This window comes from Chamaea fasciata, unplaced genomic scaffold (genome assembly GCF_029207755.1).
Source record: "Chamaea fasciata isolate MVZ Bird 193981 ecotype frontalis unplaced genomic scaffold, bChaFas1.0.hap1 SCAF_8, whole genome shotgun sequence".
In the NCBI taxonomy this organism is placed as follows: domain Eukaryota; kingdom Metazoa; phylum Chordata; class Aves; order Passeriformes; family Sylviidae; genus Chamaea; species Chamaea fasciata.
The window spans coordinates 6,092,744-6,377,124 of NW_027094093.1; the positions used below are offsets into that span (position 1 = coordinate 6,092,744).

The window sequence follows — 284,381 nt, forward strand, 5'->3', positions numbered from 1 at the left end:
ATGAATGCCAATATATAATTCTCAATACCCAGCAGAGAAAAATCTTTTAATAGGCTGCAGCAGAACAATTTGCCTCCAGAAGAGATTTTTCTCATGCTCCAAAGTTAAACACCACATCTGCTTCAAAGGTAGAAATTTCACATTTCCAGAGGTTTAAAAAATTCTGGTATCATAATTCTTCCTATGCCTTTCCTAAAGAAATATAGAAATATCACAGGAAAGTCTTATTCAGCATGATACTTGGATCTCTCTCACTTTTGCACTGAGACATTTTGACTGGAAATGGGTGTACCAACAGAGCACCTCCTTCTTCAACCAGCAACTTTACAGACATTTGGAACTGCCCCTCTGAAGGTAACTACAGCACAAGATACCAGACAGAGGCAGGATCACTTACATTAGATGTAGATAGAGTTCACAGGTTTCATCTGGTATATTTTGCCAAAAATTCATAGAGTTAAATTTATGGGCCTTTTGAACTAGAAGAATGAAGCTAAAAGTGTCCAGAACAAATAGGACAGACTGAGGGAGGACTTACATACTGAAAAACCAGAGGAGCAAACTGTAAATTCATAGAAGGCTACAGGTATCTTTGATATTTTTGAGAGTATTTGAGCTATTCCTTTAATTGGAATGATCCTACAGAAATATTAAAACCCAAACAATTTTAGGAGCAGCAAAAGAAATAAATAGGTATGATAGAAATAAACAACCACATAATGTAAGAATTCACTATTAAAATGCCATTTTAATAACTTTTTTTTACAAGGAATCCACCTATACACTATAGAAAAATAAACACCACGGAGACTTTTTGCAGCTTACAATACAGCAATGCAGGCACACTTCAGCTGTTGACTTAATTTCACATGAGAATGTAAAACATTGTCCTTAGTGAAAAGTAAGTCCCTCTTAAAGTACTAAAATATAATAAAAGGAGTCATATAAAAACCTGCTGTAAAAGCACTACCCTTTATTCAGTTGCATGGGAGATTGCAAGTGCCTCTGTTGAGTGAAGACCAACTCAGAGGAAGCAGGAACTTGCTGGACAGATTTCATAGTGTTTCCATCACTTTTTTAGGTTTCTCTGATGAGGTGAACCTAGCACTTGCCCTAAATTAAAAAACAAAAAAACAACAGATCCATATTAGAAAATAGCTTGTGTTATGAAGCAAGAGTGTGCAATTAGCAGCATGGTATTTCCTCAAAGCACTTCATATGAGCTACACTGAAAGCAATTCCAACTTTCATGAGCCACCTAGGAGCAATCTCAAACAGGATTTGAAAGCCTAAAAATCTGCCAAAGCAAACCTTCATACCCTGGGACCAGTGCTCCACCACATTCCTTTGGTGATTCTTTAGGACATCTGCTCAGCAAGGTCTTGCCACTGAGTAGATGTCCTAAAGTTCATTAGGAACTGGGAAACCACTTGGCTGACAGCAGCGTTCTAAAGATTGCAGCATCATTCTGTAATGCCTGGACATTATTATCCTGGTGACATGGAAATGACAGGAATTATATGTACTTCTCACAGAAGTGCTGCTCATGGTGTCCCAGCTGTCCAGTACTTATTTCACACTTGGAGTGAAGCAAAATGTGTTATTTCCATAAAGGCTGAAATGTTTCAAGTCTAAAATCTGTTTATCTATCTGTATCAGCCATGCAGCTGCAGTATTTGGAAAAAAAAAAACACCCAAACAAACCAACCAACCCATCTGCCCAAAAAGTCATGGTAATAAAGTTTCTAGGTAAAGGCCTGCTGAGAACAATGTCAAAGTTCCCAAACTCTTCAGGATTTCAGGATGATGTGATGACAGTTTGTGAGCTCCTCCTTAGGACAAGGTTTTTCCTCTGCTACAACCAACATGTAACAAGAAGAGGTAATTAGACTAATTAAGCTAAGTAAATTTGGTCTAGAGATTTGGTGGAACTGTTTTAAATAGCAAAGCTAAGTGCCACTTCAATCCTTTGTGTGCTCTTTGATAAATCTTAGAGCAAGCTAGATGGCTGTATTTACCAGGCTCCAAATCTTTTTTAAAAATCTGTTATGAACATAAGGGAGTGATAAATAAGGGAAGCATTACAGCTTGTGCTGCAGAGAGAGCCCCGCTCAGCTATTACAACAGCTATGTTTGACTTTAAAGCAAATTAACTCGGTACACAGCTTCAGTTAAATTGCAACACTTGCTTGTTTAGACTTGGGAACAGGAGGGGGGCAGAAATCACAAATTCAGTCTCATCTCTTTCACTACAAACTTAGAGAAATGCCACACTTGGTGTAGTTTTAGATACGATTCAGAAAGGTTTCCTTTCAGAGACTGACTTAGTTGTAACCCCCCAATGATGATAATTATTCCTTAAAATGATGCTCTTTATTGGCAATGTGTACAAAGAAAAGCAGATTTGCAGGAGCTGTGAGGGGTAGGAAGGTGGTTCTTACCCAGCTGCCCCCCTCGCAGCCTTTGCTGAATCATTTCCAAACGATGGATGTACTCTGTGAGTGACTGTTCAGGGTCCTGAGGTGGCACAAGGGACTTGTCTGGAGCTGCACTCGGGGACGGATGCAATCTTAAAAAGAAAACAAAGCATTTTCTCCTTCTCATGCTATGCTTTCAAATGTATCCAGAAATTACATTCGTATAGTCAGAAATTCTGGGCAAAGAAAACTGGAACCACCACCACCCCTTCCATCTGTACAGCCGTTCCTGGAGACAAGAGCAGCAAGAGCATCCTTTAGCCTGCTTTGGTTCTACATCAGACCTGAGCCACCGCTAATCCAGTCACACTGAGCACCAGCCAGGGCTGCTGTTATTAATATCCTGTCCCATATAATACAGGTAATTTTTCTTAGCAGGGCTCTCAGAAACAGACACATGCCATGACAGAAGAATAGGGTGGGGTAGATTTAACTCTTTTGGAAGTGCTTGCAGGTCTCAAACTCTCCAAAACGTTTTGCTGAATTCCATGCAAACCAGAAGACAAGCACGGCCCTCCAAACCACTCAGCAAAGTTAACCCCTGCCCCCCATAATAACTGGGAGCATCTCCCATCTTTGCAGACTGACCTGCTGTGTGAGCGGGAGGAGGAGCGTGGGGAGAGGCTCGCGAACCTTGCAGCACAGCTGGATCTGTGGCACTGCCCTGAGTCCTTGTCCCGGGTAGGGGGAGAGCTGACAGCAACAGCTGGGGGCTGTTGCTCTTTCAGGACTTCTGTTCTAGCACCAGAGGCTGTGGCAAATATGAAGGGTTAAAAAATACGCACTAGGAACCACTGAGAACACTATAAACACATCCAATAAACCCATAAAAATGACAGCAGAGTATGCTTCACTTTGGTTTTAAATACAGGTAAATACACTTTCTACAGCTAACTGCCTTTTTTTGTTTGTGTGGGTTTTTTTTTTTTTTGTTTTAACCATATTTAACAGAATTGTTATTTCTACCTCAATTTGAATTGAGGCAGAAAGTTCAGTATTTGAGGATTCAAGCTTTTTTTAGGACTCATACCACAGTGGGTTTATGTACAAAGGTGGTGCTTTCTTATAAAACAAGTATTTCCAACAACTTAGAAACAGTGAAAATTACATAGTACCAGGCTATGAAAAATGCACTATTTAATCTGAATTTTGTTTAGCATTGAAAAGGCACAAGTAATGGAATTTTACATGAAGGGCAACAGCTCCCCAATAGTGGGTGCTGCATTAAGATGTTTGTTGGAATTCTTACGAAGGCATTCATCAGTAACTCAAAGGAACACTCAAGTGTTCCTCAAGTAACTCAAGTCCTTACTGACCTGCATCAGAACATCTATCCATCTGCTCTACAGATTTTCCCACTTTGGTTTTGTTTTTAGATTAAACACATCACTGAAGAGAAATTACACAGAAAACAATGTACTTGTCCAAACACATACCTGCGTTACCTCCCGTACTGTGAGAAATGCTTTCACCCTGTGTGCTCTTCCTACCAACTTTGTTCCACTTCTTCACCAAAAACTTTAACCTTGGTAAGAAAACAAATTTGTACAAGCATTAAAAATAAGCAGAAATACATTAAATTTTAATATTATTTGTTGGTATGGAACCGATTAAGCAACATAAGCAGTAATTGTGGGAATGACAGGAGAATTCTTCAAATTCAGTCTTTGGAATGCTGGTTAGTCCATTTTACCCTGCAACGATCTTTGAACTGCTGAAAAGATTTGCTTGTTTTGGCTCAGCTCCTGATCTCCAGAGAGCTCTTCCTACCTGAGAGGAGGAGTTTGGAGATGCTGCAGCCTTTGCTGTTTATTATGGTATTCATGTCAAAGACTCTGTGTCATCTCCTGATAGAACCTTGCTAGTAATCATTTTAACTAGACAACGAAATTGCTCAGAAATAACCACCTATTACATTTAAAACTGCTTTTTTTTCATTAAATGGGCTCAAAGCCCATTTGGACTTCAGTTTGTAACGCTGTGCACTGGTTCCCAAATATATTGCAGGTGGGTATCACTCAAGTAGCTTTTTCACAGAATTATGGAATGGTTAAGGCTGGAAGGGATCCTAAAGAAGCCCACCTTGTTCCATCCTCCTGCCATGGGCAGGGACACCTTCCACTATCCCAGGCTGCTCCAAGCCCTGTCTAACCTGGCCTTGAACACCCCCAGGGATGGGACAGCCACAGCTTCTCTGGGTAACCTGTGCCAGGGCCTCACCACCCTCACAGGGAAAAAAATTCTTCCCAATATCCCATCTAAATCTACCCTCTTTCATCCTAAAGATGTTTTTTACAAATCTTTAATACAGATCAAACTCAGCTAACAAGTCATGCTTGAACCACTTCTGGAGATTGCTTCTGCTTACTATTAATGGAGGATAAGCCACAGGAACTACCAAATTTTTAAGTTTCCAAGGAAATATCCCATTTAAGAGACAGGGAGTGTTCTGGCTTTACCTTGAGATGGCAATGATGGCTCTGGCTGCACACCTGAACTTGGTGAAAGGCCGGGAGTGTGATGCAGAGAGCTGCAGGTCTGCAGGGGAGGGATAGATTCCCATGCGGGCAATGAGAGAGAGAGTTGCTTGCTCACAGTCCTGAAACCCACCAAGCAGCAGCAGGAGGTATTTCTTCTGATAAACCAGAGCTTTTCTAAAGCTCTCTGCTCGAATGTACTTTCGATATAATCTCTGCAACTGCATAAAGAAAAAAAATTAAATTATTTAAATTTTCTTTTTTTTTTTTCTTCATAGTTTTCTTTTATTTCATAGTTGTTGTTGCAAAAACCCAGCCACAAACAAGGTGCCTTGAGGTCAAATGTCCAGACTGAGGACACAAGGGCAGCCAAAACAATTCTGTACACTGCTAAAACCCACCCAGATTTAAAATGTCAGACCTCTTTAAATCTCCTGAATGTTTTCAAGCAAAACTGTCATACTCAAAACTCTGAAGCAGTTTGACTCTTTATTAAAGAAAATACATCTGCTTAAAAAAAATATTAGCCAGAAAGCATGGTGGGAGAGATGCCTATCAGATTTGATTACAATCAAAGTGTCAGAAAAATAAAAAGTATTTAAGATTAGTCAGCAGGGATTAAAACTAATGAGTGTTTTCTATTTTCATGCTTAGACAAGAAATTCAAGTCTCCCTCTCATTTAAGAGTAGACAGAAATTCCAAAGATCCAGATAATTTCTGATGCAAGTTCCTGTCTAACACTGAGAAAGTTCTAAAGAAACTTCTCTGATGAGGTACATACGGGGAAAGTTTCTAATTTAAAATAATATATCAAACTGTTCATCTAGAAAATCAACCTTTTAAAATAGCAACTGAAGATTATGGCATTTATCTTTCACTTGCTGCTGTAATCTGACAGATCCCTTTTTTCCTCAGCAGATCAGGCTGAAATGATACCTCCTGGCTCTCCAAGCTCCAGAGACCCCCTTTGCTGGCTATCCTCATGATTGTACCTTAGGATGGGAAGTTTCTGCCACTGGCTTGTTTTCAATTTCAGCATTGGCTTTAGCCAGCTGGGCTTCTGCCTGTTTCAACATGTTCTGCAGCGTGTTCCTCTCTCGTTGCCAAGCCTCTCTTTCCAGCTCTTGAACAGGGTCAGCATCACCTGTAGATCTCATCTAAAACAGAAACCTAAAGGAAGTGAGTCACAATGGGTTTTGCACATTACTTCCACAATCAAACATGTCAAACCGAGTAATAGCCCAACTTGATGACAAATTAAAACGTAGTAACAATGAGCCTGAAAACCAGCAATGGTATTCAGGTGTTAAACAGCACAACGGGAAACTGAAATGCATGAAAAGCCCTTCTGACTTTCACCTGACTTTTTTCTACATCCAGAGGCAGCACAGACAGTGAAGATGTATGTTCACATGCAAATACAAGTTGCACATAAAACAAAAACAAGCTGTGAAAAATTCTGAAAAATCACACATTCAATTCTAAGAGTCCGTTGTCCAGAAAAGCTGTAGCTGGCCTGTCCCTGGAAGTGTCCATGGTCAGCCTGGACAGGAGTTGGAGCAATCTGATCTAGAGGAAGGTGTCCCTGCCTGTGGCAGGGGGTGGAACAAGATGGGCTTTAATGTCCCTTCCAGCCCAAATCACACTGTGATTCTGTGAAATTCAGTTTTGTGACAAGTCATCTCTTGTAGGAATGAGATGCAGGACTTCAGCTCCAATTCTTCATGAAGTTCTGCCTCCATAACCCTCCTTGTATCCACTACAAATTTACTGGTCATCAGTTACATCAGTGCATGATGCAGTACATAGCAAAAGAAATAGAAGGGTTTTTAAGGTGGTTGATGTTTTATCCCTTGAAATAAAATCTATACGTTAGAGAAGCCAGTACAAACAACTGACCCCAGTTTCTCCTAGCAACTTATTTCAGCATAATCTGTAGTATATGACTCATCTATGTCCTTGACTTCTACTGCACCATTTGGCAGCTGATTGACCAGACAGCTCCATTTGGCCCAGATTTTCCAAGCTGACATTTTGCCACGTTCCCTGCCTGATACTCCCCAATTTATTGCAGCTCGAGGCGGGGAACAGCAGAAAATTCCTTTGGTCTTCTGAGCATGTGGTTCAGTTCCTTAAAAGAAGAAGAAATTCAGGGAGAAGACTGAAGGAAATAGTGATTCTGGGAAAATAAGAATAAATCAAAGCCTGAAAAGAGGGCAGAGAGGAGAGATGGTTTGTGCCCACAGAAGAAAAGCTATCGAGGTGGAGTTTTTGCTCCCAAGCTCTAGAAAGGCATGTGTCTTTAAAGTGCTCTACTGAACATGTTTTTGTTAAGCAAAACTTAAGTCAGGAAATTTGAGTTCTTTTATTTTTGAGTGGTCAGTCCCCAAAGGTGGCAACTCTGCTCCAACAAGAGTTTTGTCTACAGCTGACAGCTCTAAAGGTTTGTGAGAGGAAAGCTTAACCAAAATAACCCCATGAACTTGGAGAAGAGGCTGCATCCCTCTTCTCAGGGCTGGAGATGATCCATTTGGCTACCACCTGTGTGGCTGCACAGGTGACAGAAGGAAAATATTAACTGTATTTTGTGAGCAGGTAGACACAGAGAGAGCTGCAACATGCCAAGGCAGCTTGTCACACATCAGACTCGTGAACAGAAGGTACAAAAACCTTTTCATGTATCAGTCACAGATCTCCGTCTCTTGCAAGAGAAAGACATAAAACTGCAGTTATCTGGGAAATCAGATGGAATCTAAAAGTTATGCTTTTATGTATTTTGTATCAATAGACCTGGGCTTGGTCTTTGGTAATCCCTGGGCTTGTGTAAAATATTTGCAATACTGCAAACTTGGGTCCTGAGATTACAAACCACTACAGTGCTTTTTGAAAAGTACTTGGTATTTTGGTGGAAAACAACTGTCTCTGGATGCATAAAGAAGCTACAGCAACATATCCCAAAGCTTGTGATCCTTGGATCCATTACATATCTAAGAAAAAAAAAAAGGCTCTCAGAAGCAAACTCTGCAATACAACAAAACAGAGCTGGACATTAAAATATGCTAATATTTTCCTTACCTGAGATGTAGGAGGAGACAATAAATCTGATTTTAGTTCCCTTAACGTCTGCAGTAAAGAGGCTACAGCTTCATCATTTGATGCAGACCAATCGTTAACCGTTCTGTTAGACAGAAATACCTTTTCAGTACCAGGTTGATTTGTTAGAATGTTTACACACATTTAATTGCTTCTTCCCACTACATGACCTTTAAAGTGCTGAGGCTTTACATATGCAATATTTACCACACAAATTACTACAAATACACAGAGAAATGAGCAAGTTCTGTTAATTTTTAAGAATTAAAAGAGCTAAGGGCTCTCAGCCACGACCCACACAAGTTAAGAAGCAGGATGGAAAGCAAAGTGCTCTTTTATGAACTCACTTATCTAGAGTTTTATATATGAACTCGTTCAGGTGTGCAGCCACAAAGAGCAACTGCTGCCTTATCTTCTCCAGCTGTTGTTGCTGCTGTTGCAAGTGGGGTTTTTCAGTTTCTTTTGTCACAGGCTGCGTGGCACTTCCATCTTTGCCTGAGGTACACAAGAGTTCCTCCTGACAGTTTGGAGTTGAAAGATTTCTTTCTTTTTCTCTTTCTTTTAATACTGCCAGTATTTCCTGCAGTTCTTTAATTCTTTGTTCATCCCTTTGGTGTTGCCGTTCCAAGTTTTGCTGTTTGAACAGAGTAAGAAGTAGTTAATTGAATCTTATATAAGTGTCACCACACCTAATTAGCATATCCATCTGGGTGTTCCTTAACTGTCAGACCACTTTTGGGGGAAGGCTTAGAGCAGTGCTTTCCAGGGCCACCAGGAAGCCATTTAATGACACTGGAGTGGGCATTGTCTCCATCCAAGGAGACAATGAAATACTGAAATACCAATACTGTCTCAAGCCATGATTGGGATCCTAGCTCAAAATAAGGGCAATGACATGAAACCTAGTTAGGTTCCATCCTGCATTTAACCCATATTCATCCCCACCTGTGAACAACCAGTAATTCCCAGCACAGGCAGAAATTTAAGGATCAACTTCCCTCAACAATAAACCCCGACACAATCCCTTGAAAACATCTACATTTCAGAAAAGCAGGACAAGAGCTCATTTAATGCATTTTTCAGAAGGCCTTAACAGAAGGAAACATCCCAATCCAAGAACACCATGCAGAGGGTTAAATCCCAGTGTGTGGCTATTTCAGTACAAGGCAGGGCATTCTCACCAGTCTCTCCTGATCTCTCTGCCAGTCCTTCTGTTTCTGTAGCTCTGTCTGTTGCTGCTGTTTCCGCTCTCTCTCCCTCTCCTCTCTCCTGTTCTTATCTTGCTCTTTAAGCAGCTTGAAGAGTGACTGCAGTTGTTCCCAGTCAACTTTCAGCTTGACCTCCCTCTCCCTCTGGGCCTCCAAGGAACGGATCACCTCTTGCTTTTGTGCCTGCAGAGACTCCAGGGTGGCTCGCAGTTGGTCACTGACCTCCCTCTCCTTCTGGGTTTCCTCACAGCACATCTGGACCTCAGCCTCCAGCTGCCTTTTGGACAGGATGGCCTTCTGGTGCATTTTCTCAATGACAGCAGCAAGCTCCATAGTTCGGGCCCTCTCCTCTTCCAGCTGGGCTTGGAGCTCTCGGACAAAGGCTTGCTCCAGCAGTGACTCCCTGTGCTGGCAGGAGGAGCCTTCCTTCACTCTCACGCTCAACTGCTCCGTCAAAACACGCTCGTGATTCAAGGAATCCAGGAGCTCCAAGGAACGATTCTTCTCAGCATCCAGGTTTTTCTGGAGCTCCCTCAGTTTGGTGTGCTCCTGGGACAGCAAGGCCTCGCAGCGGGAGTGCTCGATCTGCAGCTCCTTGCGGAGGTTGTCTGCCACCGTTCTCTCGTGCTCCAAGGACACGAGCAGCTGGCAGTTCTGCACCGACTGCACATCCAGGGCAGCCTGCAGCTCCTGGGCACAAGGAGGGAGAACACATTAATATCCCAGCACAAACACTCCTTTGTGGGACTGGCTGGTATTTAGCAATTTTCAACCTCCTGTTTTATCCAAAAAGGTATTCAAGACTTAACCAGAGTAGTTCAGATATTAAAAACTTAAATTTAAAATTACAAGTGTCGGAGAAATGCTCCTTAGCAATCTGGCACCAAGCAACAAACCCAAAAATTACCATGTTAATGTATCTGCCGGTACATTATTTCTTGGAGATCACTACTTTTTACATCATTCAGTCCCCATTACTAAGTAACATCTGAAACAGCAATAACCCCGTTGTTTCAAAAAGAAAAATCTAAGCAGCAAGAGTGGATGTAAAGCTTCAGGACTTGGCAGCCCATCTCTTCCAAGCACAGAGTAGAGACTGATAAAAATAATCATGGAATGGTCTGGGTTGGAAAGGACATTAAAGCTCACCTCATTCCCGCTTTCTTCCATGGGCAGGGACACCTTCCACTATCCCAGGTTGCTCCAAGCCCTGTCCAGCCTGGCCTTGGATACTTCCAGGGATGGGGCAAGCAGCAGCTGCTGCGGGTAGTCTGGGTGCCAGGGCCTCACCACTCTCACAGGAAAGAATTTCTTCCTTATATCTAATCTAAATCTACCCTCTTTCCCTTTAAAGTCCATCCCTAGGTCCATTCTGGGAGCTAGCCTTTCTTTAGAAGGAAAGGCAGGGACTGCAGGGGCAGTTGTAGGGCACTGCAGACAGTCAGAGCTGGCACTGCTGTCCTGGTAGGGAGGTCTACCCTGGCCCCCACCCAGCCAGCCCCATTTCTTATCTCCTAGAAAGGCAGGGCAGATGTTAAATGGCAGAAGCTTTCCATAATGGGGCTTCAATAAAGATTTGTGAATGCCAGACTGATCTTTGGAACAGCTAACCTCAGGACAAAGCACTTTTCTCCTGGCCTTGGAGTACTCTGTCCTCCTTGCATGAGCAGGTTTCTAGAAAAGGAGGAGGATGGTAGCAGCATTTCCTAACCATGCAGCAGTAACAAATATCCCAACAAAAAGCACTCATAGGCCTAAACACCTACCAGGAAGATAACAGGAGAAGCCAGACTACAAGGAAATAGTCAGAAACGTGTTTCCTCACTTCGGGAACTCAAGTAAAATTGTTTGGAGTTCTTTGAGAGAGTTTAGTTTTGGGGTTTAAGAAATGGTTTATGGTAAATCTTCCTCCTTTTCCATTTATTGTCGGCCTTTTACAAGCACTGAGTCATTGTTATTACAATTTTGGACAGAAAGTTGTTCATTTGTTTTCTGTTCTGTTTAGAAGGGAACAGGACGATTTTGGTTAACCTCCAAAAATACATATTATATTGAAAAGGCTCCACTTACTCTCTGCCAAACCTATTTATCATTGGGTGGTTTTCTTTATAATCTCAGAAATCATACACTTCACACCCTCATGGTAAGTTTGCTCTGGAATTAAGGGTGCAGTTACACAGCTGTAGAATCTGGCTGTCTCTACTCAGCAAGGGAAAATGAGAAAGGAAAAAACGCTAAGATGTGGAAAAAAACCCCCAACATGGCATTCAACCTTGGTTTGTTTCTGCACGTGCAATTAATGAAAGCAACTGAAAGCTTTGATTCTGCGACAATTCAGAAAAGTGCTGTGCACATTCAGAAAAGGGATGGGGGTTTTAAGAGTTACTAAACAAAGAACAGTGGAGGTTGAAGAAGACTGCACAAATAACCTGCTAGTTAACGTCATGCCCCAGGGGAGCTGGGCGTTACCTCCATGGCCTTTGTCTTTTCATCCTCTGCTTTCCTCTGCTGACGCTGCTGTTCCTCAAACCAACCTCGCAGCTCAGATCCCTTCAGCTGCTCAGCCTGCAAGTCTTCAAGTGCAGCTGCCAAATCCTTTTCCTTTTTTTCCAATTCGACACTGCAAAGTTCAAAACAACATTTCTATGAGCAGAACAGAACATCCCTCACCAGCATCACAAGCAAGACGTTTCGGGTTGGTTTCCCTGAGTTCTTTCTATTGATTTGTTTCTTTAAGGTGGCCTCTAGTCTTTCTAAAGAGGGTCAGTTTTCAAGTCACAGCTAGCTAGCATCTGAAAACATTTACCACCCTGCAAGCCAAGCTAGAATTGCTCAATTTACTAACAGTTAGGAGATAGATTATTTATCCTGGCAGAGTAAAGCAGTTTGTCCTGTGAGATGAGAGCAAAATATTGGCATACACTAAGAAGGGAGTGGGAAAGGAACATACCCAAGATGACAGAATTCAGTAAAGAAAACATAACCCTTGAAAGTGAGAAATCCTAGTTTTCCTCCCTGTGTTTCCAAGTGCTAAGCCCTTTATGGATCCAATTAGTATAAAGCTCTTTCAGACCTGCTGATAAATCAAATAAATGAATAAATCTGCTTCTCACCGTAAATGATTTATTTCCCTCTGAAGCTCTTCCAGGGATTTATGCAACCTTTCATTCTCTTGCTTACTTTCAGAAAGCTCTGATTTCAGGGATGCTTTTTCTTGATTCAGGAGATCACATGTTTCAGAGGATCTTTTCTGCTCCTCAGAGAGGGTGCTGTGCAAGTCACTTACAATAGACTTTTCCTGCTGAAGCTTATACTCCAATAGTTCAACTGGGATAAGAAAACACTGTAACAGTTATGTGTATTACAGAGACCTTGACAATATGGTATCACTTACACTAATTCAAATTAGGAAAAAAATCAGCTGTATTGAAGTGTTCTTGTCTGAAGAATTAATCTCTTTTCAAACATGAGAGTAAGCAGCAGAAAGATGCACAAACAATATGATTCTATCATTTGGATATTCTGTAATATCGCTAATGGATTTTAAACCTCATTAAACAAACTTATCCACTTACATAAACATTTTATGACAGGAATCACTATATAAGAACCTGTTTTGCCAGCTCTGTTCAGGCTAGTGAGTTAAGGGAAACAACTCTCCCTAAATTTGGAGGCTCCTGTTTGATAAGTATTTAAAAATAATTAATATACCTATGTCTACAGTATTATGTAAATGAAATTAGCAATAAATTTCTGGATTTCCAGAAAACTTGCCTCTATTGGACTAGTGCATGTGCTATTAAATGGCTGAATCCTGAATATGATGGAAAAACAAAATGAAGGAAGAGGCAATGTTTTGCTTTGAAGAGAGCTGTTTATTTTTGACCAAGGTCACTTGCACTTGTTTCTTTCTTACACAAAGGGAACCTGCTGTGAAAACCAAGCCTTGCTTATTTAGTCAGGAAGGTGGTTTAGCAGTGGGCTTGGCACTGTTTATGGTGGGACTCCAGTGTTAAAGGTCTTCCCCAACCTTAATGATTCTGTGATTCTCTAGCAGCAAGCATATAGATAAACCATTCTCTGCAAACAAACAGGGGTTTTACTGTCCTTGCTGAGTTTTCTCCATGTATACACTATTTCAGCTCTAATGCTTTGGGTTATTTTACAGTTTTCCTTTGCTTTTCATAGATTTGTCTTAACTACTGATACGAGAAAGAGCTGCTAATATCATGGGCTCCCTGAGTGCATTCAGTAAAACTGAGGAATTGTACAGCATCCACTTCTTTGCAAGACACCTTTTACCTTTGAGGCAAAAAGGAACTGATGTAGAAGACGGAAACACCTGACAAAGACAGTAAGAATTACCTTTCCTCCTGAGCTGGTGCTCCTGTTTGTTCCCATGATCTTCAGCCTTGGTAAGGGTTTCCTGAAGCTGCTGGAGCTTCTCCTGGTTCTGAAGATGTGTCATACGGAGCTGAGCTCGGAGGTCCTGGATTTCTGAGAGCAGGCTGTTCCGGTCCGAGGAGAAGAGGTGCTCCACAACCATCTGCTTCTGCTCCTCCTGAAACAAACCAAGGCCTATTCAAACTGCAAGGCTATTTCCATATCTTCTCCAAGGATAAATACTAAAGGAACTCTTGCAGTACAAGTTTTGTACTCAAATTACTAAGTTCATGCTTCACATTAATGCAAAATGTTAACATTATGTCAAAAAGAAAAGCCGCGCTTCACTTGCCTTGTTGGGTTTATACATAACAATTACTACAACCTAGAAACTAAATATTATTGGCAAAAAGCCCCCAGATTCAGAGTTAGTTCAATATATATCCTTTGCAAGAGAGCTCTGTGAAGTTCTAGACAAATGGGAAGGAGGGAAAGAATTCAACCAAGTATTTCCTGTACACTGTCACAGTCTTTCTTGATGGCAGCTAAAATACTCAATAGGCTTTGTAACCTATTTATTTATTTACCTGTTTATTTAAGCTATGAAGCCTAACCATGTACAAAGTTTAAGAAAACTGCTACCACAACAGAAACTCTAAAAGCTACTGATCCCACGCCATCTTCATTAACACACAAGATTTAACAACAGAAACAATAAAACTGAAAAAAAATTAAAAAATGAAAGAGAATAAAGAAGTGATTTATGAGCAGAACACTTTAAGAGCTTTCCATACTTGTTGTTTCATGATATATTCCAGCTTTTCCCCTAATGAACTTGCGTCACCAGATGCAGGATTAGAGAAGTGAGACTTCAAGTCAATTTGCAACACATTTCTCTCCTTCTCGAGCACACTCTGTACTGCTTGTAGAAGTTCTCCTCTCCAGTCAGCAGCAACACCTGAAGTTTCCTGTTAAAATATATGTTTTTAAAATCCCTCAACCTCTAGCCCAGGGTCCTTCATACCATAAGAGTATCTCTGTTCATTTAAGCACTTTTAAAAGTGTTTAAAGGGTATTGTCCCTTACTCCTCAAACATATATATACACACATATGCCTTTTAACATCTTATATATATAATATACATTTATATATATACACAACCTGGTTCCTTGGCTTTAAAGGGTGTTTTATCACCATACCTTGTCTCCTCTATCTGCCACCTTGCTGAGGTAATCCTTCAGTGACTGGATAGCATCCAGCAGGGATAATCCCTCCTTCTGCCAGCCCTCCACTGCCACTCGGGCCTGAGGGACGTTCTTCAGCTCCCTAAAACCAAAGGGATGCTCCGACAAAGCCAAGATTTTGCGGCTCTCCTCATACACCATCTTCAGCACAGTCTGAAAAGAAAAAAAAAAAGAAAAGATAAAGATAATATTAGGAAACAGGCATCAGCATCCTGGCAGTGTAAGAGTAGGATGGGATGGTACTAGACAACAAAAATAAGGACTCTGTATCAACACACTGAGATACAATTAAGCATAAGTTATTATTTGTTCCAAAGGGCTGTACTTTACCTTTTTTTCTGAACCATTTTGCTAACTTTTCTGGGAGTAAATTAAATTCTGAAGCTATGTTACTAAACGCCAGTGATGCCAGAAAAATGAATTATGTATTTAGACAACCTTGGCTTAATTTAGCAAATTATGTACAAATATCAACTCCCAAAATAACCAGTTTCAATAATTTACACAGTGGAAATTGTTTCCTCTGACATTGTCAGGCCAAATAATATATTTTAAGTAAATTCCCTGTTCACAAACTATTACATCATGCACAGATGTTTCCTGGCCTCTTTTCAAGGAAGGTCACTGGAGATTTAAATCCTTTTCTTACACACATCTCATCAGAAATATCCCAGCTTCCATGTGGAGCTGTTCCTCATTGCTACACACTTCAACAACAACATAGAACACTTGTATTTAACTCTTGATGTTCTTTCCTTGCACTTTTTATTTGAATTACTTTTGAATTGCTTTTCTGTCACTGGAATCAAAAGAGCGATTACTTCAGTGATCAATGAAAACCTTTAGTAAACATTAACATCAAAAGCACAGTAAAGTGTTCAAACTAAACACTCAGTACTGGAATATGCACCCAGATCATACGGCCAGTAAAGTCTACATTGATGCTCCAAAAAGAAACTAAAAAAAAAAAAGATCTGTTTCTTAAGGTAAAATAAAATTCACCTCTTCCACAACGTCTCTGACACAGACTTTTTTTAGACACAGAATCATAGAATGGTTTTCAGTTGGAAGGGACCTTTCAAGACCATATCTAGTCCAACTCTGCTGTGACAGGCATGGGGAACATCTTCTATTATTTCAGGTTGTGCAAAGCCCCATCCAATCTCATTTTGAACGGATTCTGGGATGGACTTCTAGAGATCCACCACCTCTCTGTGCCAGTGTTTCATCACAATAAATTTTGTACTTATGTCCAATCCATTTCATGGTCTTACAGGGCAGTGAGGTGAGGCTGAAAGGTCAGTAGTTTCCAGGGTGCTTGTTATTAAGCTGTTTAAAATGGGGGCTATGTTTCCCTTTTCTCCAGTCACTGGGGACTTTAATCTGACTGCCATGACTTTTCAAAAATGATGGAGAGTGGCTTGGAAACTGCAACTGGAAAATTTCCTCAGGATCCTGAGATTCATGTCTTTGGGTCCCATGGACTTACCTACGTCCAGGTTCCTCTGGTGGTCTTGAATCTGATCTCTTACAATAGGAAAGACTTCATTCCTCCAGTCCTTTCCTCATCTAATTTAAAGCTTTCCTTATAAGTTTGGCCAGCTTATTGGTGGAGACACTCTTGCCCCACTTGGTCAGGTGAATTCCACGACCACCCAACATTTCTGGCTTCTCAAAGGTAAATCCACGATAATAAAAATGAAAACTTTGAGTACTGCACAGCCAGGGATTCACCCCTACCCTGGTCCCCTTCCTCTGACTGGGAGGATAGAGAATATCACCCATGGACCTAAACCCTACACAGGTCTATAGTGTCTAATATATATATATAAAAAAAATCTATAATCTGAAGGCGTCACTCATCTTGGCAGCCTCAAGGATACCACAAATACAAGCTGCTGGTAAGCAACAGACTTCTCTAGAGACATTATCTAGATGACAAGAGGGTGCTTCAGTGCTCTCAGGAAGGAATCTCCAATTACTAACACCTGATGTACTTTTCTGGTAGCACTGGTTCTAATGCTGGCAGATGGCTCATCAGCTTTGCATGTTCGGCTTTTCCTGGATCACATCAGTTATTCCCTGTGTTCTTCCTTCTCCAACCCCAGAGCATCATGTCTCTTATTAAGGGCAGATGAGTGGATGGGGGAAGGATCTTCCTTCTGACTTGAGCAGCAATAAAGGCCCAGTCTCCATTGTGTGAGTTACGCGTGCCAGTTAGCTTGAGTTTGAATTCAGCCTTACCTTCCCCTTCCACAAGTCTTCTCCATTGTGCTGGGCAAGCTGATGGAACCTGCTAAGCATATCAGGAGGCAGGATTCACTTGCTAGGAAGGGTATTTCTTCTGTTTTCTTATTGCTTAAGAACCCACTGTAACCTACTTATTCACTGTAACCTACTGTATTCTCTCATAGATGAGAATTTCTCCCTTTCCACAGCTGGAATTTTTGAAATGGCTGAGAACTTGCTCAGCAAACCAAAGAGTTCTAGGCATATACTTTTTTCAACTTTCCTTAGTGACTAGAGTGACACTCACTGCTCAGCCTTCTATATATCCCTCATGTTGCTTGAACTGGCTCTGACCTATCCCTGCACACCTTGCAATGGTGTTTCCACAGCTCTCCATCACATCCGGATGACAAGAACAGGCAGAGGAGCATGATGTCAGCCAGCTACAGCTGCTTCTGAAACAACTTTCTGTGAAGCCTCCAAGGCAAACCCATAAAGCAGAATAAGCAGTCCCTGTACCCCCTCATTCTGAAAGAGCACCAGTGTTCTCCTAGCAAAACTAGTTCAATACTAGCGAGTACAAGCTACTGTCAGTAATGCTGCCATCACAAGAGGTGCAAGGACAAGAACCATAATCAACTTTAAATTTAAACCATCACAGAACAGGTTTTAGTGTAAATGTAGCAGCTATTTTATATTACCATTTCATTTTTGCTGTCCAGTTTTAATTTGCTGGTATGCTCATATTAATCATGCATTACCTTCATCTGTGGTGAAAGTATTTCCTTTTCTTTCATTGATTCCATAATATCTGGAATCATTCCCCGGTACCGCAGATAAGCCATGACATTGGCATCCAGGTGATCTGATGTTTGTAGCTCCTGTTTTAGATTAGCTGCCAAATTTGAGCTGGTATCTGAAGGAAGAGACAACCCCCATCCCCACAAAGTGTTATAAATATGGAAAGAACTTGAAACTAGAACAACCACTTGCAAAATAACCACGGTTTCTTCTGCTTGTATGAATGCGGGGTCAGAATGAGTTGGCTGGTTGAGATGTCAACTAACTTGAAGTTAAAAATCAGTAAGTTGTTGCCTTTAGAACCAGAGAAAGTGTTGTAGTTAAGTCAGGACTCACTTAAACCCCCTGCCTCTGTCCTGTATGTAAAGGTAAAAGCAGGCACAATATATATATATGTTTCTAAACAAAGAACCACCTTACTAAGGCATAGCTTTTCAACACAAGACCCACAGTAAAAAAAAGTGGGAGAAAGGAGAAACATGTTTTAATATTGAAGTTAACAAAAGCTAAAAGGAATCTACAAAGTTCAACTTACTGCTGCCACATCCATCGCTCATCGTGGATGCTCTTGATCTTCCATCATCTTGTAAATCAGAGGGGGTTAAAGTCAGATTACCAGCTTCTCTCATCTGCTGGAGAATAAATTTTTCACGTTACTTTGGTTTTCTGAATGTAGCTGTTGGTTTCTGCATTTATGACAATTTTGTTACTAGTGAGGATTTTAGCAAATGTCTACTTGATCCAAGTGTTAGAGATGGCAAATACCATGATTAATGCAACACTGGTGCTCTCTGGAAGCCATTCCATCTCATTTTTTCCTCTTTTAATAGTCTTAAGATACAATTATTTATATTTAATTACTCATCAAGCAAGGCACAAAAACATACAGCCAAAGATAAATTTTCTTAAGTACAGACTTCATCTTTCTGTGAAATCACAGAATACAGACAATATATGTAAATGTATAGAATATATAAAATACTGCCATTAAAAAGGAAAGCCTCTATTCTCCAGTTTTGAAAGAGTCTCTTCTAACACTCAGCAACAGATTGATGAAGAAGTGGGGAGTGGTTACAGTACACTGAGTACTGTGGTAGCAGAGGTTTTACAGGTTTAGCTCAATTACTGACACATTAGGTGCTATCACAAATTTATCGGTTATTATCACAGTAAGAGAGGAATTAATAATTGTATGTCCAGAACTCCATTGGACCTACTCCCAGCAGTGTCTACGTTTCTACTACTTGGAGACTGTGGCCCCTCAATGATCCCAGGGGGACAGGACTGAGCAGTCTTGTTTAATAAGAATTAAACCAGACATGAAATATCACTTACCAGAAACTTCTTCTCCATATCTTCATCATTATCAACAGAATAGGTACTTTCAGAGAAAGCTGGAGATTTTCTACCTACTCCCAAAGCTGCATCCCCACTGCCATCTTCATCCAGGTTAGGATATCCCAGTGATACAGAATTATCTCCTTGCAGAGATGACCTTGTGTGCACAATTTGAAAATCTGTGTTTTCAGCTTCTGAGAAAGGTGTCAGGTGAAGCACTGGTTGAAGTTCCATGCTTGTATCTTGCTTTCTCATGACCTCAGGCGAGCCCCATGAAGACATACTTGCAATTAAATTCTGGAAATCTTTTGGAGTCTCTTTGTCTATGGTCAAATTGTGTTTTGGTGAATCAGGAGTTTGATGAATTCCCAACTTTTGCTGGCAATGCTTTTTCAAATCTTGATCCCCTTCAGAGCTGCGGATCACGTCCAACTCCTGGCGCAAGATATTTTCTTGTGATTGCTCAATCTGTGTTTTTGGACTTCTGTTGTGAACTGCCAAGTCAAACAAAACTTCATCTTTTTCCTATAATGAAAATAACACATTAATTTTTTAATGGAATTTGAGTAGGATTATACAAACCGAGAAACATGCACTGAAAGACCTTTTAGAATTGATTGATTTTTCCTTCAATTGTTTATCTAATTTTAAGATAAAATTACTCTTTTAAATGCCTGATTCTGTGACTGAATCTAAATAATGAACTATTTGAGAAGATACTTCAGTTGATTTTAAACCTGTCAACATGGAAATTTCATTTCATCCTCCATACCTGTTAGTTTGTCCGATACAGCGAATAATTATCCCTATCATTTTAGACTATCACCTTGATCCTTTTGTGTTAATAATCCCTCTTAAGCATCTGTTTTAAGCCTAGTGCTAGCTGCCAGGACTTTACTCATTTTGTTGCTCCTCCAGCTTTCATTTTAATCCATTTCCTAATTTTCACATTGTTTCCACTTTGGAACCCAAACATAACTGTGGAAGGGTTCTTTACTCCCTCAAGAATGCTGTATTACACTTTTGCTAATACTAGGATGAACTAGATCCATAGAAAAAAGTCTATTGTAATGAATGCTTGAAGACATGGCAGTTTATTTACTTCGATTCATTCTCCAATTTTGATAATTATCCCTCCTCAGCCTACTTAAGAACTTCTAGCACTTCAACCTGGAAATACATATACTGACATAAACCCATCAATTTAAACCTTTCAGAGTCTGAGTTTCTGCTTGAAAAGTGATTTTTAAAAATCATTTAACTGCCCCCAGCATGCCAGCATTCTCTGATATCCTTCAAAATGTTACCAATTCTCTCTTTACTGGATCCTAAATTACTTCTGTTTTTTAAACAGGGACCTGACAATCCCTACCTGTGTAAACAACATGGGCCAGTAGTCACCGGACTGGAAGTCTACTGCCTTGTACAGACACATTCCATGGTCTGAAGTGCATCAATCTGCGTTTAACACTTTTCCCACCTATTCCCTTCTCCTGAGAGATTTCTGGGGCAGACCCTGAATTTACAGTGTCACCCAGGCACTGATGGCATTGCTCCAAACGTGAACTTCCAGGCAAATAAAAATGTAAACACCAGGAATGATCACATGTTTTGCATAGCTACACTCCTCGTTTCTGCTTTAAAAATTAACATGTCATTATACATAACGATTATCCTATCATTTCTTTAAATAAGTCATCTACCTTGGATGATTATTATAACATACTGCCAAGCAGGGCCCTGAAAATCCACATAAGCCTGACACTGAATGTTTTTTCCTTTCCTGTATAATCAAAGTCTTCATACAAGCCCTGTTAACTGGCATTTATCACCTCTGCAAGCCAGCCTTTAAAGACAGTAAGTTGGTGTACAACAGATTTCTACAGCTCTCTGAAAAAAGGAGTCACCTGGGTCCTGCTGTTTTCTAAAATTGAGTGATTTAATAAGAATTTAAGAAGATTAGGTTACTTGGAGCAAATGGTTCTAGAAAAGATTCAGGATAATTACAAGAAAGTGTCACAGTAAGAATTTCTGAAAAGGAAAGGAAACCTGATGAAGTCTTTTCAAGTAGTTCTCCAATACAGCCATGAAGAATGGCAAACAGTCTTTGGTAGCTCATGGTGGGCTCATTGCTTGGCTGGCAGATGCCCACCCTCTCACTCTCCATCCTCAATAGATCAGGAGGGAAAAAAAACACTGGGAAGAGCTCACAGGTAGAAAGAAAGAAGGGATATCACCCACTAACTACTCTCACAGGTAAAACGGAGTAAAATAGGGAAAATGTATTTAATCTATTAATCTAGAAATAGATTATTCTAAAAAAAAAATCTCCCCAACAAATACTATTATTAAAAAATCAAATCATGTACCAGTTTAGCCGTAGGGGAAGCCAATACTCCAAATGATTGATCAATATTTGCTTCTAATTCCTGCAACCCATTTTTAAGGGCTACATCTTTTCTTTCACTCTGGCAGAACGGCTTGAGAAATTTAGTCTCTTCGTGACCTACTTGCTCTGCCAGCTTGCAGGACTCCAACTGTGAAAGAATTTCAGCTCTTTCCAATCGTAAGGCTTTGAGCTCTTTCATATGGGCCTTGATTTCACCTTTCAGTTTTGCAGTGCTCCCTTGCAGTTCCTTGATTTCTCTCAGATAAGCTACTTCTTTCTGATTCAGGGCTTGCACCTGGAAATCAAGTCTAGAAACTTCCAATTGAAGACTGTGAACATCTTGTGCCTGACTTGCACCTCTCTTTTCCAGCTCTGTTTGGAGCTCTGCTACCTTTTCTGTTAAGTACTGCAGCTCAGTTGTGTCAGCTTCTCTTTGATCTGCCATTGTCTTAATTTGCATCTCTTTCTCTAGAATATTTGCTTCCCTTTCTCTCACCTTATCTTCAAGTTCTTGAACCCGAGATGAAATCATCTTTGTGTCAGCCTCTCTCTGAGACAAACGAGTTTGGGAAATGCTGTATTCTTCCTGAAGTGCCTGGTGCTGGATTCTCAGGGAGGCGAGCTCTGCAACAGACTGCTCTGATGACTCTCGCAACTGTTGGCATTTTTTCTCCAAAGTTTCCACTTCTGTTTTGAGCTGCAATTCCTTTTTTTCCAGTTGCTGCTGCAGAGCTTCTTTAGAAGCTGTGACAAGCTCCAATTCCTCCTGAAGCTCTTCCACTTTGGAGAGTACTGATGCAGTCCTTCTGTTTGGATCAGCATCACCTTGACAATCTACTAGTCCCTTCTTCAACTCATTCTGAAGGTTTTCCACTGACTTTTCCAATGAAACATCATAGAAATAAACTTGGTTGTCACTATCTTCATGACATACTGGTCCAAGTTGTGCCAGCTCTTTTTGAAGCTTCTCAATTACCCCGTGGAGTTGCTCCACCTCTTCATCCTTGTCCTTACGCAGCCTCTCCTGGTCAAGGCGAAGGTGCTCGACCAGTGATCTGAGTTCTTCAATTTCAGGGTTTTGGTCTTCTGCAATCTAAGCAAAAGGATAAGGACTGAATATTACTGTATGTAGGCAATTATTATTGCACACAAAGTTTATATTTCATTTCTGAGTCACACAGGCATTAAATCACACCTTTAACAGCAGGAAGAACCACACATTTCAGCTGGTAGCTTCTCAAAATAATCTCTACTTTCCTAAAAGAATTGCCAACCAGATTTTATTCACAATAAGAATATGCACACCTTGCTTCCCCCCAAAATCAAGCAATGAACAGATTGTAAGCACTCTTACTTTGTTCTCCAGAGCATTCTGCAGCTCATGCTGAAGTCTCTTCATCTGCTCATTCAAGTGATCAATTTCTTGATTCTTTTCTTCGAGCAGCGCTTGTGGGAATGACAAAGCTGAGGAATCGCTAATACCCGGGTCCTGGCTTTGCTTCACGTGAAGTTTTGTTAGATCCTCCTGACCAGAAAAAGCAAAAATCTCATTAGAAAGGACGTTCTCTCTCAACCTAATGGCAGAGCGGAACAAGGGACTTTATTTAAACATTCTCCTCTTTACTAAAATGGTGAAGAGCTTGGGAAAACAACTACAGCTTTTTCGGGTTTGCAGCACTGTATCAGACTGCCCCAGCCCAGAAAATAACCTCAGCTTTTGATTTAAATCAAATCACTGTAGAAGATAATACTACAAGCATGAATCTGGAATACTGGGAGGCTTTGGTTCTATGATACCCAGCATTAGTCTTGTAAAGCTAACGCAACATTCTGATGGCAAGAGAAACAACCCAAATATCTGTTTAAAACATCATGAGATGAAGATGTCAACACTCAAGAAAGCAGGTCTCCGACATTTTAGGCAGTGCACTAAACCTAGAGGAACCTACCTGCAAGTGTGCATTCTCTGTCTGAAGCTGGATGATGTTGGAAGTACTCAGGTTTTTTTGTACCTCTAACTGCAAGTTCAGCTGCAATATCTCCTCATCTTTCTTACTCAAGTTATCTTTATATTGTTCTACTTGGTCTAGCAAGCTTTCAATCTAAAAAAAAAAAGATGCATAATTGTTTCAATTAAGTCTTTTAAGATAAAACTTAATTCATTATATTATTTAATGACAAGAGGTAACTTCAGCAAATTCAATGATTTAAACTCTAATCAACCTGCATTAATAAAACACCTGAGACATGAAAAGAGAGTGAGAAGCTTGTGTTCCAGCTCCTCATCTGCAAAATCAAAGTACTGCAAAGGTGGGTTTCTGTTTTTGTTCTTAAAAAATCTACCTGCTCACAAAAGATCCATTAATCTGTACTGTAAGGGATCAAAAGGCTTGACTGAAGTCATTTGATGCAACAATATGAGACATATTAGCATTTGATGTGCAACAATGACAAGCAGTCAACATAAACACCATCCTTCTCCTCCCAGAAGCCAGCAATGAGCCTTGCAGTGCCAATCCCAATAACACAGAGATGATTCAATAACCACACTTTTCTCTGCAGTGTGATGTTGCCATCCACTGCTTTCATCATCTCCTGCCTTAATGGGTAGCAAAGTATAGTGGCACTGGGAACAATGATTTTTGAAATCAGACTTTGTAAGAGAAATGGAAATCCCATCTTTCAGAAATTATTGTTTATTCTCTCGTACTGCTCGTGAAAGAATGGTGTACAATTGACTGAAGGATCCCTCCTGTTTTTCTTCTTTACACATCCTTAACTGGACTATGCTTCTATATCACAGATGTTCTAATAATTATGTAATAATGATATAAACATACACTGGGGTTGTGTATGCATTTATACATGTAATATAACATTTATACACGTAAATCCAATAGGAGTCCCAGATATTGTGAGCAATTTCTCAGTGTTTCTTCTAAGCTTGACACAAAAACTCACGACAAACACTCCCTCAAAACATGTTAAATGACACCACGATGGATAATTGCCCTTTCTGGTCTGAAAGAATTCTCTCTCACTCTCAAACCAAAGCTTTTTTGGCTACTTCAACTTTGGAAAGAAAGGAAAATCAGTTTACCACTGACACTGATCAGTCTCAAAGTTACATGAATCATTACAAGATGGTTTTCAGCAGGAAGGAAGATGAACACCAAAAAGCAAGAAAAAGGAAGGTTAGTTGAGGCCAAAGCAACTCAGAGTCTGCAGAACTCTCCCAAAGCTCTCACCTCTCTCTCCTTGGCCTGAAGCGCTTCCTGCTCTGCCTGCAGCTGCTCCTTCAGCACCGGGGCAGAGCTGCCATCCACTGGCACTCGGTGCCTTGCTTCATCCAGTTTAGACTGCAGGGCAGAGATCTGGATCAGGTTATTGTACTGCTGCTGTTGCAATGCCTCTTTGTCCTAAAAAACGATTTTTTTTTAAAAAGTTAGAATTAATTGCTGTCAATATATAAACTTACTTAACCAGGAATTCAAAACTACTGAATGTTTTCAGCTCATTTTTTTCCCCTTTATTTTTTGCAATCCAAGTTTAACAACTCCTGAAAATTTAGCATTCAGTGATAAATTATACTCTCTCAGTTACACAGTATTTTATACATTAAAGAACATAACATCTTGTCCTTGTAGCCACTTCCAAATTTATTATGATGCTATATATATGTGCCAAACTAATTATGATAGATGGACACAATTTAAGAAATGCAGAGTTCTGGGTTGATCAAAACCTACTCACAGATATATCAAGTTCAGTCAGAATGTGATAAAGCAGCACTAAGTTTGCCCAACCTGTGATCGGCCAAGCTACCATAGCTTATTTTATTTAAAAAATACTGGGTTTTGGTCCTCCTTCTCTCAGAGCCCTTCTCAGGAGCTGGGTCAGTCCAAGGAGGAAAGGTTCACTTGGGAACTGTCCAAACAATAAGAACACATATCTGTACTTAACACAATAAAGGAAAGCTTGACAAGAAACCTAAGGCAACAATTGCCTCTGCTGTTCAACACTTACTCTGCCCATAGTTTAATGCACGTATCTTTAATAGGTTATTTTAGACTCATTGTATGATTTGTAAAAAAAACCCATAAATTTAACCATCTTTTCTCTAGTTCAAGAGATCCAAGACTCAGAGCACATAGCTAAAATCTTCTGATTGTAAACTGAAAATAGTAGCAATTAAAAAAATAAAAATAAATTGCAAAGTTAATGCTGTATCACAGTATCAAAAGGTAAGGGAAAACCAGAATTTTTTCTTGCCCTTATATGAAACGTGTGATATCAACCAGCCTCTCTGGCAGCCCCTCAGGAAAGAACACACATAAAAACAAACCCCAAGCAACAGCAGAGCCTTTTTTTTTTAATTATTAATCAACTAAAAACATTACCCAAACCACACTGATCACTGACCAAAACCCTCCACAGCTCCCGTGTCCCTGCCTTTCCTGGACAGCAAAGCTGTAAGTGTGCAGAGTCAGTACAGCTCTGCACACAAGAGCTCAGTTCCTCCTGGCATTCTCCAGCTGCCATCTCCTGAGGGTGCTACAGCGACCCAGCAAAATCAAGTGGCAAACCAGGCAAAAATCTGGGCTTTATATAATGCAGCTTCACTGTAAAACTTTCTGGGTGAACATTCACATGTGGCGTCTTCTTCCATGAATCCCAAAAACCACAGGAGAGCAGACTCCGTAAGTTAGCCCCACTTTTTAGATCTCCAGCAAAAGGATGAGTGATCCTCCCAACACAACCCTGTCCAGGAGCTTCAGTGTTACATATCAGCAACCTGAACCACTGAAAGGAATTGGAGCAGGATAGAACAAACAGCTGCTCCATGCACATCAGCAGGGCAAAGGAATCTGTTAGCTGTGACTTTGCTCAGTATTCCTCACTAACTGTTCTGTGTTCAAGACATTCTATTTCCAGACCTAGTTCTTATTTCTCCATCACCTGCAATACATGCTTTTTTCATATGATGGAATCTGGGGGGACAATAAAACTCTGCAACTACCATTCACATCAAGTGTACTTTTACAGAAAAACGCCATGGCACGTAATTGTTCCTAGAGCTCCACTGGAACTTATATACTGCACAAAATCCCTTCAAGACAAGCTATTACAATGCTTTCAGGTGGCAAATTGAATAGCACAACCTTGTTTAGATCGGATGAAATAGTTTCTGGGGAAAAACAAGAAAAAAAACCTCAAGAGTGTCTGAGTTTGGTTTAAGATATTTAGAAAACACCAGTTGATGGGGACATTTACACAACCAAAAGAATATTCGGAATGCACATGGATAAAGAAAGCCTGTTTAACAGCAAGCCAAGATTGCAGAGAAAAGAGCAGCTTGCCAACAGCAAACAGCACCACAGTCTCCATCCACTCCAAGGTAAACAAAGTAAATGGGCATGGCTTTTGTATGTTTGGATAAAACCACAGTAAAAATTAAGCTTGGAAAGGTCTTCAGAGTTTTCTGACTTGAAGCACAACCAAGTTGGCTCTGCTCAGGCAATTCTCTTGTACTGCTCTTGAAAGAATGGTGTACAATTGACTGAAGGATCCCTCCTGTTTTTCTTCTTTACGCATACTTACATGGACTATGTTTCTATATCACAGATATTCTAATAATTATGTAGTAACGATATAAATGTACAGTGGGGTTGTGTATGCATTTATACATGTAAATTCAATAAGAGTGGGATTACCCACAAAAACTCACCACAAGCATTCTCTCAAAACATGTTAAATTACACCATTATGGTAACTGCCCTTTCTGGTCCTAAAAGAATTAAGAATCTCTCCCTCTCAAAGAAAAACTTATCTACCTACTTCAACTTTGGAAGGAAAGGAAAATCAGTTTACAAGTGATATTGATCAGTCTCCAAGTTATGTGTATCTCCCATTCAGAGACACCACTGCCACTCTGAGGTTCCTTTGAGGAGCTGCCCCCAATGTGACCACTTCCCTCTTCCATTTAATTGGAATTTCCCTTGTTTATACTCACATCTCCTCATCCATTTGTTTGCACCTTCTAGTCTGATTCCACCTTCTTAAAACCTCTGCTTATGAGACTGCAGGCAACAAGATCTCCACAAAGCTTTCAACAATACCCAATCAAGGAAAATTCTTGGGAGGACACTGAACGTATAGTTTCAGATGGTAGAAAAAGTTCCTCAGATGTTTGGTAACTTTTGCTAAATGGATTGTAATTTTTAACTCTAGGCTGTGATTAACTCTGTAGTAGTAACAAAGTGCTAGAAGTTTTGGATTACGGCAAACAGATCTGGTTTCAAAGACACAGAGCAAGAAGGGCTACAGATGAAGATAATTTGATTTTAAACAGAGGTCCTTATTGAAGACCCTCAGTGTCTGATACTCAGTAACACCACCTTCTCAGAAACTTCCAGACAAGCACAAGAGCAGCTCTGAAGCAGCAAACATGGCAACTGTGAAAAGCAGCCTCCATAGTAGGACTGTGAGTAAGTCTTATTTAAGTCTTATAAGTAATATCTAAGTACATACTACTGAGAAGTAGTATATAAGTTTCTATAATGGACTTAGAGTTTGTAGAACCAGAGATTATTTAAACCTGTGGCTGTGATGTGTGCCATTAATATAGCAGTTTAACTCACCACTGGGTGCCAGTTGCAAACACTACTGGACAACCCCCATAAAGCCACTGTCTCGTAATGCCAACCCCCTTAAAGGGATTTAAGGGATTTAATCCAATTAAGGATTTAAAAATTACCTGTTTCAGTTCAGTTTCCACTTTCTTCATTTTCTGCAGCTGTTGTTCCAAGCTGTGTACAGTCTTTGAGACCTCAGCACCACTGAGCTTCAGCTCTTGTATCTGTGCCACCAGTTTTTCTATCTCTTCATCACGAGCTGCAATTTCTTGGTGTTTTCGCTCCTTTTCTAGTAACAGTTTATTGTAATCATCCATCTTCTCTTTTATTTCTGCTTGCAAAGATTCTACCTATACAGAAATCACAATATACAGATATTCAGGCAAAACGTACAAATTTCCTGCCAGTCAAAAGCAAGAGTAATTTCACATTAAAGCAGGTTTTACTATAGATTAAAGTGGTGCTAAAATCCCAGGTGAAAATAAAACTAAATATGCATAGAAAGTATGAAGAAGTTAGCTTTCTGAAATCTTGTTTTCCAAATGCAGCAGCTCTTAGATACACATTTGGTTACTCTCTCAACATCTGCAGTACTCTCGAAGTACTAGATGAAGGTATATTCTCAAAGGAGCCTTTTGGTGATGGGGTTAGGTGGTTAAAAACCCACCAAGATTACAGGAGTTGGATTTATTTCTGTAACCTCAGAAGCCTCTTCCAATATTCCAGTTTAAAGGAAGATGCCAAGAACTGAAGGATAAATATGCAATCAGAGAGATACCCAGGAGTCAACATAGGACAGGTACTTTGCTTTCCAAAAATCATTTAAATCTGGAGAGGATACCAATTTTGAATTTTAGCTGCAGGAAAACAGTCATTCATTCATCCCAGTAATCAAGGTGAAGGCAAGGCTAGGAGCTTTGGTGTGACAGACAGACTATCTCAGGGTGTGATAAAGTCATTTAGCATAGTGAAAGCAAGCTCAGGCAGGAAAGCAGTGGGAATGGAGAAGTAATTTGGTCAATACCCATGAGCAAGGAACATGGGATTTTACAAAATAAATGTTTTGTTTATCAAAAAGTGTCTGAATTGATGTAAATCCCACTCCAACATTATGAAATAAAACTTCTTTGCATTAATGTAGATCTTTACATCTCCAAAGTATTGTGCAGATATTACTAAAGCAGGAAAACACCCTTGAGCAAACAGAGGTGTCACATTATTTAACAATAAGAATGCAGGAGACTGGTTAAGAAACCCAAAAGTTATGAACATTATATTTTCAAATGCTTGCAAGCACAAACATTTCCTTGACTGTGTATGTATCTTACTCCCTTCTCATCTCATCAGCAACTAACCACTGCTAACCGTAACACAGGTCTTACAGTAAAGCTTTTGGGTATAGAAAAATCTTCTAAAAGTCACATCTTTCTAATGCTACAAAATTCTGGCATCAGAATCCCCAAACTATGACACTTCAGACATAAAAAGCGTGTTTTTAACACCATATTGCTAGAAAGCTGGTGCTGCAATCTTATAGCCAAGAAAACACTTTTTCCACATAACCTTCACTCTCACAGTGCACACTGCAGCTCCCAAGAGCCAGTCAGCACTCTTTCCACAAAATAATCCCATTTACACATACCTTGCGCCTAGTAAACACCAGAGGGGGAAACTTGTTATAACTGCTACATGCAGACACCAGGAGTACACTTGAGCTGATTTGGAGTGAGTTAAGCACTTACTGATGTTACAGCTGCATTAAACAACTGAACAAATACTGACATTTCCTACCACAGAATGCCTGCGTACCTCACCCTACCCACAAATGCCACTTGCTTAATTACCATCCTTGTGTGTTTTTCTCCAAGTTAGTTTTCATCCTTTCTGAGAGAGGCTGCAAAGCTACAGCCTTAGTTTTTTCAGTTATGCCCTCCAGCATGGAAAATTCATTCACTGGAAATTCACTCATATCAAAGATTCAGATGTGCACCTCTAACACTGAGGCATACAATTCCATAACTGCACATAAATAGATGGAAATGAAATTAACTATTTTACAAGTTTTGATAAGAGTCAGGCCACAAACAAAAGCTGACAGCTAAGGCCCATTTTTATCATCACCATTCCAGTATCTTTGTTTCAGTAAGCCAGGAGAGCTGAGCACTTATATACAGGAAATTAAATTGAAAGAAGTTCTTCATTCCCTGCAAGAATTCTTCCACCCTAAAACCTATATCTTTAGCTCCAAGTCTTGCTGAGTCATGCCTTGACATATCAAGAAGAGGAAAAAAGCTAAAGCATATCTAGAAGGGATTGAAAGGAAAAGGAAAGAAAAGTTAAGAGACATTCATGCTATTTTCCATACCTGTAGAATCAATTCATAGTTCTGTATAATGTTCATTTATGTGAAAAAAACCAACCAATCGAAAGAAAAAAAAAAGCAAAAGTTAATCTTTGAAGCCAAGCATCAAACAAACAAAAATGTGTAAATAAGGACTCATTCATAAACTTAAATGGGATGAGACATGCAGACAAAGGACATCTCTATTACAATTGTTTAGGTGGAAAAAATAAAAACATTTAGAACCTAGAAGTAATTTCTCAGATGTGCTTTTTAGAGCAGAGTGTCTGTAGTGTTGTCTTCCTTGGTTCATTTAAACCAGACCCAGAGGTTCCTTTCAACCAGACTCAAACTTTACTGTAAAGCACATGCAACAGTTCTTTCCATCTCAGTAACAAATAATCTAAGTGCATCCTCATCGCCTAAATGTAGTTCAATCAGCTGGGGAAGAAATCTGCTCTCTGGGTAGCAGAGGAAAAAAACGTCTCCCAAGAGCCAGACCCCCAAGGACACAAAGTTTTGGTATTTATTTGTAATAAACTCCATTGGCCACCAAGTCTGATTTTACTCACCCTCTGCTCTCTGGACTGTCCTGAAGTTTGTGATTTTGCTGACTGTTTTAACTGTTCTTCCAGTTTCTGAATTTCCTGCTGAAAATCATCACGTTCATGTTCCCTTTCTATGGCTTGTTCCTGTAAACACAGCCAGAGAGAATCAAACTGTTAATTTAAAAAATAACTAACTAATTATTAATCAGGACTACCTTCTAGTAGTCCTGAAGTCATATATACAGTTATGGGGAAATAAAAAAAAAAAGAAAAAGCACCTTTTTGACTGCAGCATACATATAAACTACAATTATCATTTAATAAAAAGGAAAAGGTACCCTACAATACTACAAAAGCTGAATTTAAAATTTAACTTCTCTTTTCTTTCATGAGATTAGAACACCAAGGTCTTAATATCAACCAGAACTGAAAATTGCCCATTTTGGGAACCACCTTCCATGTCTCAAACCAGGGCAAGAATTCATCACTTCCAAACCCTTGGAAAGGTGGTCTCTTACTCACATCCATGAACTGCCGCTGGTTTTTAAGCTGTTTTTCAAGAACTTCAATTTGCTGTTTTAATTCAGCAACCTCCAGTAACTTTGTAGCCAGATCTTGGTTACTGTGCAGCTGCTCTTCCAGCTCCACCTCCAAAACCTTCATCTGAGAGCGGAAGTTGGAATGGTCCTTTTCTGCCTGACACTGGAGCTCAAGTTTCTCCTTTGACAAAAATTCTACTTCCTTGAGTAGACCTGAGTAAGAACATAAAAATAATAAAAGCTGTCAGTGAAGGGTACAAAAGCCAAATGTTTCAGATGAGATTAAATGTGGGGATTTTGGACAGCATCAAAAGAAAGAAAAATATTTCTTCCTGAGGTGGGCTGTCTCACATCTTAAACTGTTCTACCCTTGAATCTTTGCCACCCTTCTGTCCCAAATCTCTCTGTAATCAAGCCATCCAACACAGAGTTCTCAGTTCCTCTAAACTCTTACGCCAAGATCCTCCTTAGCCCATCCAATATCCAGTCCTGGGCCAGTTTCTCCATTACTCCTGCCTTGTGCCATGCTGGATACTGCTGCTGCCATCTGTACTGGTCAGTCAGCACACAGTCCATCCTTCTACTGGCCACTGGGGCCCAGCCTGACCCTGAAGACAGCTGCTATGAAAAAACAATGTTACTGCATTGCTCAACCTGAGGGGGGATTAAAACCCTGAGAAAAATCACGCTTAGAGAAAATCAGTCCAGTTCTGAGGTTATAAAGGGAATAAAAATCACCTTGGAAAAAAGATAGCACGTGTTTTCCCTATGCAGACAAAAGAAATACCAAAAAGGGAAGTGTACATAGCATACAGCAATTTAAGTTATCAAGAGTTAATTTACAGCTACAAACCGCATTTTCAATCAGTTGGATGGACTGAATACACTGTTTAGGAGACTAAAACTGAAGACTACTGTGAACACTCTTGGAGAAAAGCTACTTAGTAACCTGAGCATGAAAAAAATCCTATTTTGTATCAAAGCAAGGTCCTTCAACAGCTCATGATTTTACCTTTCAAATGTCCCATTATTCACCTCAAATGTTTTTGGTCATAGGTCCAGGGTAAGTCTGTGATCCAACAAGGACCTTAAGAAATCATCCTGCCCAATTTCCAGAATGGATAATCTCCATAGCTGAAGTATGATCAATTCAATGCATGTGCTTTCTGACCTAATGTCATCACAAGCTGCTCTTACCAATCTTTGCTACCACAGCCTACCTACAACATTTTTTCTAGGGCTTCGTTATGCCCAGATATTTAATGACATTTCTAGACCCTTGATATTAATAAAAAAATCACGAACATTTCTACATTCATGTATAAAAAGCTAATTGTGAAAGGCTTGGAATAATGCAACATTTACACCACAGTGAGGGTAATGGAAAACAATGCGAAGAGTCTGAATTCTCTGGCTCTGGAAATCAAAAAAAGCCAGACAAAGAGAACCAAGGAAAGTTTGGGACAAAACCATGGACTGCACGAGCTCTTGTGCTCCACAGCAATCCTGTTGTGGATTACAGCTGCACACCAACAACATTTCACTCCAAGCACTAATTATAGCCTATGTAATAACCACAGTGCAATCACTGTGCAACACACTCTATTTTTTATTTTATTTTTAAATCATCACAAGTTCATTTAGCTGTGGATGTAACTCAGGCTCTGGCAGAATGCATGAAGTGAAAACTCTCCCCCTAATTTCTCTCCCAATCCCTTTGGAGCTGTATTGTACATATCATTTATTATATGTATCATGTGATGCAACAGAAAAAAAACACAAAACCCAACAATAGTCTGAATTCCATTGGAACACTCAGTCCTGGCCATAGCTGCAGGCCATAGAATATCTTTTGCCAAGAGCTGTGTTTTGTCAAGCAGAAGATAGGAATAATGTGAACAAAATAGCACTCTAGTGTATTTACTAATACATGGTGCAGAGAGGAGGGAAAGGTCAGGTGCTAGAGATATTTGGGCACCCAAAGGAAGGTGATGGATTTAGACTGACCCTGAGAGAAAAGAACAGGTATTTGGGAAAACAAGCACAAGAATTTTGTCTCCTATATCCTAAGGAACATGGTTGATGGCTTCTTTTTTAGCTTCCAGAGGAACACTAGTGCTTTATGAGGAACAAAATACTGATTAGGTAACACTGACCTACACAGTCAGTCACCTGCTCAGACAGGAATGCAAATTAATTGAAAAAAATAATTAGGCAAACAGATTTTACTGGGAATCAGCAGTACTTCATAGAAAGCAGATATCAAATTTTGGCAACCTCTCAGTGCAATCTGACAAATTTCTTAGTTTGCTGGGTTTTTTTTTTTAAGCACATGTTTCCCAAGTGTATAAATAGAATTTCAAGCAACACACCAATAGATCATCAGCTCACAGATTTGGTTCTTTGCAGAGACAAACCTATTTTCTTAATGCTACTTCACACCATGCAATTCCCCACCGGAAAGGCCCCAGCACACTCCTTCCCACTCCCACCATCATTAGCAAATGCCAAGCTCCATTCCAAAAGAGTTTTAATTAGCAAGGCCATTCTACTCACATTAGTGCTCCACATGAAAAACAGGAGATGTCAGCCTTTCAAGGAATAAGCCCATGTCAATCAACTCCAAACAATATGACTTATATTTATGTTTTCCACATACTACAAACAATTTCAAACCTGAGGAAGAGTACTACAGATAGCTGGGGTGAGGGAAAGGGGATGGGTTTCAGGACTTGGCCCTTGCAGCAAAAGTAACTCTTCAAGTTCTAAGGAGCTGCTGGCAAGAGCTGGGCTGCAGCTCCTGGGAGAATGTCAATCCCAAAATACACCATAAGCAACTCGGTTCTACATTCCCTCTCATTCAGAGGGCAGTAACAAATTTCAGGACAGTGAGGTGGCTACTAAAAATAGGTTAAAATAAAAATAGTGTTTGAGGGAGATCTGAATAGACAGAAGGAATAAAGATACAGTAATGGGTAAGAAAGCTCAGCGCAGCTTTTTGACTCTAACAGGAATTTACCTACATAACTTTTCATTCACCTGAGTGATTTGGTTTACTCAGCTCACACTCTCTGGGGAAAAGAAAAAGGCCAGAAACAAGAGACAGTGAATATGCAAGGATCTATGAATATATGTGTGTTTAAATAAAATTAATCTAAAAAACAATAGGAGAATTATATTTTGAGTAGACCACAAAACAATCGTGGCAACTACGAATTTATCAGAGCTAAATGTTAACCACTCAGGAGTTAAGTACGCAAACTTGAGTTCAGGAGGAAAAAAAAATCCTCTTTCAATTTGGCATCTACAAATTTGACTACAGCACTTGACTTCCAAAATTAGTGTATAACTCTATGGATCCTTCCTGTTTATTTCTGGTTCCCTCTTTCATTTCTTTACTAACCTTCCCTACCATTCTGCTTTCCTTTTTTCTGACCTACCAATCCACTCCGTTCTATTTCTCTCATCTCCCTTAGACGTCCTTCAGTTCTTGCTGTACTTTTTTTGGCTCACAGTTTTATGTTACCTCAAATATTTTTCATTTTCCTTCCCTTCTTTAACTTCATTTACTCATTTTGACAGCCCACTTTGTATCACTAGAAGCTCACAGCCAGCTTGCAACCCACTCCATCCCCTCAAAAAAAATGAAGCTGGCAAATACAAAGACAATGGCCCAAGGTACTTTAAGCCTGATGGCAGCAAAACATTTTTTTCACTTCAAATATTCATTATTGAATTGAATATTCCTAACTTTACATCACAGAAGTCATAGCTTTCTTTGGCCAAGATACTTATAAATCCAGTAATCTGTTGGGCCTAATTATTAAGTACTATTCCTCATTGTTAAACCAACATAAAAGTTATCAATTCATTCGCTCAGTGTTACAGCAACACGGCAAGAAAAAAATCCACACTTGTCATTACAAACCTGACCCTTCTTTTTGTGCTACATTAGCAACAGGTGTTCCTAGAAATGAAAACAGAGACACATGTACAAGACCAATAGGGCATTGTGATCCATTTCATCTTCTAAACCACCAAAGATGTGTATGGAATACAGATAGTGCTGACCTTTAGGCATTTCATCTTTACTGTGACACAAAGCACCTCGTGACCTTGATCCATGTCTGTGCTGCCTTTACAGGAAGACACTCACCTGCTGAGTTGCCCATTAGGTCATCAAGCCAAACTCTGATCCATGGAGGACAGTGCAATGTGCCCTGACTGGAGAGAACTTTGTTTTGTGCTAAGAATGCTCTGCCCTCTACTCACCAAGAATTGCTTGCTCCTGGGTTAGCTCCTGGAAGCGTTCCCTCATGTTCTCCAGCTCCACAATAAGACAACGCTCAGATTCCTCTTTCAGGTTTAAAGCCTCTTCTAATGCAGCTTTTTCTGCAACGTACCCTTCAATAATGCCTGGAAGCCAAGTCAGAATGCAAATAAAGCCATAGGCAAACTCATCTATTGGGAAAAAGCAGCTTGAAAACATGAGTAAACAATTTTTTGCCAAACAGTGGAAGGTGACATAAAAAGGAAGAAGTAAAAGATGATTTATGTTTATACTGTAGTTTGGCTTTTGAAGTATCTCAAGGAATAAATTCTACTAGTTAATGTATTCTAAGATTATCAAGATTTTATGAGGCTGACACATCACAAAGTGCCTCCAAATCTGTAGAATTCAAATGGGGATCATTAAGCTTTGATGGCCTGGGATGAGCTTACAACACATCATCTGCTGAGGGTTGATGTTTGAACAAACAATCTCCAGAAAGCGAGATCAAATGTTAGATTTAGAGCCCAAGAAATCCAGGAAACAGAAAGCCCATCACAGATATTAGGAGGAACACGCTCTGAGTAAATAACAGTGCAATCTCACACAGCTTCCTTTCCTTACCCTCTGCCTTGTGAAGCTCTAGTGCCAGCTGGTTCTTGGCCTCGCTCTCCTCACTGAGGCATTCCATCAGCTCCTGGTGCTGGCTCACCACCTGCGCGGTCTCCTGATTGCGACGGCTGAACTCCTCCTCAAACTGAGCATGGTTTTCTTGCATCTTCTCCAGCTGCAAGTGAACAAGTTCCCCAGCATCAGACCTCAGATGCAAAGTAATACCACCATGGAGATTTCAACAAAAATCTTCTCCATTTTTAGTAACATTTATGCATTAAGGTCCAAGTTTTGAAGGTTTATTATAATACTAAGCTGACTTTGCCCAAAACCTCTGGACACTTTGGTGAATCCCTGTACTTGCACACCAGCACTTTTGCCACAAGTCTTGCTTAAGAATATAAGTTTCTTCACTGTGCATAAAAAGAAATACCTCCCTATTGGCTAAACTGCTTAGCTTGACATTTCCTGAGCCACTTGAAATTCAATGCATCCTTACACTTGAATTCTTCAAGAAATTCAGTCACGTCTAATAGACAGTGAAGTCCATAAATCATCAGGTTTCCAAGGTACACCACCAGTAAGCAAAGTATGCTGGATCACAGCCGATGAGGGTCACCCAGAACCCAGATCTGCCTTGGCTTGGCCAAGTGCTTTAACCACTTCTTAGCTGTGTCTCAGTGGAACCATCATCAATACCTAAAAGTTAATGTATGCACCTCAGTCTAGGAGGGATTTTTGAAGGTGGTGAATATGCATTTCACACAGACACATATCTCTAGGTCTTAAAAAATACCTGATGAGTAGATTAGTATCAGACATGTTTTTCACCTTCACATCTTCTCTTCAATTAGGGACTCCCTTACCCAAAAAACTAATTATTATCACACTAAATTAAATCCTCAGATGTGTACAGTGCTTGTGCATCTACCCCAGATGTGCAGTCTAGACACTGCAAAACTCAGTAGGGAAATACTCAAGTTCTTACATGATAGTAAGTACATCCCCCTTTTGTCACAATTAAAGCAGCAGATAATCACAAGGACATTTGTTTGCTACTATCTACATATTCCCCAAGCCTTCTGACATTGGACTGAGTTTTCCCGAACCTGCTTATCAGTGTTGAAAGAGCATCAGTGTGAACTGTGATAAAACCCCCTCAAAAAAACTCCTGGTCTCCTGAAGTTACCACATGAATTTAAAATCCTAATTTAAATCTACTTAAGGTGACCAGTCTATTGCCTTCCCACAGGATCTGTTAAAAGGTTAAATACACAGACTTAAAACTGAGTTCAGAATTTCAGTGTTATACACAAAACCATGGAATGGTTTGGGTTGAAAGGGATCATTCAATACCAGCTAGTTTCAAACCCCTGCCATGAGTAGGGACATTCTCCACTATGCCAGGTAGACTTTGTACAAATTAAAAAGCTTTACTTCTTTAGTTGACTCTGTAACCAGCTCCAGAAGTCTCTCCACTGCAGTGCGCAAACGATGACAAATTTTCAGTATCGTTTCTTCACTTTCACAGGCCAGTTCTGGCTTTGCAAAAACACTTTCACATAAGTATTGGCTCAACTCAGACACTTCATCAGTCCCTGGAGAAAGCTGGTTGTGTTCTGTCAGAGTTTCATCAAGCAGCTCCTCTACTGAAAACAAGGAAGCTATTGACAAACACAGAAAAGTGACAGCCAGGCACAAAAGCGGTCACGCAGATAACTTAAATCAGGCAGTGACATGAAAACTTGGACACATCAACAACTCAATGTTGAAAAATCATGAGGGTTTTTTACAATGGTGTGCTATACATCAGGACCTAGAACTCTGTATTCACCAAGTCCATCTTTCCTGCCCTATAATCAACCCAAGCTTTTCTAACAACATTTTAGTAGTTGCACTATTAAGAGAATTCAACTGAGAGAACAGTGGTAGACACTGTCTTAAGAGTGGACCAACTTTGAAAGACACAAACATTGCAAAAAGAGATTTTCTCTTTCTGATCTTCACCCATACAAAAGGAAATGAAAAGGCAGCTCTTCAAGAACGTGAATTGACTACATCCAGGTTCGCTGATTTGTACTCACCTTTTTCTAGGTGATGGTTTTCTTTGGCTTTAAAATACTGCATGAATCCTATTTCTTCCATAATGCTCTGAGTTTCTTTAGAATCTCCAGAAGCCAGAGTGTCATCAAGGCAAAGACCAATCTTGCTACAGATAAGGTCCTGAATAGCTATTGTGGCCTTCACCACTTCCATAAGCAGTTTCAAAACGTGCTGATAAGATTCACGCAGCTTTTCTCTAAAAAAAAAAGCACATTGAACATTTGAAAAATTGCACACACTTGATTTGAGAGACACATGGAAGCTACTGTAAACCTGACAGTCTGAAATGGGTATCTGCCATGGTTGGGCAGTTAGCAGTGAAGATCTTTCAGATGACTCACAAAACCCAGGTCATTTTCAAAGAGCTGGTGCAGCAAAACACCTTTGTCATGTCCACAGGTAGATCACACTACAGTCACAAGCAGCTCAGCCTTCCAAACCTGTGGAAGCACCAACAAGGAAGATACATCTACTACTATAGTATCAGTGACATCAAAATAACTAGAGGGTGTTCTGGCAGACCTGACAACAAAAGCTCTATTTCTGTTTATGAAAATATTTTGGTTTTAAGGTTAACACTAAGCCAGTTTCTGAAAGATGAGAGAAGGAATTCTAGAAGCTTATTCAGTATGACAGCTTCTCTAATCCACACATTCCCATGGCACATCAAACCAATCCGTTCCATCTGAAAGCCTCTTGGTCATAGAACCACTCCCCATTTTTTTAGATTTTTCCAAGATTAGAGACAGCAGAAACCCCAAAACACCAGTTTTCATCACACTGAAAGAAAAAGAGCAAAAAAACCACCCCCAACCTGCTCTAAATGTGAGAACAGGTTGATAATTTAAAAAACCTCAAAATAATTTGCAAATAAAAGCAATACATCATCCTCCAACACTACTATTTTGAGCTGGCTTACTTTTGCCTAGTTATTGATTTCTTTACGAGAAGTGAGAAAACAAGCAAACAAAAAAATCCCAAGCACTAAGCATCATGTAACCAAAGATGAACAAACCTTTCCTCCTTGGACTCCTCAATATCAGACCTCAACAAGGCTATCAAATTTCCTCCTTCCTGGTTTTCCCTGTCCCGCCGCTGAAGGAGCGTCTCCAGTTCAGAGTTGGTCTCCTCTATTTCATGCTTTAGAGATGCCACCTTCTTTTCCAGCTGTGGAAATGAAGTGACAACACAACAAGGTCAACAGTTTTGTCTAAACTTTCCTTATAAACTCCAACTGAAAACAAGTTGTTAGAAAAATTACTTATTGCCCTACATTTACTAGTTCAGATGATACCTATGCCAGATTAAAACATATGATTACATGTAAATAAAAATACATATTTGTATGTATATACCCACCCTCACTTTCAGATTTTGCTGCCAAACAAATTACTGCCATTTTGTTAGAAACTCTGTCTCATAAATAAGCTAGCAAATAAGTCAGAATATCTATTTGGGAGAAAACTGCAAAGACAGAAAAGCATTCTGCTCCCATGCCAACATTCTCAACACTCACCAAGTACTACAAGAAGAGCTGGAAAGAGTAATACATTCCCAGTCAGGAAATTCTTAGTGTTGCTCTCTTTCCCCCTAGTCTAATATACCACAAGAATTATACCTGCAGTCCCTCTATATAGACACTGAAACAGAGAGCCCTGTGCTAAAATACAACCTCAAAAGCACATTTAAAATCTAGGTTTAAAGTATTTTCTCCACACCTGGATAATTATTGCTGCCCTTTCCTGCAGCAGGGCTGATAACGTTTCTTGTTCCTTTTGGTGAGCAGCTTGTGCCTTCTCCCTCTCCTCAATCAACATCTGCTCCTTGTCATGTAGTGATGCCTTTTTTTCAGCTTCAAATTCATCCTGCATAAATCACATATATTTGGATTCACTGAGAGATGAAAAAAATGCCAAAACACCACCACCCTCCCAAAAAACCTCAACAATCCCCTGTATTTTTTCTGCATTCTTCAGAAGTACACATTTTGCCTCTCAGAATAAGCAGTAACTTACACATCAACACAACAACAAACAACAAAATTATGCAGAAACTGTGATCAAAATCAAAAGCAGTGTGGCCAGCAGAACCAGGGCAGTGACTGTCCCTCTGTACTCAGCACCGATGAGGCACAGTTTTATCTGTGAACACCAATACACTCCAACAGGATGGCCATCTATTTTTTACATTGGCAAGTCAAGAAAACACTTTTTCTCCACGGCAAGAAATAAGACCTCAGAGCACAAGTCGTGCAGTCACCTGAGCTGGCATGGATCCTATGCAGAAGACTGAGCCAGTCTTTACCCCATGCTCTAGCAGTTGGGAAGGTAAAAATGAGCTGACGCCAAGGGGTAGGATGATTTTCCTTGACCTAGAACATGGTATTTGTGGACAAAATTTCTGAAGCAGCCTGCTTGTTCTTGTCAGAAGCACTTAGAGAGTATGTCAGAGCACAGACAGCAATTTTGAATACCTCATATCTGCTAGGGGAGGCAGAGGGAAGAAGCCAAGGGAGCAGCAGGCACGAAGACAAGTGCATAATCAGCACAGGGGAGTGGGAAGGGAAAGGCTTGTAAAAACCTGTATCAGCCCACAATACAGCTCAACCTGACACTGCAAAGAGATCCAGCCAGTCTCTTCTGGGACAAAACACCAGTCATCAAGTGCATGAGGCAAAAAAACCCCCAACTGAATCCACAGACAGCTGTAGTAGCAGGAGAATTAGCCCTGAAATAATTTCAACAAGAAGTGAAATGCAGGGGGAAAAAAGCTGGGATCATTTCTGGAGTTTCTGCATAACACTCAGTACAGTTCCAGCTCCTGTGAGCTGAAGGCTGGGGTTCAGCTGAGGACAGCAGTGCCAAATATACCTGCAGCAGCTTTTCAGGATACATTGGTGCCCTCTGCTTCAAAAGACAGCTGCACCAGCCAGAGAGAGAGGTCAAATAGTGATCAGGACTACACCAAGGGCCAGAGGCAGGAAACACCTTGAAAATGCTTATCAGGATGTTGATCATGGTGCATCAATGAAAGCAGAGATTAACAACAAGAGTAATAACGAGGAACCTCACAGACAAAGAGCTCACTGCCAGCACACACTTGGTAAAAGCTCAGATAATACTGAATATTTTGCCACATACACACGGCATGTGCAGTAGATGTGGGATGATAGGCCAAGGGCACAGTCTCTGCAGACACTAAGCAGAAAAGTGACAAACTGAATGTGTACACAGGGAATGCTGCTCAGAGCATGTTCCACTGATTTTTTTCCGGTTTTGGCTGAAGGACACCCTACATCCAGTTCAGGACTTTAAGACAACCCTGTGGTAAAGACAATTGCTCACAAAACACTGCTTTATTTCCAGGGCTGTTTTTCTAGTTCTAACATTGTGAAGCACTGGAGAGATCTCAGACTGCCATTTTAGAGACTGAAGAACAAAAATCTTACACCAATTGCCCTTTTCCAGTGAAACACACGTCCAGTGCATACTCAGAAGTGCATTTTCACCAGAGCCTACCTTCAGCTGCGCAATCTGCTGCTCCAGCAGCACCTCTGACTGACACTTCAACAGCTCAATCTCCTCCTGGAACTGAAGCTGCTGCTTCAATTTTACCTCCTCAAATTGAGCCAGAAGAGTTGTTCTCACAGATTCTACTTCAGTAGCTGATGCAGAAGCATACAGCTGCAGACAAGGAAGGAACATAAAATATTTGAGCCACAGTGTAACAATTAAGCAAAAAATGAAACCAAACCAAACCCAAGAAGCTAAAACAAATTCTGAAGAGTACATTCCCAACCCTCAAGGTCACACAGGGCTGCTGTCTATCATCATGCTGAGTATAGAAAAAAGCAGGTGGATAAAAATAGATAAGAAGCAACAGGCATTAGGTATCAAGTATCTCCTGTATTCATGAGACCATCAGGTCAGACTAACAAAGTATTCCTGACCTATGCTTTCCAACAGATACTTCCCTAAAAGAAAATGAAAAAAAATAAAGAGGAAGGAGGGGGAGAGAAACACAGGCAGAGGATATTTTGTTAAGATGTGATTTCCCTTGTTCAAATGGGAGCAAACATTACGCATCTCTATTTAATGCGACTATCCTGGGATACAATAGTGAAAGGTTTGAGAGATTTTTGTTCATTCAGTTTGTTTTTCTTTTTCCTACTATTCTCTCTAAGAAGAGGCACTGTAATCATAAGACTAAGACTGAATAACCATCAGAACCCTCCCAGGAAACTAATGAAACTTCTTCCCCAGGCAATCTGTTCCTCTGAAAGTGATTTAAGGGTTATTTGCAACATTATCAAATTTTCAATTTAGTGAGCAAAAAAGCAATAGTCAGTAATATTTTAACTTAACGTGTTTTGTGGTTATAGCTGCATAAAGCTCATTTTGTTTGTGACTTTTCCTACTATATGAGCGTAATATATAACACCAGAAGCTGCTTGCATCTGCAGAAGTCAGATTGTATCCTCTTATTATTGGCACTATTAAAAAAAAAATCCAAGAACCATCTAGACATGCAGCCTTATTTCTAGGCTTAATAAAACTGAATTTACGTTATGATAAAACATGGATTGTTTTGGGTTTAGGTATGAGCAGCATTCTGACCTCTTGCTCATGTTCATGCTGTGCTTTTAGTTTCCCCAGCTCTTTTTCCAACTCCCTGGAGTACTCTTCCTTATGTTTCCTAATATCTGCCTCATGAAGATCCTTAAGCTCTTGCAGTGCTTTCCTGTGGTTTTTCTCCATCTGCAACACTTCCTCACGTAACAGATCCAGAGCCAGACATTTCTCCTCTTCCAGCAACTGCCTTTGGTTTCGAAGAGCTGTGTTCAGATCATCCTGTGTAAGCATTAATTATAAAAAAAGGAGGGAAAAAAAAGTAAGTACAAATATCTTTGCTACCCATTTGTCAAGCACATGTCCTGCTGGATCAACTTTTAAAGCAAATAGGAACAACATCGTTTCATGAAGGATGAGCATACATACATATACATATTCTCTAAAGCATTTAAATGGGTCTATTTTTCTTATCTAGTGTAAGTTTTGTCAATCCTTACTTATTTGGAAGGATCTTTAGATTCCTAGAGATGTGGCTTAACCTCCAGAATTGCATTTCCTTTGGTTTAATCACTTTCTGAAGAACTACACAATAGCTCTACTGGGGAGAGAAGGCCTGAGCCACAAAATGGAGATGCCCCCAATCTTAAAAATTTTCAAAGATACATCTCATTTGTACCTTTTCCACAAATGACATAGAAAACTCCTTAGACTAAGCATTTGGGGCAGGAAGAAACAGATGGATTTAATTTTCAGCTGGAGTTTGCTGTTTCAGCTCATCATATGGCCACACACAATGTGTCAGTGCTGGCACAAAGAGGTTGTGAAAATATCCCCTGAGAACAAAGGAAAAGGTGATCCCACACAACGTGTCATGACATTTTACCTCCCATGCCAGGTTTTCCTTCTGACTCACCTTATGAGCTTCTTCTGCTTGAAGAGCCATGGCTCTAAGCTTTTCCATATTAACAGTAGCTAGCTCAATTTTCAAATTATTTTGGGAGTGCTGAAGTTCTTCAGCATGCTTTAATTTCAGCATCTCAATCTCCCGAAGCAGTTGTGCCTGATGCATTTTATCCTGCTCTTGCAGCTGCTCCCTGTGCTGCAGCTGTAGCTTCTCCAGAGCCTGAAGGTGTTCATCTCTTACAGTCTGAATTTCAGATAGGTAGGAAGACTCCAAGGAGTCCAGATTTGCTAAGTGCTTAACCTCCAGCTCATCGATTTGGGCCTGATGCTTTGCCTGTAGTTCAGCAGCACAACTTTCAAGCTGAATCTGATGTTTACTTTCCAGGGTAGATTTAAGTGTCTCAATTTCAGCTTGGTGTTTTGCCTGAAAATCAGCTGTCAGAGACAAAATCTGCTGCTTATGCTTCTCCTGTAACTGCTGACTTTGGAGTTCTAGCTCATCCACATGTTTCTTTTTCAGGTCTTGGAGAAGAACCTCTTGCTCAGTTGTGAATTTCTGAGTCATTGCTTTGTGTTCCTCCATAAACCTGTATTATTTCCAAGAAAATTAAGAGACTGTTGTAAAAAAAGTTACTGGATTTTTGTGGGTTTTTTTTTTTTTTAAATAATTGAGCTAATATATAATAATCCAAGGAAAATAAACAGACCTCACTTAGCCTCCACAAGTTTTACCTGATGCTTCAAATACAGAACTAAATTCAAAGCAAGCCACAACAGTGATTCATCGCCACGTAATTAAAGGTTTCTGCAATGTCACTTGGGAGTATCTGGTTATTACTAGAGAAACTGGCACCCCTATTAACTTACAAATACAGAGCAACGTGTCTGAGAAACACTGCCACAACAGAACCTCACGGTGTACGCATTGCTACATCTCAAATGTGCTGCCTGCAACTAAATGAACTGGCATAACAAACACCTCTAAAAACATCTGGTAAAGACAGACATAAAACCACTGTGGAGGTATATGTGAGAAACTTGGGGGCTCCTCCAAACCCAGCTGAGTTCTGCTTAAAACTTGAGGCAGAAGATTTAGTAATGAAGTGCTGCCATTTACTGCCATCAGTAACTACAGTATTTACGCACGCAGACACCAATAACTTAAAAAACCCCAGTCACCTAAAAGTTAAATTGCTGCTTTCAGTGTTTTCTTACAGTCATTTTTTCTCCAGTCTTGTTCTGTGAACATGTTTTTGGGGAGGGAAGAAGGGATAAATTTGAAGCAGTGCATGCAAATACCAACAGTGTGGTTGTTTACTTCCCTTCATTCACTTGAAACAACAGGTGTAGGAAGGGGAAGAAAAACAGTAGTTCCAGGCATCCAACCAGAACTAAAGAATACCAAAGGGGGCCCCATCAGCCTCTGCATTCAATGGTTAGCACAAGCTTCATTCACCAAGAAGACCTTGTTTACATTCATTTGAATTGTTGAAAAACATTTAGAGAATTTTTCCACTTATATATCCTGTCACACTTCATTTTGAAGGCTGATATATGATTTACTCTATGATTTACAGTTGTGTTGTACTCTTAGCAGGCAAAACCTGACTGGATTTTATCTGCTAGCCTAGATGAAATGCCTTTACATGAAGCAAAATCTACAGATCATAATAGCTCTGCTGTTCCCTGGGACAGCAAGCTTTACATGTGTAAGTCAGATAGTGCCATCAAGTGACTACCTTGCACTATCACTCATTAAGTTTAAAATAAGACAAAGCAACTAACAGTGAGTGAACTTCTAAGGGAAACCTACTTGTTTTGTGCTTCCAGGAGTTTCAGGGCACATTCTTCCTGCAGGCAGAGCGTGGCCTTTTCCATTTCTTTTGCCATGATGGCTTTGGCTGCCTCCAGGTCAGCTTCATATTGCTCCTGAGATTTCTGCACAGTCTGGGCACCTGCAAGGCTGTCCTCCAGCTGCTGCAAGTTGTTTTGCTGCTCCTTCACCAGCTTCTCCAGCTCTAGAATTTTGGCAGCTTGGTGATCTTGAAGTTGAATCATTTCAGCTTCACGCAGTTCAAACTGTTTTTGTAAGTTCTGCTTCTCAGATTCTGCTTTGGTTTGCAGTTCTATGTGCAATAGGGCTAACTTCTCCTCTGCTAGGATTCTCTGGGCTTCGCTTTCACATTGCCATTTCTTCTCTTTTTCTTCATACATATTCTCTATTTTCTGGACTTCTTTTCTTAATTCATTTTTGTGATCCTCAGCAATTTTATATTTTACCTGTGATGACAATTATTTAAAGGAAAAAGGAATAAACCACCAAAGCCAAACTGAAGTACATGAAGTGAACACTCTCAGGCATTTAAGGTCATGGAAAGATTAAATTCTTGCAGTGGAGGGAAAGGAGGACTTGATAAATAAGAGCTTCACCCATCTAATTCTCATAAGCATTCAAAAATGCAACAATTTAAGCAATGAATTAACATCCAATCTAAGTTTATCCTCAGATGGAACAGCTGATTTAACACGTAAGAGTTAAAGAGGTACGGTGTATGATTGTCTCAACTCTAACACTTTGAGGTACAAGAGCTACACCAAAACAGAAATGTATTCCAACATTTCATATCCAGGCAAGTCCATTTAAAGCTTTAGCTTCATTCCCCAAACCAGAGACTTTTAAATGCAAGTGCTGCCTCTCCCTCCCTCGGCCTTCCCACCAGGCTGGAGCTTGCCCAACTCTACACAAAACAATTCTGTAGTACAAATTACCTTTTCCATTTCTTCTTTCAGATGCTTTTCATTTTGCTCAGAAAACTCTTTTTGTTTTATAATCTCTTCCTTTAAATGCCTTATTTCCTCTGAGAGCTCTGCAATATGCTGTTTCTCAGAGCTGGAGAGAGCAAGCTTGGCTTTGTGCTCTTCCTCCAACACAGACACTCGCTCAGCCGCCTCCATCTCAACCTGACATGCTACATCTTGAGCACCCTGAAGACACAGTTTGGCCATTTCTGGAAAGAAAAAAAAAAAAATAAAAGGAAAATCCAAGCCAGACAATAAAATGGCATTCTGGAATTGATTTTAACAGCTCCTATTGATGCATAGAAATAAAGTTGAATGTTGTCAGCTGTGCAATTTATCAGTAGCCATGCTAACTACAGGACAAGGAGAATCCCTCAGCTGGATGATTTTATACTCTGTTCCATTTTATCACCACCTTGGGAATTTACCAGTATTAACATACACAGAATAATCATAAAACCTGTGGCAGGACCTCTCTCCTTATCTACAAGAAAAGCAGACTTTCTTTCTGGGCAATCTAATGGCAGATTTATGGAAGTTTTATCTCTAGTTCTGCACATCATATTTACACAAGGCATTTCCCCAAAGGTCAGATGGGACAAACCTCTAAACATTCTAATTTAAGCAGTTTTTATATTCTCTCTAGTATTAAAAATAAATAATTGAAGGTAAGAAATATAAGTGCAAATTTAAAAAGCTCTATTAATCCTTTTAAGCAACATCCAGTGGAATACAATTATAACCATGTGTGTTAAATTAGCTAACTAAGTTATGTATTGTTAGTCCAAATGTTTGTATGACATTGCCCTTCTAGGCATCAAAAATGGAAATCTGATGCTTTTAGCAACTGCTCCACAGTTCTAGTAGTTCTTCCTACAGAACAAACAACTTCAGGTCACTACATCTTTGGAAGCGCAACCCAACATGCCCATAAGTGCTTGATGAAAGGGATTAACATCTGTTAAATGTTCCCCATAGTTTAGGGTAAACCAATAAGTTGAAAACTACTTCAGATAAGCCTGTTTAAAGAGAAATGTAAGCCACACAAGCAGCTTACTGTTTCCCTTCCCAAGGTGTCAGACCATCCTACCTTTAGAATGTTCTTCTGAAAGTTGGGCACGGAGCTGCTCAAGTTCTGAACAATGCTTTCTTTTCACAGCCTCCATTTCTGTTACATATTTGTCTGACAGATCCATCTTCATTTTCATCAGGTCCTCTTTATACTGAAGTGCAAGGGAGGATCTTAAGGAATCCAATTCATGCCTGTGTTGTTCTGTGAGTTGTAGCTGCAAACAGGCAAGTTCTTCCTACATAAATAAAGGGTTAGGAAGAGATCCTTAGCTTCTGAGAAACTATGATGAGAATCTTTCAATGAGAGAAAGGAAAATTCCTTTTCCAAACTCTTAGTCAACTTGAAACAAGTTGAGCAAAAATGTTGAGATCTCCAGTTACAGCAAGGTACATGAAAATAGGGGCATAAACATAAGAGGGGCCAAATTGGCATCTTGGCTTGAAGAGAACAAGGACAGGTACAATTACTACCAGAACTACAGAAAAGAGAAACACTATGAATTCTGCACTTGTGTAGAACTGATAAGCTCCTTACTCAGCACAGGATAACCCAAACAGCACATAATATTACAAAGCACTGTTTCAGCTGTTCTACTCCACAGCCTCTCTGAGGCTGAGAGCTTTTGAAAGTTGGTAATTTACAATATTCTTGCCAAAAATAATTAAGCCCTACTAAACATCTGAAATTACTCTTTGTAAGAGCTATGAATCAGACATCAGTTTTCATACAGGTCATGTAAAGAACAGTAGAGCTTTTAATATATCAAGTATCCTACCTGCTGCTGTTCGAGCTGTTGGTTTAGCTGGCCCAGTGCAACACTTCTCTCTTTCTCAGCAGTCTCTTCAAAAAGTGTGACAGCAGAACTGAGAAAAGGGTTTTAAAGTTTAACACTGTGATAGGTCATGAATCAAGTTAAATTTACTTGATGACTTATGGTGTAGTACTGACAGTAGGCAGAGAGCAACTATAACAACTGTTCAGGATTGGGCCATCGCCTAATGCTCAGTCCCAACAGGGTTAGATGCTAACATCATCTTTTATGTTAAAGAAAAATAAAATGGAAACATGCTGTCATAAAATGAAAGGAAAAAGATCAGATCACCTGATGTCCCCTGCTTGATCTTGACTCATTTCCAACTCTGACAGTGAACAGTCTGTCAGTTCTTGATGTTTCTGATGCAACAAAATCAATTCTTCTCTGTAGTTTTCTTCAGCAACAATTAACTTGTTTTCAAAATAAAGTCTCAGTTGTTCCAATTCAGCTTCATGCTCCCTGTTCCTCTGCTGACACTGCTGTTCAAATTCCTGTTTTAAACACTCTATTTCTGTCACCTGTGATGCTCGAGCCAGGAGTTGCTCTTTTAGCTCTGGAAAGGAGGCAAAACCAGCACAAGCAGTAAGAACATGTATCTTTAGGCTAAGACATTCTGTGAAGACTTAGTTGCCTGTATCAGTGGTTTAGGAATGGCATTGCCCCTTTAATATTTCCACTAAAAACCCCACGAGCCACTCCCTTCTCAATGGGAGTCACAAAAGGCAGAGATCACAGGTTGAGGTAAGAACCATTTACTGGAAACAGCAGTGAGATAAAAATGAACTTCTGAAAGACAAAAATTCCTTCCTCTGAAGACTCAGTTACACTGCACTCAGAGAAACCATCCTCATGCTAAGAGCCAAAATCACCAGCACACTGTTAGCTCTCCTTGTTTTCTTGCAGTCCAGGACTAGGCTGGTAACAAGCAGAGTCCTGCACTATTGGTTAATCTTTACACCTGCTTGCTATTGTAGCACCCAGAAGGAATAAATTATTCAAGAACATTTAGTTTGCTTCAGGCAAAACCATCCAAACAAAACCAAATTGAACAAACTGTGCAGAAAACCAAAAATCACAGAAAGGACAATAAAATCAACTCTGGATTATTTTAATGATGGCTTGCTACTCATTGTGTGCTCAGAGGCTGAACTGAATGGATTAAAAGAATCAATCAATAAAACAGGAATGCAGTAAAAAGCAGCTACCAAGGCTGGTTCAGCAAGCTGCCCTCCTTCCAGAGAGTGAGAACAATGGCCAGCATTACAGCCTTTTCATTAGCCCTCTAATGAAAGCTTTCTTCCCCAACCTTCTGTATTAAAGCAGCAATAGCATTTTGGGAAGTCAAAAGGTGGGGGAAAAAAATCTCAAGAGAGATGAATTTTCCCAACAGCTCAACTTTCCAAATAGTTCAAGTTACTTAAATCTCCAAAGAATGAACTGAAGAGGGAAATACATTTCAAGAAGAAAGAACTTGGAGAAGTTCCTTGAAAAGAAACAGCTTGCCTGGAGAATAGCAGTTGCTTATGTTACACAAGAGAAACTTAAGAAACCTTGATGGAAAAAGAGGATGCCATCCAGGAGCAACACAACTGATTGTCACAATGTGGTTTTGTGTAGCAAACCAGAAAATGCACATGTGGCATGAAAAAATCCTCACAATGACCATGCAAACAGAAAGAGTAAGAGAAAAAATAAGTGTTTGAGGCCAGGTTGGATGGGGCTTGGATAGTGGAAGGTGTCCCTGCCCATGGCAGGGGTTGGAATGAGATGATCTTTAAGGTCCCTTCCAACCCAAACCACTCCGTGATTCCACGATTCTGTGAAGTAAGTCCATGGTTCAAGCCCACTTCCAAAGGGAGAAGCTGCCAGGCATGGGACCAGAGGAACCAAGTTACAAGAAGGGACAAGTAACAACATCAATGCCACAGCCAAGGGAAGTCCAATTGACATGGGTAGGTGTTGCCTAACCAGCAAAGTCTACTAGCACAAAATTAACCCAAAAAAAGCGTTTTGTTGTGTTGAACTGGCATGTCATTCTCACACCAGAGTAGCAATTCCATCATGCAGCTGCCATGATTTGAATCCTAGCATTAACCCAAATGCATGGTCAAATCATCACTCAAATGAGGAACAGCAGAGCAAAACAAAACACCTTTAATATCTCACACACCAAAAGAGATCCTCACCTGGACCATGGGCCTGTATTCTGGTCACACCACCTTCAAGAAAGATGAAGTAACAGAAAGGGTCCGAAGAATAGGATTGTGAGTGATTAGAAACATGGAAAGACATGTGAAATGTTAAAGATTAGGGCTACAGAGAACAGTTCCAGTAAATACTATAAAGTGCTATGTACTATAATTCCGTAATATCAAAACAAAAAGATGAAATAGTCAAGGTAAAGTCTGCCTAGATAGAAAAAAATACTTAGTAATAGAAGAATACACTATTAAAAATAAAGAATATACTAATAGAAAAAATACTTTAATATATGACCAAACAAAACTACAATACACTTCAAAAGCTACCTACAGTTATTTTATTCACAAAATCTGAAATAGTATTTGAAGTATGTTACATGTGCCTTCTGTTCTAACTACTCCAGCAGAACTCAAGAACCTTATGTTAGTTTCAACACAAGGAGAACACTGGCAGAATCATGGTCTCCAGGTTTTGTTTCTTCCCCCAGAAGTTCTTTAATGTGTTATACATGTCCGTGCACACCCATCTAAGACACATTATATTTTATTTCAAAAGTGTATATCATCCCCAACCACTACACTTGCAAAACTGGCTGTTTTATTTAATACACCTGGGTCATACAACAGAAATACAAATAGGAGCATGTTATTGCACTGACCAGCATTTTCTCCAGGTTTCGACTACATGATACTTAATTTGACATTTCAGTGAAAAACCTTTTGTTTTCACTAAAGATTTTTATAGTGTGCAGGAAGGGAGTGGGAAGGGAAAAGAAAAGCACAGCAGTAAGCTTCTCCCCACAGTCACACTGCGCTTTTTGACACTGCAGAACCTGTCATCTGACACTGACTAACCTCAGCTTAGAGGTAGATCATTGGGGCTACAACCCACTGACACTGTGGCCTTCCTGTGTGTTTCTGAGGCACGGTTAAAAGCATTTTGTGTCAATAATGGGTACTTCTGTATGAAGAAGAGGCAAAAAATAAAATGTGTCAGTTGTGAACACACCACTTAGCTCTTGTCGATTTGCTCGGGTACTGTCAAGCTGAGACCAAAGCTGCCTGATTTCTTCTTGTGACTGAGCCTTGAGCTGCTCATGCTTGACCTGAAGTTGGTCCAGCTACAAAAAAAACCCAAAACCAACATGTTAAAACCAAAAAAAAAAACCACCCCACCACAACTTGTTAAACAATTTTGTTCTCAGGGCTTATTTTACAGGCAAGAAACACTTCTGTCAGAAATAGGTGGCAACAGTGACAACACCACTCTCAGCTCCTGACAGTATCAGAGATGCTGAGTAGCAGCATCTCAAGTATTACACCCCCTCCTCTGAGAGGGAAGAATTTGTTCCTGATGCCATAATTATCTTCACTGGCAAAAAAATAAGACATCAGCCAGATAAAAACAAAATGTGAGAATCAGAAAATTAGGAATATAAATACGGAGGAAGAGATGGCACAATGGCAACTGCATTCCAAAGATTTTGAACTCCTGTGGAAACTCCCAGAGTATTTACCTGCTTCAAGATGCATTTTGCTTTTTCAGTAACATCCCTAAACACAAACAGGTCACCCAAATTATATGTTTGTGGTCTAGTTTTTGTTGCATAAAGAGTAATCAACTACTCTGAACAACTAAAGAAATGTAATTTACCTCCTTCTGAAGAGCCTGTTCTTTTTCTTGGCTTTTCATCTTTATGTCTTCTAAAAGTTGGTTATGTTCAGACTGCAGCTGTTCTTGTAATTCTGTGATGGCTAACTGGTGTTGCCTCTCCAATTCTATACATTTCACTAAAATTAAAAATTAGTTCTGTTAATGAATAACCTGTACAACAAAAATAGAAATGCACATTTCTAGCTTAAGCACTAGCTTTCAGGGAATCATAGAAGTGCTTGAACAGCAAAATATTTGAAAGTCAAATGTTTCCATGCACTGCTTCACAGTTCTCTGCATCCCACACTCTTAGTTAGCCAAGAGACAACCATTTGTTCCATTAAGCCTTAGCTATTCACAACCCAAATGCATTTTTTTGTTAGAAAAAGCCTCTATTAATATTAATCACAGTTTTGATTAACTCAGCAACCTGTCAAAAGAGGTTTTCAAACGGAAGCAAAACAGCATCTCCCTTTAAAATTCACATCTCATACTCTGTGCAAGTCAAGATGCAACAATGCTTTTAAACAGTTTTTCATTTACATTCATTACTCCAGGTTTTAAACAGTTTTTCATTTACAACCCGTTGCCTACACAGTCCCATGCCATTGTCCCAGTTTTTCAATAAGGCTACATAAATGCATTTTGTATTTGCTTTGAGACATGCTGTAAAATCACTTAGCTGTGTCACTGTTCAATGAAACAGCTGCCTCACAGACCATGATACTTACTTTTAGATTGCACATTCTCAACAGAAAGAAGCCCCAGCTCTGCTCTGACTTTTTCCAAGTCCATTTCCAGCGATTTCTGCAGTGCGATCATCTCACTCTGATGTTTTTCACACAGCTCCTCACACACGTTTTTTAAACGTCTATCAGACTCTAACTCCCAGTCTCTTTTGAGGGTCTAAGAGAGTAAGGCATGCATTAATTAAAGCAAACACGTTTAGTAAATTAATTTTTTTCTCCATTTATCTGTCCATTACAATAAATGTGTGGCAGTTCTGGGACTTGCACCAGCTCTTGTTTTCTGAAAGGAGCTTTATTTTTTTCCTTGTATAAAGAACAGAATTTGTACCTCTAATGCCTGGACATGTGTGTCTTCCATTTCCAATTCTATTTTCTTTCTCTGGTCAACTGTGAAATAAAATACTTATTAATAAATTTACATAAAATATTATTAAATGGTAAGTAGAAATATGGATGAAATCGCAATTTTCAACATCAAATTCAGGACTTAAATGGGCAGGCATAGAGGAGGATTAGATGCTGGGTTTAATCCATACCTGCTGTTATGTTAGATCCCACTAGTTCACTTTCATTTTAGAAAACAAGCACTCTAGAACTTAGAGCTGCAAAAACAACTCAGAAAGTAAAGTTCAACTTGGTTAGTAAAGCTTAAGTCTACAGAGAACATGATACTAAAAAGAAAAATAACCCTGAAGAGACAAATTCAAATGACTATTGATGCCATTTTAACACTTCACTGCACACCACTACGAGCACAGAATCATCTCCAGAAAGACAGGAGTAGCATGCAGCAGCAGGTAGCAAACTTCAAATTTCTGCTACAAATGTCTAGGAAAAAAAACTGCAAGACAGATGTCAGTATCTGCTCAGTTATCACTAACACCAATAGATTCTTCCTTTCCAGCTCCTCCCTCAATTCCAGCTTCTTGTTCAGCCCCTTTTTTGATTTGCAGGAACCCTGTAAAGGCCTATCAGCCATCCTCCTACAACATCAAAGCACCGTTGCCCAGACTTATTTATAATATTTAATAGTTTATAATATGCAACCATTATTTCAAGTCTTTCCATGGGAAATGAAAACTTAGAGATTAAACTGGTATTAAGTTACATTGGCAAAACACACCTTAACAGCATTGATACTAAGAACAGCATCTTGACCTCCTCCTGCTCCCAAATCCCACTGTGCTATCAGTTCACTGGAAACAAATGGTTTCCTGCTTTAGGTCAAAAAGAGACACTCTTATATGAATGTTCTCTTTCTCTTAGTGAAGGACAACTAAAGGAATGGTTTCTAAACCTTATTTCAGAGCTCAGAGGGGCGTGATGAGCAGTGCAGAGTCTAGCTGGAGCCCTGCAACTAGCAGTGCTTCCCATGGATCCATCTGAATACAAGGAAAAGCTTCTTCACTGTGAGGGTGACAGAGCCCTGCAACAGGCTGCCCAGAGAGGCTGTGGAGCCTTTTATCCCTGCAGGTATTCAGAACGTGCCTGGACACAACCCTTTGCAAATTGTTCTGGGTGAAGCTGCACTAGCAGGGGTTTGATGATCTCCAGAGAGCCCTTCCACCCCAACCAGCCTGTGATTCTGTAAACCTCTTCAGTGAAGTGCTGCAAGATTCACCTTTCCCCAGAAATCCCTCAAGCTCTGCCATACAGGTCAGAAATGGTCTGACCTGGAAAGAGAGAAAATTCCCAAACAATGCCAAGAGCATCATCAGCAGACCTCCAGTACAATGAGGTGCAACTACCTTCTGCCACAATACAGTCTTAAAAGGAAGTGCAGCTCAAAGGACACCCAGCTACAGGCTCTCATTGAGCCTTTCAGTTCCTTCCCCAACTCCTTCCTAACACTGAGAGGGTTAAGCCAGGAAGCATTCACATATCTTCTCAGAAAGACAACAGTAGTGCTGACTTAGGGCAAGAAAAGCCCTGACAAAACATAAGGGATAAGAGCTCTACTCTTTGCACTGACCAAGTTCTTTAGGAGAACTTGGTCTAAAGCCTCCTGAAAGAAAGTAGATCAGTTTAGCACTAATTTGCAGATGAAGAACAACTAAACCCAGGTCTGCACAAACTCATTTTCATATATAAAACATGTACTGCTGGTCATAGCAGTCCTGCCCATATTAGAGGCTGCCATTCACAGGCCAGCTCTACACCAAGGAACCCATGCAGGAAGAAAACACTTATTCCCCAGTTTTAATACCTAATTCTTGCTGATACTTGGACTTAAGGTCTTCTTTTTCCTTCAGACACTGCTCTTTGATCTTCTCCCACTCCAGCTGGTGGCGGCTTTGCAGAATCGCTACCTCCTGAGCACGTTTGTCATTGAGCATCTCCCGCAGCTCCATGAGGGCAGTCTCCTTCTCTTTCCTCAAGTTGGACTGTGTAAGCTCCAGCTGAGAGGTGTGCATATTGTTTAAGGTCAGGCGTAAAGCTTCCAGTTCAAGGCTGTGCAGTGTCTGCAGTGGAGTAAAAAAGGGTTTCTCCCTCCCCTCCAATGAAATGGGCTCGCTTTTTCATGACCAGTTTCAGTTTTGACTGTTAAACACTTTTAAGTTTTGCCTGTACTTGGAGAGTGCTTCTTTGTGGCAAGAACCATTAAAGGAAGCCTTAAAATAAGCTGCTATAATGAGACTTGAATGTTTTCAGTGCAACGTAAGAAGATTTCCTTACCTGCCTCTTCATTTCCTACAAAATATCCTCTATCTGTGCACTTCCTCACATCAAAGCAGAACACAAGTTCACCCCAGCCTTTCACTGTCTATTGAAACAATTCCTTACGTTTGCTGTTGGTTAGAATTGGTGAACAAAGTAAAGTTCTAAATGATAAGGGAGAAGTAGGAATAAAATTCGCCACTTCTCAATTCTTAAGTAAACTAATCAGTGTATCAACAGGTTGTAATTAGACCTAACACTAGACACATTCTTTCCATTTCCACTTCTCATTAAGTGGAAACATTTAAAAACCCAGGAAATATATAGAAGTATAAGTCAGGTTTTCACACTTTAGCTTAGCAAGAAGGCATTCCTAATTATTAACAGTGGGATAATTAAAAAGTGGGACAAGTTTATATCCTTTAAAAAATTTACCTGTTAAACCTGCCAAGACAAAAAATGACAAAGCTCTTTTTTCTCTCTTAAAGCCATCAATTTAAACACCCAGTTTTCTTCAGAATTAACATTAAAATGTAATTGCAGTGAAGATTCTGGAAAGCTCCACTAAAAAATATCTGCTACCACCCACCAAGAGATCACTCCTTTTCCTTTGGTTGCAGCACGGTGTGAAAGAGCACGCTACACAATATCCACAAAAATTAAGGAGAAGACACCTTGTTTTCTGCGTGTGCTGGAGATCACCAACAGTCAGCTATATTAATCACCGTGTTTCCTCTTTTTTACCTGGGATTGGAGCTGAGCTTGCTCATGCTCTGCTCTGTGTGTGGCTTCCATCTGCTGCTGGATCTCATCTAAAAGGTGCCTCTGTTCTTCTTTCAGCTCAGCACGGAGCTTCTCCATTTCCTCAGAGTGTTTAGCTGCCAGCTCAGAGATTTCTCGATCGTGCTCTCGCTCATGAACCTGCAAAGAACACTCAGGTGAAAAGCTTTCTTCAAAATATGCTTGTTTAGCCCTAATTATGGAACAAGAATTCTCCCTTCCTCCTGATCCCAAATTAAAACCACCACAGAAAAAACCCAATAAATAGAATTTTGCATCTCTGAAATGTTTACACTGCTTACACGACAACGCTTAATGACTTTTATTTTTCCAGAATAAACTCAATTACAGCAGGTACCTTTTTTATTATAGCAATCTCTTCCTTTCTTTTTTCTTCCAACTTCGCTTGTTCTTCCACTTTGTCTTTTATTTCAGCATTTAGGTCTTTTATCTGAAAACAGGCATACAAATATTTGCAATGGCTACCTGAAAGCATTCCAAAACCCCACGACTCCTGCAGTTATCAGGGTTTCCTACCTCTCTCTCGTGTGCCAAACTCACTTCAGTTAATTCAGCAAGGTGCTGAGTCTCCATCTTATCCATTTCCTCTTTGTAATGCTTCTCCATCTTGGACTGAGCCTCCTGGGCAGCCTGACAGGACTCCTGCAAGCGAGCCTCAAGCTCCAAATGAGCCTTTTTCAAGTGGGCAATTTCTTCGGTCAACTGGCTTTTTTCCTCGCTGTATTCAGCAGTCTTTTCCTTTATTTCAGCAGTAAGTTTATTAATTTCTTGGTTGCTGAGGTTTAACCTGTCCTCATAGCTCAGTCTTTCACACGCCTGTATTTCTTTGATGTTTTCCATTTCAGCATTAAGCTCATGGATGTTTTTCTCCAGGTCCTCAATGATGCTAGCATTCTCTGCTAGTGCTTTTTCTGCTTTCACTAGATCCTCCTCTACCTTGGACAATCTCTCTCTTAAGGCAGTATTTTCCTTCAATAAGAGTGCTAAATTTTTTTCTTTATTATTGATTTCAGCTTTGAGCAACTCCTGTTCTTTCAGCAAAGTCTCTTCAGATATGGTTTTCTGACTGAACAGCTCTGCTATTCTCTGGTTTTTAGCCTTCTGAGCGTTAAGCTGGCTTTGCATCTGATCCCTTTGACTTTGCAAAGCTGCCAACTGACGGCCAAAAAGAGCCTGCACTTTGCTTGTCGCGGAATCAGAACCTGTTTTCTGTTCCTGAACATCTCTCACTAACCGCTCCTGAATATCTCTCACTAACTGCTCCTGAGATCGCAGCTGCATCATCAACATGGCTCTTTCCTCCTGGAGGTCTTTCACCATTTCTGGCCAGGTAGAGAGGTTTGACACTTGTGTTAGAGAAGGCAGGCCTCCATCCTCACCCTGCTGCTTTACTAGAAGCATGAGTTTATTTTCAAGTTCTTTCTCCTTCTCCATTTTGTGAAGAAGTTCTTTTTCACAAAGCATCCCTGCTTCACGTTCCGCATGCATGTGAGAGGGCTCAGACATGGCTTTTTCCCAGTTTTGAACAGGGTCTTGGGTGTCCTGATAAGGCATTTCCATGGCTGACTCCTGATGGAGCTGTTCAGCTGGCTTCAGATGTCTCTCTGCTAAACACATCACCCCTTCACCCTCTATGTCACTGTGGTCTCCAATTCTGTTTTGCTGCAGGGAGCCATCTGACACGTCTGAAACAAAGGCCTCTGCTCTCACCTCTGCCTCTTCAAACATGTCTTGAGCCAAGCCACTAAGACACGTCCCCTCATCGAGGCTAGAGTTTAATGGAGGAGATATAAAATCCCTGCTGGGTTCTAGGAGCACACTGTTGTCTAACCCATACATACTGCATCTGCCCTCTTCAATGGCATGGCCCTCCGAAGAGCTGGACACACAGGAGTCTTCCGGAGATTCTGTGGAAATGAGGTATTTCGCCAATATACCTTCATCACCACTGAAAAGCCCTAGCTCTGACAAGGGTTCTTCAGACAGGTTCCCCCCTTCACTATTTCCATTATCGTTCATGATCTCTGAATTCTTTTTTTCTTCTAACTGATCCCTTGAGGAGTCATGCTGGAACTCCAGTTCTCCCTGCACTGGCTCATCTCTACCTTCTGACTGGTGTGCTCTGCCCCACATCTCAAGATCCACTGCCTGCAACAGAGACATCCCTGATGAAATCTGGTTTTCCCCCAATTCCCATAATTTTTTATTGGAAACAATCTCTCCATCACGCTTTTGCCTTACATCTACACTTTTTCCAGCCTCGTGAAGCTGCTTTTCATTTAATTTCTGGATGTAGGAATTCAGTTTCTGAATCTCTTCATTCAAGGACTGTTTTTCTTTTTTATATTGCTGGGCTTCCTTCACTTGCTCTTCTGCATAAGAAAGTTGATACTTAAGGCCATCAATTAAATCCTTGTATTTAGTTTCTATTTCAGATTTTTCCCTCTGAAAGTCTTCCCGTTGGTTTTCAAGTTTCTCCCTCAAATTTTCTTTACTAATTTCAGATTCTCGAAGCCTTACATTTAAGTCAATTATTATGCCATTCAAATTCTGAACGTGCTCTTCAGAATTCAAAGCACAGAGTTCTTTTTTTAACTGTTCAAGTTCATTTTTATATTTTAAAATAATTTCTTCTTCATAGACCTGCTTGGCTTCTGCAATCTCTCTTCTGTGACACTTCTCCAGCTCATTCCTCAAGTTATCCAACTGTCTGCAAATATCCTTCTCATGAGCCATTTTCAGTTCTTCAATTCGTTGCTCTTCTTTCCCTTTGGATAAAGCAATTTCTTTTTTTAATTCTGTTATTTCTGAGTCCCGGAGACAAAGTGTGTGCTGTAACACAGACAAGCCAGATCTTTCTGACGTCAGTAGATCTTGAAGACTTTTAATATATTGTTCTTTTTCATCTATGCTTTTCTGTAGCTCTTGCATCCTATCTTTCATATCCTCTTCCATTTGGGCAAGAAGATTTTCTTTATCTTTGGTATCCTTAAAAATAAAACGTTACATATAAAAAATGCCATGATTTCATTTCCTTAAGCTTCATGTTTTTAATTTGCATTCAAAAACAACGATGTTTAAGGTTTGTATTTATGGCACTACTAATTACATTCTTAAAGGAATGTAATCTATTTCATTCATATATATCAGTCATCACAATCCCTCTAAATTTATTTCTATATAAAAATATACCCATATTTCATGAATATGTCACTATAGCAAATTCAAGTTATCACCAAATCTGAAATAAATTTATTATTATTTTAAAGAAAAAAAAAATATTTTTACCTTTTGGGAAGACTCCAGCTGAACTTCCAGGTCACGTGCTTTCTCCCGCAGTATCTGCAAGTGTGCATTTTGCTCTCTGAGACAATGCTGAAACAAGGACATTTGCTGCTGGGCTTCCAATCCTTCGTTTTTCCTGAGATTTTTACTCCTCAGTATCTCAGTAACCTGGACACATAAAAGGCACTCACAGTCAGGAGAAAGTTTATACCCAAACAAGTCATACACAAGACTCACTGTAAGCAAGTGTATTTACAGATTTACCTTAAATCTTTCATTCTCAAGGAATAAAAATCATCCTAAAAAGGCAGACAACACTTGTCATGTTTTAGATACTATTACGTACTGAAAAAGATGCAAATCTTATGGTGAGCTCATCCCTATGGTGAATTTTCTAACATTATGAACCTAAAAATCGAGCATAATGAACCATACTGAATTCCTCCAACAGGAAGCAGAACTTCCAACGGACTGGACATGCCATTAAGAGAACAATGAACAAAACCTGTTCTCTCTACAAAGAATTTACAGCTTGTTACTACAGATTGTTTTTTTTTCCTCTCCACATTCCTTCAAATGAAAGGAAAACATTTCCGCCATCAGGGTAACAAAGTATGTTTTATTTAACGTATTTTTCTCAATATGTAGCTAAAACCAAGGAAAAATACGTAAGCTAGTGTTAGTGTTTTCATCTGTTATCAGAATTGACATCCTTCCACAATGTGCATGGTCTCACTGGACTTATTTAGAATATGCCTGAAATGCTGTTTAGAGGCTTGATCCTTTTCTTTTAATGGCTGATGGTGCAAATGTCAAACACCTGTTGAGCAGCCTCCACCACATTCTGCTGCTGCAACCAGAACTGTAGATAGAAAGCAGTATTTTTTGTTATTTTACAAAATTTCATTTAGCAGACAGTTTATTTTTTCAGGGCATAAGCAACTCATTTAAGATAATTCTTGGACTGAAAAGGCCTCAGTTTTTATTTTTAAGAATTTTAAATCCTTTTCCCGTCCTATCCAGACCTTTAAGATATGTAATCCCATGTAGGGCAACTCTTATCCTGCAAAACTGAGACAGTTACTAGACAGAAACATTTCTCTCTGGTGTATATTACAAGGCTCCAAGGACAACAACTACATAGGTTCAGAGAGAACAGCCACCAGAACACTGAGGATCACCAAAAAAGAATAAAGCACTTTTAAAAACACATTTTAAAGCAGAGGAAGGCTGCAGTTTCTCTCATTATCCAGGGATTAGATCCATGATCAACCTGTTGCACTGAAGCAGGTTCCTACGTGTCATAGAGGCTGCTTGAACCGTGTTATTTTGAATTTCTTTATTTGAGCCAAGTCACATTACCTCAGCACAGCAAGTTTCTGTCTAACAGCTGAGATGTTCCAGTTGCCCAAGCAGAAACTCACACATTTCTCTGGCAAAGGACAAATGATCACATGCAAACTCAAACTATATAGCAACAGTTGTGTAAAGGCTACAAACCACTTGTGGCAGGACATTCCCCTATCACAGAAGGGCTTATCTGTTCTGCCTATCAGCTGGTGCAATAGCTCAGGGCATCTTCCCCCTCACAAGAATTTGCTAATTGGTGAAATGTCTCAGGCTGGACATCTGTCTGGTAGTGAGATATTTCTGGCCCCATGGTGGTGGCATTCCCAGCTGACAATAAACATCTTGCCTTGGGAGAGAGACTGAAGGAAGATAAGCTTGAACTTCTGACTGTCAGATATTTAACTTTACAAACTATAAAAGCTGCGCAAAATCTTCCCAAGGCAAAAGTCTTCTGCATATTCCATGGAAGGGTGTGGGGCACTTCCCCAAAGTTGGGATGCCACTTTGTGGTTACTCTCTCAGGGGGCTGAGGGAAAGGAATCTGTGTACCTCATCATCAGTTCAGTGTAAGTTACATTGACTCCTAATCTACGCTATTTCTTTGCCAGCTATAAGATAGGTACCTTTATGTTGTGCACCGTAATCTACCAGTACTGCTTTGTTCTAAAGTGTACAGTAAAAAACTCTGTTTAAGGTCATTTGTCTGTTAATCTTCTGCCTATTCAGTAAATAACTCATTTTATGATAGACCCGATCTGCAACTCTTAAGAACTTGCAAGCCAGAGCAGTTTAGGTGTGCCTCACCTGAATTCAAGCTGCTGCCAAAAATCTGAACCTAAGCCAGGGCTTGTCTAATGCTTTCACCCGATCCATAACACCACTAACAACATTGTGTAAAATTCCCTAACAAGGGCTACAGTGATGAACAAAGAAGTGCAATGACCTTCAAAACATTATTATGCAAGCAAGTGGAAAATATGATGGTATTTCCAGCACTTCTCTGTTGCAAGCAGGAAAAAACCCTGCCTCACCCTGAAATCATTTTCACTGCTGTGCTACAAACTGAACTGTGAAGAGCTACATCATCTGCTCAGTGTTTTTACATTCATAGTCTAAAGTTGTTCTTACAGGCTGTGTAAGGACACCCAAGTTGGAGGAGAGGCACACCTGATGTAACTGGAGCTGTAAATCATGGATCTGACCAGCCACATGTGAAGCCTCTTCCTGTAGCTCATCCCGGTCCTTCTTGGCCTGCTGAAGGCAGGTTGTTAACTTCCTGATGATTTCATTCTGCTCTTGAACTGTCATTTCCTACAGGGGTCAGAAGAAGTGCATTTTTAACATTAAAATATTCTTAACATATCTGGAACTAAGTAAGTTTTCTTGAAGCAAAGCCATTACACAGTCTGTAGTAACATTTCAGTTTTAACCAAACTGCACCAAAGAAGTCTTTGTGTCCAAAGATGATGGCAGGCACGATGGAAAAGGAATCTTGAACTGATCTCAGAGATGACAAACCTAATAAAAAGTGATTTTAAAAACAAATTATGGGATACCAGCAATACAATTGGTATTTTTACTTCCAAATTTGTAGCTCTTTTGGATGTAAAAAGCAATCCAGTTTTCAAAAGGGATATAATTAATATTTAGTACCCCCTAAATTGTTTCCTATCTGCCAGCAATTCCCTTCAGTCATGTGAGAGGAAGCTAATGAGATGGGATACATTAACCCCATTTGATCTTAATCACATTTATCTTTTCAATTTCTTCCTCACCAACCAGAAATGTCTTTGTTTCCCCAATCTTAGAATGAGAAAAAGAACAGATAAAGGGGAAAGCAACTAGTCTTGGAAAGCACCTGGTAATAATTTGCCTTTACATAGTACTGCTAGAGAAAGGAAATTCAAAATAATAGTTTTCTAATACTTTGGAAGAGGATGCTGCTTTTTGCACCACATGTTAGCAAGGTGAAGTACTTCCCACTACAACACAAGAGGTTTTTGAGTCTTGAGGCCTAAATGTTTTCAGGATTAAAATCAGGTAGTATCATCCCACTACCCAATTCCATGAAACATACCTGAAGCTGCATAGAATCATTGTGCTGGGTGAGTTGGTCCTGCAGCTCATCCATCTGTTCAGTGAGTCTTTCCACTGCCTCTTGTTTCTCCAGCAGCCTGCTCTCCAGCTCAGCTATCCTCACCTGACACACCTGAGCATCAGCCTGGCTGTATTCTGCAGAAGGATTTATCCTGTCTTTCTTCATGAAAGAAACAGAAATGCATGTATTCACTAAAAACACCATTTCTGGTTTGTGGTTAGTCTAAGAAAAAATTCAGCTTCAAGGTTAAGTCCGGGGCAAATTCTACTTTAAAAGTAATTCAACACTGGAACTTTGTATCTAATAGGACCATCACATACATGAAGTCCTTACTGCTTAAAAATTTCAAATTAAAAATGATCCTAGATAATACATTTCCATGATAGCTTAAAGCACAAAAGCAAAGTAAGAGTGTTGTGATTTTATAGCACCAAATGGTGGCAACATGCCATTTTGGCATGTACTGGGATTTCAATAGCTCCAGTTGTGAGGAAGGAAGCAGAATACTACCAGTTTAAACAAAGCTTTTGCATTCTTCTGACTGGAGAACAGTCCACCCAAAGGAGAAACAACAACGTAAAGCTCTTCAAGTAAATGTCTGTGGTTTCCTAGGAGCAGCATTGTAACAATCATCATGGAGGATACAGTATCTTGTATTTGAAATACAAGATATCTTGTATTTATTTGGAGTACCCTTTGGTTGTATTGTATGAAACAATGAAAAATGAACCCAGGTATCAACTGGAAACATTAAAACATTCAAATTTCTCTGGGCAAAGTCTGTGATTTCACAAAACCCAATTTTCTTAGCAACCAATCTTCACAGCCAGTACATGTATATACAGAGAAATGCCTGTTTTATACCATAAAATAGTGAAACCATATCAGTTTTATCATATTCGATAACAATGTTCAATTAATCATTTTAGCAACTAACTATCAAAGTCTTCTTTCAGCATCTTTTACAAAAGATACATCCTTTCACACTTACTTCAGTTGCATGATCATCCAGTGGCTCCCAGCTAGACAAATCAGTGCTGCCCTGGTAAATAAAGAAATAAAACAAACACAAATCACAGCTATTTTAAATAAAAAGAAGGAAAATCAGAATTATTTTGGAAACACCTTAAGCATAAGCCAGAAAGGTCTGTGTTGTGAGAGACTGACTTGATGCTAAATCCAGCTGGTTTTTCATGGTGAAATGAACTAAACTGCAAACCAAACAAACAAAAGCATTATAATGTCTACTTAAATTTAGGGGTAAGCCTCAACACTGATTCAATGTTTGGTCCTCTGCTGTTGTAGCTGGCAAATATTTGAGCAATCTTTAATCTACTACTAAAAATTAGTAACTGACAGGAGATCATTTAACAAACATGCTAAAACTACTCAGGTAATCACAAAAGCAACACCTTTTTCTGACACACAGATTTAACATAGCTTGATACCTTACAAGAGGTTTTCCCCCCATTAAAATCACAATAAGACCAAGATGACTATTGCATTATTTGGAAAAGGCTTTTCCAAAGCCCTGCCTGCATTTTGAGTCTGCTTGAAGTATTTCCCAAGGATTACTGTCTCCCTGGAGGTAGCCTCTCCAGGTAACCTAGAATTCCAGTTGCTTTACAAACCAGCTACTTTGAAAAAAGCTCCTTAGCAGCAGTAAGAGATTTCTGGGGGTTTTTTTTGTTTGTTTGTTTTTTAATATAAGCTCACATAAATGTAGCAAGGACACTGCTATGGCTGAGTGACAAAACACGATGTTTTTCCTCAGTGCAAACACTGGTGTGTAGCTTCATAAAAGCCTTTGCAATGCTTACATGATGTTGAAGATATCCTGAAAGCATCAGGGATACCCTCACAACAGAAAGCAGGGTAACACCCAAATTTTATCCCCCATCACCGTAGGTTTGCAAACACATTAGTCTGATGCTATTGTGGTATGTTATGAAAACACACCAACATCTGGAGAGATCCTTTTGGCGCAGAAGGCACCAGCTCCCCAAAATTCTTTCCAGAGAGGACATTACTGCCTTTAGAGAGTCATCAGTACATACATACTGAAATACATCAGACACAAGCAGAGTCACACCTTAAACAAACTTGTGGAAATAACATCCATGTTGGCTTTACAATGGCTGCTAAGAGCTTGCTGGAATAAATTACAGTTTTTCAGAAAACATTAGGCATATTTGAGCCAGCCAAGTGATACAAAACCAAATTATTGCTGTACATTATAAGGTCCTGGCAGTTTTTAATCTGTTGATCTCCCTTTCCAGATTTGCCACATAACTCCAAGTTATGTGCAAAGATTCACAGTCACATAACCCTAAGTCTGCCCAAAGAGAAGTCCATGGCAGTGAAAGGTGAAAGACTTTAATTTGGGAGGCTAACAGCTCCCTGGCAATAACAGCTGCCTAGGCCATACCGTGGAGATGTCTTCCTCAGTAAATGAGATCACTTTGTCAGAGAGTGAACTATTACAAGTGAAAATAACACCAGTTCACTTACCTCCCAAGGGCAGCTAACGGCCAGTGCAGTGAGCTCACACTCTAACAAGTAAAACAACCACCCAGAACACTTGTTACCTGCAGACAGGGGTGCAGCCAAGGCAAGAAACACTCAGATTTACCTGTGCCTCTCTCGTTGCCTCTGGCAGGTTGGTGTCTTCAGCCTGAGGCTCTGTGTCCTCCCCAGCAGCCCTGGGTGCTACTGGGGGCTCTTCCTTCGGAAGGTCATGCGCGTGGACAGCCGAGCCCTTCCTCTTCGCCGCCTTTTTCTGCGGCTGCGCGACGTCGCCCTTTGCTTTTCGCTGTCTGAAGTAAGCAAACTGTTCAGGAAAGATTGCAAGAGGTACAGGGAGAGGTAAGCAAGGAAAAAGTAGCAGGACCACAAGATTAACACAGTCATGGGTGACAGAGCTCCTGCCTTGATAAAATATGTACATCTGCAGAAAAAACTGCTTTATCTGCCTACTTTGCACACATTCACAACGTACTGGGTAAACTGTGCCATTAAGCCACAAATCTCACACCAGCACTAAAGGCTCATTTCCACACAAGAATCAAAGTTGCACTCAGTGAAACTTTGTGTGTCAATGATAATCCGGAATTACAGCCAGACAAATCACTAAAGGAACGAGTTGTCAATACACTAGAAGCATCAGGCAAAAATAAGAATTGAGCAGTCTTTCTGCGAGACCAGCAAAACCAAGAACCCCCTTGTCATGGTGCCAGCACCAGCACACCCCTACAAATACATCTAAACAGGTCTTAGCCAGCGTAAGCTTTGAGATGAGGATTCACTTCCGTTGATTTTAAGGCTCCTTCCCCGTGCCACCCCCTTCAGAGAACACAGCAAAACTTCTTCGCCAGAAAGCAGCCTCCAGTACATAAATAGAAAATCAATTAAGCCAGGTCATTTTAATTTCTTCTGTTGAAGAATCAGATGCTCTACTTTATCAGGCTATCGCAGCTCCACGAAGCCCCAGGGATGTGTAAAGAATGTCACTGACAATTTATTACCCAACTCTCCCTTAACACCCTAAACAGCTTAAAAAGGATTATTGTTATTTTCAACTCCAGTATTGCGTTTAGGTAGCATTTCCAAGTAACATCTCTCCCACAGCAGAAATCCAGACATCCTTCTCATAAGGCAAAAGACTTCTTCCAAGTTAAAACCACAGGTTATCAAGTGCAGTGTTACATCCTTCTGATGAGACAAAACAGATAGTTAACTGATGACTGGATGTAAATACCACTGCCAAGTTCCACCTGCAATAAATATGAAAATCCACTGCTTGGCAGCTTGGTTTTCCTGTCAAACAGCCACCTTGCAGAAAAACCTTGTCCCATTCTTCTCACTCAGTTTGTGAAAAGGATCTAGTTCAGCCCCCTCTCCTTACAGGAACTTCTACCTGGCAGCTTAGCTACTCAACAGGTGCACAGTTACACATCTGCTACACCCAGCAGCCTGTTTCAAAGGTACATCTGCAGAAAGACATCAATTTCTTATCAGCTGATAAAATTCTCATGTGCAAAAAACTTCTTTTTAAGATTACCTTCTGTAATTTCTGCAGCAAGTAATACTGAAATGCAGATTAAATGAAGATTGCCAGACTTGTTCCTTTCATAATAAGCAGAAGGAGCAGACCATAAAGCTGCAGTGAGACACAAATACTATCCTCTGAAACCAGGTGTCAACTCCAGCACTTGCTGATGGCAATGTATGTCAAGAATAGCTACAGCACTAATTAACCTGATAACATGGGGAAACGGGGCAGGAGGAAACCTGCAGAAAAATGGAGAGCAGAGGAAACTGCTGAAGCAGGGAAAAAGGGAAAACAGGAGTAAAGCGAGCAGAAAAGATGACAGGCAGAGGGAGTGGGCATTACAGAGAGCAGACACTGATTCATGAAGGGAGACCAAGTATGTCACATGAAAACACCAAGACTTGGCATGACTGAACACCTAAAGAGTATAAATTTTTAAATGCAGAGGTCAAAGAAAACAAAACTTTTGTCCCATTCATATGCACTAAACATGTAAAATCACGATACATATCATGCAAAGTATCTAACTACACCAAAATTGTACAGAACTACTGGACTTGGTGGAGTGGTTGGATTCAAACATGCTCCAGATTTATGGGGAAAAAAAAGAGGTTCTATTTAGAGCAATATCAGGTTTCCAAAGCCTTTCATCAGCTACATAAAGTTAAGTGTCACTGTAAGAGAATCCCAAATTCACAGCCAGCCATCCAACACGAAGTAGTGAGTGTGAATGTGAAGAAAGCAGGACACAACTGCCTCTGCCTCCTCACAGTGAGATCCCATCCTGCCCACTTTGAATGATTTAACCCTCCTTTTGCTTTCTAGCAGCACATGCAAAGGCGAAAGCTTCACTTTTAGCCAAGGTGTAGCATTGCCACAGGAGCCCTGTCCTCCCCAGCATCCCAAGCAGCTGTTGTAGCAAAATAACTCCTTTCCACAGGTACCAACGCACTGCAACTTCATTTCAGCAGGAGCAGTCAGTTAAAAGTCGATGCGTTACTTTACGTGCTTCAGATATTAGTAACAAAACCAACACCCAGAGAAAACAGGACAGAGCAGAAAACCACAGCAGCACCAAACAGAAACAGGTCGTTCAAATAAACATTAGTCCGGCTCTTGGATACAGCAAACACAAACAAAAAAGTGCTCCTAGACAAAACCAAGAAATATTTTCTAGACCTTCCTCAAAACGATGAGGTGGGAAAACCCGAAGTAATTTTTTCAGGTCCTAACTGTAAACTGAAGGTGGAGGAAAACTTCCCACACCTGAGGAAGTTTTAGCACAGAGAGCTCTGTAACTAGAGGCACAGGTGGCCAACCTGCAGACTAATTAATGAGAGGTGGAAAACAAACAAGGAGGAGAAAAAGCAGCACCGAATAGTTAGGCTTGTTCTGTTTCTCAATTACTACGCTGGCTATCAGTATTGCATCTGTTAGAAACAGGAATCTGAGGTATCTGATACAGTCAGTACTTGGCTGCCAATTACAATCTCCAATAAATACAAACAGTCGGCATTATCATTATTAGGTGATAACTTAAATGCATCTCAATAATGGGATTTTTATTCCTATATTAAAAAAATAATGCAAGTAGTGGTTTGAAAGGGAAAACATTTAGACCATATTTCTTTGCTAACGCATTGCTTAGCAGACTAAAACCTAAGGATGCTAAAGATAAAATAATTCCTTTTCTGGAGGGTGGGGATGAGGCAAAAAGCCCTCAGGAGGTTCACACCTCCAAACTGAAGCAGATCAGACTGCAGAGGTTGCTACAACAGAGGCCTCCCACATACAAAGACCTCACTCCTGTGCCCTGCTGTCAGGAGTGCCCGTGCAGGGATGTGGAGATGGTGCAGAAAGCTGATCGGATGGACACTGAACACTCCTGTGTCAGACGGCATCACCGTAAGCTGCTCTAGGCTGCACCACAGGAAGGAGAACCTGTACTTGCTCATGGCTCTCCCTCCCTTCCAAAACTGTGCTGTATCCATGAGGAGGGGGAGCACCAAGAAAACCGGAAAAAAGAAAAGCAGAAGAATAAAAAAGGGGGAAATGTCACCTGGGTGCTTTTTGAAAGCTGTCTGGTGCCCACAATCTGCCAGCCATGAAACAGATGTCTGTGACATTTTAATCAGCAGAGGAAGCACTGCACCTACCTCTGCCTCTCTAAAACTCTTCCTCTCAGCCTAGGACACCATGCAGCAGGAACATTGATGGGGCCTCTAATGATGGGGCTTTTTTTTAAATGGGAAGAGAGAGATTTAGCACATGGCATAACAAATAGTAAACGTAACACTACCTGGCTCTGTAGGTATAACTTGAAACATAAAGCAAGTCCCTGCTTTTTTTTTTCAATGGCAAACAACAGTTTTCCAACAGGTGGGGACTAAAAACTTGTTCAAGCTAAATTTGTCACGCTTTTTCTAACCATAAACAGGTCCTGCACCTGGAATTAATTTCTGTTAACAGGAATGTTAACACAGGTCGTGCCACACTAAGGTAACCTTTCAACCTTAAGTACTCCTGCTCTCAGAGTTCTCTCTCTTCAGCTAATGGACCAGCTCAAAACCCAGCAGAAAGGCCGAATTATAAGGAAAGTAACCAGGCATTTCCTACCAGCTCCTCGAACATCATTACCAAAACAAAGGAGAAGTTTTTATCTAAAGGGGTTAGCACATGACCAGCGTTAAACACGTGGTTTCAGGTCACCATTACTTGGAGAATGTTATATTTATATCTCAGCCTCATCCTGTGAGCTCTACACAAGTCCCTAAACTACAGGCAAGTGAAGACACCTAAATGCTCAAAGCTGTGCTTGCTACCGGCGTGACTGGAAACCAACAAAGCGAGCGCCGCTAACCCACCTGCGGACACACGGGCAGGCGAATGAGCCAGAGAGTAATAAAACAACAATTCTCTGGGATCTTCAACTGGGAACAAAGTATTCCCATAAACACCGAACCCTAGGCAAAAACGGGAGAGCTGGGAAGGAAAAAACCAAACCAACGAAAGCAGGGCCTGAGGGACGGTGTATGCATTGCTGCCAGCCGCTCTGTGTTCACCCGAGGGAGTGTTTCTATATGTAGCGGGACGGGAGCCTCGCAGGCAGAATCACCGCTGGGCACGGCTTTTCCTGCGGAGCCACGGGGCCGGGGCAGCCCCACCGGGCCCCGCGGACAGGACCGCGGCTCCGCCGCCACCAGCACCCAACTCCGAGCGCGGCACGGAGCCCGCAGCAGAGGGGAGGGACCCGGGGCGGGCTGAGGCGAAGCCGCCCCCCGGCCCGCCAGCCGTCTCAGCGCACCGAGAGCGGGGCGGGCGCAGCCGCCGCCGAGCCGGGCCCGCTTCCCCTCACCTTAGCCCTGCCGGCCTCCAGCTTGCGGCTTCGCGCCTCCTCCTGCGCCTCCATGAGGCGGCCGGGGCGGTTGGTGCCCCCCGCGCCGTCAGGGCGGCGGTAGGCAAACCCCGCTTATGGCCGCCCCGGGCCTCTCCCCGCCCGCCGCCGCGCAAGCCACACCGCGCGGGGCGGAGCTCTGCGCCCATTGGCCACAGCTCCTGACGTACAGCGGCCGCCGGCCAATGGCGACAGCGTCCCTCAGCCGGGCTCCGCCCATCCCCGCTAAATGGCTGCTGGGATATCCCGGGCAAGCCGGCCCCAGCCCCCTGGCCCCGCCCCCTCCGCGGCAGCCACCAATGGGAGCGTCCCGCGCCATTTCGAAAGGGCCGCCGTCCCCGCCCACCGCGGGAGGCAGCCAATGGGAAGCGGGGGCTTGACGGCAGCCAATGGGGAGCGGGGGCTTGACGGCAGCCAATGGGGAGCGGGGGCTTGGCGGCAGCCAATGGGGAGCGGGGGCTTGCAAGCGGCCAACGGAGGCGGGGCTAGAGGTAGCCAATGGAGGCGGGGCTAGAGGCAGCCAATAGGGCGCCGGGGGGGGGTTAGTGGCTCCCTTCCCGCCTTTTCGCTGATTAGTAAATTTTTAGCGAAGGAATAAATTAATTGGTTGTAAGTTGCGTGATTCTGTTCAGTGATCAGTGTGCTGTCCTCTACTGCTTATTGATTTCTCGCTCGTCGTGTGAATTTGGTCGTCATTCTTTAATCGCTCTGTCATCGTTTTCTCAGACGTGGAGTCTCCAAATTTCCAGGCCTTAATGTCCTCTGGAGTCTTCTGGTTACTCCAACGTCCTTGAAGGGCCGTAAGTTTAAAATCCCAGATGTCCAATCTTCAACTCCCCTTTGCTCTGCTTATTGAAGCTACAAATGGCTTCTTTGTGTTTTGAAATCACTGAATTATAAAAATACAGGCTGTAGTCAAATCTGTTGCTCGGAGCAGTGTGCTGGATTGGCAAACATTAAAAAGCCCATCTGCATCGAGGGCTGACTTAAGGTTAAGCTTTAACCCATTGATTTCTGGGCCACAGTATTTTTTGGCTTTCTTCTTCATGAAGGATTTTACTTTATTTTACTTCTAAGGAAGACTGGAAGTTTCAGTGAGCAAACCATGCTCATGTTAGATCTGAGAGGGGAGATGTGGCTAATTCTGGTCATCTCCTGCTTTGCCAGCTCCTGAGGTGTTTATTTGTTTTTCCTGGTAGTACTGTCATGCTCTCTGATTTCATAGCCGGGATTCTGAGATTGTCCCCAGCCAATACCAAAAGACAAAGTCTGAATTAGGAAATGTCTTGGTGAACACCTCCAAGGATCAGCCAGCCACAACTCTTCTGGGCAACCTGTTCCAGGGCTTCACAGAGAAGAACTTTTCCCTAATATCCAATGTAAACCTGCTCTCTGTCAGTGGGACGCCCCTTGTCCTGCCACTCCAGCCCCCTGTAAATAGTCTCTCTCCATCTTTCTTGTAGGCTCACTTCAGACACTGGAAGGCCACAGTTAGGTCACCCCAAAGTCTCTCTTTTCCAGGCTGATCAATCCCAATTCTCTCAGCCTTTCCTCACAGCAGAGTTGCTCCACCCCTCTAATCATCTTGGTTATTATCATAATGTCATTTTAAATTGCCGTTTAGGACTAATAGAAATTAAAATTAAGGGTATAAAATACCAAAATCACTAAAAGGCATCAAAGAAATGCAATACTGGTATGAACCTCGTCAGGCTTTCTAATCCATTCTTGTACCTGAGGAGTCCTACAGTAGTCCTACAATGTTCAACACGATTGGTTTTTTTAATTGTTCATAAACAACTTCTGTGAAAGTTTTTTGTTTGACAGCTGCTCCATCATTTCCCTTAGTGGCTAATGAAGATTTCTTTTCCGGCTTTTATCAGGTTTTCTCTTCCTCATTAAGCCTAACGCCCGTGTTTTTCCAGACAGAACCCCCCATCCCACCCCTTTCTTTCATTGTATCCTCTCATTTATTTAAAAATTGCTGGCCTGTCCTCTTTTCACCATCTACTTGCTAATTAAACAAAGCCAGTTCTTTAAAGTCTTCCTTAGAACCTACCTTTTGTAAATTTACCCTTTTTCTTTTTTTTTTTTCCTGGACTTTCTTTCCCTCTTAAACCACCGTGTCTAAAAATAGGCACAGCGTCCAAACTCTGACTTCAGCGCTGCTAAATAGGGCAGAATAATTATGTCCTGTGAGGTTCATGGAACACACCTGTTATTGCTTTGTAGGATTCAATTTGTCTGGTTTTGCTCTTCTGAATCCTCATCCTCAAGTGTGATCCCTTGTTTGGGATTCCGTGTAGCTGCAGATCGCTTTGAGCAAGATCTTGTGTGTGGCTGGCGTGTTCCTGGCACCCCATTAATTAGCAGGTTGTAAGATGTCCCAAGAGTAGGGATCACACTGTGACCACGGCATCCATAAGTGTGGGAAAAGGGAGATCCTTTAGCAGGTTTGCTGGAAAGCTGGTGGGTTTTGGGTGGGGTTTTTTGTTTGTTTGTTTGTTTGTTTGTTTTCCTAATATTGGTTTTCCTCTGGGATACCTGTCAAGTCAAGCAAAAATTTCTCTTCATTTCCCCTTTAATAAATTCAGTTGCTGAACACTGGTGCTGTGCTTTTAATGGGAGACTTATACCTGGTTCTTTTTGTCAAACTTTCTTGTAACCCTCTATTCATACTGCAATGAACGCTCTAGAAATTTAACTCTTAGGGGCATTGTACTAAACCAGTTGGTGGTAAAATAATCAGCTCAAGATTCACCAGCAATCAAAAAGGGGTAGGTTTTGTTGGGTTTTTTTTTTTTCCCAGCACAGAAGAAAACTAAAGTTATGTAGTTTACAGGCATATTATGCTTTAGGTTAAGATAACTAGGAGGCTCCTTGTCCAAGGCTGTTGCAGCTGCTCAGATGAAGGGGTCAAAAACGCTAGAGAAAAATCTTGTTGAGGTTTTAAAGTGCAGAAATGGACTGAGAGTTGTTTCCCAGGAGAAGTGCTGGCAGGTGAGAGCATTTCCTGTACTGGTTTGTCACTTCTGCCATTCACCACAGAGCCCTGCCAGAGGAAGCTGTTTACTAATTCTGGAATCATCCCTGTGCTTGAGTTTGACTTTGTTAATATTACTCAGAGCCATGAGTTGAGCTGTTTTGCTTTCCCAATCTTCCCTTGAGTTTGTAGTTCCTTTTTCTTTAGTTTTAGTGATAAGAGTTTGCACAGCACAGCTGTTTTAGGGATCCCTGCACCTTAGTTTCCCCAACTTCTCCAGTGACTTCCAGCCTGTGCATTTTTAGGGATGGGCTGTGTGGGTCACAGCTGGGGGAGGTGATCTGTGCTGCTCTCACACAGCTCAGGAGCGTCTCTGAGCTGCTCCAGCTGCCTGCAGTGGCCTTTGAGTGAGGAAGGGCTTGTAACTTGTCTCTCCTGGGAGCAGAACTGGGCTTAAAATATGATACTGAGAAGGAGTGTCTGTCACTAGGCTTTTTTCTCTTGCCTTGGTGCTCATTTTATGGATGTCACTGATAAATGTTACCCTCTCTTTATGCTGGTAGGGCTTTGCTGGGAGACATTCTGCAGGGTTTTTGGGAGATGGTGACCGAAAGGATGTTACACCATAGCCTCTTTACTCTTGAACTTACCCAGGAGTGAGTTCCAGCTATGCTCCCTCATTTTTTTAGTTACTGTGTGGTAAGAACAACTCATGTAAAAGGGCTATGTCAAAAGTGTGCAGACCCCTTAGAGTGGGATAAACAGGTACCAATCAGCAGGATCATCATCTGACTGCTGGCACTGGGCTTGCTTTAAAGAACCATTGGCTTTCATTTCTCTTTTTCTTGTCCACTAATGTGCCAGGCATTTGTTTTACCAAAGGTACACAAGCTTCTGTGCCTGGAGATTAAATTGTTTATGTTACCTATTGACACTGTAAACTTAGCAACAAGGTTACAGACACAAACCTCCGAGCTAATTAAAACTCTCTAACAACACAGAGGCCTGGCTTAGTGATGCTGCCAGGGGAAGGATAGCAACCATCAGGAACAGAGAAATAAATATTCAGTGTCAGTTGCCTTCCTGTGGGCATCACAACCACCTGCAGCACAAAAGTATGTTGAGAGAAATGGCAGGAAGAGCTGTGTCTGTGGCGTTGTGAAGGCCTGTGCTCATTTTCACCTGGGAGTGAAACTGAAGCTTTTATCTGCCTCTCTCAATTTCTACTCATCTTGTATTACTGCTTTTAATAATGAAATTATTCTGTGAAGATTGTGGAGGGAAAAAATGAGCAATGAAAACCTCTCTGCCTCTGTTTAGCTTTTTAACCTGTTTTTGCCTGCCTTCCCTTCTAGGAGATAATGGCAGATCCTTCAGTGGTGGATCACCTGGCACGACTAAAACTTAAACTTCTAGAAAAGGTAAGGGAATGATTCTGCAGTGGTCATTTTTGTTCTGCTTTCTGCTCTTGCATGTTTAAGCATTAACACTGTATTTTAAAATAGTATTACTCTACTGAGATACCCTGAGGAGTGGTACTACTTGCTGTCACTTTCTTAAACAACACTGTACAAGTTTACATGGATCTACAGTAAATTTGATTTCGTGGGAGATGTCACCAGTTAGCTCAAAGCCAGTTTGAGCTGGGACAGGCAAAGTTTAGGAGTAAATCTTGGGTAAAGAGAATCTCAGGTTATTTTAAGGCACTTTCATGTCTGCTTTCACATAAGATGTGTTGCCTGGTCATACCTTTGCTGAATCAAGAGTCCAGATCCTGGATTATCAGGCAAGCCCAACCTGAACATTCTAAAGTTCTTCTTATCATGCAGCTCTCTGCCCTACAAAATAAATTATGCATCTCCTGATTCACCGTACTATCAATTTTAAGGTCTGAAATAGCCTGGGCAGCTGGAAGCATGACTATTCTTTACTGTAACTGAATTTGTAATGAGACATTTCATACTTCTTTAAGAACCACCATTTTTCTCCACTTCTGCTCTGTTTCCTCCATCCCAAACCTGTGCCATAGGCTTGGAAAACCTTGTGAGCTTTTCTGCCTGACTTATAACCGGTTTTGGTTATGGTTCTACCAACAGAGACTAGAAAACGAACAGGACAACCTAGAGAAGATGGAGCTGTCTCTCCCAGCTGCAAGTAAGAGAAGCATTTGTTCTTATTACGGGCATATTTTGGAAAGGGCTTGCTTATGTTCTCAGGCATGAGTTCCTCAGGAGATGATCCCCTCTCCTCCCTAACAGCTGTGAGCTTACTGCTTTTTACCTTTTGAATTTCTTCAGCTATTTCTTTTCCTGACCAAGGGAAGTGAATGACCAGCTGAGCACTAACATGAGATGACTTCCTGCCCAGGTATCCTCTGCAGCCTCTCAGCTGCAGCTGCTGGCTCACCTGGAGCAAACTGATGGTGATCCAGTTTGCCCTAGCTCTTACACCTAGGAGTGAGCCCCTGTTGTAGTCCTGCTGTTTGCTTGGCTTTGGTGATTCTGAAAAACCAGGAGGAACATTTCTTTGCATGGCACGTGCTCTGTTTATATCATCTATGGATTCAAGGCTGCCAGTAGAAGCTCAGTTAAATTTCTGGATTGTACTGTGGGCTCGTATTCATTGACCTGACGTACAAATATTTGGAATCTTCTAATGCTGTGGCCAAACATTTTGAAAAATCCCCACTAAAAACTTGGAGTTTCAAAACACAAAATGGTGCTTTCCAGAGTGGATGCCAAGCATGGCTCCAAAGTATCTGAAAACATTCTTGCTTCATTTCAAGTGAGTGCAAAATCAACCATTATGGGATGAACTGAAAAGGAAGTTGATTCAGAACCAAATAGAAACAGAAAAATTGACATTCAAACTGGAGTTTGTTTGAGCTGTTACAGCCGACAGTCATCCTCAGCTTGCACAGGGTTCATCTAGAAACTTTCAGGCTGAAACTGATTCCTAATCCAGGAGGTTGAAAGGGGGCTTTAGAGAGCAATCTAAAGAGTTTATTTTCAGAGGTGTTTTGCCTTTGTAGAGCTGCTGAACAGCTGTGACTGCGCATGGCATAAAGTCATTATCCATACATGTATTTGACAAGAAAAGTAGCCCAGGCCCTTTGTGGAAGAACTGTTAAAGCGCAGCAACACAGTCCCCAGGCAGGAGCAAAGAAGATCCCCTTTACTGCAAAAACCAGGCCTTTTAAAGCAGTTAGGCCTTTACCAGTTACATGATTTTAAATTGTAACAAACATAATTCAACCAGCCACCACACACCACGATGTGAACAAGCAATGGTTATATAACTTGGTTTTCTACCTCTAATTCACCTGAGTCACTTTCCCATAGCAGCAGTAGTAGCAGGGCTGAGCCATGATTTTACAAAGGTAACAAGGCCCTTATTTTGTAAGGTTTTACCTATATGCAGCATCCAGCTATCTAATAGCACCTCTTCCACGTTAATATCACAATCCAGGTGCTGTAATAGCTCTGGCTTTGTGATCCTTTGAGAAGATAATGGACTTTTTCCTCTTGCAGGGAACAGACCTCAGGACATGCTGCAAAGTGCCCTGAGGCAAAGGAAAGATCTGCTGCAGGAGCTGAGAGTAAGTAAGAACCCTCTCTGGACTGAAATAGACAGACAGAGCCCAGTTACCTGCACGTCCACTGCTGATGTGGATTCAGTGTTCTCCTGTCCTTTAGTTCTGGGCAGGATTTAGTGCTGTTCTGCTTTGGAATATAAAGGCTGGGCCAGCTAATCAGGGAGAGGGCCTGGGGAGCAGCTTGGCTTCCCTCCCTACTGCTGCAGAAGCTTGGACCTGCTTCAGGTACTGAAGTGGGATGATTCTGTTTGCCCTGAACTGCTGTGTCATAAACTTGCTGTGCCAAAATGCAAATAAGGGATTTTCAGTGATGCCGAAGTAGAGACGATAGTAATTGTTATTTATTCCTAGTTTGTGGAGGATACCAGCTATTAATGAAATGTTTTCCCAGACTTTTGCCAGCTTGTTCTGCACATTTTTTTTTTTTCCAATGCCTTTTGCCTATGCTTCAAGATCTGTGGGAAGGAAAACTTTCTTTATACTAATGCAGGCACTGGCAGTGTCCTTGCTGCAGGTTCCCAGGAGCTAATCCCATGTAGTCTGGAGAGCATAACCATACTGTCTGCCTTGCTGTGACCAGATTTTCTTTAAGAAAATACTTGACTTTGCAGGAGCAGCACCTTCTGGAAGAGCTTTCACAGCCACCTGCACCAGCTGGGGGACACTGCCATGACCACAGAGCTGCCCTCCCACAAGTCTACGAGATCCCTTTTCCAGCTTCCCAAGTGGAGCCACCAAGGATTATCCAGCAGACAGTAAGGATTGCCTCCTAGAAAACACCACTAGCACTGTGCCAGTCTGAGCTGACAATCATCTGGGAGCTGTGTGGAATTGCTCAACCCACAAAAAGGGAAGATATGCCTGTTGCTCTTTTATGGGACCCTTGCTGCCTGCAGCAAAACCTGAGGGGAAATCATCTTGCAAATTAGACCCAAAATTTACAGTGGGAATGGTTTACCCTTGGACAAAGCTGGCAAAAGGAATGGCAGGGCAGCCCACACTCCAGCCTGGCCATTTAGCCACTTCCTAATGCACATCACTGTCTGCTCCTGCAGCCCACAACCTCAACAGCTTCTCCATGAAGTTTTCCTGAGGCCTAGGCAGATGACAGCTGTTCCCAGAGATGGGGGAGCTGGCCAAAACCAAGCCTGACTTCTCCATTTTCCTTCCTGCTCCAGATGCCAACTCAGCCTGCCACCATCATCCAGCAGTTGCCTCAGCCACTCCCTCTGATCACACAGATCCCCCCAGCCCAGACCTTGGCAGCCCCCCGCTCTGGGAGCATTAAAGAAGGTAACAAACCCTCCACAGAGCAGCCAGCTCCTGTCACCAGGCCTGGAGAGGGCAGGGCAGGTACCACAGCAAGTGGAAGGGGGCATGGGATGGTTGTCCAAGTGATGTTAGTGATGTGCTGTGGGGGTTGTGTATGTGGGGTGGGTACCAGGTGTGAAAGGCATTCAGGCAAACTCTTAGCACTAAAACGAAAGAAAAAGGAACTACAAACTCAAGGGAAGATTGGGAAAGCAAAGCAGCTCAGCTCATGGCACTGAGTAATATTAACAAAGTCAAACTCATGCATGTGGATGGTTCCAGAATTAGCAAACAGGCTTCTAAAATCTGGTTTTATTCTTTTGTTCCTTCCTAACCTGCTGTTCAGTCTCCTCAGGCTTTTGTTTGTACCCTGTGTTTGGAAACAAGACACAACATCTGAAAGTGTTGTTCTAAATATAGTGCAATGCCAATAAAAGAGTTTGTTTCTAAACATAGGTGGGTGCTACTGTGAAATAACACATGAACTAAAACCTAGGACAATTTCCCTGGCTCAGCCTTCAGCCAAAGGTTCATCCCACACAGGCATCCTCAGTCATGAAACTGCAGTATTTCTCAGCTCATACTTCATCTAAGTGTCTGGATTTTTGAATCAGGGTTTATTTCCGTAACCAAAATAGTCCAAATCCACTTGTGACTTCTCCGAAGCTGCTACGTTTAAATAGTCCAAATCCACTTGTGACTTCTCCGAAGCTGCTACATTTAAACTACTTCTTGCATGAACAGTAAAAAGGAAAATGAGAGTTTCCTTCATTATTTTTTTCCCTTTTCTTTTTTTCACTTCTCCCCAAGCAAATGAGTTACACTGCACAAGTCCTTTGGATCCCAGAGATCACGTAAGGAGATTTGATGTGCATGAAATGGCAGGTTGAGGGCTGGACTTGATGATGTTAAAGGTCTTTTCCAACCTCTACAATTGTATGAGTCGGTGGACTCTGAAGGTGGCACTGCAATATCACATAAATTTGAGGAAACCTCTCACACAGAGAACAATGACCTGGGGCTGAAGCAATGGAGAGCACAGCCAGGGGCCTGTCCATGCTGGAGTGAGGGAGAGCTGCAGCTCAGCTCTTCTCCATCCTGCCATTGAGCGTAGCTAAGGCTGTGGGCTTGCAGGGCAAGCAACAGACAAGATACTCAGCAGCAGCTTTCTTGTGGAAGGGAGGAGAAACAGGAAAGCTGGTATGAACAATGCCATGCACAGACATTAACTTTGCACTGTCAGGGGAAATAATGCCAATGTTCTTCACGTGCCCCCTCTCAGCTGCTTTGCCTTTGTTGCAGCCACCAGTCTGTGTGCTGGAGGGCACTCCTTACCACGAGGCCTCTGCTGCTGGTCAGCTGTGGACAAAGCTCTCATTGTTTTCTTCTCTTCCCAGACATGGTGGAGATGATGCTGATGCAGAACGCTCAGATGCACCAGGTGATGATGCAGAACATGATGCTGAAGGCTCTGCCACCGATGACACTCTCACAGCTGGGGAGAGGCAGCTCTGCCCTGCTCCAGCACCCACAGCAGGTAAAAACACCCCAGCTTGAGGGGCTTCTCTCTCTGGGAAGGCACAAGGCCTGGACAAGACACACACAGAGCTGGGACAGCCAGAGGGCTGTGGAGGACACTTAGGAAAGGTGACAGAGGAGGAGCATGCCCTGATGCCCACCTTCCCCTCCAGGCCACCCTGTCATTCTGCATTTCCCTGACATTAACTGATGGAGTAAATTGGGAGGGAGTGGGGTCTGAGCATCAGGTGAAATCTGAAGTCACAAAGTATTCTTGGACCTTCTGTACTGGAACCTGCAGACTCTTCTCCAGACACATCCCAAAGGCCTTCCTTTCCCAAGGGGTGGCTGAGTGGAACCCCTGGCCCCTCAGCTAGGGACACCCCCTCCTGTGGGGACACAGGTTTCTGCAGCCACCCTTTGTCTGTCTCCACCAAGGACCTGCAGCTTGCTGCTCCCCTGGCCCTGAGAGCAGACAGGCACAAGCCAGCTGTGGTGCACCACCACCACCATTACCCTCCCACGGGGGTGTTCCCAGTGCCCCCCAGGAGCTTCCTGCCCACATCCACAGCACAGCACTGGACTGGCAGCTCTGCCCAGCAGGGGTAAGTAAGCAGGAAGCTATGACATGCTCTTGTAGCCCTTTCTCCCTGCCCAGGTGGGGAGACTGTGGAATAAACATGGGGATATGACAAAGATGAGGATCACGCAGATCCCCCACCCTGCCATGCTGCATTGCTCTGCTCTGCAGGGGCTCTCACCCCACCTTCTGGGTCCCCCTGTACACCCACCAGTCATCTGCTAAATAAGATGGGGGGGGTGGGGAAGGGTTTTACATTTACATCCCAGCAGGATTTATGTTCTTAAAGCACTGCTGGGACATTTGCTACTCAGAAATTCCTGGGGAAATAAAAACCCAAACCACCAGCTAAGAAAAACGGTACAGTGGGAGGGGAGTATCAGAAATAATGCTGAGCCTTTGCACTAAGCTTGTGCTTGCAGTTGAAGGGGGTGGGTTTCAAGTGCAGAAATGGATGAACTTTTCCCCAGGATGCTCCCAGATCCATAGAGCCCTTTGTGCCCTGTGCAGAGATCACAGCCAGCCCCTCCAGGGGCTCACTTGCTTTTTGCCTTCCTCTGAGCTTGTCCTGCTTGGTTTCCTAGGTGCTAGGAAGTTCTTACTAGCCAAGGCTGGTAAAGAAATTCACCTTGCTAGAGCATAGAAGGAGGGGTGACGTGGGGACGCACTGTGAGAACTCAGCTTTTATTTCTGTGCCATGGCTCTTTCAGAGCCTTAGTGAACAGGAGAACAGGATGGAGGCAGCTGCAGCCTTGGGCACGGGTGACCTGCTGGCAGGGGTATCTGTACAGCCCTCTTTAGCAGAGGATTTGAATTCCTGAACAGATTATTTACCTAATGGGATTGTAAGGGATGAACATTTCTACCTATTTCCCCTTGACACGGGTTTGTAATCTGAACCAGTAAAGAACTCCTGGCTCCTGTCAGGATCCGTGCAATTCGCTGTTTGCAGAAATCAGTAGGTCTTGCAATGGCCTTTAAACTGTGTTCTTCCTCTTCCTCAGCTGCCTTCCACCACAAGGTATGAGACCAAACACATCTTTTTGCAGCTGCAGCACTACTGGCTGTTTCTAAACCCAATAACCCCATTTTTCTTGTTGCAGGTGGCCCACATACTGACAGTACAGGGTCCTCTGCGAGTGGACCATAGCCTTTCTAAAAACAATAAAATCCTGATGTTCTTCCTCACCCATTGACATGTCTTCTTCTTCAGCAACATAAATCGAGCACTTTTCCCTCCTTTACTTTTCCCGCTAGTTTTCAGGGGGCAGGCTTTAATCCATGCCCATGTTATCCTGTTCTTTTCAGGTTTTTTTACGACTTCTTGAAAGGCTCACTCAGAGGTTTTTATCAGGCAACATTTTCATGCTCTCGGCAGCCTGGTTTTGCTTGATATAGAAAGGTGAACAATGATTTTGTAGCACTTTCTCAATATCTTCCCACCTTGTTTTTAAACTGGACAACATCTGTACACTGGGTTTCCCTGGTGCAGTTTGTGAGCGAGTTCGATTAAGAAAACCCAGGGACCTAAATTTTGTTTGGAATGGAGAAAAGATAGTAACTGTCACTGCTGGAAGCTAACTGTGTGCTGCCTGTGCTCCCAAAACAATTAATGAATAATTTATTTACTATGTAAAACCTACCTTGCTCTTTGCCCTCTCTGCTCTGTCGTCTTTCAGATTCTTATCGCTCTCAACAACTTCCCACTTTCTACAACTACCTGAAAGACCTGAAAGGGGAAATGGCCTCAAGTTGTGCCACAGGAGTTTAGATTGAGTGTTAGGAAGAAAGTCTTAACTGGAAACATTGTCAGGCATTGCAAGAGGCTGCCCAGGGAAGCATTTGAGTCCTGCCCCATCCCTGTAGGTCTTTGCTAGCCACGTAGATGTGGCATTTTGGGATCATAGCTTACTGGTAAGCTTGGCAGTGCTGGGTTCACAATTGGATTCGATGTTCTTAGAGGGCTTTTTTCTACCTTAAAGATTCTATGAGTCAAATCTGCTGGTGCCTGGCAGGTTTAGCAGTAAATTGTACTCGGTAATACGAATCTCTGCACTTTCACTGTCTGCTGTTTAATTTTTGTGTGTCGGCTCTAATTGGCTTCTCCCTTTCCAATGCTTACTGTGGGCAGCATTGGCTCAGCAGAGCATTTCCTCCCAGGGATGGGCATGTGAAATAATGCCTGCAGACGTGTCTCCTCACAGCCTCGTTTAAGTCTTGGAAACCTGGAAAGCCTCTGCAGAGCGGAGGCATGGACCCTCTCCTAAGCATCACACCCCAAAACACCTGAGCCACACACAGCTTCCTTGGATGAAATGTGTCCTCAAAGATGGGATGAGGCTCCTGGGCAAGTAGTGTGGCTCACATCCACCCTCAGGAGAGAGTCTGTGAGGCTCCAGAAGTCACTCCACATTGTCCCACCAATGCCTCTGCAGTTGCATCCCAGTGAAGGACCAGCAAAAGCCTGGCTGATGCAAGTTCTCCTCCTGCTCTGTGTATATTCCTTGGAGACCACAGGATTGCTCTACAATTTCCAGAAGAGGCCTTTGGATAGAGCCTGGCTGAATAACACCACGTTGCCATCTCTACACCTCAGGCTCAGCCAGGCTGACTCCCTGACAGCCCCTGGGCTGGGAGTTAAACTTTAATATGAATCGGGGGAGAAGAACCCAGGCATGACTCAGCCACCCACATTCCTTCCCTTCCCCTCCCCACTGGCAAGGGCAGTGGGACTGGGGAGAAGCAGAGGGATCACAGACACAGCGGGGATCTCACACCCAGGGGCTGGCCTAGCATGGAGCCCTGTGACCCACGAGGGAAAAGAGTTGCTGTCGTCGGTGGTGGCCTGGTAGGAAATGCCATTTAGCTGCTGCAGGATTGTGTTTGCCGGGGAGCTGGGGCTGGAAAAGCGCTGCTTGAATGTGGGGGTGAATGTTTTTCTTAAAATCATCCCTCTGTCAGATGATGGGGTGCTGCGAAGGGCTTGATGGAGTTCCTGCTGTGGGAGGCTCCTGCCCTTTTCTCGGGTGAAGGGGTTCGGGAGGTGGGTGGAGCAGTGGTGCCCGGGGACACTAAATAACAATCCTTGTTTGGGCTGCCAGGTGCCCCTGTCCCTCGGCTGGTTTTGGCTGAAACCAAACCTCTAATGTGAAATGCTTTGCAAGGATTGAGACCGGGAAATACCTTCCTCTGCCCGCTTATTTTTTAGGAATGATTTTCATCCACTGCTGCTTGCAGAGAGGTGTGACACTAAAGGCCAGGCTGGATGGGGCTCTGAGTAACCTGGGCTAGTGGAAGGTGTCCCTGCCCATGGCAGGGGGTTGTAACAAGATGGTCTTTAGCATCCATTCCAACCCAAGCCATTCTATGAGTCTGGGATTTTGTGACAGCTTGGGGCATTGCAGCACCTACATTTCTCTCTTGATTTTTTGGGCATTAGCTTCGTGGAAAAGAGTCATGGCAGAAGAGGCTGTAGTTCTGATAACAATTCATATTGGAAATTAAAATTTAAAAACTGTATGGTTCTCCCTCACTGTGTTCTCAAGGGAATGCTGCTACACCCTGAATTCTAGTGAGGAAGGTAAACACAATCCAGAGAGGAGCTGGGAGCTTGCCTACACCAGCTCCTGCTGTCTCTGACTGAAGAGGTGAGCCCTGCTGCACTCAACTGCTGTGTGCAAACAAGCCTGAGCTTGGTATGACTTCATAAAAAGAGTTTTGATGGGTGGCTTTTGTCTTGGAGACTCTGCAAACACACAGGGCTGCCAGAGGACTGCTCTTCAGTAAAAAAATCTTCTAAGGTTCTTGGTCATAAACAGTTTCTCCCTGTTTATGCTGAGCTGCATCCCCTGATCAGTAGTGACCTCCGAAATACTTCATCCCCCATTCCTGATCCTTGTCTTGTAGGTGGGTGCATTGAATGCCTGTTTCTTTGCAAGACGAGGTTTCCAGGTTGACGTTTATGAAGCCAGAGAAGGTAAGGTCAGCCTGATCATCACTGTGTGAGCTCACTGAAAATGTAAGAAAATGAACTCCGAGAGTGGCAGTATGAGGATGTTCTTTTCTCTCTCCCCTTTAGCTCCTGTGGTGAGGAGGAGCATTTATTTGAAGTTCATCTTCTGTGTAGGGAACCCACTCTTCAGCTAGTAAAATGATGCCCTTTTTCTATTCTTAGCTTAAACACTGATCCAGATCCTCACCTTTGAAGCCTGGTCTCTGCAGGAAGCATTATAGTACAGTGCTGGGTCAGAAGGAGAGATGGAGTCTCCAGGTCCACAAGGCACCACAAAAGAGAAATTAGGATTTAGAGCCAACCCGCTGGCTGAGAGGCAGAGAAATTGTTCATCTTCAGTATCAGTCAAAAAACCACCTGGGCAGAGGTGGCAAACCAAGTGGCAGGTGGGAATGACATGATGGAAAGTGAAATGACTCAAGTGTGCAGTGAAGGGAAGGAGGAGCCATGCCTGACACTCTGTGGTATCTCTTTCTGCCCCGACAGACATCAGAACAGGCAGTTCTGCCGCAGGGATTACAGTTGCCACAAGTTCCACAGCTTCAAAAAGCCTCTGATTGCTCTTACCTGCCTTCTGAGCTGGATGGAAAACTCCAGTTTTTGGCCCATTGCTTACACTGACATACATGTTGGGATGAGGAGGCTCTGGTCAGACACCCCAGGAAGTCTACATGAGGCAGCTCAGGGGAGGAACAGGCCAGTGCCCAGACATTTCCATCTGATCAGCCATCAAGAAGGTGACCTGCCAATGTCCCAAAAAGCATCAGTCAGCAGAACCTGGCAGGCGTTCATTGCTCAGCCTCCTCCATTTAGAGGGGAAATGGCTCCTAATGTTAATGGACCCTCTGGCACGTGGGGTGCTGTCAGAATCCAGCATTCCCTTGGCTGCAGCTGCTTCTTCCAGGCTAGAGGTGGCACAGAGGATCCAGGCTGGACTCCCCCCTGCTCCACCTGCTGCTGCTGCAGGGGGCCTGGGAGATGTTCCCTCACCAGGCTGGGCTGCCACTGCCTCCATAACCAGCTGCTCTTCCCCTGCAGATATCCGAGTGGCCAGCTTTGCCCGTGGCAGGAGCATTAACCTGGCCCTTTCTCACAGGGGACGCCAAGCCCTGCGAGCTGTGGGCATGGAGGAGCAGGTACTCTGGCACATTTTATCTCTGTGCCCTGGCCTTTCTTGCCCCATCCCAGCCAGACCTCTTCCACTGCATGCCTGCAGCCTGGCTCTGCCCTGCTTCATGTCACATCTGCCAGCAGGATCTTCCCCACCCCAGGCAGCTGGGCTCTGCTTGCCTGGGACACCAAGCACCTTCCAGTGTTTGTCCTCTCCCTGCTGTGCTCCCCTCCCTCCTGGAGAAGAGGGCAAACAGGGCAGGAGTAGATGGACTCCCAAAAGAACTGACGCAATAGAGCAGGATGCAATAAAGGCAGCTGTTTTCCCCACTGACGTGTCCAGATTTGTGCTTTCCCAGAAAACCTTGATCTTTGGGCTGACCCCTGAAATCCATCCACACTGCCTTCTGCCCAGCACGCTTGGCTGGGAGCCCAGCATTCTTCTGCAGGGTACTGGCTACCATTAAACATCCAGCTGCTGGCACTGCTGGGATCTCCCAGTCCCTGGATCCCTGCAGAGGAGCCCAGGCTTTGACACATCCCAGTCCCGGGATGTATTTTGGCTTTCATCCCCTGCCCTGTCCCTGTCTGCGATTTTTCATGTCCCTTCTATCCAAAAATATTTTCTGTCTGATTTCTATGAGAATGAGCTTGTAAGTAATCTCAGGAAACTGTAGTAAATTGACATGACAGCCCTGTTAAAGTTTTCCCTGGTGATTTGGAAATGTGTGAGGAAAGAGCCCCCCCCTCTTCTTCCTCAAGTGCAGTGCTTGGGTGAGGGGATGATGATTGGTAATTAGTGCTAAAACCCCACAGTTTTGGCCAGAAACCAGTGGTTTGTGTTCCCTTCTGTTTCAGATTGTGGCCAAGGGCATTCCCATGCGGGCAAGGAGGATACACACACCCTCAGGGAAAAAATACTCTATCCCTTATGGGAAGAAGAACCAGGTACTGGAGTTGCTTTGCAGGGTGCAAGAGGTCTTTGTCAGCATTTGTATCTCTGTGCCATGGACAGTGTGGGGCTCGTGGGTGTGGGAGAGGCTGGGGAGAATGGGAGAAGGGGATTACATGGAAGGGAGGGTTTCCTGTCTGGCCACGCAGAGTGTCCTTCAGCAAAGCTTTCTGAACCCCCTGTTTGCTTGCCTTGCAGTACATCCTCTCTGTGGACAGAGCAAACTTAAACAAAGAGCTGCTGACAGGTAGGTTGTCACTTCTGTTTGCAAATTCTTCTAACACGCATTTTGCTGGGGATTTAGGGTTTGCCCCATGACCAGAAGACTTTGGGCCCCAAGCTCCCTTACCTAGATCTCAGAAAGGGCAAACCTGAACTGGCAGAGGAAAACCTGTGCTGTTTGCCAGCTAAAGCAGGAGACACCTCCTCAGCTTTGTCACAGTTGGTGGCATTTTGCATAACCCCTGATTGTACAGAGACAAATGGAAATTGGAGCTCTGTGGCCAGGTATGTAATCAGACTAGACCAAATTTATGCAAATTCCCCACTGACTGCAGGCACCTCATCCCATCCTGTACTTCAGTGCAGTGGTGGTGGAAAGCAGTCAATGACTCATGTCATTGTGGGGAAGAAAAGGAGTCCTTGCAGGATTCCTTGCATTTTTCAACTGGTTTATACCACAGTTGACCAGTCCCAGTGTGCCCTGCCTGCTGACCCTGAAGCAACACAGCAAATTATTTGCTGTAATGGCAAAGAAACCCTATAATTTAGGGATCTCTTGGAAATATTTTTTGTGGTCACAGTGACCCCCTCTACATTTAGTTGTCGCTTCTTTTCACAGCTGCTGAGAAGTACTCCAACACTAAACTGTTCTTTGGACACAAGCTCCTCGGGTGCAATGCAGAGCTGGGGACATTATCCATAAAAAGGTAATCCCTGGACAAGCGTGAGATCAAGCACTGTGGTTAGTTTCTGCTTAATCATTCACAAAACTCAAACAATTGAGCAACCTCAGCTTTGAAACTACTGTGCAGGCAAAACCTTGTGCCAGCTTTGGAAAGGAGAGACATCAAGGCAGCATTCATGGTGAGACTGAGAAAGGTTTAAGCAACTCACTAAGCCCCCAGCCTTGCAGCAGGCACACACTTCCTGACCTGTGCAGGGGATAAACATACCAGTATCCATAGCACTGGCTTTAGGGACAGGTTGCTTCTCAGGGAGGGTGGATAACTAGTGATGTCCCATCCCTGGAAGTGTTCCAGGCCAGGCTGGATGAAGCTCTGAGCACCCTGGTGCTGTGTCTCTGCCCATGGCAGGGGTTGGAATGGGCTGAGCTTTAAGGTCCCTTCAAACCCAGACCATTCTGTGGTTCCATGACCTTGCTTCACAGTCTTTCACAGAAGTTCTGGTCCTACCTGGTCCCACCCTCCTAGCAAATGCTGCAGGCTCTGCAAACCAGCAGCGCTATCCCAAAGGTGCCTACTGCATTGCTGAGTAGACCTGGCAGAGTAATGCTTTTGAAAACCTACAGGATAATTATTTATCCAAATGCTGTTCTTCCCAGGCGGTGAGAGCCGATCTTCCCTCACCCTAGATTATGAGCACACGTTGCAAAAGGCAGGTGCTCTGGGCACAGTGGTGCTGAGCTGGCCTGGAGTTACAGGCAGATTTACCACAGAATCATGGAATGGTTAGGGTGGGGAGGGACCTCAAAGATCAGATTGATCCAAGGGACTGTCTTGCTTTCAGGTCTGACCAGCAGACCTTGGAAGTGAGCTACGATCTCATCGTGGGCTGTGACGGAGCCTTCTCGACAGTCAGGAAACAGTTCCTGAGGCAAACACGCTTCAACTACAGCCACGAGTACATTCCTCATGGCTACATGGAGCTGACCATCCCTCCCAAGGATGGAGATGTGAGTGTGCCTGTCCCAGGGGCTGCTACAACCTTCACAGGTCGGATATCCCACCCCCTCCTCACTGTGGCTCTGCTATAGCAGCTTTGGAGGAATTAATTTGTCACCTGGGGCTCAGGCAAGGGATCAATTAAACCTTTCCTAAGAAAAGGCATGGATCTCTTCCTCTTCCAAAAGTGGGGCCAATGTTGGTACCTGCGTGCAAAAATCCTAGAGAGCCTGTCCTGGAGTGGTGGGATTAACTCTGGCTCTGAGGGGTCCTGGAGGTATTGGAACATGTCTGTGAGGACATCAGCAACTGCAAATCATCAGATTTTTGCCCATATTTCTTACCCTTTCCTCTTCCCCTTGCTCTGTGTCTCCCTGAAGCATCAGAGACCAGAAAGGGGCCAGTAGTTGTGTCTTCTCTTGGGATCTGTTGTGCTGATGTGGAGGGGAGCCAGAGCCTGGGCTGGGGAAGCTGAGCAGGGCAGGGCAAGGATACGAGGCAATTTCCTTTCTCTTTCAGTTTGCCATGGAACCAAACTACCTCCACATCTGGCCGAGAAACACCTTCATGATGATTGCCCTGCCCAACATGGTGCTAACCCAGGGCCATGGTCTCCTGGGGCACAGGATGGGGCTGCTGGGGATGAACGGCTGGGGTGGCAGGGATTGGGAGGGTCAGGAGGCACAGGATAACCAAAACACGGAATCAGTTAGATTGGAAAAGACCTCTGAGATCACAGAGTCCAGCCTATGACCCAACACCACCTTGTCAACCAGACTGGGTGCCACATCCAGTCTTCCCTTAAAAATCTGCTGGGACAGTGACTCCACCATCTCCCTGGGCAGCCTGTTCCAATGTCTAAGCACCCTTTCTGGGAAGAAATTCTTCCCAATGTCCAGTCTAAACCTCCCCTCGTGCAGCTTAAGACTGTGTCCTCTGTCTTGTCCCTTGTTACCTGGGAGCAGAACCCAAACCTCACCTGGCTACATCCCCTGTCAGGGTGTTGTAGAGAGTGATAAGGTCTCCACTGAGCCTCCTTTTCTCCAAGCTAAATACCCCCAGCCCCCTCAGCTGCTCCTCACAGGACTTGTGCTCCTTCTCTGGACATGCTACAGCACCTCAATGTCCTTCCTAAATTGAGGGGCTCAGAACTGGACACAGCCCTCGACGTGTGGCCACACCAGTGCTGAATACAGGGGAAAGATCACCTCCCTGGTCCTGCTGGCCACGCTGTTTCTCAGACAAGCCAGGCGTCACTGGCCTTCTTGGCCACCAGGGCACATAGTGGCACACGTCCAGAGAAGGAGCCAGGAGGGACACCCAGCCTGTGCCAGGCTGACCACAGCCTAAGGGGGTGCAGGACAGGGTGCTCAGAGCCAGTCCTACCTCACAGCACTGAGCAGGTACCTGTGGCACTTCTCTCTGCCCACACTTCTGAGCCCAACCAGACCCCCACAAACCAGCACTCTGCAGCTGGATGTTATAAACTACATACCAGGAGCATCAGGACAGTGTGCCAGGCCAGTCACACACTGTTTCTGCCTCCCCTGTGCCTGCCCACCATGAGAAAAGGGGTGGCCAGTCACTTGTCCCTTGCTGTGCCAGTGGGTCACTGTGATTGCCAGGTGGCAGGCTGGGCACTGAGCTCCTGTTTCAGGTGCCACATGTTCTCTCTGCTCTCTGGGCTTCTTACTGACATTCTTTCCTGGCTGGCAGGACAAGTCCTTCACCTGCACACTCTTCATGCCCTTTGAGGAATTCGAGAAGATCACAACAGGCGAGCAAGTGCTGGGTTTTTTCCAGACCTACTTCCCAGATGCTATTCCCCTCATCGGAGAGTAAGTGTTCCCATCTCCCCTTTTCACTCATCAGCACAGCTACCTATTATGGGATGGGCTTTTTCCTGGATGATATCAACAGTCTCAGCTGCGTTGGGCAGTTTCCTTTCCTCTTAGATGAATTGTCCCAGGACTTCATATTAACTGAGAAACTCAGATATTCTCTGGTTTGTCCTTTCTACATCGACCAGCATCTACTGGTGGTCACAGTAAGAGGACCAAGATGTCAGTGATCAAGCTGTGTGCAGAACTTAAAACCTGAAAATAAAATTTCTGGTCCACAGCAGGGAAGTTGACTTCCACATTTTTCCCAGCACCAGTAGTGTGCAGGCTTGGGGTTTGCACACCAAAGCTGACAGCGCCTGTGGCCTGTCTTCCTGAGCTTGCATGTGGCACGGCTTGCTCTCCTCTCTTGTGGTCCCACACAACAAAATCTGTTGTTTTACCTGAAGGCAAGAGCTGAAGCACGATTACTTTTTGCTGCCAGCCCAGGCCATGATCTCTGTGAAGTGCTCTTCCTACCACCTCTCCTCCCGGTGCGTGCTGATGGGAGATGCTGCCCATGCTGTTGTGCCCTTCTATGGACAGGGAATGAATGCAGTAAGTTCATGGCTGGCCTGTCCCTCTTGGTGGGGATCCCACTCCTTTCACCCACAAATGCCTGCTTTTAGTGTTTAACTCCACAGGGTTCATGGGCTGGCCTGTCCCACAGCCTGATCTCCTCTGCACTGACAGAGGTTGAGCTCCCGTCAGGATGTCCTCCTGGGAAGGACAGGGGACAGGGTGATGATGCCACCTTCCCACGGAGCAGAGGATTATGTGGGAGGGGGGTCCAGGCAGCTGGGAAAGGCAATCCCCTCAATTTCTCTCAAGACCCCTGTCAGAGGGGCCTGGACTAAGACTCCTGCTCTGAAGCTGTGGTCAGTGGGTGGAGTGGTACAAACAGCTACACTAGCTAAGCATCCACGAGAGGACTTCTGAATGTGTGGGTCCTTTATGCCTGTTAACCCCCTAATATTCCTCTCAGGGCTTTGAAGACTGCCTGGTCTTTGATGAATTAATGGACCAGTTCCACAATGACTTTGGTAAGTGAGGTGGCTGGGGATGTGTGAGAGCAGAGGGACATCCATCCCTCCGCACCTAAGGGCAGCTGGACACCTTGCAGGGAGCTGCCTGTGAACTTCCTTCTCCCAGGTGCCTGCCTCCCTGAGTTCTCCCGACTGAGGGTGCCAGATGACCATGCAATTTCGGATTTAGCCATGTACAATTATGTGGAGGTAGGTGAGCCCCACGCAGACCTGTGGTTCCATGGGCCATGCACACTTGGGGATGTCAGTGGGGCTGAGGGAGCACTGATCCCTGCATCACCTCCAGCACAGGCAGTGGGAGAGGTGGCAAAGCACAGGGGAGCTCTGACAAAACTCATTGCAGAGGGGTGGCTGTTGCTCTGTTGCAGATGCGTGAGCACGTGAACTCAACGTGGTTCATCTTCCGGAAGCACGTAGACAACCTTCTCCACGCCCTCATGCCTTCCACCATTGTCCCACTGTACACCATGGTAAGCCAGTGTGTCCTTCCCTACCTCCGTGAGCTCCTCCTGCCTGACTTTGGGGTGGTGACACCCTCCTGCAATCCCTCCCAGGTGACTTTCACCAGGATTCGCTACCACGAGGCCCTTCAACGCTGGAGATGGCAGACAAAGGTTGGTCAGGGGTGGTGCCCATCCTCCCCATGCCATGAGCCTTGGGACCACCTTCCACACCAGCTCTGCTCAGCTCTGGGGGGCAGCTTTGGTGGCAGGATATTTGTGTGATGACTTTGCTTAGTGCTGCAGGGTAAAGGCCAGCCTCTGATGATGCTGGGGCTTGTTTTTGTATGTAATTAGATGATATTGGGGTTTCTCTTTGTGCTTGCAGGTGATTAATCGAGGGCTCTTTGTTGTGGGGGCAGCAGGGCTGGGTGGCACCTACCTGCTGATAAAGCGCCTGGCACGGAACCTGAACTTCTGCTTGGAGGACTTGTGGGGCTGGTCCCATCATCTGAAGAACATTGGAAATCTTCCCTTTGGCACACGAGTGGTTTGAATGCATGGGGAGCTCCTTGTTGTAATAAAAATGAAGATGAACTGCTGCCTCAGCTGGGTGGTTTTGTTTCTCTTGGGTTTGGCAGCTCCTGCAGCCCCCTGGAAGCAGTTTCATGCCCAGAAAGTCCAGGGGTTCAGGTGTGCAACCTTGGCAGCCTGGTCCCAAGAGATGTGGTGTGTAGATGTGACACTTAAAGATTATGGTATAGTGTTGGAACCTGGCAGTGCTGAGTCAATGGTTAGATGGTCAATCATCTTAGAGTTTTTTTTCCAGCCTTAATGATCCCGTGATTCTATGACCTGCCCAGTGTGTCCCAGCCTGCAGACTGCTGCTCTTAGCAAAAACAAGCCAACATTTTGAGGGTCCTGAAGCCAAAACCAGCTGCAGCCTGGGATAGCACTATGAGGATTACCAGACACACCTTTCTTCTTCTTACCTTGCCCTAGACCCTCACAGTCACTGCTTAAGAACAATAAAATGGCCCAAATTAACCCCTGATCTGATGTGGCACAGCCAATCTCATTTGAGATGGTCTAAACACAGCTGCCAGCACATGGGCAGGAACAAGAACTGCTCTGCACTATTCAGTGAGACAGTTTTGGCTTGCAAGGGAGCACCATTCAGGGCATAGATGGCAAATTGTGTAGAAAACAGCTTGCTTCTCTAGCTGGGATCTTTCCCAGGAGCTGTACCTATGGAAGACGGTGGCAGCAATGACAAGGTGTGACTCTAGTTTCTCCAATGAACACTTCAGCTGCTGCCCTTGCACCTAATTCCTAGCAGGACAGGGGTATTTACCTTATATATTAATCTTTATCCACATTTAACTTCTTCAGAGAGCAAATCAAGATGCAACACAATACAACTCTATGCAAATTAATCCCAAACTTGAAGCAAATAAGGAATTGTATCGCAGGAATGTCCCACAGTGCAAGAGCAACTGGCTGCTGTGTGTGGTTGGGATAATTGCTGAGCTGGAGATGCTCTGGGTTCTGCCAGGTGTTTTGCACAGCTGGCTCCTGGTATGTCTGACACACTTGCAGAGCAGGGAGATCATGCCCCAGGGGGTGAAAGAAGCTGTGACTTGTTGCTAGAGGATATGAAATGAAGGACACGCACGCAGTCAGTTGTCAGAGCAAAAAGAGGGGTATTTACTTCTTGGCAGTGATTGATATAGATCATGGAAAATGACCAGGGATTGGACGAATGAGGCTGACACCTCTCCAACCACAGTGGTCAAACTCGAAGTCCATCAATTGTCCCTCCTCCATAGAGGAATGTAAACAGGAAGAACAGTTTACAAAACATTACCTTTGTTTACATAAAAAAATCTCTGAGAAACTTCACTCTAAAAAAACTGCAACCGTCAAGACAAAAACATCAGGGCGACAGTGGCTGACGTCCAACCTCCATTTTCCAGGTGCTCATAGATCACAGATCAAATTTCACAGATCAAACAGTGGCTCCTTACTGTGCAGAGGACTTCAAGGCATGATGGAGGTAAGCCAAGCATGGAGGAGCCCAGGCAGAACCTTGCTTGAGGTAGGTCTGAGCAGGAAGTGATGTCAGGAAGCACTTGGTGATTTGGGAAAAAGATCCAGTGCATGCTCTCCAGCTGCTCTTCATCACAAGGTACAGGTGCTCATCAGCCCTCAGGGCCTATCATATCACTGCAGCCTCTGGAGCAGTTGCCTGGACCCTTCATGTCCAACTCAGCAGTGAGGAAAATATTGTATAGTGGAAACCAATGCAGCAGGGGAAGGAATGGAGTAACCTGGAAACAGATCCTGCTGGAGCAGAAGAGGGATGGCAGTTTTGAGATCCCAGCTCAAAACCAAAGCTGGAAAGCACTCAGTGCTCTCAGCTTGCTTTGGGGCTCAGCATCCAAGACTCCTGCCAGAAAGCAAACTTAGCACCAAGAGATGGGACGGGAGCCACTGCATTTTCCTGTGGTGTTCTCCTCTACCAGCTCCAATAACACAACTGTCAGGTAGTGGGCCAGGAGACTGCCATGGGTGCAGTCCTTCAGCCAGCACCTGACCTGACTGGGGCCTCTTAGAAGAAGGGATGAAACCATGAGGGTAAAGAAGAAGGGAAGAAATCCTTAGTTTAAGCTTTCCTTAGCTTGGTAGTTCCTTATTAAACAGTGCATCTTGGCGCTGCCAGGTATTGCCTCATTCAGTAAACTTGGGGTTGACGACAGTGGTGGTGGCACTCTTGAAGAGGGGATTATCAGCCTGGGGGGAGAGAAGGGAGAGGCTTGTGTTGGGCTGTGTTGGATTTCCGGCAGAGCATTACCCATCCCACCCATCCCAATGCCAACAGCCCAGACAGCACTGGAGGAAGAGTCCATAGGATATTTCGGCCCCTAAAAATCCAGCTGGGCTGGAAAATGAGCAGTGGGGAGGGCTCAGGTCTACATGGCTGCCTCAGGGGAGGGCGTCCCCTCCTGCTGTCCCCTCCCCAGTGGATCTGAGCACCCCAGGACACCCCACTGGCACGGATGGGCTCTCTTACATCATTCCACTTGGCTTTGCTCTTCTCCTTCTCAAACCGGCGGTATTCCCGACGGTCAAGCAGCTCCATCAGGACCCTCCAGGTGACCAGGATCAAAACACCAATGACGAACACGCCAGAGATGGTGCCGCCCACGATCAGTGGGACGTTGGGAGGCTCTGGGCATTCTGGGATAATGATAAAGATCTTTAGGATAAAAGATAAATTTTGGGACAGACAGATGGGCTGCAGCCCCTGGCGAAGCAGCGAGGCTGCCGTGGCAGAGTTGGCAGCCTGCCTGTGGCAGGGCAGGAGGAGCAGGGATGGGATACCTCTCTGAGGTTCAACGATGATGGTGTACATGTCCTTGCCATCCTCCTGGACCATAAGGAAGGACATCCAGCAGTTCTGGGAATCCTTTTCCCTGCATTTCCTATCATTTTTGCTTGTCTCTGTTGAGTTTGTCGGCAGGTGGATGTTGGGACAGGCCTGGGAACAGTTCTTCTCAAAGGGGCCACTCTTGAAGGACTTGCACTCCACACAGGAGCTGCAAAACAAGCGGCCACAGCTCACATCTGCAGGGGCAGGAACCCTCTCACCTGGCTTTGGCCACAGCTGGGCTCTGCCCAAGCACAGACAGGGGATATTGGGGACCCCGCTGCCCCCTCTGTGCCCGTCACTGACCTGTACTTGCCGCAGGGGGAGGTGCAGCCCGGGCACTCCTGGCAGAAGGGAGGCTGGTAGCCTCCCCAGCACTGGCAGCGGTTGCAGTGGCAGGTCCCGCGGAGGCTGCAGACGTTTCTGCGGGCGTTGAGGCAGCCCTCCGTGGACTGCTGGCACTGGCAGGCGCTGCCCTCGAATCCGGGCTGGCACTTGCACGCCCCACAGTCGCATTGCCCGCGTGCTGCAGAGGAAAACCTGTCAGATCCTGCAGGCAGCTGGGCCACCCTCCCTCTGCCCCTGCTTGGAGAGCATCACCCACCCTGCCTTCACCGCACCAACCCCCCCGAGATGCTCAAGGAGGTCCTACAGGCTGGTGTGGCGGGACCCAGCAGCCCCAAACCCTCCAGGCTGCATCTCCCTGGGCACTTTATCCTAATAAAAGCTGTCCCAGGCTCCTCACCTGGGCCGCCGCAGAGGGAGCCGTTGAAGAACTCGCAGTTCATGTTGTCGCACTGGCAGTGGGTGCCGTAGATGTACTTGCCGGGGACGTCGCTGGTGTGGCAGACGCACTGCCCACACACACAGTCCCCCTGCCCCGAGCACGTCACCGAGCTGTTGTCCCTGTGGCAGCTGCGCTCCAGCTCCTTGCTGCTCTTCCCTTTGGTGTCGCACTCGCAGTTCTTCCCCGTGTATCTCGAGTTGCAGCTGCCGCCAGAGGAGAGGAGAGGAGCAAGCTTGGGTCAGTGGCCACGCACAGGGCTTGGACCTCCACAAAAGTGGAGCAAATCTGGGACAGCCTCACCAAAACCCAGTGACAGCATGTTGGTGCTAACTCCATGCTGGAGTGGGGTGGTTGACTGGGAGCAAAACTCAGAAATGCTGCTTTTCCACCAGTCGTATACACAACACCCAGAAATTATTGTTATATTTGTAATTTCCAAGCCCTTGCCAAAGAGATGTGAGTATTTCCTGAGGAAACCCAATCTTTTCCTCCCCTTGTCACTGAGAGGCCATGAAGCAATAATTACATTTAAAGACCTGTGTGAGCTGCAGCCAAGAAATGGGATTTTGAGAGATCTCTACAGAAATCTGTGTCTGCTCAGTGGGTAGATTGGTGGATGATTTGATACTGGGATGGATAGGTGGATAGTTGGATGGATTGAGGCCCTTAGGAAAACACCATAACCTCCACCAACAGAAACCCAGTTCATTGTGTTCTCTGCCTCCGTGAGCACAGGGGACAGTTCCAAGGGGAATGCACAAATCCACCTCTCTGAACAAAAAAATTGTGCAAAGCTACAGAGCCCAGCCCTGGCTTGGCCCAACATCCCTCTCCCAGCCATTCCCCAGCTGTGGCAGCATTTGAAACGGTGTTTTGGGTGGACAGCACATACCTGCAGATCCCACATTCGACGGTGCCTTGCCCATTGCAAGCGTCTGGGTCAGGCCGGTCGTTGCAGTGGCAGTCGCAGTTGCTGGCCACGTGGACAGTGAGGGTGTCTGTGAAGCCTAGTGGCCGGATGGTGAAGGAATAGTTTGGAATGCACACCTTGGCTGTGACCTTCACTTTGAAAGTGACCTAGAAAGTGCAGAGTAGGACAGGGAAGGGCCAGATGTCCAGCTGTCAGAGTGTGGTATTGGCCCTAGCCTGAGGACATGCACGTCCAGAACAACGGAGGGTCTCCCACATCCCACAGCATTTTGGACCCTCTTGGCTTTAAATTAATATAAACAGAAAGCCTGGAAGAGCAATCAGGGTTCCTGTCATTAAACAGGATGGGCAACAGAAAGAGTGCAAGCTGTGGGGTGTTCCTGGAACAGGAGAGCATACCTCATCATTGATCTTGACATTGTCACACTGGCCCCTTGCTTCATCCGTGGAGTCCTTGTCATTTTTGCATTTGGAGTCGTATTTGACATCCAGAGTGTCCAGCAAGGCAGAATGGTCCAAGATGATCCGCGAGGAGAGGTTCTTTTGAGAAATGGTGGAGAAAGTGCCATCAGTCCAAGAGTAGACCGAAGCAAGAGGGTATGGGGTTGCAGGTGAGGAAAAAGAGCCAGAGAGCACCACAGGTCAGGATCTCAGCTGCCTGGGGTGGTTCTGGAAATGCAGGTGATGTCATTGGAGAGGTGGGAACTCCAGGACTTACATTGTAGGCCACTTGGATTAGCTCAATGATGTTGCTGGAGTCCTCGTTCAGCTCTCCCACCGCTGACTTTGGGATCATCTCACTGAGTTTCTGCCAGTGGAGAGCAAAGAGTTGAGCACTTCCTACCACATGACAGCAGAGCAGGAGACAGCAGCAGGGGACACAGCCAGCTGTGTCTGTCCTCCTGGGAAGGGGATGGAGGCACCTGGACCATCGGACATATTCTCACCTTGTAAACATCCACCACCTTGCTGGTGACAGCAAAAATGGGCTGAATGTTGTTTTCAGCAAGTGTCTGGACCAGCTGGCCAACAGATGGGTAGTCCTGGATGGGGAGAGGGATATCACACTCAGCACAACCTCCCCCACCAGCAGAAGAGAAGAGACTTTGGGTGTGGCAGCACAATTTAGGGTGATTAAGGTGATGTTTCAGTCTTAGCAACAGGCTGTTTTATATGACACTGTCTTTTCTGCCTGGGGGAGTGAGGTGGGGGCTGTTGGATTGGCTGAACAGCCCCCAGGTACTTACAAACTCATTGCTCTTTTTGTACATGTTGTCCTCCAAGTGGCACTTGCCATCGTTGGGGGTCAGGATGCCCCCGAGCTTGCCATCCCCGGCGAAGTGGAAGCCGTCATCAGTAGCAAACACCAGCAAGCGGGTCACGTTGCGCCAGCCGATCTTGTCCTGCAAGTGACACAGAGAGTGGCCCCTGTCCCTGAGCAAGGCTGGCAGGACAGTGGCAGTGGATGTGGCCCTTCCCAAAGTCTTGTGTCAGCCGCAGCATGGGGTGGGGGGCAGGAGGAAGGTGGGTTAAGGGAGATCAGGGTTAGGAGGCTCTGGGGTAAGATGCTCTCTTGTACTCTCCAGAGTGACCTGCCCTGCTGCCAAATCACAACTTTGGCAGGATGGGCTTCCAGAGCCCACCTGGAGAGGGGCAGAGCCCCTGGAGAGTGTGCATGGGCCTGAGCAAGTTCCTGGCAGCAGGGCAGGGGCAGCACTCACCCCACACACTGCTGCCTGCATCATGGCATCCAGCCCCCCCTCCGGGGCATCCAGGTTCCCTGAGATGAACTGCTTCCCCACTTCGTTCTCAAACTGCTTGGCGTTGTCAGTCAGTGACAGGATGTGCTTGAAGGCGAAGGGAGGCTGGCACTTGGTGTCCTTATTGGGGCAGGGGTTCTGCAGCTTCTCGGGGTGCGTGTTCACGAATGGCAGCACTGTCTTGTCCACAAAGGAGCCAAACCCTAGGGCAGCCAGACTACACTGTCAGGGCACAGGGCATGGACAATCTGCTGGCCCCAGTGTAAATGCCCATGTCCCTTGCCCTGCCACGCTCTTCAGCCTGGCAGAGGACACCTTCTGCATTCCCCTCCAGCCCTGCAGCTCTTCCCAGTGGTGCCAGGCCAAAGACAAGCTCACCAATGCGCCGAGAAGGGGTGGTGCTCTCCAGCGCCCTGAGCAGCTCCCCCCCCAGCTTCTTCACCTTCTCCAGGTCATCCAGCATGGAGTAGGAGAGGTCCATGAGGTAGTAGAGATCAATGGGATACCCCATGGCACGGCGAAACTTCACCTCAAACACAGCAGGCTGGCCTGAGGGATAGAGATGGCGGGATCAGCTGCCATGTTGTGCCAGCTTGTGCCATCACCCACCCCTCCTCTCCTTGGAAAAGGGGTGGGAATGCAGGCTGCAATGTGTTGCTGTGTCTCAGGTGAGTCTGGGGATGAGTGGAAGGGCACTGTTGGCAAGCCACAAGAAGGGTGTTGGGAATGCCAGGCAGAGCATACCTATCCTCAGCTTCAGGTGCACCTCCTGTGGAGTCAGCTGTACCTTGTTGCTTAAGGGCTGGTCCTGTGTTCTTTTGATCTCATTGCCTGGAAACTCAATCTCACTGGCTGGGCATCCCCTCTGCTTCAGCTGCTCAATGGTGTCGCAGCGGATGGTGTCTGGCTCGCCAGGTTTTGTGAAATTCTGTGTGTGACAACACCAGCAGGAAAAAAAATTAGAGGAGCAGGAAGTGAACAGGCACCTTACAAGATGACCTGGCCCCCAAACCCAGCCTCCAGGGCATTGATGGAGAAAAGAAAACCTTTGATGGGTATTGATGGAGAAAGGTCATGGCTGTTGGATCCCTCCTGGCCCCATCCTCCAGGCAGGACATGAAACACCCCCACAATGAAGGAACGCAGAGCTAGGCAGGCAGGGTGACTGTCTTGATGCCTGTTAGCTGACTGCTGGGGGGTGACAGCTAGACAGGCTACATGGACCTACCAGCTTCTTGCACCAGGCACAGCCAGGACCAGACTGAATGCAGTCCTTGCACGTCCCCACCTTGATCTTGGGGCACTCCATGGCAAAGACTGGAAAGGCAAGAAGACAGAGGTGGTGTGGGGGGCAGCTGGGGGTGTTCAGACACCCAATGCCAGGCACCATGCTGGCCTGAGCCTGCCCTGCCTCTCAAACCAATACTGGGGGCCCTGCACGGGCTTCAAATGCCTTGCTGTCCTTCAGCTGGAGTGGGTGAACTCCAGATCCCAGGAAGCATAAGGACATTTTGCAGCATTTCGGATCTCCCCACTCTTTCACTGCCTGTGAAAGGTGCTGGGAGGAAGGCAGGGAGGACAACAGAGCTCACCTGTTGTCACCAGCAGCAGCACCCAGGTCACTGCTGGCAGCTGGAGGCAGCAGTCACGAGGCATTTTCTGCAAGACAAAAAGACGTTCTTGTGACCGCCTGGGATGTACCCCAGGGATGGGGAGCTGCAGTTTCTCTGGGCAACCTGCGCTGAGATCGTGTGTCACACCTTTCCCCAGCAAAGTCCTGCAGCAAACCCTGACAGTGTAATGGCCTTGCAACATAGATGAACATGGGGAAGTCAGAAAAGAGGAATTTGTTAAAAGAAGAAAAAGGAATAAGAAAGTACAAAGGAACAACAGACATTGCCCTTTTTAGCAATTGTGACACAGTGTCACTTTTGCCCTTTTTAGCCAACATAGTGTCTGGAAGCCACATCATCAGTTTCAAAATAGCTCTGATAGCTGCCCTGAGTAAGAAAAGAACCACTCCTTGGCTCCTGTCACCACCCCTTCCTGTGAGTATCCCAAATAAACTGCTCAGACTTATGTGGAAATGAGAAAACAAGGGAAACAAAAGACACTGAGGCAGGCTAGTACATTAGGGCTGCTCAGATCCCCTTCTGAGGCATCAGGGTGTACTGTCTTAGCTCATCAGCCCCTGTAAGACACCACAGCAACTGAGGATGACTCTGGTCAACCTTAAAAGGATGTCTGATGTCCTCCCAAGGGCAGAGAGAAGGCCGAGGTAGGTCAGTGGGTAGTGTTTGCACAGTGAGGTTTGATATATAGATTTTGAGTATAGATTTTGCGATGTGGCAGGACTCTAAGGGTAGTGGCTACCACTGATTACGGCTGGGGCCATCTGGAAGCCCACCCTGCCCTGGATCCAGCCCCGCTGGCAGAGCTCCACAACCAACACCACGTTGCTGCACAGCCAACAGGAGGCACTGCTGCCGTCACCCAGCCAAACCCACAGGGTGATGTGGCCTGGGCGCTCATTCTGCCACGTCTGCACAAGACCATCTTGTGGTGGGTGGCCAGAGTCCTTCTGGTCAAAGAGTTCTGCAACTTCCTCTCCACCACCACAGTCCCCCATGGTGTAAGATTTTAAGGGCGTAATTTATTGTCACAGCTGCAATGTCCCTGGCTGTGTGTCATGCACGCCCTGTGCTTAGCTGGCCCACCACACTCCTGTCACCTCCAGATTCTGCCAGCAGAGTTTGAGCTTGCGGGAAAGAAAAGTGGGTCCTGCCTTTGTTTCCTGTAGAACTCAGTGACTGACACCCCAAAGGTGCCTAATTAGGCTCCGGTTCTGCTACAAACCAGGAGTTCCCACACACACTGTGAGGACCAAACCCACAGACTCAATGGGCTCCTGCTATTCCACCTGCCTGGTGTTTCCAAGTGTTTAATTCCTGCTGCCATGCCAAAGTGTGCGTTGATGATGGGATAGAGCTCTGTGAGCTCCTCGTTCATGCTGGAGGTTGAAGTTTCCTGCTTACAGGCTCGTCTCGTAAAATAGAGCAACCCTAAAACTGGATTAAAAAAAGCTCCCAAACTCCAGAAATACAGTGGGACTCTCAACACACCCCCAAGTGCTAGCTGCTATCAAGTATTGTAAAGTAGGGTTCATGTTGTGAGCTGAATTTGGACACCTTTTTCACTCCCACAATGGCTTCTTGCCCTTGTCAAAAGAGTGTGAAGCATATCTTGATACTGGGAGAGTATCAGCAGGAAGTTCAACATTTCTGCCAGGGAGAGAAACTACGCAGTGGTGTGTGGGAGGGTGACCACAGGGCTTTCAGAGTGAACTAATGGAGCCTTTTTCTGCCTCTTTACAGCCTTCAGAGCAGGGGCAAAGCAGGTTTTCAGCCTGACTCTGAGCCTCAGCAGCATTTCCTCCAACCCCCTTGATGATCTCTTCAGCTTACCCCAGACTTGCAGTCACCACCAACCCTGGGTCTCATCTCCTGCATGTGTTCTGCCTGTGAAGTTTGGTGGGTTGTTTTTTTTTTTTCCCTCCTTTCCTATAAATTCAGGCAAGCAGAGGGGTGCACTTAGTCCATCCTCCTGCCCTGGTGTGAAGGAGCAGAACTGCAGTTTTACAACCACCTTCATCCCGTGGTGGAGAGTGGGGTGCTAAGATGGAGCAACCCAGCTAAAGGCAGGACACATGGCCACCAGGCTCTGCTTCCTGGCCAGGGCTGCATGGTGGCATCAGGGGGAGAAAGCCGCACCTCAGGGCCAGGGTCCTTCTCAGCCCTGTGCCCTTCTGTGATCTTCTCACCACATGCCTTGCTTGGGTGGTTTGGGATCAAGCCTCTTCTTCAGCAAGAGCCTTTTGCAGAAGCCACCAGGACATTCCACGAGTGGAGCATCTGCCTCCAGGGCAAGGTGCCCCCCAAGGCTCTGTGAGCCAGAAGATGTGAAGGTGGCCTCAGGAAAGGTGCATAAGCTAAGTGCTGGGTGCTGTTCTGCCTGTGAGCAGGGTGCAGAGCTGGGGCACTGGCACTCAGGATGTGCTGGGGGCTGCCGTTGGGATGGAGCCGGCTGCTGTGCTGCATGGAGGAGCAAGCTGGAAGTTATAAATAAGGCTGAAGGGGAAGTGTTGATGCCAGCAGTGATCTTGTTGCTATAAATAAAAAAAAAGTGTTCAACAGCAGAGATGAGTCTTGAAGTCTGTTGGCCACAAGTTCCCATCAGGGCTTTGCTAAACATCATTTTTCTCACAAAAAAGGAGGATATGCACTCATGCCTGGTATCCTGGGGGGGACTCCTGCGGTGTTTGCACCATCCACCTGTAGCAGCAAGGTTCCACTAGTGCCAGTGCCCATGGGTGCTTCCTCCACACTGCCACGCATCCCTGGCGCCGGGTCGCCCTCATGCAGTGACAGAGGTGCCAGGTACTGCACCCAGCAGAGCTGCTCCTTCCCACCCCTGCAATCCGCACAGCTCCAGACCCCAAGTGCAGGAGGGAAATGAGCAGAGTGGGGTATGGTGAGCATGGGAGAGCGGATGTCACTTCACTCGGGGCTGATTCTTCCATCATTCCGTTGTGTGATGCAGATAGATCCCACCCAGGAGGCCATAGAGAGTCCATGCAGAATATCACACTCAGTGTGTGTGTATACGTCTTTTTATATATAAATCACGGGGAAAATATTTTAAAAAATAAATATATATAAACATATTTTAACGCATAAAGAATACATAAAATTAATTAAATAAAAGTATATCTATACATACACACACGCACACATATATATATATATATATATTCCCATGTCCTGTTATAGGAAATACAAATATATTTTATGTATATTTCCTTCCAGCAGCCTCCTGAGGGCTGCAGAGGACAGATCTGTGGGGTGAGCTCTCTCCCATGTGCACCAAGTCCCTTCCCAGTCTGTGGCATCCCTTGGCTCTGAGCACCAAGGCCCCTGGGTGCTCGTGGGACCCTTGCCCTGCCCTGGGAAAAAGGGAAGGAGGAGATTTGGGCTGCTGGGTCTGCCAGGGTCCGAGTCCTGCTCGGGTGGGAAGGGGCTGCTCGCTGGCTGTCCTGCCCTGGGGAGCCTGGCCGCAACACACCCCCCAGCCTGCTGAGACCACCCGGAGCAGCACCAAAGAGGTGTGAACCCTCTGTGAAGCAGGGTGTGACAGCTGTAACAACTAGGGCGGAAAAACGCATCTAGAGATTTCCCACCGCTGGCAGCCGCCCTATTTCCGGACGTCATTACATGTGGCCACGTCTTGGTTTCCCACCTGTCCGGAGGCTGGAGCTGCGGCGCTGACATTGGAAAAAGATCAAAAACAGGCATCCCAGGCTGCTTCCCCTGTCACCTGGGGTGTGCCGCACATTCCATCTGCATCCAAGAGCCGCCGAGAAGTTGGGAAGGACCTGCTCTCCCCGGGGTCACGTGCCCGCAGAGTATTTGAAGTGCGCAGCAGACAGAGAGTTGGAGGAGAAGAGCCAGGGTCTCACTCCCTCTCCCAGCTCTTATCCCAGGCTCACAGGGGTGCACGGACACCTGGGAAGGTCTGTGCACAGGCAACGTTCCAGGCAGTGACGCCGTGCTGAGCCCTCCAGGCAGCCATCCCTGCCATCCTCATGCCATGCTGCCGTGCCACTTCCCTCTTTGCCACTGCAGCCTGCGGCTGGCAGCGGTGGAGATCCCCTCAGGAAGAGAGAGGGCCATGGAATGTGGCAGCCCCCAGCCCCGGTGCTGCAGGTGAGCACACAGCCCATGCCACCCTGCCCAGTGCCGTGGGTGAGGGTGAGGGAAGAGCACTGCACCCTCTCTGCTCTGCTCTCCCAGCCCGGGGCACGGTGAGCAAAGGGAGTCCCGGAGTTTTGACATCCTCCCCACAATAACCACCTGCATTTCCAGGCTCAGTGCTACCTCCAAAGGCAAAACTGTTACAGACCAGGCAAGCTGTCTATGCAAAGGCTGCACAGACTGACTATCCGGTGGGAGGGATGCCATGCCCAGCTCCCTGAAACTCCCTGAACTCAAGTGGCCAGAGGCTAGATTAGGAATTACAAAAATATGCCATTAAAATACCAGAGCTACAAACCGCCTTTGTTGTCTGCCTGCCTCCCCCCAGGAAAGCAGGAACAGAAGCATAAAAATTGAGATGCTGTACTCACCTGGCCTCTAGCCTCGTCTCTGTCCCGTACTTGGGCTGGGATAAGGATGGTCTCAGCTTCTCACGTTTGGCTGGGAAAAGCAGGTGAGCATCAGAGGATCTGTGGCGCACCCCAGTCTTTCCTTCTTACTTCTGCCTTGCAGTTACAGCGAAAGAGGAAGTAAAAATGTCTGTGGGACGTATTAACCCCCTAGCCCCACTCACCCTGGCCAAACCCACAGCATCCTGCCTCGTGGGACTGGGACTGGTCTCCCTGGAATCTCCAGGGCCTTGCAGCCTTCCCACTGCACCCAGGAAAGGGCCCCACCCCAAACCCCACCCTTTATGTGAACTTTCTTACAACCCTGCTGACCTCGATGGGCAAACAAAGCTGGGACGGGCGGGGAACTGGTTCATTGGCAGCCCTTGGGTGTGGTGAAGTTGGGGAGCTGGCTCCTCTCAGAGTGTGCGTTGGGCTCTGAAATGTTTGTATCAGGGTAGCCAGGCCTCCTCACATGACAAAGGATGCAGGCACCATCCTCTGGCAAAGCTCAGGGCTGTGTGGAGTATTTTTTAAGCAGCCTTCTAATGTTTTTGTGCCGGCTTCAATAACTGCTCCCAGCAGCAGCATTTCCCTGAGCAGAGAAAAACCAGATCCTGGCAATTTTCTCTTAACCTCTTCGTGGCACTACAACAACAACAACAAAAAAAGAAATAAGTAATTTAGAAAACATACAGGACTGTAGGGTTTTTTTAAAGCTAATTATTGTGAGTCTTTATTAATTGCTTTGTAGGTTCTCCTTCCAAGCAAGCTGATGTTGAGTCACCGTTTTGCATTATCATTATCATGGAATCCCGGAAGAGCTCGTGTTGGAAAGGACATTACAGACCATTTTGTTCTAATTCTCTGCCACGGTCAGGGCAACCTGGGGCATTATAAGACCCTGATGCTGCTCACCTGCTGCTGTGTTACAGTTACGGGTTTATTTTTGCAGCAAGAAAAGAGATTGCAGTGCCAGCAGAAAACTTCTGGATGGGTGCTCTGTGGTTTTGTGCTTTTATTAAAGAAGGCATCATAGCCCTGGCTTGGTTTCATCACAGCCAGGTGCAGCAGGAAAGCATCACAGTAGTCCTGGCAGTGGGACAGAAGCATCGGAGCATGTGATGCAGGATATGGTGGGGATGCTCACCCAGCCTGGATGGCTGAAGCTGGATGCTGCTGAGCACTCCCCAGGCCTGGAGCGGGTGAGCTGCTGTAGATGGAGCTGGGAAGGTTGCTGGAGCTTCCTGCCAGCGGTGGGGGTTTGCAGATCTCGGGGAAGGAAGTGTGGTTGAATAAGATGAACTGCCTGTAATCTTCCTTTTTGTACTGCGTGAGGCCCTTAAATGTGCGAGGCTTTTCTCAGTTGTTTTACGGTTTGTCCAATCACTTTGCTTCAACTGACTCAAGGCTGCAGAAAGGGGGTGGGAGAGCTGTTTGACATTGCAATGACACAGACTCTGACCTTCAGAAGGCTGAAAATGACTTCTATATTTTTGGGATGTGTCTTCCTTATATACTATTTTACACAGACCAGTTTGATTGGTGACAAAAGGACAAATCTCTTCACTCACATTGGTCAGACCAGAGGGGCATCAAGAAGAAGTCCCTCCTAGGGAAAGGAATGAAAACAGTACAGTTTACAAAAACACTTCCCTTGTTTACAGAAAATTCCCTGGGAAAAGAATTCTAGAAAACCAAAACATCTCATGGATGAAACCAGGGCTACAGGGGCTGGAGAGCTGTGAGCCCCCAGAGTCAGAATAGTGGGAGCAGAGAGGGTGTACCTTGGGTGCCTGCAGCCAAAACTGAAACTTCCTTGCATTTCCCAGTCCCTTCCAGCTGTTCCTCAGGCTCTGCTGCAGCTTTGGCCTCCAGTGCTGCAGGTGAAGGGCGTGGACAACCTTTGGGGATACGCCTGGTCACAAAACATGCTCCTCAGCCTGTTTTGAAAGCATTCTAAGCTGCTAAACATTCCCTTTCCTATTTTAACTGCCTTTGTTTTTATTGGTTCATCTTTTTACTTTTTTACTAGCGTGGATTGTGTTTCCCCCCACCACTAACTGCAGGATTGCTGTGGTTTATGCAGGATGCATTTGAGCAGCTGAGGTGGGGAGCTGGGCATCCACCTGGGCACTGTCGGAGCATTTTTTTTCCCAAGTAATGGATTTTGATGATCAGAGTTGTCATTTTGGGCCTTTGCTCCTAAATGATGCTCACCTAGCCTACAGCAAAGTAAGGGAAATTTTCCTGTCGTTATTTTCTATTTCTGATGAACATTAAATCTTTCTAGCCCTGATGAACATTAAATCTTGTGGGTGCCCCATCTCTGGAAGTGTTCCATGTCAGGCTGGACTAGGCTTGGAGCAATCTGATCTGGAGGCAGGGGAGTGGGACGAGGAGATCTTTAAGGTTCCTTTCAACCCAAACCATTCTGTGATTCCATGTCTCCTACATCCTCTCAAAGGGAAGCAGAGGGCCAGACACTGATCTCTTCACTCTCATGACCAGTGACAGGACTTGAGGAAATGACAGGGACCTACATCAGGGGAGATTTAGGTTGGATCTTCCAAGGCTCTTCCCCCAGAGGGTGGTCAGGCACTGGTCAGGCTCCCCAGGGAATGGTCACAGTCCCAAGGCTGCCAGAGCTGCAGGAGTGTTTGGACACTGCTCTGAGTCACAGGGTGAGATTGTTGGGGTGTCCTGTGCAGGGCCAGGAGTTGAACTCAATGATCCTGATAGGCTCCTTCCAGCTCAGCATATTCCATGATTCTATGACCTTTCCAAGGACTTTCCCAGAGGCCTCTCCCTGCATTTCCTTGGTACCCACACGGAGTGCACTTAGAGCTGTGCACTTCTCTGGCCCAATATCAGGCCCTGGGAAACACAGCCTGGGGGGAAATGGGGAGGGCAGAGGATGTGGAAAACAAAGATGTATCAACCAGGGAGCACCTGTCAGGGCTTGTTAAGATCAAACATAATGTGGCTTCAGGCTTATAGCTTTTTACTCAGCTCAGAGCAAGGAGAAGCAGCTTTGCATTTCACCCCCTCCTGTGGGCGGAAATGTGCAGCTGAGGCTTGGGTTGCTTTGTTGTGGTGCCCACCTGAGCCCATGACTGCAGTCTGGCAGGTGTTGGCCCTCCCTAGGGGCTTGCTGGGTATTTTCTACTGGTTTAACTGTAGAAATAATTCCTGGCAGGAAGTTTTAGAGTTTTTTATGTCATGTGGTGGCAGCCTGGTCTGGCTGGTGCTAGTGTTACCTCCAAAATAGTTGGGATAAATAAGATAAATAAGACTCTCTCTAAAACTGTCTTTTTAGTGTTAGTGAGTAAGGCTTTATTCCTGGCCAGGAGGAGGTGTGTGTGTGTGTGGTTAAAAACGTTTCAGCCTCCACACTAACCCCAGTACAAAACGTTTTTCACATACTTATTCATTATTATATATATATAAAATACATTATAGAAATTGATGCAAATTACATAATTATTTTCATTAATTAGTATTCTATCTTGTATTGCTTATTGATTTCTTGCTCTTCATGCTTATTCAGTCCACATTCTTTAGTCTTATTACCTGTTTCTCAGAGAGGGAGTCTCCAACTATCCAGGCTTCTCTCTCTTCTGCTATCTTCTGGTTACTTCAATGTCCTCGGAGGGCCATAAATTTAAGATCTCAGATGTCCAATATTCAGTCACTATGGCTCTACTTATTGAAGCTTGTCAGGGTTAACCAACAAAAGGTTTCGGTGGCTTAGTGGTCAAAGTAACATTAAGAGTCTGTGAAGAAACTTTAAAAGTGGGCGCTGCTCGCAATTGACCAACTAATCAAAGTGAGTTTGGAAAGCTGTATCATTTCTAAAGTTACCAAGAGCTCTTACAGAGGTGTACGCTTGACTTAAAACTACGTTGCGGAGTAACTGGGTTTAACCCAAGCACGCTGAACGCCCTCAGGCTGTTCACAGGAACCTCTTTGGGCAGGCTGCAATTAACCAGGGAGCAATCAATCGTCCGCAGGCTGCAATTAACCGGGGGGCAATTTACAGCAGGCTGCAATTAACCGGAGGGCAGTTATTCTCTGCAGGCTGCCCAGCAGAGAGGCTGGCAGCCCAAGGCCGCCCTCAGCCCCGCCACCGGAGTGAAGGGCCGGCCAGGGCCGCCGCCGAGGCGCTTCCCGAGCTCCGCCCGTGGAAGGTTGGAAGGCAAATTTCCCGGGGCTCGCCGTGGGCGCAGCCGGAAGGTCCCGCCCGGCCCGGCCCGGCCCCTTCCCTTTCCGCCCCACAGCGCCATGGGCAAGGCCAAGCGCCCGCGGCTGCACCGCGCCGCCCCCCGGCCCGCCCGGGCCCCGCCGGCGCTGCCCGAGCCCGGGCCCGGCCCCGCGGCGGGCGGATGGAGCGCGGCGGCCGGGAAGGTACCGGGGGCGGGGGCAGGCGGCGCGGCGGCGGCGGGGGCCGGCAGCGGCCGCCTCCAGTGACTTCTCCGCCTTCCGCCTGCGGAAAGGGCCGGTCCCCGCGCCCCCCCGGCCGCGCTGAGCTCCTGTGGGGCCGTGCGGGCCGCGGGGGTCCGTCGGTAGCTGCGGGCGGCGGACGGGGTGGCGCGGGCCGGGCTCCCCGGCGCGTTACAAGCCCTGCTGAAGCCCCGGCGCTGCCGGGCGGCCGCTGCTCCGCTCGGCCGCGGGAGCCTGTGGCACGGGCACGGCGGGGAGGTGGCGCGGGGCGGCCTGGAGCTGCCCCAGCACGGTGCACCATTGGCAGCAGCGCTGAATTCGAGCCAGCAGCTGTGCCGCGGCAGCACCGTGGTGTCCCCAGCCCACGTGGGGTGGTGACAGTGCCGCAGTCAGGGTGCCTGGGCTGCGTTGCATTGGAGTATCTTGCTTGCAGCGATGGGGGTTGTTATCAACAAGTGTTGGGGGAGTCTTGCGGTGCCTCCCTTCAATTTTAGGTTAGGGCTGATGGGGAGGAGCGAAAAAGTAATTTATACAGAATTACCTAGGATATTCTGTTTTCCTCAGCTGTGTTTTGAATACATGGTTCAGGCGCCTCTCCCTAACCCCCTCACAGCCAGGACACAGCACCAGTAAATGTTTTTTATGTGCCTAAGCTTTCTTCGGGCACATAAAATATGTGAAATAGCCTGTGCCAAATACAGCTGGGTTTATACCACTGTGAAGTTATGTGTTGGTGATGGTAGGTGCTGTTGGCTAAAGTAATGAATTCTAATCCAACCAGAGTAGCTACTGCAGATCTCAGGGAGGCGTTGCGTGCTTAAAGCACGATGCTGAAGATTTGCTGAGTTGCTAGTAGTTACTGGATCTGCTTAATGTCCATTGATTTAGGCTTTAATCCCCTTATCTTCTCATTTGTTGCTTGTCTGTATTGTTCTGTACCTGTAATAAATTTATCTTTTCCTAAGGATGTTGTTAGCAGCTCTCCTGGGAGTGAATACACTTGAGTGAGGCAAGGCAGGAATCTTTTAGGAATAGAACAATCCAAAATGAGGCTTTGTGAAGCTCCCTTCTGTGTGGAAGAGCTGGGGGGGAACAGAACAGGAGGGTGCCTTATGCGCCTTTGCCTGCTCAAGAGAGACTCCTGCTCACTACCACTGTTCCTGGATGGTGCTGGGTTTGATTTTTAAAATTTTTTTTAATAAGTGTTGCCTGGTGGTGTATGTACTGATACCTGCTTTGTTTCTTTTGCGTAAGGACTGGGACATCTCATCTTCTGGTGTATTTTCTGGGCTGAAAATTGACCCTGATACCCTGGTAAAGAAGCTTGACTTGGACGCCAGAAGCATCATTTCCTCCAGAACAGGTTTGTTGTATTTTCAATGAGTGCTGCATTAGGTTGTGAGCAAAGACACTGGGGACTGTATTTACAGTGGCTTTTACTGGCTATCCTAGGAAGCTCAGGGAGCTACAATGCAAATGTTGCTTCCTGTGAGGGCTTCTAGAAGAGGTTTGTTTTTGTTTGGGCTTCTGCATGGATGTGCTTAGTAATCCCTAGGTGGGGGACTGGCTTCAGGCTATCTTTGGGATATCCTCATGCAGCCTAAGGCTGCCAGGGTAGGGAGCACAGCAGAGCCCAGGCTATGACCTGCTCTCTGGGCTTGCTCTGTGGCTGCTTTTGCCTCACCAGCAGCTGCCACTGGTAACCCAGCACTTGGCCAGCAGGTTCTCATTGTGTACAGCAGTGCTTCACTCACAGCAGCCTGGCTGCAGCAAGTCTTCTCCTGTCCTTTGCTCTTGTGGGGTCCCTGGCTCGAGGATTCCTGGGCAGGAGAGTCTTAACTCGTAGGGAGTATAGAAGGTAAGAGGGAGGACATGATAGAGCCCTTTGATTTCCACAGCAAGGAAATGCTCTCTTTGGCTGCTCACTGTGAGACAAAGCTTTGTATCTGAAAGCAGTTTTCACTTCTAAATATCTGCAATCAAAAAAATTTCTCTGAAACTTGAATCCCAAACCCCCACAAACTGTACGCAAATGTTCAAAAAAATCCCAGAAGGAACAAACTACCAGACAGAGCCTGGTAGCACAGTAAGCCACCCTGATGCAGAAGGTTCATGTGGCTCCCAAATACCTTCTTTGCAAAGTAAAATAATTTCTTTTCTTCATGTAGATGAATACTACAGTGACTTTGTTTTCCTGTCCAGGCCTATAAACAAATCAATCACACCAGGGCGAGTGGTTGCCTGAGCGGCGGTGAGCTGCCCATTTGGGCAAAGAGTGAGGAAGTGGAGAGGTTGTGTGAGGACACATTTGCCTGCTCTCTGCACAGAAACCTTGGCAAAGCATACTGTTTTTGAAACACTGGGCTCATTGTTGGTGACTCTCCTGGGAAGAGGACATGCATGCATCTCTGTGCGTGTGCACGCTGCCATCTCTTTAATTAAATCAGACAGCGTGTTGCTGGGGGCTGGCAGCCTGCAGTCCCAGCCTTTCATGGCAGGCTGCAGCTGTACATGTCTGGGCTATAAATAGAGCCGTGCTGCTGGTGCCCGTGCAGTGCTGATGATGCAGATGTGCAGTGCCTGGCTGCCTCTCTCCGCGGTGTGTGCTGGCCTCCTGCAGACAGCCCGTGCTGACCCCGCTGCTCTGCGCGCTTTCCAGATGATTGGCTAAAAATAACTGTTCGTTTAGGGGCTCAAAACTGCTACTCAACGAGGCAAAAAGCCTTCTGATTATTTTTTTTACATCTTCCCAAGCTGTTGAGCTGTTGTGCCCTTTCTTGTTGTCGTGCTCTGGAGCCGTGTAGAGGCTTTTTCATTATGGAAATCAGTTTGGGGGGGGTTTTTTTGTGTTAATTCAGTGAACTGTAACTAGGCTGTGCATACAATGGCAGACACTGCAGAGTTAGAAAAGAGATTCTGGGCAGACATGCTTTGTCTCCTGACATCTCTGGTCAGCTCAGAGCCTGTTCTGCAGGAAGTTCAACTTGACTCTAACCCTCCCTCCACCTCTTCCTCCCTTTCTCCCTCAGCTTAGTGCACAGGGCAGGAGGGTAGGATTCTCCTACACATTGCTATTTTAAGATTTAATAACAAGACAAAAGCATGCTTCCCTCCCACTTGCTTTTCAAGCTCTAAGAAGGTCAAGTTGGCAGACTGTAGGTGGGCTCACTATCTCCTGTGCTTTTCACAGCTAGTGAAGATTTTTTTTTTTTCTGCCAAGGCTGCTGTGTGGCAGTTGGGAAAACAAGTATTTGTCCTCTGTGTGTGTATATACCTCACATTATCCGAGATGTATTCCCATTGTCCAAGGTTGCTGCTATCTCTGTGTTTTGTGTTTAGATCTGGCCTTGTGCTGTGGCTCTTCCAAATAAAACCTAGTCTGAGGAAGGTCTTGGAATTGAGTTAGATTGTAGAAGATGTCAACTTGGAGCTCGAAATTAGTCAAAAAAAGCCAGTTGGATGTTGGGAAGTAGGAGGAAAAAAAACCCGCAGGGAGCATTGTTCTGCTCTGTAAATAAACCCATGGTGTAGGCAGCTCTCTGATGCTGTGTGTACCATCACAGGGGCTAACTAACCAACAGCAGAGCATGGTTACTTCCATGGGATAAGAGCCTTCACCTGGAGCAGCTGTTTTGATGTGTCAGAGCCAAAGGGCTGCAGTCCTGTAGGAAACCAATCCACTGCCCTGCTGGGGCTTGAGGGCTGTTGCCTGTGGTTGCCAACAAGAGAAGACACCTCTCTACAGTTTTTTTCCTCAATTTGTAAGTGAGTAGCTTTTGCTGCTCTTTTGGCTGTGGTGGTTTTGAGGGAACAGGGAGAAACATGATGTGTAAATTGGAAAGTCCAGGGTCTCTAGCAGGGTTGTCCCACTTAACACGAGTTCTTGTGTGTGCTGGGGCTGAAAGGAGTGAGGCCCCTGTTTGTGGGAGGATAAACTGGTGGTGTTGGTTCTTGTTAGCTCAAGGCCTTGTTTTTCTGGGGATTGCTGAGGATTGTTGGTGCATCTGGTTGAGGCAGGGTGCCCTGTGGAAGTATCTGCTACTCATGGTGGTGGTCTGTTGCCTCCTTTAGATACAAGGCTGATTCAGCGTGCTTGTGATTAGTGTGAGGTACCAGCACAGTCTGTTCTAGCATCAGTAATCCTTGTGGCATGAGAAGGAGAGGGTGGAACTGCAGTGAAAAATGTCACCAAAATGGAATTCATTGTAGGTGAGTCTTGCATTATGTGATATAAAAAGCCAGTGGTCTGAAAAGGAAAGTATTTTAATATGGTAGCTCTAAGCTGTGTCGTGCCGTGAAGCAGACCTGCTGCGACAGCTTTCCCCTGCTCTGCTTTTTGTCTTTAATCATTAGCTCAGCCTAACGCAGATTCCAGATGATTTCCACACGTTTGTAGGTGACAAAAGCCGGTGCCATCCCTGAGAATGCTGGAGTTCAGTCCATGAGTTACTCTGTGCTCAGTGATTGCTTCCTGTCAGTGTAGTTTACTGAGCCACTGACGTAATGTAAACCAAAGGCTTTGCCGTAATCTAATCCACGCAGGGACCTCTGTGACTCCAGTGAGTGGATAGATCTCGTTTGGGCGAGCCTCTGTAGCGTGGGAATTAAGTGTTTCCTACCAAATCAGAAGTAATGGCCTGTCATACTGGGGTTGCTGCTGTTCATTTTTTGTTGTTTTCTTTAGCTTTCCTTCCATCAGTGTTTGCTCCTTGAACCGAGGGCCTATTCAAGCTTGGCTCTGGCCAAGCGGTTGCCTATGAATGTCTCTTTTTTTGGAGTGGGTGGTGAACCAGTTGTGCAATGATAGGAACAACTGGGTTGGTAGCTTCCTGCTTGATTTTTCAGCTACTCCGGAAGGGAACGATGATGGGCTGTGTTGTTCAGGAAACAAAACTGCAAGAGCATCAAGTTCATGATTGTTTGTAAAACCTGACGCACAATCATCTTGATTTCTGAGGTTGGACTGGACATAAAGAAAGACTTCTCATTTTACAATGAGGGTGGTGAGGCCCTGGCACAGGTTGCCCAGAGAAGCTGTGGCTGCCCCATCCCTGGAAGTGTTCAAGGCCAGGTTGGATGGGGCTTGGACCAGCCTGGTGTAATGACAGATAAAAGGGGTTTAAGTGGATGCTCTCTGCAGGTTTCTTCCAACCCAGGCCACTCTGTGGGTCTTAGATTCTATACCAGGGTGTGAAGCATAGAAGAGGGAAATGGCTGAGCATTTGATAAAGAAGGAATTCCCTTCTCCTGATGAAATGTGGACATAAGAGATAATAAAATCAGACTAAGCAGGAATTCACTGACAGCAGTGAATTTCTGGCGTCTGCAGACTGTGTACAAGCTTGCTTTCCTCTTTTCTGAGGTTCTTTGTGAGTTCCTTTTGTTACCAAGCCTCTGTTTCCAAGTCACTGACAGATCCCTTCTGGTTTGCACCTCAGCTTCTGCTCTGGAGTTCCAGATCTGCTGGGTCTGTCACCTTATCTGCTTCTGCACCCATTTGTCCAATTCTGTTCTCCCTTTGTAGCCTCCAAGAGAAGCAGAAAAGCTGTGGTCGGTTGGCATTGTGGTCCTGCATTAGCTTCATGCAATATGATTTGCTGTCCAGTTTTGGTTTTTTTTTTTAATGGATGTTGTACCAGAACATTAGAGAGTGCCTCTAAGACCTCTCCTCTGACAGCACTGCTGTTCCTGTGGTGTCTAGACTCGTGGTTACCCCTGCAGTGAGCCCACACCAGTGTGGAAAAATTGCAGCCATGACCAGGCCCCCATTACTCTTCAGGAGCTCTTGACAGGATGCCAATCTTTGTGTGCTATAGTTTATTCCTGTCGGCTGGACTTCTGCATGTTTATTGGCTTTAAGTATTAAGGTTCCTCCTCTTTTGTCCTCATCACTCATCATCTTTCTTCTGTTTTGATTTTATGTTTGGGTTTTTTTCTACTCTTCTGGCGTACTGGGATGTTTAACAGTTGAAGGATTAAAAAATTAAAATTAACCCTGTTTGTTTTAAAGAATGCATCTGTTCTGAATATTGGTTCTAAACCCCTGCTGCTTTTTCTTAATGCATGCTCAGGGAATTTTGAAATCTGCTTGTGTTGGTCATCCACATCTCTGGTGTGGAAAGCTGCTGGATCCTCACAATTCTGCTGCTGTTGCTTTTCTTCAGCTTTTCATTCTGTGCTGGCAGTTGTCAGGCCTGTCTTGTGTTTGTTTTGTGCAGCACGCCTTCCTCAAGCTGTTCCCCAGGGTGGCACAGCTCAGATGGGAAGGGGTGTAAACGGGCTGAGGATGGCAGGGAGCGGCTGCAGCACCTCCAACATGTTGGTGAAATTTCCCCGGGAAGTGCCTGTGTGCTGTGCTAGACCCAAGTGATGAGGTGTTTCTCCTCCATCTGTCTTTGTTATTAGCTGCCCAAGCTGTGTGAGTTTGGGGAGTTGGTGGAATGCTCTCCCTGAGGGTGTCAGTGATGCCCTTGGTGGTGTAGCACTGAACCCGTTTTAATGCCTTTGAAAATGTCTGCTGGGTGTGTGGGCACTGCCCTGGAAGGAGCAGCTGTTTGAGTGGTGGTTGAGCTGGGAATTCTTGCTTTAGCTCCCCCCTCCCTCTGGTGCCTTGGGAAGGCTGACCTGAAACCGAGATTGGACAGAGCTAGAGAATAAAGTAGATATTTATTGAAAGGCCTTTAGGCTACACCTTGGGCGGGACAAGAGCCTGGACAAGGCTACTCCCAAGGTGGACCCAAAATGGTCGCAAAATGGACCACCCGTTACGAGGTCTCACACTTTTATAAGTTTTGGTCCATTTGCTTATTGGGGTTTAATTGTCCAATTACAGCTTTGGGTTATGAAGTCCCATCCTTACTTGCTCTCTTCAGTCTGCCGTTGTTTGTGCTTTTGGGCCTGAAAACTTGTACCTGTTGTCCTTGGTCCTCAGCAGGAAAAGGATTTGTTTTGTCTCCCTACTCTGTGAAGAGAGCTGAGTGACACTTAATATGAGGCGCAGAACTAGACCCCTAGTTAGCACAAAATCTGAAAAACATGAAATTTAAAACTTAAGGCATCACCTCCACCCCATACCTGCTGCAATGTGTCTGTGTTCTTTGTGTCACCTGTGCAGGTCCAGGATGTGTCCGAGGACTGAATGTGCAGATCTCAGCTGAAAGGGGAAACCTCCCTGCACAAGCTGATGTTGCTTCTCACGCTGTGTGTGAAAGTGTTTGAAACCTCCTGTAACAAACTTGGCAAGAAAGGAGAAGTTCCCAGGGAAGGGCAGATGCTGTGTAGGGATTAAACTCTTTACCTCTCCCCCAGGCCCAAGGTTGGCCACCCTGGTAAGCTTGATAAAGTGACAGATGGCAGTTTACCTTATCTGGGTAAATTGCTTTAGGTAGCAAATTGCTGTGCATTCCTTCTTCCTTGCTGTTCAGGTGAAATTTATTTGGTTTTTTCACTGAATCGTTAGCACCTGCTTTTATTTTAACAATGCCAGGTCACCTTTTAAGGGCAGATTTGGTGTCTGAGGGTTTTGTAACAGACTGTTAGAAAGCTGTACCTTGTTTGAGAGGAGCTGAGAGCGCGGTTTGTTGTCTGGGAAGCCTCTGCAGTGAGGTCTGACAACCTCAGTCTACAGGACACCCCAAACAGATTCTGTGGTTCCCAACAGGTGACCTCAAAGCTAGAGGGTTTTTCTGTTCCTTTCTTACTTCAGGAGTCAGATTCACCAAGTTCTGTAGTGGTGAACAGCTGTGGGGTTTGGTTGAAATGGAGAGCAGAGACCTGCTGTGGTCTCTGGGGGCTGTGGAGTGGGGATCCTACCGAAAGCTGAAGACGTTGGTGCCTTAAATAGTATATTTTAAAAAAAAGTTAAAAATCCATGCTGCTTAGTGTTGCTTTAACAATTTGTCTGTGCAGTGTGGTGCTGGCTGTGAGAATAGCTGTGGGAAGCTCCACTTTAATTAAAGTAAATGCAATTAATTGAGAAGCAGTAAATGAGCGTCTGAAGCTTGCACTGTTTTCAGTGCTTTTACTTCCCTTCTGCAAATAGAGCATTTCCATGTTGTGAGTGCCTTCTGCCAGATCACAGGAATCAGTTGTGTTAATATTTATGGAACTAATTAACTTTTTTGTTTTCTTTCCCTCCCTCTAGCTGTGGCTAAGTCTCTGTTCTTAAAATTAACATTAAAAAGCCAAAAGACTCCAATTAGCTCGTGGTCATGGATACTGAGCACTACACAAACACAAACATTTTCCAGGGAGCCCAAACCATCCAAAACGTTTTGCAGCCTGCTCCAGGGGAGGAGGCTGTCAGTGGGAAGAACTTGAAATGAGTCCTAGGAGTTTGAAGGATGTGTCAGATCGCTCTTGTTTCTTATTATGGTTGGTTCCTTGGCTGTGCCTGCTGTGTAATGCTCACCAGTAGCACTAGTGGAAGGTACATGCCTGCCCTGGAGCAGCCTTTCCATGCTGCTGGATGGATGGAGAGGAGGATATGGCTCAGTGAGGGATTAGAGACTTCTTTGGGGAAGCTCCTGTGGTGCTGCTCTGTGCTTTTGCAAAGCCTTCTTCCAGGCTTTGTAAAAACTGGGTGCTCAAACATGAGCTTTTTAGGTCAAACACGTCAGTGCCTTGTGCCACTGAGGGGCTTGCTGAATTTCAGGCCAGGGTGAGCCCTTGCCTTCCTGGCCAGGAGTGGTGGGGTGCATGTCATGGCAGGTCTTGCTCTGTGTGATCACGGTTCCTGGAGCTTTAAAAAGACACTGATCTAGCCTGGTATTCTCTGGTGAAATGGATTTAAAATGGTTGGACATCCTTACACAAAAATAGATCAGCGCTGCCTGGGAGAGTACTGAAGCTGCGGTGTTACAAAAGAGGGTTATGAACTGAAGTCCTTCTCTTTGCTGTACTAATGTTGAAGCTTTAACATGATTAAGTTATAAAATCATAAACTCTACAAGGAGGGAGGTGGAATGGCTCTGCACTGGTGCCAGAGGGGGCCTCCCAGCACAAATTCCAGTAATGCAAACCTCTTGTGGGGTGTGAGAGGGATGGCTCAACACTGCAGAGATTGAGAAACCAAATCTGAATAGGGATGAGGAAGCACTTGTGAAAAGGGCAGATTGATAGCTCTGGAAGTCAGAGCCGTTTCCTTGTCAGCGGCAGTGGTGTGGTGTTGTGTCAAGCTGTCAAATGTCTCTCTGAAATAGGTGTCCTGGGAGTATAATAGGCACTCTGTTTAGAAAATCAGTGGAGGCTGCTGACGGGTGGATGGCATGAGAGGCTTTCCTCTTCTGGGTTGCCCCTTCCGACTTGCTTGATACGTTTCTGGCGTGGAGGGATAAGTGAGCCCTCTCCTTCTGCTCACCCCTCTGGGAAATGCCTATGTGATGAAGATTATTTTGCTTGGGTGGTAGGTTTTTTTGGGTTGGTTTTTTTTCTTCCCCCCCCACAAACTTCTATGCTATATAAATCACATTTCTGATTTACTGAGAGATAAATCTGTGCCCTGTTAATGTGAGTCTTACTGAGTTACAGGCTGTGTTACAGGGAAATAGATCTCAAAAGTTCATGTCTGTCATTCAGACCTAGTGGGATCTATAGTGTTATTCTATTTTATTCAAGTTATCCTTTATTCTGGTCTTTGTGAGCGATTTATGGACCAAGGTTTTCTTTATGCTTGAGTGAAAATGTGTCAGCTGCAGATCTGTACATCCCCTTCAGCATTTCAGAGTGGCACTACTGATGCTTATATGTGGCATAACTGGTAATAACATCTAATTTGGGCTTAGCTTTTTAGTCAAGTCGCTTGTAGAAAGAGGTTTTTGTTGTTTTTTTTTTTTTTTTCTAAATGTAGTTTTAAACACAGTGAGTCTCAATGTGCATTGTCTGAGCTAAATGTGGAAAACACAGCTCTGCAAGGATTAAATGCAGCGGGTACTGGAATATTCTGGGTTGTTTGAAATGATAATTCAGACAGATTTAGATTGAGCTAGCAGTTTTGCAAATGTTCCATAAGGCAAACCACAGAAAATTCTGGAGAAAATCCTGCTGCAGTAGAATAGGCTGTCCAAGCAGTTCCTCAGATGAGAAGGGACTGTGAGCTGGAAGGTGCATAGTGATAGTGATAACAAACTCCAGTGAAATGTGGTGGTTTAGAGAGTCCCAGGCAGGAAATTTGAGGGGAAATGGGACATACAAACTTGTTTCCTGACCCACTTGTGCTGTGTTCTTGATTGCTTGGAGAACACAGAGCAAATCAATAGATCTAGTTAAAAGAATTTTGGCTTCTGTGAATGTTGTGGATGTTTGTGCCTGGTGTGGCTGTGCACGTACATGCTCTAGGCTGATTTCTGTTGTGTTTCCTAGCTCCATGGCTTTTTAACTTTGTTTTTCCTTATGTCTATTTTCCCCTCCAAGGTTATTTGTAAATTCAGGTCACTGAGTGTTCTTATGTAACGGGAATGGGCTTCTTTAGCATGGAGAGGACATTTCCAGCTGCCACGGGTACAGGCTGTGTCTCTACACGCGGCAGTTATTTCACAATGTGGTTTGAGTTGAAATAACCTGGTGTGCCTGTCAACAGGGAGACGTGGGAAGGCTTTTCCAGACTGCAGGAATTCTGTGGTCAGAAATCACAATTTTAAATTGCTTTGTTCAGTGACACTTCTGTGTTTTGCTCAGCAGAGCCTCTGGCTATTGCTTTTGATTCATGCCAGTAATTTGTGACTGCAGGGCTGGGCTTGGGTAGGGCTGGGCTTTGGAGTGCTCTTCTGCAGCTGCAGGTGTGCTTGTTGTTTTAGTCTCTCTACCTGAGTGGGTTTTTATTTATGGAAATAGCATACAGATGTCTAGATACTGCTGATGTGGGGTTATTAGAGCTTCTTCATGTATTTTCTTTCTCCAAAATAGAGGCCATTGGCCTGTTTACCTGTATTGGGTGTAAGTGGCGGGGTTTTGGTAGCAGGACAGAAGCCAGAGCTGTCACATTCTGGGCACAGCCAGGTCCAAAGAGCTGAAGTGCACCCAGTGCAGCCACAGCTGAGCCTGTCAGGCACAGTGGTGCCGTCTCTGGGAAAACACAGAATTAAGAAGAGAAGTGAGAGAGCCCTATGAAGAGCAGGGACAGAAAAGGAGGAAAGGAGATGCTCCAGTCACCAGGACCCCAGTGGGTAAGTGTGAGGAGGCAGGAGCAGCAGAGAGTGACTGTAAATGCCGTTCCCTAGCCCCGTGCTCGAGGGAGCCAGGAATGAAGAAGTCAGAATGAAGGAGTGGAGCTGAGAAGGGGGTGGATGGGGGGAAGGTGTTTCAGTGTTTGCTTTTCATCATCTGATTCTATTTTAATTGGCAGTACATTACATTAATTTTCCCTGAGTCAAGTCTGTTTTGCCTGTGATGGTAATTGCTGAGTGATCTCCCTGTTGTTTGCCTCAGCCCACAAACTTTTCATCTGATTTTTCTGCCCTGTTCTTTTGAGGAGGGAGGGAGCAGCTGGGTGGGCATCTGGCAGCTGGCCAAGGTTGGCCCACAGGATCACACAGCTCAGGAAAAACTGAGATGAAACTCAGCACCAGGTGGAACTTTCTCCGTGGTGGTTTCTCTGCCTTCCTTACTGCATTTTTCAGCTGAGTGTCCTCTGAGCGTTGTGCAGATGCAGAGACACCCTTGCATGAGAACTGAGTTCTGTGCTTTTAATTGAGGCTCACAGGTGTTGCAGCGAGTCATTCCTCCACGTGTCTGTGTTAGCTGTATACCTGGAACAACATTGTGGCCCTTGCGTCCTCAAGGTCAGAATTAGGCACCTCTCCCCTCTGTTCAGGCAAGGAAAGGGGACAGAACAGGACACAGCCATATGCTCCAATCTGAATTCAGGGAAGTACAGAACAGATCTTGGGCCCATCTAGGTGTTTCTTCTGCCTGCCTTTGCTGTGTGGGAGGTGCTGCTGCTCCAGCTGTGTCTGCATTGCTGACAGCTTTGTAGCACAAGAGGACGTACCTGTGGCAGAGCAGAACAGATCTCTTTTGAGAGTGTTCTTTTTCAGATGTTGGATGTGCTCATTAGAGGGCAGCAGAATAACTCTTCCTTTTTCTAGGTCAGGTCTATATTTTTGAATATTTTTTATCTCTGCAGGGCATAGAACAAAATTTTCCAGTTCCTCCTTCAGTTTTTCCTGGTGCATTAAGTGTACGAAACAACAATGCTCATAAGAAAACCTTAGCCCGTATAAAGAAATATGGAGTATTTATAGTAAAACTTGCCTCTTTGAAGCTTGGGGGGATTGCAGGCTCATATGAGAGAGAGCTTCTCTAAGATTAAACCATAAATGGTCAGCACAACATGTGGAAAAACAGCCAAAAGAATATTTCACAGCTAACTTGTTTTTTACTCAGCCTAATTCTTATTTGACCTATATGTCCATATGCATCTATGGATTTGTTTGCTGCACTCCAGCTGCTGCTGCCACCTTTTTCTGCTTGAAGAAAATGTTAAAGAACCAGTCTTGCTTCATTCAAAAGTAATCTTTAAATGAGATCTGATAGTACACCCCCCACCATCCTCTGGAATGTAAATGCTATAAATAATTATGGCACTGTCTTTCAAGGCTAAGTAAGGCTGGGATTTGGAGTCCAGCATCACAATACTTAAAATGCATTATTTATTTATTATATAACATTCAAAGAAAGCAGCTGTAGCACTGACTTTGTAGCCAGTGTGCTTCAGACTTCTGGAAGAGCTGGGTACACATCCTGGCTAGGAGTGAACATCTCCCATGAACATCTTACTGGTGATGTTTTGCATGTGGAGGAGGTAAGCTGGTTCAAGACAGCTGGAATAGCAGGAAATTTTTTGGTGTTTTTTTAGGTTTAGCGGCATCAGCCATTGAGTTTAGAAGGTCCTCAGCAGAAGCAAAGCTTCATGAACTAATCTTGGCTCCTTGGCCTGACATGGTGGAGCAGGTGGGAGGATTGGGAGAAGGAGGCATGACACCTTTCTCTCTTACCCACAATGTGTTGTGTGTTTTGACATCCTGCAGGCTTCTTTGTCTCCCTATCCTCTACCCGAAGGTGCATGTGTCCACCCGAAGGGACAGGTCCCTCAGGAGCTTGTGAGTGCCTTGTGTTCCTCACATGCATAGGGGGAACCATGCAGCATGTACTTGACTGCTGCTTTCTGCCCTGAATTATTTTTAGGGTGGCAATATCCAAACCCACAAACTGCCGAAATGGAAAAGCCTTCTTGAGACTGTCAAATGTTGTTCCTGGCACAGTGGCTTGGATCAGTCCTGCCTCCTGGAGGAGTCCAGATTGTGCTTTGCACTCCTGGTTTGGGATCCACCATGTAGCTGGCATTGCTTCACGTCATGCTGCGACACCTCAGCAAAGTCAGGGCTAATGGGGAGCTCCTCATTAGGGAAGGGAAGCTGAACAAAGCCATAAAAATGTGAACAATGGCTCATAGCTCTTGGCAGCTCTTGGGCCATTAGGTAAAATTAATATCCTGTCAGCGGGGTAAAAAGATTAAACTCAGTCTTACACCAAGTGAGAAACATGATGGGTCTGTAGGCGTGTGGATTTAAATCCATTGGACTGTGATCCATATTAGGAAATTAGCAGGCACAGTGCTCATGCCACAGCCTTCTTCATGCAGAGAAACACTCTTCCTGCCAGCATCTTCTGTGCAATGTGGGAAGATCTGCTGGCTTCCCTTATATAATGAAAGTCTCTCCTGGGAGCTATCATGGTATTTGGTTGGGGATGCAGGTGTTCTCAGTGGGTGTTTTTTTTGGGTGTGGTGAGCCTAAGTGTTGCAGATACTGCTCGGTAAGGAGTGTGTAGCTTTTTTGTTCACGGAGCACTTTGTTCATAGGAAGGATGCCAGTCCTTGCTGCCCTGTCAGCGTGGGGATACTGAATGGGAGGTGAGGGAATGGACGGGCAGTCTCAAGGTTTGCTGCTCCAGTCCCAGAACTGAGAAGATCAAGGCAATGCCAAATGTCTGGCAGCTCCAAAAGCTGACGAGGAGTGTCAGAGAAGCACCTACTCGTGGTAGTTTGTTCCTTTGCCATCCCCTGTTACTTCTTTTAACATCATTGGTGTTCTTGCCACAGCTCTGTGCTGGCAGCTGCTGATCTCATCTCTGCCTGGGGTGGATGGGGCTGGACCCGTTTATGCTGGTGCAGACAGTGTAAATGAGACTTTATTGTCTGCCTGTGCTGCTGGCAGGGGAGAGCATCCAGTACAAAGTGGCAGAGACCTGTCATTTTTTTCAAATTCGGCTTGCTTTGAAATAGATTCTACCAGGAAAATGTCGTTCCAGGATGGGTAACTGATGGTAACCTGCAAGGTTGAAATAAAGTTAAGGTGAAGAGGTGATGGGCTGTAGAAAAAAAAAAAACCCAACGAAACAACAAAACGGCTTCTACCTCTTAGAGAGGGGCCCAGATCTCAATTTTCCTTTTTTAAAAGATTTAAAAGTGAGCCAAATGAGTATATTGGAGCAGAGAGGCTTGCTCCAGGAACCTTTTTTGAAAAGCAAGTGTTATGTGAGAATCGTGGTGGGCCAGACAAAGAACTCCGTGACAGGGGGCAAGCCTGGCTTTGTCAGGAGATGGAGGTTGCTGAAGGAGGCCTGCAGTGAGGTGATGGTCACAGGGCTCTGTTGAGAGCCTTGGCACTGGGATGGCGCCCTGTGTCCAGAGGAGGAGTGGGGTGTGGGTGTAGGTCTGTCCAGGGGGGAAGAGGCTCTGTGAGTGTCTGTGTTGTGTAAGATGGCAGAGCTGGTGATCCTGTTGGTGCCTCAGGGCTTTTGGGAGCTCTGACTTGTCAGCTGAAGCGGAAGAGCAGTTGAGACAGCACAACGGCAGCAGCCACCAGAAGTGGCAGTGTCAGCTGGAAGAGATGGTAAAACAGGGTTTGGACCAGTTCCACTTTTACAGGGCAGTCTGTGCTCCCAGGAAGAGGGAAGGAGACTTGGCGTGCTTGGGCACCACCTGGAATGAGTGTTTTCATGGGCTGGGCTTGTTAAGCTGTTTAATCAACATCACCACCATGAAAAAAAAACCCCATCAAAACTGATAGTTCACTGTGTCATGTTTGAATGCTAGAACTAGTAAGACTCTTTCAAGGGTGAAAATTGAAAAGTGCCATTATGATGACACAGAGGCTTCATGCAGAAACAGAATCACCTTGATCTGTCCTTTAGGGGCTTCTGCTTGGCAGCTTCAGTCTTGTGGTGAAATAGTTACTTTTCTGTGGCACTCAGTTGTACAGTGCTGTGGTAAAAAAGTCATAAGCCCTTTGAGCAGGGAGGGCTGGAGGGGGTGCCTGGGTTCAGCAGATGCTGAGCTGCAGTAGATGCTGAGATGTGGGCTTGAGTTCTGCCTCCACCCCAATCACAGACCAGAGGAGCAAGGATTTTATGCTTTGTGCTTCTCCAGGCTGTTATTTTCTCGTCTCTATTCTTCAAATACTTCCCAATTTTGAAATCTGCTGTATGTGCCCCTAAAAAGGGGAAGAATGGGAAGTGTTCTGCATTGCTGATCCTGAGTGTCAGTTGTTGCCCAACTGAGCTGGGGGCTGGAGATCAAACATATGCCTGTCACAAGCTGTTTGGAAAGCTTTCCTGGGTATTCTCACCCTCCTTACTTTATGTTAGTGTTTTAGTCCTCTGCCTGTGCAGCAGTTTATAAAGCCACTTAGGATGCAAGTGGTGTTTGAACTGACTGATCAGAGTGTGACTGGATTGAGCTAATAATTCTTAAATCATGTAAATAACAAAAGTCTGCTGGTATTACACAGGCTGAGTTGTGGTGCTCTTTTCTATGTCTAAATCTAAAATTACTTTGTATATATTGCCTAAACAGACTGTGGGGTAGAAGAAATGAACATGATTACATTTATTATGTGACTTTTCAGTAGCAGAAGATGTGGCTGGACTCAGTGTTTCCTCAGAGCTCCCAAACTGCAGGTGTGTGGGTTTCCTGGAGTGTAGGAGCTCTGGCAGCTGCAGATGGTGGGATTAACTCCTTGACGTATGGTTGTGCAATAGATAGGGCAGCACAGGGAGGGGGACCACACGACGATAATCTGCCACACAGACTCCACAATCAAGGGCAAGCTCTGACATGTGATTACTTTTTTCATTTCACTGTCAATGCGTGGAGTGTTGTGAGTGGGGAAACTAACTCACGCCACAGGGAGCTTGAGACCAGACATGTTAAAAAATCCAAGGAGGAGTGCCAGGAGAGGAGAATTAATCAGCAGTTAAAATAACGCAGTGGAAATTTTGCCATGGTCCTAAAGCTCTGAGTAAGGTTCAGAGTAATTACTTCATAAGAAGAATTGATTGGAGCAGTCAGGAATTGTCTCTAGAAACTCTCCTTCTGCTTTTCTTTCTGCTGGTGTGTAGGCATTGCCCAGGTCCTTTTGACTGTGAATGTAATGCCAGGTTCACTGAGCTTCCTTAGCACAGGGGCAAGAAAAACATATGTGCCTCACCTCAAAGGAGATACAGGAGCTCAGAGCAGTCAGTGCTGTCCTTCCCGAGCTGCCACATTTACCTGCAGATCAGGTTTTTGGCATTGATGCCAAAAATGTGGAATATGAGCAATGACTCAATTGATCAGAGAGCTCTTTTGCTTGGAAAAGATGACTGTGAGAAAAGAGGAGCTGGTGAAGTTTAATCAAATTGCCTTGCCCTGGAGACTAAACTTGTTCCCAGTGTTTTCCAGTAAGATAAGCAGGGGAAAAACAAACCAGAAGATGCAGGGTTCATGGTGGGTGAAAATCCTTCAGTAAAATGGCAGTTAAGTTGCAGGACCCCTTGCTCACAGTTGTTCTGAATTTCTGGTACCCACATGAATTCAAAGCAGATCCTCCAAAATAAAAATCCATTGGAGGTACTACATGCAGACACCCTCTACTTGGGCATTACAGAAAGCTGTGGTCAGGCCCGGTATGTTCTTAGCTCAGTGGTGCTATTTGCTGGTGGTGAAGCTGGACACCAGGGCTCCAGTTCAGGTCCTCAAAGTGCCTTCTGTTAATGCTCTGTGAGATGCTGGTGTAGCCTCTGCCTGTGGCTGGCCGGGCAAGGTGAAAGGGTGCCCATGGATGTTCCAGTGGGTGTTCCCTCCAGCCCAATCTCAGCTTTTTTTGTCTCCTGAAGGTTCAACTAGAGATGGGGCAGAGGGGCTGCCAATGGTACAGCTAAGCGATGCCATAGTGGAATTTTTTGTTCCTGCCCTGTCCCGGTCCCAGGTACATTCCTGCAGTCACTCTGCCCCTTGGCTATTTTAGCATAAAGTTGTCACTGCAGTATTTCTGTTGCAATTCAAAAACTGGAGTGAAAGTGTTAATCTGACCTTGTACATGCTTTTAATACAATTCTGTGGCAGATCTGCTGGAACTGAGAACAGCTGATTAAAATACTTTTGGGGTACAAGTTAAGCTTTGGGCTTTTTTGTCTATTTCTGCCTGTAGCGTTTTTGTAACTGCCAGAAAATTGGTATATCTTCCCATACTGTTTTGCAGTCATTAGTCTGTACTTACTTTCTTCTTTCCTGTGCTTCCTGCTGTCCTTCAGATCCATCGTGGAATTAATTGGTGGGGAAAAAGGAGCAGGGAGAGAAACTTGTGCACTGCGCATGGCAGGAATTTGCTGTCACAGGTTAAGTACAGAATTGTAACATGCCTTTCTGTAAGATACCGGGCATCTGCTCCGTGTTTCTTGCTTCAAAATAGGATATGCAGGGTTTGTGTGGAGAATAAGGTCTATGGCCAAGACTGGAAATGTTGGCTGCTTACCACTAGGGAGGAGGGATTACAGTTCAACAAGCAAACAGGGCAAGAATACGGTAAGCAGTAGAAATGCTGACTCTGCTGCCCTCAGGAAAGGGTAACTTGAGCCCAAGTGGTTGGGAAGCCACTGCTTGGAGGCCAGGAAAGAGCTACTGTTTGGAAGACAGGGGCAGGGATCTGTTAGAAAGGTCAGGGACTGATTGGATTAACTAGGGCAGCACTGAAAGCTCCTCAAAAAGAAAATAAGGTGGGGCAAGGCTTTTTTAAACTTCTCATTGTTCTTGCCCAGGATCAGACACTGGGAATTCCATAGAACCGGAGCTTTCTCTCTGCCCCTTTGTCCCAGCAAAGGATGTGTGTGTGCCCCTAGCCTGGGCCTTCCTGGAGCCTGGTCTCTGCACTCTGCAGAGTCTTGGATTGTGTGGCCTTCTCCCAAGCCTTCCTTCCCACCTCATGCCCATTCATAAAGCAAACCAGAGCACTGAGTCCTCTCCTGTATTCTCTTCTAATTCTGTTTCCTTCTTTTTGTGTAGCACTGTGTATGTGTAATGGTTTTATGTGTATCCTAGGCTCTGCCATGTGCCTGGGGCCAGTTAGGAAGCTGCTGTTTGCAAACACAGAACATGGAACTTGCAGGACCGTGGCAGTCAGGACACAGAGATGTGTGTCTCCAAATGTTATGCTTATCTGCTGTATTTTTTTAATCTTTCCTGAGGTCCCTGTGGGGGAATATCTAGTGTCCAGACATCTCTACCTGATTTTTTTCATGTCAGCAGCTCTCCAGGAGCCAGTTCAGCCACTTTCTTACTTGTTACGTGTGTCTGAAAGCTGCTGCATCCTTGGTGGGCTTGCACAGCCTCTTACCATCAGCTTCCTGATGGTCTTGAGCTGATAGATTTTTGTTGTGTAGTCTTGGTGGGCTAATCTTTTACCAAGATTTCCCTTCTGGGTTTTGAGGCAGAGGTACTGAGATCCCAGGACCCCTAAAGAGTGAGTAGGAAAGTAAGAGAGGGCTGTAGGCATGGTGGAAAGCTCATTCCTGCGACAGTTGTGGGACTGTAGGAGGAGAGGGGAGACACTTGTGTCACGACAGGCTAAACTATACAGCTGTAACTCAATCTGTGGGAAAGAGGAGAAGGAAAATATGCTGTAGCACTGTTCATTGTAACTCTTTAACAGACAGAATTCACTCCAAAAGCTTTTTATTCATAATGTGCATCTGGGTTTCTCTGTAGGAGACCTCTGCCAGCTGCTCCCCTCCTTTACCTTCTGTCTAACAACAGGGGCTCTTCTGGAGTCCTGTGGCTGGGAAATCAAAAAAATCAAAGTAGTGGTGTCATGCCAAGTCCTGCCTCTGGTCATCTCCCTTCTCCCGTGCCACATGCTGTCTTTGATCCCAGTGGAGCTGTGGCCTCTGCATTTTGACTGGCTGTTCTTCTAATTAGGTCCTTGGGAAGAGGCAGAACCCACTAAGAAATCTGTAGCTAGAAGTACTAAAGGAGAAGGTGAAATAGGGGAGGAAGGAAGATTTTTCAGGCTCTTGATGGGCTGGTGTTAAAAGCAGGTCAAAACCTGCTGCTTGATGTTGACACCTGAATTGTTTCTGAAGCTGCTTCTGTTTTTTTGCTTCCAGACTGCAATCAGAGTGAGAATTGGTGCTGGGATGTTTGACCAGGGAATTTGTTTCTTCCTTCTGATGGTCAGACATGTATTTCTCTATGGTTCCTGTGTGTGGGAGAACTGTGTTTGCAGGGTGAGGCTTGGGGTGTGTCAACCAATGATTTTCATGTTTCTCTTGTTTCTTGTGGCTTGGTTGGTGCTGTCACTGCTGAATCTCTTACTGTGACAAGATCATCCCCACCAGCCCACGAGCCTTGGCACAGGAGCTGGTGTGCTGTGTCAGAACAAAAGAAGTATCCAAACTGGATGCTCCCATCTTTTGGCAGCAGCCAGCAGGGAAAACCTTGGCAGTATAGCAGCACTTTCCTCAAAATGCTTAGCTGGATACTTAAAGCATCCAGCACTTAATAAGTGTTGCAAAAAAACAAACTAGTGAACTGCACAAGTGGAAAGCTGTAGGTACCACCACTGCTAAATCCACTGAGTGCCCCTGTTCCTCCAGCTGTGAGAGCTTCTGCAGGCATTCCCTCTGTCCTTGCTTGTGAACCTGTCCTGGGGGCTTGGGAGTGCTTGTGTGCTCATTCATGTCGGGCTGGAATAGGGGCAACAGTTGGCCTAGAGATATGTTGCTACTGATGAATTTAAACTTCTGTCTGAAATAGATTATGGGTACTTTAGACCTCGGGGCTGAAGTCTGAAAGATGAGTCCAGCTGTCTCACAGAGCTCCCTGTGCTCCTGACCACACATCTCCCTTGGTTTGGCTCAGCTCCTTAAAGAAGCAGGAAGCTGAGCTGGATACAGGGGAGTTAGTTGGGTTTGTGTGCAGGACCTGGGGGAGGCAGGGTGCAAGAACCAACAACAAATGCTTGGATAAGTTAAGCCAAGGCTAAGCTCTCATTCAGCAGCACCCTGAGCTGCTGTGGAATCTGCTCGCCGTTGTCTCTGTGCCAAGTTTCCAAATGTCAGGTATTGATCCTGCCCCTGGTATTGATACTGCTTCACATTCCGTGTCGATCTTTCCAGGGGAAACAGCCCTGGCTCTGTGTCATTAACACAGAAGTCGATCACAGTACTTTTTTTTTTTTTTTTTTTTTTTGTTTCTTTAGTTCCATTAAAACCAAGCAATCCAATATTCCGTTCAGTATTCCCTGGAGCAAGTCAGCACTTTGCAGGCCTCTTGCCTGCTCCCCAAAGCACCCCCAAGCATCCTGCCAGCATCACTGCAGAATTTAGGAGTGTGTCTGCAATCCCTTTAGCAGTAGGTGGGGTGTTGGCATACAGAGACCTTGGAGTAGTGTAGATGTTGCCTGTACGGGCATGTGGTGGAAGAGGCTGCCAGTTGGCCAGGAAAGCAGATTTACTGAACAGAGAATTCATTAAATGAACTCAGGGCTCCTTCCCTGATGTGTGGCCCAGCCAAGGGTGAGGGCTGCCTACCTTAGGTGTGGCTGAACACACACTCGGGTTTTTTGACTGTTGCCTGACATGTTTTTTTTTTTCGGAATATGTGTTTGGTGAAATCCCAGCTTGATTGTAGATGCTAAAGCACTATTTCTGATTAATGGAACTTTTTCTGAGGAGGTGGAGGGGAAGCAGAGGTGTGACGTTCCAGCTCCCTTGTCCTTGAGCTAGGCAGCTCTCTGAACAGTGGTGGCAGGGTGGTCCTTCCTGTTGCTGGAGTATCCTCTCTGCTGGAAAGGCAGCCTGAGATAGCTGCTTGCCAGTGTTAGAAGGGTGCATTCAGACCCATCCAGCAAATCCCTTTCCTCAGGTCTGGATTGCAGTAAACCCTTTAGATACTAATTTAGCAAATCTCCCAAGAAGAAACAGGGAAGCTGTTAGCTGGGAAGAATACTTTTGTGGATCTTCAAAGGTTTTTCTAGGATTTCTCGTGGTTTTGCACATGTGCTTTCATTGTGTCCTTGTATTTCTGGACACTTGTGGAGAAGGGAGGGCTTCAGGAATAAATTTTAGACAGTCTTTTCCTATTTTGGGCAAGTCCTGCTCCATGTTGCTATTGGAATAGTTGTTGCCATGGGAGATGGAAGGGTGCAGAGATCAGGCTTGGATGTTACTTTTGGGTCAGCTGTCATGTTTGACAAGTCACAGGTTCAGATTTTTCTGGAAAGCACTGATTGGCATAAGCACAATTGCTTCTCAAATGGAAGTTGCTGGATTGAAGTACTTGATGGCCTTTTAGCAAACTAGACACTGAGGAAGTAATGGTAGGGGGGAATTATCTCCTTCTGCTGTGCCCCGGAATGCTTATTCCTTCTCAGCTGATGGAAGGAGAGGATCTGTCCAATCTGTGCCTTACGTGCCCTGTGAAGAAGAGAGGGCTTAGTGAGTAGGTGCTTCAGGTCACCAGGCTAGGAACAGAAATGATCCTCCTGCCAGCTCTTCTCCCTGTCTGCCCAGATGGGCTTTCTGTGGGATTTGGTTTTGCTGTGGCAGCCTCACACCTTTCTATTGGAAGACAAACCTCACTGAATGTTTAATGGTGTCCTGTGGGTGTCCAGCTTCCTTTAATATCCTTGTTTCTGCCCCTTCTCACTTCTCCCCTTTTTCACTTTGCAAGAGCTTCATCCTTATGCTCCTGTCATTTAAAACTGTGATTTCAGCCAGTTTTGACAGTCTCCTCTTGACCTTCATGGCTCAATTCTTCCTCCTTCACTGTGGAGACATTTGTGGTGTGATCTTTTCTCTCCTCTCTGTGCTGCTGAAGCTCCTGTATGTAACTCCCACTTATTGCTGATCTTGTGATGGTTTTGGTTTTACCCTCAAGTTACATATCTGCAGAGTCTACTCAATGCAGTTTCTGGCTGGCGTTGTTGCCTGGAAATGTAATTAAGTATTGATCACTGGGCATTCAGCAGTCAAATGAGTTAATATATTAATTATGTGTAAGAGTATGTCTTTCCAGTGGTGTTTGTGACCTACTGGCTGACACAGCGTGTGCATGTGTTGCGGGGAAGGTTGTAGGTGGATCTTGGAGTGGCGTTTGCTTTCTCTTTTGCCTTCTTTAATGGTCATGAGTCCCTTGACCAGTGGTGGTCTGGGCAGTGCTGTTTTGCTGTTGCTGTTGTTTCTTGCCTGTTCCTGCTCCTTGTTCTCTGCTGATCATAAGTTTTTAGAAGCCTTACCCCACCTCAGTATTTGCTTCTTTGGAAGCCAGGCTGGAGTAATCCCAGTTAACATCTTGCTTCTGGGGCTTCCTGGGAAATGGCAGTACCTCCCTTACTCAGACTATCTGAGAGTGCAAAACAATCCACCTTGTCCTCCTTGTTCCCTGGTGATCTTCACTGCTCTGACTCCCACCCCTTCCTTAGACCTACAGAGAGGATCCGTTGTGGATACGTGGCTTAATGTGGAAAAAAAAATGTTTCTCTGCTGCAAAGTCTTGCTACCAGTTCACATTGGATTCTGTCCATTAAAATTCTTTGAGAACTTCTGGCCAAAGGCAGCTTTTGATAGGAGCTGTGTGATTAACCTGAAACAGTCCCTGCCAGCTTCCCCTGTGCCAGAGCTGGTGCAAAACATCACACAGCCTGACCTCAGTGCATGTGGTGGGAGATTCTTCGCGTGTGCAGAGAAGGGTGGTGGAGCTGGGGAAGGGTCTGGAGCAAAAGCCTGCTGAGGAGCAGCTGAGGGAGCTGGCAGGGGCTCAGCCTGGAGAAAAGGAGGCTCAGGGGGGAATTTCTCAGTCTCTCCAACTCCCTGACATGAGGGTGCAGCCAGGTGGGGCTTGGGTTCTGCTCCCAGGGAACAAGGGACCAGAGGAAATGGCCTCATGTTGTACTAGGGGAGGTTTAGATTGGATTCTGGGGAAAAGATCTTCACTGGAAGGATAGTCAGGCTTTGGGAGGTGCTGCCCAGGGCAGTGGTAGAGTCACATCCCTGGAAGTGTTCAGGAGGTGTCTGTAGTGCTTAGGGACATGGCCTAATGGTGGAACCTGCACTGGTAGGTTAGTGGTGGGATTTGATGATCTTAGAGGTCTTTTCCTGGTATCCAACCTAAACTTCCCAGCTCAGCTCCCTGCCCTTTCCTCAAACCCTGTCATTGCTCGTGAGAGTGGAGAGAGCAGTGGCTGCCCCTCTCCTTGCCTTTGGGAGCATGTTGAAGACCACAGTGAAGTCTCCTCCCAGTCTTGCCAGGCTGAACAAAGTGACCTGAGCCACTCCTCAGAAGGCTTCCCCTCCAGACCCTTTCCCATGCTTGTGGTCCTTCTTTGGAAGCTCTCTATCAGCTTGCCGTCTTTTTTTGTATTGTGATGCCCAAAACTGCACACAGGACTCGAGATGAGGCCACAACAGTGCAAAGCAGAGTGGGACAATCCCTTCCTTTGATGAGCTGGCAATGCTGTTTTATTTTGTTTTATTAGTTTCTCTTCTTTCCCCAACACTTGCCATCAGGTAAAGCATGCACTGTCTTTGCTTAGCAGGATGGAAGGGCTGAGCCCTGGGATTCCTCCTGCCTCTCTTTTTCCATCTCCATCTGAGGAAAGGTCCAACTGTAGCTCTTGCTACTGGCTGCATCCCTGCCTTGTCAGATGATGGAGGGAGTGGTTCCTGCGGGCACTTGTTTCACCAAGTTGCACTGTGAACACGGTCTGGTTGCTTGTCCTTCCTCATTTCAGTTCAAGAACTTATTCCAGATGATACAATCTGTCTGAATCCCTCCACGTCCTGTTTTTCCCAGGAAGATGGCTTTGAATGCTCAACCTGGCTCAAAAGAAATGAGGAAAACTCGGTACTTCTACAAACAAACAAATGAATCCATGAAATGTTTTGTGTAGGCTTGGGGGGGGGGGGGACAGGGGGATGTGGGGCTCTGCAGGTAACAGATTCTGGTGTTTGCTGCAATCCCTGAGAAGCAGCAAACAACTCCACAACTCGTTCTAGGTGCTGTCTCATACCTCCTCCTGTGTGCAGCTGGTCTGCTGCCAGTGCTGCAGTGGCACCTGACAGTGTCATATTTGTCCGCCTGCCTTGGAAGTCTGTCCCTCTGTGCTTTTGTCTCTCTGTCCTGTGAGTGTCTTTAAATCTGTATTTTGTTTCCCTCTCTTCCCTGTTTTTGTCTGCTCTCTCACCTTTCCCCAGCACCCCATCAGGCCACTGCTTTGGCTTTGAGGGGAAATGCAGCATAAAACGCTGCCTGAGGCAGGCATGGTTGGAACGAGATGATCTTTAAGTGCCCTTCCAGCGCAAACCATTCTGTGACTCTGTGATAAAATGCAGTGTCTCCACTGAATCCATCCATTGGGAATGCAATAACAAGTACAGCTGAGCAGAGCTGCTTCCCCTAAGGTGCTGGAAGAGCATGTATGAAGGCATGGGGTAAAAGAAACATCGGGTGCCAAAAACAGGATGAGAGGGGTTATAGGAATCAGTGGCTGGAGATGGAAAACTTCCCTAGGGAATGCCAATTTAATTGTCTACTAGCTAATATGCAGTTAAAAGACAAGGAGATTAAGGCAGACTAATGTGTTCTTGCTTTTTGCATAAATTAGAAGCACCAGATAAAATCCAGTAGTGTAACTATTTCAGATCTTGATCTTTCACTGTGTAATACTGCAGAGACACTGAACTACTAATTTTTAAAGCTTCTCAAAGGACAGGGTAGCCAAAGGTAATCTTATTAGCAGGAAAGGAAAGGATATTTTTGGGAAAATCTCTTTCAAATGCAGGCCTGCAAGGCACTGTCAAAAAGCATAGCAATGTTTCAGTATTCTGCCTCCCTTAGTAAGCCCTAAGGAGAGAATTTGCCCATTGGTAAACATTAATTACTCCTGGTCTCAGAATAAATCTCATTCCAGAGATTCGTTGCTGTTGAAGCTTTTATAGAAATGGTGTTCTGTTCTTCTCACTGCCCTTTATTGAAACTGCAACACCCACACAAATAACCAAGATACATGGTGCATGGATCTCTGTTGCTAAAATATAAATCTTTATCCTGTGTGAAAGGACTCTTGCCAACTGTCCAAATTGTGCTGACGACTCACCGGAGTGTACTTTGGTGGTCCACTTTGGTCAGACAAAGCAGGTTGTTTAGGACTGTGTCTAGTCAGGTTTTGAGTATTTCCGTGGATGGAGACCTGGGGGCTCTATAACCTCCTGACAGTTTAAAAAAAATCATAAAAAGTTATCGCAAAAACAAGTGGCTCAGTGTGTGCTCCTTGTCTCTTGTCACTGGGCTCCATTGGGAATAGTCTGTCTCCCTCCTCTTCTTCCTTTTCATCACGTGTTAAGCACATCGATAGGATTTCCTTTGAGGCCTCTTTTCCAGCTATTTCAGCCTCTCCTCAAGTAATAGATAGTTCCAGTTCCTTAATCATCTTAATGGCCCTTACCTGGATTAACTCCCCCAACTTTCCCCTGAGAGTCTGATCTTGAGGAATATCTATCCTTCTATATAAAATATACGTATTCCTGTATCTTCCCCCATGTCTGAATTGCAGCAGAGGAAGCTGCTTTAACTGGATGGCAATGCTTAATCCCACTGTACAAGCTCACCAATTTGTTCTTCAGGAGAATCTTGAGCCATTCAGTGTTGTTTCCTCTGGGTGAGGGAGGGTCCAGGTTTCTCTGGTGCTGCCTGAAGCAGCATTTGGCCTCAGCTCCACTGTCTGCTCTTCTTGGAGATGTGACTCTTGGGCTTCTGTATGGGGTGGTGGAAGTGAAGAAAGCGTGGTTGATTCTCCTCTGAGGGAGCTGGGGCTGTGAGGTTGCCCTCAGAAGCCTCTGGTGGGGTTTGTCTTCTCACAGTGTTAAGGCAGGATGCTCAGGAATGTTAGGGTTGGAATGCTCGGGTTTCTTGGCTGAGTGTGGAAAACCTGAGGCTGCTGCAGACCTGCAGCTCCTTGGAGCAGCTTGGTTGCAAGAAGGCTTCACCATTCATCCAATCATAGAATCATGAAGGTTAGAAAAGCTCTCTGAGTCCCACCATTCCCCCTGCACTGCCAGGTGAACCCCTAAGCCATGTCCCCAAGTGCCACATCCACACACCTCTTGAATGCTTCCAGGGATGGTGCACTAATGCTGTAGCCTCTGCTGCTCTTGTGGTTGAGTGACCTTTTGTAAGGCTGGAAGCTGCAGCAGAACTTGGTGAGAGCTGCTGGGCCTTAAATTCACTGTGATCACAGATATTTAAATTGTTTATGGGGCTGCACAGAGAGCAATTACATGCCAGAGAGAGGAAGGAAAAAGTCAACTTTTTTGCCATGCTGTTCCTTGACAAATAAGAATGTTTGCTCCGTGTAATTTATGATTCTTTTGCAGAACTCTTTCATTGGAGGAAACGTACACACACTTGTTGCATGTACATGGAAAGGGGTATCAGGAGGGGTTTAAAATGTCTTTTCTTGTAAGCAGACTCATTCTCCCAAAGCTGGAAAGCCCTGTTTCCTGAAGGAGATCACACTGGTCTTGGAAAGTCCCTGTCATGGCATGTGTTTCCCAGGGCACCTGCCTGTGGGTGAGCCTTTCTGCATTTATTTGGTGGGCTTTGAAGTCTTCCACGTCAGGGAATGCTGACCTGTCCTTCTTCTTTTACCCTTTCTTCTTTTTACCTCACAGTAGGGGTTTGTATTGAGTTAGTCTTTAAGGTCCCTTTTAGCCCAAACCATTCTATGATTTCTTTGATTCTCTGAACCTGAAATAGCAATACCAGTCTCCTGCCTTGGTCAAGGCATTCTGCAGTCCTTGTGGCACGCTTGGCTCAGAAATCCACGTTCCCTGTGGCATTTTAGCCTTGGTTGTAAAAATAACCCTGAGCTGCACAAGTGTCTTTGGGAGCAGTGACACACCGGGCCACCTTGAGCATCCTCTGTGTGCCTGTCTGTGAAGGGCAGCCTCTGTTCTGGGCAGGGCTGCTGAGAACATGCAGGTGGGAAGGATGAGGACCTAAAATGGAAAAGGCCTTGGGCAGAGGAGGAGGAGGTGCTTTCACCTTGTGGCAGGGGCCGAGTGTGTCAGCAGGGCTTAAGACACACTATGGAAGGACAGACTGTCTCTGAAGTCACCTCTCACAGCCTGCTGTGCAAAAGAACATCCCTTGTGTGCTTCTGTGAGCTGAGTGGGAGCTCTGCTGCACTGGGAGCTCTCGTGCCCTTGCTGGCCCTGCTTTTGGAGCCTGGGGATGTTTACCAGGCCTGACAGAGCCGTGACCTTGGTGTGAGGACACGAGCTGCTCTGCTGCTCTGGGTTTCCAGTGAGAAGCCAGGCTTGGCAGTAGGCTTTGCTTCAAATAACCAGGGGATCTGAAGGGGCAGAGAATGCAGATCGCACTTTTTGTAGGATGCCTTTCACATTGGGGCAGGAGCAGCGCTTGTGTGCTGGTGTCCTTATTAAGTGTGAACAAAAACAATGTAGCTTGTTTTAGATCATGAAAAGCAAATGCTGTATCCATGGAGAAACGTGCCCTGGCCCAGCAGGAGCTGGCACCTTTTCCTCCAACACTGGTTCCCATGCGTGCTCAGGGTGTGGCAGGGCTTGGACTGGGCACAACCCCAACGTGTGTTTTCTGTGCCCACATACAGGTCCCAAGCTGTCCCTGGGGGCTCCCCCAGCACAAGAAGACGAAGAGCTTGGATACAGCCCCCTGCCTCTGTCCTTGCCACCTCCAAGCCTTGGTCACACTAGTGACCCTTCTGCATCAATGCTTTTGGGAGCAGTGGAGCTGGAGGTCACTGATGGGGAGCTGTGGGTTGGGTGGGATGAGGGCAGGGAGCTGTGGAGCATCCTCTCTGCCAGAGGATATCTTGGCTGGCGTTCTGCCTGGCCTGTGTTGTCCCTCAACTCTGCTCCTAGAGGAATAAGAACACCTTCAGGGGTTGTGCACTGACAGCTGCCAGGTCACAGCACTGCTGCCTGTGCCCCAGGAGACTGTCCTTACCATTTCCCAGGCTCTTCCATTGGACAGGAGTAGTGCACAATTTACAAGTGACACTATGTAATTTAAAAAAACAGCCCCAAACCACACCCAATATTCTGCTTTTGGATGTAGTCTGACTTCTCCTTCATGAACTCATCCCACAGCTGTAGGCATATGCTCATTCTTGCTGTTACACAACTGAGGCTAAAATTAAAACATCTGTTGTTATTTAACTTCAGTTTGCCAAAATACTATGTTTTGAGCAGCAACAGCTTTACTGTTATGTATCATCAGGGTTTTGGAGGAATAATTAATGTTACATGTTGTTCCTTAATGACTCATATCCCAGGTGGAACTTTGCAGGAGGGGGCAAATGCCTGGTGCTGAAGGACTCTCCTCTGTCCATGTGGCATTGCACAGGTTTATTGAATATTTCTGCTCGTGGCCAAATGCTCCAAGTAATGCAGTTTCCTGGAACTGTCAAACCCCCTTGGTTGCAGAGCCAAAATTAAATAGTGGGATCTTGGGGCAGGGAAACCTGTTAGTGTTACAGCTTTAACTCAGTCCAGCTTCTCTCTCAATGCCTAGAAAGGATAAAATGGGGATTTCTGAGGTAGGGTTTATAGATATATTTAGTCTAAGGAGTTCTTTATGAAAAGTAGTCTCATATATATATATATATGTGGGAATATATATATATATATATATATATATATATATATTCAATTTTTAGTCTTAGTCTTTTCCCAAAAAACCCTCAAGATTTCTGAAATTAAGGAAGCCATCCTCAAAAATCTGCTTCTCTGTCATGAAAGCAGGATCCTGAGGGTTGCCAGGAGTAGTACCAAATGCTTGATGTAGGTGGCAAAAAGCTATTGTGTGTTTTTTTTAATCTATTTGTATCTGGCATGTCTTGTGCTGCACAGATCAGAGGGAAGAAAGGAAAAAAGTGTTCTTGCTAAAACAAATAATTGTCAAGTTTACAGGATGGAAATTACCCTTAGCTAATGTAATGGGGTTTGCTCACCTTTCCTTCGTGCACAGGGTTCCAAAGGCAAGCGTTGTTAAATTACCTGTGGAATGGGCTGGAGAGGGGGACTAAACCCTTCTCATTTCACAGGAAAATAATGAAAATGGAGCTGCAGTTTGGCTTGATCTGAGAGGTGCTTGCAAGCTAAATAAAAATAAAAGACTACCTTGGGGACAGTCTGTGCTGTTAATTAACCAGCTAAATTCTGCCTTCACTGTTCTCCAGTGGGTTTCCAGCCGTTTTGGCACTCGGCATTGCAACTGGAAGCTGCCAAACACAACTTTGCACCTTCAAGCAGCTGAACAGCCTTCTGAGGGCAGGCTGGGGTATGGAAATTGGAGTGTCTAGGGAGCCTAGTGATGGAAAAGGGCAGGAACTGGCTGCTGGCTGGCAGGGGAGGGATACAGCTCCTTTCCCTCAGGCACCCTCTGGTTATCTGTGGCCACCTTCCCCTGGCCAGCAGCGAGCCTGGGTTCCTGCCAGGAAAACAGCTTTTGTGTTGCCTTAAATATTCCACTACCGTTTTGGGGGAAAGAAACACCAACCCAAACCTGAATTGCTGTTATTACTAGATTTGGCCAGCTGGCTGAATTGGACCTTTTTCTTTTCATTAACAAGGGCTGCCAGGCGATGTTTTTCCAGTGAAGTCATGAGTGTGTTTCCAGATGAGGGGCAGATCTTCCCAGCACTGCCATGGCTGAAATCTGGGCAGGCTGGAGCAGCTGTGGTGTCCTGTGCAGGCAGCCTTCTGGAGATCATTGGGGTGGGATAATAATTCCATAATAATAATACTTACGTGATAACGGACTATAATTCATCCTTTTTTTTCCCCTTGAAACCACAGAAATGTGGGGTGATCAGGGATAGGCGTAACTCAGAGTTGGTTATTGGACCATGCAATTCGTTGTTTCGGCATCTGCTTCGGTACCACAACAAACACGGGTTTAGTAAGTGCTTTTTGGGAATGTATTTTTCTGGGAAAACAGGCTGTGGAAGCTCCAGCTTCATTCTCCCTGTCTTTGAAACTCAAAACACGATGGTGATTGTTGGTTTTATGGAAAAATCCCCTTGGCCCCAGCAGATTTGTTCTGTTCTTAAGAAATTACTACAGGATGCTTTTGTTTAAATCATCCTTTAAAGGATCTGTAGCTTCAGATAAATTATCTTTGATGAGTTGTTTTCATAATTGTATTGAAATCCTTTCTCCTCTTTCTTTTGGGGGTGGAAAAAAAGGGGATACCTTTTCTTCCCCAGACTTAAGAATAATCTAAAGTGCGTGGTGTGATCTTTGGGGAGCTTGTTACTGAATCAGAATTCTGGTATTTCCAGCACATTTCAGGAGAAAAGTTGGCTAAAGTCAATTTTAAACACATGAGATGAGATATAATTTTATAGCACTTGCAACAGATCTCCAGTAAAAATATTTGTGATGGTGTTTTACTTTATATTGGATATCAGTGCTCGACAGCTGCTTTCCAAATACTGAATTTGGTAAATAGTGGGTACTAGTGTTTTTTACAAGCTGCTCCTTAGGGCTGCCCTGGATATATTTCAGAAATTTCTCCTTGTGAGGTTGGGGAGGCCCTGGCATAGGCTGCCCAGAGAAGCTGTGGCTGCCCCATCCCTGGAAGTGTTCAAGGCCAGGTTGGACAGGGCTTGGAACAGGCTGGTCTGGGGGAAGGTGTCCCTGCCCACAGCAGGGGGGTTTGAAATGGGATGAGCTTTGAGGTCCTTTCCAATCCATACCATTCTGTGATCCTGTGCTGATGATCTGATCTGCTTAATTGTTTCCTTTTTTTAACTCACAGCGAGGCAGACTTGATTTGTTTGGCTAAAAGCTGGGGTGCAGTGTAGCCCCTGGATCTGCCTGCAGCCTGCCTGCTGTGCCAGCAAGTTCAAAAGCATCAAGGCTTGAGCAGAATCTGTTATGCAGGAGCCAGGCTCCATCTCATCTCTCTTCTCTTCTAGGTGTGGAAGAAAAAAATGTTCTTTCCAAAAAAGAGAAGATGAAGCTGAGGAAGGAAAGATGGCTGCAGAGTGAGTATTCCTGTGAAATGGCATCAGAGAGCATAGTTCTGATGGATCTCTGTACTCTGGGTTTGGGTGACAGTGCTGGAAGAAGCTGAACGCTTCTCAGAAATCTTCACCCCTCCCCAACACTGGGATAAAAGTTCCAGGTATTGTTTCTCAGTGTTCAGCACCAAGAGTTAGTCATTGCCCCAGTCCCACTGTGGATTTTTTATCATGTGTAATGTGTGACTACATAAACCCTTTGTTTTTCCAGAAGAGCGCTGTGCCCATGTAAGTTTAGCACATTTTTCTGCCTTTTAAAACTCTGGCACGGATGTGAGTAGCTGTCTTGTGGAGCTTCTCCTCACCCAGGAGCCGTGGGGATGGCAGCACAGGCTGGAGCTGAGCTCCATGCTGCCAGCAGCTAATCCCAAACCTCTGTGGTGAGACCCTACAGTGGGCTCTCCTGCCCCCTCAGTAAGGGAGAGCTGTGGACACTGCTGGTTGTGCTCTTTCCCACATGCTGCAGGTCAGTGAACCCACTTACCAGACAGTCTGGCCTTTCTGGAGGCAGTGAAATATGAGCTAAACAAACCCAGCCCATGGCAGAAATGCTTCTCTTTCCTATATTTGCTTTGAGTGTCTTAGTACAGTAGGGGACTGTGCTGTCCTACCCAGTGTAGTTGCGTAGGGATTCCTTGTGTCACCTGAAGCTGTTCTTGGGACAGGCTTTTCTCCTAACACCTTCTTGCCCCACAGAGGTGGACGCAGACTGTGTTTGGGGCAGAGGGCTGTGGCTTTCTGCTACACCAAATGCTCTCTGTGCCTGAGCTCTGAGCCCAAGTTCATTAACCTTTGATTTCACCAGTTGCACTGCAGGTGTGTCTGGCTCTTCTTAGATAAAAAAGTATGAATTTAACATGCATGTCTGAAGGAAACATCCTCCCAAACAACCAGCCAGCAGCTGCTGAGCGCCTTGACATCTTGCTTGGACACAAAAATACAGATGGCTGTGCTAGTCAAGGTCAGCTGCTTTGGAAAAGCCCAGGAGCAGGATCCCTACACGGTCTTATTCCGGCCCTCCTGATGCCTTTGTAGCATCAGTCTTTCCCAGGATCATGTGTGCTGTTTTGGCCCTGCTGTGGCCTCTTTCTCTTGGCTCTGAAATTACTAAGATGGGGGAGTAGGAGTGAAATGCAGAGGCTTTTCTTTGAAGAGAGCACAGACAGTAAACTCCAGGCCAAATTATCTGTCTTAAGAGATACTAGATGTTAGAAATGCTTCGCAGGAACGGAAGTACCTAAAAGCTCTGCCAGCTCTTTGTGGAGAAAGAGCTTTTTGTCCCCCAAAAGAGAACCCAGCTTGGACTGCTGAAGTTATCCCTACATCTCTGTTTTCCTAAATCTGAGTTTGTTGTTTCTTCTTGTCCCAGGGCTGCTTTGGAGACACTGGCTGCCAAGACCCTGGGAACCAAAGATCAGCCCAGTAGTGCAAATGCAAAACTTTCTTCCATTCCAATAAGTAATCTTAGGAGAGACTAGAGAGAGGGAAAAAACTTATGTAATGGTTCAGACATTAGAAGTATGCACATTTAAAAATACATATATCGCATGGCTCCTCAGATGAACAAGACTTCATAGGAAAAGAATTTGGGATGTTTGCGCAGAATCAGGTGTCTGAAAATTTTCAGCACGTACTGTTTATGAAAGCACTGAAGTAGTCAGCTTCATAAAGCCAGACCAAAAAAAGAAGTAATGCAGAACAGAAAGCTGTGTTCTTGGCAGGGAGTGCTGTGAGGAGAAGTGTTTCCAATCCTGATTTGTCACAAACATCCATGTGCAGCAGAACTGTAGTTCATGGAAAACCGTTGCTCTTCGACTCGGCTGAGTTGGAGAACGAGCAAGGGGAAGGTATTAAAGGAGCCAGCCACTGAATTTGAGTTCTGCTTCCTTGACTGTGGCAGCAGGATTAGACCCAGGATTGTGGTCTGTAAGTGGGACTGGCTGCTTTTGTGCTCCCACCAAAAATACTTCTGGCTGCTGTGGCCGTGCTGCCTTGGGAGCTGTTGGCCTCCCTGTGTCACCAACAGCCCCATGGCTTCTGGCACACTGTCACATCCTCACAAGGAGTTTGTAGCTCAGCACTGAGGCGGATCCTTGCAGCTGTCCAAGGGACTTGTGGGTCAGGTGGGGCATCTTGGAGTTCAGCTGGAGGCCTGTAGCAGTGCTGGGCTTTTGTGGGCTGTCCTAAAGGACATATTCTGCGGCTGCTCACCCTGGAAGCTGCTGGCTTTGAAAAGTGTGGGCAGCTGTGAGACTTACTGCTACATCAGGGAACCTCAATGACTGAGACAGGAGCCTGTGGCTTTTAATGCCCGCCTCCTAAGGCAAAGGAGACAGAGGTAACATTTGTGGTGCTTTCTGTGCCCACACCCTTGTCAGAGCTGCTGCTGGGAGAGGGGGAAACGTGGTCCTGAGAAAAGCCATCAGCATCTGCCACTTGGTGCAGTGCTTTTCCCTGGGTCCAGTTCATCCAGCATCTGACTGCTTGCACTCCACAATGAGTCATGAAGGTGGAACCTCGGCTCGCTTCAAACTAAGTAAACCACTGACATTAAGTCCCATCTTTTCTGCTTGTGCTAGGAGACTGTTGTTTGGTCCCAAGAGCAATGCAGAGAGGGGGCTGTGCCTGTTTAAGGCCAGATGTGGAACTGGCTGTATTTGGGCTGTCCCTTCCTCTCTTGTTTCCCAATTCTGTGCGAGGTCAGTGTGGTTTTTGCCACACCAGGACTCCTGTGCCATTTTGCTGTGAGCAATGAACACTTTGGATGGGATGGAACAGAGCAAATCTGTCTGGGAATTTCACTTCCCATTCCAATGTCAGAAAGGATGTATCTAATTACAAGCAAGTACATCAATGGAGGGAACGACCCAACTGCATTTTGTTAATTTCTTCCCTGGTTTAAATCACTTCTGGCCTATTGTAAATGGTAAAACAACTTACGAATTTCTTAGCTTGAGGGTTATCTCCTGCAGGTGTTTCCCCTTCTTCCATTAATGCCTTGTTTCTGATGCAGAAATAGAAAGTGTAAAGTTGGCCAAGCAAAAGCAAAAAGCTGAAGCGAAGCGGAAAGCAACTCCTGTGGTGGGAGACATGCAGCCCTTGATGGAAGCCCTGCCTGAGCTCTCCTTCCTGACCACAAGTGGCAGGGAAAGGAAGCCTCTCAAAAGGTATGTGCCATTTAGAGCTGGGCTATGTATTTCCCCTCTTCCTGCGGGGTCAAGTGTCCTTCAGGTCAGCTTGGAGCTACAGGCAGCGGTCAGGAGAACAGGGTCTCGTTCAAAACTCGATTTTAGCCTTTTCGTGTTTCACTTGACACAAGAAAAAAAGATGAAATGTGTCTTCTGAACCCACAGCTGAGAGGGGAACCACATTGCTTGGAAGAGGTTTGGCATGAGACAGGCTGGGAGCGTCCAGATGTCCTGGGAGTTGCAGGAGTGGCACGTAGGTGTCTGCATTGCAATGCTGCTGAGCTCACCTGATAACCTCGTCTTGTGGTGTTGCAGCCTGACATTCCATCCTTCCAGACCTTCAATGCAGGCTTGACCCTGAAGCAGTTCAAGCCCTTTGAGCAGTGTCCTTTGTGCCCTGGCCAGAATCTTTGTTGTCTTGTAGTGTGCCTTTGGCCAAGAGCATGGCTGAGTTGACTGCTCCCTGTGCACTGTCTGCTCCCTCTCTCCCTATCCCAGACCTTTGCCAAAAGCTTCTCCTTTTAGAAACCCCAGTTGGCACAGTGGAGATGGGAGTTTGACATGTCACCTACATTGCCTGTGACCTGCTAACCCCAAACCAGCCTCCGCCCTTGGTATTGGCATGGAGGAGCTACAGGCTCTTCTTCCCCTTGCTGGCTTCTGGCTTCCTGAATGTCTGTATAGAAGTGTTTGAAATAATCAGAGGAGGCTTTTATAGGATTTGAATCATTACAGAAAGGAAGGGTAATACTCTGGTGATTTGTCAGCAGTATTAATAAAAGATTAGATTCTCCAGGAATTTGATCTCCTGCAGGGTAAAAGCGCATTACAGGGAGGTTTTTATTCTGTTTTATAATGAATGAAGGCAATGAAGTGTAATGAAGCTGAGCTGCTAACAGGGTCCAAGTGAACAGGCAGCGTGCTGGTGGTTTTGAGGGGAAATCCAGCAGGGAATGGACCCTAGAATAACTTTCCTTTAGGCTTTGTCACCCTCTGCAGAGCTGCTCACCTCTGAAGGGACTGCCTTGGTGACTTGGTGGTACACACAGATTTGGCAAGCCCTGCTCTGGTGACCAAGGGCTGCCATCCAGCTTGGATGAAGAAAGGATTTTCATGAGCTTCTGTGAGCATTCCAGGCAAACTAGGACCAGAAGTTGTTCCTGTGCTGAGCTGTTCAACATGAGGAGAGGAAAATGAGCAGGAGCTGATTGAACAGAGATGGGTGATGGAGATGAGCGACGTGAGGGAATTTGAGGCAAGGAAAGTAAGAAGAAAGGAAGAACGGGGGGGAAAAAAAGGCAAAATAAGAGGATGGAGGGTAGCATGCCAGAGAGGGAAATAGGAAGAGGAGGTTACTGTAACAAGAGACAGATCCTGCTCTCTTGAAGAGGAGGTGGGAAATTGTTGTGTTTCCTGACCTTACGGCAGATCACCCTTTGGGGGTGGCCGTAGCACCCACCAGTGTGGGAATATTCCTCCTTGATCCCTGCTGCAGCAGAGAGGTGGAATGCAGGCCCTCTTTCTCCCCCTTGGCCTGTGTGCTGGGACTCTGCTTCAGGGCAAATTGGGGAGGAGCTACCCACGGAGGCAGAGCCTTTTCCAGACCTCTTTCTCCTGTTAACTTTCACATCTGTGTAATCCTGGCAAATGGAAATTTCTTCTCCTTTCCCTAATGTGCAGTTCTACCAGCAGCTCCCCTTGTGCACCACAAGTCCCAAAAGCAGTCTCTGTGCTTCCCCTGTGTCCCTTGCTGGGGCTTAATGCTGGCTTTGTGGTAAATCTCTGCTGCTGCTTGGCACCGGGCATCACGAGGGATGGTATTACACCTCTGGTCTCCTTGGACTCTGCCCAGGAATAAGGAATGCACAAAGAGATGGCAGATCTATATCTCCTGCTGTACTGTCTTGCATTACAGCATGTTACATCCCAGTGATCCCACTGCAGGAACTAAAGCAGGGCTGGCAGCTCCCTCCTCTTGCTGAGTATCCCTGGCACTGCCTGTAGCGGATGGCTGTGGAGGCTGGAGCTCTGTGGTGTCAGCAGGGAACATGAGCTCTGCAGAGGTGACATGTGTGCTGGGGAGGGGAGGTTCCATGGGATCTTTTCTCTAAGCAAGGGGTTCAGTTTGACCTGGAGGTCAGTGATAAGCAGAAAGTGATCTGGGCATGGACAGCTAATGACCAGTCCTGGCACTGAGCGATCTGGTTTTCCTGTAATGCCCCTGCTCTGTCAGCCTCGGGTGGAAGGAGTTGGCATTTTCCTGCAATGCCTATGGAAATAATTGCCTTTCAGGACAATTTCCATGCAGGACAATTAATTACCTGTACTTTCTGGAAAGGCAGATGCAGAATCCCTGGATTCTTTCCATCTACACAGCCATTGCTAAATGAATGCTCTAACACTCCCTTGTTTTGTTTCTTCTCTTCGCAGCCGCATAAAAGCAAAGGCAGAACCAGCAGACTTCTCTCTGATGAAACAAGCTCAGAAATATCAGCTCCTGTAAGTACCCGGTTGTCAGTGTCCAGTTCCTGCTCAGCCTCCTGGGATGGCTGAGACTGGAAGGGACCTGTGGGGGTCACCTGGTCCAACCCTTGTACTCAAGCAGGGTCACCTAGAACTGGTTGCTCAAGACCCAAGTCCACGTGGCTTTTGAATGTCAACAAAGATGGAGAACTTAAATGTGTCCAAGTAACTCCTGGAGTTAGTCTGTTGGGTAGTTTATACTGGCCATCAAGAGCTTCATTTTCCCTCAGCACAGCTCTCCTGGGGCTCCTGGGATCTCTGTGATCTGGCATTGTTTGCTTTCTTGTTTCCTGGCTTTCTGTCAGTTTTGAGTCATTCAGCTTCAAACTGAGGCTGAACAGTCAGGCTACAGATCCAGCACTGCTCTCCATGAATACCTTCTCTGTCAGAAACAGGCCAGTGTTGGTGCTGGGATGCCTTTCTTGCTTAGTTCTGTCTTGCTTTACTTTTTTGTGGTCTGGCAAGTCTGTGGGAGGGAAAAAGTAGAAGGAAGGTCTTGAGGTTTTCTTTCCCAAGGTATTAGTTCAGATGAGAGGTTCCCTAAGCCTCACCTTATTACCCCGACCCAAGCTTCAGGAGCATTGGCTCCTCTCTCTGTTCCTCTGGCAAGAGCATGGATGGGGAGGGTGGTAGCTGAGCACTACCAAGTGTTTGTCTGGCAAGGCTGTGCAGAGCCTGGCAGTCTGAGGGAGATTCAGATGCTGTAGTAGATGTGGCTGTGTGAAAACTCAGGGTTTTTTTAATACTCCTGCTCTGTTCTTGTCCTTCCCTGCTTGCTTTTAAAGACAGGGCTATTTCCCCAGGAAGTAGCTGTGACCAGGCATGCAGAGGTAATTGTGTCATGCTCTTCCTATGGTGTCCAGCTAGCGTAGCATGTAGGATTACCAAGGCTCAGTGTTCAGCAGTAAAGAGAGTCAGTAGATGAGCTCTCTAAAGAGAATTTGATTTTTTGCTGGTGCAATCTGAAGTCATTTTCATTCTTGGTGATTCACCAGATCCACAGTCTCTTGTTTCTGGTTTACTCGGGAAGAGCTCTAAAAAAAAACATTCCCAAGTGATGCTGGACACTATAGTGATTGTTTGTGTCTCTGTGGCATGAGATCAAAGTCTCTGGCTCCCATGAAGCTGGCAGCAATTTGAGCTCTGCCCTTGGCTGAATTGGTTTATTCTTGCACTGTCTCTCCCTGAGATTTACACCCAGGATCACTCTTGTCTCAACAGAAATCTGCTGCATTATGTCTTGGTCCTTATCTGCTCAGTTCCTTTCACATGAGGCACTTAGAGAACTGGTGTGTTATTTTTCTTTCCTCAGAGGGGAGGAAGTGGCTCGGTTTCACGAGGTTATCACCGATCCGGAGTACAGAGCCAACCCCCTCCTGGCCATCAGCAAGCACCTCTCCAAGAGGCTGGGGCAGGGGGAAGAAGGGGAACCCTTTTAGAGCTTCAGCTGTGAAAGGAGCACATCCCCTGGCACGACATCCCAGCCACTTTGGTCCTTGGAAGCAGTTCAGCGGATGATGAAAACCAACAGCCCTGCTTTCTGTCTGCAGGAATAACACAACTCTCCTGACAGGGGAGTTGCTGCTCCTTTGCAGACAGTCTGCATGGAGCAGAGTGTTCTGTGAGATTCTTGTGCAGGCATTAATCTCCCTGCAAAGTGTCTTGATACATTTGCTCTTCTTGTGAGCAGGCATGATTTCTGAAATTGTGCCAACAACATAATTGTGTCTGTTTTCTGTCATTCCCCCACCTCTTCCTGACAACTCTGAGAAGATGTTCTTGCTTCCTCTGTTGGGATGGTTCAGGACCCCAAGCCCTGGAGCCCAGGAGGCTTTTAGAGTTTGTCATAACCAATGCTGCTGCTGCTCATAGACGTTGTTTTCTGTGAGAAATTCAGCTTTGGAATAAACACACTTTCATACAGCACTGAGTTTGTCTGGCTCTTGTTTTGGTAAATAGGAATTGAAATATGAATTTATTTCCTTCTCTGGAAAAATGACTTAAAATAATTGTGCTTTCCAGGTGTACAGTGAATCAGGCAATGAGAAATTACTGCAGATCATGTCTAACTGATGGACTTGCCTTCCCCCTGCCCTGGAAGCACGTGCTTCCTGTTGAGTGATGCTCACCTCTTTTGCCATTTGTGGCATTTTTGGCCTGCCCTGTAGAAGACATCCCAAAACGTCCAGCCTGCAGGTTGTGAACTTCAGCCAGTTGTTTTTGGGATTGGGAACTTCTAGAGCAGGCTTTTCCTTTACCAAACACCAATGCTCACAAAATCCCAGTGAATGTTCATGGGGGACAACTGAAGGCAGGGCCATTCTCTATTAGACGTGATCCTGATTTGACACCCAAAAATACCAGTGCTGTCTTTTGAACCTTAAAAATAGTTTACTGATGCTTCTTAACTTTGGTAAAGCAGCCTGCTGCAGCTGACTCTGACCCAAGTTAGTGCCTGAAAGCAGCTTCAGTGGAGGTGGCTGGCACCTTGGTCATACTTGTCTTGCCTCAGTAGTAGTGCTGCTGCGGTTGTCTCTCTGGGCTGGCACTGTTGAACAAAGGCTTTGTCTGGTGCCTCTTGGCTCTGGCAGTGCAGACACTGTCGCTGACTCTGCCTGTTAGGGAAATGCCACTCCTCTTCCCACAGGGCCTGCCAGGAGCTTCCTGCTGGCAGAGGCCACGGAGAGATGCCGACTGTGACCCATCCTCCATTCTGTTGCTCTCAGGCTGGCCAGCCCCAGGTGCAGCCCCATTCTTGTGCTGAAAGGGAGAGAAGGGGGGAGATGAAGAAGGCAAAGACGTCCAAGAATTTGGGTTGTTCAGCCTGGGCAAGAGAAAGCTCTGGGGAGACTGAGCCCCCCCAGCCCCAGTGTCTATAGGGGCTTCAAAGAGGGGCTGTGGACAAGGGCCTGGAGAGCCAGGACAAGGGGGAGTCTTCACGCTGCCAGAGGGCTGGGTTAGATGGGATAGTGGGAAGAAATTGTTCCCTGTGAGGGTGCTGAGGCCCTGGCACCGGTTGCCTGGAGAAGCTGTGGCTGCCCCATCCCTGGAAGTGTTCAAGGTCAGTTTGGAGGGGGCTTGGAGCAGCCTGGTCTAGTGGAAAGTGTCCCTGCCCACAGCAGGGTGGTGGAACTGGATGAGCTTTAAGGTGCTTTCCAACCCAAACCATTGTATAATTCTCTCAGTTTGTGATTCTAAGTACAAAGGAGGATGGAAAACTGCAAACAGCAATGAGATAAGAAAAGGAACAGTAACAGCAACAATATTAATAAGAGTGCAAAAGAGGGGATGATTCATGTGCAGGAATGCTCACCCAGACCCTGAGACAATGAACGATGGCAGACGATGCTGCTATGTTTTTCTTTGACTGCAAGCCAGAGTGTCCTTACCCCCCACCCTGGTGAGGGGAATAATCCCTGGGTCCTAGTCAAAACCTGGATATACCTCTGCAAAACCAGCTCCAAGCACTTTGGAGCCCCCAAAGGCATCACTGTCACAAAAGGCTCTGTGTGTGTAGGTCTCTCCAGGGTGGCACCAAGGTAGGATTCTTACCCCTCAGGCACCTTTAGGTGGCTACAGTCAGAGCTGGTCACTGGAAATTTGGACACCAACAGTGGAGTTGTCCAGCACTTTTTCCTTGCTCAGGCTGCTTGCTAGCTCCCATTCTTTTCCTTCAAACCTCTGGGAGCCAACAGAGCTGAAGCCTCATTATCTGGAAAACAAAGGGATGAGTGGTCTGGTAGAGGCAGGTTGAGCAGAGTGGTAGCCCTTGATCTTCGTGCACGGCACCGTTGTGCAACACACTCACACCTTCCCTTCACCTTGGATGGGCCGTTGCCCATCCTGTGGGCTGTGTGTGTAGCTCTGAGCCCGCTGTTTGGAGTTGTTGGTCCCCCAGGAACTTAGCAGCAGTTAAACATGTGAGTGTTTAGAGCTCCAGTTCACAGCCTGCTGCTGCAGGCATCTCCTGCCCCCGCCATCCGAGCAGTTGAGCAAAAGGACTTAAAATCTGCCAGGAAACAGGCGTCTGAGACACAAAGTCGCCTTCGCAGTTGGCATGTTTTCAGGATGATAAAAGCTTTCACGCCTTTTTTTTTTTTTTTCTTTTTCTTTTTTAGATAGCAGGGTGGGAAAAAAATAGCTTCCAAGCTGTAAGGAGTAGTTGTGCCAGAGGGGTGGGTGGGGGCCCAACCCGGCAGCTCCAGACTTGGCAAGAAGTGAGTAAGCAGCGAATGCACCTCAACTCGGCGCTGGAGAAATTTGGGGCTACTTTTTTGAGCTGTTCTCTTTCTTGGTGGGAATTTCGCCTTTGAAGGCTGTTCAAAGAGCTGTGTCTTAAAGTGGGAGCCAGGGTATCCTGTCCATCTGGTGGTACCAGTGGATATTTTCAGCTACACGCAAAGCAGTGGGTGGAAGGGGATTCTCCCTTCCCATCAGCTCATGGGTGGTGTTGTCGGTGTGCAGGGATATTTTTTAATATCCCGGCTCTTACTACTCCCACATTTCTCCGTGGATGGCCCAGTGGTTAGTTCCTGCTGCAGCAGGGCAGCAGCACAGCTCAGAAGGGTGCAGTGAGTCACACAGACACAGTCCCAGCCTCAGCCTAGGAAATCCCTTGGGTTGTGAGCACGTAGCCGACCTCCTTCTTCCTTCCGCTTGCTGGCTTGTCTGCCCTGGAAAGTTTTCCTTACAGACCTCATACAAGTCCTCTTTGCCTGTGGAAAATGTGACTTCTGGGCAGAGAGCACTTCTGCTTACGCTCTGTTTGAAGCCATGAGCTGCCTTATGTGCCCATGGCTGTCTTTCGTCCCCTGGAGCTAAGCATGTGAGACGGCTTTTGGCAGCCCTGTCAGCCCCCAGCACTGAGGCACAGGCTGGTGCTGTGGGAATTGGGCTGGAGCTGGCCACCTCCCAGGCTGCTACGGAAACCTTGTGGCTGCTGGGGTCCAGACGGCTTGTCCCAAGTGCTGGCTGGGAGGCTGCCATGGGCTCCTTGAGGTGACTCCCAGGTTCTCCCCTTCTCCCGCTGAGAGCAGGCCCTGGGTCATGCCATGGTCTGATGCAGCTCCAGCCCTCCGCTACACTCCTTACACTGTACTTAGGGTGCCAGTGGCAGCTGGTGGGGAGCAGTGGGAATGTTGGGAGCATGGGGTCTCTCCTGCAGTATAGTTGCTCTCCTCTGCTCCCTGGCTAGGGCACAGTGCGACTGACTGCCTTCCCATGCATTTCTTCAGCTACTGGTCAGTCTTAGTTTTGAGCCTCTGTGGGTAATTTGGGGGTGTATCTATAGGTTTGCTGTCTGGGGGTGAGCAGTTGTCTCCCAACTCACAAAAAAGACCTGCAACTCCTTACCCTTCCATAAGCTTGCATGTCCCTGTTGGAGATCAGGTAGCTGCAGAAGCTGGGCTGGGTAGTGCTGCTGACCTCTTGGCCCTGGTGCAGTGAAAGCTGAGGGGGAGATAACTCAAGGCAAGAAGAGAAGTGAAGACATCATGTCTGGTCACTCTGACCCTCTGATGCTGACCATTCTGATGCGGGAAGATGTAACCAGGACTTTGCTGGCAAAAGAGGTAACAAGGACATGGCTAGTGTAAGGAGGATAATTGGGAAGATTGTGTTTATAAAGGGGAGCGGGACAAAGGAGTCTGACTGGCAAATTTTGTATGAACATAGTGACCTCTAAATACTGGTAAATTGGTGTAATAAATGGGCTTGGCTTTGCTGGCACAGCGGAGTCCGTGTTCTCAATCCCCGCAGTCACCAGTCATCCCAGCCCACAGGAGAGTCTGCTTGGGGCACTTTGCCAGGGGCATGGCTGCAGGTGCCCACAGACCCCTCCAGCCATGGTATGGTCCTCAACAGTCCCACGGTGGGCAGTGTGGCTGACCCAGCACTCAGGGAGCTCCAGGCAGTTGAAACTCCAGTGTCTCCTGCTCCTTCTGGCCCAGAAAGTGCCTGGCCGAGCAGAGACTTGGCACTTCCGACCTTCTGCCACGCCTGCATGCTCCAGCATGTGCAGTGAGCGCTTTCCCTGTGTGGGGTTATTTCCTTCCTTGTTCCCTGGCTGATCCTTGTATTTCCCACACTTGTATCTGTTACTTTTGCCCTTTATTTACCTCTGAAACCAACCCGGGTGGGTTCTTGCAGGAACAACCTCAGGGAACCCAAGGAAATCCAACCGAATGCAAATTCGAGCTGGTGATGGTTTTGGAATCAGATGAGATTGGCACCAGCAACTCCTTTCATTGAGGTGTTGCACAAGAGAGGGGCAGAGATGAATCACCTGATCCAGCCTCTGCCCCAGGGCACGGCCCCACTTGTCCCTGGCCAGAAGCACAGGTTTCACCGTGGCCTTTTTGCCTTCGTCTGTTGGCATCGCTGCCCTTGGTGGCCATCCTGCGTGGATGTGCTGTCACAGTGCTGCCTCCTGGCCTTTTCAGAGCACTCAGGTAGGATGCATCGGACCTTCCCTTGAGAGGTGCAGTCCTGTTCCTGCTCTTTGCTTCCTGACCTTTCTCCAGTTACTAATCCCAGGAGGGCTCTACCTCTTATCCCATGGCAGCTCAGTTTCTTTAAGAGCTTTTGGGTATTCTTTAAGTGCTTAAGAGCATTGCCATAGTACCATTTTGAAATCCCCATAAAGTCCAGTTAATTGGATCACCCTTATCTTCATACTCACCATTTCCTTGCAAGGGAAAGCCATGCCCTGCATGCTGACTCTTCCCAGTGAGATAATTATCTGGGATCTGCTGATTGTGCTCTGAGCCATGGCTGCTTCGGTGAGGTGTTAAACCTGGCTTTGTGTTTTTAGTTTGATGAGTAATTTAATGCTGTTAAGACGTTTTTTTCCTGGTGTGTGGCTCTGTGTTTTCCCTCTGTCTGGTCCTGATGCCTCATTGGGTGCTCTGGCAACCCAAACTGGGATCGGCATCAGAAGTGGCGTTGCTGACAGGGGACAAGGATTTTTGTGGTGGCTTTTTTTTCCTTAACCAATTCAGTTTTCCTTACGAAATAAGTTAAATATGTGCAAACGTATTTAAATAGTGCAAACAAAACACAGTGCCTTGCTAGGAGCGCTTTTAAGATTTAGACTTTTGCATCTGGATTCTCTGAGATTCTCCAGACTGCTTGATTACAAGTAGGATGCATAAAATATTATCTAGGGGTTTCTCTCTGCTTTAATGATCGGTGTTTTGTGCCAGATGGGGTGTGTTGGTGACCTTGCTTGAACTCAGTGTGATTTCTGCCTGAACCAAACAGGTCTGCCTGTATCTGCTCCTTGTGGCTCGTTGTCCCTAAACATCTGGGGAGCTGCAGTTGTCCCTGATGGTGCTACCCCTGGGGCAATGAGGAGCGGGGTCTGGATGCATGCTCGGTGTTCCTAAACTGAGAATTTCTGTGGTTTAATGCAGTGCAGGTTCTCTTTGAGACTGAGTAAGCCACGACCAGGGGCTTTGCTGCTGGTCTGTCTGCTCAAGGAGTGTGTAGGATGCAGTTTGCTGTGGAGGATGTTGACAGTGGTGTGTGACACGTTGTTTGCCTGATGCTCCCTGGACTTGGTTTCAGCAACACAAGTAGGAGAGGAAGCTTAGACAAAGAAATGTCCCAAACAGGAAGGTCCTAGAAAGGGGACAAATGTCAGGCCCCGAGCAGGTAAAAGCAGATGATGCCAGGATATCCTCCCAAGTGAAGGAGATGAAGGAAGAGATAATCACCCCGGAGCAGACACCCCTTTGTTCCAGCTCAGCCAGCTCGGGGCTGGGGGGATGGACAGACCGTTCTCAGCTGAACACTTGATCTGTGTTTAAAGTGTGGTCTGTCCTGCTTTCACAGGCATTGTTTGAGGGACTGATGGACAGAAGCCAACCCACGAAAGGGGAGAGGCAACAAGAGTTGCTTCCCTGGGGGATGTTGCTGCTCATGGTCCCCTGCTTTCTGCGGGCTCAGCAGGGAGGAAGGGGGCTGCTCAGAGCCAGGGCAGTGGGGCATCAGTACCTCCTGCAGCTGCGAGGGCTGCAAGCCCAGACAGCCTGATGGGTTTATGAGCACATCCACATCCCTGGTGCCACGGCCCAGAGCTGTGCTTCCAGGCTGGAAACAGTGTTGGTGCTCTGAGCAGGGGGAACGTGGATGTGTTTACAGCTGTTTTGGATACGCTTAATCTGAAGGCGTTTACAGCTGTCCTGGGTACATGTAATCACTGCTCACCAATGTGATGGTTCATCTAAACACCTTTCACTTCACTGGCAAAATTCCCCTGCCTGCCTCATGAACCCCTTTGCTTTGGGAGCAGGTGGTGTTACTACGGGAAGACACTTAACTCTTAAAACTCTGTTGATGTTCCTCCACCCACCTTTTGGCCCTCCCTGCAAAGGTGGAGCTTGTGCTGCTTTCAGGGGTGCTGGGGTGCTGTGCCCACAATGCCTGATGTTGCTGGTGGGCTCCAGGGGAACACTGAGATGCTCATCATTGTTCAGTGTGCAATGCAGGTGCGTCAGACAAGCAGTGGATGCTACAGGCACCTGGGGTGAGCTCTGGATGCTGCTGCTGATGGTGACCAGTGTAAACAGAAGTGGTGAACCAATTCTGAACCAATTCAAGCAATCCTTTTCCATGCATTTTTCCAGCTTCTCACATGTCCTGGGATTTTTGAGCCAGAGATGTTCTTGTACTTGAATAGCACTTACTGGATCTTGCTTCCAAATTTTCCTCCTCCTAATTCCCAATATTTACTTTATTTTATTTTTTTTTTTGACCACTCCTTGTCACAATTCTGTAAAAAGTCAGCTCGGTCTGTCTTGGTGCCAGGGCCTGGCAGCTGAGCAGTAACAGCCAGCCTACACTGCACCTGATCTGCCATGGCCAGAACCTCCCTAGATGCTTATGGTTAAAAATTGGCCTTGTATTGGTCACTGAGCAGGTTGGTTCGTGACCTGTTGCTGGGCAGTGCTCAGACTGCCCCAAGGCAGTTTGGCATTTTGGTCTGGTCCTACCTGCCCACTGTGACCCCAAGGGCACATTTTACCACGGGTGGCACCACACAGCCCCATGCCTGTGGCTGCTCAGCCTGGGGGTGTGAGAGGATGAGGGGCAGCCAGAGTCCTTCCTCTGCTCTGTACTGCAGTGGGGTCCCTGCAGGTGGGGTGAAAAGACCAGGACCGTTGGTGCATGTGTGAAATTGCATTGGATGTCACTCTTCCTCCAACCCCAGGGATGGAGTTCCCTGTCTTTAGGACATGTTCCCAGCTTAGTGCGGGGACCACTCTGTCTTGGGGCTGATCCAGCTCTTCCCTTGGATGGCATCAGGCAGGGCACTCTGCTTGGCTGTCACCCCATCTGTGTGCTCACAGACAGTCTGGCATCACCATCCTGCCTGTAGACCTACTGTGTAGGCATGAGGACACACCTGGGCATTGTTCAGGGGTCTACACAAGTTGCTGCAAGAAGAGCTGCCAGACTGCCTTGTAGCATGTGCTGGCCTTAGAAATTCATGTTACAGACCATCTATGAAGCAGCTGAATCTTTGATTAGGCAGCTACGCTCCCCAGTTGTCCTACAACAGCAGCCACCTCCCCGGTGAGGATGCCATTGTCCTTCCACAGGACTGCCAGCTTGCCACTCTGCAAGGAATGGGTTAAACATCCTCCCTCCTTCTTTTTGCAACATGGATTTGGAAACGGGTTCCCCAGGCTTGGCAGCTGCCCCGCTGAGGATCATATGGCGACAGCAGGGAGAAACTACTAAGCTTGGATCTGCTGCCAGGGCTTTTCAGGGATGCAGCTTCTGTTAGGTTGGTGGCACAGAATGGTGGAGGAGGTGCTGGGTCTGGCAGTACATCCACCACATCCTCAGGTGAGGTTAAGGACTCTTAAAGTAGGTCTGTATGGACTGGCATGCTGGACGCAAGGTGTGTCTCCAGTGTGGTGGATATGGGATGGAGAATCCATATTGCGGAACCGTGCACCGGGATCAGCACACAGGGATATGTTCAGCACGTGTGGGGACCCCAAGGAGCAAGACCAGTTTGCAGATCATGTCTCCCCGAGGTGGAAAATCACTGTCAGAGTGTGGAAATCGTGAAGCTGCTTTTGACTTGTGGTGTTTTAAATGTGTCATGCTCACTTCTATGAGTGACTGCCTAATATTTCCAATTTCCCAGGGCTTTGATGCAAAAAACATCATTAAAGAGCCATTCATTTATTAAAGTGGGTTTACAGAAAACAAACCAAGCCAAAAAAGCCCCAACCTATCAAAAAAACCCCCAAAACCCATACACCAAAGTTTGAATTATTTGGAAAACTGTGATGTTTCGTAAGCACCGGCAACTGAGTCATAGTGGCTCAGCATAGCAAGGCCAGTGCTGTTTGGGGAGGGAGCCCCTTTCATTCCACAGTGGCAGGGAGTCAGCTAATCCATGGTGGAGTTGGGTCTGCCACTGAGCGGGATGAGGAGCCTGGGGACACGCTGTGCCTCTCACCCCACCCTTGTCCCTGCCACATTTCAGGGTCAGGTTGGAAGGGACCACAATGGTCCAACCTCCCAGCTCAGGCAGGGTCATCCCAGAGCACAGGGTTGTGTCTGGCAGTGATTTTCCCAACATCCTGGTGGGACACAACCACTTTAGCTGGTGACACAGAGGTGGAACTGAGGAAAGTGGTTTTGTTTCCTGGCGTCACTGCTGATCCTAAGGCAGGGGAAAAATGCAGTAGTCAGTGTTAAATTCCTTGAGCTTAAAATAGGATAAGAAAACACAGACAAGCATTCCCAGAGGTGAAGAGATCAGCAGCCAAAAGCTGCCTGCCCGTTGGTGCTGCTGCTCCTGAGCAGGGCAGAGGCGAAGGGCTGTGCCTGAGAGAAGGAAGTATAAAAATAGGTTGTTGTTTCCAGCACTGGCTTTTGTGCTGGTCCTCTTTGCCCTCCCTGTGAGTGCCTGCAGGGATCTTTACCTCACCAGGAACTGGGAGAGAAGGAAGAAGCCACGAGCCAGTGCTGCACCTGGAGCCCACTGTGGGCACTGAAGGAACATGGTAATGTGGGTGTCACCACCTAAACACCCTGGAGAAGCAGGTGAGAAAGCACACAGAGATCTCAGCATGAAGTTTTAGTAATGCCAAGGTGGTTGATGCAGCAACATGTGTCAACACATTTCCAGGACCATAGGAAGTGGCCTCAAGCTGTACCTGGGGAGGTTTAGATTGGATATTAGGAAAAATTCCTTCACTGAAAAGGTGGTCAGGTAACCTCAAAGGGACAGAAATCTAGGAAAGTTGAGATGTCTGTGATCAGTTGATGTCTGTGGCCAGCTGTGGCCAGGAATGAGACTTTGGGACATGATGAAAGTGCTCTGATGGGCAGAGATGAGGAGTGACACCAGGCTGCAAGCCTGAAAACCCTTGAGCCATAAAAACTGGGCAGAGGGAGGCCAGCGTTGCATTCCTCTGTGTCCTGCAGCATCCCATGGGCTGAGCTTGGTTCAGGACCTGCAGGTTTCTTTAAACTGCAATGACGTACACTGGTTTTAAACTGACAGTGGGTTTAGATTGCATATTGGGACGAAATTCGTGTCTGTGAGGGTGCTGAGGCCCTGGCAGAGGTTGCCCAGAGAAGTTGTGGTCGCCCCATCCCTGAAGTGTTCCAGGCCAGTTTGAACAGGGTTTGGTGCAAATAATGGAAGGTGCTCCTGCCCATGGCAGAAGGTGGAATGGGATGAGCTTTAAGGTCCTTTCTAACCTAATCCATTCTGGAGTTCTGGGATTCTATGTCAAGAGCAAAATGCAAGTCAGAAACCTGCTCCCTAGGTGACCATGTGCCTTCATTCTAAGCCTGCTGTCAGAAACAGCCAAGGTTTAAAGCAGTTCTTTAATCCTTTTCGGATCCCCTGTTCCGCAGGAGGCTGAAGCCCTTACGGACATAAAGAGCCATACACGTGGTGGAAGCACTGATGAACTTTACTGATGGTGTTTGGGTGGAGATCTCCCGCTGCTTTCTGCAAAACACTGTTTGGCCTTCTCATCTTGGCACGGTGGGATGCACTCGGACACGGACACCGCATGCGGGATGACGCCGGAAGGGCAGAGGCTCAGTCCGTGGGCCCGTGGCGGGTGCTGGACGCCCGGGCAGTGGGGCCGGGGCCGCGCCCCCTCCGTGTGCGGGGCTGCGGGTGCGGGTCCCGGCGGAGCGGGGGGGGCCGCCCGGGCACGGGCGGTGGGCGCGGGGGGGGCGCGGACCGCTCACCGCTCGGCCCCGCCCCCGGGTCGGCTCCGCCCCTCGCCCGCCCAATCAGCGCCGCTCCTCCGAGCGCCCGGCCCCGCCCCTCGCTCCCCGTTGCCATCTCCGCCGCGCGCGAGCGCGCCAGCGCCCTCGGCCCCGCCCCCGCTCGCTCTCAGCCTCGCCAATGGGAATGACGGAGCCGCCCGCGGCCCCGCCCCCGCGCGCGCGGGGCTCGCGCCGCTGGCGGGCCCGGCGCGGCCTGCACGTCGGCGGCGGCGCGCGCACGGAGCCGCGGCGGCGGCGGCGGCGCAGCGGGGCCGCCGCGGGGCTCGGCCGGGGCCGCGCATGGCGGAGCGGCGGCGGCGGGGCCCGGGCAGCGGCGCGGCGAGAGGTGAGCCCGGGCTGCGGCGGCGGCGGCGGCGGGAGCGCCCCGCGGGACCTGTCCAGGTCCTGACGCGGTGGCAGGTGCCGGTGCCGGCCGGCCCGGCCGCCCCGCACCTGTTGAGAGCGGCGGGGGCTGGGCGGGCCGGGCCGCGGTGGAGGTGCCGGTGCGGGGGCGCAGTGCGGCGCGGAGCGGGGCCCGGCCGTTCCCGGCGGGGGCGGGCGCCCGGGCGGGCTCAGCCGGGCAGGGGCCGCGGCGGCGGAGCCGAGGCCGTTTTTGGGGGCTGGCGGTGCCGCGGGAAGTTTGGCTGCGGCCGCCCGAGCCGGGGGGTGCAGCTCCCCAGCGCGACCGGCCGCTCGTCACGGCGCCTGCCCCGGCCGCCCGGGGCCGCGGGGAGCGGAGCGGCGGGGTACCCCCGGCACCCGCTGCCCCGGGGGGCGGCTCGGCTGCCCTGCCCTTCTCCCCGTCCCCCGCCGGGCCGCCGCCGTGCTCCTCCGGCGGCGCCGGGTCCGGCCGCCCCCGGCACCGCCGCCCGCCCTCTGCAGTGGGGAGGCGGCGCGTCCTTGGAGAGCAGCTCGGGCGTGAAACGCGGCTGCACATCCCAGCGCCTTTCCTTCCCGGCTGGATAACCCCACCAGAGCCCTTTCCCATCTGTTGCCGTGGCCCCCGGTGGGTTCCGCTGTTCCTTTGGGATTTGGTTGGATTTGTGCTGTACCGGAGCCGAACTGCAGTCGTGACATCTGTGGTTGTGCTTTTAAAAGTCCGGTTTGCGTAAAACAACAGAAATAAAAGGCTTCCGAAGGGCACCTGTGTGGTGCCTGGTGATCGAGGGGCACTGCTGGGCCGGGCCACTCCTGCTCTGTGCCCATCTTCCTCCTCCTTGTACTCCTCAGGACTCAGGTGAGGGAAGCACTGGTCATGGCAGAGAGGGTCTGCAGAGCGTTCAGGACTCTGCACTCAGGCTGGGGAAACCACGGAATCAGTGGATGAGCCACCATCAGCTGTGCTGGTCCTTGGCCTGGGCTTTTTTCCCCCTTTTTTCTTTTCTCTTTTTAAATTTTTATCTGCTTTTTTGGTGGAAAAAGGAAAGGAAATACCAAATATAAAAGAAAAAAGAAACCAACTTCACGTATTTTTTTAGCATAAACGATATTAGGGTTTCATTTCTTACTGTTTTTTTATTTTATCCAAAGCTTACTGGAGCTGTTGGGATCTCCCAGGCACCCTGCTGGCTCTGGGAGTTACTCTGTCACTCCTGAGAGTGAAGTTGTAGCCTTGTTCTCCCAGCTGTTTTATGCTGGAGAGTGGCAGCAGTCCAACCTTCCTGGACGCACAAGATGTTTAGAATAATTAGTGATGGAATACCCCTTTAAAATAATTGTTTGGGTTTATCTAGCACTCAATTGCAGCGATATCTACCTCTAAAAATAGGCAGGCCTCTGTGTAATGAGCCTCGTAGTATAAACAAGTCATATCTTGAATAACTGTTGTTACTTTTGGGATGTCCGAGACAGATGCCTTTGGGGGTTTTGCCAAATCTTCTGTCTAACATTTTTTTTTTTTTTTTCTTCTGCAGTGTGCTGTGTTTCTTGGCCCTTACGCTGTGTGGTTGTGTGCACTGACCAGAGGCAAGGCTCAGTAACCCTCGCTGCTCAGGGCTGGCACAGCTGCACAGAAAAGCTTCCCACTGCTGCTGTGACGGCCCAAGGTTGAGCAGTCCTGGTTTTTCCATGAAATCCACGCTCACGTGGAGATGGCTGGCAGTGGGCTCTGCTCTGAGGCGCTGCCCCCTGTGAATTCAGCACAGAGCCCTGTTTATCTCTGCTCCAAGTCCACAGTTTTCCGTGAGACAGGGACAGAGCAGCTCAGGTGTGATGCCGCTTGTGCTGGTCCTTCCTGGGATGCCTTCCCTGTGTGTCCCAGGGTGCAGCTGTGTCAGCACACCGTTCTTGTTTTCAGGAGTTAGGAGCCAGGATGGCATGAGGGGTTGTCTCACATTTTGCTGTGTGGTTTATCAGGGCGTGATGGTTGAGCATTGGCTCAAGCTCTCATGTGCACATGGCTTTTGGACTTTGTTTTCAGCAGCCAGCACGCTGGCCAAGGCTTCTCTGCGTTGCTGACGTTCAAGAGCACTGGCTCCTTGGCTCAAGAGGGAAAAAATAGCCAACTTTTTCAGCAGGAGGAGTGTTTGCTCTATGAGCATTTGTTTTCTGAGAAGGTACCAGAGAAGGTACCATTGTGCTCAGTGTTTGAAATGGGAGCGTCTCATGGCTTTGATCACACTGTGCTCACAGACCCCAACCCGCTTTGATATTGCCCCCAGTTATCCAGATTCATCTGCTCAGTGTACAGTTTAGTGCCCTTTTGTGGGCTGTATGTATTTTGGGAATGGAAATGCAGTTCTGTAAGCCCTCAGTGGCAGGCCTCTGGCTTGCTATGAGCACAAAGGTCTCCTGGACAACTTTTATTATAACTAAATGGGGCTGGTTTTGTCTTTTAAAAGCCACACATGTTTCGGTTTAAGTGAATAAAACCTAAATGGCTGGGCTTACTAACTCAGACAGTTTGGGACTGGGAGCAGGTGAGGCTCTGCTACTCCCTAATAAACTCATGTCTCCACTTGGCAAAGCCCAAACTGCTGCCTGGAGTTGTTCCCAGTCGCCTGGTCAGAGATTCTGCATGGGAATGAGGGGTTCCTGCTAAACAGGGTTGTGGCAAACACTGCTGTGAGAGAGCCTTGGGCCAGACCATGAGTGTAGCATGTCAGTGTTGTTGAGGTGTCACCTGTGACTCAGGGAGGTTTCAGAGTGGCAGTGGTGGTTGTGCTTCAAGTGAGGAGTGTTTCTTTCACTGCAAGGGCTGGGTTGTGTGTTGGTGCCAGGGTGGTTTCAGATGAGGGTTGTCTCCAGGTGATTGCAGTGAGTGCCTTGTTGGGAAGGCAAACCTTGTTCCCTGATGCCTCTTGTGTTTGAAGTCGTGGCAGTGCAGGACCCTGAGGGTCTTTGCTTGGACGGCTTAGAGTATCTGGTCTGATGAAGAGACACCAGAGCTCTTGCTGTTTTTGCAGCTTCTGAAACTGGTGGGTGCTTGGTGTGTTTGAAACTCAGGCCATCCAGCTGCTGCAGTGTGAATTTCAGCTTGTATTTAAGTACTGAAGATTGGAACTGTGGGCTTGGGCTGTATTTGTCAGTGGACACCGTTATTTATGTATCGTGGTTTTAAAGGAAATACCTTTGTAGTAGAAATGCTGCCTGACAAACAAACAAGAAAAAAACAAACCTTGGTGAAATGATTATGTAAGCAAGTGAAATGGCATTTTAAAGCAAAAGTTTCTTTCCTGTTTGGAGACAGTGTGGCTGGGTTTTTTTTCTCTTTCCTGCTGTTTAACGTTTTTTAAATCCTTTTAGTGAATGTTTTTTGTACGGTAGGTATGAGAAATGGTTGTTTTTGCAATTTAAGTGCTTAAAGAGATCATCAGCAGGCTGTGGGTGCTAGCAGGAGCCAGATGTGAGCATTTGGGGCTGTAGCTGACCAAAACAGCAGCAGATGTGTACGTTTAAGTAATAATTAAGGTAAAAACAACCACAACCGAAACTAACAAAGAAACCCATGTAACTATTACTGTGGGGGCTCAGAGGATGCTCAGTACAGTCGTCCTCTTAAGAATGTCTGGTTGCAAAGGGATTCGGGGTGTTTTTCTGTTCTCTCCTGTGGGTCAGCTGTGGTGTGTGTCTGTCCCCAGGCCAAGGGAATCCATCACCTCCACAAAAGCTGCCGGGGTTACCTTGAGCTTCTGTTCCCAGCGGGAGCACAGGGCTGAGTCAGTGCTGGCTGCCCAGGGCTGTGACTCAGTGCTGTCCCCTCGAATGCCAGCACAGCCAGGGTGTGCCTGTAACCTCATTGCAGAGCTGTCCTCTGAGTATCACCGGGTGAGAGGGGTTTGGGAATATCGGGCTGCTTTCCTTTATTGTGTGTGTTGGTGGAAGTTGGTTGTTACGGAGCTTTTTTTCTGTGTGATACTGAGCATCTGTGGAAGTGCCGGGGAGCTCTGAGGCAAGAAGCTTCTCCTCTGTACAGTGTTATGGTTTTGTCTTTGTGGATTTTGTTCTTTCTTTACATTTTTATTTTAACTTACTTGTTTTTTTTAATTATTTTTTAAGATTCATGTGCTTGAAGAGTAGGGGTGCTTTGTTTTTCTTTTGGAGAAATATATTCCCTGATGCTCCAGGGTTAGGTCTGTTTGTGGTTCTGTCTCCTGAAGTGAGAGCTGTCTGTCCCCACTCAGGATTGCTTCATAATAAATGTCTTTCTTGGGAACTCTGGCCATCCTCCTGTGCTTCTAAGCTTGATTTCCCATTGCCTGGCATCACACCCTCAGTGCCCTTGAACAAAATTGGTCAGCACCTTGAAAAGTCCATCAGATTTGGCAAGAGAGCGGATATGTCACAGGTGGGCACTGGCAAGTTGTGTGGGCACGAGAATCTGTGAGGAAGGAAATCTCGGATGAGTGCTCTGCTGAAAGAAAAGCTGCTGCTGGAGTGCAAATATTGTTGGACATCAGAGGAACTCTGTGGTAGTGAGACAAACAGGAAGTCAAGTTTCATGAGTAGTTCTAGTAAAAGGTAGGTCCTTATTTTCCTAAGTATCCTTTGTTTTCTGTTGTGAAAGTGGAGAGGAGTGATCTAAGAGGCACTCTTGCATCATCATAGGTGATGAAAACAAAAGGTTTGGGTACAATCCCTCACCCTGCCCCTGGGGGCTGAAGCACAAAGGAAACGATTTTAAATTTCCCTGTAAAGGCTCTTGCAGTTGTTTGGAATAATGTCCTTTTATAGGTGGAGGAAGACACCAGGGTCAGGATTTTTCTGTGCAGAATGCTTTTGGCAGAAATGCAAAAGGAAGGGTTGTTTAGCAGTTTGCTGAGGAATTTTTGGATTTAGTTGAAGAGATTTTAACAGAATGGAGTTCTTGGACCTAGGTAAGATGAAGAGTATCCTGAGTATCCTCATTTGGAGAAAACATATGAGGAATATACCATATTTTGAATTTAAAGTAGAAATCTTCCTCAGTTGGGGGTGAGTTTGGTGCTGCACGGCAGAAGGTACTTTCTGATTACTGTGCTGCCTGGTGCTTTTGTTTTTATGATACTTTTAAGTTGCATAAACGATTTTATAATGGGCCTTAGGTGAAATTATTTACCTATAGTAAATACTATAGTGAGTACTATACCAGTGTCAATTTACCTTTGTTCTGGACTCAATTTACCAATGGCTCCTCCTTTCTGCTATTAATTTTGTCATACCAACTCTGAAAAGAGATGAACTGTTTAAAAGTTGATCAAAAAGAGAACAAGCACGTATGCTAAATGCTAGTTTCTTTCATTTGTCACATGTAATGTGGATATAAAGTTTTTACATAGGAATTAAGAGGCAGCCTCAACTAGGAGTATTTTTTCCCATTTAGTCTCTGTAGGTTTTGGGATTTGCAGAGATAGTTAGTACTTGCCTCTGCCGTTCTGAACGGCTTCTGCTGGAAGTGTTCAGTGTGTCTGAAATGAGGTTGATTTTGATTTAGGTTGAGTTACTCAGCTCTTCAACTTTATTAGCAAATGAGCCTTTAAGCTTTCACTGCTGTTTTCCTTGCTTAGTTATGCTCTAATATTTCTGCTGGAAAACTGAGAAGAAGAATACCATTGACTTCTTTCTTTAGATGCAGATTTTATAAAACCTTGTTTACAGAGGCCATTTGGTATCAGAATGTGTTTTAATTTTTCACCTCAAATACTGAGCACAGATACTGAGTGCTTAATAAAACAACTCTAAAACTCTTTAGATGGCTCCCAGTAAGAGCATAGTAGGATCTTTAATTAAAATGCGTGATTAGCTCTATGTTTTCATTAATAAAATTTGCAGGTTAGGTGGAAAATTAATGTAAAATAAGGCAACTCTAGCAGAAGACTCCGGTTAGGAATAATATAAACACCAAGGTCCGGACCACAGATCATGAAATTTATGCAGCAGAAATTACCAGGGATTTGGGGGAGTTCTGAAGGAAAACACTTCTGTAGGCTTTGTCTGAGGGAAAGTGCAACCCTCTAGATGATGGAACCTTAGCGTGGTCCACAGAATAGGAAGAAAAAAATGTATTCTGATTAAAACCGAACTAAGAGAATGCATTTTAATGCTGCTTTTGGCCTTAGAGTTGCCATGTTTTTCACAGCCAAAGATAAAGGATCTGTGGTGGTATATTTAAATCTCTGAAAAATGAGAAGAATGAATATAAGCCGATGGCTGAACTGTGCTTTGTTTGGGAGAAGCTTGTAATAAAGCTGGCTCTGTGAGGGAACCGGGGTTATATCCCTCCTCCACTGCCCCAGGTTTTAAAGCTTGCTCTTGACACGCACAAGTAGCTCACACTGGGAGATCAAAGGAGGAGGAGATAACTTCTCTTTTGTTGGATGCTTACTCACTTTTATAACCCTGATAGCTTTTGGTCAAGTTTACACCTGGAAAGCACTTTGTAGCACGGGTGTTTTCCACAGTATGGAAATTACCAGGGTATATTAAGTAGGGAGAGATCTCCTTTGCAATAGCTTCTGAATCAAGAAGACAAATAGTGTTTCTCTCTCTTAAATTTTGGTAGTTTTGGTCGCTAAAACGTGTCAGCTGATTGAACAGCACCATTTGGATGCTGAGTCTGTGCAGGTTTGCAGCCCCTTAGACGTGTTGCCTGTGGAGTGTGCACAAAGTCTGGGTGTTGTTCACAGGTGTGGAGCCGCAGGTAACTGCAGAGTCATTATTGTCTGTTAAACCAGAATCATCTTTTCCAGCTGGACTAGAACATATTCCTGATTTTTTACCTGTAAGCTTTTCAGAGCAGCTGTGTGGCACAATGCTTGTATTTTCTCCGCAGTGGTGGCTTTGATGTCTTCTCTGGGGCTGCGGCCCCTCTCTTGGTTGGAAGCACTTTAATAGCAAGAAAAGCCATCCTTCCAGTGCTGAGAGCAGATAGGCTTTCCTGGGATTTAATGTGTATTATACGGACCTCCTTGTAGTGATATTTTTACAGATGCTTTTTGTCTCCCCGCCGCTCACCAGTGCCAAGTGGTGTTCTGCAGTTTGATGTCATGTGATACTGTGTTTTGATAACAAAGAGGAGCTGGAAATTAATGCTTAACTCAGGCCAGTGATCCTGGCAGTTGTGGGTTGGGTGTGCATGCCAGTGTTTTATTTGGAGTGGGGAACACGCTTCTGAGTCTACAGAAACACGGAGATGTGGCACATAGGGACGTAGCTTACTGGTTAGACTCAATGGTCTTAGAGGTTATTTCCAGACTTGATGATTCCATGATTCTGTGACAATCCTGCACATCTCCACCTCTGTGCTTGAGGTGGGAGAGCTTGCACAGGCTCCCTTCGGAGGAGGGTGAGTGCAGAGATGAGCTCATGGGGCATGTCCACTGCCTCTGAGTTTGTGATTGGATTGTGCTTCCATCACTAATGAGTGTTCAGAGTTTGATTAATAAGAAGCTAAATCGGGACCCTTCACTGAATTAGCAGCTCTCAAGAACATGAGACAGAAAAGCACAGCTGATGCAAGCGAAAGCAGCAAGGTCTGGTTGGGAGCGTGTGCCTGTGCTTTTGGCAAAGTACTGCCAAAAAAGGGCTGAAGTCTCCCAGAAAAAGCTTTTGTGAAAGTGGAGAAAATCCTGTCTTCACTCCATAATCTACTGTACATGCTCAAACTGTTGGGAGCTCAAGCCCAGTAGCCCCCCTCCTCTATTTCGCAAGGACTGTCAGGTCCTTCCATCAAATCCGCAAAATCTGTTTTTTCTCGTGTCTTTGAAACTCTTGCAAAAATCTGTTATGTTAAACACAACTCCGCTGTTTTCCATAAGGCTGATAATGACTTGGGAAAGCTTCCCAACTAGTGGAAAGGGTCCATCAGTCTGGAAGCCTTTGGGTAGTTTGTCCCTGCTTGGTGCTTTGTTTGATGCTTTTTCCCCAGATCTCAGTGCTGACAAATATGGATAACGAGGGATAGTGAGTACTACTGTAGCTGTGTTGGATCTTTTTTCTCTAGTGCAGCCTAGTTTATCTTCTCTTATCCCCTGAAAGCTATTCTTAGTAAGTGGTTGTTTTTCTTGAATTAAATGAGCGAATAATCACTATTTCATTCACTGTCCTTACATATGCTTAAATATAGTATTAACCTAATCTTCTTATATGCTTTTCCTTCTGCTGCTCCTGAGTTCCTAAAGGAATCAGGTTCACTATTAGTAAGATCTATGAATGAACTTGCCTGGAAATGAAATACTTCTTTTGAGCTTTGGCTTGTGTTTATTGCCAAGATGATAATTTATTCATATTTTTGGACAGCAGCATCGTTCTTCATGCACGCAACTTCTGTGCTGTCAAGTGAACTTTTTCTGCTTACAAATTCCTCAGATGCAGTCTGTGAGATGGTTTTGTTTTATTTTTTTTCCCCGCTTGGAAGGGAAAACGGCTGTTCGGTGGCAAACCTTTGTTTTCCCATTTTAGGAGGGAGGAAGGGAAGGAGGGAGCTCTCCATGGTACCGGGCGGGGCCGGGGCCTCCAGGCTGCGGGTCCTTGCTGCCGCCGGGAGGGAGGGAGGGAGGCTCCTGCTGACACATCCCAGTTATATAAAATACTATATAAACTATATTTTATAGATTCTTAGTATTCATTTTTAATTTCTTAACAACTTCAATAAATATGGCTTAAATAAAGATAGCTAATGTTCCTATAACTCTGTACTTTTTTCCCTCTCCTCATTGTGTTTCAGATCATGATGCCTAGCTGGCTTTTTTTTTGCAGTCCAGGTAATACCCAGCGCTGCTGGATAGTATTCCCAACCCCACTGCTTATTTTCCATCTCCTTTGGCCTCCTTGTGTGCTTTTTCTGAGACAGAGGCAGGCTTCAGTCAGGCTTCAGTCAGCAGCCCAGCTGTAGGTGGGCCACGACGCTTTTGGGGCCAGTTTGCCCAGCCCTGTGGGTGTGAACACCCACAGCTTCTCTCAGTGTCTGTGATGCCCTTGCTGGCTTTCAGCAGAAGCCTTTTTTAAGTTCAGGGTTCACAGAATAGCCAGTGTTGGAAGGGACCCACAAGGGTTATTGAGTCCATCTCCTGGCCCTGCTCAGGACAACCCCAAGAAGAGCTGTGGCTTGTTCCCCTTTCAGTATGTTCTTTCCTCAGTGCTTTGTTCAATAGATTTGCTTTCTTTTCAAGTTTGCTTTCCAGACTTAAGTGAGGTTCCCTGATAGCTATGAGAACATTTCCTAAGTAACTGCTCTTGATGGCTTTCAGTGAATATGGAAGGAACTGGAAGTACAGCATTTGATTGTTGTAATAAAAGCTCTGTTGAGGAATATGGCTATTGACTGTTCCTCTCTTGCCAGAGTATCACCTGATCTGTAGGACAGCTTAGCTGAAGCAGGCTGCTTTTAAAGCTAAGGAAAAATAGCCAATATTTTGAAGGTCATAGCTTTTAGAGTGCTGTGGTAGAAAGTAGGGGAAGGAATTTTTCTTCTGGTAGCTTTCTGTGTAGCAGAGCTACATTATTTATGGTTTTGGCTCGGGTATTTGTGTATCTCCCTGGGTCACAGACCTTCCCTGCTGTCTTCTAGTGTTTTCTTGCCTAGCTTTGGGATGTTGCTGTAGTCCAAATTGGATATAAATTGTAAAAATACAAAATAATACAAAAGTTGTATTAATAGATATTTTTACATCCACTGTCACCTAAAATGCATACAAACTTCTCTTGCTCCAGAAGTTGTCCTGGCAGCAGCGCTCGTGAATAGTACTTTAATGTGTGTGCAGTGGGGTAGTTTTGCATAAATGATCTATCTTTTTGGATCTATCTTAGGAGGCTGCTGATGTTCTTATTGGAGGATTTCACCTCACAGAGCTAAGTTTTGGTGTCTTGTACAGTGCATGTTCACAGTGCATAGGTTATCCTTGAGAGAACAGCCAACTCCCTATATTTCTGAATCAGTAGCTGCTTCTTTACTTCACAGAAAATCCATGCAGTGTGTGCATATATTAAAAATACATGCATATGTATAATATTTTATCTTCAGTACTTTTTCCAGAATTAAAACTTCAGTCTAAAAATAACTACAGTAAAAGGTCACTAAAGTAGGTTCCTAATCCAAATTCCACTCAACATGGAGTTTTTTGGCATATGAACAATGGAGTTTTTTTGGCAAATGAACTGATAGACTCTTTGCTTCTGTGGCTGAGATCTCTTAAGTTGTCCTGATGGCATTAGATGGCTCTTTCTCTCTGTGCTTTTGTTGTTTGAACCTGAAGGAAGTGTTATGTCTTGAGTTATTTGCTCCCCTGGGTTGGTGTGCCAGGGGAACGGGGATTTTCCATCCTCTTACCTGGTGCAGGTGCACCATGGTCTGTGCAGAAGCAATGCTGGTCTGCTTGGTAATCTGCTACTGTTTTAAAATCTTGGGGACCTCTGGTGGGGTCGTCCTTGGACCTTATACATGTGCTGCTGCAGGTGTTGGGAGCAGCAGAGACAGGGGAAGGATGTGATGGTGGTCCAGGGATGTGTGTGCCCTGTGAGATGGGGAGGATGGCAGCAGGTGTCTTGGGTGGCTCCGCTTTTGCCTGGAGTGGAAATACAGCTGGGCAGGGAAGACACAACTCTCTGGTCTCCAGCAAAATCACAGGCAAGTGCCCCAAGTCCCAGGTGAAGGCTGGTGTCTCATGGCTGCTTGGTGGTGGGTGCTGCCTGGCTGGTGCCTGCCTGTGGCACGCATGGAAGGCTGGTAGCTCTGCCCTTCTCCTGGGGCCACCTGGATATGCTTTCTGGAAGGCTGTAGAAGAATAGATGTGCTTGGGGCTAGTCCAATACTGTACTTGCTCTGCCAGTATTTGCAGCATGTATCAATTCTGCCTGAAAAGCATAGACTATTTCTTGCCTTTGAATTGTACAGTGCTCTCCTCCAGGACTGATAATTGTTTCCCTTTCCTCCTGTATTTGTACAGTCAGACTCTGATTCGTTCTTCTAGACTGAGTAGCTCTTCAGGGTACTTCTCTCAAGCTCCCTGTGCCATCTGTCATCCTGTAGTCCTTCTCTATTTGCCTTCTGCTTTGCCATGATGCTGATTTGCAGGAGGTAGCTAAGTTGGGCAGAGTCATCTATGCACAGGGTGCCCAGAGAAGCTGTGGCTGCCCCATCCCTGGGCAGGTTGGACAGGGCTTGGAGCAGTCTGGGATAGTCGGAGGTGACCCTGCCCATGGCAGGATTTGGAATGAGATGAGCTTTAAGGTTCCTTCCAACCCAGACCAATCTGGGATTCTGTGATCTGGAACTTTCATCACTTATTCATTAATTTTTCCTCTCTAAATAGTTTCAGGATTGTCTTGCTGGGAGATTCTTTGGGGCTACTTTGTGTAAATAATGTAGTAAATAAAATAGGTGTAAGTGAGCATTTCAGTTCCCATTTGTCATGTTTTCTTCGGCTATCAGGAACAACTTTAATACTCGGCTTTTCAGATAACCTCACTTGTTATTTATCAGTTTTTATCCGAGCTCAAAAAGGCTAATGAAAATAAATGTATGAGTTACCTCCCAACATCTCAGCCCTTGATGTCGTCTTGAGTCACTATCTTGATAAACTCACAAGTTTTGGTCCAGTTGCCCTCTGATGTGGTTTTTGTTCAAGGGGCCCTTATTGTTCCCTACAACTCCCGCACAGTAGGTTGTAGCCAGGTAGGGATAGATCTCTCAGAAGACACGTGACAGGAGCAGAGGAAATGGCCTCAAGTTGTGCCAGAGCACGTTTAGATTGACTAGTAGGAGAAATTTGTTCCCTGGAAGGGTGGCCAGGCACTGGCACAGGCTCCCCAGGGCAGTGGTGGGGTCACCATCCCTGGAGGTGTTCAGAAGCTGTGTAGATGTGGCACCTGGGAACGTGATTCAGTTGTGAACATGGAGGTCCTGTCTTAAGAGCTGGACTCAATGATCTTAGAGGTATTTTCCAACTTTAGTGGTACTTCTCTCTCTCTTGCTCTCCTCCTCCCCCTATCCAAAATCTTCTGGGTGTTTCCCTTGCTTGTCTTGTCAAACTCTGGGATGTATTACAGCTTCTTGAATATGAAGGTGGTAAGCCCCATTTCTGCACAACGTGGCTGAAAAATGTCTAATATTCTGTGATGGCAAACACTCTGCCCACACACCTGAGTGGTGATGGCACTCAGAATTTACACCATAAGTGTGGTTGGTGGTGTGTTGTTTTTTGTGTTTCGTTTCTTTTCTTTTTTTTGTGTTTGTTTTGGTTTGGTTTTTTTGGTTTTTTGGGTTTTTTTTTTTTGTTTCTTTAACACACAGTAACTTGATATTGAATAATTCAAGAAACTGCTCTGTTAACGGTGGTTTGAGGCAGTCTTTAGTTAGAGAGATCCATGACAGCCAGTTGCCTGCCAGATCCTGAGGAAGGCTTCCAGGATCTCAGAAGACTGGCGGGAAGTCAAGGTGCATCAAAAGTTAGCTTGAAGTTCTTCAAATCTGCTCATATTTTAGTTGGAGAAAAGCAGAAATGTGACTGTAAAAGTGAAATGTAACATTTTCATATTCTTAGAAGTCCAGCAGCTTGTTCTTCCTAAAACATTGTAGGGATGAGACAGATGTCAGAATCCTGGAAGTCGCCACTATGGAAATGCAGACTGTCAGTGAGACTTGAGTCACAGACAGGTGGTACTTCTAGTTTAGCATGCTGCTGCTATGCTTCCTCTCTGGGACAGCCTCAGAGGGGGCCTCTGTGGAGAAGAAAACTCAATTTAACATGCAGTCACTGGGTTTTTGGCTCCCTGCTGCACTGGGACACTTAGTGTATTTTCCTTGTTGGATGTGGTGGGGTGAGAGCCACTATGTGTCCAGAGTCCTTGCTGTGGTCTGGTCCTATCCCTGCATCACTCCGCTGTGGTATCCAGCTCTGCCCAAAGCATGAAATTAATATCCATAGAGAAGCAGCAAGAAAACAGCTGACCTGGAAACAAGTTTTCCAGCTAATGCAATCCTTTGTTGGGAAAACAGTGTGATTCAGGTTTCTTTCACAGTCTTTTAGCTTCCCTGTGCATGGAGTTCCTGCAAGGTGCAAGTTAAACCTAAAGGAATAAAGAGCTCCAAAGCTCTTCCCCGTTACATGCATAACATACATTTAAAAAAACAGTATTAATCTTGGTAAAAAGGCTGTTGGTGGGTGCCCTGGCTTTGGGTGCATTCATGCAATCCATGATTTTTTTTTCCCCTGGTGTCGTTTGTGCTTTCTGGCATTTTGTGCACAGCAGATGCAGCTTGTGCTGTATCTCCCATGGGGGAAGCAATTGGTGAGCTGCAGGCTGATGGAGAATGGTTGGCACTGGGAGTCAAAGGATAACCCTGAAATTCCCCCTCTGCCCTCATGGGACTCCATGTGGAGTACTGTGTCCAAGTTTGGGGTTCTCAGCACAAGAAAGACATGGGCCTGTTGGAGTGGGTCCAGGGGAGGCCCTGAAGATGCTCCAAGGGCTGGATCCCCTCTGCTCTGGAGACAGGCTGGGAGAGCTGGGGTGTTCACCTGGAGAAAACTCTGGGGGGACCTTAGAGGCCCTTCCAGTGTCTGAAGGGGCTCCAGGAGGGCTGGAGAAGGACTTCAGGCAGAGGCCTGGAATGAAGGAGAAGGGGGAATGGCTTCCCATTGACAGAGGGCAGGGTTAGATGGGATATTGGGAAGAAATTCTTGGCTCTGATGGTCGAGAGGGCCTGACACAGGTTGCCTAGAGAAGCTGTGGCTGCCCCATCCCTGGAAGTGTTCAAGGCCAGGTTGGATGGAGCTTGGAGCTACCTGGGATAGTGGAAGGTGCCCCTGCCCTGTTGGAACAAGATGGTCTTTAAGGTCTTTTCCAACCCAAACCATTCTGAAACTATGAAATGTGCACAATCAGTGACTGTGTTAAGCCTTGTTTCCAGCTTGTACGTTGTACCTTGGTGAACTCTTTTTTACTGAAGTTGCAGCACCCTCTTCTACTGTTTTATCGTCATCTTTGGGCAGTACTGCAGTCAAGTTGCCTCTTGTCAACAAAATTGAAGAAATTTGTTGTCTGGGCTTTTTTTTTCCTGCAGTGTTTTGTATGTGGGTATGTCTCTGCCTCTTGGATCTTCTCAGCAGGGGGAGTGGTTTAAATCTGTCGTGTCACTTGTCTTCTGTCAGGTGCTGAGAGGCAACGCTTGGCCTCCTTTAGTATTCTGCTTTTAAATCGAGGAATAAATCCCATTGGTCCTTGAGGCTGCAAGCATGGTCTGGGAGCTCCCAGTGAAGGGTGTATCACAGCAGGCATGGTTTAGTACGCGCACTTCATCCCAGCCTTGCTGATTCCCAGTCTGTCTCCCAGCTTTGTCAGCAGTCTCTTGTTACACCAAGAGGCTGGAGGCAGCGGCACAACCATCCCAACCTGTCTTTGGAAGCAGAGGGAATGAAGGGCATTATTCTGGCACTCCTGAAGCAATAAACTTCATTTAAGGACTGTGAAGAGTGACTTCCCATGGTAACAGCCGGAGAAGATACTCAGACGTCCTTAATGCACTACATAATCTCATGGTTTCGAACACTGTTAAACTGAGTGATAATTACTTGGTATCTCTTATTAAACATTGATTTCTGAGGCATTTTTCTGAAGACTAATGCTAAGTACAGTGTTCACATGCATCTAATCTTTGCCCTAGGGTGAGAGTAAGACTGAAAACAATCAAATCTGCCTTGTTGTGAAGGCTGGAGAATACCACTGCTGTTCAAAGGAAGAAAGATTTGCCTTCCTCTAGTAGGTGCTGCACATATGTAGAACAAGCTTGAAGGAAGATTTACAGGTATTTTTTTGAATGTGTTGAGCTGCAAATCTTGGATGATCACTGTAGCATTGAGAAGAGCTTTCAGCAGTTTTATCAGTTGGTGCAGCAACACCTGCTCCAAAGTGGGGCATCTTCCAGTGTCAGAATTGGTCAGTGTGGTGGGATGGGTGAGTTCTCCTGTCTCTGCTGCTCCTGTAGCCTAAATTCTTGTCCACAGTTTGTCTGTAGTAAGAAACCCTTATTTTTCTTTTTTACCTGTTGTCTAAAAACTGGCAAGACCGAACAGAGAAATTACAAGTGACTTCTTAAATTCTGTTGCCTTTTAAAAGCTGCTGCTTAGTCTGGAGGTTGCACTGTTGGACTGTTGCAGTTTGACTAATGTTTAAAGCAGCTAATCAAGTAATGTAAATGTTTAAACGCTAGCTATAGTGAAATCGTCAACAACAAGATTAAAGCCTAAGCTCCCCTGAAGACATGTATGGTAATTTTGCTCACGTTAATAATTCCTTTGGCTTTAATCACGTTCTCTTCTAAGGTATCTGCTCTTATACATGGGAGCATCCTGTGAAAAGAGGAGTGGCATCAAAACCTTCGATTTTGAAACAATGTTGTTTCAGTATCAAAATTTTGTATTTAGGCTTTAGGATGCCAAATGTACCAGTACGCCAGTGAATATAATTTTTCAAGCATAGGGGATGGCAAAATCAAAAGTTACAAGTGAAGAGTTTCTTGCTGATACTATGGAAATATGTGAACCCATTTTTGGTGAGAGAATGTTTGAAAAATAACTTACTGTGCTTCTTCCTTAACATTTTTTTGGATAATTGCGTGCTCTGGAATAAATGATGAACATACTTTTGTTTGATTCCTGCAGTAAAAGCTTGGATATTACTTGATGGAGTAGCATTCTCTCTTTTTTTTTTTTAATCCATGGATTCCTGTTGCTTAATAGCTGCTGAATTTTCATAGCTTTTGAAGTGTCAGTGAACTTTGTTTCAGTGTCTTGTGTATAAAAAGTACCTGTTTGTACGTTCAAAAAGAGTTTGTTTTATATCAGGGGGAGGAGAAGCATTTGACAGTTTGTATCCTGTATAAACTGTATTTCTTTTTCCAATTGCAACATATATGTCCTTTTTTTTCCTAAACTTTTTTTTTCATTGTGGTGCTCAGTTGCTAGTCTTTCTTAATTTACTTTAGAATTTTAAATGAGCAGTTCAAAAGGGCTGTAGGGAATGTGGGTTGGATTTGTGCTGTTATTTCTTTAATTCAGACTGATAAACTGAAGTAAGTATATCACAGATGTCAAATAGTCTCTTCATATTTAGATGGAAAATGTCTTCAGAGGGAAACCCAGTTCTGCAGTTGTGCTGTTGAACTGTGTTTATAGTTTATGGTGGAGACTCGTGACTTGGTGTATGAAAACCAAGTCATGTCACAATCCCAGAATGTCCTGACTTGGAATGGATCAGCAAGGGTCATGGAGTCCGACTCCTGGTCCTTCACATCCCAAGAATCCCACCATGTGCCTGAGAGCACTGTCCATGCACTTCTTAAAGTCCTATCTTTTAGTGGAGCCTCACACTATTGTTTTCTGGGATCAGGGGCAAAGTCTTGCATGAAGACATCTCTCTCATTCCCTGAGTGACTTTTATGCAGGCAGACAGTGATAGGGCAAGGGGGAATGGTTTTAAACTAAGAGGGGAGAGATTTAGATTAGGTGTTAGGAAGAAATTGTTCCCTGTGAGGGTGGGCAGGCCCTGGTACAGGTTTCCCAGACAAGCTGTGGCTGCCCCATCCCTGGAAGTGTTCAAGGCCAGGTTGGACATGGCTTGAAATATCCTGGATAGTGGCAAATATCCTGCCCATGGCAGGACATTGTATTGAGATGAGCTGTAAGAGCCCTTCCAACCCAAACTGTTCAAAAGCACTGGATTTAACATACCTGTGGTTTTTGTCATGCATCGACAGTTGAGATGTCTCAACAGATTTCTTTTTCAACAAAGAAGAGAAGTAAAATAAATAGGAAAGGAAATACAGAACAGTTGGAAGCGGTGGTTTTTTATCCTGACCATAGGACTGGTGATGAGTGTCTCCAGGTTAGTGCCTTGTGTTTGGGTGGTTTTTGCAGGTTTATGTCTGGACATGGTACCTCAGATGTCTGTTTTGGTTCTCATTGCCTTGAAATATTCTCAGCTGATCTTAAAAGAAGTTAGTATTTGAAGATATTCCTACGGCCATCATGTTGTGTTCTTCAGAGGATTTTCAAGTATCCTTTGCTGCCCTGGGAGGAATCATAGACATGTTTCTGAACTTTTTAGGGTAAATTAACTCACTAGTAAGAGACAAAGAATTGGTTTATTGGATTTTTTGCAAGGTAATGATATGGAGATGCTGTGGCAAAGTGCTGATCTCCTAGAGGAGCCCTTCTGGCAGGCTCTCTCTGCAGAAGGCGTTGGGGAAGTGTGTTGTGACTTAAATAAGCCCTAAAATTGCCATTTGCCACTGGACAGAGCCAGGTAGGACTGGTGCTGAAGATCAGAGTTTTGTTCCTGGCTTTTATAAGATAGTGGTATTTCCCTTTCTTTGCTGTTTAGAGTTTTTACTGGTTTAAGGTGTTACAAATTTCAGCTTTTCCTTCACCCGTCTTTACTGCTCACAGTATAACAAAAGAACTACTAAGATAAGCTTTTTTTTCCTAGTTCTTAACCCTGGCTAGCTCTTTGTAAAACTCAGTGGAGCTGTCAATATGTAAGGGCTTGTGGTTCTCAGTGGTAAATTTAAAGTCTCAATTTTCGTGGGTTGTTTTTATTTTGTTAGGGAAGTATTGACTGGAGTAATGTTGCGTATAAGGAAGGTAATGTGGAGTCTAAATTAACTCAATGGTATACTAATATAAGAGCTTAGTTAAAAGCTATTAGCAGTGTGTTTTCTCAGGATTAATTGTAACTTTAAGCAACGCTCGCATAGTAAGAGAATTATCAAAACTTTGTTTTTAGAACGCATTTTTGGTGGTTGTTGCCACAAATAGGACGTTTTCACATCACACCTAATTTATAGCTCATATTCCAAGAGTTTGAAAGTTTTTATTGTGCATATGGGAACACTAGGTTGAACTGGGTATTCTGGGCATTTTTCCTGCTTTATGCCAAGACCAATGTGGTATCTACATTGATCTTTTTATTTTTGTTGGAAAATATCACCATGTAGTGTTGGGAAATTGAAATAGCTTTAAGAAGAGCTGGGATGGAATCGATGCAGTATGCTAATTTATGGAGTTTAAATATTGTGTCAGATCCCTTTTTGACCAAACTAGTTTAAGACTGGAGATGGTGCAGCCATGGGGTTGTGTTGTGTAGCTGTGCTCTGTGTAACTCGAATCCAGTGCAGGTTTCTGCAGGGTACCAGCACCCTCTCGTGGGCTGTGTGATCGTGATTTTAGTCTGCTCTTCCCACTGGTAAGGCCCCATCAGTATTTCTTTACAACTAGGAGGTTGTCTGTTAAATTAAAGCTGTTTGTTCCTGATCCAACAGCTGTGCCTGTTTGTGGAAATAAAAATTGTTGACAGCATCCCTGTTATCCTGTATCCTCCTTAGGATCAGAATCACTAAAATGTTTGGGTTGGAAAGAGACCTTAAAAATGGGGTTTGTGTGTTTTACCCTACATCTGCCAGTTGTTTTCCACCCCACTCCTGGTACTTGAAGGTTTTTCCTCTTTTGCAGGAGAATGCAGTCTGATGTCAGTGGGATCAAGGAAGTGGTGTTTGGAAAGGGGGTTTGTTGTATGAGGGGCCTTTTATATGGATGAAAATGAATCCCTAAAAATAAAACCTGAGAAGATCTAAATTAAAAAAAAAATATATATAACAAGATGAGATCCTGAAGGCAAATTCAGAGTTAAGTTGGCTATAATAGCACAGATGTTTATTTTGGTTTTAAACCATTATTTACTGCATTTTCACTGACCCTCTCTCCTAGAAGGTGCAGAGATTGCAGGTTGGGTTCTACGACATAACTGCTTGTACCTTAGGGATGTCTCTTTTGACCACCCAGTATTAGCCACCTTGAGTCTTCATTTCTTCTATTTATTTTTATTTCCAACCAGGAATGTCCAGAATGGTTTTTGCTAGGGTTACAAAAGACTTGGCTCTGGGACTGTGTATCTGTAGTATGGACTGTTTATTTTTAGAGAATCAGAAATTTGTCCTTTGTAAGGTCAGAAGTTGCCATTTGTAATGTACAAATTTTTAAAGAACTAAGCAATTGACTGGATTTCCTCTTCTTGCAGGTTGCGGAATCAGCATGTGTCTCCAATAGTTAAAAAGGTAAGCACATTATGTTTGTAAACATGGAGCAGGATTCTCTATTTTCTGATTGATGCATTTGGCTCATAACTTGGAGGAGGAGAGACTTCATCTTAATGTATTTGAACACTTACTTGGTACTTTATTGTTTTATCTATAACTCTTATTTGTGTTTGGAATCTAAATCCCTTCACAATTATCGGATCAGCAGCTTGAAAATAGCAAGGATAATGGTTAGAAATACCTAAGGGTATCAAGTTGACACTACGAAAACTTAGTTACCCTTCTGGGTGCAAATTTGTATCCAATAAATATTAATAAAGTAAATAGGCAGAGTTGGCATGTAGGATTTGAGAGTCTGCAGAGTGTTTGAGCAAAGCTTAATAACTGATTTTGGTGGAAAAGAGGAAATAAATTTACAAATTATCTCCTAATCCCAACCATCAGCCTGCCTCTGTGACTGTTTTTTTTTCTTTTTATGAAACAGCTTCAAGATCTGAGTCTGTTTTAACCTCCTTTAAAACTATTTCAGATTTTTCTTCCAATTAGCTGTTATTTTCCTTAGCACTGGATAGCTGTATCATTTATCTTTTAAATGATGTTGAAAATAGTAATTTTACTCACTGGGAAGTCTAGGCTGCGCAGTTTTTCTCTCTGAATAGTTACTGCTTTTGCCTTGGTGGCACATCATAAATACATTTCTGACAGTTACAGGTTTCTCACACACAGAATCACAAGGTTGGAAGAGACCTTCAAGATTGAGTCCAACCCAGCCCTAACACCTCAACTAAACCATGGCAGCCAGTGCCACGTCCAGTCTTTGTTTAAACACGTCCAGGGACGGTGACTCCACCACCTCCCTGGGCAGACAATTCCAGTCCTTTATCACCCTTTGTGTAAAAAGCTTTTTCCTCATATCCAACCTACATTTCCCTTGGCACAGCTTAACTTGAGGAGTCCTTCAGAAAAAAAAAAAAAAATAGGTTAAAAATGAGATGTTCAGTCCTAGCAGTAATCTGGTAAGAAGGTTAGAGACAAAGGAGTAAATCTGCAAACATCTGAAGTTATTTCCAATTGGGAGCAGAGCTCTAAACTTCCTTGGTCAAGGGAACAATAGATGCAACTTCAATTATTTATGTAACAGCAGATGGTGCTGTTGTAATGGATTTAATCACCTGTGGAATAGACTCCAAGCCGACCAATAAACTCAGGTTTTAGGTATAGATCAGAGCACTTGGGGTTCCCAATATGCAGCCAGCAACTCTGGAACTGGAATTTGCTGTGCAGAGCAGCTTCTCAGGCTGTAGTTTAGCCCCTACTAATTCTAGCAGTTGATGCTAATTTATATTTGTTCTTGCTGAAGTACACAAAACTAAAGGAAAACTGCTGTTGGCCTGTAATATTGTCCTTGTGCTTGGAAAGTACCCAGCTTGCTTGTGGGAGCAAAAAATAAATTAAAAAAGATCTTTAAAAGTGCTTACAAAATACAGTGTATGAGTGTTTCTTCAAAGAGTATGTAAAGCAAACTGAGAACAGGGGCCAAATCTGTAAGTAAATGAGATTTTCAAGGCTGTTTTGGTGTGTGGAGATTTTCATGTGATATATATTTAAAAATTTATCTTATGACATGTGATATATAAAAATATGCTTTGTATATATGTAAAATAGGAGCCTCCTGCTGCCAGGGAACCTAATGGGAAGGGACCAGAGATGGCACAGCTGCAGGGTCTCAAAGTTGGGCTCACAAATCCTTCATCACAAAACCCCATCTATCACAAGTCATAAATCCATGCAAAAATAGTCTGGCTTTGTTCCACTGGACTAGGTGGCAGAGAATTGAGGAGATGCTGAAGTTTTCCATCAGTCTTGCTGTGTTGCTTCTGATCTCACCTGGGTTAGTTTACCTCTAGGATTTGGGTGGAATATGCTTGAGTTGTGTAGTGTCTCTGCATTCCTGCTTCAGTGATGCAGGTGAAATGGGAGTTTTGGGGTTGGGTAGGTCCCAAATTCCACCTGGAAACTCCGTTTTCTTTGGAGAGAGGGCAGCTCATTTTCTCCTTGATGCCTCAGTGGGTGTCAAATCTGAAATACAGGATGTTATGGGATTTACTGCTTCCAGCACATGCATTAACGCCGAATGCCATAGTTTTGTTCTGTGTGTGCAGCATTTACTTCCTTCTACTTTGGTTTTCAACCTGCTTTTGTCTAATCATGTGGACATTATAATATATTTAAGGATACTGAGTATTTAACTTCATACATATTACTGATTGGTTATTACAGGGTTGTTCAGCCTGGAGAAGACAAGACAAGGCTCTGGGAGACCTTGTTGTGAATTTCCAGTACCTAAAAGGGGCTTATAAAAAAAAAAGGGAGAGTGACTTTTCATGTGGACAGATATTGATAAAAGAAGAGGAAGTAGTTTTAAACTGTAAGAGAAGAGATTTAGATTAGAAGTGAAGAGGAAATTGTTCTCTGTGAGGGCGGTGAGGCCCTGAGAAGCTGTGGCTGCCCCGTTGCTGGAATTGTTCAAGAGCAGGTTGAACAGGGCTTGGAGCAACCTGGTCTAGTGGAAGGTGTCCCTGCCTATTGCAGGGGCTGGAAAGAGGTGAGCTGTAAGGTCCTTTCCAACTCAAACCACTGCTCTGTGATTTGCTTCTATGATATTTTTTATTTCCTAAAACTGTTGCTGATGTTACACCTGCAGCGGGGTCACCAAGTTTCTCTCCCAAGTGTACTGTGTATGTTTTTTAAAGAATCACATTTTAGAGGCCTTTTTCTCCCTTCCAAGCTGTCATCCTTCAAGGCCTTGTCTTAGGCCTCCTTCCTGAGTGTCATGCCGCAGAGTCACTGCCTTGGGGAGCCGAGGTTGGGAGAGGTAGGAGCTGCTTTGGAGAGGAGGGCTGCAAAGGTGACCTGAAGAAATCTCTTCAGTCTTTACACCAAATTTTGTGAATCAAATCTCTGACACGTTAGGGCAGATGAAGTAATTATCAAAAGCAAAGTCACTTTTGACTTCAGGTAGCTAATGCGGCATCTCTTCCCCCAGAAGGAAGGAGAAATACGCGTTGTTATGTATCTCTTTCTTGGCCATGCTGAGAACAGGGCAGTAAAAATTTGAGCAGCTGAAAGAATTGTGGTGAAGAGCTCAGTAGTTGCACAGGCTGCTCTTTGCATTTTACAAACTGTGCTCTTTTCTCAAAGATGCAAAATGAATTCTCATCCCCCTAAGGGTTTTTTTTTTTTCCCCTTTCTCTCTTTGTCAGTGTTGCAGTTCCATCAAAGCTGTGTAAATGTAGATACCCCACCCTCCATGCCCTTGGTCTGTCACACACAGCTTGTTGTGTATTGAACTGTGAAACTTGGCCTGAAACTGTTAATTAGTGTGCAGAACAGCACACCAAATTAGGCACAGCGCTAGTTAGGGGAGTTGTTCTTAGATAGGACTCATTTCCTTCTGAGCTTCTTGGTGGTCAACATATGACTTTGGTATTGTCTTGGGGTGGCTTTTGATGGCTTGTCCCTCCATGGTTAGTTGTTCTTTCTAAATCGTGTCAACTGAGCTCAAATGATCCTGTTGCTCTTCCTTCCTTCTCAGAGAAGTAGTGTCCAATACCATGGATGCTGAAGTAGAACATCAGTTCCTTTGACGTGGGGAAGTTCGAAGCTTTTAGTGCTTAGGCTTCAGACAGAAATAATTACAGTCACTCAGTCTCTGCTTTCCATCACAGTTTGGAGATACAAAAGCTGGGATCTGGGGAATGAGTGCCAGCAGGTAAAACTCCTTGTTAGCACATCATCCCAGTTCCAGTGGTGAGCTCAAGCATGTTTGGTTTGGTTAGTGAAGTACTGCTAATTTAAGATGCCAGTGGCGATGTTTTTCAAAAAATGCCAGCCTTGGATAGTTGTCAAAATATGATGGTGCATGTAAGTCATCAACCAGAGATGATCTCGATTCAATCATGTGCTGTGTTCCTGATGAACTGAGAAATAAGGGTCTGAGAGCAGCTGGAGGTGCCTGGTCAGAGAAATCTCTGTAGTAAACAGGCTGAAGAAGGCTGTGGAGCTTGTCCCTGCAGGCATTCCCTGCTGGAAAGTGCTTTTTTGTCCTGTTAGGTTTAATCTGAGGGCAGGATTAAAGGATGGCTGCAGTCCTCAGCCTGTGCTGATGATCTGTAGGATCTGCATATGTTTGTTGGTCACTCAGGTGGGGAAACAGGATGATACCACTTTATACACTGACCCATAATGTCACATGTTACTTTTTAGTTTATGAAACGGCTGGGAAATACCACAGGTAATGTTGACGGTGGGAGGCCTGTTGGTCAGGCCTGATAGAAACCCTTGTGTGGAAAATCTGTGACTAAAGTACATTTGAGATTGGCATATTTACGTATTCCTGCTATTTCCAAATACATTCTGTGCCTTTTGAGGCAGTGTATGAAAGGGGAACATGAGAAACAGTTGTAAAGGATGCTGAAAGCATCTTGCTTCGTGCACTAGGCTGTCTAATATTTCCTTGCTTATGTCTCTCCTTGTTTCTGAGCTACAAGACTGAAGAGTTGCCCTCCTTTATTAATAACATAATAAAATTAATTGTGCTTTTCCACACCCAGCAGTGAGGATGTCTTTGATCTAGTCCTTCTAAGAGAACTGTCCTTCCATGCCCCTTTTGTGTGACCAAGGGTTAATTGTCACGTGTGCCTCTGGCAGTAAGGGTGAGCTGCATCCTTCACTCATCTCTGTTCACTGGACTGTGCGCCAGTGCACTCCATGGTTCCAGGGGCTGGGCAGAGGAAGCACAGGGATAACCCTCCTTTTGGGAATACCTTGTTGCTGCTTTGGGAGAGAGTGGCACAGGTGGTAGAGGGTGCATGGCATCACATCAAGCCATGGCTGTGGGCACGGGGAACCTCTGCAGCACGGCCCGACTGCACCGCAGACGCAGGAGGATGAAGCGATCCGAGAGGAAAGGTAGGGCTTTAATTGCTGCATTGAAATGCTGGAACAGAGGAGTCGATGGAGGGGTGCTGGTGGTGCTGTTGTAAACGTAGTTTTCAGGTGAGGTTTGAACCTCAGCTGCAACTTGAGCATTTGCGCTTTGGATTCATAAGGAATCCAGTTTGTTAGAAATACTTTGAGCAAGATCCATTTCCATATTTTTTTTTTCACTTGATTTTAGAAGTTTGAAAGGAGAGGACTTTTTAACAAATATTCTAAAATTTCTTTAAAACTACGGCTTTCTGACTTACATTGTTTTCTAATAGTTTTGTGTCATCTATCAAGTTAATGGGATTTTTTGCATATGTGCCAATTGCTGAATGTAAAGCATTGTTAGCTGCTAAATTTCCCTTTCAAGACATACTTAGATTTTCTCTCAGTGATGAGAATAAACCAAGATAACTCTTAGAGTGTTCCACAACTCTTTTTTGCATGCAGTTGATACCTAGGATACTCAAACAGAAGAAATGCAGGTTATCTCTTAAGTCCCCATATGGTGTGTACTTGCTATAGCTAACATTTACCTAAAAATCTTCTCAAGTAGTCTCCTGTGGAAATAAAGGCAAATTCTGTTGTGTTGGCTGCTGCATTTTTAAGTACTTCTGATGTTCTTCCTATCTTTGGAAATGCTCTACAGGAATTATAGACTTAAAAACCAGGAGAGCATTAAAAGTGTACTTTCTCCTGGCTCCACTTAAATTAGCATTCATTTAGGTACTGTTTTCCTGTTTGATATGTCTGGCTTTTAATGCATCTAGGAAAAGAGAGGTTTTTATAGTCAGAACATTTCAGGTTGTGCTGCTCTGCAGAATCCCTTGGCTTCAGCGAGTGAATTTAGGTAAGAGCTGGGTGCAGGTTTGTTGCTCTGTGTTATGAAGAAAAAAAACCTCCCCTCTGCTACACCAGTGTAGTGCAGTCGAACCCTCAATTTATTTTATCAGTATACCTGAGAGAAAACAGTCCCTGTAGCCATGGAGCTGGCTTCTGCCACGGCCCCATTCCACACGGAATGTGCTGTAAATACGCTGACCCAAATCACTTTGTATTTATGGCAGTTATTCCTCACTGCTGTTTTTGAAAGCTTTGTTAATCTCTGAACAGCACTTAAGCTTTTTCCTTTACCCTTATATCTTTTTTTTTTTTTCCCCCAAATAGAAGTTTTTTGCAGTGCTGAGAATGTTACTGTAGTTGTGCTCTTTATCCCATAGCAGGATTTTAGGAACGAAACTCAGGAGTTTATCATCCATACCTTGGTGTCCAAGGCAGATGCTCAGCTTCAGTGGAGTCCTTTTGGAAGGCGTCCTTGCTCAGATGCATTGAGCATTACCACTGACCATTACCCAACCTCGTCTGGAGTCTTTGTGTCTGTAGGACCTGAGATGTTCTTGGATGTAAAATAACTTGCTAAAGGGGTTATTTACAGGCAGTGAATGTGTTTATTAATGCAGTTTTACTGCTGGAATAAAAGTTTGGAAGGTCAAAGAAGCCAGAAATGCTTATCTTTCTTCAAAGTGGAATAACTGAATCACTAATCATTTCAGAAGTAATCAAGCATGCCTTGGCAAGAGAGGAAGCTTTTTTTGTAGAGAACAGCCCAGGCTCAGAGTCCATTTTGTGAAAAATCTCCCCTCTCTTTCTGAGGGCATATGTAGGTCCTATTTTATATGGAAGGACTTTGAAAAACCTTTTTTCTTAATTTTCAAATCCTCTCTCTTTGAAAGCTAGATGGAAAAAAAAAATCCATGGATTACAGTGGGAGGAAGTTTGGAAGATAGATGTGTACACAGAGTACTGAGTTAATTCTCCCTGCCCAACTCAGTACTGTCTCCTACACATTATTCACAGAGTCATGGAATGTTAAGGGATTAGAATGGACCTTGCAGATCATCCAGTCCCAACTGTAGGCAGGGACTGCTCCCACTACACCAGATTGCTCAAGGCCTTGCCCAGCCTGCTTTGAACAGTGCTGGAGTTGGGACATCCACAACATTTCCTACTGTTTAAATATCTGATCCATTCTCTTCCAGGTATTTTTGATTTGAAGTGAGTGATGGTTAGAAATTAGTTGTAATGGAAATCAGTTACTTGTATAAAACACAGTCAGTCTTGTGGTGATGTGCTTAGAGTAAAGGAGCCTTACCAGGCTGCCTTAGGAAGTGGTGGAATCACCATCCCTGGAATTGCTCAGGAAGCAAATAGACATGACATTTGATGCTTTGGTTCAGTGGACATGCTTGTATTCAAAGGGTGGACTTGATCTTGAAGGTCTTGAAGTCAGTGGTTATTTGACTCTTATGTTCTTTAGCAGAGTGATCTGCTGGTGCGGTTGTGGGCACTGCAGGGAGGACCTGAGTGCTGCTAACTGTACTCATGCATTCTTTTTATAGAGAAAGGAATAGGAAAAAAGGTGACCGTTCTTTATATGCCAAGAGTAGTCTAACTCTTAAACACATATGGTTAAAGCTTAAAACAGAGAGCTTAGTGGCATTTGGCTGCATTCACACTGGATTGCATCTCTTAGGTGCCTTGGGGCTCTTCTGTCAAGTGTCCTTGGCTGTTTATCTTCTTTGATGCTTTCAGAATCTGTTTTAGCACAGTTATTATTTAGCACACTGAAATTCTTTTTAAAGAACATTATGCAAGTAGAGTTTGTGTTTGCCTCTGCTTTGAGCAGACAGGAGTTTGCTTTTTCTCTCCTTCAGGCTGTGGGGTGAGGTGCTGAGCCCAGGCTGATAACCCAGCTCCTCAGGAGGGTTTATCCATGGTGTGGAAGTGTGGGGCAGCTCTACAGCCTTTTTCACTTCTAGCTTGGCTCAAGGAGCTCACTTACCTCCTTGGCAGAAGTTAAACCAGGAATTGTTCAAGTCCTTTTGTCTCTGAGTACAAAGTGGTGCTGCAGGAATAACTGGAGCCGGTGTGATGTGCTAATTAAGGTGATAATTATTTACAGGTCTTGTTGATTACAGTCAACTAATTTCCTCTTGTTAGAGTGGAGTGTGCTGATGTTGTGTAATGCAAACTGTCTCAGGGGGTGGGCACAAGGGGTTAGAAGTAGATGGGGTGACATCAGGTGTGTGTTTAGTCACCAGTGGGGTTCCACAGGGCTCTGTCCTTGTCCCTGTGCCCTTCAACATCCTCATAAACAGCCTGGAGGCAGGAATCAAAGGCATACTAAATAAATTTGCTGCCAAATTGGAAGGAGCTGTTGACTCCCTCGAGGGCAGAGGGGCCCTATAGAGAGACCTCAGTGAATTTAGGGGCTGGGCAGTCACCAAACATAAGAAGTATAACAACAAGGGCAAGTGCTGGATTCTGCTCCTGGGGTAGGGCAACCCTGGCTGTGTGTGCAGACCAGGACATGAAGAGAGTGAAGAGCTGGAGAGCAGTGCTACGGAAAGGGACCTGTGGGGATCCTGCTTGATGGCAAGTTGAGTGGGAGTCAGCAGTCCCCTGGCAGCCGGGAGGGACATCAGGCACAGCAAGGGCAAGGGAGGAGATTGTCCCGCTTTGCTCTAGGCTGGCGTGGCCTCACTGTGAGTCTAGGGGCAGGTCTGAGCACCACAGTATGAAAAAGACATGAAGCTATTCGAGGTTGTCCAAAGGAGGCTGTGAAGGAAGTGAAGGGTCTGGAGGGGAAGCCATAGGAGGAGCAGCTGAGAGCACTTGGCTTGTTCAGCCTGGAGGAGACTGGGGAGACCTCATGGTGGTCTCATTCATCGTCCCACTCTGGCCTTTGGCAGACTGAGGCTGCACCTTTCAGTCACTGATGAACATCTCAGTTTTGGGAGGGATCCTCAGTCAGGATTTACCCAGACAGCCCAGTGCCAAGCCTGGGCCCAGGCTGCTGCTTTTAAAGGATGTTTAAAACTTTACCTAACAAGTTGGTACCTTAAAGCCTAAATCTCCCCCCTCCCTGTTTTCCAGAAAGAAGCCGTCTCTGCCAGCCAAGAAACCAGCAAAGATATTTCACAATGGATGTAGACGATGAAGAAAACATGAGTAAGATGTGTTTATTTACATAGTAATAAACTCTGTGATAGTTTCTGAAAGTAATTTTTTTTCCTCCCAAGCACAGGGGCGACTGCAAAGAAACTTCAGATGCAAAAATGAAAATACTTTAAATTGCAGTGAAGAAGAGTCAATTGGAGCTTTTGCATTAACAGTGTTTTAAATATGCTAATATAGTTATACCTTCTGTATTATACTCTACACCTAATATTTTTCTTACAGAGCCTGAATAATCAAAATATTTCCCTGTCTTGAACCAGCAGTGAAGAAGGGAGGGGATAATATCAGTAGTGCCCATGCCAAGAACCAGTAAGGTGTGAGGGGTGAAATGAAGGGGATTGGGTTGAAGAATATAATACAAAGGAGGGAGAGCAGAAAAGGGGAAAGGAAAAAGCAAAGGAGGAACTGGAAAAGCCCTGTACAGGTCTGACATGGGCTGGTTATTCTCTTTAGATGCTGATTGTCCCAACCCTGAGCTTCTGAATTATTGAAATGATTTTAAAACACAAAAATAGTCAAATAAAGTGATCATCTTGATGTGTGCTTAATGCAGCCAAGTGTTGTGAGACTGGGGTATAATTAAGATCCAATAACCTCTGAGAAAAGTATTCTCACTGAACCATTCTAAAATATTTTTACTGTTATTTGCCTTTTACCTGTCTTTTTTTTTTTTTTTTTTTTTTTGTGTGACTCAGAGAATCGTTCTGTTGCTGCTGTGCTGTGCCTGACTAAACAATTGTACATTATGTTATAACAAATGTGCTTCTTTTCCTCCCAAGTGACAGTGGCTAAAGAGTGCATCTGGCAAAGGTGAAAAAGCCCAGCAGTGGCTTTGGAGGAGAAGAGTTGTAGTTCAGTCTGGAGGAGTTACAGAAAAATTTTAGAGGGAGCTGAAGAATTTAGTTCATTGTGTTAAAATAAACCAGTCAAACCCAAAACAAACATCCTCCCCCTCACCCTTCCCAAAAAAACCAAAACCGAAGCAAAAAATGTTACCTGAAATAGAATTAATCTTTTTTTCCTTAGTGGAACAGTGAACTCAACTGCAGTATGCTTGGTATAATTTTCTTCTCCTTGATATATAAGAAATTACTTCAAAGGGATATTGTAGCTGTTTATCAAGATGGTTTCCCTACGGAGGCCTTCAGAAAGTGCAATTGGATAATTCTCATAATTTTTTTGGTAAAACATCCCTTTTCTCAATAATGGTGTAGCTGAGCATGAATAGAAGGTGCCTTCCTCAGCTGGAGAAATACCCTCTCTTTATAGGGGCGTTCTTTAATTCTGTGTCATAAAGCAAAACACTAAATTTTTGTCTGCTACTGGGTGTTTTTTTGTGTTAGTGCATCAATATGGGAAACTGTTCAAGGAATTTGTTATTATGTCAGGAGCTTGGCTCCATGGAACTGTTAAGGGAATGCATTTGTATAACTTCACTTTTGAGATGTCAGAACCTTGGCTGAGCCCAGTTCATATAGAGTGCGAGATGACCTTCCTTAGTGTGCCCACGCAAATATCATGAATTTGAAATGTTAAATCATCTGATTTGGGAGGGTCAGAAATCAAAGTTTAAGTTCTTTAGTTCTTTGCTTTGATTCGTGCAGAGATGCTTTTTTAAGCTTCTTATCTCTCTTTACTTTTGTATGTCTTACAATTGTGAAGTGTCATATTAGCAGTTGCTTATTAAATTTTTCATTATTTTATGTAACTGCTTTTGGGAAAAGGTTCTTAAAGGAAGGTGGGCTATGCAGTCTTTGTAGCCTGTGGTTGCATAACTAGACTTCCTCTGCAGAAGCCAGAATTAAGATGATTTTTTTTTGGTTCAGATGAAATATAAGACAGAGATGATGTCTTACATTAATAACTTAATATCCCTGAGAAAACAGTGTTTCAGACTTCAATTTTTAGTGTTTTCCTTCTTTATCCTTTGGCTATAGAGACACGGTTTGGGGAAAGAGATGGTTATTTAGAATGTTTTGATTTGTTTTCTGTTGTTTTGCATGGCTGGTGTGTCTGCAGCACTCTGAACACTTGGAACACAAGCATGTGACTCTCTTGACCTTTCTCTTTGATCTGTTTGCTCCTTTTTCTAAAAGATGCTCTGAAGAGAGCATGTATTTTTTTCTGCTTGTTTTTAAATGAAAAAAAAAAACCCAAAAAACACTTATTCAGAATTTCCCCAGGCCTCTAAATTAGAGCAGCAGGATAAGGGGTAGCTAGAGCCATCTTTTGGTTCAGCTGAGAGTCATCTAAATTTAATTAATCGTGTTCCAGATCAGACAGAGCAGGGGGGAGTGTTGTCTCTCAGCAAGCCAGGTAATGGAAAGTCCCCAGTGGATAAAGCATCTTAATGGCAAATGCTTTTTAATTGCAGGGAATAAACTCAAAAAAAACCCCAGCATGTCCAGAAAAAAAGATTTATTTCCTTCCTGGCATGAAAAATTCTCCGTGCCTTTTTCCTGCTTCGAGTGTTCTTGGGTTTGTAAGACAAAATCTGGGGGGCAGGACTGTCCTGCTGAAGTTGTTGGTGTCAGCTGTCACTTTTACTGAAGTGGCCTCCACAGACATAAGTCAAATATCTAGTTGAAGCTGCCAGCTATTTTTAATTACTAGAAAATACACCAATCTCATGAAAAAGATCTAGTTTTTAAATCATGGGTTGTATAAATATTTAAGAAAACAGGATCTCAGTCATCAAGTGTTTATGTATGTGTTAATGCTGCTTTAAAGCCTTAAATACACAGCAGATGTGATGGACTTCAAAGGGCTCTCTAAAGCACTCATTCCTTGAAGAATTAAGTTTGAAGATGGAAATATTAGAGATTTCTGTAAAATCATGCACAACATGAGGTGTTTACTATTAGATTCATCAAACTTAAAACAAAAAAGCAAATAAACCCCAGTAGATGCAGCAAGACTAGCAGGTGGAGGATCAAAGAAAGCAATGGGAGATGTTTTCATGCCATTTGTAATGAGGTGGTGAAGTGCCTTGCTCAGGACATCATGGATGCCATGGGTTTATGGGATCTTTAAAAGCTGTTAGAAAACTTATTTTGGGAGGGAAAAAAAAGCACATGTGGCTCTTTGGCATGATCTCTGGGAGAGCCCAGAGCTGCAAGGCTGCCCTGGGGAGAGTCACTGTGTGCTTTTGCTGGTGCCATACCTTCTGCTGGGGTCTGTTGGTGGCCCTATCACATGTGGGGAACTGGGCAAGGTGAGGAAGAGCCAGGAGGGCCGTTCCTAACTTCCCTGGAAGGGTGGCATGCCTGGAAAAGGCATCCAGGGAGAGGCTGGGCTGGAGGAGAGTCACTCCATGTCTGAACATGGACAAGATTAGAGCTGATGTCTCTGACTTGAACAGGGTGTGTTTTGACTAATCTTCCCAAGCCCTCAGGTGTGATTAGAGGTCCTCAGCACTGCTGGGCTGGACAGGCTGAAAAGGACCAAAAGCACACCTTCACCCTCAGTCTGAGATGGAGGGACCTGTCCTTGCAGTTCAGCAACTCAGTGGGTTGAAACAAGCACAGGTCCTTTTGGTTTGGACAGAAAGTCTTTCACTTTCCATCACAAACTTCGATTTGGATCGACTCCACAGTTACCTCCTTTCCTGGTCTCTTGGTTTGACTCGGGATCAGCTCCCTGCATTCTTTCTCTCCAAGTTTCTTCCACCCTGCAGATTCTCCAAAGCTAACAAAGCCTAGTAGCTCTCAGGCAAGGAGTAGTTTTCTTCCCTTCTCTCTTAATGAGACAAGGTAAGCCTGCAAGTTTATTTCCTGCTCCCTACAAGTCCCTCCTCTCTGTCAGGACATCTTCTCCCCTACCTGACAAAGAAGTTCCTCCAGCTGCCATGCTTATATGCAGAAGTTTTTCTTTTTAAAGTTCAGCTGGAGTCTGTTCAACTCCTATTTTCCTTCTGTGGTTTCCACAGGCACTGGTAGTGGTTTTCATATAAAAATAAATAAAGCCAGAGACCATTAACTGTTAACTCAATGATTTCTCTTTAGCCTGAAAGTCTTGGTGGTGGATAACAAATACCTGGTGCCAACCAGTAAGGGCAGTGTTCCAGAAATGATGAGATGTAAGAAACTCACTGTAAGGAAAGATTTAAAAAATTCCTCCATTGTCATTAGATTCTTCCACCATAAATATATATTTTGATAAAGAATATATTTATGAACACTGTATTAACAGTTGTGACCCTATAGCCTTCTATGTTTGATCTGAACAAGAGATACTTGACTAAATCTAGCAGATTTCTAGCAATGAAATGCTTCAGAATTTTGATTCTTGACCGAATTTAGCTGACAATTAATTTAATTGAACAATTTTACTGTACAGTTCTTTGTTGTGCTGCTGTGATTTAATGAAATGTGTTCTACTTTGGCTTTTTCTTTTGATCTTTTTTTTCCCTCCCTTTTTTTCTCTTTGAGCACCGAAAGGAGTAACCTATCGAGCTTTTGCTGGAGGATGTTATAAATGAAAATTTAGTAACTATTCCGTCAGCTTTGTAACCTGGGCGAAGTGATGTGTGCATGGTAGGGGATTGTTAGGGAAGACTGAAAGAGTGACTGGAATTTGTCACTATGAAAGAGAGCTTCCACCTGGTTTGTTCTAATTTCAATGACCATTTACCACCTTGGAAAAGCACAAATAGTTAATTTCCTTAGTTTATTTATCAGGGTGAAAATAAGGTCTTTGAACTTGAAAGTAAATTTAATTCCTTATAAATAGCTCTGACATATTGCCCCAACTTATATTTTTGGAAACAAATCATTAAATTAATATTATATTGTCTTCCCTGCCCTCCCATTAAAATATTATCACTGTGAGTGTACAGCTTTTGTCACACTTCTATTCTGTGTAGCCTTAGAGAGGATCTCTAGTGATTTTTGGGTTTCCAACTCCATGATAGAAGTTTTCTTGACAAGGAATTATGCTTGTAAATGACCAATAAGAGATTTTTTTTTAATAGAAGGCTGTGTGGAAATACGTAGTCTTGTGGTCCTGCTGGCACAGTGGGCACCTGTAGTTCCTGAGAAATTTGGCATGAGGTGAAATTAATGTTTAGAAAAGACATGAAAAAGCACTGAATTTGAGAAGTATGGAATAGCTAAAGAGAAACAAAAGCATTCAAACATTCTTCAGTCTTGGTACCTACCAAGGAGCTGCCTAATTTTTCATTGCTCTGAATGAAGGTTTTATTTATGTAGTTTTTCAATTTAAGCAACTAAAATCACTGCAGGGAAAAAAGTAACATGAGTAAACTGATAATAAAATAGAATTAAATATCTGGCTCAGAGTTGTGGTCTTAGGCATCCAGTTTTATTTACTAATGGTAGTTGTTTTGTGGACATATGTTCTTTGGCTTATATTGTTGATTGAAGGCATTTTTGAGGCTAAATATAACTTACAAGTAAAAGTTTTGTTCCAGCGTAATTAAAATTAAAAAAAAAAAAAAGTTGTAGTGGTTGTTTGCTGTGGAGTTGTATCAAGTGTGTGGTTTGAAAATTTATACTTCTGGAATTGTTGGGAGGTTGTGTTACATTATCATCATCTCCAGTAGTCTTGCAAAAACATTTAACCTGTGAGCACACATCACTTAACCAGTTACAAAGAGAGATAAAGGAATCTATAAATTTTGCATTTACAAGATCCTGCACCGAAGGCATTGTAAGTTACTCTTTCTGGGCACCGCAGGTTCGAGCAGCACCGACATTAAAGAGAACCGCAATGTGGACAACGTTCCCCCCAAGGACAGCGCCGGGCAGGGGCCCGGGGAGGGCACCCCGCTCTCCAACGGCGGTGGCAGCAGCAGCAGGAAGAGGCCTTTGGAGGAGGGCAACAATGGCCACGCCAAATTTCGCCCCAAGAAGAGGAAGAAAATGCCCGGCCCCGTTCTGCCAAAGAACGCCCTGATGCAGCTTAACGAGATTAAACCCGGTTTACAGTACAAACTCCTCTCCCAGACGGGGCCGGTGCACGCCCCCATGTTTGTGATGGCCGTGGAAGTCAATGGGCAGGTGTTTGAGGGCTCTGGCCCAACAAAAAAGAAAGCCAAGCTTCACGCTGCCGAAAAGGCTCTGCGCTCCTTCGTCCAGTTCCCCAACGCCTCGGAGGCCCACCTGGCCATGGGCAGGACTCTGTCGGTCAACACGGACTTCACATCGGACCAAGCGGATTTCCCCGACACCCTTTTCAACGGCTTTGAGACGCCGGTCCCCTCTGACGCTTCCTTTTACCTGGGCTCCAATGGGGACGGCTCCTTTGGCTCCGGCGGGGACTACGGATTGCCATCGTCTGCCGTAGCCAGCAGCCTTTCCCAGTCACCTCTGCCCCCACCCTCGCCCTACCCCACGGCCAGCGGGAAGAACCCCGTCATGATCCTCAACGAGCTGCGCCCGGGGCTGAAGTACGAGTTCCTCTCGGAGAGCGGAGAGAGCCACGCCAAAAACTTTGTCATGGCGGTGGCCGTGGACGGGCAGACTTTCGAAGGCTCGGGGAGGAATAAAAAGCTGGCCAAAGCTCGGGCTGCTCAGTCAGCCCTGGCATCCCTGTTTAACATGCAGCTGGACCAGACTCCGTCTCGGCAGCCCATTCCCAGCGAGGGGCTCCAGTTACACTTGCCACAGGTGAGAAACCTTTTGGGCGTTGTGGATGGCTTTGGGTATTGACCAAGAGGAGTCAAGTCATGTGTGTTGAATCAGGAATCAAGTCATGCGTGTTGAATCAGTTTGAACAGCTTTTTTTCTTCTATAGATATGTGTGTCTGTATATTTATCTATAAAAATAATATATGTATGTGTATGTATAGATGTATTAGGTGGTTTATACGGTTAGAGCTTCTGACAATTTGTGTTCTCCTGCGCAGAGAAGAGGCTTTGTTTCTGATGCCACAGGTGAGAAACCCTTTGGGCGTTGTGGATGGCTTTGGGTAATGACCAAGAGGAGTCAAGTCACGTGTGTTGAATCAGTTTGAACAGCGTTTCTGCTTCTATAGATATGTGTGTGTCTGTGTATATAAAATATATGTGAATGTACATATGTATTAGGTGATTTGTACCGTTACAGCTTATGACAATGTGTATTCTCTTGAGCAGAGGAGAGGCTTTGTTTCTGATGTTTTCAGCCTCGATCATGTTGTGTAAGAGAGCACCAGTGTCAGCATGAATTACGGTTTGTGCTTGGGAAGGATTGAATCGCATCTTGCTCATCTCAGACAGCAAGACTTAGATGGAGTTCCAAGTGAGAATTACTGCTTTAAGTGAAGTTATTTGGTACAACAGTTTTTGGCAGATAAGAAAATCATTCTTTCCTGCAATCATAAATTGTTGCAAGTCAAGGTCAGATTAAGTGAGGCTGTTGCAACGGCTACTGATTTCCAGCGTGTGAACCCATTCCACGTGCATGTATACAAGATGTGTGGTTAAATGGCTATAATCTGAAGGGTTGTGCTCTAGGCAAATGAATTATTAGGCATATGGAAGTTACTTAGGCAAGTATATCTGGCTGAGAAATAATTTAAATCAAGTAGTTAATGAACTGGGGAAAGTATCCAGCATACCAGACACAGATCAGAAATTTGAAGTCACTAGAATGGAGTAATCTTAAAATTTTTTTAATGCAGAAAAATTCTCCCCTATTTTCTTGCTTCTTCCCAGTCAAACTACACTAATAATTGTTTGACTGCGTTCTTTCTACTGCATCTCTTGGGTCTTTTTAATAATATTATATGCCCATCTAAATTAAAATATTTGTCTGTGAATTCTTTTGCAACTTTCTGTATATTATGAGAATTTCAAGGCTTTGACCTTTTCTGTCTCAAAACCATTGTTCTAGATTTCATGAAAATTCTAACATACTGTTCTGGTTTGATAATGTGGGGTCAAAGAGTATAAGTAGATGTGACTATTTTAAGTACTTTTTTTCACGAAATATATGGACATTATGCATATTTTAGATCTTCCCATATGGTTTCATTTTCATGTTGCACAATTACTGTGTTACTGATAAATGCTTCCTTCATTTTCAAATCCAGAATCATGCTGTTTTGGGTAGTTACAATTTCTTCAGTAGATTCAGTGATTTCAGACTGCGTTCTCTGCTTTTAAAAGTAGTTTTGACCCCAGACACCAAAAAAAAATTCACTGCTAGTAATTCACATGTTGTTAGTTCTTGCATCAGTAAAATGGTAAAAACTGGAACTGGAAGAGGGAAGTGTGAAAAACCCAAGCTGAACTGGGAAAGTTGTTACATGGGTGCTGCCTTATTTAGATCCAATTTCAAGTAATTTTTATTCAGGGGCTTTTGATCAGCTTGTCATCAGGATGTCATCACGCACTTCACTGTGTTGCTTTGCTTTGAATTATAATTAGCTGTTATTGGAATTACATTAGGTCTTTTACATGTTAGCGATTTTGGTCTGGTATGTATTTAATGATTTAAGCATTTGTGGTGTTTTCAGGTCCTGCGCTTGATTTATCTTTTTTTAGAAGTCTGTGAGTTTAATTATAGTTGTTTAATTATTTTAGACATTGTTTACTGTGTAAAAAAGTGTTAAATTCAGGGTTAGTCCTAAAATGGGTGAAATCACGAAAGCTGGAGAGTGCAGGAATGATGTAAATGAGGACAGGATTTGATACAACCGGTGGACAAAATAAAATGTTGATAGAGTTGGAAAAAAAATGAAAGCTAGAAATATGCGAGGGGAGGGAAAATTCAAACATCAGGTGCTTAGGGTATAAATAAAAGAGTTACAGTGTGGTTGTGGTAGTGAAGATGTTGGAATTGACTGCCTGGGTGGCAGGTCCAAACCTGCCTGTAGCTCATTTGTGATGGGAAGAATGGAGTTGAGAGGAGAGATGTTCCCTGTGATGGTGGTGGCCATGAGTACGGCTGGATGTCTCCCTGTGACCCCACTAAATATCCCAAGAGCTGCAGGGGCCTCAAAGAGAGTTAAATACGGAAACACACTTGCAAAGTATCAAATGGTACAGAAGGGTTGCTGCAATCAGAACCTGATTGTTGTGAAATGGGTGTGAGAATACTCTTATGGTCTGTACAGGGCGTTACTGAGGTGCTGATCCTGTGGTTCAATGCAAGCTTGTCAGCTTGCTCACAGCTTGGTCTCTTGTCAGGGATGAAGGAAGGTTCCTTGCAGCGAGGAACATCTCTGTGCTGGGAAAGTGAGTTAAACTCAGGAGCACACTCAGCTTGTAGCTCAGAGTGGGTAAAAATGTCCCACTAAAAACTCTGCAGTTGTGCGCTTAGCACCTTGGCACTGGGTGCGTTGGCAGTGAACACATTGTCACGTTTTCATTAGAGGGACTTGCCTCTCCAGAACAATGCGAATATTTTTGTGGTTAGCTCTGCTTTGTGAACTGATCCAAAAAATCATAGAATGACACAATGGTTTGGGTTGGAAAAAACCTTAAAAATTATCTTATTCCCACCCCCTGCCATGGGCACAGACACCTTCTGCTAGGTTGCTCCAAGCCCTGTCCAACCTGCCCTTCAACACTTCCAGGGGCGCGGCAGCCACAGCTTCTCAGTGCCATGCCCTCGCCACCCTCGCAAGGAAGAATTTCTTCCCAATATCCCATCTAACCCTGCCCTCTGTCAATGGGAAGCCATTCCCCCTTCTCCTTCATTTCAGGCCCTTGCCTGAAGTCCTTCTCCAGCCCTCCTGGAGCCCCTTCAGCACTGGAAGGGGCCCTAAGGTCTTCCTTGATCCTTCTCTCCTCCAGGTGAACACCCCAGCTCTCCCAGCCTGTCTCCAGAGCAGAGGGGCTCCAGCTCTTGGGGCATCTTGGTGGCCTTCTCTGGAGGGGTCTTACACCTCTGTCAGAGGTGGCATGGTGCTGTCCCTAAAAGAAATTCTCCGGCCAGTACCAAATGCTTTGGAGTAAAACTGGGAAAAGAACGTACTGGTAGCAGTAATTTGCCAGTATATGCTTCAAACCTTCAGCAGTCCCAGCTGCTGGTGTCCCTCAAGGAAAACTTTTCCATCAGAGAGTGGGATCTTGCTGGTTGGAGGTATCACCTCTTCAGGCCACTAATGGCTTCTGTTAGAAAGCTGATATGGAGTTTTTTTCCTAATGCTGTTTCCTCAAACTGTTTACTTAAAAAGATAACTGATTAGTCAAGGTGAGCAGAGAACTGAAACTTGGAATCGTACGAATCGTACACGCTAAAGCTTAAATACAGTTATTTAAATTAGAAAGCTTGACTGTTGTGAGAGAAAGCAAGTTGAGCTACACTAATGAGCAGCGTAGCTGCAAATGAGATCAGTTTGAAAAACATCACTAGAGAGAGTATTTTTATTCATTTACCTAATTGAATTTATCCCTTCTGTTGTGGTGGACAGACATGGAAACAAATCGTTAAGCAGGAGAAGTGCAGTGAGAACCAGTACTGAATGGCTGCATGTACTTGATGTGCTTTTTTAGTCCTGGTTCAACCTGGGGCAAGGGGAAGTATAAAAAATGATTCAAATACATAAAAGATACACAAACGCTTATGAACATGATTGGAGATTTGGGAAAGCTGCTTCTGGAGAGGTACCGAGGAATTCTGGGCAGTTCATTGCTATGGATTGCTTAGCGTATACAAGAGAATAAGAATGTGATGGATTCAAACCTGGGGAAAAGACAATGTTGATTATATTTATGGGAATATCATGAATTATGTGTTGGAATAATTGCTGTGGAATTGGAAGAAATATACAAGATAGATCAGCATAAGCAGTGAAAGGCTTTACAAGCAGGCAGAAGTTTCTTTAAATCATAACAGGAAACTTCTCTGAATTGTGTGTGCTGGTCACTGTTAAAGGGAAGGACCTGGTTGACCTTGATTTTACCTGTAGTGGGAAGTTCACATAAGCCATGAACTGTGAAGATAAGAAAAAAACCCAAAAAACCAAAACCAAAGGAGAACGTGTCTGCTTGAGAAGGGTGCCTGGAGATCCAAGGAGAGCACAAAGGACTGAGACTTCTTGAGTCAGTTCCTGTGAGAGCTGTGAGCTATTGCTGCTGCCTTTCCCACCATTCAGGGGATCACCAGCATTCATCTTGGGTGGTCTCCATGGCCTTCCAAGGCCTTCCTTCAGCTCCAGATTGACCTGAACTTCATCAGCTCCAAAGTATTTTCAAGTGTGAATGATCGGGGTGGTTCTGCTACAACATTGCTGCAACATCTGTGTTTAACCAAAAGCAGTCTGTGTGTGTAGAAAAGGAGTGGGTTCACTGTGACTTCATCAGAGAAGGGAACAACGCACCCAAAATAACTTGGAGCTCACATGCCTTACTGAGCCAACTGTCAGCTATTTTAGGTCTTTCCTTTTTTGAATTACTCAACTTGGAATAATGATTTAATGCAGGAGCAGGGGTAGAGAAACTGTGTGTCAGATGTTAGCGCATTCACAGGGAAGGTGAGACATGAGTTCAGTTCCAATGAATATTTATGTCTATGAAAGGCAGTAGAGTCAGAATGTGATGTGGAAGGTCCCTACTTAGGCCTGTCACTGGCCTGGGCTTGCTGTGGAAACAGCCTCAAGTCCATGGTTTTGAGATGGGGACAGCAGGAATTTCTGGGCAGTAAGTCTTGTTCCCGGTGCTGCCTTATTCCCTTATTCCCTTGTCTTCCATGCCCTTAACTCTGTCAATATAATAGACTGCCTGGGAGACAGGGATAATTCTTCTAATTTCTTGGGGGAGTATTCTTATTAAAGACCAAAATCTTAGTGACTACATCTATAGGCATTTAGCAGTGTTTATTCCTCACTGCCCAGCTGTTGTCACACAATTAGTGTATCAAATAGAAATATCAAATATTCACTACATCTGCCTGTTTTCTGGCAGTGATTTTTTTCCTCTCTCCAGCTTATCCTGGATTGTTTGCATCTCCATGGTTCGTTTTGTCTCTCTTGAGTTCTGCTTAGTCCTTCTTACGAGTCCTCCCCAGTGTCTGGCTTCAAGTTCATCCAAGCATTTTTAGGTTTCCTTGCCAAAAGCTTCGTTCCAGGCTCTGTGAGATGCAGCTCCATCCTGTTCTGCTGTGCCAACTTCCAGCTTCCTAGAGGAACTCACTGCATGCTCCTTTGTGTACCAACACCACAGTTTACTCTGCTTTGCTTGTTGTGTAAAAAAAAAAGGATCCTTCTGGAGAAAGCTAATGGGTCCAGCCTGTATGCAGGCTTACTACCCAGCTGCTGCTCAGGGAGCCTTTTGTCAGTGCCGTTAGCAGCCAAGGTGGCCATGGATTTCTTCCCAGAAACAACATGGCAATTTCAGGTCCCAGTGTTGGGGAAGACTCCTCCGGGTACCAGTCACCACCCACCACCACTCCCTCCCCCTTTTTTTTAAAAAAAATATATTATTATTGTTGTTGTTATTATGATTTTATAGAAAAGGTGAATAACATTGTTTATTCCCTGGATGCCAAGCCATTTCTAGCAGGTTTGAAGCCTCTGTTAAGCATAGAATCACAGGGTTGGGTTGAAAGTGACCTGAAGCATGTGTTCTCTGTGTGGATCAGGTCCATCCCTGTCTGGAATAGTTTGTTTCCCTAGTATCTATATTCCATCACAATGTCATTCAGCATGATTTTACCGTGTGATGTCCAGCACATCACAGTGTAGGCTTGAGCAGAAAATACACGGATTACAGAAATGAGAGCGTAAAACTTGCAGCTGGGAAGCTAATATCCATGACTATGCAGTGAGGCTAGGGATAAAACACTGGAATGGGGACTCTGTGCCTTGGCTATACAGTGATCTGCCCTCATGGCTGCAGGGAGGTTAATAATTTAAGACTTTTGTGTATTAATTTTCCATTTCTAAGACCAGGGTGATTAAAACCCACTCAATTATTTGCTTTTTCTTTTGGGTATTTACCTTCAAGTTCGGCTTTCTGCATTAGGTAAGTACTAGGACAATTAAAGGCAGATTTAGTGCCGTGTGGTTGCGGTGCTGGCAGAACATGGACTGTAAGCCAATTTTGGGTCAGCAAAAAAAGACTGTTTGAAAATCAGAGCCTGACCAGACACGTTCATGACCTCTGAGCCAAATTGTGTTCCTGAAAAATATTTGGAGTTTCTGAGTTTGCAGTCCATTAAAATGTTTCAAGAAAATTGATGTTTGCAATGCCAAGAGTCTTCTGATTCCACAAGCTGAGCGATTGCAAACCATGGATGAAGCTGGTGCAGCTGGGACCGGACTGCTGGTCACTGTTTTCTGCCAGGCTCTGGTGAGAGCTGCTGAGCTCTGTAATCCTGACACCCAAGCTTTAGTTATTTCTTGGCTGCTAAAGCTTTTCCAAAAGGAAGTTAACGCTGAGAGCATGCCCATGTCATTTCTAGGCTGTTGGTTCTCACGAGCCGTGTTAAGGAAATGGGGGTGAATGGGGCTGGTGGTCTTCAAACCTTTTTTTTCTTCTATTTTTTTTTTTCCTTTCGCCTTTTTCCCTTGGGCATCTAACACATCTGTATCACAGAATGGTTTGGGTTGGAAGGGACCTTAAAGCTCATCCAGTCCCACCCCATGCCATGGACAAGGACACTTTTCATTAGGTTATGTTTCTCCGAGCCCTGTCCAACCTGGCCTGGAACACTTCCAGGAATGGGGCAGCCACAGCTTCTCTGTTCCAGTGCCTCGCTCAACATCTGAATGGCAGTGGTGAGTGTGACGCACAATACCTGTGTCTTTATGAGGCTGTGGGCCAGGTGTGCACACCTAGAATATCTGATACTGCTGGTTATCAACACGTGGTTGCCTTGGCTTCAGTTTCTTTTCAGGTGAAAATTCAGGGATTTGGTCTTGACTCATTTTTTTCTAGCAGTTACAGTTCCAGCTGCCTTGAAAACAGCAGGTGAGAATAGCTGCAGAGCTGAACTGGATTGTCTGTGAACAGGAGCAGGACTGCTATTTCGAGGTTTTCCTACATTTTAGAAGTTAGCCCCACTCACAGCCTGACTTAAAGTGACTGTTCAAGTTTTCCTGAAAGGCAAAAATATTTCCTAATTTTGAGATAGCTTATTTGGGGTTATACACTGATGTTTTTTATTCCTGACTTTGTATAGGTCTTGTAAAAATAGGACACAGGAAGCGTTAAACTAGGATTGAAAACACGATTGCCTTTATTTATATAACAGTTAGATAAGGAATTAGATTGTTATAAAAGGTTCATTTGAGTGGCATGGATTTTTATTTCAATCTTTTTGTCAGGTTCAATGTTGAGGATACTGAAATGATGTGTTTTGAGGTTTGAGCATGAGAATATAGACATATCTGTCTATCCAGTTGTTCTCCCAAGCCTCAAATGTTCATCAGGATCATGGGCATTAGGTACTTCAGTGCCTGGCTTAGTGCTGTCTGACCTTGTTTTGGCAGACATGGAACACTCATACCTCTGCTTCCACTTGCAGGGGACGCCTCAATGTCAGTTCTTAAAAGTGAACTAGAAAAACTCACTCCATTTGCTTTATCCACTCATTTAAAAGCATAAATCTTTATAACTTAATTGTCCTGTAATTTAAAGTTGTTTTTTTTAATTATTTTCTAAAAATGTGCATTTCTGTGTGGTCCTGCAGGTGTTAGCTGATGCTGTTGCACGCTTGGTTGTAGATAAATTCAGTGATCTGACAGAAAATTTCTCATCTCCACATGCACGTCGAAAAGTCCTTGCTGGAATTGTCATGACAACAGGTAAATTTAAAAAAAAAAAAAAGTATTTTGAATGCTTAAATATGAGAGCTCTGTTTGCATCTAGTAAACTAACCTTTTTCAGTCAACCAGTATTTTTAGTGTTTAACCTTGAAGGTGAACCAAATACAGTAATTAAATCTCAGGTACTTACAGGAAAATTATACCTGCAAATACTTCTTTTTTCACAGAGTTCCTGTCCTCTGCCTGGCACATCTGAGTAGCTCACAAAATGTAGGTTTTAAAGTTAATCATGAAACCTTGGGAAAATCAACAATTCCCCCATCAGTATTCCTGGTCTGGGCATGTTATGTAAGAATTACGCTTCTTTCCAAGGTTCCAAGATTCTGTGCTTTGTTATTCTTGCTGCATTTTATTCTTAGTGCTCTAGAGCAGTCATTTTAGTAAAAATATCTGAAGAAAGCAGTTTATATTTTGGCAGATGGCAGTGGTGTGCACGTGTCAGCAGGGGTGTCACGGCTCCCTGGGTGCTGACACGAGATCTCTGCTTGTCCAAATCACCAAAGCAGTGAAGTTCGGCCCTAAACTAATCAATGGCCGTGCTGCTGCTGAGTTTTCCTCATGTTAAGGTTTATCCTGGTCTTCAGTCCATGTGCACCCTTGGTGGAATGTCCATTTTGTGGCTGTCCTGGCTCTGTCCCCTCCTGATCTCTTGCCCTCCCATTCACACAAGCCATGGGAGGTTTGGGAAGCCTTGTTGCTCCTCAGGCTCTCTTGAGCAGCAGCCACATCTCCATCTGGTAATAACACTGTTTTAGCCCCAAATACATGAGGAGCATCCTGTAGTTTTGTTTATTTTGTTTGTTTTGTGATATTTAACGGGTTTTTATGCTGTTTACAGCCTTGTATTTGCAATTCCCAGAAGAGTCATGTGCCAAAGAATTTAGACTTAACTAACATGCGAATACCTTTTGATTAAGTGAAGCAATAGTTTTACACAGAATAAGAGAATATCTTGCCATGAATGTTTGTCTGGGGAATGCCTGGAGTTAAATTACCCCATTGCATAGCCTTGTGTTACAGCTTGGTGCTTCTCCTGGGGGCCTGGCTGGGCTCAGGTTCATTTGAACTTGTTGGGCTTTTTTTACCCCTGAGTGTTTTGCTGAGTGGCATTTTGACCTGTCTTTCATACATTCAGTCCTTCATTCAGCTGAGGTTTTTTGAGTGATAAAGGGCAATTCTCTGTATAGAAAACACCCACCCAATGTACTTTTTAAGTCCTATTGCATGGGATGGTTTAATACCAAGAACTACACATTATACTGGTGATCTTTACAGTGATTTAAGCATTTACATTTCTTTTTTCCCTAGTCTTACCTTTCCTGTTGTTGGCTCAATACCCTTCCGTAACGTCTTGCAGCTTTAATAAACCAGTGCCTTTCAGATTTCTAAAGCAGCTGTGAATATCTGCATAGGTGGCCAAGAAGGTACAGCTGAAAGTTGCTGGCTGCCTGAATCTCAGGAAAAAAAGCACTTTGGATCTTGGGCTTTAATAATTCTTCTTGATGCAGCACTTTTTACTCGCAGGTTTTCATTTTTTAACTTGTCTGAACTCTGACATGAAGAGAGTAGTTCTCATAAGAACCACTGACAGTGCTCGTGCAGGGAGGTATGGCTGAGTGAAGCTTTTGTTTTAAATAAATTATCAGAAGAAAAAGCCATTTATTTTTTTAAAATAAGCAAACAACCAAAAAGAAAGAGCATTGTTTGGCTTCTGCGAGAAGATCACTCAGTGCATTATTTGTGATGTTAAATGCATCTCCTGCCTGAAATTTTGTTTTGCAGGTACAGATGTGAAAGATGCCCTGGTAATAAGTGTTTCTACAGGAACAAAATGCATCAATGGTGAATACATGAGTGATCGTGGTCTTGCATTAAATGATTGCCATGCAGAAATTATAGCTCGACGGTGTCTGCTGAAATTTCTGTACACTCAACTTGAGCTTTACCTAAGGTAAGCTGGAGGGAGAAAGATAATGAGCTGATCCCACAGAACTGAAAAGGTGTCTTTGGAAAACATCTGTCTTCATTATTTCAGTGTAAAGCACTTGTCCTGTGGCATTAGGATGTGGAATTTAGAACTCGTGCCTGTTGCCCTCAAGTTGGAGTTGAACAAAACATTTATTCAGTGAGGTGTTGATCATGAGAGGGGAAGATGGGGAAAATAATTGGCAATCATTTTGTAAACTGTAAATGTACAAATCAAAATAATATGAAGTGGGCTAAAGGTTGCTGATGTTTCATTTAAGTCCCTGAAAGCTCTTGACATCTGGGATTACCACAGGCTCTTTGTTTCCTGTCTCGATGCTCCTTTAATTTTTTAATTGTCATAACTGTTAGATTTATATTACAGAATTTTCAGCCATCACGTATTTGTTTTTAATGCCTGTTAAGTCTGCCCAGCTTATGCCTATTTCCATGTTCATGGCAGTTTTGACTCCAGCTTTCTTCTCTCTTCCAGCAATAAAGAAGATCAGCAAAAATCCATTTTCATCAGATCAGAGCAAGGCGGGTTTAAGCTGAAGGAGAATGTGCAGTTCCATCTCTATATCAGCACATCTCCTTGTGGTGATGCTCGGATTTTCTCACCCCATGAAGCAGCGCAAGAGGGTATGACAGCAGTCCTCTTCCACGCAAGGGAGCTTAAATTATTCTTGGGGCATGTACAAGCAGCACGGTTAAAATTTAGGTGTCTTCTTTCCTTTTAGCATAGAAGTGTGTTAGACAAAGATCTCTTCCAAAAAAATCTGAGCTGTTCTTCCTCTGTGGTAGAAGTTCAGTATAGAGTGATGAGCCCTGTGGTCTTGAAGAGGCTGATGCTAACTGAGATAAGCCAGTGAGTCAGCAAGTATTCCTACAGAACTAACCATCCCTTTTCTCTGTTTCCATCCTTTAACAGCAGTTCTCTGTCTGCCCATTAACTTCATTTTAACTCTGTAACACGCTGAACAGAGCTCAAGAGATGCCTGCTTCCTACTGCTCCTTTGGTGAAAGCTTGGTTTAACTGCAAGTGTGGTTTGGAAGGCAGCATTTGTGAGAGGTGTCTGACGCTGCAGCTCAATTGCCAAGAGCAGTAGGAACGGTGACGCAAGCCTGCGGTAACTGCAGGCAAATACCTCAAATCAGTCTTTCTCTGCTGTGATTCTACTGTGAAACCCTTTGAGCATGTTCCTTAGCTGATTTTCAGTGTCTTTTGCCCTTCAGACCAAGGGGACAGACATCCAAACCGCAAAGCCAGAGGACAGCTACGGACAAAAATCGAGTCTGGGGAGGGGACCATCCCTGTGCGCTCCACTACCACTATCCAGACGTGGGATGGGGTACTGCAAGGGGAGAGGCTGCTGACCATGTCCTGCAGTGACAAGATAGCCAGGTGAGACACCGAGTGATTGGTTTTGCTGCTGTTGATGTTATTGCTGAGGGAGGGCGTAGGACAAGGGGGAATGGCCTTAAGCTGAAGCAGGGCTGGGTTAGACGGGATATTGGAAAGAAGTTCTTCCCTGTGAGGGTGGTGAGGCTCTGGCACAGGTTGCCCAAAGAAGCTGTGGCTGCCCCATCCCTGGAAGTGTTCAAGGCCAAGGCTGGATGAGGCTTGGAGCAACCTGGACTAGTGGAATGTGAGGGGTGGAATCTTGAAGGTCCTTCCAATCCAAAACCATCCTGTGATTCCTACAAGAGAGGAGGGGGTTCATGGTACCCACAATTAATGTGCAGGGAATTGATGGGCTTATCTCACTGCTTAGACATAGTATGAGTGTGGTTGTCACCCCTGTGGTAAAGCTCCGATTCTTCCCCTGCAATTGGTGTCAGACCTTTTGCTGGCTTCAGAGGCAAAGTGTAGTCATTCTGTATCATTCCAGCCACATCAAGTCATGTCAGCTTTGTTTTGTATTTCTGTCGTTGGGGAATGGCAGAGGAATGTTTTAGGTTTTTTTCCCCTGAAGTAGTATAGCATTAGGAGAACAGTACAATAAATCTATTTCATTACTTACATTTGGATATATACATATATATTTGGTGATCTACATCCTTGCCCCATCATTGGAAGTGTTCAAAGTCGGGTTGGATGGGGCTTGGAGCAGCCTGGTGTAGTTGAAAGTGTCCCTGCCTGTGGCATTGGTTTGGAACAGGACAAGCTTTAAAGTCCCTTCCAACCCAAACCATTCCATTATATCAAAGATTTCTACATTTTCCATGCATAGTTTAGATTTTAATTTTTTTTTATAGTGACAAGTGTCCTTATTAAAAAAAATCCTAATTGATGGGCACTTCTAGTTTTCACTCTAGAATTTTAATTATAGCTTAAATATTTTATTGAAATTAAATGTTTTGTTTCCAAAACAGTATTTTAATTTATATTTCATGCAATTCCTTTTTTGTTGTTCTTTTTGACAAAGATTGAAAGATTTTTGTTGTTTGTTTTCAAAATCATAAATGGACAAAAAAATTCAGCAGTAGTATTCTTTAACAAGCATGGGAAGTATGGGAGAGGTGCAACATCGTAATTTTTTTAAATGAGTCTGTGTGTTTGCAGCCTTTGTGCTCTTGCAAAGTAGATGAGAAATGTGAAGTTTTTCAGCTAATGATACTTTAGTTCTTTTTAATGATTTATATGTTATATATGTTTTAATTAAAAGAGTTCTGCTGTTTTCTGAAGGCACCGTTAGCCTGATTCAAAGGTTATTAAAGATATTAAGTTGGAACTAGTCTTGTGAACTGCATATGCCAAATGAAAAATAGAGGGGGAAGATTATATAATGGCTTTGTTCCTTTAGTCTTGTTTCAAGTAATCAGCATCTCTGCTGAAGGAAAACATTTGATTTTAGTTTAAATACCCCTAACAGAAATGAATAGGGCCTTTCAGAAGCTAGGGCAGGCAGCTGGGGAAAGGTAATTCTGCAAAAATGACACTTCTGCTTCTTTTATTATATTTTCAGTAAAATTCACCAGATAAATTCCCCAGTTTCATGCCAGGGGCTTCTCCCAACCACCTGACTTGGGATTCATGCCACATTCTTTTATCACATTGTCATTGCAAGTATAAAAAAAAAAAAAGCCAGTTGTTGAGCTAGAACACATTTGACTCTTTTGTTGATTTTGTGTGATGCAGAACAGAATCCATCTCTCGCTTCCATAGCTAGCTGTCACCTCTCCTTGGGGCTAATGGGAATTATTTTGTTTGTGCCAGTGAAGGAAGCAAATAGAACCCCTTGACACTGAACAAAGACTGTATGACGGGTAAGGAGGCCCAAATTTTCATCTTCTTTTTTTTTTTTTTTCTTTTTTTTTTTTTTTTTTTTTTTCTTTTTTTTTACATTGCCCTGGTGTGTTTTGTCCATTTACATTTGAAAGAATGCCTTGCTCCATAGTGTCCAGCAATCAGTCTTCCAGTATGCCTCAGACCCAGGAATTTCCACTGAGCTTTCCCAAAGGTTCACAATCACAGCCTGGGAAAGAAGTGGATAAATTTGGGGTGTGGGATTGCACTTGCATCAGACCACTTGTACCTGAACTGCCTCATCTGTGTGGATTATCTGTATAATCCAGCTTGCTGTTTCTAGCCTTTGAGTGCTTTGCTGCAGTGTGCTGCCCAGCACCCTCCTAGACCTGGTGGGAACATCCAAGAAAAGTTGTGAGGAATGTGGGAGGGCCATGAGTGTAATCCCACTTGGACTGGAAGCTGTAAAACAGGATTGTCCTGGTGTGTTGGAGCTCAGTGGCTCTGCAGTAAAGTGTTAGGCAGGTTTCTGACCAGAGTTAATATACATGCATTTGTTTTAAATGTATCCTGGCCTGGTGCCATGATACCTCACAATGTTGGTTTTTGCCATTTTTCTTTTGATGTGTTTTTCTGCCCATAGTTTTGGTTTCAAATAATTACTTACCTTCTCCTTAAACATTCCAGGTAATGGTTAATGTCCTGATTAGAAGCACAAAATTCCTTTTCACACAGTTTCTTAGAAAAGCTCTAGGAACGGAGAAAACTTTCTAGGTTGAGTTGTTAAAAGGGAAGTCGTTGGCACTCTTCTACTTTAAAGAAAGTATTTTTCTGGTAAACTTTTCTGTGAATGAACATCACGTGCCCATCCACTGGCCTTGTTTTGTGCTCATGCAGAGTGGGAAATCCAAATGAACATTTGTAACTCGGTCGTCCTCTTTTTTTCCCCCAAAAGTGAGCATTTCTCCTTACTAGTTCTTAACCCAGTGACAGTAGCTGATGGGAATTGCAGTGGCCACTTTGATGCATGGTGGCTGTGTGGCACTGGGGTGACATACCTGAGGGGAGGTGGTGAGAAATGACTACCCAAGGTGTACCATTGTGGAACCTCTCCAAATAAGCTTATATATGTTATGATCCAGTTTAAACCCAGAAGAGCAAACCAACTAAGTCTCTGTGTATAAAACAGACAGAACTTTGAACGTTCAAAAAATACCCAAAAATGTGATTAAACCAAACGAGGTTAGATCTCAGTGCCAAAAAATAGATATATTTTATGTAATAGTAAAAAAGGCAGAGAGAAAGAAAAAATAGAGGAAGTGTGTGTGGGGGGTAGTAGGGTGGGGGAGAGTGACAGGGCTTAGGTAGGGAGTGTATCACCCACCCAAGGGTCCCAGTCTTTTTTTGTTGCTCTCCTCCGTCTGGTCTTGGTGCTGAGGGTCCCTGCTACTCAACACCATGCCAAAAAGTCTAGAATCCAGTGGATTGATACACATTTTTGGCAGGTGGGAACACCCACGTGCCCCCTTGCGGGGAGCCAGTTAGACACTGTGCCCTGCGAGACTCTGGATGTGTTTCATCATCTGCAGTGCTCTGTGCAGGCTCTGGGGACCCCTTGGGGGGGCTTTGATGGGCCATGACTCCCCCTCTGCTGTCCTTCACGGGGATGCAGCTTCTCCTGGGGAAGGGGCCCCGCAGCTGAGCTGGGCTCCACAGCAGAGGATGGGCATTCGCTGCCTCTGACCAGAGGCTTTTCCTCCCCCACCCTTTGGTATGAGGCTCTGTGCCAGCCTGGCAGCTGACAACCCAGAGCTGGGGTCTCCACGCCGAGGTGCTAAGCTTGATCCCTCTGTGAATGTATTCTCCTTCCCCAGCCCTGAGCTGTCGCTTTATCCCATCTTCATCAGCGAGCACTGTAGGGCCTCAGTCAGGCCTGTTCAGGGGTTTGGTGGTCTTCTCTGCAGCTTCTGTAATACGGTTTTGCTATCATAGGCAAAGGTCCTTCATGGAGATGTTGAAGTCATAAACTATAATGTTTCAGTCTCCAGCAACATATAGGCAGCAATGCCAAAAAAGCTGGGACAAGTTGGAGCTGTGTGGTTTCCTACCTCAGTGCAGCTGCAAGGGGAAAAAATTTTCATGTCTGTAGCTGCAGATCTCAAATGGTGTTTGTGAGAAGAGCTACTGTCGAAGGCCAGAGACTTCCTGCACTTATGATTTATAGTGTGGGCTGTTGACTCAGCCACTTGATTTAAGAGAAGCTCCCATTCCTTGTAAAGATACTGCTGCCTGTTTACAACTGTGGCTCTTGAAGAGGAGTGGTCATAGAGACTTAATTAATCTCTTTTGGGAAGCAAAGAGAATTCGGGTTTAAAGCTGTGCCTTCTGCATGCCAGAAGGAAAAGTGCTTCCTGGGATAGTCCTGCAATCTTCCCACAGTGACACCTTCTCTCGCTTGCCATCATTTGCAAGTAAAAACTTGTGATAAACGAAGTGCCAACTAAATAATTTGCATTTCTTCATAGTATTTGTTGTTTATAAATAATATTGATATGAGAAGCTCTTTGAACTGTAAACACTTGTCAGGTTTTGCCTTGTTTGAGTAGTTGCAGGAGATTCTTGTTTTCCTGAGATGAATTTTGACACCAGTTCCATGTGAACACCATTGTGGGTCACACGTAGTGACTCCCCCGCCCTATCCTGCTCTCTGCATAAAAATTAGTGGCTAAGATGTTTGATATTAACATCAAGTTTTATGCCTTACTGCTGTTAGGCCCCCTACAATTCTGGATTTTCTCTAAAATAATGTGAATAACAGAATTTCTATACCTTTTGAGTTTGGAAAGTTCAGAGGAGAGTTTTTACTTGGCATGTGTATTTTTAACTGGTTTTGTTTTTGACAAGAGCACGCTGTGAAGGTGTTACTTAGAGTTAATTTTTGCTTACCTTCTCATGTATCAAGAGCTGTGAAATTAACTGCATTTCATGAAGAAATCCACAGACCTTTTAGGAATCCACTGTAGATACCCCTGAGCAGATAGTGGTCCAAAGCAGAAATGGGACAACATAGCAAGGAGGAGAGGACTGCTCTTGATGTGGTGTCAGTCTCTGGTTTCTCCACCCTCTCTTTTCAGTGCAGTGTGCTTGGGAACAGCAGAAAGGTTGAGGAAATGCATCCATCCTCCAGACTGTTATGAACAATATCTAGAGTAGTGCATATAAAATAAGAAAACTCATAAGTGAGTATGATAAATTTATAACATTAGATTTCCCACTGAGGGGCTCATCTATAAGACATCAGGTGAGCTCAGGACAGAGGGAGCGTCCTCTGTGCAAATTGACAGGAGTTGAACACAACCCATGTGCATTGATCTGCAAAGGCCAAGGTTGCGGTTGAGCCTGTAAAGGTGTTGGGATGTACTGGTTTGAAGGAGCATTTCCCAACACTGTCCTTCTATTCCAGCAGTGAAGGAATCACCGTTAGCTGTACCCCAGCTCAAATCAGGGGCCCTGTGTTTAAGTGTTAGCAGTTTGAATGTAAATCTTGAGGCTGTTTATACCAATCTAAGAGCTTGCACTTTAAATATCAGTTTAAGGTAAAGTTTTTGAAGGTTGTCAGAGAAATTTCTTGTAGGAACTTAAAACCAGAATGCTCAGAAATATGTTGAATACTGTCATAAGACAATTTTTGCTTACCTTAGACAAGCATCTTGGGTGTTTCCAGTGAGAAGGTTTATATTGGAAGAGTTTCTCAGCCTCCTTCCCTGGGTGTTCTTTCCCATCTGCAGCTCTCTGCTTTACACGCCTTACTTTAGGCATTTCTATATGTGTTGATGTGATGCAGCATTCCATGCTCATTCTTTAGCACCCAGGTTTGGATTTGTAAGCTAGATCCAAGTCACTTCACTTACCTAACTCTTTTCTGATACTATCTTTAATGTGAAGAAAAAAAATTCCATTGTGCGATTGCTCCACTGGAAAGACAACACGGACTTGAAGTTTTTTCTGTAGTGCATTTTGCTTTTTCTGCTCTGCACCGCATGCTTTGTAGCGAAATACAGCATTTGGCCCCTTGATTTCAAAAGAAATGGTGCTTTGAGTAAAGGTTAATGCTATTTTGGCAGCAGGTGTTGGTGTAAGTTCTGACAACCTGTGTTTGTAAATTGGAGGACAAGTCAGTTTTACCACTTCTGAAGGTGTTGCCTGTGGCCTTTTGAAAACTCATATGTGGTGGTGGTTTCTTCTCAATTTATATTCATCAAGTTGTTCAAGCATCCATACTAATGGAAGTGAGATATTAGAGTTGGACAGAAGTACAGCATGAGAAAGGAACAAGGAGAAAGGACTGCATGGAAGCTTTCTTTCACTCTGCCATGATCTGCAGAACATGGCCATAAATCTGATAGGGAGAGGCTGAGGGATCTAGGGGGTTCCAGCCTGAAGGAAAGGAGGCTCAGGGGTGACCTTCTTGCTCTCCACAGCTCCCTGAATGGGAGGGCAGAGTTAGCTGAGGGCTTGGTCTCTTCTCCCAGCTGTCAAGGGACAGGACCAGAGGCAATGGCCTCAAGCTGTGCCAGGTGAGGTTCAGGTTGGATATTGGGGAAAAATTCGGCCAGGCACTGGAACAGGCTGCCCAGGGGAGTGGAGTGTCCCTGGAAGTGTCCCAAAGGTGTGTGGATGTGGCACCTGGTAACAGTGGTGAGCAGCATGGTGCTGAGCAGGGTTAGTGATTGGACCTGATGATTTTAGAGGGCTTTTCCAGCCTTAGTGGTTATGTGATTTCTTTTGGGTTTCATGTTTGTCTCTGCACTGTAACCAGTTTCTGATGTAGAGAAGTATATGTTGTTTTATTATAACCATGAAATCTAAAGGTCCTTTTGTAAACCTAGCCACCACCCTGCCTAATGAATATGAAGAGTTTTGGTTGTGTGAGTGGTTCCTGCAGTCCCTGTCCTTGCACAGGCCCATTGCTCTGAGCCCAGCACGAGTGTGTGCTGCAGTGGCAAAGGGGATTCAGCACAACCCAGCAAAACAAGGCCTGTGCCCAGTAATATCAGTTCATACACTCCTCTTTGCAGAGGTTTGCTCAGCTGTCCTCACTCCTCCTCCTCTTCTAATCACAAGTTCACAAGATAAATGTCAGCTTTCATTTTCTGCGCCAGAGAAGGTCACCAGGTGTGGGAGGAAGCAGCAAAACACGAGCTCTGGAAATACTGAAGGCAGAAGTGAGGAAAAGGGTCTGGCAGAGGGTTTATTTAGGCAGTAAGGGCTTGCCAGAGGAGGGCTTTGGCCTATTTTAAAGTGTCTGTCATCGCTTAAGCACTGATCATGTAATGTAAAATGTGATGTGCCTTGTCTGCAAACCTCAGTTTGCAATGCTCAGTCTTGAATTCTTTCCAGATGTTTCTTCCATGGTATTATCTGTGTCTGTAGCAGTCAGAAAGGCGTGTTTGTATTGGAAGCAACAATTTTCACTTGATATCTTTCCTTTAGGTTGCTAATTGTGTTTTCAGTCTTAATAAAAATATGCCTTTATTCCGTGTAAAATCCACCTCATGTGTTAGGAGAGTATTTTTACTCACTTACTAGTGCCAGCTTCTTTAATGACAGGTGAGTAAATTAATGCATATTGCCTCCATTTTCATCATCAGTAAGGATATGCAAAGAAATAGTTTCTTTGGATTATAATCTTTGTTTTACCATTTTTATATATAAAAAAAAGAACCATGTTGCAAGTCCTGAAGTCAGCCTGTATAGTTCAGTTTTTTCAGTAGTGAAACAGTTGTAGTGTGGAGTTTCTGGCCTGAGAGGATGCTGACGTGTAGCTCTGCCATCCCAACGCAAGCTGCAGCAAACGCTGTGAGCAGCATCTGAATTCCCTGTTTTCCTAGGAGAACCTTGCAACCTGGTCTAGCACAGGCTTTTTAATAAGGACAGCCATTCTGTGGGAGCATGAGAGCTTCTGGTGTGCTCCTCTGTTTTATCCGAGCACCAAAGGAAACCTTTCCTGCCGCTTGTGTCTGGCTGTTGCAGTTGGACTCAGGCTCCAGGTTGGACAGGGCTTGGAGCAAGCTGGGAATACTGGAAGGTGTCCCTGCCCATGGCAGGGTTTGGAACTAGAATATGTTTAAGGTCCCTTCCAAGCCAAGCCATTCTGGGATTCCAAGACTGAAATATGCTGTTTTCACTGTGCCTCAGTATTCTTCAGACAAGGCAGTGAAAATACTCTGCAGGAGATGCTGAGGTTTTCAAAAGTATTTCGTGTGACAGTTACAGAGATGTTGAGAGCTAAAACTTTATCAAATGAACACAATTTAAAAAAATAATCAAAATGAGGATTTTGCTCCTAGGCATTCTATGTCCATGCCACCAGACTTGATCCAGTGTAAATCACTGTGCTCAGACAGGGATTTATGTTTGGAATCTGTGAAGCAGTTAAAGGGAGCAAAGACTATATGCATTCTTTGTATGTTTTCAGTTTTCAAATACAGTTTTGTCCCTGCCCATGGATATTGCAAGCCAGTGCACATGTCCTTCCTGTCAGCAGGATGTGGGCAGTTGGCCTAGGGTTTGAAGGCCAGGCATTTCCTTGTGGTGGTGAGGTATGGAGGTCTTGCAGACAATCCTTCTTGTGCTCTGGGAAGGATGCTCTTCTCCCTGCCAGGTGTCTTCTGAAGGCGTCAGCTGCTGTTTCTGGTGGAGAATCTCACAGTTTGGCTTTCTCCCATTCAATGATCCTATGTCCATCTCTGGCATTAGAGTGCTGGAAAATGCATCACCAGGCATGTTAGCAGGGGTACAGGTTACAGAGTCTGCTCCTGTTTTAGGTCATTTTGCTCAGGATTACACTGAGTGTCCCCATAGCTGATCTCTGAAATTGCGGCAGGTGTCACAGCTTATGCTACCGTGGTCATGTGTTGGTCAGGAGGAAGGGTTGAAAGTCTGCTCCGTTGTGATTAACTGCTGTTATGTCTGGCAGATGTTACTTGTTCCATTAAAAAGAAAGTGTTTTTTTGTTTTTTGTTTTGTTTTGTTTTTCCCTCCCTCTTAGGTGGAACGTATTGGGTATTCAAGGAGCCTTACTTAGCCTCTTTGTGGAGCCAATTTACTTCTCTAGCATCATCTTGGGGAGTTTATATCATGGGGATCATCTATCCAGAGCCGTATACCAGAGGATAGCAGAGATAGAAGATCTACCACCTCTTTATACACTCAACAGACCTTTACTTAGTGGCAAGTATCTAATGGAGAAGGCCGTGCCGGTAACTAAGTCTGTTCCAGTAGCATTGTGATTTTTGTAGTTCTCAAAGCCTTGCAATCTGTGTGCTGTGAGTAAACTGCTTGCTGCTTACGATAGATAAGTTGTGGTGGAAACGTGATACAGTTACCCAGTCAGAAATACCATAGCTGGAAAGAACTGGGGGATGAAACTTTTGGTTGAGTTTTCACACCATTCCTGTCTGGAGCGTGCCCTAGGAAGATGTGAGGAGAGTTGAAGGCTTAGGGAAAGCTCCTCCCACCTGTGGAATAGTGTGCTAGCGCTCACTGTCACTTCTCTTGCATTGCAGATTTTTGTTGAGCGGTCCCTTCATCTATCAGTATGCCAAGATAGACACACTTGGCTCACAATTTCCGGGTCAATAAGCAGCTCAAAATGTGCAGAGATAACACCTCACCTGTCATAAATTCTAAAATGGCTCGTTACAGTAATGCTCTGAAAGCTTTAAAACTGAAATACCATCCTCCCTCTCACTGTGTGTATTGCTTTGTTCTGCAGAGGTTAGCTTTATGTGTTTATTTTCCAGGGGAAAAAAAAAGCAGCTCATAATTTTGAAGCATATTTAAAGATTGCTTAAAGATTGACATGAATTTTTAAAAAAGATTTAGGGAGGGAGTGGGGAAAAGAGCATTGTGAGCAAAGACTGTTTCTTTAGGTAAGAAAGGTAATAAGGATTCCCTGAACTAGAGTGTATAAAAACGTTAAATAACATATTTGTCCTTATATTAACAAGTAAGTAACAGTTGGAGCGCTGTGTACCAAATACCTAATAGTTTTCTGAGCATAGTAGCTGATGTATGGACTGTTTCTGCCTGATTTTGGGGAATTTTTATCAGTCCTTCAACACAGCAGATTTGTGGCAGGGTGAGAAGCGTTTTTGTTATCCTTTTCACAGCATGTACCAGTACCTTGTCTTCTTGAAAATCATTTTTCTGCAATGGTTCTATCATCTATTTCCCATGAAATACAACCATCTGTTTAAACAGTTGAGCCAGGACTTGCTGTGCAGCAGAGAGAGTTTGGAAATGTTCTCAGCTGTTGAGTTTCCACCAAAATACACATCTCAAAAATGTACAGAAAGGTTCTTTAGGAGGTTGGGCAGAGAACTATGTTGATGTATTTTCTGTGAGTGGTTCAGTCTTGAAAGCTGATTTTCTGACCTCTGCTCTTAGATTCAGCTGGGGCATTCGTGTAGCTGCTCCTGTGCTTTTGGATTCACATAATTTTAAATTTATTCTTACCTAGAGCAAGCATGGCAGAAATATCTGTCTCCAGTTCTGTGTTCTTTCTTGTACCACACACACACCTCTGATTTATTTCCACCAGGGGGATGAATTAGAACAGAAATACCTGTCTTGCCCCACTGTCCTGCCTGTTTAGCTGAGGAAGTACTGTAAAGACAGGTTTTCTTCCTCTAATAAAGCAAGTTTTGTGTCTGCTGGGGCACCTGCATTAAGTCAGACTTATTTTGAGATACTGTTTGTGCTGCTAAGAACTGTCTTTTCATCATCTTTTTTCTTTATGAGGTAGTTTTTACTTACATCTCTTGCCAGCAGATTGAATCATAGAATCATTAAGGTCGTAAAAGACCTCCAAGATCATCAAATGCAACCATTAGCCCAGCACTGCCCTGTCCACCACTAACACATCCCCATATATTCAGTTCCAGTGGGGAACACTCACACCAGAGCAGGTGTTTTTCAGCTGAGGGATGCAGGAAATCTGTCGATTCATAGAAAACTCCCTCCTGTGCTGACTCTTGGAAGCCTTGGTTGCAGGATCCAGCTTTTCAGTGTGCCTTTAGCACCCCAGCACTGAGGGCAGTTGAGCTCTCCCTGAGAGGTGGTCACCCCACTTGAGGAGAGGACAGTTTTGAATCTTGTAAATTTCTAGAATAATCTGAAAAAAAAATGAATTGATTTCTCAGTCAGAGTGAGGGTGGTTGGATAAATCAGCCAATGTCAAGTTGCCCATCTGCAGGGTGACCTGCACAGACTCTTTTTGAGGGGGAGCCATGGTAGGAGGTGGGCATGCGGGAGTTCACCCTGCTAAAGCCCAGGTCAGGTACTGAGATTTTTGTGTTTAGAAATCCTTAACACATCTTTCATTTGTTCATTCCTGGTTCCGTTTTCTGAAATGGTTTCAATTTTTTGCCATCCACAGCCTCCTTGAGTAAGGAGGAGTGTGGAATGTGCCAAGGTCCTTTCTGCTGATTTACTCAATTAGATGTTCCTCAGTGCTCTGTGAGATCCAGGCCGTAAGCAGTGGTCCTGACACTGAGTTTTCTATACCTCTGAGATATTCCTTCCTACATAAGCCCTATTTTTGCAAGCTGAAGTGTCTTAGTCTGCTTTGTTGTTCCTTGCACAGAGATCCTTTCACGTAAGGCTCATTTTGCTGACCCATTTTTGTGCTGGTACCTATGAGGGCAGTACCTGATATTCAGGGTAAAGCAGCAATACTAGTCTATGTAGTGGCATATATTATATATTCTCTATATTCCGTTCACTTCCTTGGTCCTTCACTAGTAATTCCTGACGTTCTCTTGGATTGCTGTTGGTGATTGACCTGACTTTTTGGTAGAATTGAATATTAGAAACTGATATCTCATTCCTGAATGCTCATATCAAGCTCCAAGTCCAGCACTCCTTGTGCAAGACTGCTTTGGGTTTCTCCCTAATATGTGTTGCTTTATATTCATCTGTGAGGAATTTCATCTGCCTTTTTATTTCCTAGACACCCAGCATTGGGAGGGTTTTTTTCTGCTACTTTTTGCTATTGCTCCTCTTACTGCTGTTTAAAAAAATCAGTATCATCTATGATCCTACTTCAGTTTTTCCCCCTCCCATATCCCAGGTCTGCCCTGAGCTGGAGGGTCTCCAGCTGTGTTCACTCTTCCCCAAAGAGACCATCTTTATCCAAGTGTTGATGAATTTGTTTTAAAGGTAGACAAAAATAAATTCTTCAGCAGAACTTCTGGTGATTTTTTTTTTTATTTGGCTGTTCCTTGGTACCCCTTGGTACCTTATCCTCCTGTTCATTCACATTGGTGTTTTTCAGCTTTCTGTGTCCTTTTTAATGAAGCTTGTTTTAGCTCTCTCCTCAAAGAACTGTCAAACTTTATTATTTATATAAGTACTGGCACAAAGAGCTGTGACCTTTGCTTTTATTTATTATATCCCTTTGTAATAATATTCAACACTAAGTTCTGAGCAATGTTCTTTAAATAGCTTTAGTTCTATTAGTTTTCAAAGGAGAGTAAAATATTTGACTTTCTCTCCTGAATCTCTTTTCTGTTTCTAATCTCATGCTATATTCATGTCTAGATTTTGAGGGGAAGATATGACTCACCTAAAGTTTTATCAAATGCTTTGATTTTGAGATGACCTTTTCTCCCTGTCCATGCTACTTGTGATACCCTTTGACATCTCTCCAGGGTTCTTGCCTACAAATAAGCAGCTGAATGGGTTATTATTAATTGAACGTACTTGAAATTCTGGGTTTTTTTTTAAAAAAGTAACTAATTAATCAAAACCAAGGAATGGAGTCATATAATTGCAATGGAAATGTAGTGCATGCTGGACATTCTGCTTTCTTATCTTTATTTGATGTGCTTGTGGGACTGGTTGTGATATCACAAGTGTTTTGGAGTATTTGATGACCTCTGTCTGATCCCTGTACTTGTTTAATAGTGTATGGAATGAAAGAAAAGGTAATAGTATAGATGTCATTAAATAAAAGGGAAAAAAAAGACAAAAAATTGTCATGTGGCATCAATTTCTTAGCACTTTTGCCTCAGTACTCTTGGTAAAGCCAACTCTTGTTCCAATTCTCAAATTTTCCAGCTTATGTTTTAAGAAAATGGGGAATAGTAGGTTATTTTCTGTTACTATTCTGTTAATGATTTCTTTTCAATCATAGTGACAAGATTGATCTAAACCAAGGGTAAAAATACAACAGCTTCAGTAGTTTGTATTTCAAAAGGTTTCTTTGTCTATTAAATGAGGCATTGATGATAGGAAGCAAACTGAATTTTGCTGAGTCATTCTGACCTTGCAGGTCTTGCACACTCAGTGCTTGACCCAGAGGTGCCATGAGACTGGGCCAGGTGAGCCAGTCCTGCTCTCAGGTGCCCAGCTTTGTTAGATTGCTGATATTTTCAGATATCAGCCAGAAATGCATCCTGCTGTGTTGCTTACGTTCAATTTCCACAAATTCTTCAGATTTTATTGAGTGTAGGACCTGGCCTAACAGTGGAGTAGACTTGAAATAGGTCCTCTGTGAGAGCTGCCTTAAAGTAAAAGTGGGATTTTTATTTACTAGAAAGAACATATTGCCCTGTTGCTTTGCTCTCTCCTGGTGGTGACTGAGACATCTTAAGTAGAGTTTTGCCACCCCTGGAGTGTCTGAGGAGTCACATGTGCGTGGCAGCAGCTGCTGGGACCTTCATTGTGTGTAGTCCATCTTTGAGCACCGGGGTGGTGTGAGGAATAAATCCTGCCCTGGGCAGGCAGCCAGACACTATTTGTGCCTGAGTTGGATTGTGGTGGCTTTGCTTCCCCATCCCTGGAGATAAGAGCCGTAGCTGGAAGGTGTCACGTGATTTAACACCTGAGCAAAGTCATGTGAGTCCTGTTTGGAGTCCTGTGGTTCCCCATCTCTGGGGTCAGTGTGCAGCACTGGGGGTGTAAAGTGGGGAGTCAACTAGGACGCAATAGATTTATGCTGGAAAACCCAAATATCTGCCAGTTCTGGCTTTGTGGAGGGTGCTGAGGGTGGGCTCACTCTCAGTAGAATCAAGGGATGGTTTGTGTTGGAAGGGACTGTACAGCCCATCTCATTCCATCCCCTGCCGTGGGCAGGGACACCTCCCACTATCCCAGGTTGCTCCAAGCCCCGTCCAGCCTGCCCATGAACACTTTCAGGGTTCATAGTTCACATCCTTTTGGAAGTGAGATGAATTCGAGATGAATTCCTGCCACAGAGCTCTCTCTGATCCTCTCTGCCAAGGAGACTGCTTTCCCCAGCAGTGCACACTTGCCCTGCTGGGAAGGATAGAACTAGAGAACACTTTAGCCAGAATGAGAGTCAGATGTCCTTGGTGTTACTTCCATAAGTCCGTGAGAAATCTGCAGGAGAATGCCCTCAGAATAAAATACCTGCTTCTAAGACTGTTTAATTCCTAACAAATCATAAGTCAAGCACCTGTATTTGTAATCATCATTAAACAGCACTTTTCTTTCAGGTATCAGCAACGCAGAAGCCCGCCAGCCAGGGAAAGCCCCGAACTTCAGTGTGAACTGGACAGTAGGAGACTCTGGCCTGGAAATCATTAACGCCACGACTGGCAAGGACGAGATGGGCCGTGCCTCCCGCCTCTGTAAGCACGCCTTCTACAGCCGCTGGATGCGCATCCATGCCAAGGTACGGCTGGGTGTGCCCCTTCTTGCACCTTAGTGAAACACCTCGATGTGATTTCTCAGGAGCCACTTTCTCAGCCTGTTTTGAGCCAAGACTCATGTTAGAAACACAGAATCATTAAGGCTGAAAAAGACCCTTAAGATCGTCCAGTCCAGCCATCAGGGCAGCACCACAACCATGTTCACATTAAACCATGTTCTCTAGCACCACAACCACACATTTTTTGGAGATTTCCAGCTATGGTGACCCCACTACATCTCCGGGTTCCAATGCTTTACAACCCTTTCAGTGAATTTTTTTTCTTAATATCTAATCTAAACCTATCCTGGTGCAACTTGAGGCCAGGTAACTGCTGCTCCATGCAGTAATGGCGAGGAACAATGTGTTTATTAACTTACCCTTTAATGTGATGATGTCTGGTCCAAAATGCATGTTCCTTGGTTTATAGCTGAGTAAGCAAAGGAGGCTGTCTCCTTTGAGCTTGCCTTTGCATTTTAATTTCTTTGGAAGGATAATCCCATTTTCACTGCTGAAGTTTCACTCTTTACTCTCGGAAGGAAAGCTTCCAGGAAGTATGTCTGTGGCTTTTTGGCCTCAGCATTTTGTTTGATAGATCCTTACCTTGTTTTAATATTAGCTGTTTAAATAACTCAGTCCCTCTGGTACTGTTTGGCTTAATAGGATCTTGTCTCTCTCCTTCTTCAACCCCACAGCTTTCCTCCAGCTTGCGCTCAAAGATCCTCAAGCCCAACCTGTACCACGACACCAAGCAAGGAGCCACTGAGTATCAAACTGCTAAAGAGTGTTTGTTTAAAGCATTCCTGAAGGCAGGACTTGGAGCCTGGGTGGAGAAGCCCATAGAACAGGATCAGTTTTCTCTCACAGTCTAATTCACAAACTGCACATCACTTTGGAAAGGGAGTTGTTCCGGAGATTCCTGGTGTCCAGCATTGCTTTCTGGCATCTCCCCAGCCGTCAAAACATCTTTCTGCTCTTTGGAGTTGGGTTTCTTTGGGTTTTTGTTTTTGGTTTTTTTTTGCGTTTTTTTTGAAACTTCACAGTAGCTGTTTCTGTTTTGCCTATTAAGTGTTGAAACTCAATGATGATCCAACACATAATTGTATATTTTGTTATAGGAAAGTAATTTCTGGTGTATTTCTAGAAATACTTTTACTGTAGAAAACTTGCAGTAAGGCTGTCCTTACTGTATACAATGACTCATTTTTTCTGGGTTAAAATAATTTCTTTTTTAATTCAATGTCATCAAGTGCATGAAGAAATTAATAGTTTCTCTAGGTTTTACACCACACTTTTAGGAAGTAGCTTAATTTTTAAAAAAGAAAATAGGTGACAAAGCTGATTCTACTCCTCTGTTAACTTGTTTTTCAACTGCAGATATTTTTAGTACATAGACCACAGAGCCAGAATGGAGTCTGGACAGCTAGTTTTTTCCCAATTCCTTGCTCTTTAAAACCAGCTGCTGAAAATTTCATGTCTTTGATGTATGTATTTATTAGTCTGTGAGCCAGTTTTTAACATGCAGCTTTTTATTCTGTTTTTAAAAATACATTTACCTCCCATTTATACCCATTGTGAAGTCTTCATTTTTTTACCATTGTAAACTGGAAACAGCAAAATAATTATTTGTAAGTTAAGAAGTTTAGTCTATAACATGCAGAAGCCTGTTTAGAAGTAGGTGATTTGTGTACCCCAGGAACTCATCCCAATACAATCTCAACTGTAACAGCAATGTAACAGCTTTAAAATAATCTGCTCATTTTAAGGGCACCGAGCCTGAGTTGCCAAAACCAGTCACTTGTTGGCTATTAATTGCTCTCCTCTGGAAGCTCTTAAAACAGAGAAAAAAACCAGTTCTTAAAACTTATTTCCTGTGAGTTACATCTGCTTTCAGCCAAATTGTTGTGTCTGAAATTCCTTTGCCTTTGGGCTTTACATGTGTGATGGGCATCATGAAGCTAATTAGGTAAGTTGCTCTCAAATGTGTGTCCATCTGTTTCGACTACTCCTTTAAAAAGTGTTTTTCCTGAAGGTGTGGTCACTTCTGCTTCATGTAGAAATGTAAGACGGAAGCGAGATACTGAGGTTTGATTAACTGCTGTGTAGAAGGAGCACCTCAGCCCCAGCACCTCTGGGGTCAGCAAGTCCTTGGGGTGTAGAAGACTTTGGTGTAAACCCGCTTTTGCCAATCATGAATGTTAAGGCATTTCTGCTCAAGTAGGAACCTGTTCTCAGCTTCAAAACCTGATCAGACCTGAAAACCACTTGTGCATTAGTTGAAGTCTCTGGGTTCATGTCTTGGGTGGAAGGCACTGAGGTGCAAACAGTACGTGTGGGTGGTACTGTGGCTAATAGCAAGCGTTCCTCTGGGAAGGCAAGAAAGTCTGTGACCCAGGGGTCCCCTCAGGGAATTGATGCTGCTTCTAGAGGTTCCTGCCTTGTCCAGATACCAGGGGGAGAAGCTGGGTTAATTCACCAAGTTCTCATTAAAGCTGAGAGCGCTCCCGTGGCCTCTGCAGGCCCAACAAGGCTCTTGGAGTCATCATCCAACTGAGATGGAGACTGACCTCTTCCAAAGCAAAAAGGAATCCAGCTGTACGTGGTCAGGTTTTGCAAGCACTGGGACCTTTGGGGTTGACCTTGTCTTGGTCAGAAGTGCTGTTTGGGGCTGTAGTGGAGTGTGTGAACATGTTTCTGCGGGGTTGAGGAAAAGGTGGTCACGCCGTGTGTGTTTCCTTGGAGTCATTACTGCTCTCAGGTCAAATACACATTTTTAAGGGACTCCTTCAAAAGTTGGTGTCTCTCAGAATTTCTTTTTGAGGACTAGGAAAATAGTAGCTCAAACTAATTTTTTTATGAAGTCAAAAATATGAACAAAATATTTAAATAGTATTATAGACATAGTTTTTTAGCTGTTGGAATGAACTATTAAATTAAACTGTAACAGAAGTATGTTCCATGCCAAAATCTTTTGATGAAGGAGTGGTATCTGGTTATTTATGAGGAAGAGTTCTCTTGTCGGTAATTCTGGGATTTTAAAAAGAAGTTTTCCAGGGTTGTGTGCAATCCATATCTGTCTTCTGGGAGTCAATAAAAATACTGCTTGGCTTCCTTCAATCCCTCGCTCCTTTTTGTGCAGTTCACACATGGAAGGAAGTAGGGAAAGTTCCCTGGAAATCACTGTCACTGAGCAAGGAGAGATAGCAATGTGTATAATCTCAAGTGACTGCAAAAGATAAGGCAACTCAGCCTCTGGCAGCTGCCAAATTTTGTAGGAGACCAACTTTTGGAGGCTGAGGGCTCTGGAAAGCCTGGGCTGGGTAGGTGGGAGTTGTACTGCTGCTCTGGGAGCTGCTTCCATTCTTTTATTCTTTTTTTACTTTTTTTCCCTTATATTTGATTGAATATTTATATAATTATTTTGATTGAATATTTACATAATTATAATTGAGTATTTGTCTCAGGATCTTCAAAAGGACTTAGAGCAGCAACTTCAATGTTGATGAATACTTCAAATTGAATTTAAGGTGGTTTTTTTCTCCAGATGGCAGTCTGGCTTGTAGTAAAGTTTTGTAGGTTAAGTAAATAGAAAATTTTAAATATAGATGTTTTAAATAAATATATATATATATATATGTTCTGCAGGATTGTTTTAAGGAAATCTGGGCCTAAAGGTTAACACTTGAAATCTTGCTTACGGCTGTACTCAGGACCTGGTAATAACTGTAGATTATTCTTACTGAATGTGTGAGTGGTGTTGTGTAGGAGCTTGTTGGCAGTGGGGTTTTCCAGCTGACTCTCCCCCTGGAACAGCTGGTGACGGGAACAGTGACTCTGCTGTCTTAGGGATTTACAGCAGTGGGGTTTCTTTGCAGCTGGCAATTCTCATTTTCTCCTTGTCTTGGAGGAATCTTTCCATGGCTGGTTACTGCACAGGGAGCTACGGAGTGGAAGGTTTTAGTGTGGGGCTTCTCTAAATCCAAAAGAATCAGCAGGTGAAAGGCTCGGGACCATGGAGCTGGTGTTGCATTTCATCAGTCCAGGTCTGGAGACAGGCTGGGAGGGCTGGGGCTGTTCACCAAAAGAGGAGGCTCTGGGGAGACCTTAGAGCCCCTTCCAGTGCCTAGGGGGGCTCCAGGAGATCTGGAGGGTGCCTGGAGTGACAGGACAAGAGGCATGGCCACTAACTAATGGAGGTTAGATTTTGTTGGGATTTTGGGAAGAGTATTTTCCCTGTGAGGGTGGTGAGACCCTGGCACAGGGTGCCCAGAGAGGCTGTGGCTGCTCCATCCCTGGGAGTGTTCAAGGCCAGATTGGATGGGGCTTGGAGCAACCTGGGATAGTGAAAGATGTCCCTATCCATGGCAGGGGGCTGGAACTGGATGAGCTTTATGGTCCCTTCCAACCCAAATCATTCCATGATTTTGTGATGTCCAGGAGTGCATGTAGCCAAGGGAAACTCCAAACCTCACTGTGCTCTCAGTGCAAATGTGCACGAGTGAAAGCTGTTGGTTCAGAGTGTTTGGGAGCACGAGGCAGAGCCTGTGTGATGGAGTAGTGCTGCCTTTGGAAACCAAGCTGTGGTTTTAAAAAAATTACCAGCCGGGAATTGAGAATGTGTTCTAAGAACTGCCTAGTCATGGTCACCACATAATTGAATTTTTTTTTTTTTTAATATCAGTGGTTTTCAAAATCATTTTATTTCCATTCCTTAAATTAATGTCTGGAAGGCTCATGCTTGCAGAGAAGCTGCACTTTGAATTCTTGCCAATTTCATCATCATCAACTGTCCACTGTGAAAATTATCCCAAAGTTCACTGAGAAGGAAGGAAGGAGAGTTGCAATTCAGGTATAGAGTCAGAACAAAAATGTCTCATGTTATTTAAAACCTAAAACCCCACAGAAATAAAATGTATAAAATATAATTGTTCAGTCTCAGAATCGCTGTGTGGTTTTTGTTGGGTTTATTTATCCATCTATGTATTTATTTTCTAATACCAAGTGTTTTCAGTTGACCTTAAATGTTTCCACCTTCTCTTTGTGTGCTCCTGTTGGGAGAGGTGGTGATGTTTATCCTGGGGCTAGAGCTAGCAGAGGCACAGAGGTTTTGATGAGAACACAAGGGGAGATTTTAGAAGAGATGCTGAAATTTGTGCCACAGGGCTGGAAGGGGGAAGTTTCCTGGGCTTGGTCCCTGTCCTGCTGGTGGCTCAGTGGGATGGATGTGCTACAGCTCATGCTGAGTCAGCACCTGATGGAAGCAGGAGGAGGAGAGAGAAATGGCAATTGCTGGTTTCTAATGGAGAAATGATGGCGTGGGATGGGGATTTTGTTGGAGAGGCCCTCGCCCTGCAGGCACAGGGAGCACGGACTAAAGGAAATGCCCGCCTGGCAGCAGGTGCTCCCAGCCTCTGCTTTTCCCAGAAATGTCACAGCTCAGCTCGGATGTACCAGCTATGTGTGTACATCTGAGGCTTTCGAGGCTCACTGGGCTTGCTGCTCTTCCTTTATGCAAACAGCTGGAGTATTTGCAGCAATTTTGGCTTTTTTCCCCATGCAAGTAAGTTGTGTGGGTCTCTGGGCAGGCAGGCTTGGTGTTTGGAGCTGCAGGATGGGGAGGGTTCATCCCTAGGCAGGTGTTTGTCCCTAAAACACACCTGGGGGGATGGACTCTGGCAGTTTTCCCTCAGTGCATCCACTGGCATCGTGTGCTTGAGCCCATACGGTGCTTCCCAATAAAACTGCTTCTTCCATGGGTTCTGTCTAGCTGGGAATGATGCAAGCCAATCATCAGGGGGGCTGCAGGAACTGAGCTGGGCTGGAATCCTGGACCTGGCAGGGCTGTGGGGGACCAGGGAGGGCACATGTTTCTTGTTGGATCATGTCAATGTACCGTGTTTTTTCCGCCGAAGGTCTGTCCCACTACCTGTTAATGAATGGGCAGTTAATTGCACCAACAGCATTTGTGTTTGCAGGACTTAGTTTTGTGGGTAAGTTGTGTTTTGTTTTCTTCAGTCATTCCAGGAAAGAGGAATTGGGAGCCATGTTTGCAGCCAGCCTCAGCAGATGGAACAGTTTCAGTAATAGCTTTTCTCAGGAGGGGAATATCCACAGTTGGTGTCACTGCCGTGTTTTTATGTTTTTAATATCTTTGTCACTGTCATACCAATATCGTTTTTGTTGCAGTTTGGCTGGGACGTCCTCAATAAGTTTAAATCCAACGTGTGTGTGTGTGTGAATATGTATTTATACCCACGTATGTATAATATTGCTGTATATTATTTGCATTAAGCAGTTACTCTTCCCCAGTCTCCCTGTGTGATACAGTGCAAAGACATCGGCTTTACCCACCTGGTGTAAGGTTATTAAAGAACACTCTCAGACACTGCCCTTGACACTTTCTCCGTTCATAACCCCAAATTTGAAGAGGAGACCTGGTCGTACCTCTGGTTTGTCGCTTTCCTTCCTGTGTTCTTGTCCTTCTCCCGGTGTCACTGCTGAAGCACAACCCCTCGGTCGATTATTTTAAGCAATGACTGTTTTGCACACTACCTTGCTTTGTTTAAGTAATGTTTGTACAGAGATTTCAAAATATAAAGAGCTATATAATTGCTAAGTTTCATCATTATTTTTTTTTTCGTATCAGTGTTGCTAGTGACAGCAAAACAATAAGTGAAACCTCACAAAATACATGTCCTTAAGGTGTGGTGGTTTTGGTGATGTCCTGAAGAGCTGGTAAGAGCATGGGAAAGGGGAGGACAAGTGGCAGGTCTGTGGCTCTGGTGTAGACACATGGCCTGTGTTGGGGTCTGAGAAGGGCTGTGCTGCCTCTGGTGTGTCTTAAAACTGGCATTTTGCACTCAAATCCCAAGTGGGATCCTGAAAACCTGCAGGTGGTCACCAGGGTTATCGCCCCAGCACGTGTCTGTCACTGGGTTTGGATCCTGCCCATGGTGGTGGCTGTCCCTGAGCTGCTGCTGTGGGAGCTGCTGAGCCCCGTGGGGTGCTGGCACTGCCACTGCCCAAGGAGGGGACCCAACTCCCCAGTGCTGGGACAGCAGGAGCCCAGACACCCGATGGTCACCTTTAACCAGCACCGACAAAGCAGGAAGGTCTGGTCCTGCATCCTGCTCTGGGATTCCCCTGAAGAATCCTGGACTCGGCTGGTCAGTCAGAAACGCCAGCTCAGACCCAGGGCTGCAGCCCTGGCTGGGGAAGGGCAGGGAGCCACCAGCACACGGCCCCTCTGGATCTGGCCCCCGGGAAGCAGGTGCACCAACTTACCTTGCATAGAGGAAATATGTCTTAGAGAAAGAGTCAGATCCGAGACAGTTGTGCTCCACAGCTGCTCGTTGTGGGACTATCATTGATAGCAGCCTTCAGGCCGGTATTTGTTTGTTGTCCCCATCATCTGGCTTATCAGATCAATTTCTGATTGGGAGCAGCAGTAAGATGGGAGATCCCTGCGTGGGTGATGCACCTGGTTTGGAAAGACCCCTTGTAAGCTCCGATGATCCTTGTGGGTGCCTTCCAGCTTGGAATATTCTGTGATTCTCTGACCTTTCCTAGGAACAACAGGGAAAGCAAGGAATGCATTGAAGGAAACTCTTATCAGTGTATCAGTGTGAAAGTGGTTTCTGGCTTGATGGGTTTCTGGCTTGATGACTTCAGAGTTTTTTTCCAACCTAATTGCCTCTGTGGCACTGTCACCAAGCCCTTGCACAGCCACAGTTTGGAGGTTGGATAAGGGGCACCACTCCCGAGAGCAGCTCCTGGCTAAGGCCTGTTTCTCCCAGCCTGTGGCACTGGGTTTTGTCCAGCCAGGTGACAATCCCACCAGGATTAATTGCACCGGATCCAGCAGCTGGTGCTTGGTAGAGGGCAGTGGTCTCCAGAGGCAGCAAAGGGAGGGTGCTGGTGGCTGGGGCAGGAAGGGCAGCTGCAGAAGCTCTTTCCTGCAGATGAAGCTGTGTTTGCTCTGTTTGGCTTGGGAATATGTAACTTGTAGCAAATGGGAAGGTTGTGAGAGAGCTGAGTAATGTATTATTGGAAGCACTAGTCTTTGGGCACAGTGGTAAGTTTTAATGGTTTTTTTTTTTTTCGCTTTCTCATCTCTGTCACAGCCTCTTCTAAAAGTTGGGCTCTGAGTTTCAGTTCAAGCCTTTGCAAGTGGCCAGAATCACTGCAGTTTGCCTCTGCCACAGTGATAACACAGAGGTGTCACCTGCTGATGCTGCTGCTGATTCGGCTCTTCCCACTGAGAGATCAGCTCAGACATGAGTGCTGTGGCTGCTGAAAATGTCAATTCTCTCCCTCCCAGAGCCTGCCCTGAGGTGGGGGTCTGTAAACCAGGAAATTTGCATGTCAGGCAAAATCCAGTATTTATGAGGATGCGGCCATCTGCCTGGAGTGATAGGCCGGCTAATGTTACACTGAGTTGTTCAAACAAAGACAACGCTCTGTAACAACAGTAAATAGGCAGCTATTTCAGATGCCTTGCAGCAATGATTGCAAGCCTTTGGAAAACAAAGCAATATGGTCCCAGGCATGAGAGGCATCAGCCCAGGCTTGGCAAGTGTGCCAAGTTAGAAGAAGACAGCGTGGCAGCATTACCGCTGCAGCCACTGGGACTTCTGCCACGGGGGCAAACAGCCTTGGGAGCAGATTTTTTGAACCTCAAACCAGTAAGATGGTGATGCCTTGGGAAGGCTGACCTGGAACAGAGACTGGGCAGAGCTAGAGAATATAGTAGATATTTATTTAAAAGCCTTTAAGGTACACCTTGGGCAGGACAAGAGCCTGGCCAGGGCTACACCCAAGTTGGACCCAAAATGGTCACAAAATGGGGATGACCCATCACACTCTTTGAGAGAGAGAACAGCAGAGGGTAGGGTCTGTTGCTGCACGGGCACCTCTGGATTGACTGAGGTCTCTATTCACATGGCCCCACACCACTGAGCCCTCCTAGGACCCAGCAGGGTTGTACTCCTCCTTTTGCAGACAAAAAAGAAAGGCTCTTCACCCCCCTCTCTTCAATGGTTTCTGTACATGGCTGGAAATAGTTACGTCTCTCATGGGCTGCAGAGTGGTGAACCTCAAGAGACTTTTCTCCTTGGATGGCTGTGCAGACAGCTTCTTAAGGTAAATGTCCTTTCTCCGTGGCTGCATCAAACACTGCAATGGAGATCATGGGAATCTTCTGGATGTTTGTACGGCACAACGGAAGATGAACCATCCGGAACAGGTGGGTTTCAGCAGCAGGCCTGTGTGGGAGCAGGAGCTGGCTTCTGCAGCCCAGGGAGAGGGAGAGCTTGGACCCCTGGGCCAGGACTGTGGCAGGACAAATGTTGTTTTTATTACGAACCAGACCCTGATGAGAGGGACTAATTTGATTTTTGTTTATGCCTCAACATATCTCATGAATCCATTTTCTGATGTGGGGTGAAAAATTACTACAGGGGCTGTACAGGTGCTGAAAGCCCCAACACATGACGTGTTAAAGAGGCAGAAAATGGAGGGGAGCCCTGTCCCAGAGAGACTTCGCCTGAAAAGGTGAAGGGCAGAGAAAGCTTCCACGATTTTCCCCTTTCTCTCTTTTCTATCCCCTCTTCTCCAGAGACATTTATCAACAGCCAGTTCTCGGATATAATATTGCCACTTTATTTTCATCTGAGAAATATCAAAAGGAATCCTCCCTGATTCCTCTTACAGCAGGACAGGACACCTGATGAAAAGATAATCACGATCTTATCAGCCTCTCTTCCTTCATCATCTCAACAAAGCCACCCACTCCCACCTTACTCTCAGGTGCAGAATGAGGAACAGAGGACCTTGGTGCTGTGCAAGTGCTGCTCAGCAACAGTAAAACATAATTCTCTTGTCAGATTTGGTCTCAAATCTGCAAAGCAGCACTGTACCAGCTACTGTGGAAAAAAAAAAATAAACTCCTCCAGCCAAAGCCAGTGCAACTTCCACTTCCAGGTGTGTTCCAGTTCCTGACCACCCCCTTGGTGAGGAATTGTCCCCCAGCCTGGACACACATCTAGAACTGCAGCATTTTAAGAGCAGAATCCAGCATTTGTCCTTGTTGGATTTCCTTTGGTTGGTGATTTCTGAAGTGCACTAATCCATCAAGACCTCTCTGTAATGGTTCCAGGGGAATTAATGGTTCCTTCTAATTGATTATCATCAGCCAATTGCCCCTAACACTGCACCTGGGGAGCTCAGCTGGGGCCTGGCTGCCAGCTGAATGTTACCTCAGTTTCCTGGAGCTGTTTTGAGCTTGTGGTATGATAGTGCTAGCTAGGAAGCTGAAGTTATCCATAAAGGTAAGGATCCAGACATCTTCCTTAATAACCTATGGAATAACACTGTGGTGCTCTTTTGATTGATCCCGCCAACTTCATGAGGAACAAGCTGTTTTCCTCCAGGGGTAGAGGTGAATCCTGCTGGGCACAAACAGGCCTGGTGTTGTACGGACCAGCCCGTGCTCCAAACTCACCAATTTTTACCAGTGCCACCATTCTCAGAGCCAGGTATGGAAAAGCTGCTTCCACCTGTTTCTTTTGATGTCAATCTCTACACCTGGGAGGATAGAAACCTTGCCTCCTAAAGCCTTTAACTATCTCCCCACACCCTTGGGTTTCCCATTGTGTCTTTGTCGGTACACACAGAAATATGACAGCAAATAAGAATCCCAAGGCCCTATGAGGCTGTGGAAGTTTCCTGGTAATGTCTTATCCTGACCCCTAAGGAGGCAGGAAAATTCTCCAAAGGGAGAGTTTGGTCAACAGATTGGGCCCCCTGTTCCCCACAAAGGCTGTAAAAAGAGGGAAGAAATTATTTTATTTTATTTTATTTTATTTTATTTTATTTTATTTATTTTATTTTATTTTATTTTATTTTATTTTATTTTATTTTATTTTATTTAGATTATTGTTAATTGCATGAATATACAGGGTCCACGTGTGGACAGATACACCTGTGAAAAATCTCTGGAATGCTTGGAAGGTCTTCAAGGCAACGTTTTCCAGGATAGCTACTGGTGTTAGGTAGAATTGCATTTAAAAACCCAGTTTTTAACGCTTTGTTAAGAGTGCACCTGCTGCTTTGCAGGAAGGAAGGATTCTCGTCTGCCTGCAGCTCGATGTGATTTACATTAAAACCAAAGTTAAGGACTTCAGCTACTTCTGTTTTTTCTTCCATGGGGCTTCTTGTAAGACTACTCATCACATCTTTGTAGTATTAAGGCTTCAGTTTAAAATAAAACTTATGAATGTTTATTTTCTGTTGTCTGCCTGTTTCACAAGCGTGTTCCTCAGGGATCTAATTCTCCTAGTATATAGATCTGCACAGGTTTTAATTTGGAGGAAGGTTTACTCTCTTGTTTCAATGGTAATTTTCCTAACTTTTAAGCAATTTTGGGGATAAAATCTTGGCGGTTCTTTTTTCTTTTTCCTCTTCTTTTCCCTTTCCACCCCTCCTCAGTTCAGCTTTAGTAACTTTCAAAGGGAGTGATATTTATTTCGGTCATTCACTAACTGAAGTGGGGACAGAATGTTACAGTGGCTCGTGTGAGGCTCTCTTTTCAAATTACAGGCTTTTACCTCCACCGTGTGGCAGTTCTTCAGCACTGACTTGAAGTGCTTCTGTGTAGAAGTAGAAAAACGGGCAAAGGTGAATTTACTAAGAAGGTTAATTCAGCAGAAATACAGGCTTCTAAACATTGCTTCAATTAGGTCGTTCTTAAACTTCATTTAAAATCTTACCGGTGTTCACTCATCTCCATTTTGAGATGGGTACATTGACCAAATTATATTTCAGCAGAATATACCAGAGTATAATTTTTTTTTGTATAAACATAATTATCTATTTTCTGACGGTCTGTGGACATGTGTAAAACCACAACACTTGCATCGTTTGCCTTTCATTCACACATGAGCCTTCAAGAATGTGCTGCTTAACTATATTCAGGAACACTAGGCTGCTCAGCTCTTAAGTGAGGAAAACAAAATGAGCCGGGATTTGGGAGCTGGTTTGATGAATTTCAGACTGCAGGTGAGAAGGCTCAGGAACGAACATCTTAGAATAAAAACTTGGTAAAATGCTTTTTGCCTTTATTAAGGAATGCTTTGATTGAGGTGTGTTGCTGAGTAATGGGTGTGAGCTGTGCTTCTACCAAAAAAGCAACATTTTCTGCTTTTCCACAAGTAAAATTTGTGTTGAAATCAGGAGCAGGGCTGAGAAACTCTAAATTCTGGTGTCCTCTATGCCAACAGATATCTTGGTTTCTCCAGTTTGTCAGCTTTGCAAGGGGACTTTCATCTTCAACAAAAAATTTGTTGGATTCAGATGCGGTTAAAGTGACCCCAAAATTCTGATCTCTGTGATCTCTGCAGATGAACTGTGGGTTTTGCCCATTACAGCTCTTTGCCTGAAGCTGGAGTCTCTCTTCTGCTTAGAAACAGCAGGAAAGAGAGGAATTGTTCTGAACAGCCTTTATGATTTCAATTGTTCATTACATCAGGTTTTGGGATGGCTTACTGCAGAAATCTGTTTACAATCGTATCATTTGTTGTGAGGATGAACTGATTTTTTTAGTATGAAAAACTGAGAACGTTTCAGTTATTTTTTTCCTTTCTATTCTGTATCTCAGCCACCTAATCTTTGGGTGCTGGTGAGATAAAGGCTATTGTTCTTTTGCCAAAACTCCTGTTTTCCTCCTGGCAACTAAACCTACACTGGGCTTGAAAGAATTAGAATTACAAAGTTGTCTGTAAGGACAAAAAAAAGCACTGTAAAATGATTTTTAAAAGCTGCTTAGATCTTTTAATATATTAATAACATATATTATTAATTCAACTAGAGCCAGTTTTGTCTCCTGCTCAAAAATTCTCATCAATCCACACTGTAATAGAAGTCAGCTCTTGCAAGTGCTTCCTTCTAAAAATTATTCTTGTTGTTCGTGAACAACAGCATAATGAAGAATTTAAAATATACTTTTAATGATGTTGTTATGGAGACAGCTAGCCTAATAGACACACTATGATTTACTGCAATACGGGTGTTTTACTGCGGTGGGGGACAGTTATCAATGTCCCTTCATCTGCAAATGGTCAAAATTAGATGTTGCTGGACATCTTCCTAGCTGAGCCTTGAAACGTTTGGGGTTTATTTCCCAGATCTAAGCAGAGTTGCCACTGGGAAAGGTAAAAAGGCAGAAAATCATAAATTATCCCATGTTGTGAGGGAACCGTAAGGATCATAGTGTCCAACTCTGTCACTACAACTGTGGCACTGGGACCTATTTGAACTTACTCCTAGTTGTACTGCAGTGCTGGCAGCTGGCATTCTGACCCCTAGGAGATGAAGCCAAGTTTATTTAGGTGAATTAAAGCTGCAGTAGCATATCAAATCCTGATGCAGGAGCAGCTGCATAGATGCTCTATTTCCCGAAGGTTTTTGTGGCCTCTGGCTCTGGGCGTTTAATGAGCCATAGGAGAAGGGAATTCAGGTGACCTGATGGGTGACAGCTGTGTTAATTACCAATCCAGCCTGGCCCTGATGAGTCACAGCTGTGGCCAATAAAGGTAAATGTGATAAAGGGAGTGGGTGAGCTGCTTGAGGGAGAAGCGTCATGGAGGAGGAGGGAATCATGAAGCAGGATCCTTCAGGGGAGAGGGAATCCCTACTGTGAGGTGAGTCTGGGTGTGCAGTCGGAGCCTGTTGTTGGAACCTGCAGTCAGAGGCTGCAAACTGATCCCTGCAGTCAGAGTTGAGCAGGAAATAAGTAGCAGCCAGAGGCTGCAGGGGAAACCTCCAGCAGGAGCTTGGTGCAGGCAGAGTCAGGGAATGGTTGGAGTCAGGATGGCTGAGGGGTAAAGAGGAACAAACCAGGGCCCTTTTCATGCTGTGATGAACAAGGAGTCTGTGTCTCAGCTCATTTCTACCCTCTAACAAGAGGGCTGCTGCAACAATGAACCTTGAGTAATGTTTTGTGTGTGTGTGAGAGAGTCAGGGAGTCAGCAGTGCAATACACAATGGGAAAAGACCAAGTAAGGTATAATTAATCCAAAATGAAGAGTAAAATCTGTAAGGCATCAGGAATACTCTGAAAAAGTGATTGGGAACCTTCTAGAGTACAAATTTCACCAAATTGGTGTAAAATGCTAATAAGGATTGGAAGCTCATGTTCTGATACATCTTCTGCTGTCTGAGATGTGTTTGAAAAGTTTATGTCGTGGTTTAAGGAACAAAATTCCTGCTGAGGGAGGTGGGAACCTCCCTGGAGTGCAAAAGGACACCCTCTCCCTCCAAATTATTCTAAGTCTGAAAATTATGGGCCTTCCAGGCAAAAATGAAGGAAAAAGAATAATGGCTCTTTATTAGGACATATATATGTGTGTGTGTGTGTATAGCACAGAACAAACAGCAACACAATAACAGAAGTTTCCCACCTGCCAAGCATGATGTCTTTTCAGATGAAGAAATTCACTGATAGACCTACCCCAAAACAGTTTAAAATTCTGACTTAAATTTAACTTTGACATAAAACACTGGGGCACTTACCTCTGAACCTTGACATCTTGCTTGGGAAAAATTAGTTTGCATAAATTTATTTGCTTTCAGCCTTATCACTGCATAGAAAAGAGAAAGAGATGACTTAAGAACATTTTCTCAGTATTCTTCCAGTGCCCTTTTTTATGGTGCAGTTAAAGTAGCATGAACAAAATTGCCCCCTCTTTTTCTGCAAGAGCTGCCACCTCTGCCCTAAGGTGGAAGCTCACGTGTTTGACAGAGCAGTGCTGTAAATGCCTGCGTGAAAGAAATGCACAGGGTTTTCTCCAGCCAGCCTGGTTTTGCTCGGCATTCTGAGCCAGGTGTTTTATTTGCTGGGTGAAGCAGCTCTTTCCAACACCTAGAAGTGCTTTTGCAGCTATCTGACCATCTGGAATTGCTGGCATTTGAGTCCCAGCGGGATGGACTTGGAACAAGGGTGCCTGTAGGTTGTGTGAACTCTTTGGGCTGGAGAAAAGGAGCTGTGCAGGGTTTCGATTCCGCAATCTCTGTGTTAGGTGCTGTTTGGTTTTTGTGTTTCCTCTCGAAACATTTTTATTAAAAACCCGAGGAGCACTACCATAAAAGTTAGCCTGTAGAAACCTGTTATTCTTAAACAAATTAGGCAAACCCTGATCACGAAATCTATTTTTTTGCATGAATAGACTTCAATTTTCGGGTAGGGACTAATGATTGACCAGATCATTTGAAATGAACTGCATATGAGGAATATATTGTTTTTGTTCTCTGATATCACCAAGAGGCAAAAAATCATTGTACTTCAACTATAAGTCTAATTGTTTTTTTCTGAAGCCTTACAGTATTTTATTTCATATTGTGTGGATTTAATTTTCTCAAACTTTGGTCTCCTAAAGTCAGTGAGAATCTTAAAATTGAAATCTCCAGCTATGCAATGACAGGACTAAAATAGCTGGTGAGTTTGACAGTGTGTTAAGTGAATTGTGCTTATATTTTATTGCTTTAATAATAGCCTCATGGAAACAAATGTACTAATCACATCAAAGAAATTTCAGTAAAAGCAGGGTAAACTTTAATGCAACTCAAATTTTAGATTCACTACATTTTTTGGGGGGGGGCGGTGTGTGGGTTTGGTGGTTTCTTTGGTTTTTTGGGTTTGTGTTTGGGGTTGTTATTTGTTGTTGATGTTATTTTTTTTTTCAGCATTCTAACACTGTTAGACCTAATGGCGTAGAGTTTCTCTGTGTCCTGTAATACAAGGGGAATATAAAACTTAGAAATTGTTGTGGTTTTCTGCAGGAAATTAAAGAAAGCAGAAACCTGATGTGGCAATTAGGTTAGAATGCTTGCCCTAACAGGTTTCCCATACGATGGCTTTTCCTACAGCTAGTTGCAAAAGAGAAGAGGATCTGTTATCCACCTGCATGCTGTTATTGTGAATAGTTGATCATGGTTCCCTCTTGATTGCCCGTTTCAATCCCATCTATTACTTTCACCCAGCAGTTTTCTTCCCAGTTTGTTGCATGCTCAGGAGCTAAGAAATAGTTTTTTGTTTCTTGAAATACAAATAAGTGTTCTACAGAGGAAAACAGAGCCTACCACTGCACGGCTTTATCCTGTTCCTAAGGGCACTTAGTGCTGTGTCACTGTTCAGAGAATCACTGATCAAATCTGCTCCCATTGTATCCCAGGCTGCCTTGGCACGGCAGGAAAATCCTCCTCTCATAGAAAGCCAGACGCCAATGCCTGGAAATTTAGCTGATAAACCACTGAATTGTTCTTATATGTTTTAATTGCCAAGATTCTAGGCAGGAAAAAGGTCACAAATCTTCACCATGCAGGGAGGAAGAGTGTGGGAACAGCAAATGTTATAACAGATGATGGCTGAGGAGGTTTAGGTCACCATTGAAACTGTGTTTTCAGTTTCGCTCTTGCGTCAGAAGGATCTTGCTCTTGCAGGAGGATCTCTGTCTAGAACCCAGAATTTTGTGACTTCTGTGAACCCGGGTATCTCCTCTCTTATATTGCTGAAGATTCTGTTCAGTAGAAATATTCAAAATCTGAAAACTAAAACCTTCCAAATCCTGTGTGGATGACTTGGCCTTCTGGAGCAGAGTTATTTGTTCCAGACCTGTGCTGTTGTGCTGGTTTTAGACTCCCACCCTTGTCTGAGTGCCTTTGGTGAGCACTGCAGAGACACTTTGGGGAGTAGGTACTGCCCTTCAGAGCTGAAAACCTGGAAATGTGACTTTGATGGAGATTGGGGTCTTCCTATTAGAGGGATGGAAATGATTGAGCTGAAAGGTCAAGTGACTGGACACAGGGTTCCAGGGTGGATCTGGAACAGCAGAACACGTGTGGATCGGAGTCTGCTGTAGCACTGTAACAAAAAACATTCTTCCCTTCTTGCTAATGTCACTGTGGAACAAGCAAATTTATTTTATTTGAAGAGAACTTGGCGTTGGGCAGCTTCTGCTAGAAAGCTGTGGGCTAGGCTGTACCAGTGCCCCTTTTCTTTTGGAGCACAAACACACAGAGCTGGACGTGCCTGCTCCCTTCCTTTGTGCTCTCTCCGATTTTGCAAGCAGGAACCCAAGTGTGTTGAGAGGGGTGGAAATGATGTTTTTTACCTTGTCATCTTCAAATGAGACAGCAACTGTAATCAGCTCAAAGTCAAGAGCCGTACACAAGTGCAGCTGGGTTTGTGTCATAATGGCAAAGAGGAGAATAGAAGTGGCAAAGAGGGGGCTGATGTGTTAGGGAGTAGCAGCAAACGTTACAGACGTGAAGGTTATGTCTAGTCTCCTGCAGAAGCGATAGAAACCTCTCAGTAAAAGAGAACAAAGAAATACTGTATTACACAAAGGAGACAGAGGGAAATCCTCCTGTATCGAAGCACCAACTGCATGGTGTAGCCTCTCTAAGTGAGGGGAATAAAAGCTTGGTTTTTTACCTCCCAACAGAGGTCCTGTCAGATTGAGATGTAAATGCCTACAAAAAGCCAGACCTATCCTAATACATGCATAAAGGATTTTTTAATTGCTTTAAAAAACCCCAATTTTGGTAGGAATGTTTTGGTGGATTGTGACTTTGGTGACAAATAGAAGTAATACACCAAATTCTCTTGGTTTTTTTCCCATTTTTCCCTTCAGGTTTTAGCAATCTGTATAAATTACTATATAAATATCCTTCTTCCTAAGGATAGGGAACATATGCTTAAAAGTAGCATCTTTGTGGAAGGAGTATGGCCTGCAGAAAATCCAAGTGTGCATTTCTGCTACCAAAGTCTTTGCAGGGCTTGGCCTCTGGAGGGACCACGTGGCTTTGAAAGTTGGTAGAGATGATTGAAAACAAACAAACAAAAAGATCTCCTGACCTGGCATTTTGAAGCAGTTCAAGAGACTGTCCCAGGTATTGATTGATCCAAATGTGTTTTACTGGAATGTTAAAATTGATGGCTGCAGGTTTGATTTCACGTGGTCTCTCCTCAGGCAGTGTGGTTTTAAACAGAGATCTCTGCAAAAGATTCACAGGATGAGAAAGAACTTTCTGGCAGGTCAAAAAAGACACCAGAGGTTGAGAAGAGCAGTGCTTTTTAGGATAGTCTTTCCGGCTGAGTGTCTGCTCACACATTTATCCTCTTGACGTTTTATGGTCATGTGTGTTAGCCTTGCTTCTGCCCACTAGAAACATGAGTGGAACAAAGGATGTCACTTGGTATCCAATAGTGACTTCAAAAAATTGTAATTAAAGATTTAGGTGGTATTGAAAGCGGTCCTATTAGATTGATTCTGGGCTGCAGGTCCTATGTAATTGAGAAGAGATAAAGAGTCAAATCCAGCTAAAACTCTCACGTTGTTTTTAAAAATAAAATTAAAAAAAAATAGAAGCAAATTGGCTTGGGAAAGATAATTAGGATATTTGTTGAAATTAACCTTTTTACAATACTGGGCTTAGTAATGTAGGCCATGTATGCATCTACTCCTTTAGGCATCACTTTGGAGATGCCATTCAGGTTTTATATTTTCTTTCATCAGATTTTGGCAGTTTAAGCTCTTGTTTTTCATTCTGCGTCTCTGTGAAGGCACACAGGACCTGGTTCTTCAATGGGCTGAGTTCTGTCACGGGATGATTCCTTGGGTCAAGGTGTTGCAGTAAACAAAACCATACAAAACCCTAAAGCAGAGCAACAGGGTGTCTCAAGTTGGTTTGCAAAATGTGTGTCAAGCTCACTGAAAAAAAAACCAAGGAACAGGTTTTTTGTTCTTATTTTATGGTGAAAATAAAAAGCCCTCTGGTTTTCACATCAGAAAAGTCAAGGAAACCTTTTCAGTATTGCTAGTGTTGAAATACGAAATGCAGTGTGTTGTTTTAAGATGGGAAACCTACTTTTGCCCCAAATAGGAAGCTGGGTAATGGATTAATTTGTAATTGATATTAATTACAACTTGTAACTCCTTGCCTACCAGACACAGTTTTACTGGAGAAAAATTAAATGGGGCTGACCTAATTAGTCTATCATGTTGTCCCTTGTCACATAATGGAGTTGATCAGCTCATTCCTTAATTGTCTGTCCTCCTGGTGCTGCAGAGAGAATCCTTCTATTCATGGAAATACAAGGTACATTTATAAAAATTAAAATACTCATTTAGTAAGTTTTAAAACATTTCAGTGTTCAAGAGAATAGAAAAACCTATAATTCAAATGTGATTTATGTTCTGTTACCTTGTTTCTGCCCTCACCAGTTCGCAAAATACTGAGTGGGATAGGTTTGCTGGAGGGACTTTTGTCCTCCAGGGATTACTGATTCCAGAGTCTCATTGTTATTTCATTGAGGACTTTCTTCTAACATGTTCTTGTAGTGACAAATTAAATCTTTGGGTTATTTTATCCATTAGTACTATTTTAAAGGAGCTGTTCTTTACTTTTGGTTTGAACTCGTACTGTGGAACAGACTGACAACAGTCCCAGGTAACACTTTTTATTGACAGTTATCAGCTCAGGTTCGTGTTGAGGGTGAAGGTCCCAGTTCCAGGAAGAAATCTGTAATTTCTTAGGATATCCCCATTTAGCAAATTATTCAGGGATATGTTGCTTTGAGATGACAGGTTTAGATAAAATGGACTTTAGTGTAGGCTTCACAGGAGCCCTAGAGCTTGCTTTATGCATCAGTGTCTTGCTGAATAGAAAAAAGCACCAGCAAATATCAGAAAATAATTTTTTGATAAGAAGAAAATATATGTAAAGGCTTTTAATTTTCTTTTTTGTGCATATTGTACTAACTGTACTGGTAATACAAAACCTGCATATGCCCGCCCACATGCATTCGTGTGCAAATTTAACCTGTCCTTTGGCAGTTTTCAGATGTGAAAACTTGTTTGCAGGTATGCAAAGTAATGCATATGAGGCAGAGATTTCATTGCATTAGTGAAAATCAGCAAAAAGTGGTTTATATTGAAATTCAAGTGTGTTTCATTTTTTTTTTTTCATGTTTGCAACCCAAGTGCAAGGTGGTTACACCTAAAGCGTATGGAACAGGGTGTGTTCTCAAGGCAATACTTTTTAAAATGGTTTTTAAAAGGTTTAAGCTGGGCAAGGTTAGACTGTAGAACCAAACTCTGTCCTGTCATTATCTCTTTATGTTTCATTAGTTCCAACGTTTGGAGCCCGAATGGCACCTGGGTGAGCCTGCACAGGGTTATTTTCTGCAGAGCTGTCTCCCCTGGTGTGGTGCTGACTCTGTCATTCCCCTCTGAGGGCTGCAGGCTGGCAGGAGTGGGAACACACATAATTCTTATCACATGTGCAAAGCCAGGAGGAGCCAGGGAAACAAGCCTCACTAAATGCTTGGATTTCCACCAACGGTGCAGCAAACTAATGCAGGTCCCCAGAACAAACACTGTTGCTGTATACTCATCAGCTGAAAACACTGTGGGCTTGAAGAGTCAATATTTATGAAAAGAAACCGAGTGTTTATCAAGTTAACCCCCTTTGGTTTGAAAGCATGGGGACTAACATTATTCCTGTGAATAATGAAGGTACTTGTTACTAATAACAATTAGTGGTTTTATGCTGAGGGACACATGAGGCACTTTTATTTTCAGCTGTGGAGCTCCTTGGCAGCAGCAGCCACTGAAAGTAGATAGAAATGCTCAGTACCAGGAGCTGCTGCAAGGACTCTTGTAGGTCAGCTTTTCTGACCGTACTTTAAAGCTAAAAACGTTGCATCAGCAGAGTTCCAGTTGTCCTTGAGAGCTTTGTACCAGCTCAGAGCCCCTTGCTGTCACCACAGTGTGTAATTGTGCCACGGTGTTTGTGGGCTGGCAGGACTCCTTCAGAGCACTGCCCTGCTCTTGCAAACAAGCTGTTCCCATTCACACAGCCCAGCTCCTCCTGCTTTAAAAGCATTTTCATCTGTTTTCATCTCTATAAATTATACTATTTACTATATTTATATATAATATACTATATTATACTATTTACTATATCAATTATAAGTTTACTCAAAAAAAAAAATACTGTACTCTGTAACAGATCAGTATGGAATAAAAAGTGTTAAGGTTTTCAGAACTTATCTTTGGAAGACCAGCTTGTTCTTGTGCTTACCAGCAAAGTTCTGGCCCTGCATGAATCCTATGATTATACCAACACCGTTTGACAAAAGTAGTAAAGATTTCAAGGGAGTTAACATTAGAAAAAGTAGTATGTGTCAAATGTAAAATGACGAAGAAGAGTAAAAAAAAAGAGTGTAATTTCCAGCAGTTCCAGCAACATTTATTTCCTGAAATACTGTCTTTTCTTAAACAATCACAGCGCTTTTTCTAAAATAGAGCAACAAATTTGGCCTTCCCTGGAACAAATCATAGATAAAACACTGTGGGGTTTGACCCCTACGGCACTCAGACACTCCTGGCTGTTCTCTGTGGGGAAATCAGATCTGCAAACTGTGGAAGTGAAAATTCACCGTATTTTTTCCTAAATAGCTTTGTGAATAACTATTGAAATCCAGGATGGATTTGAGATTTCAAAGCATTTACTAAAACAGTGTGTGTGCGTGTGGGGGGGAAGTGAATGGAAAAAGTTTGGTAACTTTGGTAAAAGTTGAAGCATCATAGATGATTCCTTGCATAAAGATTTCTGCATCTACTTTAATGTAAACCTGTTTGCTGTGTGCATGTGAAATCAGCCTCAAAACTATTCAAGTTCTCTCGCACTTACCATTCTCTCACTCGACAAGTACAGCTTCAAGTTGTTTGTAACTAATTCCAGAGCAGAGAAACGCTTCGCTTACATGGAGAGAGAGCATGCATAAATAGAGTATCTGTCTTTTTGAAGAAGATAGAGCAATTAAAATCATTATAATTTATGCACATAATTACGTGCATAATACATGTGTAATTTATGTGTAGACAGGGTGGGAGAAAACTCCTTTAATGGGGAAGTAAGGCTGAGAAAACTGAGAGGTGAGCTACTGATGTGAGAGATGACTGCGAATTTCAACTTCAGGCTTTCCCTTTTCATATTCATTGTTGCTATTTTATGAGCCTGCTTCTGTGGAAAAGTTAGTCGTGACCCCGACCTCTTTAGAGAAAAAGCCTGAAAATTAGAGTGCAAGTGTGACGACCTGTGCAGGGAAAGAATTTGAAATGTTCTGTGCATACAGTGCATCCTCCCATATCCTATGGCTTCCTAGTACCACAGGGGTTACTTGGTTTTCTTTTCTCCTGATTTATTTTTCAAAACTTGATGATGTAATTGCTGATTGCTTTAACAGTAGTTTAGTTTGAACAGCTTAACATAAATTCATGAGATCAAAAGATCTTACCGTGGCTCTGTAAGGGTGTTGCTGTCCTGGAAGTTTCTGGACACAACTGAAACCACTACTGATATAAAGCTCTTTTGCAAGTCTATAAATTGCCCTGTAAGCCTTCATTAAACTGGAGGAAAGGGTGACCTACTTGATACATAGGGACTGGACTGTGCTGAGCAGCCTGGAAACAGGTCAGGAATGCGATAGCTGTTGTCTTGTGACGTATTAAAATACTGCCCTTCAGCACGTTAGATGCTCCTCTGTAGCCCAGAAGAAGAGCAGTGTAACATAAACTCTCATCCCATCCTATCCCTTTTTTTCTTTCTTAGGTTTTTAAAATTTTTCTGGAACAGCTATCCCACTTTCCAGAGTATTTCAAACAACACAAAAACGTATTTTAGGTAAACTGACTATCCATATGTTGTGAACAAAGTCTCTGAGTCAGGAAAATCAAGAGATGAATGTTTTCCATTTCCAACGTTACTTGTCTTTAGGTCAGGACTATGGGTTATGAGAATTAGTAGTTATTATGCCTCTTGGTTTCCAAGGGACTTTGTCTTAAAAGGAGGTATTTGTTTTTGCTGTAGCTGTTGTCTAAAGGGCACTGAGTATCCCAGAGTAGCTGCCTTAGGTGTAATGATGCATGCACAGACAACCAGGCCATGAATGTATTTTACCCTTTATGTACGGGAATAGTAAACAGTGACTATGTGGCATGTTAAGACCTAAATTAGTCTTTTGTGCCGCTGGAATTTTTTTCTTTAATGAAACATCAACTCGCTTGGCATTTTTATGAGCAGCCACTGTTTTTCTTTCTTTCTAGCGAAGCGAAATCTTACAGTGCTGCACTTTTCCACCTTTTTTCTCTTATTATTTTTGGAATGTCCTAACGGCTTTGAAAACTAATTTACTTCCCATTCCACTTCTGTTGCCAACTTGGGTAAAAATGGCTTGATTGCGTACAAAAAATAAAATTTATCGTAAAAAGAAGGAATAAAGGGAAAAATCATATTAAAGAACACACAGGTTAGAGAGTGATAGAGCTGAGGGAGCAGAGGCTGTTGTCAGAACTGTAAGAACAGCTGCACTGAGTTTCATGTATTATAATGTTATAGTATAAATATAGCATAGTCTAAAGTATGATAGGAAATCTCAAACTGGAGGATTTCATCAGTGACACTCGAGGCAGATCTGTGGCATTGGATGAAATTATGGTAATTTTTAATAAAATTGAAAATGTGAAGAACTTGTCAGAAAAGCTGTGAGGGAAAACTGGAAACCAGAAATCTCCACCAAAGGCAGCTGGTTCCAGCCTCTCTGCAGGGGCCCAGTGAAAAAACTGATTTATTCTTAAAAGGAGGGAAAAAGTCCCTTAGTTTTGCTTTAGGACTTTGGATTAGGATCTGATTCTGTGAAATTCAGAGCAACTTTAGAAGTGCTGATAAAACACAACCCCTGCATGAAGTCTGTGTCTGTATCACCTTTTGACAGTTTTCAAAAAGTTATGCAGCTTGTGTTACAAATCCTAAATCCATCAGCCTCCTTCCTCCTTTTGTTTGAGAAGAAATAAAGATTTAGCTGGGTTCTTATGGATGTTTCTGGTTATTGCACAGCACTGTGATTACTGATTTGCTGCTGAGTTTGCCAAAGATAGGATACTCGAACTTCAGAAATGTGGTATCGGTGACCTTCAGGATGCTTTTTGGAAGACACCAAAATCTTGCAGTGATAGATGCCAGGAATTACGAGGCACTAGACAGAGAGGAGTAAAAAGTTGCACTGGTGTGACTATTGCTTGTAGAGTAAAATTCTCATTGTGTTGCAAAATGAGCCACAAAACCGAGGTACTCGGTGTATCCATCCTAACTTTCTCTTGGATCATTAGTAACAAACAGAGAATATGGTAGATATAAATAGCCGGTTCAGTCTGTGTTCTGTCAAGGAACACCAGGGCATAACAAGAGCTGTGTAGTTGTTTTTCACAACCAAGATGCAATTCAGGCTGTGTGGGTTCTGTCCAGTTTATCTGGAGGAAAACAAATTCCACCTACTGCAAACTTGGAATTCATGTGGAGTGGTGGCAGATGCACCCTATAGCCATTCTTCCCAAAGCTCGTTTTCCCATTTCATGCATGTAAGTGCAAACCCAGATGCTTGCTCTGCAGAAACGTGGGTGCAGAAAACTGTTTTCAATTAAACTTTATTAAAGTTTTAAATAGATGAATATTAGAAGGCTCTCTCATTAGGGCTTGACAGCAGATGATTTCATTATTTTTCTTGGGTTAGGAGTAGCTAGTTTATAACAAGGCCAGGAAAAAAAAACCAATCAGCTTTGAAACTGAGGTTACCTAATCTTGTATTTGCCGTCCCACCTACTGTATGATGAAGATTAATCAATCCACCCCCTGTTCTGTTCTGCAAATGCAGAGGCTAGGAAAGCCTCTCGATCCAAGCCTAAAATACTCTTGCTATTCCTGCAAAGCAATCTGCCATGGCCTGTCACCAAGTAAATGCATTGGGTTTGTTCTTTTTCACTCTAACACCTGAAGCTCCCAGCGGGATTGGTGAGATTGTCTGTGGTGTGAATTTGCTTAGTGACGACTCTGTGGAAAGGAGCCAGAGGAGCTCCTTTCCATGCGTGCCCTCCCAGAAGTCTGTAGGGGAGCTGGGAAGGGATTAGGCATAGGGAGGTGTTGGGATATTGAGAGAGACAGAACCGCTGAGAGACATCTCAAATCATGATTTATTGCCCTTATCTTCTACAGTCTCATGAGAACGCCTTTACAGCGTAAGTCAGAAGTCAGTAGTAGTCAGTGGTCACAAGATCACTGGTTACAAGGGCTTTTAAAAGTTAACTAGCCAATAAACTACTGCCACAAAGATTGTTTCTACTTTCACGCCGATCCCGGATTAATTTGTCTTGTATGTTTTCACCACAATGGGAACCTTTTTAACCAGTCATATAATAACACACAAGCTTACACCTTAAAACTTTTTTACTATTTCTGTAACTGCTTCTGTATCTATGCTTTAAAGCTTTAAAACTTTCCACCACCTAGCTTTTAATATGTCTCTATCTAAACTACAAACCCACATTCTTGCTTGTGATCCCCAAGTCTGGAAGCCTTTTCCAAAGTCTCAAGTCAAACCCTGTATTCATATATCTATATTTTCCCACACGCACAAGGTTTTGAGGATTTTCTGTGCCTGGATTTCCCACAGGGAGGGATAGCAGTTGGTGAAAGAGATGAAAGCTCTGGTGCTGGGCATCTTTCCCTCACAATTTTTCGCTGTAATAATCTGTTGCAAACCCCAGTGATCTGGTTTTGAAACATGAAATGTTTTAGTGTAAATGCACCTTGAAGATGGTGGAACCTGCCTCAGTTTTAAGCTTTGGGTTGTCAAGAGTTTCTTCTGCACAATGTAGCTAAATCTCTAAATTCTTAAGAATCGTAAAGCCCAAATCCAACAGCTCTAGTTTCCTTTTATCTCTAGGCTAATTAGATAGTTAAGAACTTGTGAGTTGCTTGTTTTTTTGGGCAGCCTGAAGGCCTTGCAGTCTGTTTATTTTTTTTATAGATAGCTAGGTCAGGGATCTATACCCCTTTCACCTATGACTCTTCCCCAGGACACACTGTAGTGTGTTTCATACTTGCCGTCCTAAGAAAATGCTCTTCACCGCTGGATCTGCAGGTTGCTGCTGAATGTTGAACTAAAAGAAAGTGGATGAAACCTCTGTGCTGAGACCCTTGTTTTCCCAAGTGCATTCAGAGGGAATATAGCACTGCCCACATCTGTGGTACCATTGGAAAACTGACCACTCTGTAGCCTCAGGCCTCTGTCAGACAGGAAAGGAGAGCCCTGAAGCAGCACAGTGTCCTGGCAAGAGGAATGTTTCCAATAGCAATGATGGAGTCTTTAAAAAAACAAACAAACAAACAAAAACCATTAAAAGATAAGCTTTGAAAACCTTTTTGCTTGCACACAAAGCACTGGGAGGTTGGCATGGTGATGATGCAGGCTAAAAGGCATTTTGCCGTTTAACTTCCTTGTGGCTAGAAAAGGACTTGTGTGAAGGGAAGACTTTCCACGGGGATTTAGTGTTTGTCAGCCTTTTGAGGGAGATCCCTGAGCTGACAGGGACCTCAGGAGGGGCTGGTGACGGTGGTGGAACAGGATTCCCCTGTCCCTTTTGATATTTATTGGAGGGTTTGGTTCTGCCTCTTCCCAGCTGAAGAGCTCGCATTTCACTCTTTCCAAAGAGACTGTAATCAGTAGTAGCCCATTGAGCTAATTGTTTGCTTGTGTGTTTGGAAACAGCAAAATTAAGAGAGGAATGAACAAAGGCAGGCTGCAGTCTTAACAGAGTCCCAGAAATAAGAGTAATTTTCTGTGTGTTGAACAAGCCTGCAGCCCAAGTCTCTTTTGTCTGAAAGTGATATATTAGCCTCCGAGTTCCTTGGGAAAGAGGAAAATTACTGGCCAGTGGGGCCATTTATTTTTCTTTCTATGTGTTTAAGGAAAAAGAAACACAGTCTGTAGCCTGGATTAAAAGGAGTAGCTCACCCTGCCAGCCCTCCCCTTCCTGATTCAGAGGACAAATCCCCATGGTGGTGTTTCAAGGATGCTGCTCTGAGTTTTGTTGCCCTTCCAGTTAAAATAAAATATAATATTTTGTAACTGCAAAGGAATTGTGTATATAGAACTCCATGAAATAATGGATTGGTGGTTGAGTATCTCTCTGAGCTGTTTCTCTATTGCACTCAGGGACTCAGCTGCATATCAAAGAGCAGAAATTCATACATAGGTTATTCTTTGACCAAATTTCCTCCCTGCAAGTACAACAAGCAGGTATGATTCCTGTTGGGTAATAGAGCAATGGCTAGGAAGGTGTTAAACTCTGAATTTTTACTTATCAAAATGCATGAAAAGGTGAACAGAAGGGATGGAGTGGAGGGGAAAGATGGAAAGGGGTGAATTAATCTGTCTTGGACAATGTAGTGGTAAAGCTGGACTAATCCTTGAGATCCAGTGGAAAGATTTAGGACACAGTGAGCAGCTGTAGCAGTTTGAGGTGTTGCCACCCTTTGGCAGAGTGTGGGAGGCAAGTGAATTCTGAGGTGAGTAAATACAAGATTCTGTCTCCTAGTCCAGGGTGCTTCTGTTCTGTTCTGGGATGAATTTGCTGGGGATGACCTTGCAGAATTATTCCCTCAGGCTGGAGTTTGGGTCCTTCTTCCCTATGGCAGTAACAGTGATAAACTGGTTTTGGAGTTCCTAACCTTCTTGGTCTTAGAGGAGAAAGGAACAAACTTCTGGATATTGCAGGCTTGAAAAAGTTACAGAGCGCTTCAGCCTCTTAGAGGAGTTAATTTTCTGCTTTGGTACAAGCGGATCAAAATGACTTTGTGAAAGACAATTTTATGCGTGTTAAAGAGAACAGTATAATGTTATAGTGTTGATAAAACACACTCTGAAGTATAATAGGAAAGCAGAGGAGATGAAACTTGAGAATTTCATCCCAAGGCAGCTGAACCTGCCAAGATTGTGGTAATGCACACGTGCCCTAGTGATGAAACAGGGTCCAAAGCTGTGCTCACTCACAGGGACCCAGCACTTGGTACATCTCCTTTTGAAACCACTTTGAGATTTCTGCCCTTATTTCAATGGCCTTTGCATGCCTTTCAGTATAATTTTCTCTTTTCCCTTTGGAAGAGTTCGGTTGATGTGCAGTATTTTTTCTACTGTTGAGAATGCCAGTTCTGTGTTTCACACCACATCTGTTTAATAAATGCATCATACATATTTGTGTATATTATGTATATATTAAAGTCCAATAGAGAAATACAGCTAAATGTAGCCCTATCTTAAGGACATGAAGAATGAAATCAGTGTTTAAATGGGTCTGCTTTGCATGTATTGGGGCCTCTGAGAGCTGGCTTCCCTCCCAGTCTGTGCTGATCACACTCCAAACACCTTACTGAGAGTCTGAGATTTTATATGTGAATATATGAACATAAAAAGTCTAGAAAGTCTGGAAATCCATGCAGAAATTGCTTCCAAACTCTCGGCAAGCAGCCAGAGCAAATGTGAGAGAAAATGAGGATTTTTTTTTTCCCCTGTGAGCTCGGCAGTGTTTGGTACCTGGGTCTCTCCTGGGCACTTAGGGATGCACTTGCATGCAGTGGAGCTGTAATTCTATGTGTTTCCCCATTGTCCTTAACTCTAAATTTGTCTCTCAGCAGCAGTGCTGCATGCTGAGAGTCCGGGGGCTTTTTACTCCTACGTCCATGAAGACGTCTCTTCTAGTGAAATATAATGCTTACAATAGTTAATAGTTTTGTTTTAGGGCGTGATGTCAGGGGCAGGAATAGTGAGCCCAGTTCTCCAGCCTCCCAGCTGAGTACTTAATAAGCCCAAACCAACGCTTTGTCAGCTCAGAGCAGCCAAAACCACTTTGTATTTTATTCTTTCTGGCTATCATTTCAACATGCATCATGTTAGTGTTTGATCTGTACCTGTGTGTTCTGAAATACACGGAAGGGATGGCAGGATTGAAGGTGCCTGAGATGGTAATCGCTCCTATTTCTATCCAGTTTATTTTGTAGAGGTCCTGCTCTAGGTGACTGCTGACTCATTGCTGTACAATTTTGGTTGGATGTTTAAGTCCTTTCTGAGTGCTCTCAGTCTTGTAAACCCTGGAAGTTTTTAAGGCTTCCAACAGCAGCAGGGGCTCAGCCCCTGGAGACCTCTCCATGCCTGCTGCCAGTGTCAGGACTAAGTTATGGAGGAGCCAATTAGGATCCATACCCAACAAATTCTCCACTGAGATAAGACAGTAGCCAGAGAGGTCTTGTTTCTGCTTACCAAGCAGAAACTTCTTGTTTCTTAATAAGCTCCAGCAGGTCTAGGAACAATTTGATCACTGGAGAGTTTCTCAAGGAGGCACTTGAGAGATTGTGGAGACTTGAATTTTCAGGATGATTTCCATGCCTGCCTTGCCTGCATGAGGCAGGGTGAGCCAGGATTTCATTTTTCTCCTGGATGCTTCTTGTTTTAACTCTGCCTGTGTGAACTTGGTGCAACTGAAGAAGGAGGGGAGGAGAGGGCAAAGACACTCAGAAGAAATCAGTCATCTACAATGAAAACACAGAAATGCCGTAAAGCTGGTTTTACTGCTGAGACTGGAGGGAGGAAAGGATGTTAAAGTGTCAGTAGGGCATCAGGGCTGTTGCAGACTCCAGTTGTCCCTGGGTTTTGAATTTCCAAACAGATTTTTTGCAGTAGTGTGGTATTTCACATTTGACTCCAGCCATTTTAATCTCTCACAAGGAGGAGGAATCCAGGGCAACGGTGTCGGAAGAGCTGCAGGTGAATGCAGGGCTCTAGGAGATTATTTTCAGTGACACCTGCTACAATAGCCTGGAATTGCCAGGCAGGATGCTTTTCTTCCTGTTCAGAAACGTTTTCACCAAGAGCAAATGAAATGGGGTTTTCAGGTCTACTGTCACTGAAAAATGGTGAGAGATGCCCAGATGCCCCTTCACACACTGTTCAACCATTTGTTTGGCTTCTGCAGAGCTTGGGAATTTTATACCTGTGGCTTTGGTCCAAGAGTGACTTCCCCATAGCCAAGACGGGTGTGGGAAATGGATCTGTAGAGGATTCTCAAAGCCTGACAGAAGGCTCACATGGTCTTGTGCATCTGTATGCAAATAAAACCTTGAGATAAAAGGTTTGGCTTAGATAATGCTGACTTAGAAGGGCCATGGAATAACACAGTCTGTTGAGAGAGAAATGGAACTGGAAACAAGTTTCAAATGATGGCTTTGCAAGTAGACTAGATATTTTGGAGAAATAGAACTATGAAAGATGTATCATAGCAAGACCCATGCAGGGTAATTTTAGATGATTGACTTAGAAGTATTAGCAGCATTGTGTGGCAAAAGCTGATAGATCAAAAAACACTTAAAATGTATTGTACTTAGGAAATAGTTTGGCTTCTGATTTTGATGGTGTGAATTGTAACTTCTGCACTGTCTCACCCTTCACATGAGACTGAAAATGGAATTAAATCTTTTAAAGAGCCTGTCAGGAGCCCCGTCTCTTGGTCAGAAAAAAGGTTTTTCTGACAAATTGGTACCCCAGTGTGTAACAAATAATTCATTTATCAACTTATCAAAATACCCCTGAATAATTTTTTTTTCATAAAATACCACTAAAAACCACCAAAATCCCAAAATTTAAATTCTCTTAAAAAAAAAAAAAAGTGAAGAAATATTTCTGTAGAAAATTCTCAAAGCCTGACAGAAGGCTCACACAGTCTTGTGTATCTGCATGCAAACTCTGAGATAAAGTATGCTGACTTAGAAATGCCATGGAATAGGACAGACATTGTTGAGAGAAAAAATGAGCTAGAAACAAGTTTCAAATGATGACCTTACAAATTGACTAAATGTTTTAGGAAAATAGAACTATAAAATATATATATTATAGCGAGAAAGGGGAATACCAGGGTGCTAGAGCAGAACTGACTTTCTGTGTGTCCCTGACCACTGGCTTAGGGACAGCACAGACCCTGAGGAAGAATTCTTGCATGAAATCCCAGGCATGCCAACCATTGGTGCTTCATCTGTAGCCTCAATTGCTGTGATGCCCGAATTATTTTGCAGGGAAATTCAATCTTTATGGTGTGGCCTTCGGGAGTTCTTAAACAGACTTTTTTTTCTGCTCCTCATCCTCAGTAATTGTGTGCACTCTTAAGCTGCTCCTCAAAGGTCCAAATTGAAATGAAAAACCTGTGAATATAGAAATTACTTTCCTCATGTCTTTACAGACTTTCTGACAAAACATTCAGGGATATAAATGACACAAAATGAACAAGCAGGTAACAGGCAAGTTTTTATGGAATTCAAAGTGCAGTTGTTCCTTCTGTCAGCTGAAAAGTTGTATATGAAAGGAACTGCTAACCCAAATGGAAGAGCCAGACAAATTTAAATGTGGAAGTATCCTACTCCTTTCCCCCTCTTCTGCTGGCTTCATAAAATTAAGATTTTTGGGCATTTTGGATAGGCTGGTGTAGTGTGTCACTGTTTCAAGCCGCATATGGTTCTGTGGTAAAAATCAGCATCAAAATATGGGCTAGAAATCAGATGACTTTTTTCTGCTCAAACAAAAAACCCTTCATGTCAGTAGTGGTTTTACTTCTGAAGGCAAGATATATATCCATATGTCTCATTTAGGATTCACATTGAGGATCCTGTGGAGATTCACAATACCTGCAGGGTTTGAGGATTGCTTTTTATTTTTATCTTTTTTTAGGATTTTTTTTTTTTGGTGCTACAGTTGTATTAAAATGTATATAAGTTCTCCTGAACTTGCTGCTGAACTTATAAAATAGTTTCCCAAGCAGCTGGACATGAATAAATTCAAATTTTAAAACATTATTTTTGGGCACAGTGCTTCTGTCTGTGCTCAGGGATGGAACAAGCAGCCTGTACCTGTAGGCAGTGTTGGCTTTTCCAGAACTTGCATTATCAAGTGCCCAGAAGATGGTGCCATGGTGTTGGTTTTGGCTACAGGAATGCTGAGATCTTGAGGCTTCCTTCGGGTTTAAATTAAATCAAGTTGTTTTATATGCTCTGATCAGAAGCTAACATGTTAAGAAATGGAATTTTAAAGATAATTGCAGAAGTAATGTGTATTTTTGCTGAAGAAAGCAGCTGGATTTGATACACGTGGCTGAAACACCTCCTGTGCCCTTACAAAGAGAACTGGTGTTTTAGGGAAGCGATGACTTTGCTAAATCCCTGCTGATGGAGAGGTGCAGCCATTGTCACTCATGGCTCTCCCAGCGTCTCCCACAGTGGGGTTCAGCACCTTTTTCCTCCTGTGAGAAACAGGAGCTGCTCAATGCTGTGTCTATAGGAAGCAAGTCAGTTCTTAGCGGAGTATGTCTACTAAACCAGATGCTTTCTATCCCATACAGTCATTTCCTGACGTTAATAATCAATGCCAGATGAGACATCTCTGTGTTTCCACTTAATAATGCCTAATGATGATTAACTAGGAGCTGCTTTTCGGAAAGATGGGTAAACAAGTCTGTCTGTTTGTTCTTGGTGCTGCCCATCTCATACGAAATCAAAAGGTTCATTTGGTGCTGGAAATTTCAGGATGAAATGCTGTAGGCTGAGATAGCCCTTCTGGGTATGAGAACAGTTGATCACATCCCCTTTACAACTCTTAGGTGAAACCCCTGACCAATCAAACAAATAATCCCTACAAATGTGTGTATTTATAAATGTATATGTTGGGGTCACAGTTAGCAAAAATCACAGTAACCAAAACCCCTTAACTACTGGAGCAGTGAAAAGGTGATACAAATTATTTCCCCTTCTCTCATGCCCTTAAAATGTGCCTGTCAATTTGTCAAGGCTTCTGGGAGGCTGTGATGTTGAAAAATGCATGCTGAGGAATGGAAAGAAGTTGTATGGCCCTGCAGAGACTTGGATCCTTTGCAGCAGATGCCGCTTCTGTGTTCTCATTTACTCCGTTTCTGAGTAAGCTACATAAATTTAGCTTTAGAGCCAGAAGCAGTGAGTAAGGAGAAAAATCATGTCATCTTATGAGACAAGATTCAAGCAGTATCTAGAAGAGCACACACAAATCCCTCCCAGGGTTATGTGGGCTTGCTTCAATGATTTGCTCATAGAGTTTTAAAAAAATCCATTAAATTACTTGCCAACCTCCTGTTAATAAAGAAGTCCTCATAGAACTTGAAGACCTCAACAATGGAGATGCCCCAAAAGTGCAATAGGTTTTATTGTAATCATGAAACCACAGTCTATAAATATTTAAAATCTCTTGAAATTGTATTTCTAACTCTCCCTTTCACGGGCTCCTGAATGCAGTCTTAATGTGAGCGAAATGCTTCTGGGAAACTCAGGGAAATGCAATAAAATTCAATTTAATAGCAACCTACCCACATTCCTGTGCCTGCTGCTGCTGCTGGATGTTGGTGGTAAATAAACCATGGGCCACTTGGTGTTTATTCCAGCAAATATGAGCTCTGGAATCCAAGCTCACATCTGGAGCTGTTGTGGAGTGGAAGCACGGAAGAAGCAGTGAGCCCGGTTCTTGGAGGAGGAAATTGAGCAGTTGTGGTTTTACTGATGTATTTTTAAGTTTAGCCAGCACTGATGCCAACTCCTGGTTGAGGGACAAGTCACACAGTGTGATGTGTCCTACCTGGAGAGTCTCACTGTGGCACAGAACCTCGTGAGGGAGCAGAGCAGGGCACCTGCCTCGTCTTGTGGGCTGGTACAGAATGTGTGACGCCCTTGGGTGTTGAACTGTTCTTCAGCCTTTAATTCCCTGACCAATTCTGAGTGAGAACTTCTTGCTTGCCATCACCAAGGGGTTGATCTGCAACATCAGCTGGCCTTCCACGGAGAGGCAGTGTCAGATCTGCTGACTGATGTGCTTTCTCAAAGTGCTTCCCTGCTAAACTGGCTCTGATTAATACAATATATGAAGGCAAAGAAAAATTAGTCCTCCCTAGCTGTGGTGGTTTTTTTTGTACTTACGACTAATTTACATGTGCAAGAACTTTAAGGCCTGTTTTTTCAGGTTATTATGCTTACATTTTAAGCCTTCAGGGACAGAACTGGTCATCGATCGTGCCCAAGTGCCTGTGCCTGGCACCGGGCTTCTGCCAGCTAGAATCCCGAACGGATCAGGATTCCACTCAGATGCAAGCTGCCACAGATTGGAAGCCTGGCTGCCCTTGGAGTGCTGAAGGCCTCCTACAAACTGACATCAGGAACCTGGGGAAGCGAGTTCAGTTTCCCCTGGAAACAGGCCATCGTTCGTGCCCAAGTGCCAGTTGCTTTGGCTCAAGTCTTTGTTTAAACTAATCATCTTCGGTGAGAGGCAGAGTGCTACAAGAATACAGCTGGATGACTTTTACAATGGATAAGCTGAGCTTTTCCACAGTTGTGGCCAACAAGAGGCATTAATCCATTATGCTGGAATTTTTACAAAAGTATGAAAATCCTTTAAAACCCCTCATCTTCCTCTTGCCCTGTCCATGTTAATAAGGGACATAAAGGTGTTGGCTCAGCTGGCACTCAGTGCACACAAGGGTGAGTACCTCGCTGGTGTCTGAACGAGCCTGCCCTCATTCCTTGCTTGGTCCTCGGGAGACAAGTTCTGTTTTTCCTTGCCATCTTGCCCCTTGGCTGGCAGCCCCCATATTTCTGCTCTTGGCCAGCATCACTCTGAGGTGCAATTGCTGCAGATTCTTCTTTTGGGAATGATTATCCAGGGAAACTCTTTATTTCATGCTCTTCCTTTGGATTTGAGCACAAAATCTTTGGGGCAGTCAGCACAGACCAATTAGTTGGCACAGCCCTGCTTTTCAACTCATTCAGCAAGACTGCAGCAGGCATTCCTGCTTTTCGGGTGTTTATGGGCTCCACAGGGTCTTTGCCCACAACGGCACTTGGTGTTTGGCCCACCGTGCAGCAAACCTGGATCAGTGACTCCGGAGATTGATCAAAGTCAGTCAGGAAGAGTAAAACCAAGTCAGAGGGTTTGCAGAGCTGTCCTACTTATTTGATACTCTCCTAATACTCAGAAATCAAGTCTTTTAATCTCATATATTAAAGCCTCAGGCATTACTAAATTAAACAGATTATTTACTTATTTGATTTTCCTGTTAAGGAACAGCACAGCTGGCATATCTGTTGAGAAAAGGAGAGAAAGAGAGAGAGGTGTTTACAGCCCACTATTTCCTGATGAAATGCATGCCCTGGTTGTATCCACAGCATCTTATGTTTGTAGTTGGAAGCCTGTCATTGTCATTCAAGCACAACTTTCCACCACATCCCAGTTACGGTTGGGAAAGCACATTCACTATAAAAAAAGAACTTAAGAGATAATGGAATAGTAGAGTTTTAAGTGTATTTTAAATCTGTCGAGCAAAGCTGAAGCAGTGAACAAAAGTCATTGCTGTGCATTATTCTTTATCTTTTTCCTTTTAATGGTCTGATTTGATTTGAATTTTGAGTGCTTTGCCTAAGCAGCAGTAGTGCAGAACTCAGTAGGACCCCTTCTGTCTCCTTCATTTAAATAAATCTGGACTAACATTTTCAGGGTAAATATTCTGAGATTTCCCTTTCTGAAACTCTGTATTTTTTTGATATACCTGATTAATTCCAACTGAAATATCTACTGCATTCTAGAAGTCCTCCTCCCTTTTTCTTCTTTCCCGGACAACCGGAAAACGGCATTCCTGATGAATTTTAGAGTAGTAAGTTATGAATGATCTCTGTAGGTTTTTCACAGGTGGTTGTTGCTCCCTTGGCTCGAGGCCTTTTCCTTGCTGTCATTTGCATGGCCTTCACCACGGGTGATTGTGTGGCTCCTTGACTCCACCAGAACTGGAAGAGGGATGGGATGGGCAAAGTGATCTCACAGGCCAGGCCTTGCTTGACACTGTCCTCTCCTGCATGTGCTGAAGCCACTACAGAACCTGGCAGAAACAAAGCAAGAAAGGTTTAATGAGGAGGCTTTTTTTACAGTTAGAGCTACACAGATTATAAAAATAATCGTAATGAGTTTAGTATAATATGGAATAGAGAGAAAAGGGCAAGTGTTTAATCAAACAGCATTGAGTCCCAAAGGAAGGATAAAATCAGTGAGATAGGAGTTGCAGCTTGATTATTAAAGATTTATCACCCAATTTATTCACTTTATTTCGGGCAGATTAAATCTTAAAACCCAGCTATCACCATGCAAATATCAGCAGGATTAAGCATAGAATCTTTGGAGACAAGTGTTTAAGTCAGGCAATTTAGCCAACCAGTTTAAACTTTTTCTTCTGAGACATGCCTTTCACCTCCCTCACCTGCAATGCAGATTGCTTGTGTTCAGTTTGACCTGCATGGATAATTTCCAGTGTTTCAGGGTGTGAAACAAGGTGAGAATGCCTCCAGAGTTCTGCAGTGGGCCGAGGGAACGGGACATCTGTATTTTAAAAAAGTATCTACGGTGGTCCTATACGTAAAAATAACACCCCTGTATCTGTGTCTCCTGTTCACTGAGGTGTTGATGTCACCTGTTCCCAGCATTTGTTGGTTTGGAAGACGGTCAACCACTTCTTCCCAAGTTCAGGCCTCTGGCTGTTTCAGCCTGAAGACGGTTTTTGTGCCAAAACCATCCTGCCTGACCAATAGTTTATTAAAACCTTTGCCAAAGTCAGAAAGGAAAATGTTAGTGCAGTTGCAATAGAAACCTGGGGGATCAGTGAAGCCTTTATGACCATCTGTGTTGCGTTCAGTCCCTTCTTGTGATTTTTGCAGGATAGAATGGTGTAGAAACAAGTAAGGCTGGAAAAGCCCTCTGAGATCATTGAATTCAACAGTTAACGCAACACTGTCAGCGCCACTGCTAAACCATGTCCCCAGGTGCCACATTCACGTGAGTTTGAACACTGCCAGCAAACTCAAACCAATTTCATCTTTTCTTGATGTAGAGGGACAGCTCTTCTGGGTCCTGCCTCTCTGCTTCTTTATGCCTATGTTCATCCCTGGGTAACCAACTTGCACTTTTCTGAAGAAACCATCTCCTCTGAATTGTTTTTTCTAGTTGTTGCCTTTTGTTTTTGTTTCTTTTGTTGTCATTCACGTTGCAGCTGCTGGGGTTGCTTTAGTTATTATTACTGCTGTTAATATTGCATGATCAAATCAATTGTTAATTGCCCAGCCTCTGAAGAGCAGACACGGGCTGCTCACTGCTCCAGGACGTGTGGGAGGCTGTCAGGGGCTGCCGGGACCTGCTGTCAGATCAGTCATGCGCTGGAGGTTTGCATCAGGAGGTGATTTTGGAAGTGAGGGAGCAGATCCAGTGTTGAGAATGTTCCTCCCTGTAGCTGAAAGGTCCCCCTTGAAGTGTCATCCTGGCTCAGCTGTAGTAACCTGACAGGTAGAAGTGCTGCCAGCTCATGTTTCTCCTGGAAATACTTTTCCATCCTAGGTCAGTCTAAAAACGGCGTCCTGCACTATAGGACCTATTCAGAGGTGCTTACAATGTCCAAAGTTAATCCTACCAGTGCTCAGGGATGCTGGTTTTGGTTTTTGTCTCTCTCCCCTCCCTTCCCAACAAGGCCCAACTGTCTCTGAGCACTGCTGCCTGCCTTGGCACCCTGCTGTTATTTAAGTCAAGTTGACGCAGACTTGTTGTTTTCACTTATTTTTTTTATGAACGTTGAAGATATTTTGCCTCCTAGGCAACACACTTCCCCCCCCCAACCCCATTTTTAGCTCTTCCAACAGTGGAAGGGAATACTACTTAGAAGCACAGAAGGGGAAAAACTGGAGAGCAGCTTGATGAGTGCTGCTCTCGTTTGAGAGCAGACAAATCACTCCATATGAAATTGATGTGATATGACAGCATAAAGAGCAAATGTAATTTCATTGTGCATTATTATTTATTAGATTTATAACAAAACTGCAGTTACAGGGGAGCCTTGCTCGTTCAAATGTGCTGAGACAGGATCAGTTTGCACACAAGTAAAAGTTAATAGTAATGCAGTGAAGCTGCTGCTAGCACAGAAGCGCATTCATTAGAGATAGTGGTGGGGTTTTACTTTGAAATAATGAACCTGTGACTTAAAAGCATGTACATTAAGTTCCAAAACCTGCTTGTGGTGGCAGTGGCCCCACAACAGCAGAGGTGGCAACAGAAGTTCAGCACAGTGACATTTCTTAAATCCCTTCAAGTAATTTCGGTTAAGGAAGCTCTGCCTTCAGATGGATGCCCCATCTATTGTTTCTATAAATGATAAATAGAATTGGTGAAATATCAGACCCTTTTCTAGCTCTGCCAAAAATCCCTACACCCTCTAAATATCTCTGTGCTGGTGTCACAGTTAGCAGAAAGGTGAAATGGCAGCAGCCCAGTACAAAGCTGACACAAGTTAGTTTCTCTTCCCTGATTCTCTTTGAATGTACCCACCTGTTTTTCAAGAATTGAGAGGCTGCAATGTTAGAAAATGCAACAGCAAACAAAGCCCCTTAGTTTTGGAAATACAAATTCTCTTATTTCCCTTGAATCTTACATCTTAGTCTATAGGTGACAAGAGTGGAGGATGGAGACAACTAAGAAGAAGGAACCTGGAGAAGATCAGCCTGCCTGTCTTTTCATCTGCATGGATTCTATTTCAATTAGAATAATTTCACCTACAGAAGTGAAAATTGCACTGATGAGAGTGCAATGAGAGAGCACAACAGTGCTCTCTGACAACTGGCTTCTGGGAAGACATTCATCCACCACTTAGGGGCATGACTACTGTGAAGAAAGAGAAATCCTTGCTGGTCCACTGACTTTACTCCAAAAGGGGTGTTAGGGAACGTGATGATATGCTCCGGTGTTTGGTGGTTTGTTTTTTTTTTTTTTTCTATGAAGAAATCTCACCTTAAGAATGCTTTCACTCAGAAATCAAGACAGCAGGGATCTAAAAGGAGCTCGCAGGAGGATAACAAAAGGCTTCCAACATTCCAATTAAATAAGTGCCTCCCACTTTCCCTTTTCTCGCAGCATGAGATAGGTAGGACGTGGACAAACGCTGTGGATAGCAGATAATATTTCCTTGTTCCACTGACATCTGACTGCCAGGCAATGGGTGGACCTTGGCTCACTGCTGGAGACACTGATGGGTCTGGCGGAGATGGGAGATGTTGGCATGTGCTGGAAGCCATGGATCCACATTCCCATGGCTCAGAGCGTGGCTCAAGTCTGCAGCCACAGCAGGTAACACCCTCTGGCCTCTCACTCTCTGCTGTTTTGTTCCTGCTAAAAAATCAGCCCAGTGTGTGTTGGAAAAGAATATCAGCATGAAGGAAGAGTGAGTAGACTGTGCTGGAGCTGGTCCACACCCGTAAGTATAAGTTAATGATCAAATGTGCTCATAGGGAAACTCATTTTCTTGAGAGCGTAATTTTAAAAAGAGATATTAACACTGTAGTGTGGAAATCAGACACTGCAATATCCATGGTTGAATGCCAATGTTCCAGAGATCTGACAAATCCAGCATTTGTTATTTACCTATCCAAAATGCTTTGCTTTGAAAAGGCAGTGCTGAGTGCCAGCCAGGAGGGTATTAATTACAAATTCAATGCAACATGCAGTCAGCTTCAGCACAGAGCTGACTGTGGCTCCACTTATAAGGTAGAAAGTATATTAATTGGTCCATAATTCACGCTGTCAAGGGAAGCACCTACATTCACTGGTGAATTTTGGGGAGTGAGTTGAGGGAAAGGAGCACTTACCCTTGAGAACTGCACAAGATAATTTGTAAAGTCATTAGTCTTATGAATTATTTTGACTGTTATTGTTATTAATTATTTGTACTGAAGTAGCACTTGGAGAAAAGAGTTATGCTAAAAATCCTCCTGACTTCTGCTAAAGCACACAATAAAAAGGTAATCTTTCCCCTGAAGAGCTTTCAGTCTTGATGCCACTCTATATTCACAGTGTTCATCATTTCATCTGGTATTTTCATCCTCTTTAATTCTGGTACATAGCACCTGAACTTCTTCCTCAGAACTGTGTTGGTGTTTGGCAAATCTGAAATTCATGCATCTGCACTTTTATGCCTGACTATAGTTTGATTTTCCTCTCCTCAGTGGTTCTTTTTCTCACAGTTAGCATTCCCCTTCTCTCAATTCCTTTTCTCCTTTTCTGCACTTTCTTGCATTGTCTCAGTCCCCATTTTTAAACCTCGGTCACAATTCTCTCAGATTTTCCATGGATGCTCTTTTGTCTGACATTTTCCCTCTTGGTTCTTTTCGCAGTTTTGGGGGAGAGCTGTGAACAGACAACTCCTGCCATCATCTGTCCAAAGGCATTTTTTTCTGGCTGAAAATGGTTCTATCTGTAAAAATTCTGGCTCTGAATTGTTCTATCCCCCTTCACTTTGCATATCCAGCAAGAATCAGCCAACAGGAAAAGGTCAGGTGGAGAAAACACACCCCTGAACAGAGAAGGGGATTGCATTGGATTAGGGAGAGGAGTATTGTCAGCAGGTCCAGGGAAGTGATCCTGCCCCTCTACTCGCAATTTCTGGGATCTGGAGAGTCTTCAGTACAAGATAACTATGCTGAATTTACTTAGGATTAAACCTGGATATTATAGACTTTTATAAATAATAGGCTTTGGGAGCTCCCTAAGTCCCAGTGTTGTCTATTGGATCGTTGTGAAGGAAAAGAAATTTGGCAGAAGGGACCAAGTTAAGTGTCAGCAGCTTGTCCCTCAGCACTGCTCAGTGATGCCTCACTGTAGTTTGTTTGCAATAATTCCAGCTGCACTGCCAGGATAGCCTTTAAACAGAACTGCTGTTTTTGTCACAACTGTTATTGTTCAAGAACTGCATTTTTCAATTAGGGGGAATAATATGAGATACATTATCTGTGACAATCTCTTTTAATGATAACAACAGATACGATAATTAGTCCAGTGCATGAAATTAAAGATATTTAAATAATTATAGTGTAATCAAGTCAAAATTACTGATGTCTTTATCTGAGGCTAGATTATGTGGAAAGCAGCACAGGAAAATAAGTGCTTTGTAATCTAAAAGGCACCAGTATTTGATAGCACATTTGCATATATAGCATCAAGTGAGGCATTGGTTTATGCCTTCCAAAGATTTAAAACATGAATGTCATTAGGGCAGGTTTTAGAGGCTCGGGTATGGCAGCAACTCCTTTGTGGTTAAGTTTGCTGGCATGTCTCTGCTTGTTTGGTGTGGTGGATTTGCAGCATAAAGGTGAATTTAATGGTGCTCAACAGGGTGGCTCAGAAATATCTGCATTCTAAATGCCTGTTTATTGGATTTCCTTGCAAAACTTTCACTTTTTTCAGTTCCCCTCTCCCCTTTCTTATCTGATGCTGCACATACTCTTTAATCAAAGACAGATAAACAAAAAGACCAGGGAGCCCAGAGACATCAGTTCAAGGGAAAAAATATTAATTTTAGTATTATGTGGGAAAAAACCCCAACAACAACCCCCTGCAAAGTAAACAAAACCAAACTAAACATAAGGAAAATTAATAAAACACCACGCATGAACCCAAAATTCACAGCTACCCCCTCACTCCATCTTCTTTTCAGACTTTGAAGAAAACAACCTCTTGTGCAATTCTTTACCTTCAACAGCAGGTGCTGACTCACGAAGCCAGATGAGGGCACAGTTCAGAGGTCCGGCAGAATCCCATCTGGTGGGTTTCAGGCATCAAAGGAGAACTGGAAATAGCTGTTTATTTATATGGGTGAAAAGGATGGTGAGGAAGTATTTTTATCATTTGGCTTTAACGCAGAAGCTTAGAAAGGCCGTGTTTATATTTTATTTTCTTGGGGGACGTAGTTGAACAAAGTAATGTAAAATATTGGTGGCAAAACCTCAGTTTCCCAGCTGGGCTCTGAATTTTGAAGGGGACTCCTGAGAGATGGTGCTGATACCTTTGGTTGGCAAGTGGAGCACTGAGCCCATGCTGGTGGTACAGATGAGGGGCTACAGAGATGCATTTAAAATTAAAGCTTCTTCCCAACTTGCCCATGCAAACAGAAACACTTGACCCTCAAGAAGGTAACAGGCACCCGGTGATTTATTTATTGTAGACTGAAGTTCATTCTTTTACCTGACAGAAAAACATTGGCGAGTGCAAAGGGACCGATTCAGAGGGAACTGACTCCATTAACTGCAATTTTTCATCCACTTTTCCACATCAGCAGCGAACTTACCTTTTCTCTGGGGTTTAATATCGAGGATCTTCAGTGTCCTGAAGGTCACAGTCCCACAGATACAATAACCAACAAGAAGAATAATCTATGCAGGATTTTCTTTCCATATACACTGGTGATACTGGGAAAACAGGAGGCTTCTTTACTTCCATTGGGGTTATTTAATGTGCATTTTATTTTAGTTATTACTATTTAGTTATTTAGTAAAATTAGTTATTACTAAAAATAATTGCAAATTATTTATTATGTAATCATTATTATTGTTGTTATGGTAAAAATACTAGTTGTACATTAAAGACAACGAAAACAAACAGGAAAGTCATTTTAGGAATTGAGATTAGGTTTTAAAACAGGATGTTTCTGTGTTTGGACAATTCAGTTTGTTTTACATGAAGATCTCTCTGAGGAACACCCCCACACCCCCTCCAATCCTTTGAAAGCCAGATGAATAACTAGATTTCTCCCATACAGACATTCTGCAGCTTTTACTGCATGCAAGCATACTTCCAGAAAGCTTTGAATTGCTAAGAGGTAAATTGATTAAATTTATCCTAAATGCCTCTTTCAGCAGGTTAGGAAATGGATCCCCTGGTTTTGGTGTGTCACACAGAATGGTTTGAGACCTGACCTTTTAATGAGTTTTCTCAATACTGTTGAATAATTTCTACTCAGAATTTATTTACTTCTTCAGTGTCTTGCTTAGTTTGATTAGTGAATCTATTTTTTTTTTCTTTTGCTTTAAAGTCATGGTTTTTATATGCAGTTTTTCAAATGCTTCAGTAGTAACTTCTGTTATCCCTGACATTTCTGTGTCACCTTAGTATGAACTGCTGCAGTGGGAAACTTAATCCTCTAATCTGTCTAGCTCAGATGCATTGTTCATATAGAGACGTTTTCTAATTCAGTGTATTTATGAACAGCTCTGAGCACTCTGTTCACGCTGGCATCTGCAATAGGAGCAGTTTTATTCATGGAAGCTGTAGTCAAAGAGTGGCCTTATGTCTGGTTCCACTGGCTGGAATGACATTGCTGGTCCACAAGGTTGGTTCTAGGATTCAGTTCTCTGCCTTTTGGTGGAAGAAGCTGTAGGATGTACATAAATGTCCATAAGGTGTGCATAAGTGTACATCTATACAGATGTGTGTGTGTGTGTCCAGGTTGTCAGTTTATCAACTCTTTTTTTATTGGAGGCAGATCTGAATACTAACCCAAGCTCTCCTAATTTTTCCTAGGAATCCTAAAAGTCATTTGTGATGGCTGTTCAAGAAAACAAACCATTCGGGCAGTTTTGGGCTTTCAGACGGGTGTTCAGTTTTCTGTAGAAAGAGTTTTTTTCTGTGATGTTTTTCCAAAACCTCAGGTTTAGGGGATGGAACATTTCTGACCACTTGTATTATTTTATTACTTTATTTCTCATCTGTTTAGCCTGAAAATTAAGCTGGTTGTGGCAAATAATTGGCTACCGTTGAAGTTGTAAAAGAGGTCTGGATGGGCTTGCAGGGTAACTGATCTGCCACTTTCATCTGAATGCTGGAAAAGACACAGAGCAAAGTGCAAATATAAAATATGTAGAAATACTTTCATAAACTTGTTATTCTTCTTAATTAATACTAAAAATAAATATTAAATTATTATTATTATTTAACTTAAGGATATCTGGATCTGCAGGTGCTTTTTGTGAAGTCAGAACAAACTGCTTTATGGTATGTAGAAAACCACAGGATGGGGTGGAAGATCATTAGTGATGTGATGTAGTTCATACAGTTCAGCTGGAGATCAATGGCAAACAGCATCATGATGCTTAGGAAGGGGATTGAATAGTACATAGGAAATTAATACTGCACCCCCATGAAACCAGGATTCGTCTTACTTATGGTTATTCCATGCTGGAAGCATGATAGAAAAGTGCTTCTATTCCTGGCATAACAAAACTTTCTTCAGTCTCTCTCTCCCTCCAAAAAAAGCCCAAGGGATGAAATGTTTTACACACAGTCTCCCAGAAAGAAACAGGATGAAAACATCCCTCAAGCTGCAAAGCAAGGAGGTCCTCAGCACTGATAATGTTTTCTATTACCAAATGCTCTGTAATCTGAAAACTAAAAACAAGAGCAAATATTGTTTCTATTTATTGGTCTGTATGTGCTGTATTATCAACACATGCTCGCAGGTTTTATTTTTTTGTTTTAGTCTCAGAAATACTCATTAATGACTATGATTCATTGCCAAGATAATATAAACTGATTGGGAAAAGGATAAGTTTACAACATGCAATTGTTTTGAATAATGGAATTTTATTTTTCTCAAGAGTTGGCGCATTTATTAGGAAGCCCTTTGATGTTTCTTGGAGAAACAAATCAGTGCTGGTTGGTTTCATCCTTTATTGACAATGGCATTTTGGATTTGGCAGGGTCTGGAAAACTGTTTTCTGCTGAAGTTGTTGGCATAGTCACAGAATGATGCTACTGTGAAGAAAAAATAATTTCATTTTAAGGCTACTGAAAACTGCAGTGAAATTGCAGAAGAAATACCTGCTCACGTTGCAACCTAACATGCTAAAAACCCCAGAAGGAGATTGCAACAAAAAGGTGTGTTTTGACAGTCTTGGAAAGAATGTTTCTTTTTCACTGTTACCAGGTACTTTTGTTCCCCAGTTAATTTCAAGACATCTATTTTGTATCATTGAGTCAAATTATTCTTTGTCACTTCCATGCCTTCTCTCTTCAGATTTCCCCTGACTTTGCTGCTCAGTTTACCTGTGTCTCTGTGCTATTCCTTCCAAATGCTGAAGAGTGTCAATGCAAACCTTCCACACACATATTTGTTACCATCTCTGGCACCTTCCCTACTTAAATTTACTTGGAAAGCTGTACATCAATGTGATAAAAATTGTTGTTTGAGAGTCTTGTGGCACCTGTAAGAACCAGAAGTACGTGACTATACATCTATACATCTTCAATTTACTAATGTTTTGGGTAGCTTTGTGCAAAATGAAAACCCAAAAACTACTGAAGGTACACAGAGAGATTTTGGCAAATCAGATATTTCCTGGTAGCAAGCAGATTATTTCCTTTTGCAAATTAACACTAAAAATAGATGAGGTGTGAAATTCACTGGACCTGAGTTCTCTGCACTTGTCCATTACATTCATAATTTCTGTTCTCACTGACCCTTACTAGGGAGTTACTGAGCCCAGTGCCGTAATTTGCAGGAAATAGCCCTTTTTAAATGAGGAATTGCTTGTGAGAATGAAGAATTCATATAGTGGTATCTTTCACAAGATCAGATCTAATAAAAGGTCAGCTGGTACAATTTCTTATGTAAATGAGTTTTCCAGGTTGTTTCTCTTTCTACTTGTGCTGTTGCCTAGGCTGTCATCAGACTTCAAAGAAATTCATTATTCTTCCAGCTCTTGACTTTAAACGAAATGCTTGCTGAACCTAATTGATGCTGCAAAATGTCTCTTTGCAGGGCAAAGAGAATTGTGCAAGAGTAATTCAGTCTATTGAGCTGCTCACAGCCATTGTGTTTGACTGTGCCCTACTGACATTGTATTTTTTTTCTGAAAAATATTGGAAATCATTTTCACTGATGGGAAATAATGAGTCAATCACATGAGAGAGAGTGGGTTCAGTAAGCTCAATGCAAACTATTGTGAAAAGTTTTGAAAGTCTCTTTGTCCACAAAATGTCAGTTTTTTTTTTTTTTTTCTTTTTTTTTTTCTCCTGAAGGTTATTTTGAAAGTAAATATTTGAGGCTGGCATGCAATCTTGACTATTCTGGGAGCCAGTGAAGAAAGAAACAAAAATATCTACCTTAAGAGAAAGGCAAGCAAGAGGAAGGAATGATGAAGGCAGGTGCAGTCACTTGTGTGGATTCCAGGTAAGCTGGTGTAGGGTTTTTACAGCTGCTCCTGTAAAACGGTAACTTTTGGTCTTAGAGGCCCTGGAGGGTCTTTTTGGATAAAACGGGGAAACAGAATTGTTGCCAGATTCTTTCTCTTCACTCTGGCAATCTGCAGGAGCAAATACTTCATGCCAGCCAGCAACAATTCCTGCAATGTAATTAAAATGCAAGTGCATAAGTGAGTCCAGTGGCTACTCTAACCACCCTATGGAGGTTTTAATTTTGGCTAATGCTGAAGTGTGCCCTGGTAGAATTTGATCCCATCAGTGCCATATTGAGCTCTACTAGTCACAGTGCCAATGTTCTATGGCCTTGTCCTTGTTTCCATTCTAAACCCCTCTTCTGAATGAATGGACGCCTCTCATTTATTTTGGTTAAAATTCGCCTGTCTGGTCTTGGTCCACGAACAACTCCCACTCCACTGCTCTTCAGCGGTTTGGTTCATTCAGAGCATAAATCTGAGTAAATTTTAGTTATAAATTGCTCAAACATATACCAGCTATTGATTTTGAATGTTAGCTAATTATACCTTGGTCCTTATTATACTTATTCAGAAAGCTAATGGGCTTCGCTCCTATCTTGGTTTGGCAGCATGTAAAGGCGAAGCATTGAATGTCAGCTATGGTTTTAGAGTGAGATTCCTTGACAACAGAATGGTTTTTACTTTGGTGGAGATACAATTCCTAAAGATGCTGACTTAGGGAGGAAATTTTTAGACATGAGAGAAATACTGTGGTTCATTTCCACCCCCCCACTGTCTACCAGAGCAGTCTTTGTGCTCGTGACTGCTGAGATACATTCACGTGCAAGGTGCTGTGATACCTTTATTTCCTTCTGATTACCGTTTCTCCTCTCCCTGTAGCCTTGAAAAAAATCCCAACCCTTCAAAACTGCTGAGAATCAAGCTGCAGAGCACGGGAAAAGCTGAAAAGTTTGCTGCCTTCCTACCAATTTTCTGACAAATGAGGTACTGTGCTTGAGCCTTGATTCTTTCAGACAAAGGCTGTGAGAACAGCAAGTGGCACGAGGTGACTCTGTTCTTGTGTCAATTACTGCATGAAAATGGAGCACAGTGCTGCTGATGCCTTGGGAAGGCTGACCTGAAACAGAGACTGGACAGAGCTAGAGAATAAAGGAGGTATTTATTGAAAGGCCTTTAAGGTACACCTTGGGCAGGACAAGAGCCTGGCCAGGGCTACACCCAAGGTGGACCCAAAATGGTCACAAAATGCACAACTGGTCACGAGGTCTCACACTTTCGTAAGTTTTGATCCATTCGTATATTGGGGTTTAATTGTCCAATTACAGCTCCAGGGTATCAAGTCCCATCCTTCTTCTTTTCCTTCTTCAGTCCACTGTTGTTTATGCTGTTGGGCCTGAAAGTTGTACTCATTGTCCTTGGTCTTCATCAGGAAAAGGATTTGTTTTGTCTCCCTGCTCTGTGAAGAGAGCTGAGTGACACTTAATATGAGGCTCAGTTCTATACCCCTAGGCAGCACAGAATGTGAAAAACGTGAAAGCTGAAACTTAAGGCATCAGTGCTGCAGCCCCTGCGTACCCTTGGAATGGACAAGAGCTGCACAAGCAGGAGAGGCTGCTGTGCCCAGCACCAGCGGCTGGAGTACACACACCAGCTCCTGAAATCTGCTCTGCTGAGCTCAGGCACTTTCTCCCTGCTGTCAGGGGCTCAAAGACAGGGATGTTCATTACCAACTTTAATATAATTGAGAGCCAAATGATAGAGACACTGTGTAGGGGAGATGGCATTGCTGAGGAAGTCCAGAGCATGCCTTGTTTGTGGGGTATCTGGATATGGAACTCAGCATTCAGTGAGGGGAGTAACCAGGCTGAACCACAAGAAGTACCATACTCTCCAGCCAGAAATTAATTATACAAAATACAACAACAACAATAAAAAAGCAGGTAATAATTCAACTCACCTTTCTTATTTCAGGCCTGTTGCTATTCCTTTACAGTAGCAGGCTCCATAAGAATTCATGAGATTAACCTGCTGCTAAGCCATCTTTCACAGCTCTTGTTAAAAGCTGACACCAGTATCAAGGGGCAGATATGAAGCACGAGTCCTGCTGCAACCTGCTGGTCTGTGAGCAGACAGTGGTGTTGCATGATCATGTAATTGTCTGTGCTGGAGTCCCTTTCTCTTGTTCTCTCACTTAACAAAGACAAAAAGCTTACAAAGCCTGTCTGGATGCACAAGCTGATTTTTCTCTTTGCAGTCTTCTGAAATTGGGTATGCTGGGCATGAAACGCTGGCCTTTTAAAAGTAAACCCTGCCTCAGTGAAAAAACAACTGTGATTCTGCTGGTTAGATGCTGAAATCAGATCACCCAGTGAGCAACAGTCACTGAATTAACCCTTGGGCTCCTAGTGCCTAAGAACTTAAATTTTTGTTGAAGGAGTAGTTTCCAAGGGATGACTAAATGAAGTAATACTTAAAATGTTTTTCGTTTAAGAAGATGTTGGAGGGAAGATAGGTTCTGTTACCAAAAATGTTTCCAGCACAGATTCAAACCCCACACTGAAGTTCAGACAAAGCTCATGGGTACCCCCAGTGTCAAAAGCAGTTAAATTCTGAAATAGATCCATTGAAGACAATTTTGGAATTTTCCTATTGGAACCAAAAATCTTCTCATCTCTCAAAGCTCAGCCACCTTTGGCCTCACCTTGATTACATATATATATATATATATATATATATATTTCTATCAAAGCTTTTTCTATCTGCTGAGAAGCTGTAAAAGACAATGCATAAGGAGAGTGTACGATGGGTAAAGACTAAGTCACACAGCAGTAGAGTTTGAAAGATGTTCTGTCTTTTAATCTGCCCACTTTTGGCATTGTGTGAAAGCCTCTCCTCCACAATAATCTCTTAAGTGCTTTATTTAATGCTGACTCTGAGAGTTCGGTGGTACAAACAGGGCGAATATCTTGGCTCAAGTGATATTGGGCAAGTTCTGTTACACATGTGGGTTCTTTACAAGTGCATGGAGCAGTGGGGGAAGGATGGCTGAGGGGTGTACCTGCCTCAAAAATGCTTAGTTACGCAAGAAATATTGAACCAGTCCAAAGGCTTCTATCCTCAAACTGACCCAAAAAACCCCCCCAAAAAAACAAAAAAAAACCCCTACCTGAACTGAACCTAAACAGCATGCAATGCAGGAGTTTTGCTGAATACAATACTTGCCATGTCCTGAAGCAGTGCCTAAATTCAAATAGAATTTCTATCCCGGCTTCTGGCTGGGAAGAATGCATTTGAAACATATGGTTTCTTATCAGAAGGTTCTTATGAGGGCTTCATTTATGGTAAGGAGGAGTGAGAGTCTTTTTTCTTCTCTAACAGGATGTGTTTTGCTGTGCTATTTTAAATAAACGCCATTGTGAAAAGAATGCAATCATTAGAGTAATTACAAGGAGTCAGACCTTTGGTCCAAACAAAACAACCCTGCTATTACACTATATTTGATTTGGTTATAAACTGCCAGCAGTTTTGACAGCACCTAGTAGCAGCTCACGGTGAATTCTTCTTTGTGATAAAAGTAGTCCAAATTATCTTCTTGTATCAGACTGAAGGTTTCCCGAGAGACTTGGCCCATCACAGATTTTAAAGAACCTTACTAAAATATCGGCATTTATATATATGCTAAAACACAGGCATTTTATTGGACCAGTAAAGATTTTTGAAATAGTAAAAATAAATTATGCTCCTGAGGGTCTAGCTCATTCCTCCTTCTTGAGGATATTACGTCAGTGGTCCTTAGTTTCTTGCACAAAATATGGTTTTCATAAGCCACCAGAAATTCTGTTCTGACTGGATTAATGGGGAACACCCCACTGAATAAGAATTTAGGTATTTTCTTATAGTCAGTGTTCAGTGTAGCGAGTTTCACTGCCTGATTCTGTAGTAGAAGAAATAGAGGTAATTTTGACTTTCACAAATTAGATCCAGTTCCAGACATTGAACCATTCAGTTGAACTCACATTGGAGCTTGATGTAGCCAGTAATCCCTTGTCCTTCAGCTGAGACCTTTGCTGTATCTACTTGGAAACTGGGATTTTTTGGCCCTCCTATAGCTGGTTGTGTCTTACAGCTGTGTATCTTGAAGGTACCTCATTGCATTAAAATTGTCCTGACTCAATTAATTGTAATAATGGTGAAATGAAACTCTATGAAACCAGGCAAGGAGATCAGATAGGTTGGAGGGCACGGCAGTTTTGTCATCCTTTTCATAGCACTGCATAGTTTCCTTTCTCTCCTTCAGAGCTGACACTCAGGTGTCTGCTCTGCTTTGGTTTGTAATACATCTTCTGCGGCAAGGTGTGCCAAAGAACTCCTGATGCAGAGATCAAAGCCAGGACCTATCAAACGTGCTAACGAAAACACCTCAAAACCAGTTCAGTGCATAAAAGAATAAGATCTCTCAGCCAACAATATGTTTCATGTAGATTGCAATGCAAGGTGGTTGTAGCAGAAATTAATGCGTTTTATCAACTGGGCTGAGTTCAGGAACATAAAAAGAAATGCACTGTGCTGCTGCAGTGAGTTTTGAGCAGCCCTTTCAAATAGCTTGCATTTGTAATCCTCCTTAGAATGTGAGATGTTCCTTTTGCTCAGTTACATGGCAAATAAGTTAAGGCGTTCAGTTCTAAAGTTAAGGCATTCAACTCTAAAGTTAACTTTCCATGGACTATCAAAGGGCTGCGGGTAAATCCAAACTACTCAATCTAGCGCATAATGAAGAGCTGGAGTGCTCTGAATAAATCCTTTACTCAAATGTATACTGCAATGAAGGTATAAGTCATTAGTGTTTGCCTGACTTTTTTTATATGGTTGAGATTAACAGCAATGTAAGCAACATTGCAAACACTAAAAAAAATCCCCAATATTTCTGAATGAGGATTGAGAAAATATTAGCTGTAAAGCACACCCTGGATAATCTGTGTGGATAAAATGTTACCTGAAAATGGAAAATGTATCTTCTTTCAATTTTTCTTATATTTTTTTGTTTTTTTTTTTTGTACACATTAGAGAAATAGAAAACCTCCTAAAAGCTCTCCCTAAAAGACCGTATGGCACTAGTTGGAATTTAGTCTATCAAAAGTGCTTCTCATGGTACATAAGGAAGTGTGATATCCCATTAAAACAGGAGAGACTATTATTAATCTCTATTAAAAAGACTAATGAAATGGAGTATGCTATCCTGCCAGCTGTGGCTTAGAAGTCTTTCTTCTTTCATTTGAATTAGAAACAGGAAAACCCATAATCAGAGCAGGGCATGGAAGTGGTGGAGAAGGAAGTAATTTAGAAGTGTTTTCTTTCATTTTTCAAAACTGAAGGACCTGAGGGATTCAGCTTTTGGTTTAAACAAGAGCAGCCATCTGACATTTTGTAGCTCTCAAAATGCAAGTCAAAAAAGTCTGGGCTGTGGGAATAAAAAGCACGGGTGTTTTTTTCCCCCCTTTTGTCTCATTTTGATTTTTGACACGTAGGATTTTACTAATCCAGGGAGATTTCTTCCATGCTCCGTAGATGATGAGTTATGTGGACTGATACTGAGTCTTTATGCTCAGCAGGAATAATTTATGACACATTTTGGTCATGGCACTTCATGGTTCTTGCCATCTTCTCTGGCATTAGAACAGATATTTAAGTTATTCTGAGCCTCAACTGGCAGCCAGGATGAAATGCTGGTGTAGAAACTGTTCCCCCACAGAGTCAGAACAGCACTGCTGAGCATATTCACATTATGCATTTTGAAGTGCTCAGACCAAATTATCCCAAAGGGAAGGGGCATGTGTTATTGCAGTCCTGTGCCAATGCCAGAGGTGTAAGATTTACTCTGGTTGTCAAATTTTATTTGTTTGGTATTTATTCAGCTACTCTGGAATGAGCATATAATTTCTCTGAAAAGCCCCAATATCCCATTTCTTATATCAAAATATACCTCAGTGTAATAGTGCTCGAAATGAAGATGTAACACCACAGGTCAACTCAACCTATGAAAAGGTGCACCAAAAAAAAAAAAAAAAAAGCCTTGGGATTCCTGAATCCCAGGACCAAGGGCCCACCACTGCAGGGCTTACCTGTCCTTCTCTTGAAGTTAAATGTCAAAAATTAATTAAGTATTATTGAATTATTATATAATTTTGTGGCATAACCCTGAGGAGGGTGGGACAGTAGGGAGCAGGGGAAGGAAGAACTGGGCGTGATCTTGCAAATGTACTTTATGGTATTTGCACATATCCAATGATGGATAAAGAATAGAAAAAGCCACGCATGTTCTAATACCCTTTTAGAGGTCATGACAGCAGCTGTGCCCGCTTGAAGATGTACATCTGTGGGGTTTCCAAGCTCAGTTAGAAGCACCTTTCTACCAAGACTTCAGAACTGTAGGTGGCAAGGGATGCAAATATCTCATGAAAAAAAAAATCACAGATAATTGTTCCCCTTCCATAGCAAGCTGAGCATCATGTTAGTGCTCAGAACTATGAGCATTTATTTCACTTTATTATTGCAACAGAACACCAAATTAAGACTTTTGGATAAATTATTCTTTTATACATAATGACAAGTAATCCTGGACTAAGATGTATTTGAGAAGGCATTTATTTTATGAGCATTCAAAAAGAGATTGTGTGATCACTGAAATGTTGAAGCAGAATGTAGGAGCTGATTTGACATGCCTGCCACATCACCTAGGCATGACCTTGGAGAAGTTGGGGAATTTGGAGAGTTGTATTGCTACTGACATTATACCTGGTAATGTGGTAAGTCAGAAACCAGAGCTATACACACCTCTTTGTTTTCAAGTTTGGTGTCTCACCTTTTATCTGAAGTATGATTTGGAAAACTAAGAGCAACCCCCTCTTTTCCAAAAAACCAACCAACCACTTCTACAGCTGTATAAATGTAAAGATGGTTATCTCGAGCAAAACATTTTCCTCTGATGAATAACCAGCATAATAATTTGTTTTTCATTTTAGTGGTTTTTAATTCCCCTCAAATCTGAGCTTCTCATACAAACTGTTTAGATCAAGAAGTAAACTTGTATTTCTAATGGATTACTTGTGGAGTAGAGCAGGCAATGAAATTAATAATGGAGGGGAATCTTTAAAAATTGCAAACTGACCTTTGAAATGTCAGAATTTGGATGTTTCCTGTAATCAGCATTCTGTGATAAATGAGAGCAGTAAATGTAAAGATCCTTGGTTCAAAGTGTGTGCAATCGAAATCCAATGAGAGATCGATGGCCTTTTGGTGACCTTTTCTGAAAAGGTCAAATGACAACATTTATGGGAAACTTTTCATGTGCTTGGAGGATGATTACAAATGGGTTTATTGCATTTCAGTGTTCTAGTTACAGATGAAAACTCTGCCTATTTGTCTGAGGTCTATATATTTGTATGAGGATGTGCATTATTGTCAGTCACTCACCCTTGTGGGTTTGTCAATTTTACACATAAAAATATGTACACATATGTCCTGGCATATTTGTATTATTGGAATTTTTAAGTTAAGACTGTTATAAAACAACATAAATGAGAGAAATGCTACTACATACATATAAAATACTACCTTGTTATTTTTAAGGAAGGCAACAGGAGAATCCAAGATGACTTCAGTGGAAAATTGGTTCCGTTCTGCCAACAGTGACAACAGATTGGAAATGAAATAACAAGAGCTCCTATCATATCATCACAATGCACACGACACTGTAGAAAGTGATGAAGACAGTAAGTCTCCCTCTCAGAGGCACCTTTTAGGAATAAGTCCACTCATGCATTTTTTTCTGAGTAGCTGTAGCAAAGTGTTTTTGTGCTGATCTTACACACCAAAATGTCTAAAATGATCCAGAGTTAAATTAGAGACCGTCATCCCCAGATCACTAGCTTTTTTGATGTCTGCCTTGCAGTTTTATATTTTAAATGTTATTTATTTGTCTGAATGATTGCTACATTTTTTGGCTGAAATTATATATATATTCAGCTTTCTGTGAGGGCTTGTACTGCCTGATTTTCTTTTTATCTCTGTAAAAATTTAGTCTTAAAGTAGAGGTATTTTCCACTTTTCTGTGGAAAAGAATTGGTTATGAGCTCTTACATTTCATTACAAAAGCTTCATGTGCTTGCAGCTTAAGCATAATTGCTTTTAAAAAGTTATTACATCAGTCTTATTATTAATTACTGGGAAATCATCTAGACACCACATCATCATAAGAGAGAAATACTCTCATCACTGAGGAACGAGAATTTGCTCTTTTGGGCAACTGGTAGTTGAAGAACAGGACATAAATCCACAGGAACATCGTTTTAGGAGTTTTAGTGGCCATGGAAGTGTTTGTTTCCTTGATGGAAATTCAAATGGAGGGCTGAGAGTCCAGCTCAGTTCTTCTCTTCGTTTGCATCATTCATCATTACTGAACCAACACAGATAATGATATAATTATTCTGATCACAGTAAACAGGTTTGATGGCTCTGGCGACAAGTAACCTGCACAAATGCTCCTTGCTCTACTGGTTCTGTCCTTGTTGAAGGAGTAAAAATGGGTGAAGAGGGAAAAAGAAGAGATTTAGCAGTGTGAAGTATCAGCTACACATGGACATAGAAATAAATCTGTGGAAAGGTAAGCAGTTTTTACTGTGACCCCATTCAGAGCTGAACTGCAGTTTAAATTAACTGAGAAAGGCTCTTTCCATGTGAGAAAATAGAACTATGTCTTAGATGACACGTTTCATTGACATGTAAGTATATAATGCCAAATGGCAGTGATAAAATCACAGGGTCTCTGATCTGTAACTGGCCTGTTCTATTAATATTTCTTTACAGTACGCAGCACCAGCTATTTCTGGAACTATCCTGAACTTAAATATGCCAGCTATTATTTCCTACCATTATTCTGCAACCCGAAGCTGGAGCTGCAAGCTGTGATGTGCTGTGTTTTTATCTGCATTACCAGATAATTTGATATTGCAGGAAGAGGGGAGCTGGAGTCTCGTTTTTCTGACAAGGCTGAGTGATGCATTTTCTATTAAATACAGCCAGGTGAAACAGGCCAGGAATATCCTCTCTCATGATTATTATAACTGGTGATTAAAAGATGGGTTATGTTGAGACAGCATTGTCACAACCTTCCCTTGAAAGAAAAACTAAATAGCTTTAAATTCAGGCAGTATACACAGCACGCCAAGCTGTTGTCTTTCTAAGTGGTGGAAGGAATTGCTTCCTTTCTTAATAGTTTTGGGCTTCACAATGAAATGAGTTTTCAGTGCACAACTCGTCTAGTAATAGTGTGGATGAGGAAAATAAATTAGAAGAGCAGAAGTCAGTGAATAGTTACGAATGCAACCGTTTATTCAATCATTTTTGTACTTTGGGTAAATTTTCAGCCCTGAGAACAGAACGCCTTCATTGTACTAAGGAGATTTGCATTTTAATTCCCTGCACATAACAAACATCTATAAAGCTTTGTGTTTTGCCAAAACCAACAAATGTCAGAACCTTGCGAGCTCCAGTCTGTTGTTTAAACAAAAAGGGATGGATATATTAAGACCTTAAATCTATCACAAAATTAGGTACTTTGGCATTAACACAGGAGTTAATGTTAGCAATTATATATAAGATATGTTGTTTGGGCATTAAATTCTCAGACTGACGTGTCAGGTAAGGAGTAGATATTCAGAAGAATAATTACTTTCTTCATGTGAGCAAGTTGCTTTGCCCACACTTTTGTGTTTGCCTTTACAAATCTTGGTTTCCAAATATCAATGTGTGAATTGAGCACGTGGAGATGCAGACGGTGGATTTGGCTTTCAAAATTTACTTTCCAAATATGTATTACATTTGTGGATACCAAGGTCAGGTCTCAATTTGGCTTTAAAAGAACCTGCCATGGTAAAATATTTGTCCTTCCAACATAACAGAAATTGTTCAGCTGCCAATAGAATAGATTAGTTCAAAGATGAGTTTTGGCTGGCATGTCGAAATCAGGATAACGTTTACCTGAGGACGTGCTCCAGCAGGGATATATTTTGAAGAGAAGTGGAAACAAAGAATTCTAACACTACTTAAGAAGTGATAATGTCATGAAACAGATTTGAAAGTCCTCAGGAAGTTGCCACCATTTACACATGAGAGAACTTGATCTAACTTGTCTAAGTTTTGATGTTAATTTCTTGTTCTCTTCTATTCTCTTCTACCTCAGTGAACTCCAACTGTTCATGATGCCCCATGTAAAACTTTGATCTGTACTAGAATAAGCTTCAGCTCTGTGAGGCTGTCCTGCATTTTATGAACAAATCTGTTCAGGTCAATAAATTTTCTCCTGGGCTATCAGAAGCTGCCCAGTGTAGCAATAATAAGCAATTTTCTTATTAAGTTTATTTTTTTTTTTGAGGAAGTATACATGCCTTGAGTTTTCTTACATAGAATTAGAGGCTCCAGACAGTGTTAGAAAGTGTATGTTTGGTGAAAATTCACCTAGAGGGTGAAAATTCACCTAAAGAGACAAATCCCACCGAGCTGCCTGTCACACCAAGTGTATCTGAAAATTCACCTTGTCCTCCTGACACATTTGTGTCTTTCCACTGTGTTTGGCCAAAGATGATTATTGTGGTAGGCTAGGAGTTATGGTTGTTTTGGGAAGATGCTAAAGATCTGTCTACTAGTATAAATATAAAGTTTTCCTGGAGGTTTATCTGATAAAATTGTTCCAGTAGAAGAAACAAAAAAATGCAGTAGTAATTGATAAAGGAAACTTTCGACTATCATGATATTTTCAATTGCTGAAAAGATGTATGGCATTTAGAAATGCCTCTTTCCAAAGAGAAAGGTAGCTTCAAAGTTTCTTTTCTTCCCAGTGATTCTTTAGATACTTCCATAAAAAGAATTTGTCATTACCATTTTCCTTTCAGGAACAGAATTCAAAATGCTGATGCTACCAAATTTCAGCTGTGTAGAAATAAAAAAAATTGTGTTCATTCAGCATAGCCCTTGCTGTAGAAAGTGAAGACACCTATAGGTATGTGATGACATGCTCTTCAGAGGGATATTTGGAAAAGAGTATTAAGGAGATGCACTGAATTCTCTCAGGACTACTTCTTAAAATTGACCCCCCAAAAATATTTCAAAAATGGAAATAAATATTTCCAGGCTGTTTTTATGCTTTTTCCTCTGTGAGCACCAGACTCAGCTCAGCTTAGGAGGGGAACATCAGCCTGATGTGTAAATTTTCCATTAGAGTAGAACAGTTGAAGAAACCCTTGAACAACTTTTTTGCAGGTCATTTTAGCACACGGAAAAAGCAAGGCCAGCACAAAGGGAAAATGGCCAAACACATCAGTACCACAAAAAGCTGCTGCTACTTTATGGCCATCTCTTTTCAGCTCGTGTTCCTGTAGACGTGCATCTCTGCGTGGGTTTTTTGTCAGTTCCTAGAGGGTGAAAGAAGGCTCGGGTTTTACTCAGGTGAAAGGCAAAAGGAAATTCTCTGAAAACTCTTAAAACCCACAAGGTTTGGGCTTGGCTAAGGGCAGGTGAAAACTCAGCACAAGTGGAACCAGTACAAGAGGACACATCTCTCTTATCAAAATATAGCACAGTCAGTGTACTTTAGTGCGCAAGGAATTGCAGCTGTCCTTCCAAGTTTCATCCCCCATTCCTGAACTAACAGAGTCCAAACAGGTAATAAAAGTAAAAAAAGTGACCTTCCCTAGCTCGTGCTTCCCGTTACTGAAGGTGAAAAATGACAAGGCAAACAAAACAAGTGCTTAGAAATCACACTGTCATGACCGATACACCTGATTCATTTGACACTGGTACTGGAATCTGAATCAGAAAAGACAGCTACAGAGAGCTGGGAAATGTGGACCAAGTTAGGAGACACTGCACAGCTTCAGGATGGGAAAAGTAGGTTTCTCAACACATTTATCTTTCTGTCCTTGGACAGGCCATAAGCAATTGCTGAGGTATTGCTGAGGCAGGTTGCCATGCAGGTCAGGCTGCTGAGGGGCTGCCAGAAGAAATCACAAGGATTAAGGCTTGGAGCGCTGTGGGCTGCTGCAGTCTGATCAGTGACTAGAGGAGGCTGATAGATTGAGATGATAGAACACTGCGAATTACCTTGTGTGAGATTTATAATGGTTTACTTCAAGTACTCCAAGTTTCAGACCTGGCAGCTGAGTGCAGGAGGCAGATGCTTGACTGGTGCTGTGCTTTGAGGCCAGGATGGTGATAAACAGCTTGACATAAACCAGGCAGCACTGGATTTCAAACAGGGTTCATGGCAGACAGAGATACAGTAGCATATTATATGGGGGTTGAGCAATTTATTGAAGATTCAGAGCTCGAGTTCTGACATTGAGATATCAATCACATGAGATTAGTATTGAGAGGTGTTTGCTTTCTGCCTACAGATAAACATCTCCCCTGAATGAGTTGAGAGATTTGCATGTAAACCTGCTCTGCACTCGAATGTGAGTCACAGGCTTTTCTCTTCTGTTCTGTCATGAAAGGCATATTTAAAATACACTTTATAAAAAGTATATATGTTTTTCTTCATATATTTTTATGTACGTAAAAAATATGTTTAAATCTCAGCTTGGTAGATAGCAATCTACAGTGGTCTTTCTTGTACAAAACCTACTGAGAAATTTTTTTCTCAAGTCTGCTGTTTCTTTAAATGTTCCATCCCTGAGATGTACTATTTTAAATCTCAGTTGTTCTTCTGAGGCTGGGATGTACTCAGACATTATAATGCATGAGACCTGGTGGATGCTGAATATGAATGTAAAGGAAAACCAGATGTTTAGTCTTTCCATCCATGTAAAATGGTGGCATCAGTGAACTGAAAATGTGGTGGGATGAAATTTAATTTTTCCTTTCGTACAGGGCTGTTTCTCCTTAGAGTTGAGAGAGTCTTCTTTTTCCATTCTATGTTACTGCAGTTCCAAAGTTTTCTCTTTCAACAATTGATTCTGTATTTTTTATTTTCTACTTTATCTGTGTACACAGTAGAGTATTTGAAGCACAAGGCTTCCTCTTGATGTACTAAGCTGCAGAAAACAGAAACTAGTACTAGATTTGCTGTTAAGAACGCTGACATCCATATTGAAGTAGAAATAATAAAAATAAGTTAAACTGTAAAAGGGATGGTAGATTTCACTGACATAAACCCCAGTAATCGACACTGTTATATAATGGCAATTAAGAAGCACTATAAAGAGTAAAGTCTGATCCAAAGGCTGGCTGGATGAGAAAAACAAATGTCCTGTAAAGGAAACATACAACGGACATGGAAAGAAGATAATATTCCATTATTTGATCTACAGTCCTGGAGAACACACAGCATAATCAGAGCGTTCTGAAAGCTTGGGTAATTTGAAACTACACCATGGAGGAATCCAGGTGAGTGGCAAAATCTCTATATGGGTCTCAGATAGTAGACTGAAAGGTGCATTTGCCCTCTCCCACCTAGTTCAGTAAGTTGGATTATGAGAGCCAGGAGCATAGAAAGCTGTGTGGTTTGTTTGATACAAAGATTTCTGTACCTCCTCCTGATCTTTCTCATGGTCTGGCTGTTCCAATTGCCTGTGTTCTCTCACACACTGAGTGAACAGGAAACTTTTGCTTCTCCAGCTTCTCTGCCATCTTCTGAGGACTTTGAACTGCATCCTTCTGGGCACTGCCAAAGGCTTGGGACTTCAAGGTCCTTTTTATGGCTGTATGTATCTCCCTTTGGTTGCTGTTTAATCTGGTCTGTTTCTATAATTCACACAGAACCTTTATCTCCTCTTGTGCCCGAGAGATGCTGAATGAATATCATTTTTCTGCAGCCTCCAATTCCACCCACCCTCTCATCTCTTTAAGACCCTGAGGATTTTTCACTTAATTCTCTTTTCATGTATCATGATCATTATCTTGACTTTATACCATTAATTACTGCTGTACATCTTTATTGAATGCTGTCTGAAAAGGAATTGCAGAAAACCATTGTGGGCCTGGTCACAAATATACTTAGTTAAATTTAATCTTTGCATTTGATTTTCAGTGGATTTAGAATTACAGGTGAATGTTTTCCTTCAAAATAACTTTGCCACTAAGAAAATCTAGCTAGGATCCCTGGGAAAGTTATGATGTTATTTTCTGGATCAGTCTTGAGGTTCTTTGTTCCAGTAAATCCCTGGAGGGCTGGATAACTAAAGGAGCTTTGGATTAGCTGTCTGAAACTAATGGCATTAAATCAATTGCTACAAGAATATATTTAGGCTGAGCATTAATAGTATGGGAGGCTGGATGACATAATGATGGAACACTGGCCTGGGATTTGGGAGGTCTGGACTCTGTTCTTGGCTCAGCCCATAACGTGCTGGGCGACCTCTGGAAAGTCACTTTACTTACTTTTGCCTTATTAAAAAGTTTCATGTGGAAAGTGCTTTGAACTCTCCTGATGGCAAGTGTTATGCCAGTGCCATATATTTTGTAACCATGTAAATGAAGTCTGTTAAATGCCAAGCAGAATGAAAGTGGGCAGTGCCTGTGGTTAAGGAAAGCCTTTCATAGACACTGCTCAAGCCTCCTGTCAAATCTGTATTTCTAAAACAATCTTGCAGAAGAAGTGGAAGGAGCAGGAAGATGCCCAAAGAGCCCTTTACACTTATATATATATGTATATGACTGGTTTAATAATGATATATCGTACAATATCAGATGCAATGAGGAGGATGTATTAAGTGGGATACTGCAGGAGTTCTTCTGGTTATTGCAGTAGTCAGCCTTTTCATTAGGGCACAGAATATGACACTCCAGGAAAGAATAGAGAGATTATCAATGATAGAAAGTGCTGGGATACTGTTTTAGACAGCGATTTTCCTGCTAGATACCACAGAGAAAGCCAACATACTTTCATACCACTTTTTTCCTATAAATCAGAGTTCAGCTCTCAGTAGGAAGATCAGCTGGACAGCCGCAGAGAAGCAAGATTTGGAGCTACAGCAGGAAAGAAACCATCACAGCAACTTTTGACTTGTGAAATCGGACGGACTTGGTCTCTTCACTGGGAGCTATGAATGAGGTGAATCAAATAGAGGGATCAAAGATTATCTTTGAGAAAGTATGAAGGATTTATGAAGTCTTCGATCCTAGAAAAGAGTAAATGCAGTACTTATCTTTAAAAAGAGGGAAAAGGAAGATCAGAGGAATTACAGATCAGCCAGCCTTCCCAGAAATAAATACCGAAGAAGCAAATCATTTGTAAGGGAAAAAACCCAAACACAGCACAGAACGAAATGAAGTGTGAAACAACAAGGATCTGTCAAAAGAAAATTATCCAAGTTTCTGCTTTTTTTTCTATGAAAGAACAGAGTGGCTATAGTAGAACTGGCCAGCGTGGTATAATTTGAGCTTTGTAAGCATAACATGGTGGCTTCCAAAGAAGACTGGGAAAAGTGTGTCTGTAATTAAACTGCCCTAAGGTTGATACAGGGCTGCCTGGAAGGCCTCCTTCACGGACAGGTTATTAATGACTCACTGCCAAACTCTCAACAGCAACCTGTGTACTCTGGTTGCAGCAGTAGCTTCTTCATCAATAACTTGGATGATGAAGCAAAGGTTATGCTTAGTAAATTTGCAGACCATATCATCCTAGGCAGATTTCGGCATGTTGGGAAAAGAGGGAATTTTTTTTCCCAATAACTTTATAATTTGGAGCAATGATCTGAAATACAGAGTGGAGTTGATTTAGGGATAAATATGAACTTTATAATGCTGACCAACAATATTCTTGTACAAGGATAGCCAGCGGTGCCAGTTCAGAATACGCTTGGGTGATGGATCTGCAGGGAAAGGTCTGGGCTGTTACTGGGCATCACTAGTGCAAGAAATCACCGTTAAGCTGCTGTGCAAAACACAAGCACTCTGGGTATGCAAGATCAGGCACTGATCTCTTCCCTCTGGTGTCCAGAGACAGGACCCAAGGGAACAGCTGGAGCTGTCTCAGGGGAGATTTAGGTTGGATATCAGGAAAAGGCTCTTCCCCCAGAGGGTGGTGGGGCACTGGACAGGCTCCCCAGGGAATGGGCACAGCTCCAGGGCTGACAGAGCCCAAGGAGCATTTGGACAATGCTCTCAGGGATGCACAGTGTGGGATTGTTGAGGTGTCTATGCAGGGCCAGGACTTGGACTGGATTCTTCCTGTGGGTCTACCCCAACTCAGAATATTCTATAAGAAGAAACAAGTCCTGCAGGGTAAGCGGAGGTGCTCTGGAGAAATCTGATGTCCATTTCCAACACTAGGCTTCACTGAAGATAACACTGGAGACCTGCAGGGTAAGTGTAATTGCAAGTGTAAGGTAACAAGAATGCCCACTAGTGAAGATTTAATGAACTGCTGTTATTTCATCTAAGGAAGAAAAAAGACACAGGTGCTACAGGATAATTGCCTTTAACCTGAGAAGAGACTGCTGCAAAGGTAGGAAGCAATTTTTCTCTGTGTCCAAGTGAATGAGACATGGAGTAATAAGCTAAACCTGGAGCAGCTGATTTAGATTAGACATTAGGAAAAAGTTTCCAACAGCAGGGTAGTTCAGGGTGAGAACAGAGTCTCTGCTCTCCACAGACAATTTCTGTAACAGGAAATTTTTAAGAGCAGGTTAACCCAATGTCTGAGTGACCTCTGTATGGCTGGCTCAGCCCCAAAGCAGCTGTACTATCCACGATCCAACTTCTCCTTGTTGAGGGCAGACCAGAAGGTGGAACAGCCACCTGGGATGTGGCATTTTGGGCTTTCCTTTCAGTAATTGTAATTTTTTTTTTCCCCTGTCTGGTACATGTTCTGCCTTCTGCTTCTCTTGCTCTCGGTGTAATTTATATACAGCTAGTCTATGATAGTTTCATTAGAAGGGGAATGTAAATAAAAGGGGTGAGAAAAATATATTAATGTTTGTAAAGTACCTTATGAGCCCAAGTGAAAGGCAATATATAAGCACAAGCATTATTATGGGAAATCAATGAATAAGGTAATAAACAAAATTGAATAAAAAAACCCCCCACAAAACCAAAAAGTGCTATACTCTGCACATAAACCCCATAAAATATATATTAACCTTAAATAATAACAGCCCATTTTCAGGAGTTGCTGGTTTTGGTTGTTTTTTTTTTTTAATTAATTAAGTCCTTTTCATTTACCAAAGTTCAAACAATTAATCACAGGCCTATGTAATCAAAAGTGGAATTTATTTCTTATTACCTATTCACATTGCAATCCCAGCATTTGCGATGATTACATACTATATATAAACACACACCTACCATGTAATCATTTAAAGTGCTATGAACAGTGCATAGGTAGCTCAAAACGAACACTGTGTGTGCAGCACAAAGCATTAATAGCAGTCCAGGGTATGTCACATCATGAGAAAGACTAATCTGTCCCTGAAATGAATTTGACTTATTCATTAGTGAGATGAAGAAAGCTGATTACAGTGAACTATTTTCTCTTACATCAAATGAGGGATAATTTTACCCTAAAGATTTGGGGTTTTTTTCCCCTTGAAGAAAATGACATGTTTTAAAGAAGATTGTGTTTTTTAAGGCAGCTGCAACCAGTCCATCATGCTTAAATCCTAGGGCACTATTTTTGTCGGATTTACTTAATCAGATCATTTTAAAATGACCTGTCCAAATTCGCAGCAAATAAATAGGGATTTCTTATTTGTGCAAGTTTCTCTGGTACACGTCCAGCACTCTTTGGATACTTAAAGAAGCAATAATGATGCATGAGAGTTAAACTAAAGAATTTTTTAGATGCAGTATTAATGAATATTTCAGGCAGCAGG

General features: G+C 43.9%; 6 protein-coding genes and 1 long non-coding RNA gene across 23 annotated transcripts; 5 read left to right on the plus strand and 2 right to left on the minus strand.

Annotated features, from left to right (window-relative positions):
• Positions 1 to 720: 720 nt before the first annotated feature.
• PCNT (pericentrin) lies at positions 721 to 71,183 on the minus strand. 10 transcript variants are annotated; one of them, XM_066189493.1, is made up of 54 exons: positions 71,051 to 71,183; positions 66,277 to 66,474; positions 64,636 to 64,686; positions 63,624 to 63,803; positions 62,714 to 62,857; positions 60,200 to 60,364; positions 57,452 to 59,899; positions 57,249 to 57,341; positions 56,855 to 57,031; positions 55,659 to 55,914; positions 53,781 to 53,839; positions 53,435 to 53,609; positions 52,704 to 52,840; positions 52,059 to 52,170; positions 51,035 to 51,067; positions 49,137 to 49,401; positions 48,810 to 48,897; positions 48,053 to 48,269; positions 46,933 to 47,171; positions 45,977 to 46,443; positions 44,174 to 44,750; positions 43,306 to 43,539; positions 42,208 to 42,372; positions 40,408 to 40,554; positions 39,705 to 39,856; positions 38,671 to 38,885; positions 38,024 to 38,250; positions 36,599 to 36,761; positions 35,977 to 36,120; positions 31,688 to 31,917; positions 31,190 to 31,309; positions 30,642 to 30,662; positions 28,399 to 28,626; positions 24,890 to 25,060; positions 23,591 to 23,743; positions 22,996 to 23,166; positions 21,622 to 22,734; positions 19,250 to 19,777; positions 18,450 to 18,546; positions 17,875 to 18,029; positions 14,840 to 15,037; positions 14,434 to 14,607; positions 13,622 to 13,817; positions 12,370 to 12,583; positions 11,726 to 11,876; positions 9,230 to 9,946; positions 8,396 to 8,682; positions 8,031 to 8,133; positions 5,948 to 6,112; positions 4,937 to 5,175; positions 3,914 to 4,002; positions 3,066 to 3,228; positions 2,442 to 2,569; positions 721 to 1,113 (listed from the first exon to the last, which is right to left on the minus strand). In XM_066189493.1, the coding sequence occupies exons 1-54, from the start codon at positions 71,102 to 71,104 to the stop codon at positions 1,070 to 1,072; spliced, it is 13,437 nt and encodes a 4,478-aa protein (XP_066045590.1). In that variant the 5' UTR covers positions 71,105 to 71,183; the 3' UTR covers positions 721 to 1,069. The 10 variants fall into 10 exon arrangements, with proteins under 10 accessions (XP_066045590.1, XP_066045592.1, XP_066045588.1 ...); XM_066189495.1 differs by having other exon boundaries at positions 55,659 to 55,851; positions 57,428 to 59,899; XM_066189491.1 differs by having other exon boundaries at positions 38,024 to 38,232; positions 57,428 to 59,899.
• A 457-nt stretch (positions 71,184 to 71,640) lies between these two features.
• On the plus strand, positions 71,641 to 82,619 carry CUNH21orf58 (chromosome unknown C21orf58 homolog). Of its 3 annotated transcripts, XM_066189232.1 has the most exons (10): positions 71,651 to 71,698; positions 71,816 to 71,889; positions 75,428 to 75,493; positions 76,169 to 76,226; positions 77,603 to 77,670; positions 78,279 to 78,422; positions 78,846 to 78,960; positions 80,376 to 80,515; positions 80,935 to 81,101; positions 82,180 to 82,619. In XM_066189232.1, exons 3-10 carry the CDS (start codon positions 75,434 to 75,436, stop codon positions 82,193 to 82,195), a joined length of 768 nt encoding a protein of 255 aa, XP_066045329.1. In that variant the 5' UTR covers positions 71,651 to 71,698; positions 71,816 to 71,889; positions 75,428 to 75,433; the 3' UTR covers positions 82,196 to 82,619. The 3 variants fall into 3 exon arrangements, with proteins under 3 accessions (XP_066045328.1, XP_066045329.1, XP_066045331.1); XM_066189231.1 differs by having other exon boundaries at positions 71,641 to 71,889; XM_066189234.1 differs by lacking the exons at positions 71,651 to 71,698; positions 71,816 to 71,889 and adding an exon at positions 75,110 to 75,187.
• A 939-nt stretch (positions 82,620 to 83,558) lies between these two features.
• On the plus strand, positions 83,559 to 93,022 carry KMO (kynurenine 3-monooxygenase). 3 transcript variants are annotated; one of them, XM_066189500.1, is made up of 15 exons: positions 83,559 to 83,924; positions 84,983 to 85,052; positions 86,127 to 86,224; positions 87,057 to 87,146; positions 87,349 to 87,397; positions 87,992 to 88,079; positions 88,900 to 89,065; positions 89,574 to 89,645; positions 90,771 to 90,892; positions 91,345 to 91,492; positions 91,920 to 91,977; positions 92,087 to 92,169; positions 92,349 to 92,450; positions 92,535 to 92,594; positions 92,809 to 93,022. In XM_066189500.1, the coding sequence occupies exons 1-15, from the start codon at positions 83,871 to 83,873 to the stop codon at positions 92,974 to 92,976; spliced, it is 1,428 nt and encodes a 475-aa protein (XP_066045597.1). In that variant the 5' UTR covers positions 83,559 to 83,870; the 3' UTR covers positions 92,977 to 93,022. The 3 variants fall into 3 exon arrangements, with proteins under 3 accessions (XP_066045597.1, XP_066045598.1, XP_066045599.1); XM_066189501.1 differs by lacking the exon at positions 89,574 to 89,645 and having other exon boundaries at positions 83,560 to 83,924; XM_066189502.1 differs by lacking the exons at positions 83,559 to 83,924; positions 86,127 to 86,224 and having other exon boundaries at positions 85,023 to 85,052.
• A 1,081-nt stretch (positions 93,023 to 94,103) lies between these two features.
• ITGB2 (integrin subunit beta 2) lies at positions 94,104 to 106,077 on the minus strand. Of its 4 annotated transcripts, none has more exons than XM_066189505.1 (17): positions 105,860 to 106,077; positions 105,509 to 105,578; positions 100,920 to 100,986; positions 100,556 to 100,644; positions 100,072 to 100,255; positions 99,706 to 99,876; positions 99,289 to 99,530; positions 98,815 to 98,970; positions 98,515 to 98,610; positions 98,286 to 98,375; positions 97,967 to 98,107; positions 97,530 to 97,714; positions 96,596 to 96,840; positions 96,157 to 96,376; positions 95,805 to 96,019; positions 95,494 to 95,660; positions 94,104 to 95,213 (listed from the first exon to the last, which is right to left on the minus strand). In XM_066189505.1, the coding sequence occupies exons 3-17, from the start codon at positions 100,981 to 100,983 to the stop codon at positions 95,151 to 95,153; spliced, it is 2,328 nt and encodes a 775-aa protein (XP_066045602.1). In that variant the 5' UTR covers positions 100,984 to 100,986; positions 105,509 to 105,578; positions 105,860 to 106,077; the 3' UTR covers positions 94,104 to 95,150. The 4 variants fall into 4 exon arrangements, with proteins under 4 accessions (XP_066045602.1, XP_066045601.1, XP_066045600.1 ...); XM_066189504.1 differs by having other exon boundaries at positions 105,509 to 105,639; positions 105,860 to 106,076; XM_066189503.1 differs by lacking the exons at positions 100,920 to 100,986; positions 105,509 to 105,578; positions 105,860 to 106,077 and having other exon boundaries at positions 100,556 to 100,732.
• Positions 106,078 to 109,791: 3,714 nt separating this feature from the next.
• SLX9 (SLX9 ribosome biogenesis factor) lies at positions 109,792 to 148,988 on the plus strand. The gene is made up of 6 exons (XM_066189507.1): positions 109,792 to 109,933; positions 111,224 to 111,332; positions 141,247 to 141,315; positions 144,365 to 144,518; positions 146,970 to 147,038; positions 148,375 to 148,988. The coding sequence occupies exons 1-6, from the start codon at positions 109,811 to 109,813 to the stop codon at positions 148,499 to 148,501; spliced, it is 651 nt and encodes a 216-aa protein (XP_066045604.1). The 5' UTR covers positions 109,792 to 109,810; the 3' UTR covers positions 148,502 to 148,988.
• Positions 148,989 to 159,599: 10,611 nt separating this feature from the next.
• ADARB1 (adenosine deaminase RNA specific B1) lies at positions 159,600 to 227,093 on the plus strand. Its single transcript, XM_066189508.1, has 11 exons — positions 159,600 to 159,663; positions 178,806 to 178,842; positions 187,747 to 187,821; positions 193,528 to 194,459; positions 202,414 to 202,528; positions 204,332 to 204,500; positions 205,008 to 205,156; positions 205,751 to 205,919; positions 214,816 to 214,997; positions 220,289 to 220,467; positions 221,178 to 227,093. Exons 3-11 carry the CDS (start codon positions 187,794 to 187,796, stop codon positions 221,352 to 221,354), a joined length of 2,100 nt encoding a protein of 699 aa, XP_066045605.1. The 5' UTR covers positions 159,600 to 159,663; positions 178,806 to 178,842; positions 187,747 to 187,793; the 3' UTR covers positions 221,355 to 227,093.
• Positions 227,094 to 265,049: 37,956 nt separating this feature from the next.
• LOC136292945 (uncharacterized) lies at positions 265,050 to 275,482 on the plus strand. The gene is made up of 6 exons (XR_010722006.1): positions 265,050 to 265,216; positions 266,360 to 266,510; positions 267,397 to 267,501; positions 274,144 to 274,286; positions 275,011 to 275,176; positions 275,380 to 275,482. It is a non-coding gene; the product is annotated as an uncharacterized lncRNA (long non-coding RNA).
• The last annotated feature ends 8,899 nt before the right edge of the window (positions 275,483 to 284,381 follow it).

Bases quoted from the DNA above. Each gene is read 5' to 3' on its own strand.
- PCNT (XM_066189489.1), bottom strand. From the start codon at position 71,104: ATGGAGGCGCAGGAGGAGGCGCGAAGCCGCAAGCTGGAGGCCGGCAGG. The intron at 14,608-14,839 runs GTATGGTGATAA...ATATTTTAACAG, and splicing joins TGGCAGATAGAGGAGACAAG to GAAACTTCAGGTGTTGCTGC. The intron at 13,818-14,433 runs GTATGGAAAGCT...GGTTTGTTTCAG, and splicing joins AATATATCATGAAACAACAA to GAGGAGCAGAAGCAGATGGT.
- CUNH21orf58 (XM_066189231.1), top strand. From the start codon at position 75,434: ATGGCAGATCCTTCAGTGGTGGATCACCTGGCACGACTAAAACTTAAA. The intron at 75,494-76,168 runs GTAAGGGAATGA...TTCTACCAACAG, and splicing joins AACTTAAACTTCTAGAAAAG to AGACTAGAAAACGAACAGGA. The intron at 78,423-78,845 runs GTAAGGATTGCC...TTCCTGCTCCAG, and splicing joins CAAGGATTATCCAGCAGACA to ATGCCAACTCAGCCTGCCAC.
- KMO (XM_066189500.1), top strand. From the start codon at position 83,871: ATGGAGCCCTGTGACCCACGAGGGAAAAGAGTTGCTGTCGTCGGTGGT. The intron at 85,053-86,126 runs GTAAGGTCAGCC...CTTCCCCTGCAG, and splicing joins CGTTTATGAAGCCAGAGAAG to ATATCCGAGTGGCCAGCTTT. The intron at 86,225-87,056 runs GTACTCTGGCAC...CTTCTGTTTCAG, and splicing joins CTGTGGGCATGGAGGAGCAG to ATTGTGGCCAAGGGCATTCC.
- ITGB2 (XM_066189503.1), bottom strand. From the start codon at position 100,717: ATGGTGCCTGGCATTGGGTGTCTGAACACCCCCAGCTGCCCCCCACAC. The intron at 98,611-98,814 runs GTAAGTACCTGG...CTCCCCATCCAG, and splicing joins ACAAAAAGAGCAATGAGTTT to GACTACCCATCTGTTGGCCA. The intron at 97,715-97,966 runs GTATGCTCTCCT...TGCACTTTCTAG, and splicing joins ATGTCAAGATCAATGATGAG to GTCACTTTCAAAGTGAAGGT.
- SLX9 (XM_066189507.1), top strand. From the start codon at position 109,811: ATGGGCAAGGCCAAGCGCCCGCGGCTGCACCGCGCCGCCCCCCGGCCC. The intron at 141,316-144,364 runs GTGAGTATTCCT...TTTCTGATGCAG, and splicing joins GAAGGAAAGATGGCTGCAGA to AAATAGAAAGTGTAAAGTTG. The intron at 147,039-148,374 runs GTAAGTACCCGG...TTCTTTCCTCAG, and splicing joins GCTCAGAAATATCAGCTCCT to AGGGGAGGAAGTGGCTCGGT.
- ADARB1 (XM_066189508.1), top strand. From the start codon at position 187,794: ATGGATGTAGACGATGAAGAAAACATGA. The intron at 202,529-204,331 runs GTAAATTTAAAA...TTTGTTTTGCAG, and splicing joins TGGAATTGTCATGACAACAG to GTACAGATGTGAAAGATGCC. The intron at 204,501-205,007 runs GTAAGCTGGAGG...TCTCTCTTCCAG, and splicing joins CAACTTGAGCTTTACCTAAG to CAATAAAGAAGATCAGCAAA.